This window comes from Tetrao urogallus, assembly GCF_951394365.1.
Source record: "Tetrao urogallus genome assembly, chromosome: 3".
Taxonomy (NCBI): domain Eukaryota; kingdom Metazoa; phylum Chordata; class Aves; order Galliformes; family Phasianidae; genus Tetrao; species Tetrao urogallus.
In genome coordinates, this window is record NC_136815.1 from 10,587,370 (window position 1) to 10,843,434 (window position 256,065).

General features: G+C 41.9%; 3 protein-coding genes across 3 annotated transcripts in view; 1 reads left to right on the plus strand and 2 right to left on the minus strand.

Annotated features, from left to right (window-relative positions):
* Positions 1 to 107,878: 107,878 nt before the first annotated feature.
* On the minus strand, positions 107,879 to 110,828 carry TRIB1 (tribbles pseudokinase 1; the record flags this gene model as incomplete). The annotated part of the gene is made up of 3 exons (XM_079533692.1): positions 107,879 to 108,347; positions 109,887 to 110,179; positions 110,472 to 110,828. 3 exons carry the CDS (start codon positions 110,826 to 110,828, stop codon positions 107,879 to 107,881), a joined length of 1,119 nt encoding a protein of 372 aa, XP_079389818.1.
* An 8,131-nt stretch (positions 110,829 to 118,959) lies between these two features.
* On the minus strand, positions 118,960 to 243,100 carry NSMCE2 (NSE2 (MMS21) homolog, SMC5-SMC6 complex SUMO ligase; the record flags this gene model as incomplete). Its single annotated transcript, XM_079533841.1, has 6 exons — positions 118,960 to 119,074; positions 122,975 to 123,081; positions 123,396 to 123,499; positions 186,477 to 186,630; positions 218,050 to 218,156; positions 242,968 to 243,100. The coding sequence occupies 6 exons, from the start codon at positions 243,098 to 243,100 to the stop codon at positions 118,960 to 118,962; spliced, it is 720 nt and encodes a 239-aa protein (XP_079389967.1).
* Positions 243,101 to 247,535: 4,435 nt separating this feature from the next.
* Positions 247,536 to 256,065, plus strand: part of WASHC5 (WASH complex subunit 5) — a gene marked incomplete at both ends in the record, with an annotated part of 23,029 nt that continues 14,499 nt past the window's right edge. The window contains 10 exons of the mRNA XM_079533487.1: positions 247,536 to 247,721; positions 249,682 to 249,827; positions 250,611 to 250,695; positions 250,947 to 251,047; positions 251,388 to 251,580; positions 251,874 to 252,026; positions 253,153 to 253,266; positions 253,801 to 253,972; positions 254,489 to 254,616; positions 255,287 to 255,416. Coding sequence (XP_079389613.1) covers positions 247,536 to 247,721; positions 249,682 to 249,827; positions 250,611 to 250,695; positions 250,947 to 251,047; positions 251,388 to 251,580; positions 251,874 to 252,026; positions 253,153 to 253,266; positions 253,801 to 253,972; positions 254,489 to 254,616; positions 255,287 to 255,416 — 1,408 coding nt within the window. The remainder of the gene's footprint in view (positions 247,722 to 249,681; positions 249,828 to 250,610; positions 250,696 to 250,946; positions 251,048 to 251,387; positions 251,581 to 251,873; positions 252,027 to 253,152; positions 253,267 to 253,800; positions 253,973 to 254,488; positions 254,617 to 255,286; positions 255,417 to 256,065) is intronic.

Genomic DNA, 256,065 nt, shown 5'->3' on the forward strand with positions numbered 1-256,065 from the left:
CCTAGTAGCTTAGAGTTCTGAATAATGGAATGAGACCTGTAAACAATAGGTTTTTTTATGCCCAGCTTATAAAAAAAAAAAACATTGAACCCAAAGGGATCTCTTATCACTAGCCTGTTAAGCATTCACAGACAAGTATTTCTTTTGATGAGCTTATTACACTTCAAGAGAAAATTATTCTCTAGACCAGAGAAGGAAAGTAAATGGCTGGGAAAAGATAATTCAAGACCATGCTGCAGGGGATACTTAATTCTTTACGAGAAACAAAATAGCCTGAGCAAGAGAGATTCATCATGAGATACTCAGTAGTTCTCCACCCACAGCAGCAAGAAGTAGGGTTTAGTTTCTGAGCACAGATTCAAACCAATAAAACCCATGAGTTCCATGTAGCCAAACAGTTTTCTGTCCAACCTCCAAAAATCCTCATTGTTTGTTCCTGGTAGTTTCAGATGTAAAGATTAATCCAGTAATAACTACTAGATCAGGATACAGTAGACCACAGAGAAGAGAAACAAAGGGGACTGATGACCAGAAGGACTGAAAGGGCATAAATGTGGTTCTGGATTCTCTCAGTGAAACTGTAGATATGTTGGGATATTAGAGACCAGTCTGTATCTGTAGGAGGTTTGAACTGAATGCCAGTGCATTCAATTTTGTTATTCAGAGTGGACTCTAAACTTCTTACCTCATCTGTGGTTCTAACCTGAAGAAATTTCTCCTGATATCCTATTTTTCTTTCACCTCCCAATCCTTTTCCCTTTATTTTCCAGCAAGAAGCAAACTGTCAGAATGAATGGAGCAGAGTTGGCATTATGAACCTTTTTCAAATGAAGGCCAAATTATGAATTCAGAATATGCTTATTCAGATGTCTGATGGGAAAATACCTAGTCCTCATTTAATTGTCAAATGCTAATGAAAATCATTACATAGCTCATTTAGAAACAGGCTTTTATAGCAGTTAAAGGTTGTTTCCAATTTCCAGACCAAACAGGTTAATCTTTCTTTCAGTAGTTAACCTATCCATCCAACAGAGGCAAGAAACAGCCTTAAGTCAGTCAGTGGCTACTCCCTGCCACAACAAATGGGGACATGGCTATGTGTGTCACAACATCCAAGTTGTGCTTCTCTCTCTTCAAGCAGAAGCTTATGCAGACATCGTTAAATCTGTGCGCAAAGAATCACAGAATCACAGAATCGTAGGGGTTGGAAGGGACCTCCAGAGATCATCGAGTTACCTACTCCAGGTTCCCTACAGCAGGTCGCACAGGTAGGCATCCAGGCAGGTCTTGAACATCTCCAGAGAAGGAGATTCCAAACGCCCCCTGGGCAGCCTGTTCCAGTGCTCCGTCACCTCACTGTAAAGAAGTTCTTGCGCACATTTATGCAGAACTTCCTATGCTGCAGTTTCCGGCCGTTTCCCATCGTCACTGAAGTGTTCAAGAAATGTGCAGATGTGGCACTGACTGACATGTTTTAGTGTGCATGGTGGAGATTTGTTTTTGTTTGGACTAGATGACCTTAGTGGTTTTTTTCCAACCTTAACAGTTCTGTGATTCTGCGGGTTATTTAAAATGCTCTGTGTCTGTTCCTCCCCTTTTTGGAAAGAAGTTATACCAGCTACATACCCTGATGTCTTCTTCCTACACTCCCATCTCTAAAAGAAAGGGCAACAGATGCCAATCTAATTATTTGACTGCCAGCATTTCTATTTCTCACTAAAGAAAATGTGAACAGCAAAACTACTTTAAATAAAACCTCAGAGCAGAAATCCTTCAGAGTAGAGATACTTAACCACAATTCAGCAAGGCTTGGTGGAAGGACTTAATCCAGAAACACATAGGCATGGGGTCCCTGAGGTCAATAGGACTCTAAGGACTCAAAAGTATGTTCACCCATTGGATTGGGATGTGTAATGACAGAATGCAGCTCCTAGTTACGCTAGTTGTCCATTTCCCCTTAACAGAATTTCTGCATGCTAAGCAAAAAGTTTAGATGTAGTAGGCAACAAAGAGACTACAATAATGTTTCAAAGAAGAGACCTGAGAGGGAATTGAAATTTTTGATTTAAAATAAACAACTGAAGCATTACTGCTCTGCTTGGAAGTGCAGAGAGCACAGTGCACCTAAGAGAACACTAGGTACAAGGTATATGTAACACATCTCAAATTCAAGCATCTTCATGCTTCAGAACCCCGAGTGCTAACAGTAGGTGCTTTGCATTTTCTTACAGATGTAGATATTTTTTCCTTGACCCTACTGTGGCAGTGATGCTACAAGCTGCCATTTAGGATCACTTGCCCAGCTAGTGAGACACCAGAGTTTTTCAGTTTCTCTACTTTCCCTAACAAAGCTTTTTCATTTTGCATGACAGATACACAAATCACTTGTTATGTGGCTCAGAAAGAACAAGAGGCAATATGTTCAAGCAGATAGAGTTGTTACCTTCTGGAGAGAACCTGGTCATAGTCATATGGATCACAGCTTAAACTGAAATTCTTTGGTTTCCACACAAATAAAAGAAAATGGAGGGAAGAGATCAGGCTTCAGTAATAACCGGTGGATTTTTATTTTTATTTGCATTTGCATTAATATAGTCCTTTCAAAAAATAACTCACTAACCACTCTTTTTGCAAGCCCCAGCCATTATCAAAACCATTATGGTTCCAAAGCTGGTGGAATATTCAATCCACTTTAAAAAAATAATCATCATCATCATTATTTATATTGTCCTGGTTCATTATGTCATCAGAAGGCAGTACCAAGTGCTGCATTCCATAGTCTGCCTTCAGGCTAAAAGGCCAAAATAGCAGCTGTCCTGATTTTAAACTATGATTTGCTGTTCTAATTCTTTCTCTCCTCCTCTGTATTAATTTATAGCAAACCATGGTGCACCTCTTCTGCTTTCTGCTTCTGTGCAGAAAAAGAGAGCGAGCTGAGGAGCCAATGCCTTTCCCTGCATTCCTTAAAACCAAAACAGTTTCCATTTCTTCCTAAAACAAAGTAGGAGACGCTGCTTCCCATTAGGTACTCGTACTGCTGTTATTGGTGCTTACTTTAAAGTAACTTTGCCCACTACTTTAGAGAAAACTTCCCCCTCCATTTCTGTTCTTCCTCTTTTTAAACTCCAGCTGCAAGGGCTAGCTGAGTTTAAGAACAACGGCTGGATTACTTTTTTCCCTGTAGCCCCTAGCAGTTCATGTGAAGTTGAGTTCCCACTGTTAAAAGAGCTTTAATTGCCAGACTACATTGTCAGGCTCATTGTGGTCTCACCACAGCAGGTACTGGACTAATTACTACAGACCTTCACACAGGATTTGAGTCAGTTTGTTTTTTTAAAAGGATCTTTGTGCTGCTGCAAATCTTCAAATTACAATTTAAAAAAATGAAAACCCACGTTCAATCTGAAACTTCTGATTTAGCTGCAGATTATTTCACCAAAGGACAAATTCCATGCTGGGGAGCCTGTTTCTCCTTCCACTTTGCTCTCATAAATCTCAGATTGTATGAATTCATTTCCAGTTGCTTTATGTCAGAGACTGTCATCTGTCAAATTACTTCCAAGTTTGCGCAAAACTGAGAGTCTGGCCTGTAAGAGTTCCTATGCAGCACTGCATGAGATCATGTGTAGTCTGTGTAGTCTGTGTAGACTGAACATAAACTGACACTGACAACCCTGTAAGGACATCTGGAAGATAATGTTTAAAAGGTTCAGTTCTCTTTTCAACCCAGCCACAATGCACCTTGAAAGACATCATGTGGATATCTGAGAACATCACCCAGTTTGTTGTTATTCTTAGAAATATATATATAAAATATCAAGTCAGGAAAGAGTTTTCTAGGCCCCCTTTATTATTTTCCAATTTTTCTAACTGTCCTTTATTATATTTAACACAGTTTACTTGTAGAATGTGTAAAGCACTAAGTTGCTTCATCTCGGGCATAAGAAATGAAAGAACACCCTGAAGAGGTTAAGCGCACTCTCAGAAATACCCTGGAGGGCTGCTTCTGGTAGGAGAAAATCTATGGTATGAGTATCACTTCTTTGTTGTCCACATGGATGCTAGAAGTCCAGTGGAGATAGAATCAACTTTTTCACAAACTCATATTTGCCAATTTAAAAAAAATAAAAAAAATAAAAAAAATAAAAAAAAAAAAAAGGATATTATGTGGGTATGAGTCAGGGTAGAAATAAAAAAACATCCTTAACTTTTAGTAAATGCTGTTTGTTAACAACTGAGATTAAGGCCCTAAGAGTTCCTGCCTCTTGTTTCCCACGGACCATTCATCACTCCAAAAACACATTTGCTTCAATGGTGCCATCCAGCCTGTAGAATTTGCTTCTGCTCATACCATAAAAATTATTGCATTAAGGCAAAGCACACGCCTACCCGGGACTAGCTCTAAAATTAGCCTTCAGCATACTTATTCAAGATTTCAACAACATTTCAGATTTATTCCACTTCTGCTAGTTCTGAGGTATTTCCACTAAAAAAGAAATTAGCCATATTCATTGCGTTTTGTTTATTTCTAATGAAACCACTACACTCACATCCTGAAAATTAACACCCCTCAAAAAAGGAAAATCTTTTCTTTTGCTTTATTAACAAAGTCTACTTTTGAAAAAGTGCTTTCATTTCACCTATCTGACCGTGGCTTACCTTAGTATAGAAATGGCACTGCTTGGGGCGTTTGCCCAGTTTCTAACAGTATGCTTTCTACATATTGAGTCCTGGTTTGAATTTCCTTTGAATGTGAGCTTAGAAATGCAATTACCTCTCTCAGCTCAAGCATTTTGGTAATCCCAGTAAAAACAAGATTGTCTGAAGTCTTTTGCCACGTTGAGACCTTTAGCAAGATAGATGCTCTGCAATTTTGGTAACCTCATATCTTCACAGCAATTTCCTCGACTCTTCATTTTCCTCTTCCTCAAGCTGAGGTACATTAGCTCCATATTTCTCTATTAAAAAAAATAATAATAAATTTTGTGTTGCATAGGAACAAATTAAGGGAGCTTAACAATTTTTTAACCATTATGATTAAAAGATTTGGCCAAAGGAAGAAGGATTTGGAGCAGGAAGATGTAAATGTCCCTCAAAGCAGCTGTGCCAAGACAGAGACACAAACGGAAAAGCCTCATGATGTTTGAGAGAATTCAAGGCTAGCTGGTGCCACAGGATGTCTGTGCTGTGTTCATTATGCTACTGCTTTATCAGAGCTACATTTAATGGGTGACATCTAAATCCTTGGAGGAATCTGAAGTACTTTAGTTTTCTGTGCTGAAGAATCAGAAAAAAAATGAAAAGATAAAAATTCAAATAAAAAACTAGTGCCTCGTTGTGCAAATGTCTCATATTTCACTTCTATTAAAAAAAAAAAAAAGGTGATGCAAAATGGATTCTCCTCAGCTGCTGTTGTCATTGGGCTAGTTATAGTGTTTTCTGAACCTCTGTAGTTAATAAAGTGATACCTTTTTCATTATAAACATAATTAGAGGACTTAGAGTGAAAAAAACACCACTTTGCTTTAGGTTAAAACTTATACATTTTTTAAAAGTACACGATTTTACATAGAAATCTTAGTTTGGGTTAGGGAGATTAAAAATATTGTAGATAATCATTTTGATTTTGTTATTTAAAAAAAAAAAGATAACAACTAGCTGAAAAGCTGCCTCCTACATTGGAGCTGTATGTAACATTTCTGCTGTTTATTTGGCAACATAACATAAACATGCACATTTAAAAAAACAAAAAAAAAAACAAAAAACAAAAAGGTAGGGAGGGCTGAATATGTTTTTAAAGGCTTGAATGTAATAGCTGCAGAAAAAAAATTAAACAACAAACAAAAATCACCAAACCACTCTATTCATTCTATTAGACATAGAGTGATCCTTTTACAAATAAGTATATATATTTACGCAATGATAAATCATCTGATGTTATATTTTAGAGTTCTCATTTAGACTATTTTAAACTATCTCCATAAGTGTTATTTCCAGAATATTTACAAGTATTTTTTGCAAGGCAATGTACTACAAATATGATAAATAGCTCAATCTGGCTGTGCCTTTCAATACTGGTATAATTCTACTGAAATCAAAAAGTATCAGTCCAAAATACCATTATCGAAATATATGCTGATGGCAGAGCCTTCTTAATAGCATGGCTAGGCTGAGGGCTCACCATGGAAATACAGAGAAATGTAAACGTACTTCTAAAAATAGATTTTTCTGCCCATTGCTCCCTGCTAGATTGAGTTCCCCTTTCCTGTAGCATGAGCAAGCAACAGGCTTCCCGTATTTAGGTTCATTTCTCAGTGATCTCCTGTATGCTCCACCTCAAGCTACAAATCAGTTATCGTGGTAATGACACTAAATCAATACCTGTAATCACGCTTTCAAAGCATCAAGCACTGTCATGTTTGTGACCAGCAATTCAAGAAAACAACATAGGGCAACTTTTCAGAATGACTGTGTTTTCGAGGGAATTATAAAGTGTCATTAGCCCACAACTTCTATCTGTTCTAAAATATAATCAGTATGCATTTTATTTTTCATGCTTTTGTTTGCACTTTGTTACACTAAACTACTGACTATCGGTGGAAAAAAACCCACAGTGATTCATGCAAAGAATTGTCATTTTTACCATCAGCACAGAATGTTGCCAAAATTCAAGCATCTATTAATCCCAGGAATGACATGGCCCCAGAACCATTTCCTCAGCAAGACTCCATCAGAAAAGCTGGTGTTCCTTGCAAGGACAGTAGTATTCTTTAAAAAAAAAAATCACTGAAGATAACATGTAAGATAAAATAACATTTTAAGTACTAGGGATTAATCTGAAAAAAAATACACATATTATAAAGTGTTATCTGTGCTTAACAGAAGTGCTTTTTGGAGGAAGACACAGTGAGTCTGGGGAAACTTCAGTGAGTTTATTTAATGGAGCTAAACAAATCGATTGCTGACAGTTCACGTGGTACAATGTGGTGCTTATTGCATTTAAACAAATGCACAAAGAGAAAACAGAACAAAAATAAGGGACTGGCTAACTGCTCATTTATCACATAATTACATATTCTGAAAATCAAAGTTTACTTTTAGTTGCAACACCAAGACATTTTATGATTATGAGTGGTATTGTGCATTAAATTACTTAATAATTATGCAAAAAGTCCTGAAATGATTCCAGTTCAAAGCTATTTTTCTTTAAACTTTGCCCATTATGTACAGTAGAAAAGTTCTGGTCTTTGCAGGTTTTTTGTAGTCCCTGAAGGCTTTTGGTTTTTTTCTTTGCTCGCTAGCACTGAAATATAAAATTATAAACATTTCCTGTACATGCTATGAGTACTTGCCTTTTCTTGGTACACCAGTTGGCACAACTGGGGACACATGAATGGATGTGGGAATTGTATCCTTGCCTGGTAGGTAATGGCAGGAGACAGAACAAAATACACCTTTCTGAGACAGTTCGTTGCTGTCATCCTTGCTTCTGGTGACAATAATATGCTACTGGCCTATCCATGAAGCAGAGCACTAAGGGTGTGTGAGATATGCTGGAGAGAAGAGTTAAAACTACAACCTAAAACATCAGGTTAAAGATTTCCGCACAGGGAAGTCTTGGAATATACAGTTTTCTATAATCCTGAGTTTTCTTTGGGGAAATACTGTTTTCAACCACAACAACAAAAGTGATTTTGACAAGGTAAAATAATCCAGTTAAACCTCAAACTGCAATAACCCCATTTGTCTCACAATGTTTTCAGATCTTCATATTATGAAATAAACTGACTAAAAATATTCAAGAATCAAGATGTATTTATTCTATTGAAACAGTCTCTCAAGTAACTCGCTGTCATACATTGCAAACTTCCACTCCACTAGAAATTTCAGAGTTGTTATTTTCATACCAGTTTGTAACAGGTTTCAAAACCGCACCATTTTCCATAATATAGGTATTTCCATTTTTGCTCTCATCTGCTATATTCCTCGATACGAATAATAGACTAATGAATGTGGTTAGTAGAGAAAAATGAATACATTCATTTTATAGGTGCCACCACTGGATTAAAACTCCAGGTGCCAGGTGTGTTAAAAACAAAGGGAGAAAAAACATCCCTTTCTTTGAGAGGCCATCCACCAATTTTAGAGAAGACACATGAGCAGAATAAAACAAGCAGGAGATGAAAATCCAAACAAATTAACAAGAGATATCAGATTAACAAGAGATAGCAGGGTCTGCAGTGACAGAACAAGGGGAAATGGCTTCAAGCTTAAAGAGGAGAGATTTAGATTGGGTAAAAGGAAAAAAATCTTTTACAGTGAGCGTGGTGAGGCTCTGGAACAGATTGCCTAGTGATCTGGTTGATACCTCAACCCTGGAGACTTTCAAGGAGAGACTGAATCAGGCCCTGGGCAGCCTAATCTAGCTGTGGTGTTCCTGTTCATTGCAGGGGAGCTGGACTAGATGACCTTTAAAAGTCTGTTCCAACTCTAAGGATTCTATGATTCTATGATTAAGAGCATCTGGAATGGAAATCTTCCAGCAAGACTCAGTTACCTTAAGTGAGCCAGGATCCAACTGATCCAACCTCTAAGTACCTTTATCAGCTTGCCATTTCTATCCATTTGATAATTATATAGCCAAAGATGAAGACATAGCTAAATATAATGGGGGTATTTCACTTGTGGGTTTTAAAGGAATACAATGCTTCTTCTTTCCTCTTCAGTGATGTTTACCTTCTGACCTAGTAAATACATTAATTAGCATTTTAACTTAGTACAGTTGGCCTAACAGATTAGGAACAAGATGGGTGGTGCCAATTCCAGCATATGTATATTTGCCGCCTGGATCCATTCCATTTCTGATTTAAGTAGACTTTTCAATAGCAAGAAACAGAGTTGCAACTTCTGTATCTTTGACTCTGTAACCACGGAAACCAGCACTAATTATATGTATCACTAAGTTTTAAATGCATTCAAATTTAACGCATTACTCTGAAAATATTGAGGTTCTTTTTCTCTCTCACCTTGGTATGTTGCAGTTTGTCTTCTGGCTTATTTGGTTTACAAGAGGTTTCACTCACGAAAAGATAAAAGTACGTAGGTGAAAATTACATTCATTTTCTTTTATGTAACCAAGAGGTAGAGTCATGTAAATGTTTGATCACACACTTCCTACTACTGCTGTAATCAAATGTGAGGGCTTACTTTTCATGTTAAGAAGGTGCTATTTCCAGAAGAGGGAAAGCAGAGAAATTGTGCCTCTTGATGTTATAGAAAATCAGTATCTCTGTGGAGTGCCATAATGATGGGTCACGGAAACAGGAATATGCAGGAAAGCAAACAAGGAAGGATGAACCCTTTTCCTTCATCATTCCTCCTATTGCTGTACCACAGCCTTTTTAGAACAGCTACATGCCAGAGCAAGACCTGAGCTAAACCTCCAAGTAAAATTGTTCCCAGGACTTTTAACTGACCTTTAGGTTTAGTGAGCAGCCAAATCCCTAACCATGTTTGCAAATGTTACTATCTTATCAAATTCCATTATTAATGCCTTTGAAAGGATCCTAAATGTCCTGAACACTCATCATTCTGTGATGAATTCATTGAAATGAGAGATACATTAGGCCACTACACACTTTTTTTCTTACAGGTGAAAAGGCATCTGTTGTAGAAAAAATATATACATGAAAGCACCAGAACAGTGAAAGGGGTGAAAGGGTGAGGCTGGTGGACCAAGAATATTTTAGTTATAATCCTCTGGTCTCCCATGCTCACAGCTAGTAATGGAAAGGTAATGCTAGTGCAAGAAATCTCAGGTGGATGGTAAACAGCAAGGCTTGGACCCAGAGCTGAGTGAGCTTAGAGTGCTCAGTTTGAGCATGGCTACTCTGTTTTAGACATCAGAGTGCATAATAGCATGAGCACAGGTCGTTACTGCCAAAGAACAGGAAGTCACACAGAAGTGACCTCTAAGGCAGAAGGCTTAAGGTGAAACTGACACTATCTCAATCACACAGAGCAACACGCTCAGTTCTATATGATTTCTGGCCACTGCCCTCCATATGCATTTCACAAAATTTTCTCACAGTGATAACTATCAAACCCGAACTGAAAGAACTTCCCAGAAGCTTGGAAAGGCTGCTTCATCCTCCAAGGCTGTATGTTCTCTGCCTCCAACTAATTTAGTGCTACTAACACATATTCACAACCAGCCTGCTCAGGGAACAAATTATTTATCCCTGTAGTGAACTGAGAGCCATCACACCTGGTGGGGTACTGAAAGTGGTCTTCCTAAGCTCCCAGTTTAGTCTATGCAGATCCTTCCAGAAAGTGATTTAAATCAGCTGCTGAAATTCCGCTGGACCAGAGGGCAATTCAGGGCCCTGACTATAGAAAAAGAGCCAAGTGAAAGAGAGCCTCCTAATATGGGTTAACTTTATGGTGCTTTGCATTGTACTTGGAGTTCCTCAGAGCATTTTAAGATGGAGCTAATCTTTGGTCATTTGCTAACATTAATCAAACACTTCGCATTTCATAACCAAGCTTCAGGTAGAAACTGCTCCTTTAGAATGTAATCTCTAACAGATAAGAAAGAGGAAAAAAAAAGATATCTGTAATATATAAAAGTCAAGCCATGGCAAATTGGCTTAAAAAAAAATCTGATCTCCATAGAGGGTTGCTTTGATGTATTTAAAAATGCCCATGAAATCTAAGAAGAAAGGATCACCTGAGACTGTCATCTGAAACAAAAACAACAGCAAAGTAATACTGAAATACTGCCTCATTTTATTTTTCTCTGTTTCAATAAAGCAACTTACTATATGACTGTGGTTTTCTTCCTGATCATGTTGTGCCATCATTGTAAATCAAAGGCTGCTCTTCTCTGACAACAAAGCACCAAACTGATTACTCCTAATTTCAGGAAAATAACAAACGTGAGTAGCAGAAGTAAATTTCTCTGCATCAAAGACACTAGCTAAAATTTAGGCCTTTGCCTCCCTGTGCTACTGATTTGCTGATTGGTGTAAAGAAGCATCATTTACCCTTGGTTAATGTAAGTTTAACACTGGTTTCCAAAACACTAAGAAGCAGACACTGTAGGCATTATAACACATCCCCTGACTGCCATGGAAGAAATTTAATATCCTCTGGGAAAAATATACTGGCAGAATTTAGCCCTTCTTATTTATATTGTAATAATCCCTACTACAGTGAAGGTTTGGGAAACAAGCCCAAGGAAACAAGCCTGTTTTCCAGGCTGGGCTGGGGGTGATTTGTCCTTTCTGAGAGTCAGGGCACTGCCCTGTGTGTGATCAGGTTAATTCCTGAAAATACAAGTTGTCTGTCTTCGAAGCTGCAAAGGCACAACATATTTTAAAAGTTCTACATGGGGTGGAAGAAGCTGACTCGACTTTCTTCCTCATTTCAAAGGGCCAAATGTAGAGAGTGGTTTGATGGCTCCCACTCAACATCCACAGAATCTGATTTATTCTCACAATGAAGCTCCATGTAGAAATCAATTAGATTCTTCAACTTATGAAGGAAACCACTGAGGATAAAGTAGAATACACATCTATACAATCACAGTTGGTGTGAAGAGGAGAAAAAATTAATGACTACCCACTGTTTTTCACAATACAAAATTTAGTATCACCTACCAATGTTACCAGGTGATCATTTCAGAATTAAAAAAAAAGTTTTCCACCCCAGAGAAACACACACAAAGCAATAATTAAATTATACAACTCATTGCCATGGGACATGGTATATTATAATAAAGTTCAAACAGGGATAAGCAATTCAGACATCAAGGATCATGCTAACCCATTTCTAAAATGCCATAGTCCCAGCTGAACAGGCATCCACTGGCAGCTGCCCTGAAAATGCTCCTACGTCATATTGCCAGGACAAAGATTCTTTATTGCACTTAAGAACAAAATATCCTCCTTATTAAAGTTTTCTTTCATACTCACTAGATCATTGAAATCCTAAGCTCATCTCCTTATCATTCTTCAAAAGAAAAAGAGAGGAATGGAGGCTGTATCTTTATTTTAAATCTTTAATATCAACTCTTTACATAGTCAATAGGGCCATCTCTTTCAAATTCAACCAGTAGCAAGATTACCTGTATATAAATTCAGTGCTGTGTTGCTGCTGGAAAATAATTCTAATCTTTCATGAACTTTTCTAAGGTCATGGATTTTCCAAATCCTTTCAGAATTTGGGCTTTCCTCTTAGAACTCTTCGCATTTTAAATTTTTATTCTAAGCACCAGGATTTTCCAAAGCACCAGGATTTTCCAAAGTACTGAGATTCTTAAGGCTACACTGGGGAAAAAAAAAAAAAAAAGAAAGAAAAAAAGAAAAAAAAAACTAAATACTTCGCATTCTGCTATATATTTGCAGTGAAATTATTCAAATAATAGATTTAGTCAGACTAAATGATAACAGTCTCTGAAGTAAAGACTACTGAGAAGGCTTTAATTCAGAAGGGCTCTGAATTTCAGTTTCACTACTGTATATTCACTGGATAAGCTGGCTGCTCAGATTCATGGATGTTAACCCGACTTCTGCACTCATCCCTAATTATCTCAAGAATATCTGACAGCCAACTGAATGCTAAACTCATTGGTATTTTTTCTTATTACAGGAGAAAGAAATTGGCCCATTTAATTGGCTTCTTTATCGAAACACAGCACTATTGCATCTGAGTAAATTCCTATTTCCATCACCACAAAACAAACATTGCTTTGCAGCAATAGGGCAGCAGCAGTATTTTGCAGTGCTGTTCGGTACTTCAAGCCGTCATCTGCAATACATCCTCCTGTAAAAGCAAGCTCAAGCCCACCCATGCCTGAAACCCAATTTAAATAATGAAATCCTTACAATCCGTTCCCAAATGTACCAGAATCCATTGCAATGCAAGACTGTTTCAGAGGGGATTTATAGGTAGCAGGTCTTTGGTAGATGGCTGTGTTACCCATCTGTGAATTCCTATTGCTGTGCATAATTAGGGAGTATTTACATATGCTACGGCAGTTCACTGTTCTGAGGCATTCGGAGGATGCCAGGCTACACTACCATAAATCGTATTGTTGAAGCAGATGGAGCTTCTTGCTCAGTTAAAACTTACAGTTAGGCATAATTAGTGAAGCCTGTGCAGAACATTCTTCATTCATTTAACAGCTTACCGAGTTCTTCATAATGCAAAGCAATTTAAATGAGAGGTCTTTTGAAATGTATTGCTAATAAGCATTTTTACACCATATCTGGCAGCTCAATCATTACACATTGAAGGATTACTTCCTATCCCTGTCAGGGCACACTTACACTGTAATTTTCCTCTTTGTTCCCCTCAGAAAAACCACATAAGTGACCATTTCTCTAGCATTTTCCATTTAAGAATAATCTCAGAGCATTGCCACTATGAGGTATCACAATACTCCTTGAGGATACTAACCTCATTAGCTTCTGAAGAAATTGAGTGCAATGAGATTAATGTGAAGATATTTTAAGAGTTGCTGAAGGTTTGGTTGCTTTTCTTTTTTAGTTTAGCTTGGCCTCATTTTCAGAAGTGCAGTTCAGCCACAAACCTGAGCAGTGGAAATGTGGATGCCTCGTATCTCAGTTTTATAGGGCCCAGGTTGGATATAATCTGGTACCTTGACTTAGCTGGTGTTGGAAATCAAACCTAAGGAACATTATTTTATTACTCAGTCATGAAGTGGGCTGGTATATTTTAGGTACTGGGAAATCTGATGGATTTTTTAAAAGAACTTAGGAAATCCAGTAAGGTCTCCATAAAGGATCAAAGTTTTGCCAGGTTTCCTCACCTCACTTGGCCCTGCTGGTTGCTACTCAATGGTTAGAGTCTCTCTACAACATAACCTAGCACTCAGCTGCGTAGGATCAGGTTAGGACCAATCCAACAGCTCACTCCCTTCCTTCACAAAACAGCACACGTCAACCAAGAGTCTTTCCAAGCCATACTCTGGTGAGCAGACACAGAGGCACAGATTTTGGAGGAAATCACCTCCACCTCACAAGTCCACTTTCACATCAGTCTGGAGAACCAGTCCCTGCAGGAGTACAGAACTGATAGAGGCAAATTTCCTCCTTTTTCTGGCCAAAACCACTAAAAAGGCTCTTGAAGATTAAATTTGGTCACTTTTATGAGCAGTAATATGGGTTACAGGATGCTTCTCATCCCAAGAAAGCATGCCAGAAGACTGTGCAAGGATCCACACATGATGTTGCACTTTCTTCACAGAACAAGTACTTCAAGGTTTCTGCTCTATTAAATCCTTGTGGATACAATGCATTCAAGACGATATGTCTTTCCTTCATTTCACGCTTCTGAATCTCCATATGTGGAGCTGAAGGAGATTCCTCCCTCCCCTGATGGAATATCCTACAGAGCAACTGGAGAAATTTCTGCCCAGCACACACCAAGGCCTCTTTCTCAGATGACCAACTCCAATGGGAAACAAATGCCTTACAATAAGTGGCCTACTTAATGATTTCTCATATTAAATATATCTTTTTATTTTTTTCTCTTCCTGAGCAGAAGCAAGTCAGTAGTTTGGAGTGTTTGCAATTTGAAGGGAGCACTCTCAGATCAGTGATCTTCACTGAATATCCTCATGAGTCACCTCAGTGGGTCTGTGCCATGACAAAGGATAACAGCAGCAAGGCCAGCATCCCCTGGGGGTATTAGACCAAGTTCAAAGGAAAGGACAGTAGGAGGGTAAAGCACAGTCAAGCAATCAAAATGGGCTTTGCACTCTGGTAATTCCCAATTTGCACTCTACCTGAACAAAATAGAAAGCTGTCTAAAATAATTTAAGAACTGCTGGAAAAAACAAGCAAGGAAAATGTGCAAGTGCACACAAGCTATCACCACATCCCATCATAATCATGCTCTCCCCATGTTCCTGCTGTGACCACCTGCGACTTGTTAGCAAGATTCTTGGCATGGGAGAAATGCCAGTTTGTAGCCTCCTGACTTTGCTTCTTCTGCTGTAGCTTTGTCAGGAAGTTTTCTCACATACTACATAAAGGCTACTACCATAGCCTTTAAATGCACATATTGTATCTGACTTTCTACTCCCGCCCCTTCCCCAGAAGGGTTATGGATTTTGATTTTGGGAACTGCTTAGTGGCAAAATCTGCTGCTGAGAGAAAATGATGCAGACAACAGCACTGAAGCCTAGGGGAACAAAACAGAGCTAAGAGACCAGGCAAAAGCAGCAGTGGAAGTAATAAAAAAATGGGATGATTTACACTGGAAGAAACAACAGCAACCCATCACACAGACACATGGGCTCATTAGCCTCTCCTTACTCACTATAAGGAGACTGTGAGGTCATGTGTCACTATTGATAACTACTTGAAATATTTTATAATTCACTCATGCCAAAGAGTGTATCCTGTGCTTCAAAATCCCTGGAGACTCAGACTCTGGGTATAGCACCACCAGCTATGAAATACAAATTATCTGCCCTTTCCAGTTCACATCTGCCTAAGCAATGGTTCCTCCATAGTCCACAGAGCATGTATAGCAACTTCTCTCTTCCAGCAAGATGTCAGCATGTTATCTTTTAAAGATTCCCATCGCTCTTCCTTCAGTGGAAACACCTGTAAAGATACCTATGCCGTGAGTTTCCAACACCCTGTTCTCTTTAATGTCTTTGGTTACTGTTTTCTTTTCATCTTTATAGTCTTTTCTTGCTATGGCACATTCAGAGGCCTTATCACAGACCGATTTCTCTCCCTGATCGCATAGCTTTTTCCTATTCCAGTTCTCACAAGCTAACTACAAAGATTTCTCACACGTCACCCTTCTTTTTCAGGTGAAATATCTTTCCCTCCCATAGTGCAGAAGATGTGTACTTTGGTCTCTCTGCCTGCCTCAGAACTTCTTGCTTCCCTTCACACCATGCAATTATCCTTCTCAAGATTCACCAAACACCACTGAAAAACTGCTTCCCCCTATATGAAGAGCTCACGATTACCAGATATGCTGCAATGTGCAGTGTTATCTGCACATCAGCCTCTGGTTTCCACTTAATTATCCCCACCTCTGGGACAAGAGAAACTGCTTACTTCTTGAACTAAAAAGTGTTTGCTGCAACGTCAAAGTAGAAGGAGAACTTTCATCCTGCTGAGCTCTCCCTAACCAAAAGCTCTGTCCCATCACACCTCCTTCCGTCTTTTCATAGAATCATAGAATCACAAGGTTGGAAATGACCTGCAAGATCATCTAGTCCAACCGTCCTCCCATTACCACTGCTACTACAAGCACTAAACCATATCTCGTAGCTCCTCGTCTAGACGCCTCTTGAACACTGCCAGGGACCACGACTCCACCACCTCCCTGGGCAGCCATTCCAGTGCCTGACCACTCTCTGAGAGAAAAAGTTCTTCCTCATGTCTAACCTAAACCTCCTCTGGTACAACTTGCGGCCATTTCCTCGGGTCCTGTTTGTTGCCTGGGAGAAGAGGCCAAACCACTCCTCATCACAGCCTCCCTTCAGGAATTTGTAGAGAGCAACAAGGTCTCCCCTGAGCCTCCTCTTCTCCAGACTGAACAATCCCAGCTCCCTCAGCCGCTCCTCATAAGACTTGTGCTCCAGACCCCTCACCAGTTTTGTTGCCCTTCTCTGGACACTTTCCAGGGTCTCAATGTCTATTTTGTACTGAGGGGCCCAAAACTGAACACAGTACTTGAGGTGCGGCTTCACCAGTGCTGAGTACAGAAGGATGATTACCTTTTGAAATAAACCCTCACCATGCACCCCACCAACATATCCAATCAATTCATTTTAATAAATAAAAGCTGTTCTTATTTTCCCTTATTCCTTCATTTTGGGAGCTCCTTGCTCCCAAAACTGCAGGCTCATTTGCACACTCCTTAGTCACTACACCTTCAAGGTTTTGCAAAGACAGTTTTCACTCTTCCTTTCTCTGTTACAGCACCAAGCACAACAGGTTCCAGCTTTGCACATCACTAAGTGTGGCAAAGTGTGAGTGCCAAGTAATGAACAGAGATGTCAATATTTAATTTACTGAACTCTTCCCTAGGGCCTTCAACGCACCTCTAAAAACTCTTACTTAGAGGCTCTTTCACTGTGAAGAAAACTCATCTATTTGATCAACTCATTTTTTAGACTTTTCTGTGGCATGACCTGCAAAACACCAAAATGATATTTCCAGATCAGATTCATCATCTCTGAACATGAACCCTCTCTCACTTCACTCTCTTTCAGATAAGAGCAGCTCACTGAAGTGTGAGACCTCCTGATCTAACGTCTTCTGCCTTTTCTCACCAGCCATTTCAAGTTCAATTAGTGAGAGAAGAGAGGGAATGGTACAGACATTCAGGACATACTTGAAAAAGATTTCCTCCTTTTTTTTTTCCAAGAGAAAATCTGTGTAGAGAAAAAAAAAAAAAAAAAAAAAAAAGAAAAGAAAGGGAAGAATGAGACCTTAAAGGAAAGGACGAAACAGAGATAAAGTATACACACAATGCTCAGGTCTTCTCATGTTTCATGGTACTTCTTCATCAGACTAAGAGAAAGCAGGGACAAAAAGGACTTTAAGAGGCCACATAGTCCATCAAGGTAAAGTAACATATACACAAGGTATACGCTACTAAAATGAAGTCAGTATTAAAATGAAGAATCATTTTCTTCAAATTTGGACATTTTTTAAAGGTTAAAATACTCTGGGCTGGATTTTTGCTTGATTCAGCCATAGCCAGGGCTTTTTTTTTGAACACAAAAATGCATTCACCTTTATAGGTCCATTATGGTAGCTTCAAAGTAAAATTACACAATCACTGAAAAACACAAGAACATATTTTGTCATGTCCAGACTTTTGTTTAACAATCAACACTCTGTATTCTGATCCTTTGTTGCCCAGGGGTTAATTTTGCCATGCCACATGTGTAATTCTTACAGTCAAAAAACAGTGGGGATGTTGTTTGTCTGGAACATGAAGAGAATTGAGTTAATCACTAAAGAAAATAAAAACTCAGCCCTATGCTTTGCCTTACTTGACTATGGGTTAGTCCTGAAAGTGGCACTTGATCCACACAACCAAAACCAAGGACTGACTTTGTTATTTCTGTGACTCAGCCGCCCCGTATTCACTACAGAATGGTGAACCGTAAAATTGTGGAACTTTCTACAACTAACCGAAAGGAGATTGTAGTGAGGTAGGCAGTGGCCTCTTTTCCCAGATAGCTAGTGATAGGATGAGAAGTAATGGCCTCCAGTTACACCAGAGGAGGTTCAGTTCAGATATTATGAAAAATTTCTTCTCTGAAAGAATGTTGAGGTATCGGAACAGGCTGCCGAGGGAGGCAGTGGAGTCACCATCCCTAGAGGTATGGCACTGATGGGCATGGTTTAGAGAACATAGTGGTGATGGGTTGACAGTTGGACTAGATGATCTTAGTGATCTTTTCCAAATTTCATGATTCTATGATTCTATGATTTGTATCCACAGGAATGTTCTACACCTCTGTACAGAGCAACGTGTGAAGTTTTAGAAGCGCAGTCCTATTCTGGAAGAAGTCTGAGTCGCCAGAAAACCATGTAAATATGGGATATATGTACTGGATTAGAAAAGACTTTTACCAGTAAGGCTCAGTGGATTCTCCTACCTGCTTGTGTGAAGGAGAAATCATCAAGAATTAGGGCACAAACAAGACAAGCAAAAAGGCAAATGTTTGTGGCATAGGAAACTGTAAAACTCATCCCATGACTCAACAGCTGCTCAGAGAAATAATCTGCCAGCCTTCCATCTCCAGTCACTTATCACCCAACCCAGGTTGTCAGGAATATCTAGGTCGGTCATGTCCATTTGTCTTATCTCCATGTACAGTAGCTTTTAAGACATCCTAGCATGTGTGGCAGTTTAATAGGAGAGGGATACAGAGTATGGATCATACAACAGTAAAGAGAAAGAGTATTTAGTGACTTCACATTTCTTCAGATAAAAAAGCTCTCTAGTCCCCACAGTCCCAGCTGAAACAGCCACATCCTTGAGACCCACCAGGAATTCTGACACTACAGAGCCATGCTGCTTGGTTTTCAAAGCTGTCCTACCCGTGGGGAGCTATTAAGCATAGTTGTTCTGAAGCTGATAGCTAATGCAGAGGGAAGCAACAGCATTACCTGGTACCAATTGCTATAGTTTTCAAACAGTAATTCTCCTCTTGATCTTTTAAGCATTTCTGAAGATTTGTACACTCCCTGAACAGAAACAGGCGTCTAAACATGAAGGGCAGAACCAGCTTCTATGAGGCAAACACTGCTCACAGATTCATTTTATACAAAAGGCCACAGTTCATATTTCTTGAAATTGCTTGGTTCTATCTCCTGCCTGCCATACACTTGCAGTACTGAATAGCACTGTGGGGTATGTTTACCCTTCAGTGTAAACCCAAAAGGACAATTCAATCATTAGGAAGTAAAAGGTTTTTACCACAGAGCAAACCTATCTGAGTGTCAGTGGCAGTTTTCCAAATGGCACAGTGGGCTTAGTTCAACTCTGCTGTAAATTTTAGGGACAGCTTCTTGGCTCCACTCCACACACTACTTATAACCATATCTTAAGTGTTGCATTGCCAAGGGAAAAAAAATCGAGTAAAAATTAATGCAATTAATAAAACATTTCAGTAAGTTTCTTGGGACCTTATTTTCCTCGTGTTTGCTCATTGAGGACATGATACAGACAGTCAGCTCATAGACAAAGCTGCAGAACAAATGATTGATTATTAGTTCTGCCAACATCAGGACTAATCACTGCATGGATATTTGTACCACTGCATTTGCCTTCTGCTTTCCACCTCTGCTTTAATACACTCCTTAAGAAGAGGATTTTCAAGAAGAGCTTATGCAGCTTGCCACTCTGCTCTGCCAGGGCTTTAGGGAAAGTTCAGTGCCAAAGTTCTTTAGGTACCTTCAGAAATGCCAGCCCTGGTGATTAACCCATTTCCCTTTTCCGTGTCCACACTTCAGAATTTTTAAGTGCCAGAAAAGAACATCAGTAGATTTCTAATTTCCTTTTTTAATTGGAGAACATCTTCTTCCTACCTGCTGCTATGAGAAGTGGGGAATGTTGGAAAAAAAGATAAATTACTTAATTCTACCATGTCCCAGGTGTTCAGAAAATTATCGGTATCGCTTCCTTCATGCTCTTTTTCTCTCTCACTACTTTATTTTTTTCCCCCTCATTTCACCTTTTCCTTCTTGCCCATTGCAATACCTCTCCCATAGCACAATGCTGTTTCCTGGCTTAACAAAGAAAAAACATTGCTGACTATTGGAGAAAAAATTCTAATGCTGCTTTCTGTTGCACAAGATTGAAAGAGCCTCCTGAGGGAAAAGTCAGAGGTCCAATTGACTGATACCTTTAAAACAAGACACCACGTTGTGGAGGAACAAGTAGGAAACACACCATAGAGTAGAGTCCTTGAAGAGAAAGAATTAACTGTAACACTGAGACACAACATTTGATGATAGGGCAACTGGATGACTTTCACAGGGATTTTCTGCTAGGGAAGGGAAGAACAGATGAGAAATACATGCTAAGGGAAATGTTTGCCTCCCTCCATTAGCACTTCCAAGCACAGGACACATAGTGAGGAGACATGACATGAAGAAAATGCAGCATGACATGTCCCAGCACCTACATACTCTGGATCCCTTTCTTCCCCACAAGCTCTTCTTCACAGTGCCTCTAGAACACATAGTCTATACTGATGCATCAGGAATCTTGCTTGTACTGCTTGGAATGCCATCAAATTTTGTAATTATACAGAAAAGAAAAATTTCTATCACAACTTGCTCCTAACAAATATTTTCTGCTTCTAGTAGGGCAGTGGGTGGTGTTGCAAAGGAGTTATGAGACAGAGGGGAAGATTCAAGGACTCAAAGCACATAACCATGCCAGTATGCCAGCAGAGATCTGTCAAAATCTCACTCTTGAGGCATTAGGATTCACAGAGCTGACTCCTACCAGACACTGGGCCTGTCCTCACCCATGAACAGGACAGAGCCATAACCTCTCTTCAGCTTTGTTACCCCTTGATACAAAACTCAGCTGCTGACCCAGATCCTTCAAGCAATTGCATCTGGCACAGTGCAGGAAGGAGGCAGCAGATGAGATAAGCAATTGAGTTGAGCAGCATGATATTCTTCCCTTCAGCACAACAACCTACGAGATATGGTTTAGTGCTTGTGGTACTAATAGGAATGGGAGGGTGGTTGGACTAGATGATCTTGCAGGTCGTTTCCAACCTTGCGATTCTGTGTGATTCTGTAACCCTGATTAGTCACGTGACGACTTACCTACCAGGGCAACAAAACAGAGAGAAAAAACTGCAGCAAGCAAGCAGGGTCTTCCAGAGAGACAACTGGATCCTGGATTTCACAGAATCATGGGTTGGAAGGGAACTCAAGAGATCATCAAGTTAAAGCAGGTACCTCTGTTAAAGCAGGTACCTTACAGTAGGTCACACAGATAGGTGTCCAGGTGGGTCCTGAATATCTCTATTTATGAAGACTCCACAACCTCTCTGGACAGCCTATTCCAGCTCCATCATTCCTAATGTATAGCAGTTCTTCCGCATGTCAGTATGGAACTTCCTATGCACAAGTTTTAGGCCATTATTCCTTGTCCTATTGCTACACACCCCTGAGAAGAGCCTCATCTATTTGCCTCCCACCTCCCTATATCTAAAGATATTCAAAAATATTTTTCAGATCCCCTCTCAGTCTTCTTTTCCCCAGACTCAGGTTACTCAGCCTTTCCTCATACAGGAGATGCTCCAGGCCCTTTATTATCTTTGTGGTTCTCTGCTGGATTCCTTCTAGGAGATCCCTGTCTTTTTTGAACTGGAGATCACAGAATTGGACACAGTAGTCTAAATATGGCCTCACCAGGGCAGAGTAGTGGGGGAGGATAACCTCCCTTGACCTGCTGGCCACTCTCTTTTAAATGCATCTATTGTTGTCTCTTAGCAGTGAATGTTGCCTCTAAAACCCATGCAGAATATAAGAGACTTCAGTCAAGCCCAGCATCAAAAACAAAACTGTAATTAGAGCAACTGGCTGTACCATAGCACTGACCTTACTAAAAGTCATCATAGAATTAAATCAAACTCCCCAGCAAAATGTTTATGCTGTACTATAATTGCAACAGCTGCAAGATCTGCAATGACGGAAACCCTTTGAAAAGGTTAGAATTATAATTCTATAATATGATCCTATTAAAGAACGTTTTATTATTCAAACAGTGAGTCAGGAAAAATACTTTTTCCTTTCTTTCTCCCCTTCTCTCCCAGCCTTCTGCTGCGAATGCAGATGCTGTGAGCAACCATCATGCATATCTTATTTTTTTTATTATTTGCAAACATTTCCTACTTAGAATATGGCAATCATGAAACCATTTGAAAGGAAAGCTTAAAGGCTTAAAAAAGAAGTAGCATCTTGCACTAAAGAGAAAGCTTTAGAAAAGTCTCAAAAGCAGTAGGGCTTTGTATTGAATAAAGCCTAGGAATAATAACACATTTTTTCTTTTCAAAACACTGCTTTGCAACTTCAGAATTTAGAATTCAAAATCTATTTTATTCTCCTCTAAACACTCCCAGCCCCAGCTGGGGCTGAAGATGTTTTTACAGGGGGTTTATATTAGTTCATTATTTACTTGAACCACAGCAATAGTCTTTTTTTTTTTTTTTTTTTTTTTTTGTGTGTGTGTGTGTGTGTGTGTGTGTCATTATTAATGCACAGAACTGTATTTTACAATAACATATACTGTAGGAATATGAATCACACTGACATTCAGTAGGATTTGTGCTCCTAGACAATAGTTGAAAGTTCTTCCCATAAATATTTATATTGAAAATATTGCCTGGAATACATCTCAATAACATCACTATCCCAATTGCACAGAGTAACAACAGAGCAACTTGAGTAGTAACAGCAAAAAACAGGCATTGAACAAATGGGCCACTATGGGATATGCTGCTGAACAGGAAGAAATAACAGGGTCTAGCACAGGATGCTAGGTGCTCACATTACCTCATTAACATCCGACAGACAAAAGCCAAGCAGAGATCCCCAGCAACAACTGGTATTTCAGTGGCATTTCAGCACAGCACTTAGCATACTAATCACCAGCAAAAAGCACAGCCCTCAATCATAAAGCTAAATTGAAGCTATTGCACTTCAAATAGGCCAAGCCTAACTGTTCACTTGATTTGGCACTAGAAGTGCACTTTGGGTGTGGGCAGTATTAGACCTGTACGAGGGCACAGGCAGTGTTCCCAGCACAGGGAGTGGGATGTGGGCTGCACAACCTCCTGGCAGAATGAATGAGGAGCAGCTGAGGCCCCTCGATTTGCTCATCCCAGAGCAGAGGAGCTGAGGGGAGGTCTCATGGTTGCTGCAGCTCCTCACAGGGAGCAGAGGGCTGAGCTCTTCTCTGGTGAAAACAATGGGATCCGAGGGAATGGTGTTGAGCTAGATATTAGAAAACGGTTCTTTACCAGAGGGTTGTGTGCATGGAATGGGCTCCTCAGGGCACTGGGCGCAGCCCAGAGCTGCCTGAGTTCATGGGGCATTTGGCCAGTACTCTCAGATATAGGGTTTGTGTTTGAGGTGGTCCTGTGTGGAGCCAGTAGTTGGACTCCATGATCCTTGTTGATCCCTTCCAACTCAGGGTATTCTAAGATTCTAGGATTCAGTAGGAGAATAGAAACTACTGTAGCTTTGTTGTCAGAAAAGAGTTTTGGAGGAAACACAGGGAAATTTATGTCAAATGAGTACAAAAGTGGAGTTAGAGAAGTATGAGCAAGGAAAGGCCACTGGAAACAGCAAGTCTTCGGGTAAATTAGGACTAAGGTATCAGGTAGGAATCCAGTAACATCCGTTTAAGATTTCTGTACAGAGAGATGAGAAAGTAAACACTGTCACATATTTTTCACAGGTAGTCAGAGTGAAAACACATAGGAAAAGCCTTGGAGAGATAAAAAGAGAGTAGCCCAGAGGCTTAAACTATGGATGGATTCAAAATCCCAACCAAAGACTTTTTATGAATACTGAAGCTGTCTCCAAAGCAGTGAAACTCCCTCCTTGACTTGACTTTCAGTTAGCAGCAGAAGTGAAGAGCTTAGCAAATGGACTTAGCAAGCAGTTTTTGCCTGTCCAGAAACAGCCACAGACTTCACATACTGCTCACATACACACATAGAAGCCCCTTTCAGAGGCCCATTATATCTCCTGCCTCTACATCACTGCCTTCTGTAGAGAGTGTGACTAAATTGACCACTCCAGCAGGAAACAGAGAGCAGAGAAGCTGAACCTTGTGATGCACAATGGGAAGGAAAATTTTCTTAAGTATTAAGGCACATATTTTCTCTGTAAGACAAATTTATCCTTGCCTCCAGAACAAAACCAATTACACAAAATAAACAGCACTGAACGCAAGCTCAGAGCTGCAGATGTGGTCAACTATAGGAAGATCCTTAGGTCTGGCTCAAGGGCCACCATAAAGGCAAAGGGTACCAACTGATTCCATTGGTGTTTGCTTCATCCCTAACTCTGTGTTAAGAAATTTCTGGAGCAATTCAGCTGCAGTATCAGTCTCAAATTAACTTCTGCACTCGCACTAAGAGGCACAGCAAGTTCACCTGAGCTGTGCTCTGCTGTGGCTAGTTTGCAGATGATACAAGAGGCAGCAAGTAAGAAGTCACTGTGCATTACTGCATGGTGCTAACATGACATTTTAGCACAATTTCCAAATAAAAACAGTGGATTCAGCAAGGCTAGTATACAAGTTCTCCAGCTCAAGATGTCAAGCAGTCTAGCCATTCTCAACAGAGAGCTTCTAACACAGCTGCCAGAAGCAAGACAAGACCACATATCTGGGCTGTTGCTAGAGTAACATGTACCAGCTAGGCTATGCATGGTTCTGCTGCATGCTCTAACCACATCTCCCCCTTACTGCAATAGAAAATAAACTTTCACAACTGCTATTTGACAGGGAAAAGAGTACAGTGGGTGGGTCAAAGTTAAGATTATAGTAAACAGGCTGTAACACCACCTGCAGCAGTAGCAGCCTTGCAATCAGTTACAAGACATTAGGAGCGGTATCTTCTCATTTCCTTGTTGTTTTTTTTTTTTTCTGAGTCTGCATTTAGCATGTGGCTGCATGAGCAAATCAACTTAATGGTGTTTCTCCATCTGTTGGGATGTAGTGTGATAAGCTTGTATAATTTGTAAGTTAATTATTTACATATGTTCGTGAAATCAGAGGAAAAGAGAAAACTGTGTGCAGGAACACAGTGGGATGCAACAGCTGAGTTTAACTCTGATCCCATGACATCTGAGGATAGCTTGGCGGCTCCTACTGATTTCCAGGGAAATGATATGAGGATGAAAGAAAAGAACATAAAATGCAGCTGTCATGCTTCCAGCTCAGAGGAATTAATGCAGAACTGTAACATAGAATCACAGAATGTCTTATATTGAAGGAAACTGTAAGGCTCATCCAGTCCCAACCCCCTGCCATGGATGGGTTGTCCAACCACCAGCCCAGGTTGCCCAGGGCCCCATTCAACCTGACCTTGAACACCTCCAGGGATGGGACACCCACGGCTTCTTTGGGCAACCTGTGTCAGTGCCTCACTGTCCTCTGAGTAAAGAATTTCTTACTAACATCTAATCTGATCTTCCTTCTTTTAGTTTAAAGCCATTCCCCCTTGTCCTATCACTATTAGACAGTGTAAAAGGAGCTGATCATCTGATACCAAGTCCAAAATTATTTTGCAGAAGCATAAGGCTGCCAGGCCAGGCAGGCAGGGATGGGGAAACCAGTCATATACCATCACTACCTGCTTCCCACCACAGCTCCACAGACAGCCCTGCCTCCCACCAGGCTTGGTCTGAACTGCTTTTAGTCCTGGGTTTTGCTTAATGACTGTCTCAGACACAAGTGCAGCCAGACAGACCCCTTCCCTCCTCCAAGGGAGCTATGGGGGTGACCCCCTTGGAGACATTCAAGATCAGGCTGGACAGGGCACTGAGAACCCTGATCTAGCTGTAGATGTCCCTGTCCATTGCAGGGGAGTTGGATCAAAGGGCCTTTAAAGGTCCCTTCGAACTCAAACAGTTCTATGATTCGAGGGTATCTCTGGGCTGTCTCACAAGTTCTGGCTGGAGAAAGAGTAGGAGGTGCCAGGGACATGAGCAGCTTTCAGATTTGACAGCCTCACACTTCTGTGAGAATAGACTTCAGGATGGATGGAAATAGCATGTCAGCAGTGCCACTTGCTCTCTTTTTCCATAGGACTGGCTCAAACTGAGAAAAACGTGGCAGTTGTGCAGTCGTACAAGCAGTTTAATGATAGCTGATGCTCCAATTCAGGATTCCAGGAGGAGCACAATTCCAGCTTGCTCTTTTCCTCACTCCACACATTGCATCTAGTGTGAAGGCAAATCTAAACAAGCTGTCAAAGCTGCTACAACTGCAGTTTTTACCAAAATTAAGTGATTTTTTTATTATTATTTTGTGAAAGAAGCTGCTTTTCACTAAAAAAAAAATTTATGTGTACTTTCCCTAAAAATCCCATACGTGTTATTAGCAAGTTTTACATCTCGCCATCCTACATTGTAGGGAACAGATCTCAATACTGTTTAGTGGTCAAGACCAAATGCGTTTAGACCAGGCTTGCACGGCATGGTGCTATCCCTTGCTACCAGAAGGACTGCAGTGAGCTGCAGAAAATACATCATTGCAAGGATCTTGTCCCACAGGAATCATATTGAATCAAAATATCCACTACAACAGTATTTCCCCATTTGAATTTTATTACAAATGCTGCACCCAGACCCATCTTTCACTGATTAGACCAGACACACATCAGTATTTTGGTGATCCCATCAGCACTTTTTATTTCTGGGAAAGGGGCTTCTAGCTGGTTTTGACAAACAGAAAATTCCAAGGGGACAGTGCCATAGGACAAGAGGTTTTCAGCAGTTCTTACTCAAGCAAGAAATTCTTAAAAAGACAAGTAGCACCATCCTCTGGACATCAGTGGGAATCAAGCACAGAGCAAACAAGCCTGGTTCCTAAGGCAGTACTGGATTCAGATTTCACCATCTGTGGAAGTTTCTGGCATCCGCCCCACTTGCTGGAGTTCATTACGAGGTCTCCATTTACATCATGCTTAACAGACTCACAGATTTAATTCGGTATTTTTAAAAAAGCCACTCAAGGAACAGATTGAAATTACAAGGAAGAAAAAATCAGCTGAAAAGATAAAGCAAAGAAAGAGCAGTGTGTATTAGGGTCTAAGAGGAGCTCTTTTGAAGGCTATTTTCCTATTATTTTACAACCTGTAAACGCTATCATAGTATCCAGATTACAGAGTCGGTGAGTAAAGCATGGCACAAAATTAATTTATTCTAAGATTTACATTAAGGAAAGCTTTGACTACATATCAAAACAAAAGCAAATCTTGGGGTTTAAATTCAATCTTCATTTCAGAAGTTTAGGACCTTGGTAAAGGCACTGGGAAAAAGTTTGGTTTGAAAGTAGTTCCTCTGTCAATTTATTTTAAAAGATCTTTATTTTTTTACTCAGGTATATTGGTGTTCCCAGTTTATTTCAAATCTGTTTCAAAGTTTGCTTGCAAATATGTAAGCATAAAATAAAAGCTAACATTTCTTATAAACTGCTGAGGAAGAAAACTCGATCTTAAGCGGAAATGGATAGAGTTTTAATATGATGGAGCAAAAGAAAAGATTCAAAACATTATCCTAATTAGAAAAATCAATAGGAAATTACAGAGATTAGTTTATCAAAAGGAGTAGGGTATTCCCTCTTGTCACAATGTTGTCTGTAGAGGCATTTTTTCCAAATGATATAATCTACTTAAAGAGATTTTGAGGCCAGATGCTGCTCACATGTAAGACAGGGAAGGAGAACTTGTGGAAGAGGTGATATTCACAGTTCTGCAAATGCAGTAATGCTATATAACACACAAGCTTTAAACTAGGGGGATTCCCACAAGCCTCAGCTTGTGAAATTCTGGAGCTTATTTTATAGCTGCTGCAAAGCAAAATACCCTTTGTATAGTGCAGGAATAGTGGCAGCCCTAGGTCAGATGGGATTGTAAGATCATTCTGGTAGGTTTTCAGTGTATGGGAAGGAGTATCATTTGGTGTTTTAGATGAAGATCTTGTTACTTGCAATATACAGCAGAAGGGAGATTTAGCATTTAATTTCCCTAATTACACTGCCAGTGCTAATGTCTGAGTGGAGATTAGGTGGTCTACCTGGCAGTTTGGTGTCTTCCTCTTTTTCACAAGATCACATCCAAGAAATAAGATCATCCTAATGGAGAAATGTAAGTGTTTCACATTGACAGCTGTATTCTAGTCTGGGATGTGTCATTGTAGATGCTGAACATCTCCAGCTTTGATGATATGTAAGAGAACAAAAGATGGGCTCACTTAAGGAGTGCGCGTTTGGCTTCTGTTCATAAGCAGCTCTCTCTATCAATGATGATTTGATCCATCTAGGTCCTGGTTTGGTTCTTGATACCTGGCTCTTTGTGTAATGGCAATTATTCATTACAGTAAGAGATAGGAATGTTAACAGAGTCTGCAGTATTTTTATCTAGAAATATTGGCTATAGAAAAAAAAAAAAAAGTGAAAAAAATTGCATTTACGGATATTGAATTAGCTCAAGACTTTGGAAATCAGGAGCAGAGCTGGGAGTGCCTCAGCCCTGGCCTCTCATGGGCTTCCTGGCCAGTGCTGATAGCAGTTGGTAGGCTGCTGCCAGTCATGACAGGCCATAGTCAAAAGGCCCATTACTCTCCTTCACTTCTGGAAAAAAGAAGAAAAAAAGCAGTCTTAGCAACTTAGTGACTCTGGCCTTACACTCTTGTTCCTGTGTGAAGACCTGGAAGGAGCTGAGGGAGGGAGCAGACAGCAGGAGCCTCAGGGGATGTGGAGCTGGTGATGGGACATTACTATTTCTGGACCAACAGAGCAGAAATGCATCACAGAAACATTTCCTCTTCCCCATGGCAGATGTTTTATGATTTCCATACTAGCAACAGAAGCCCCATCTTCACATCTACCTGAGGAACCAGAGCAGCTGAATTCCCACAAAGGAGCCTGGTAGTAATTTCTTCTGCTGATCTTCTCAGCTTTTAGGGGTGATTTTCTTTTTCCACTCCAAACAAGCTGTTTGATTTTCTTGAGTTTTATGACACCATCTCACTGTCCAGTGGATGATAAGTTCCAATATGATGACTATTCTCCTGCGTCTGTTGCATAGTTACACTGAAAGAACATTTATGATTACTAAGTCTTGTTTGCTCTTCATTGCAGCCTGCCCATAGAGTTGCTCAGGTCATTTTTTTGTTACCATTGCAGCAACCAACCTCTAAGTGATGCTAATAAATTTGCAGTGGTGTATTTAAAGGCAGAGATTTCCTTATCCTAGAAATCTCCTGTAGCTTCATATTGTGACCTTTTGCAAATCCTCTCCTCCACGCTGGTCTACGGAAATAGATATATTTCCTAGCACATGGCACTTGAAAACCAAGAACTCTACATATGCTGTAATCATGGTTATTTTATCAAGGTCTGTGCTAATCTCTGAAATGCTTGCAGCAGGCCTCAATCTGTCATGTATTTTCCCCCATGCATGCCGAGCACCAGTCTGATCCACACAATAAGAAGGGTAGCCTCATAGTGGGCCAAGGATCTGAGTCCTTGTAATTTTGCCAAGCTACTCCAGCAAGCCTTCTTTGCCCTCTCATAAACAAGAAGATGAAAAGGATTTATCTGTTTACCAACTACAGGTAAGAATTCCTTTGAAATGTCTGGATATACTCTAGGGAGAAATTAGAAGCTAATACTTTCCTTGCTTATCCTTTGCATAAGCCTTTGTGTTAATCTCCTCCTACTATTTTTCATTTGTCAGGTCCCTCGAGGCTGTTTCTGTATACATCTTGCACACTGCTAAGCACATTGCAGCTTAAACACAAGCGTTTCCCATTTACCAGTAATGTTGGTAATTCTTCTTATAAGTACCAGAAATGCTGTGTCCTTTGACATTTTAGTGATGCATAAACCCATTGTCTGGAATATGAATGTGAGTGGAGAACTGCTTTTGCAACAGAGTAGATTAAAATTTTCTTGGAGCAGTAGTTCGTTTCTGTTTTCAGCTTTTCCACTGGACAGAATTTCATATCATAACAAATTTCTGAGAAGACTACTTCAGCATGAACATTACCTTACAGAAAGCATTGCCACAGTGTCCAATAAAAGGCTTGATTAAGAGGAATATCTTCTGATGGTATAAGCACTAACAGTGGAAGGGCTTATAGAATTATAGAATCACAAGGTTGGAAAGGACTAACAAGATCATCTAGTCCAAACCTCCTCCCATTACCATTGCTAGCACAACTTCTCCCACTGAGCTGAACTGTATCACCCTGACTAAAAGTTAAAACAAAAGACTGTGAGAATAGATAAGTTCAATATATATGAAAATTGGGCGGTTAAAAAAAAATAAAATTCATTATGTATGTATTTTCAGGGTTTTTTCAGCCTATATCTGAGTCCACCAGAGGGCCACGAAGATGGTGAAGGGCCCGGAGCATTTCCCCTATGAAGAAAGGCTAAGTGAGCTGGGTCTGTTCAGCCTTGAGAAAAGAAGACTGAGAGGGGACCTGATCCAGGTCTATAAATATCTAAGGTGTGGGGGGCAGAATGGTGATGCCGGACTCTTTTCAGCAGTGTGTGGAGACAGGACAAGGGGAAACGGCCGGAAACTGCAGCATAGGAAGTTCCGCACAAATGTGCGCAAGAACTTCATTACAGTGAGGTGACGGAGCACTGGAACAGGCTGCCCAGGGAGGTGGTGGAGTCTCCTTCTCTGGAGATGTTGAAGACCTGCCTGGATGCCTACCTGTGCGACCTGCTGTAGGGAACCTGCTTTGGCAGGGGGGTTGGACTCGATGATCTCTGGAGGTCCCTTCCAACCCCTACAATTCTGTGATTCTGTGATTTACACAAAAGGCAAATGGGGTTTTTTAGAGTAACTTCAGGACACAACCCATGTATAAGCCCTAGCCTTCCCAAAGAAGAAACCTATTTCATATTTCCTGAACTACTCTCTGGAAGAGTTTGGTGCCGTCCGCTGAGTGCCAAGGCTGCTGTCCTAGAGACCTTTGAATCAAATACAGAAAGTTAGGTGGTATTGCCTCCCTTGCCTGCCCAAAATCCTCTCTTTTATAAAAAAAAAATCAAAGAATGTAGATGTGGTTATAGCACTGATGACTGCAGTCTGAACTGTTCTTATTAAAATCTTTAACTTATGCAAATAATGAACCAGGTGTACCAACACATCATAAGAAACCATGTTCTTCTGGATAAGTTAAACTCTACTTTGCTTGCATATTTCACCCCCCAAATAGCTTACTTTATTAAAAAAAGTGGTGAGTCAGATTTGTACTCTGACTTTAGCAATAAAGTATCTCTTAAATTAATAGGGAACCATTCTCTGCAGTCCCATATTTTCAAAGTGTTATTTCAATGATAGCAATATGACTTGAGGTGGGTAGTTAATAGACCTGAAGAAGTTAATCAAAAAGAAGTACATTACTTCTGCAGCAGCCAGCTCAGAAGCATCAGGTGTACTGTAATACTACTTTGTCTGATGCATGCAAGGCATGTAGCAGCAAAACAATTCTAAGGGAGGATCAGTTTTGCCCAAATCTCAGTTCACCACTACCTATAAGCATGTTTCAGAAGCTCTCTGAATCTAGGTCTCAATTATAAATTAAATAGCGTTATGGGAGGATAAAGGGGAGTTTGAAACTTTTCATTTAAATAGCCTTTGCAGGTAAGATAATTCAGGCTCCCTTTTCCACGGTGCAGCTGTATGTAATCTCAAGTCAATAAGCTGAGCAAACGGCATCTGCTCACAATAAAGCAACTGGCAACTACCACAGCAACTGATAAAGAAGCAGAAACATGTCCTAGCAAGGACTGCCCTTTTCCACAAATGCCTCTGGGGCCAGGCTTGTGTAGGGGAGACCACACACACACAAGGGAGGAACCATATTCCCTGTGGCTCCGGGGCTCCCGCTCCTCCCAGCATCACCAAGTTGGCAGTCAGCACCCGGGGAAACCAGCCCGGGGTGCAGGAGGTGGCAGCAAGCTCCACTCTTGGAGGAGTCAGGCACAGTGACAGTGCAGGGATGACACCCCCTTGGGACTACAGCTCTTTACTTCTGCTCCTCCTCAAGCCCTTGCCCACTGTGTGCAAGATGTTCTTCAGCACAACCCTCCGGGCTCTCTTTCTGTCCCTTATCAGTGAGCACTCCTCCTTTCCTCATTCTTTTATTCAGTTTCTCTTATTTATTTTACTTATTACAAGACTCAATGGACCTAAAGCTTCCCCACCATTACACAAGGAACAGAAAGCACTTGTCTCAGCCAATTCCCACTCCCTTTTGTGACCTCTCTTAGCTGCTGTCTCAGTGCTTTGGCACAGAAAGGACCCAGCCATTTGTCAGCGGTATTACAGAGATGAGAAAGATGCAATGCAAGAATGTTTCTCCATTATCTCCCAACTTCACTAGTCTTTTTTAAAAAGCTTGAGGTAGCACAAAGAGTATACAGACAAATGCATGGATATCAGGCCCAAGGGATAAAGCATCAGCATCTCCTACTGCCTTACACCACCAAGCAGCTACACACACAAAGACGCAGTGTGGATGGTGTCTTCCTCTTGTGCCAATTCAACATAAGGTGCTGACTCCTCCATTGCGCTTTCTCAGCCACTTGTGCTTGCGGTTATGAGTGTTAATCAGCAGTAAGGATCCAGTCCAGCGCTTGGTTCCCAAGCAAAAGTCACAGCAAAGCTGGAGGAGAGAGCATCAGCCCCCCGGGAGTTTCAAAAACAGCGCCCTTCATTAACTTCTCAGTGGCTGCGGTTTTTAGAGGAGAAAAACCATCTCTTTCAACATCACGGTCAAAAAAAAGTAGTGAAACACATAGACTTTGAAGTGGTGGGGAGGCACCATTACCCATGCACAGACGGCAGTCTGGCATTCATTATTTGTGATAGGGAGGTTGCGTGCGGCAATGCATGTAAGGACACAGTTCCTGCCGGCAGCAGGAAGGGCGCACGTACCATGATCCCATGCCGTGGCAGGCACTTCTCACTGCTGGCTGGCACCTGCTGACCCCGCTCTGGGACTGTAGGGCTCTTCCCTCTTTCATCTTTCATCTTTCTGGGACATGTCCCTGGCTGAAGGTTCATTGCATGCCCACATGGATGGTCATCCAGCTTTAGCTTTCTCTGTTCAGTCTCTTGACAGCAGACACTGGCTCCTACTAGCTCCTATCTCTTACCCTTCCTCTAGCCATGTTTTCTGTATCTGTATTTTTGTTACTAATTCTTGATTCCTCATCGACATTCCATATCTTTTCCCTGCTCCCACTACCATTTCTTTGCTCACCTGTAGGTTTATTATAAATTCTTTTACACAGGTAGGACTCCTGGAAATGCCAAGGTGATTTTCCTAAGTTAAAAGCCGGGCCAGCTCTAGCCAAAGAAAAGGGCCTATATTTAGATTATCTATGAAATGTCGGTTCCTGTTAATTGACAATAGAATATTTGTTTAGGAGATGGTGAACAGCACCGTTGAAAGCAAAGGTTTTATCTTTGTCTTTGCATTCCCGATCAGCCAGTTTAATTTCTCCCTCTGCAGTCTGCATCAGCACTGTTTGTCTCAGATCCTCAGAGCCTACACCAAGAAAGTCTGTTACCAAGAAAGGCATTGAATGGGATGCAGTAGGTTAAGAAATAACAGAAATATATGAAAAAGAAGACCACGAGTTTTGCTTGACACAGGGGACTACTCTGTTTTTTCTTTGCTCTGTAGATTAGTTGATTCCCTGCTATGTGAATGGCAGCAGACGCACCTTGCCCACAGAGCCTGAACAACCATAACTCTGTATAACTGGAGACTGCTCAGTTCATGTGAAAATTTCCAAATCAGAGGGCAGCTGCTTAGGATATGGGACAATATTCCACGTTACATCCAGTGACGTTAGGCAGAGCAAAATCCTTGTGTTCCCACAGGGTTCCCCACTAGAGCAGAACTGGGGAGGAAGATTAACACACTCCTATCTTTCCCAAAACTGCACCCATTCAAAACCCATTAATTTTCCCTGTCATCCTCTGCCAGACCCCACCAAGCCTCCCCACTTGCCTGTGCAGAGATCTGAGGGCTGTGGAATCTCAAGGGATGATGGGGAAGCAATTAAGAATGGATTTTGGATCCTGGATGAAAGAGCTTACAACAACTGCACAAGTCTTTCTGAGGGAAACACCGAGAAGTAAGATCATATCTAGCCATCTTTTCCTGACAGCGTGATCTTGCACAAGTCACTGCCATCCACGTGTGAAGATATCTCCTTCACCAAATGGATCCTGATAGTGCTCATCCTCCTACAGAAGTGTGGGGATGTGATGCGGATTAAAAAGCACTTGTGTGGCACTCTGAGAACACAGGAGCTCTACACTGCTAAATGCCTTCAACTCAAAGACACCTCTGGACAGCTGAGTTCAGGGATTTTTTGTTTCATCATTTCCAAGTATTACTTTCCACCCAAGCAGCAGTGATTTCAGCTCTTTCCAAGTTCTGACCTTGCTGGCTACTGAATTCAGCAGATAGATGTTAAAACTGCTTGGGACCTTCTTCCATTAAAGTATAAACATTAAATACACACATTTAACAGCTAACAAGAACCACGCAGGCAATGTTCCTATTACACAACTGTTCATGTTAATTACTGTATTATCTGTTTTACATGCTCTAATTGTCTTCCTATGGCACAGTGGGGGAAAAAAATGCAGTTTCGTAAGAAACACCCTACAAGTATGGTGTTTGTTTTTTTTTCCTTCTGGTTAAAATAGAATTTCAGCAAATTGTACTTTCGCTGTTATTTGGGATTCAAGCAGAATTTGAGCTCCCTCTGCTGTTGAAAAATAAAAATTAAAAAGTACAGCTGAGCAAAATGATTCCTTACTATCAAGTTTCTCTGGCCAAGGGCAGGCCCTGGGGATCCCACTACTCACTCTTTGGCTCAGGCTGCTGCATGAAAAGAAGTAAGCAGTTAAATTTTAATCAAAGCTTGTTCTTGCAGTCCCATCTTTGAATATGGAAAGTATTACTTTCAGAAAAAGGGAAGATAGCTGCTGAAATGCTTATATTTGATGTCTGAGTCAGAAGAAGAGAATGTTTATGCAAGCCCAGGAAGATGTTGACCTTAAACTATACTCTAGTCTGGAGCCAGACATGGATACAGACCTTTTCTCGTAGGCAATATTCCCAGTGACTACTCTAGAGCCAAAGCCAAGGCTGGAGCTGACAGGATGATACTAAAATCAATGCATCATTTCATGCGATGAGTAAGTTTGTACATGGAAAGCAAAAGCAGAGATTTTCAGTACTTTCTTTGCCTCTGCCTTCAACACCGATGATGTGCTCTGGGACCCTGAGTAGGATGACTAAGACAGCAGTAACTATAAGTTCTGGGCCAATGCTAATCTTGTGAGGGATGTGCTGCTCCAGTTGGATGCATGTAAGTCTGTGGGGCCTGATGGGTCTGATGGGAATCATCCCAGGGTGCTCAAAGAATTTGGATGATGTCATTGCAAGACTTCTCACGTAATTTCTAAGTCTTGGGAATCTGGAGACTGAAAGCTAGCAAAAATTTAGCCCCAAAAAGGGCAAGAAAGAAGACCCTGGTAATTACAGGCCCATCAGTCTCTCCTCAGTGCCCAGTAAAATTATGGAAAAAATCATTCTGGGAGTTGCTGAAAAACATCTGAAAGAATGTAGTCATCGGTCACAGTCAACATGACTTCAGAGAGTAGAATCCAGTTTAACAAACTTAATCTCCTTTTTTGACAAGGTTACCCACCTAGATGCCCAAAGAAATCCAGCTGACATAACCTTTGGATTTCAGAAAAGCTTTTGATACTATTTCTCACAATATCCTTCTGAACAAATTGTCCAGCATACAGCTAGACAAAAGCAAAATACAGTGGGTGAACAGTTGGCTGACGGGTCAAGTTCAAAGAGTAATAGTAAAAGAGGTTACAAGGGGCTGGTGGGCCATTCAGATGGGAATTTGCAGGGCTCTATTTTAGGGTCAGTTCTCTTTAATGAGAATCATCAATGATTTGGATACAGAAATTGGAGGTATACTAAGTTAGTGAATTACATTAAATTGGGGGGACCTGTTATTTCCTTCAAGGTTGGAGAGGCCTTGAGAGAGATCTTAACAAACTGGAGAGCTAGGCAATCACCAACCACACAAAGTTTAACAAAAATAAGTCTGGATTCTTCACAATCCTGGCTATATGTACGCACTGGGGGTCAAGAGGCTGGAGAGCTCATCCATAGAAAGAGATCTGAAAGTTCTGATTGATTGCAAGTTGAGCATATGTCCTGTCAGCCCAAAGGGCCAATCATACCCAGGAATCATCAGGCCAGCATGGCTACCAGGCAAGGGGAGCGATTGTTTCATTGTGCTCTGTGCTGTGCAGCCTCGACTCAAGCACTGGGTGCAGGTTTGGCTGTCACAATGTAAGAAACACATGAAACTATTAGGTCAGGTGAGTGTTAGGAAAAGGTTCTTTACCAAGGGTGGTGGTCACAGCCCCAAGCTGCCGGAGTTCAAGGAGTGTTTGGACACCATTTTCAGACATAGGTCTGAAATTTTGGGTGGTCATGGAGACAGGAGTTGGACTCAATGATCCTTGTGGGCCCTTTCCAACTTGGGTTATTCTATGACTATAAAGTATTCTGAGCTGGGATTGTTGAAGGAAAACCTGGTGCTCCTGCCAGAACAGCTCTGAGTCAGCTGGGTGCAGGTCTGTGCTAGGGATGTTAATGATTTGGGGTGCTTTACTGTTGGATGCTCACCTTGGCAGAAGTGAACAGAGTCCGGTTATCAGGAGCCAAGGGTTCCAAGTCCCATTATTAAAGTGCCTCTAGCACTCTGTGTGTGGTATAAATTCCCCTAAGATTAACCAGTCATTGCCCTCAGTCTTTTAATTCACTCATCAAAGAGGCAGACACCTCTGAATTCTCTCCAGAAGAGGCTAAATTAGATGCTCTGAGTCACTCTCTGGAAGAGCCCCTCATGCAGCCCAGACAGGGAGAGCGGGCAGATGCTGAGCCAGCTGGGACACTCCGCCATGGCCTTCATCTCCCCACCTCACTTGGTGCTTTTGAAAAATAATGCATTTCACTGATGTTAATCCCTGGGGGAGGGAGGTGGGGAAGAAAAAGAGAATTCTTCTTATAACGATTCCAAAATGCTAAAATATTTTCCTGTTTTTCTAGTTGTATGTCAGGTCTCATTGGGCCGTGTTAATCAACTTGTTCCAGGCAAGTTTTAGCGCAGTTGTTGTTTGTGGGTTTGCCTAACACATGTGAAAGGGCAGGCTGAGCCTGGCTTGTTTTCAAGCTACTTTAACAGTCAGAAGAGTTGGGTGGGAATGTGAAATGAGAAACAGGTTACGGTTTGGCTTTCAACACTTGCCGTGGAACTGCAAGAAAAAATATACTTAGAGCACTGTCCTGTACATCAGGTTGTTTTTCTGTCCCAATACAGGGATGTGTAACTCTTTTGAGGGGGATTCAGTATGGTTTTGTCTACGCTTGGGTTATATTTGAAGGAGCAGCAATCAGAAGCTACTCTGTGTAAATCCTGCTGCACTGTGGATGCAGAAAATACTTACACTAGCACAGCCATTCTGGCAGAGCCTTGTCATTCCTGGAAAGTTTTTGTAGATTAGATGCATCTTCGTGATATGCACAGAAAGGTCATGCAGCACTTGTTTTCTTTGGAAGATTTCCCCAACTTCCAAGTACAGGCAGTGAAGGGGATATCCACATTGCTGAGAACTGCCAAAGCAAGAGATTGGCATCGCTGGTGTGCTTGAGACTTTACCCCAACAATGCTGGCCACTCCATTCCCAGAATACAGGCACCAGCTTCTGAAGAAAAATGAAGTCAGTGACACTGAGAGGAAAAAAACTCCAACTCTTCAACTTTGTCTGCTAAACAGAGATATTCTGCAAGAGAAACTGAAGTCTGTAATAGCATCTGGATGATAACACAGGGGATGAGTCAGCCACATGTTGCTACTGCTTGCATTGTTTATGTTTCCCATACCCCTTTGAGTCTCTCCATGATTCATTTGTATTTATTTTACAGCATCAGGGTTGCAAGAAACTGCAAGCTGTTACAAAAAACAGTCACTGCCCTTTCGAGTGCAGAGTTTAGCAAAACTCTACGAATTTGAACTTTGTTCTGAATTCCCTTTGTTTAAATTAGCAGCAGGAGCCCACACCAACTGCCAGATTGCAATACTCACGGGCTCTACTGCAAGGCTGGCTAGATCATTATGACTAAGGAATCAGGGATCTTCATCCAACTACTGTGTGCAGCATCAGAAATCTAAATACTTTTGAGATGCAAACATTTCTGCTTCTGTTTTAGTACTCAAATATGCAACGTGCACTATGCCAGACACTCAGCTCACAGTGAAAAGCTAAATGCCAGCTGTGTTTAACATGCCAGTGCTGCTGTCACTGACAGCCAGCAGTCCCTCTGATCCTAGAAACCTGCCTCTGCAGGAGGCAGACTCCTGGTGGGACAGAAAGGAATTATCCCTACCACTGTGTTTCTATCTGGGCTTTAACTCTCCTTGTAATACTACTACTGTAGGACTCTCTGGCTTCAATAAGCATTTCTCAAATCGGTTTAGCAGTATCACTACTTTTGAGAATCCTTGGGTTTACCAACAGGCAGACAGCCAAATAACATCTGTGCACTCAGTTCTTTTCTCTAGCACAGTCACAAGAACTACTCAGCAGTTCTCTCTTACCACACCTTAACTCATAACTAATAATCTTGCTTCATCATTTTCTCTACCCACCAACATCTGCAGGTGCTACAGGTGCTTAACCAAGACCTCAAGCATCCTGGCCACAGCACACCATTATCATACACCTTCAACAGACCAAGAAATGCAGCTGCACCACGGTGCATCACCAGCACATGGAAGCACCAAGGAGAGCCTGTAGCATTCTTTAGCACCAAGCTGTTCAACCTGCCCCAGAGCAACACCTCTGCCCTTTCCTTATGCCCTTCAGGCAGTTGCATCCAGGTTTCCTAAAAACTGGCAGCGTGAACACAGCTGTGGAGTTGGGCTCTCCTGAAGCCTCATTATTGCAGTTCAATTGTTGCTGGCTTTTTTTCTTCTGAGTTTCCAAATTACTTCCAGCCTCTGTGTTGTTATAAACTAATTAGGCTTTAATAAGTCAGAGAAGGAGGTAGATTAAAATAATTAGGGCTTGTGATTGATTACTGGCACTACTGTGGAATGAACTAGGTGAAAACCAATGGAGGGGAGTGAGCATATTGAAAGGAACAACACAGTTCTGAAAACTGGCCCCTTGAATAGCCCTGGCAAACGTTCGTTTTGAGCTGAACTCAATCAACTTGTGGTAAAAAGCTTCCAGCATAGATGGATCCTTGACTGCATGCAAAGGAAAAGCCAAAGGCTTAAGTATCTGAAGCACAGGCTCTTGGAATTCCTTATTTTCTCTCTTCCTTTCTGAGATGGCAGGTGATGAGGAGCACTGACAGCAGCATCGTGTCCTCTGCATCAATCTACTTCATACGCAGGGCAGGACAGAGGAAAAGCCAGTGCCCTCCTCATCTATCCCTGCCTTGACATCTTCCAGCCAAGACTGGATTCAGCCAAAACACCTGCCCCCATGGTCCATCGCCCATGGCTCATGCCCCATCTCTGGAAGTGTTCAGGGCCAGGTTGGATGAGGCCCTGGGCCTGATTTAGTGGTTGGCAACCCTGCCCACGGTGGGGTTGTTGGAAACAGATGGTCTTTGAGGTCCCATCCAACCCTTCTATTATTCTACAATCACAACCAGCACTTGCAGCCAGCCAGGCAGGTCTGCAGGCAGCCAGCCCAGCACAGGCCTGGATCGCTGTGCAAGCCATGAGTTGCGCCCTCTCAATCTAAGCATGCAATTTTGTTTCCCACATGATAATAACAGGGGAGCAACAGCTCAGGCTCTAATAAGCAACTCCAGTTCTGCAATAGATCCAGATTTGAACCGGGTGAAAATAAAATTATCCAAGCAGTTACTAATGAGTCAGTTTATCATGTAGCTTTCAGTGAATTTTGATAAAACATGAAAATGACTGTACATGCATGAAGCAACACTGAGTAATATGGAAAGTTTTTGGCAGGCAGTTTTGAAAAGTGCCCAAAGTAGATTAAAAAATTTCTACCCTTTCTTCTTCCTATGTTTTCCCAAGAAAGTAGGTTTGTAGACAGTTATAATTATCTGTGTTATGATTATGGTGCACCAATGTTTGGGCTCATCAAACCCTTTTGCCTGGGTGGCAAAATTTTAAAGAGGCGGAAGTTATAGCTCTGCTGGGACAAAACAGCAGTTTTGTTCCAGGATTACATTTAGCAACGCCAGGACCAGAATTACTTATCTCTGCCTAGTTGCTACCCCTTGACAAGGGCATTAGAGAGAAATTTCTTTAAGATGGCAGCCCCATAAAGACACAGATGTGTAAGGTAGCACTGATAGGAAAGAACCCCTTATCCACAGCTTCCTCTGGAGAGCAGAGCAGCAGGGTGCAGCCACATGATAAAAAGCTCGGGACCCATGGTGCCATCACTTAACTTACATGTTGCAATAATCCACAGGACAAAGGTTTACAAAGACTTATGACTACTTCTAGAGAAGGATTCTGAAGTGAAGGTCTCTGGGTTCAGAGCACTCTGCTAAGAGACAGGGAAGTTGCTGTCTAAACCTCACTTTGCAATAGTCCCCCAGCATGATTTTCAGCATGCTGTGTTTATTCTAGGTCGAGCACCCCCATTAGAAATACCTGTAAGCTCAGTTCTAAGTTGTGAACATGAACATCTCTGCTCAGCAGCCACATGGGCATCTCAGGTCATGACCCAACACCTGACAAAATGCTGGGTTTTGGGGTAAGCTGAGCAATTTCAGGCAAATTCATGCCCAAAGCCAGAATCCAGGTGTTCAGTCACTGTTCATTCATGGGCAGGATCAGCCTTCAGGGGAAGCTGCAGCACCTGATTCTTTTTTTTCCAAAGCAGCAGTCTAATGATTAACACCCTCAGTCAATAAGTGGGAGGCTGAAAGCTGAATTATTTCTTCTCCTGGCTAAACTGAAAAGCCCTGTTTCTGCCCCCCAAAAATTATACACTGAAACACTTGCTTTGAAACACAGGTAATGGATGCTGAGGTAGCCCAATAGTTTGGGAGCTTGCCAACCTGGGCTTTAATCTTGGGTCACTTCTACATAAAATCATTGCTATTTGATTTCCTTCCTTTCCTTCCTTATCCAGCAAGTGTAGCTTCACTTTCTGCTGTGAAGGAAAATAAGGGTGCCATGCCCACATAACAGTGTGTTCTAGTGAGAATTAGGATGCTTTTCATGGAAGTATGACTTGCAGTTCATGGGAGAACACCTTCTCCATAGTAGATGTGCTGTCACAAGGCAGCTGGTATTACCCTCAAAGCCTGTCAGAGAACAGAAAAATGAGAATCCCACTCAAAAGTTAGAAAGGATACACATTTCCCATCCTCATTCTTGCCCCCACCACTCACCTCCCTCATTTCAGGACAAGGGTTTCCCAGTAGGCTCAGCACTATAGGGAGGTGTTTGAATTAAAGCTTCTGGAGCTGGGATTTGCCACCCACCGCTATTCTCAGCCATGCTGACTAATGAGCCATAGGCAGCTGCATGTCAGATGCACTGACTCTGAATATTCCCCTGCTTAATGCACCAGGTTTCTGGGGTCATCAGCTTTTCTTCAGCTTTTCTTTGTCTCAGCCCTCATCTAAAGGGACTGCATAGATGTGAGCAGACTGAAGGAGAGAAGTGTCACCAGGTAGGAGATGCTATGGAGTCCATTAGCAAACCCCTTTTCACAATATTTCTTGGAGGCAGCAAGGATTTGCTCATCTCCCTTCTCACTAGATTTTTAGGAGTTTAAGCCCTTTTCTCAGTCTTTTGTTTCAGTGTCCCCCACAGGAGGAGGAGCTGGGGAGCAATGGGACCAAGCTGTGGTGCTCCCATGCTGCTTCTGCAGTGCCTGTTCCAGGAGGGCCCACATTGCCCCGGGGTTCTGTGGGTGAGTGTGATGCAAGCAGCATGCTGCGGTCATTAATAGCACACGGATACAAAGAGGAAAAAGGTTGTTTCTAGTTGTGAAGAAGCAGGTTTGGCTGAGCTTCTCCTATGGCTGTTCCCACACTTGAGCTGAAAAGCAAATGCAAATGTGTCAGTGTTGCCCTGAGCAAATTTCCCCAAGTTCACACAGGGCCAGTGGGATGGCTGCTCACAGGAGCCCTCCTCCTCTGCTCCCTCCCAGCCCCAGCCACCTCTGCCGCTCCTTTTGCTCTGGTGCAGGATAGGGAGGCACCCTGCACCCGCCTTTCTCTTCAACATGCTGAAGATGCCCCCTCCATGTGAGATAGGAAAAGGCAAGCGAAAGTGTGGACAGAAGCCTGAGCTTTTTTCCCTTGTGTGCAGGGATGTTTGTAATTATTAATCTCACAACAGCAGAGGTAAATATGATAACTGCATGAGTCAGGCTGCACCTCAAAGGTCATTCTCGGTTCCTAGCCTAAGCCAAAGGGGAAGAAGGAAAAAAAGCCTGTTATATTCATGTTCTCATTTCTCTCTGAGATGAGTCACCCTACCAGTTAAACGCTATAAAATGACAAACATTGGTAAATAAGATAATATTAATGATACTGATGACTCAACTGAAATAAGCACACATCAGTCACTGCTCAGCAGCCTGAAAGAACCTTCTGAGAAGAAAAAACCTGCTCAAATCAAAGAGGAGATGATGATTGCAAATCTGCTATTAACAAATATTTTTCTATGACAAAGCATTCCACGCAGTATTTATACTTCATTATGCACAACACAAAACAAGCGACTGGAAACATTACTCATAACAATTGTGGAAAAAAACTGTGAGAACTCTTTTTCTTTTCTGTTAGGGCACTGTAATTCCCTCTTCTAAAAAGCAACAGACTTGCATTCATGTAGAACCCTTTCATTCTCTTCCTGGGACGATTAGGCTCCATTCCCAGATCTGCACCCTCTTTCTAACATTAGCTCTGATGATGGGTGAGCAGATTGTCCCCAGCCCCCAAATTCACCAAGAAACTGCACCACATCTCTGATTTGGAGATGTATTCCTGAACCACAGAGGCAAGCCTGCAGCAGCGATAGTTTGATAGAAAGGCTTTTCAGCTCCAGAGAGAGGATTCGAGGCTATCAGCCTTCAGTGCAGAGCTGCCACCATGGGCTTTTGATGGCACAGCTCTTATGGATATCCCCAGTGAAAGGGAATGAGGAACAAAAGCATGATACAATGGCAGTGCTATGGCTACCAGCATGTTTAGAGGCTCATACATGTGCTCTTGACCTTGTTTCTCCCAGTCATGGACGAACAGATGCTGTTATTCCCTCCTGTACTTTCCTTTTTCCCAGATTAACATCTCATTCATCTGACTGTATCCCTCACTAGTGTCTACATCTATCCAAGAGAGTCCCAATTAAAACCAGTGAGGCAAAATGAAGTCTAGATATTACAGGAATAGGTATGTGGGCTCTTGCACAGGAGGCAGACTTTTTTTAATGCTCACTACTTCTTGTGGTACAGTCTGTAGATGTAAATCTTGCATCCCAATATGCAGCTCGCACTGAAGTCACCAGCAGGTGTTTGCAGACAGGGGGTAGAATTTGCACATAGGGAAGGATCATTTGCAGATTGCTTTTCAGAGCAGCTAAGCCTGATGTGTTGGAGATATGTATGTGAGTCATCTCACACTCACTGCCTTTCCTCCCCTCATAAAGAGTGAACAAACTTCAGTCTAGTAACCACATAGCTGTTCTGCACCATCTTTATGCCTTCTTCCCTGAATAATTCACAGTCAACATAGAGTGGGAGAAAATTTGCACCAAAATACTGAACAGGAGCAATTTTAGGCTTGATCTTGTAGAAGTGATGGATTTCACTTCCTGATCTCATACCCCAGAGTGCTTTCATTTGCCAGGATATAAATATCAAGAATGCCTCATGTCGTTGGGTGTAAATCAGAAATAACTCAGATGAAGGCACTAGAGTATTTTTTATTACTTGTGGTTTGTGCCACACATAAGCCACAAATTTCATGGCCAAACTCCGTTCTCATTTAACATGGTATAAATCCAGCTCAGCCACATCTCCCCAGGACTACTTTTGTCTAGCTCTGTTTCTGATTTAGCACAGCACAAACACACCTGGCCATAAAGGCTCTGAGGACAATGAATGGGGCTGCAGGTAACCTTGAGGCTGGACACCTCCATTGGAGTCCTCACTTGTGTACAGGCTCATTTCTCTAACTCCCTTGGTCCCAAATCTGCTCTGCTGCTTGGAAACACAGAATATTGCTTTCCTCTCGGCTCCTTTCATTTATCACAGGGACAACCCCCAATAAGGTGTTCAAAAATATTTTTTGTTGTTTGAAAAATGTGCTGTTATTGTGCCTTTATACAATACATCCAAGTTAATCTTTGCATGGCATATCTATGGCATTAAAATATGTCTGTCTCCTTCCTTTGCTTGGCAGTAATTGGCCTGCTACATGGGGTGCTTAAGCAAGAGGACTTTCAGGAGGTAAGTATTATTGGCTATGTGACCTAGCAGTAAAACTTTCCTTTGGAATTTCTGAATGTTTCCTCAGACAATTGAAATAGTTTCAATAGCTCTGCCCCCCCTCAAGTTCATATGAAAACAATTAGGTTCTAAGAAAGCATCTACACAGCTGAGTTGACAGTCAGAAGCAATAAGGAAATATTTCCTCCAACTGCTGTGAATTTCACAAAAACTACCAGAGAACTCAGTCTCAAACACAGCATTCCCCTTTATAGAGAATTTCTTCAAGTTAAGCTTCAGGTTCTAGCATTTCATTGTCTTCTGCTTTGATAGAATGATTCTTAATAAAAAGACTGGGTTTACAAAAACTCTGGATTTCTTATCTAATCATTTATAGATACTAGCTGGAGTTACAGACAATAATCAAAGTACAGGCAGATGATTAAGATGCCTCTCCCAAATGAAGCACTATTTTAACGTTGGTTTTGTTTTTTCAGATCTGTTTTCCTTTGGAACCACATAAGAATTTGCGAAATGAAGAACTGATTACAGGTAAAATAAGGCAATTCAGGTGGGTTGTCATACTGAGTTCTTACAAATGTTACAAGAGACAAAGACAGACACCAGGCCAGCCAGATATGCTGTACCATCAAACAAGCATTTTCTGCCAAGAAGCCGCTGCCACCACTCACCTGTGGGACATGTCTCTAAGGAACCTTCTCCATCTCAGTAGCCTATAGTGGACAGGAATAAATAATCTCACTTGAAACAGCCCAAACCTAAAATAATCTCTTGTGATCTCCTTTGATAGATTTAAAATATTTTCTCCAAGATTGGAAGAAATTCTTCAAAAAGACGCAAGGGAGCAGATGGTATCATACCTATGGCTGATCTGAAGTAAGGCCATTTCCTTGCTGACAAGCTCAGCACTCCCTGGATTTATTTTGGGGAAGAGATATAGGGAACTACTAATCTCCTTGAGAAGGGATTTTGTGGCATTATCAAGAGAATGGGGCTGCCCCAGGACACAAATGAATTTTTCCTCATCTGTTCTTTTCCATGGAAAGAGTCTTATGGACATCTCAGGGCTGCTTCTGTGATTTGTTAGGCAAATTTGGCTGCATACTGGAGCTGGTCAGGACAGTTTTCCACAAAGTGAGATTTCAAAACTTAAATGTTCTTGTAAAGGCAGCAAGTTTTGAGAAAATTTTCTTGCAAGAGAGTCATGTAATTTATAGTCTGGAGATTAGGACATCGGCCAGGAGATGAAAGAGCCAGGTGAAACTCTTCTCCCTGCACAGTTGAGAAAGAGCTGCAATGAAATCTTTGGACCAGGAAGACAGCTGGGGCTTAGACAAGAGTCTCTTACACTCCATGCACACTGTGCCTTAAAGACAGGAAACTAAAAAAAAAGTCTGAAACACTGAAAATGGCTGTAAAACAGAGCATTCATCTTCTAAGTCAATTCTCCTGCATATGCAGCCACAATTTCATGCAGGCAACGGTAATTGAAAACAGTCATTGAAGTGGTAAACAAAACCAGAACACTAAATATTAATGTGCAGTAAGTATCCATGTAGGTTTTCCCTCAATATTAAGGTTTAAAACCCCACAGTGTATTTGCAATAACCCAGTCTTGTTTTTAAAACATTTTGTTCCAGATAGCTCAAACCCCGGTTCCTCCTGGCAATGAGAACAATAGTTCTTTAGTGGAAGTGAAGGATAACTTGTTCTAAAGGCAAACACTTATATAAAATTCAACCAAGTGGCTCACAGACAAACGGACTCTGTAGCAAGAAGAGTGGATCAGGACATCGGGTTTTGCTTCTCATCTGCAAAAGAGCACCTCCAACAACACAGAGCCCCATAGCAACATGCTCGGGCACTGACTCTGCACTGAGTCAGAAGGAAGAATGCCATTTAGTGACTCACCAGCACCACTTATGCTGCACTGTATGGTGCTAAATAATCTAATCTGTCTATCTATTCGAGAGCATTTAAAGAGCTTTAGCATGCAATGTAAAGAGTTTTCACTGGCATACATGAAAGCCATTAGGGACGGGATCCTACTCAAAGGAAAGCTGCCATCACTTCCACTCAGAGTTGGACCAAAGCTTGTACGCAATGCACAGTTGCTCTTGGGGACAGAAAAAGAAGGAAAAGAAAAAAAAAAAAAGAAAAAAGAAAAAAAAAAAGAAAGAAAGAAAGAAAGAAAAGAAAAGAAAAGAAAGAAAAAGGATTTTCTTAAAATCAAAATCATAGCTATAGTTATCAAAGACGGTGGTTTCTGGCCAAAGTTCTGTTCTCAGGTACGGTGCATTTATCTGTGCATGCAGATCTCCCTTTGAAGTCGATGAGAAAGCAATGCAGAGGGGGCTGCGGGACAGCCGCGGAGCTTCCTGCTACTTTCCTGTAGGTGGCAGTGCTAAATTTTTTAACGAAAGTGGATTTTGTGAACTTCAAGCACTCAGTTATTCAGTAACCTTATCTGAATGGAAAAGCTAAACCACGCAAGTCATTTCCCTGTCACAGCAGCGTGCCTTGCACAGACAAAAAGGAGTCCATGCCTATCCTGCATTCAGTGAAAGTCCAGGGGAAAAAGAAATTCAAGGTCATGACTTGTATTCATGTCATTAGCTGAGTGCTTTCCTACCAGGAATTCAGTCCAGACAGAGAACTCGGGTCTGCTTTCCTCTAAGCATTACAACTGTAGGATATCTCTACCACCTCAGTTATACTACAATGTGTGGATATGCTTTTCCTTACCCCAGTGTAAAACACATGCCTTCAGCTGAATTAGGTAGCTATGATGTTGCCCTCTGCTAGCAATGTCAGCTCCTGGCAAATGTTGCTGTTACACAGGCCCCAAGGTATTCCTCTTGTGACAGAAGAGCCATTGCTCCTCTTCCAGCCCTACTGATAAACCCTGGTATTTGCAGCAAACCAGGACAGGCAGTCATGTATGGAAACGCTAAAGCAGCAGATGAGAAGGATTGTCTGGAGAGCAGTGGATAGATCCCCCAGGGGGTGCTCAGCTCACCAGTCCCTGTACCTCACCCCAGGTCACACACAGCAGAAGCACAGCACATCTGCACGTAGCAGGCAGTTAACGCAGGTGCAAGGACCAGCCTGCAGAACAAAACTGTCAGAGCCAACCAAGCTGCTGGTGGGCTGGTTAGCTATGGGCTGCCCATGCAAATCCAAGTGTGGATTAAAATATCAGCAACATATGTTGGCTTTCCTACTGACCCTTTCCATCTAACATCTGATCCAGTGAAGATCAGTGCACTTCTGTTCCAATACTGCAGATAGATTCGTAAGCTATTGGAGTCCTGGAAATCTTTTTGTTTCAAGAACATCATGTGGCAGAAATTCCCACGTGTCAGACACTGTTACAAAAACATCCTCCTCTTGCACCACTTACGGATCTATCATCCTCAGTTTCACTGGTTCCTTTTGTCAACAGATATCAGGAACAGTAACCAGTAGGGACACAAAAGCTTTCAGTACATCCTGCTCAAAACACATTGCTCCTACCCAGGCTGTCAGTCCGCAGAAGCTTCAGGTTTCCCTCCCAGATTTGCTGGTTTCCCTACTATGGGGAAGGCAGGCAGGCAAGCAGGACTCTGAGCATGTCTTAACTAAAACTTCTCTGGTGGCCACATTCTAAGCAACATGAATATAAAGCAAATGTAAGTCAGAGAAGCTTGTATCATAGCTACCCACTTTCTACCTCTTTAATTAAAGGAGAATCTCTCAGGCCAGCCCTTCCCACCAGTGCTGAAGGGAAAGAGTAAAAAAAAAACAAACAACCTCTCATCCTTTATCACAACTGCACTCATCTGACAAGCATCCAACCCAAGGACGCTGCTTGCCTTCCAAGGTGAAAGCTCGCAAAAAATTGATGCTTATGTATCTTGTAAACTCTTCATTTTTACTATCATTGTGGGATTCAAGTATCTGGAGAAGAGATTTGACTTATGAGGGATGGCAGTGCTAGCAGCTCAAAAGTTCATTCATCCTCAAGAGCATATATATCAGCTGAAATGAGTTTCAAAGGGCTGTTCACTTGAACTGATTTACAGGTACACCAGCAGACACAGGAACACTTCTTTCAATGACATAATTTTACTAAGCCAGGAGCATTTTTGCTATTGTAGCCAAGATCAGGATATTTTTATTTTGTTTGTCAGAAGGGAAGCTTCACTTTGTATGCATCTAGTCTCGGGAAGGGTTTCCTGACAGTATTGCCAAGAGCACAACATTTTTTTAACAGAGGTGACGCAGGAAGAATGATGTGCTTCATCAGTCTTGACTGAAGTTCCTAAAAGCTTTTGTAGCCACCAACCAGAATCCAAGCTGGCGCAGGTATTGCACGCCTGCCAGCACTGGGGCAGACCAGCCCTCCTCCGCATCTGAGAAGATAAAGGTTCCCACGAGGCTGCATGCACCACTGTTGCAAGAGATATTTTGGAAGAGAAGGTGCAAAAATGTTTTAGAATTATACAGTCATAGAATATCCCAAGTTGGAAGAAACCCACAAGGGTCATTGAGTCAAACTCCTGGTTCCACAGAGGACCACCCAAAATTCAAATATCATATTTATGAGACAGTTGTCCAAACCCTTCTTGAACTCACTCCAGCCCTTTGGAGCCTGTTCCATGCCCACCACTGAAGAACCTTTTCCTAATACCCAATCTGGCCCTCCCCTGACTCAGTTCCTTGCCATCTGCACAGAAGAACGTTTATTTGGGCATGACATTTTTTCTCCACAGCCCTAGGGATTGTGAACCCCACTGAGTGTTGCCCAGGTGGACTGCTCCCCAACAAACTCCAGTAGTAAAGAAATGGTGTGAGCCCTGCCCACAAAGAGCAAGGCCTGAAAGTGACGTGATAGGAGAGAATTTGCTGAGGGAAAGAGTGAATTGCATAATATTCCCCACCCCCTCAGCTCAGCCAGGACTGAGTGGGGAAAAATGAGGTGGCATAGTTTTATTTTTCTTACATGATGTTTTTTTCCCCTCTGTTACAAAGGGGAACTTTGCAACCCTAGCATTTTCACCTCCAAACTGAGTCTGTGGAACAAACTATGGTCTGTTGACTCAAACACCCAGTGCTTTCAGTGGGAGTTCTGTCCAGGCTATGACTGTAGGATTTGGTCACTGCTACATATGAAGTAGGGAGTTGAAAAAGTAGTTTTAATTCCCAGGCTGCTTTCTCCATCGTTCGTGGCAGAGGTTGCCAGAGCCCACACTATTCTAATGCTTGCTTAAAACTCTTCCTTTAACTCTATCTAATTTTCTCTCTGTCCCAAGGGTAGTGTGGGAATAAAGAGAGAATTCTGAATGTTTTATTCCTCATTTAAATTTCCCAGATTGGAAGGGAAAAGGGTCTTCAGTCTTGAAAACACTAAGCATCACTAAGTTGGGACCATTTTTGTGGGCCTGTTCTTCAACATTAAGCTTTTTGCTGAAGTTTAATTAATAGTAATTATAGATCAAATCATCAGGCCTTTGAAAGGATCCCATTCCCCACTATCACGTTAAACTCGTATTAAGCAAAATGCTTTTGTGCCATGAATATTCTAACAGTAGTCAGACACGTAGACAAACTTGCTCCCAGATGCACTAAGCTCAGCGTGACCCAGCTGATCACAGAAATTCTTCACCCTGGAGCAGGGGGAGGATGAAAGAATGATTTTTGCTTTAGTTTGCCTTAGATGTTTCAGCTCTGGGGTTGTTGAACAGCAAGACACACTTGGGTACTTGGATGGCAGACAGCCACGGCCTCATCAGTTGCACTGAGGTGAAAATTATCGTGCTATAATTCAAGTCCTGTCATGCCTCATTGCTTAATTATACAGTTCTGATTACAACGGAATCATTTTTCTATAGTATGTCCCAAGCTGACATCACTTTGATTAACAACTCATTTATCTGATTACACAGTAACTCAATAACATTTTGAATTGGAAGGAAACCAGGAAGCCCTTTCATGCCCATTCAGCTTCCTAGCTAGCGTGCATTATAAGTACCCTGTAATTTCATCTTCTTTATTTATAGCAGGAACAATGCTTTAATGACCTGGAGAATGGAACAACCACTAAGATACAGAGATTTGAAGATAATAAAAAACCTAAGAGCCGTGAGAGAAAGAGATAGACCCCATAGGGATCTGTTGCAGTCCTGCAGCTGGTGCCATCTTTGAGCTTAAGTTCCTAATCATTTATTACAGAAGGGCTCAGAGGCCCCAGCTATGTCGTAGCTCTATTAAGTTCAGCTCAGAGCAGCCCTCTAATTGAGGAGAGTCTGTTTCAAAGAACTTGCAGTCTTAGGCTTTGATTCAGCAAAGAACTGAGGCATTAAGCCTCTGACTTTCGGCTTCATTATCATACCTCCTCTTGCAACACCAACTCTTTCTTTTATGACTCCCAATGTTTCCCATAATATACTGCAGTTCTCATCTTCAAAGTGCTATAAAATATAAGTAAATTAAGCTTTAAAACTAACCCAGTGAGATCAGGAGACAGTTGTTTCAGAGAGAGAAACTGAGTCATAGAAATATGAAGTGACTTACCCACGGCCCCATGGTAAATCATTGATAGCAAGTCAAACAGAGAACGGCTAGTTCCTAAATCTCTGCTAGCCCACCACATCTTGATGTTTATTATTGATTCACTCATTTGCCTTTAGGTAAGTTTCTATATGTTCAGTAAGAATAAGAAGAGAAGACTGCTGTTAATGACCACATGGCCTTACTTATAATGGGATCCAAGGCAGAGAACTATGAGGCATAGCAACTGCATTTCAGCAGAAAGATTGCTTATCACAAAGAGCTGGCCCCTTCCATCAAAATCTCCAGTGAGAGCCAAAGCAGACAGCATGCCCATTGCTTCCTTTGCTCCTGCTGCTCAACATGAGCAGCACTCCATGGAACAGGTATGTGCTTGGTGGGGGCTACCATCTACCTGCAACCCTGAAAGATTTCCATTGCCCCATCTCTTAAGCAAGCTCCCAGTGAAGCTAAGGCAACATCAGCAGGATGACTAGAAAACATACATTCCAAAACTGTTTGCTCTTCTTTTTAATGAAACCTATGACTTTTTATGTAGCAACACTTATTTTTTATTCTAGCCTGGTTAGAACAGTTTTGATAGCAAAATCATGTTTTTCCACAATTCCTTCAACAGTTTTAGCTGATTAAAATATCATTTTAGCTCGTAACATCCTCAGGAAAGGGGCATGTCTGCCGCACATGTAAGGTGGTGCTAACAGCTGCCTGTTCTATTGTTCATTGTCAGCTCATGATTACTATTTCTCTAACCCTTTAAATAACAGCTCTATTAAGTTTCCAAGGCTTTTTCAAAGCCAGCATGTGGTATACACATTTTTGTCTATTCTGCATATAAATAGGCTGAGGACATTTCATTAGTTTATCTTCAGGTTTCTCTGAGTTTCCAAGATATAGCTACATTCCCTAAAGCTCAATCCAAGACCTTCATTGCATCACGTGCTGCACAGATGCACATGAAATAAGCCATTTACTGCCAAAGTTCACAACCTGTGTGACCGATCTGATACAGCAGGTGTGGTTGTCATGTCAAGAACTATCCTGGGAGTTTTCCAGTTGTTTCCCAGCCCAGTGTCTGTTTATTGACCTCCCTGCAGTTAATCTGTGAATACTTCCATTTCTCTTCTTGACTGCATGGGCCTGGCATGCAGCTTTCTGTGAGGGAAAGATAATGTGCATCATGTGGACACTCTGCTTGTCTGGAAATGTTTCCTCAAATGCCAGTGGAAATGAAAGACCATGTCTACAAGCATGGCAGACTGCAGCTCAATTGAACATGAAATGCTGCATGAAGCCTATAACCGCCTTTGACAAATTTAGAGGGGCAGCAGGAGGAAAATCATCAGCATTTTACCACCAGCACTTTGAAAGTACATGCTGAAACGCAAAAAACCAGGACTTGATTAATTTTATTAACAAGTGGCAGGAAGAATTCACAAGAACAATTCCTAACCTGCTTCAAAGAGAAGAACGAATCCCCACCGCACGGTCCATTGCAGTAACAGTTACTTAGCCATCTCCACCACACAAAGCCATCTGGCTTCGGTTTTTATCCACAGGCCAGTACTCATTATTTGAGGGTCTGGCAAATGTCTCTCTCCAAGACAGATCCAGCTCCAAGCAACTCCAGGCAGATTGGGAGTGTGGAGTGAGAACCATCGTTATAGATTTTGAGGTCCAAAGGTCATGGGACAAATCCAAATCAGTCACACATAAAAAGCCCACCCAAATTCAAGCAAATCCGCAGTATCCTGAAGAGCTGAAGCCTCTGCATTTGCTCTAGATGTGCTTTGCTTCCTAATGGGAATAAAATAGAAATCACAGCAAAAAGATGATTGTGAAAACTGATTGCAGGACCCATCCTGCTTCACTTCTAGCCCAAGGCATCAATGCTAGAGGAAAACAGCTATAAACAAACTGCACATAATTATTCCATTATTACAGTACATGCCTGCTGCGTGGGTGGGAATTCTTCTATCTCTAGCATGTTTCCATGCATAGCTTCCTCCACCCCCTGTCATCTGTTCAATTAAATAAAGCAACCGAAGGACATTACCTCAACGTATTAACTGTGGATACCAAAGTAATAGCAGTCAATGTTTGAGGAACTTTAGTCAGGTGTGTATTCGTCTGATTAAAAATAATAATAACACTCCCACAACCCCCAGGTTCCTTACTGCTTTTCTTTGCTTTTCCAGCTTTACCAGGTGTAAGTTATTTGCATTTTATTATTATTTTTAAGAGTAATAATTAGGGAGGGTGTGAACACAGAAGTACACTGCATCTGGCTACAACCTTTGCCAAACTTTGAGTCTTCCTTGCATTCCAGGGCTAGGATCAGGGAATTAAGGACTCTTGTGGTACCACGGAATGTGGTACCACGGAAATACATATTTCTCAACCAGAGCCTGATTCTTTACTCATTCATATGGATGTAAATCAGGACTAACTGCATCAAATCAGCTGAATGCTGCAGTTAGCATTGCAAGAAGCAGAAACTTTCTTTTTTTAGGAAAAATAAAAAGGAAACAGAATGAGAGATTTTTGTGGACAGTTTGAATTTGCATATTCATTCCCACAAGCGTAGAGTTTTCTTTGTGTGGTTTAAGGAAAAGGTGTATCCATTGGACAAGAATATAGGCATGAAATGATGACCAGCAGTTTCCCTAGCATATCCTAGTGCTTCCTGCAGTAAAAGGGCTTGGGTAATCAAACACAATTTTGATAAGTTTTATTCTGTCAGATTAAAAATGGCTGGACTCTTTGCTGGAAAAACATTTCCAGCTTCTCCATGACCCCAGCCTCCGTGGGCCAAATTAGAGCAGACATCACCAGGTTGTCTCTCAGAAGTATCAGCTCTGAGTACTATAAATCTTAATCAGTGAAAAGTCCTAAACAATACCTAGCTCAGCAGCATTTCTGCATGTATAGTCTCAGAGGCTGTGCTCTTACTGCTTTTTGACTAACATCACACCTAGTGGGACAGGCTCTCCTTCCATAAAGGGACTGCCTCCACTATGTTTGCAAACCCCTTGTTGTATCTCAGCAGTTTGACATTTCTTTTCTATTTATTGAATCAGTAGAGACACTGGTTTCTAAGCTCTTGAATTCACACAGGACCATAAACTGATATTATTCTACAATAGCAGAGGCATGAGACAACACCTTGGCTAGAACATCACTCCACTTTGCAGAACTGTTCACCTGTAGGGTACATGGGTCATTAACCTCTTCAAAGACTGCATTCCTCTACTCGCTCCCTTTCTATTACACCCTACATTTTATTAGTAACTCCCTATGGAGAGTAATCACTTCTTCAACTTCATTTCACTCCACATGGGTTGTGGAGTCCAGTGCCCTGGACCAGGTTCTACTGTTTATAACATGGAACCACAGAGCTCAGGTATTGTGTAAATCCCTTCTGCTACAACTGCAAAGAACTGTGCAAAGCAGAGAGCAATGGAAAGACAACTGCCTGCCTGTGCCCCTGAAGGGCAACTGCACACATTATATTTCTATACACACATCAGCTTTCTTGCCCTAAAAGGAAGAAGACAGTGCTCATGCATTTTACTGATGCCTGTAGCCCATAGACATACATTACACTTCTGAAGCAAACAAAGTTAAGGGAACTTCTCAGTCCAGCCTATTTCTGTGATGTGAAAAGAAATAGATCTCAGTGCAGAGAACACAGCTGTCCTGCCATATGCACAACTACTTTTCTCTATTAGAAGAGCATTGTGATATAACTAGCAAATCAGGCTTTGAAATACGGTTTTAGCTTTCAGCTAACATCATAGAAAAAAAAAAAAAAAAGTTAGAGAAAAAAGCTAGCTTTTTAAACTTCATATTATGACAGTAACGTTCTGTCTCTCAGGGTGTGCTAGTACTGAAAGAGACCCTTACCACCATTTAGTAATGTCAAGGTGAACTAAAACAGTGGCAGTACTAGACAAGGAGAGTGTGACTCAAAAGAAGACCAACTTTCAGAAGAACTTAAGCATCTTAATATTGCTAAGACTGTCAAAATCCCTGCTCAGATGACATTTAAAGCTGAAGACATCAAAGTTCATGCCTGTACAACCTGATCTAGTAGATGACAACTCTGCCCACAGCAGAGTTGGAACTAAATGAAGTAGGTGATCTTTGAAGGTCCCTTCCAAACCAAGCCATTCTATGAATCTCTGATTCAGAAGCAATCTCTTGCTTCTGACACTTTCAAACATTTTGATACCATCTTAATTAACACCAAAATCCTGTATGGGCAGCATTGAACCTAGATATTCTCCCCTTTGTCTCCAAGGTCCCAAACCAATAAATATATTCTAAGTATACTCTACACATGCCCATCTGTATGTGGTTTCATGGCCAGGCCTCACACAGAAGAGCACTGGTGAGAACTGATTTATGCTTACCCTTATCCCATTTTAAGCTACGCTAAGACCATCGCCCCAGCAAGGGGAATATCTACATTCAGTCCTTTTTTCCAGCAACTCAGGAGGTGGAGGAATCTGAAAACAGATGTCTTGACTCCCAAATGATACACCTAACTAATCTACCAGTGAGATGACATGTTCCTCTCTACAGTGGGAAAGAACTGTGCTGACATGTCCTATCAATAGAAGTGATTACCATCACTTACAGTCTACATCAGAACTATCTGGAGAAAGATATCCATTTAAGGGATCTCACTGTCATGTTTCCCTACCAGACAAATGAGAGCACCCTGCTCAGCTTGTGGGTTTCTATAAATCCTGTGTTAGTTAGCACTCCTGAGCTTTCCCTGAGAAAGAAGTCTGGGTGCATAATGCAGGGCTGAGGATGACACGAGACATCAGGGTGCCTGAAAGTTGGGTAATATGATGTCCAAGATCACACAAGGAGTTAGCCCAAAGGACCTCAGAGGTATTTCACAGAGAAATGAAACAGCCTCGGACCATTGCAACACTTTTGCCATCAGAAACTGCGAAGTCTGCTGATTTTCAGAGCAAATAGCTGGTGAACAGAAGCATTGCCATCTTGTGCTGTTCTGCTGATTTACACATACTTTGAAACTGTAATATTCTCAACACCACGCTAAAAAAATTGTAAATGCTTTGTTTTTCCTTTTTTCCTTACAAATGAAGGAAGTACTTTACTACTTAGAGAAAAACTCTCAAGAATCACTGCTGGTGGCTTTAGTGAAAGAGATGAGTGCTCTTTTCTTTATTTCATGGACTTTTTTGAACTCTCCTTTCCATCCTGCTATTTGCCACAAAAAGCCGAGAGTGGTCTGGTCCAGCACACCAAGCAGCTTGATTCTGGTCCTGGCTCAGAAATTGATTTACTGCATGACCTTTATCTTCATGGGGCTCCATTTTCTTTCTCCAGCCCTGTCATCTCTTGCTCTTGTTAGATTTAATTCAAATGAAAGACTGCTTCTTATTAGCATGAACTCTTTTGCTTAGTACAGAAGAAGCCTGATATAAACTGGACAGTTTAAATGCTTCAATGATGCAACTGTTCACTTAGTGGAGTTTAAAGGAGCCAGCTACCTATGGTAGGCTAAAACATGATCCTCAGGCTGAAGCTTCTTTCTGCTTCAATATCAAGAGACCTGAAAATCATTCCTATCATTTTGTTTGCATGTCTTGATTCTCTGATTCTTTTATGAATGCAGCTGGCAGGAGCTGGATTTCAAGAAGCAGTCCTGCATACTGCCAAGACAGATCAATTTGTGAAGTCCCCATCATTCATTTACATGAGATGCCAAGAAGTCAAGAAATTACTGAGTCTTCTAACATTCACTGGGCTACAAGAGAGGCTTCCTGGGTGCATGGGAAGTCTGCACTGTCTCAACTTTGAGTGCATTTTCTGTTAGAAGTGGATTGCACAAGGTCACATTTCCTCAGAAAACAGCAGTTTGTTACTGTAGGCTGCAATAAGTTTCTACAGCTCCGAGAAACATTCCAGATAAGCAAATGCTCAGAATTCATTACAGCATCTTTGCTTTCAGCATATGTGACATTACTGGTCACCTTGCTACATTTCTGGGTCAAGTCTGCATGACGGGCAGCCAGCTCTCATGGGTGGGACTCCTTCACCTTCACTTCCACCTCACTACTCAAAAGTCAAATGCTGAGGACTTCTCTAATCACCTCAGGTTCATTCTGTGGAGAGTTAAAAACAATTTCACCCCAAGTCCTTCTTCTCATAGATCTAATACAAAAAATTCACTGTTGATTAGATGTCTACCCTATGTTACATTTATGCGTTTTCAATCACACAAGCAGCAATGGCTTAGTCACAAATCCCCAAGACTAAATCCTGCAATTGGAATCAAGGACATCTCATGCTTGTGCTTATATTCCTCAGCTTAAGTGTTTTCATGCAGGGTCATCAGCCTGCATACACTGAGGTGCCTCCCTTCGTACACAGCATGGATGATGCTCTCAAGAGCTAAGCTTCAATGAGAGATTCAGATTAATACTGAACAATGTTTGTAAATGATAACAGTAGTCCTGAAATATCCACACAGGCAAAGAGAAAACAAACAAACAACAAAACAAAGCAAAAAAAGTTCCCTTTGTGTGTCTGCTCCTGGAGTAGCTACACTGCAGTGCAATATGCACAACTGAAAAATAATAAACAAATTTAATGTAGAACCTAGAGTTTTGTGACCAGTAAGCAAAGCAGTGACAAGGCAGACCACCACTCTGTGAATCTAATCTCAGTAGCAATGAATGTGTCTTAGTTACAGGACCTGTATACTGCAAAATAGATTGCTGGTGATATCTCTTTTTTTTACTGGTAAGTCTTGATTTTTAAACATGCAGTAGAAGATGGGGCAACTTGCTGTGAATTTCAAGCATTCAAAAAATAGATCACCAAAAATGCTGAGACATACATCTGTTTGTGTGCATTGCTTGTACCAATAAAGTCTGAGCTGGCATCAAATTCAGGTACATATTGAAATCTCTGGTGTGCACACTAAAATATTTGTTATACTGAATTTCTGAGCCATGGATCATCAAAGACACACAGATTTTTCAATGGGGAGGAATAAATCTCACAATGTGGCATGATGCTTTTCTTTGGTCATCACTATGGACTGTACTTTCATTTTCATGGCAAAAGTTCTTCTGATTCAAGCAGCAGATCTGTTAGAAAATTAAGTGGAGCTTACATAGAAAACCGTAGTTCAGTTTGGAAAAGACCTCTAGAATCAACTCCAACCATCTACCCATCCTCACCATGCCCATTAACCATTGCCCTATGTGCCACATCCACACATTTCTTAACACCTCAATGTATAATGACTCCACAACCTCTCTAGGCAGCCTCTGCCAATGCCTCACCTCTATTTCTGAGTGCCAAATACAGAGGGACAATCATTCCCCAGTGATGCTGGCTACACTGCTTCTGATACAAGCCAGGATGCTGATGGCCTTCTTGGACACCTGGGCACACTGCTGGCTCGTGTTCAGCAGAGCATCCACAAACTCCCCCAGATCCTCTGCACAGTCTTCCAGCTTCTCCAGGAGAATACTGTGGGAGACAGCATCAATGCTTTACTAAAGTCTAGGTAGATTACATCCATTGCCTTTCCCTCATCCACCAGGCGAGTCATTCAATCACAGAAGCAGATCAGGTTGGTCAAGTAGGATCTGCCTTTTATAAACTCATGCTGGCTGGGCCTGATCCTCTGGTTGTCCCATGCATGTTGTGTGATCACACTCGAGATGATCTACTCCACATGTGAATAACATGCAAGTAATTTTGGAACTATAGTATGAGATACACAAGGGAAACACTTAGAAGCAATAGTAGTCAGATCAACAAATGAGATTGCTGCTCATTTGAACATGGGTAGAAAAAAAAGTCTATATTTAAATGTATTTATAAATGATTTGTGGTTTTGAAGGATGAATTAATTAGCACGATTTATCTATGAACAGTAGAAAATAGGCATATAATCCACCAAGTCTTTGTCCTGACCAAAAATAGTAACCTTCTCAGCAAACAATGACTGAAATCTTTGTGGTCATCTACTCCAAGTTACCTTTCCATTCCAATTTCACCTGTTTCCTGCAAATACTTCCTGGTATGCTTTCTTCTGGATTCAGTTAAGGCAAAGTCCAGTGATAACTGGAGTGTTTCATTTGCTTTCTGTGGGCTTTACAGTAAGGATGGGGCACAGAGACCTGGGCAGAGAAGCCATAGAAAGTAAAGAACAGTTGAAAGAGTTTATTTAAAGGACTTAGGTTAGAAAATGAAAAAGTATCTTCCTTGTTTTTTCTCTTACCAAGAGAGTCAGTCCTGTTGACAGTAGGCATTAAGGAACTGAAAAAACATTCACATACAGTTGAGCACGGCCATGTCGGATTACACAAAGGAGAATTCTTCAGCTGAATTAATTAGTAAGTTAAACAACATGGCCCATTTCAAGAAGCCAGATGAGATCTTCTGTGTGACCTTTCTTACCCTAAATAATACAAAACATGCCCTACCTTCCAGAAAAAAAAGAAAAAAAAAACCCCAAAACATTAGGATCAGCATCTCTGAAAGCCAAGGAACTTGTAACATTTCAAAATTTAGGCAACATCTCTTAAAATACATTCCTAAGCTTCTTAGGAATAATATCTGCTTCTTTGTAACCTCATTGTGAGTGTAGGGAGAGAATACACCACTGACATTCTTATCTGGCTCTTCATTCCCTACCAATGTCAGGATTTTTCAGACTATAGCATGGTTTCCTGCTTTATAATTCTGCAAATCTTGATACTGGCTACTAATATTCATTATAAGACATATTCTTATTTAGAACTGTTTGAATAAAGTTTTTCTTCCCTTAACATTTTTAATCTGTACATTTTTAAACTTGAGGGATTGGTAGAGGAAGCACCAGAAACCTCCTAGCTTTGACCCTGGGCTGTATGTGCTGGTGGTAATCCTGCAAGGCACTTAAACACATGCTCAACTCAGCATGCAGGTATGTATTCACTGACCTTGCTAGGACAGGTATGCTGGGTATGCAACATCTTACAGGACAAAGCCCTTCACACAGCAGTTCTTGAGCACTTCCCTGTTATAAAGCAGGGAAGTGACATTCTTCTGTTCTAAATATTAAACCAAACAGTTCAGTATCTACTGAGTCATGATGCTACTCGTAACTGACTTGGGGCATGATTTCTAAGCCTGGAAGAACAGTCCAAGAGTCCTGCAAGCACATGGCGAGTTTCTGTTGTGATTATATGTCAGTATGTGACCACTACACAAGCAAGGAAAACTTCCCCTCTCTCATTAAGAAGGCTTGTTTAGGCACTGGTCCAGCCCAGCCAAGTCCTTTATCTTCCCATGTAGTCAGTAATCAGTTCGTTTCTACCTCACCCATATTTACTCTGGTAGTTGAGCACCATCTCAATAAGGTGAGCAGCTCATTTTGTATTCCCCTTCCTAATTAGAGCCTTTAGGCATCAGATCACGTTTGTGAAAGACACCGTAAAACAGCTTAAAAAATTCAAGTTCTAGCTGATTCAGACAGTAGAGAGCCTTCATATCATCTGCTACATCTAAGATAAATTTGTTACTGCAAACCTGACGTGTTCCCCAGCATTTCAGATGATTTTTGCAGTACCATTTTAGCTGTACTAGCTGTACAACTGGGCCACAACCTCTAAGTACCTCATACAGTTCCAGTTCAGTCTGTGACTCTGTATGATCATAATATTAACAAAGATGTTGGGTGCTTTTCAATTTTTGTCATTCTTTGTCTCTTGTGTTATGTTAACTAGACCTTTGCAATAGAGTCTGTACAGCCCTTATCAGCTTTTTGTTGTGTTTGTACATCTTCTGGTCTGAAACTACAGTTTTCTCTGTAATGGAAATACTTATACCTGCTGTGAGTGAGTGAGCCAATAATCAGACATCTCATACTAGGAGGCTAATAGCAGGAAATTAACACAATGGAAAAAGTCATCTTAAGTAGCTATATAGTGATAGAAGAAGGCTGCTGAAATCAGCAAAGAATGATGCTCAAACATTATAAATTAGTCCACAAAGGAAATTTTGACCCTGCATTCATGAAACTTGCAGCTGGAAAAAGAAATCTTAATGATTTCAAACATGTTCCATCTCTTATTTTTTACCCTCATTTTCCATTTGAATAAGTACTGCTTTTAAAAAAAAAAGAAGAAAAAGAAAAAAACGAGGGATTCAATTGCATAAGTGCTTAGAAGCTGCACCCTCCTCAGCGCAGTCCTTGAGGCTCCCTCCACACTGGGTGGTGAGACAGATTGCTCAAATGCTACTCAATCCTAACCTAAGCAAAGTGGGTTTTGTCACCTGATACTTTTTGCTTCCCCTTTAATTGAATGTTGCCTTGTTCTTTTATAGCTCAAGAGGGTAAACAGGAACACCCCCCTGACTTTCTCTATCCCATTCATTAATTTGTATAGCTCTTAGTCATCTGCTCTCTAACAAAGTAATCCTATTCTTTTCAGTTTCTTCCTGAGGGAAGTCTGTCCTTGCTTAATTATTTGTGTTGCCTGTTCTCAGCCTCCCCTGTGTTTCTGCTGTCTCCTTTGTCAGGGCAAACTGCAGTTGGTAGTCCTGATTGTAGGGCTGACAATTCACACTGACAATTCACACTATGCTGACTAGTTACGCAAGACAGTCAAGTTGAGGGAAGAGAAACTCCACATATCTTGTGTAACTAACCAAAACCATGCAAATTACTACTGAATATGCAACTAGGACTGCTCTGCTTCCTGCAGCAAAAATAAATAAATAAATTGATGGCAGTTTCTGGTAGTGTTTTGCATGTGTCCTGCTTCCAAGCCAAGAAGTGCAAAGGAGCAGAGAAGAGTGCCTTCTCCTCTAAGTCTATGATCAGCATCCTGGTTGTCACCGCCCTCAGCAACAACCTGAGAAAAAGTCCACTGCCAGACACCCCTCTCTCCTTGCACATCCCACCTCAAAGCATCCCAATGGCTTGGGCTGGAGGGCTCAGAGATGGATGCTGCACATCCATGGGAGGATGCTGCCCAAAGTCACACATACCCTGGGGTGGGCAGTAACCAGGGCTGACAGGGCTGGTTGCCAGCACTGAACATGAGCCTGGCCTCCTCTTCTCAAGTTTCTGTTCTTGACCCGAAAGGCATAATTAGGACATCAGTCACACTTCTCAAAAAATCACCCTCAATGGCATGTGAAAATAGATGGAGAGGATGTCTGATGAAAAACAAGAGCTCCTTTTCTAAAAGTAGCCTTGAGTTATTGTCTGACGGAAGGCAATTGCTCCATCCTGCTGTTGAGGCCAAATGCACGTGGAAAGTACAAGTTGTTCACAAAAGATCATCAGCCTGTGAGTGACTTGTGGGGAAAAAATGCAAGAGATTTTCAGCAGTGAGGCAGTCTTGGGTGTTGGTTCTTGGCATCCACAGGAAGATGACCATGGGAGGAGAGGCTTTCCCGTGAACCAGCAACACTCTGGTGTGTCCCACGTAAGCTGTTTAAATAACACAGCATTGACTCTGCTGCTTGACTGGGCTCCTTAGGTAAGAGTGACTTGTGAAATCCCCAACCCAGTATTACCGTCCGACATTTGCTTTTGAAGAAGTTACCACAGAAACCTCAAAAGCAAGTTTCAACGATACATACATAGGGCTCTGGTTCTGCACCAGTGCATTTCATCCCTCTTAGGGCTCCAGCATTCTATGTGGTCCTTGTCCCCAAAGGCAGAAGTGCCTCGTCCCCCAAAAAATCCTGACGGGATGCAGAAAGACCACAGAATCCTTGTGGGACACAGTGGGAAGTCCGCCTGAGAAAAGAGTTGGCTGAATGCAGGCAGGCACTGCCATGCAGATTTACAAACCTCAGCTGTGGGTATCTGGCTGATGAATAGGAATGGTTGGGGATGGCCGTAGGGGTTCCCATCTTCACCTCGGAGCCCTGCCCCTGCTTCGAGACACCTCAGCTGCTTGTGTGGCAGGAATTGAATCATTGCAAATTACAGCTGGGTGTATGAAAGAGAGCCAAAGCCGGTGCCAGCTTTTCTATTAATATTGCTGGTGTGCAAACCGTGCTGTCTCAACAGCTGCCTCCCAAGCAGCTGAGCCACCTTTGTAGCACGAATGAAAACTTCCGAGAGAGAGGTGGGGCAGACAGCCGGCAGCAGGAATCACAGAGCCAGCTCCGGGTAAGTCATCCTTGCCCGTGAATCAGAGGCCTCACAAAGTGGATCTGAGGCGGGATGTAAAATATTACACATAACTCTAATAGCTCTGGTTGTTGGGTTTATTTGAGCTCATGATGTATGGCATTCCCCCATGGCACTGACTAAATCCATGACTGCATGCTTTCTAAGAAGCTTAGGAAGTGTTTGTATAAAATTAGTATTAACTAGTTTCACTAGTATTAAATGGAAAATTAAAGCTTTCAACACCAAGCTATTCAAGGTGGTTGCTACACGAATGGTCTGTAATGCCCTCATCAACAATAACCATCATTAAGGCTGTTCCTTAAAAGCTGGGGAAAAAATGCATAATCTCTTGCATTATAATCCACTTTCCTAGAGCAGCCATGAATTTAAAAATCTATTAAGAACAGTGTGTACAGGAAGCAATTTCCTGCAAGATCACTGAGCTGCTCGGCCATAAATAGAGAAAACCCTATCAGTTATGTTGCAAAAGATAATCAGACATATCCTGTGCTAGATTCAAAGCATCAATTTATCCATTTGGCTAACCATGCTTCACTTTCCTTGTTATAATTTGTGGTTCCAATGGACCAGGATGCTTAAGGAAACCAAAAACCATGAAGGATGTTGCCCTTGCACCACTTGTCATTCATTTTAAAAATAATGCATCCTGTTGTCCCTTTGTCCCTCATTTTTTGAGGCTCCTAACATTTGCAGGCTTCAGATATATTGTATTACCTTTAGCCAGGCAAATGAACACAAATTCCATCCCCCCCCCCCCCCCCCCCCCCAGGCCTGCTATGACAAACCAAAGGAAAAAGCTAACACCATTGCCAGCAGAGCAAAATGCTGCCACTGGAATTAGAAGCAGTAGCTGCTGCTGTGTCAGTCTCCAAGAGCTGTCCATGTGCCAGATGAGATAAAGGGGGAAACAGTACCCCAGGGTTGTACTGAGACAGCAAGCTGCCAGCTGGACCACAGTGCTTTATCTGAATAAAGCACACTGGAGAGGATCATCTTGCATCAGGCTCACAGGCTGGTAAATAATTAGTTTCCCTATTTTGCAAATGGCAAAGTGGGGGCCAAACTACTTCAGGCCATCCAGGACTGCTTTTCTCACAGCCACTGGGCAATATGCACAGCTTTCTAGAGATTCTATTATACTCATAACATTCAAAATAAGGCTCAAGAGCAAAGAATACAATGGGTCCATGATTGCTTCCTTTGCTAGTATCCCCCAGAAAGCAAGACTGGTAAAAACAGAGAAAGGGAGGTCTAAAATGCCCTCCAGGATCGGATACCATAACTATTTGCTTGGGAAAAAATTTAGGTGGACAACCCACTGTTCACTCACTGATCACAGAGGCAGAAAGATCTCAAAAGCAAGGCAGTCTGCCAGGGAACTAGGCAAGGTTTTACTGGGTGAGGTACTATGTTCAGCAGAAATTAATTGAATATGAGATGTTTTAAATGAGACATTTCAGTCTGATTCCATGTCGGAAGGACACACCTAACCAACTCCCAGGATTGCCAGTCAGGAGTTGTTCTTGAAGTGAAGCTCCCAAACCAGCCTTTTCTCACTGAAACAAGAAAGCAAAACAGAAAATTAATGTAAGAATATTTTATAATTAATATAAGAATATATATTATAATATAATATAATATAATATAATATATTTTATAATTAATGTAAGAATAATTAATAATGTAAGAAAAGAGAAGGGGAAGGGGAAGGGGAAGGGGAAGGGGAAGGGGAAGGGGAAGGGGAAGGGGAAGGGGAAGGGGAAGGGGAAGGGGAAGGGGAAGGGGAAGGGGAAGGGGAAGGGGAAGGGGAAGGGGAAGGGGAAGGGGAAGGGGAAGGGGAAGGGGAAGGGGAAGGGACCACTAAATCATGTAGTTATGATTCTTGGATTCACACTTCTGATTCAAGAGATTCTCATGTACCAGAACTGCACGACCTGTGTGTGCAATATTCACTTGTCACTTTCCAGACAACACCAACAAGTTTTCTCTAAATGCATTTTATAGAAGGTCTGGTCTTAGCTGTCTGGTAAGGATGTCCTTGAATCCATCTGTGCATCTAAATATACACAAATATGAGAATCATGTTGAGTACTGCTGCAAGCAGAGGCTGTGACACACCCCATACATCAGCCCTTGGGCACTTCTGCATAAATTTAGCTGCAGAAATTGAAGAATTCAGACTTTTCCACATCCACTGCATTTTCCTCTTCCCCTACTTAGTACAAAGTATTTCCCATGGCCTAGATTTTACCATCAAACATCTTAGTGTCAACTGGTGATGGAACATGGTCTGTTCTTTCATAAAAAGAGATCTACGTAAATCTCCTGTGTGAACACACTGAGCTCAGCAAGAAGAAAAATGAGATTTTCAAGAGCCCTCAGAGCCCTCACTGTTGTTTTCATGAAAACTAGCAGCAAATCTCCCATTAAACTTAGGGGGAACACTGCAACCAGTGCTAAACTACTTTAAAAACCCTGTTTCTATTGACTAGAATCTTACTCCAAACAAAAATCAGTTCCATGCAAGAGGCTCAAAAGTATTAGTCTGTGAAAAATCCATAAATTAGCTCATAGGCTAATCAGCTCTTCAAATTCATTCTTGTTTCCTTGGAAATGAAAAATGGCCAGAATAGTCATCAAGCTTATGAAAGTGTTCTCTCTATAGCTACATGAAAAAGATCTGAGGATTTAAGCAATGATGAGTGCTCAGTAATAACCTCTTCAAAGTATGCCCTCTATGCAAATGTCCCTGATTGTGATAGTCAAAGGAATAATAAAATTATACAGGCTAAAATTCACCCCTGGGTAGAAGGATTCAGGTGTGCCTGCATGAAGCTAATTCTCTGCCTGGAGTTCAAATTCAAACCACAGTAAAAGTGATAACTGGGTAGTGCTAAGGTTGGTAGCAACCCTTGCCAAAGTGTTTAAAATATACCGTTGCTGCTTCTCTTTTATGCTCACAGATTTCTTTTTCTCCTTTTCAAACTGTAAAATGGAGAGGATTAGGCAGTTAGGAAGACTGGAGCTCTAGTCTGCTAGATTTAAACCAGCATAAAGTCTCATTTTCCTGAGGACTTATGACCTGATCTCTGTACAGGAATCCCCAAGAAACTAGTTGGTGGGAGCATTTTGGGGAGGTTTCATAGAAGAGCATTGTTTCACACTGCAGGATTTGAAAGGGTTAGAGAGATATTCCGCCCTAGAGACATCATTGAGATTAATGTATTCTGGTTCAGAACTGTACTTCTCTTCACATTTCCACATCTTACAGAATTGATACCATGACATCCCATCTTAGGCACACTGGCACAAAAGCTTTCACTAAACTATTTTTGTCTGGGTTTTTTCTGTATGACAGGCATAAACTGAGTCTGTTTTAAAAAAGCAACCCACCTTCTGTTATCCTACTAATTGGCTACTTTCTTAGATTCCCTGATGATTAAAGAATCTGGTGCTTTTACAAGCACCAGAAGTACAAGCTCTTTTAACTCGATTGACAAAAAAGAAGGTTTTAAATGTACTTAATTTTTAATATTTTCTGCCATGTTTAGTGTAGGGAAAAAAAAAAAACAAAAAACAACAACAAAAAAACCCTCCATTCTTCCGTCCCACAGAGGATAAGCTGTTCCCTAAATAAATCTTCTATTCATAAATTTTTAAGTGGCTATCTCCTGACATCTGTAACCAAAACCTGAGCCAACAATTGAACCAACCTACCACTCTACCTGGTGTTATTTCAAGTCATTCTCAGGATGCTTCTTCAGCAAATGTTTTTGTTTATCTCTTTCATAGTCCTACATATGTCTTTCCAGAAGTTCTAGCAGAAGCTGTATGTCCCAACTTCCTTCTGGCAACTATGGATCCCAAGTGTCCTTAATGTGAAAAGGTCAAGCACCACAACAGAAAGCCCAATGTCATTTGCTCTCAAAAGGGTCATTTATTGCTCACATCACAGAAGAGCTTCCATAGTGCATTTACCAGAGAAACTTTAGCACTTTGGATGCCTTTGCTCAGTCCCTGTAGGTCCTGGGGCTCATTAAGCAAGACTGCATTATCAACTGCCACCCAAGAGTGGCTCCAGAAAAGTAAAATTTCTGTCCAGTCACCTCTGTCATCCATTGGTGGATAACAAGCTGGACGTGAGCCAGCAAGGCATCCTCACAGCCCAGAAAGCCAAACATCTTGCTGGGCTGCATAAAGAGAAGCATGACCAGCAAATCAAGGGAGGTGATCCTGCCCTTCTACACTGCACTGGTGAGGCCTCACCTGGAGTACTGAGTCCAGATGTGGAGTCCTCAGTACAAGAGAGATGTAGACCTGTTGGAGCACATCCAGAGGAGGGTCACAAAAGTGGTCTGAGGGATGGAACACCTCTCTTAGAAAGACAGCTGAGAGAGCTGGGGCTGTTCAGCCTGGAGAAGAGAAGGCTCTGGGCACACCTTTTCACAGCCTTTCAGTATCTATAGGGGGGGATATAAAAATAAGGGCACAGACTCTCTAGCAGGGTCTGTTGTGATAGGACAAGGGGAAATGGTTTCAAACCAAAAGAGGGAAGATTTAGACTGGAAGGAAGAAGATTCTTACCATAGGGTGATGTGGCAGTGGCACAGGTTGCCCAGAGAGGTGGTGGTGGATGCCCTGACCTTAGAGACATTCAAGGTCAGTCTGCACCAGGCTTTGAGCAGCTCCTCCAGCTGTAGGTGACCCTGTTCATGGCAGGGAGTTGGGCCAGACGCCCTACTTTTGAGTCCCTTCCAACTCAGATGATTCCATTCTATGGTCAGGCTGGCAGTTAGCTCATATAAACTGTTAGGAATACAGAGTCACCAGCACCTTTATGTTTGACAGGAGGGCAGTACACCTGATAGTCCTCTGTACGTTTAGGAAGGTAAACAAGCCTAATCTGTACATCAGGAATTCAGTTCATCCGCTTAATCCAGCCTTTCTTACTAAAGCCTCGATTTGAGGGAGCCTGGTCATGGCCAGGGCACTTGGGCTTTTCCTCTGGCTTCCCTGAGAGTCCAAACGGGAGCGCTGCTCTCCACCTGCCCTCCTGCAGCCTGAGGGCCAGCACGCCCTGCTGCTGTGCTGAGGCCCCCCGCGGCCTGCCCTGGGGCTCCGCGCCGCCGAGCCAGCTCCGCACTGCCACCATGTGTCAGGCACCGCTCTGCACTGACTTCGGGCCCGGGCAGTGCGTTTGCATCGGCTCCAAACAGGGCGGTTTCGTGCTGGAAGCTCAGCACCCTGTCAGGGAACGCTATGATCCCTGCCTGCAGGATGAGATTTGCTCCCTAGCCCTGTAGTCACCCACCCCCATGTTGCACGGACCAGATGCAGCAGCAAGGTGGAGAGCATCCCGCCTCGAGACACCCTGTAGTCTGCTGTTTGGGATAACCAGGGTGGAGATGCAGGTTCAGGCCTCTTCTGGTAGAGAAAGGACTAGAGCTCATATGTACCACGGTCTGGATGAGTGTTTTAACTACGGGAGAGGCTGAACTTTCAAGGGAAAGGCCTTTCGGCTCAAGCCCCAGGTGACAAGAATGGGCAGGAGGGACTGTGGATCATGTAGGGACGCAGGTATGCCTACCGTATGAACCTCATTAAGAAAGGAACAAATCACAGTCTGTTTTCTCCACAGAGATGCCCAGAAATGCGTGAGTAGAATTAATGAAGCAATTGAGACATTCCTAGCTGAAATGCCAATGCCCACACGCAACTGTCTATACCCTTCTTTCAAGCATATGTCCATCCTTCTCCTTCCCATGTGGGCCTTGAGTGAACTGCTTACATCAGCTCAGCACATTTCTGCACTCCTTGTGTTTGTGTAAGTAGAAGCAACATTGATCTTGCTGCCTTTCTTGCAAGCAGTGGAGTGGCTACAAATGCGGTCATTAGAGAAAGGTAAATAAAGTATTACATTCATTAAATGTGTTGATATAAATGCAAGTAGTCACTCAACGCAATTAGGTTAATGGCATCATTATATTCTATACATCACACACAAACTTGAGTGTTGGATTCTGCCTGGAAAAGGTAACAAAAATGAAATAGAGAGTGGTTATTGGATTGAGGGTACTATTCCTTAACATATTACACAATTATCTTATTTCCTGAGGCACTGTAATTAACACCACAGTCTTATTTACCCTCATAGGTAAATAACTTCAGGACAGAGCTGGGGGCCATCACCAGAGCAGCATGAAAATCACAACTAGTGCTATACTCCCTGGTGACCTTGAGGGTATCTTTTTTCTAAGTGTTAGGTATTGGCCTGTGCTCCTTGTCAACATCCTGTGAGTTTAGAGAAACAATACTGGGACCAGCAGTGCTTTCAGAAATGCCCAAGAAAATGTTCGGAGCCACTAGTGTGCTTCTGTCCTTGTTAAAGCAACACAGATGTTGGAGGGTGGAAGTCTTTGCCTTATGTCTTTCTACTTCTCCAGAGTTGCTATTCATCCATGGCAAATAAGCTTTAGAGACACAAATCTAATGGATGGGAAGACCAACAAGAGAATGTGTGACATCTGGATGAAGAACTTCTTGCACCATGGGATAGTAAAGAGCAGGCTATGTTTTGAAAGCAGACCTCTGACACAGGGTCTTGCGTTTTGCCTTGCTGTCACACTGTGTTACCACACCACATAACGCTGTGTGACATAACCGACAAACTCTGTTGTAACCTGTATGTGTCATGGGAAGGCAGCCTGCTGCCTGATTCTTGTAAGGATGCTTCAGGAAAAAGGCAATCCTACTACTTCCCCACACCCAGAAGAGTATCAGGAGAAAAGGTAAACATAAAGAGCTGCTTGCTGTCTTCCTACCTATCTAAAATCAGCTGCAGGCAGTCATCACTTGTCACGCTGAACATTTCTGAAATTCTAGAGTACATGGTGATATAAAGCCACTGAAATGGAGTAACGTCCCATGAAGAAAGAGGCTGTCTGTTGAAACCTATTTTTTCACATTCAAGTAGGAGGTGGTGTGATAGGACACACCACAGCAGAGTCCTGACAGTATACGTCAGTGAGGACAGATGAACTTTTCAGTGCTGGTCCAAGGTATTTCAGTTTTTTCTCTAGTCCTCTCTGTTCCCTGCTGTCTTCATGGTGGTGATACCATTGGAACTGATACCAAGGAACTACTCAGAATATGAGAACTTCAAGTTTTTCTTTTGCTATGTTCCTCAGGAATTACCACTCACATCAATTTATGGATGTTCCCCTCAGGTTATTTTAACTAAGAGCTCACCTGATTTATCTTTTCCCCAGAGGATTTCTAACTTATGTGGACTATGACTGGTGATAATGAAATATATTGTCATGCCACAAATTAAATACATTAAAATAAGTGATGGTCTCTCATGCTCTTTCGCATTTTGTGAACTTCTAGGCTTGTATCATCATCCCTAATACATTCAGTATCACAGACCCACCTTAAATTCAGAGATGTAAATTCTTTCATGAAAGTCAATAGGCAGCATTTTAGAAAGCCGTTTTTAATATTCATCAAGCAGGTCATTCAACCTTGGGTGCCAGCTTAGCAAAACAGTGAGACGCTCCCCTGCACCTTGATGTAGAGATGGATTTCATCCAGCATGAGAAATTTGCTTCTCCAGCAAATAGAATTTAACAATGAGCTGTGCAGGCAAAGAAACAAGATGCTTCTCTTCTCAGCATCCTAAGAACAGTTTGCGTTATCAACAAGAGAAATGAGAGAGAAAATATCCCCCCAAGCACTATTATGTAAAGGCCTCTGTGGTACTCCGCTGTCCCACTAAAGACTTTTACAGTAGACAGGCAGAGATATAACCTACAAGTCAAATACCCATTGCAATCACATTGCAATGCACTGGGCTCCACCTTGAGAGGTTGCATGTGTCCTCCAGCCTTTGTGCTCTTGCACTCCTGCTCTCTCACTGAATTTCTTCAGCAAACCATCCAGCACAACCACCACAGAGAGCCTGCAGTCTCCCTGAGGCTCTGCCCCAAGCAGCACATGGGGATCCACACAAAGCCAGTAAATGCCTGGGTACTCTTGTCAGATGGTGAGAGCCCATGGACACACCACAGGAGGCATTTTATGGTGTGCAGGAGCAGCCCACTGTGACATCAGTGTGAGTGGTAGGGGGAGGAGAACCATTTACCCACCGTGTACACAGCAGCCACCGTGGTGAATGGCTGCGGGCAGTATGATTAATGAAAGCAGGGATGTGCTACTATCTTGATAAGAGAAGCAGCCTTGATTGCCGCACAGGTTACCGGGCGAAAGGACAGCGGTAAATATTTTCAAGGACAGACTGATGTGGCCACAGTCCATCAGCATGGCAAGGCACCGTAGCCGTGGGGCAGGCAATAGAGAAGTGAGCCAAGTGCTGCAGCTGAGATGAAGCACTGTCAGGCATGGGACGGTGACACAGCTGCCAGCGTCAAGTGGCCATCTGCCCTCAGGAGAGGGCCTGCGACCAGCATCTGCAGAGTGAGATCTCCAGCTCCTGGCAGGCAGCCTGCCCACCTTGCACCATGATCTTGTCAAATCACCTCAGAGAAAATGGCTGAATGTCCCAGCTGGCTGCTGAGCGGGGCAACAAAGGACAAGCAGGGTGATTCACTGGAGCTGCCAGACAACCCTCCCTCCCCACCGGCGCCCACCCACTCCCCGCTCTCCCAGGCATGGGTCCACTCCCCAGTGACCCTCTGACACCATTTTTAAGGACATGAGTTTTAATCCCAGCTCCGGCTTAAATCCTTTCCGGCTGACTCAGTCCGGGTGGCTGATTCCCCAGCCTGTACCTTTCTTTGACAGGCTGTTTTGGAGGAGGAACAGGAGCAGATGGCTTTTAATTGCACTGCTAAGTCTTTGGTTTCCACTGATTTGTCCTTGCATAGTTCCTACCGCAAAATCCCTAGTCCCAACAAAGACCAGGCTGCTATAATTAGCATTGGAGAAGATTAAGATAAGGAGTAGCTAACTAGCTAATTTATCAGGGATCCAAGAAGGAATATACTGTGAATGTTGATGTATGTTGCAGTTAAGGTTTATTGTTCCTTACAGCTTCACTGTTGTTAATATTTTGGGGATTCATTAACACAGCAATTTCAAGAAACTTGCAGTGACCAGCAAAGGAACCAAACTCATGCAGGTTCCACAAGGGGGATTTTTTCAAACCCTCATCGATCTCCCTGCTGCAGCAATGCCTCACTGGGTTTTTGAGACACTCATTTCTGAAAGCACTGAAACAGCACTTGTATTTTTCCATTCTATTCCTCAGCATCACACATCCATTTGTGTGACATCTTTACCCAGCTTTCAGGGACAACAAGCCATGGAGGAAAGAGTGAAAGAGATCTGCAGCTTCTCTTTGAATGGAATTTAAAAACCTGAGCTTCTTTCAAAACTACCAAGATGTAAATGTTTCAAGCAGATGTATAGACTGTCAGAGGAGAGCAGGTTTGTGGCTGGAGAAATATTACTGAATGTATGTATCATATCAGATGCTGCCTCAATACATATCAATGAACAAGTAGTCCCAGAGCCCTAGCTCTCTAATCCAGAAGTTGATGTTTTATTCACTGTATGTCATATGCTTTGAGACCAGGACAGTTACACATTACAGTACATATATATGCACATCTATATTGCACTGTCGTTATCATATTTCTACTTCATACATAGATATAAAATATTTTCTGTCCCTTCTGGCTATGCAAGCACTTCTTAGAAGCAGAATATTTTACAACATTGTTGTACAGTATTTTCACAAGTAGATGTACATTAGTAATAAAACATCCTCCTTCAATTTATATTCAAGTGTCTCTTGCTTCTGGCTGGGGAAGCACGCTCACAGAGCCTGTATAGCCTCTTAAACTCCATAAACACAGCTATATATCTTCTGTAGAAAAAATAACAATGTCATGATTTATGGGTAACTCTCTCTGTTAATCCTAATAATAGGGTTAGGAGAAGCAATTTGCAACATGGTTTAACCTTCAAATTTAAGGATCTTCAGAGACTTTCCTTCTTCTGTTCTTCAACAGAAAAGCAATCAGGCAGCAGAAGAGCAGCACGCCTGGCCATGCAGAGACAGAGCTGCCAGATGAAAAACAGGAAACCAATCCAGTTTAAGAGCAACAGCAATCTGTAAATATGCATCTCAATGGAAACACGTTCTCCATCTGCAATGTTCTTAGCATACACCCTTTATGCTTCACAAATGCCTGGAGGAGGACAGCAACATTGTAAAACTGACCCGGAGCAATCTCATCTTCTGAGCTGCATTCTGGCAGCCGTATAAATGGCGCAAGAATGACATTCCTCCATCCCTCACCACTGAGTCACTGATTCCCACCTTTTGACTGGAGAATGGACACATGCTCTCTTCTCACCCTGTATTTTCTGAGTCCTGACCCCATTAATGCCTACACAACACTTAGGGTAATGTGGTAAGTAACCAAGTGTGGCCTTTGTATGAAAGTGAATCTCCATGCCTATCTGTCTTGGTCAACGTCATTTCTGTTTCCCAGTTCCCATCATTTACTAGCCCCACGTATGCTTCCTGCTGCATGAGCTAGACTCCCTGGCTGGAGTCTGTCTCCGTAATGCTCTGCAGTCATCAAATTGCCATGATGCATCCTGGCAGTGCAGACAGCGTGGAGACTAAGATGTGGTAAGTAAGGGTCATGTAATGTGGCCATAGGGCCAAGAGGCCCAAGAGGACCTGAGACTGGAAGCGCAGGAAGCCTTCTCCATGAGGCATTAGAGATACTCATGCAGCCACACTGCTTAATACTGCCTCTCCCAAAATGAAATGTGCCATCTCAAGGTCAGTGTGAATGAAAACTCACACCAGGATGAAACTCCCATCTTGTTCAGACTGAAAGAAGGAAAAGAGTGCAGAGCAGAGGGAAGCAAGCACACATAGCAGTAGAGATTACAGAGAAATTTAATAAGGGTTACTGCTTGCCACAATGCAGTAAGAGGATGACTTTTCCTCTCTCTTTTACTGTTTCCATTCTTTCTGAAGGAATAGCCAAGGTTGATAACTCTGCAGATGGGCAGTGAACAATGAGCTGATGTCAGCTCAGGAAGAAGTTCCCGTTACAGACGGCAGCCAGAAGAAAGTTGAATGCCTCCGCAGGAAAATCAGACAAGTAGTACATGGACTACAGCAATTGCCTCAAACAGGGGCCTCAGAGAGTTGTAGCTGGCCTTGAAGGCAAGAGGAAGACAAATAATGTACTGACAAAGGAAGGAAAGGACTAGTATAGCAGGTGAGGATTTGGATTTTTTTTGCCTCTAGAATTCTGGCAGTGACATTCTTTATGGTCTGTGGGGGTGAGGTATTTTGCAGGAAGTCCAAGTAATTGCCTGCAGGAGATTTGTTTCTCCAAGTGCTGTGGTTTCACTACACCTCCGTAGATCAGGCCCCATCATGTTTTTGAGTGACACCAGCTCACGGCGCTGTCTAAACTCAGCAGTTATTATTAGCACCCATGCACTGTGGATGCACAAGCTTTAACCACTCAGGCCCAGCCTTTGGGAAGAAACAGCCTGTGTTTTGCTGTGTACATTTGCAATGATTCATGAGATTGTCTGCAATCGCTGTAAAAATAGTACTTACGCAATTCAGGAGCTACTACTGAAATCCTGACATTATTGGGTCTTCCCCTCTTAGTCACACTCATTTCAATTAATTTCCATGCCACCAAGAGAACATCATACAGAAAAGGCATAAACCTGAAAGAGGAACTGGGGGAGTTAGGAAATGCAGCAAAAGAGGATGATCATTTCTTTGCAATTGTGATGAGGAAAGATTGCAGCTGTTATTCCTCCTGTAGAAGCGAAATGTGCAAACTCAACGAAAAAAGGGAGACAAATCTGTAAGAGCCGTGGTTTTTTTTCTTTTGTATTTTGCTGAGCTGTTTTCTTTACTTTTAAAGTGAACAGCCATGACATGCCTGGAAGGTATGAAGGAACATATAATTTTCCATCCATTTTCTACCAAGGTCGCCTCATTCTTTCTCCATTTTCATCTGGACTCAGTTCTGCAGTTTTTACTGCACCTGCATTCTAGTGTGTGTCATCTGTGCAGCACCCTGAGGAGGACCATCTGAGGGGTGTCTCACAGTGCACATGAGAACATGGGGTTTAACCCACCTAAGCAGCCTCGCAGAGCTGTGCTTCAGACATAGGGCTCTTTTTCCCCACACCTAGGGAGTTTTCCTGGCCCAGGCCCTAAGGATCCACCACACAACCTCGAATGCAGACAGAGGAGACCTGTGGGTGTCTATCCAGGGACAAGGGCATCTTTCAGTATTCCCAGCTACCCTAAAAAACCCTTTCAAGTAGAATCTGCAGAGCCAAGTGATGGGCCCCATTCCTATATTGGCAAAGAAGCCACCACTGCTGCTAGATCTGTTGAACCCATGGGGTTGTTTGGTCCATGCTGTTCCTTCTGTGTATGAGGAACACATGGTGTAACCCACAGACTTTCCCTGGGCCATCAGAACAGGGGCACCATCGTCAGAAGAACTGTGTGGGTTCCTGTTCCTTCTCTTGTTATGTTGTAGTTACGCTGTTACATTCTCTTGGAGTTGAGCCTCAGCACTGCAAAATGGACCAGATTTGTTCCTGGTTTCTTTCAAGTCACTTGAAATCCAGATGAAATTAGTAGGGCTTTGTGCATTTGGCACACTGTTATACAGAGCTTTTGAACTGCGTTCTCTGAAAGTGTCTATTCCCTGGGAAAGGAAAGAAGTATCAACATTTGAGTGTAAAAGAACACCAGAAAAAGGCCTTCAAAAAGCTCTCTCCACAAAGCTTCCATGCATTGCAAAAATGAAAATAAAAAATATTAATGAAAAAGACAAAATTATTTATAGAAATTAGGCCTGAAGGAATACTGCTCAAATTGGTATTCACAGCAAAGCAGATGTGGAAAATGGAACTAAAACCAATGTAGCTGGGCCAACTTGTACAATACTATGTGGTACATAAGCTGAATTTTGATCCTCCGTAGTACACCTCTATATATAAGTGACAATAATCTAACATCTGCTTGAATCTCACCGCACTCCTTCTGAGACTACAAATCTCTTCTTTGCTTTCAGACTGTGGGATCATAGAATCACTGAGGTTGGAAGAGACCTCTAAGATCATACAGTCCAACCATCCACCTATCTATCACTAGTAGTTCTCACTAAACCGTGTTTCTCAGTACAACATCTAAGCATTTATCGAACACCTCCAGGGTCGGTGACTCCACCACCTCCCTGGGCAGCCCTTTCCAGTGTCTGACCACTCTCTCAGAAAATTATTTTCGAATGCGAGGTTCTCAACACAGACAAAAGCAATGTTGGCTTCCCATTTGGTTAAACAGAACTTGTATCTCACTGGGCCAACAGTTTGCCTTTTTGAGGCTGCATGGTAGAAGACGCAAAGAGACTCAAAGGCTTTATAGAATACCTAGATCCAAGCATGTTTTCTTAGCACACTGGGAGTTTTTCACTGGTAACCCTGAGATACCTGTTATGCCTCCAGGTATTCTGAAAAGGAGCACTCAAACTGCAGAGAGCTGCAGTCAGTCAAAGCGTGGAGCTGAAATGCATGCAATGAAAAGAGACTATTAGGGCCATCACATCACCTTTTACATGAGCAGTGTTTCAAAACACTTTATAAGATTAGATGATAGTCTCTGTGTGAGATCAGGCAGTGTAAAAAGACTAGCCCATGGATCTCAGGAACCTGTCTAAAACAATGAGCAACATCAGAGAGAATTCAAGTGTGAAAGAGGTAGGCAGGATGTGGGAAAATCCTCTTTTCTACCGTTTCCCATCCTTTCCAGCAATGTGATGCAACGTAGTGGGCACTGGTGTAAAATAGCTCCAAAACACGTATTTGCTTATTCTCTGCAGAACAGGGACAAGAGATGTAGCGGGTCAGCGCTCTTCGTAGTCAGCTCTGTGTCTTCCGATACTGAAACAGAGAAACGTCCTTCAGAGGGATGTCCCCTATACCCATTTAATCTGGTCTCTAAGACAACAGAAGTAGTGATTTGCATATAGACAGCTTTCCACTGGAAAACTGCCATTTCTCTTAGAGCAGAGAGCAGCCTTCAGATGGTAATTAGTGATACACGTTTTCTGTGGCCAGCCAATGCTCAATGCAATGGAGCTGTGCAGGCACATCTTTTCAGTCACATCTTTCTGTCCTACAGCTGGAATTCTGCAAGCAACCTCTCCAGTCTGAGTAATTCTTTCAAAATAAAAAGCCTCAGGATTGAAGAAGATAGAAGAGGAAAAAGAACAGAAAGGATGACAGACAGAGATACAGATTAAGAAACAACTGGACAGTTTATAGTGAAAATGCTGTCACTTCTGAGACACAGTGAGAAAGCAAAATATAAATCTCACTTATGCCCCAGCTGATTCCCAACATAACAGCCTGGCCGGGCTCTCTCTTTTCCAGAGTGCAACCATGGCATTAAAAAGAGACCAAAAAGTATTCAGAAGTTAACAAAACTTGAAGTGGCTGAAGTAGAAGATACTGGGTTTTCTCTGCAAGCAGAGGAGCATAGGTAAGGAGTACATATTTCCTGAGGCATCCATTTCCCAAGATGTGGGGTCTCCTCTGAATGTCAAGTGCTTCATTTTCACTCTCTTCCCAGCAAGAGTTTCTGCTGATTTGACATTCAGAAACAAATCAGGAATTTCCCTGTGGTTTGAGTCCCTATTGCATGAACTTCTTGCTCCAAATCTCACTGTCAGAAAGCTTTCTCCTGAAATCCAACCTCATATTCCCTTTCTCTAATTGCCTGCTGTCCTCCAATGCTGTACACTTTCCTTTGGTGAGGAGAACCTACAACTGTGCTTGTCCTCTGTATTAGCTTTCCTTTCAGGCTGGAGTTATCACTCTCAGCAAGTAATGCAGACATGAAGAGCTCAGGATACTGGGAAAGCACTGAGGTGTTCATGGCACAGCAGTGAGCCATGCCACTGGGAATGACACAGTACTGGAGGGCCCTATAATGAAATGCATTGGCACCAGTATAAACCATTGTCTCTCTGATTACAAAATGGCTGTGTTGAAATGACTACCAGGCCCTGCTAAAACACCAAGCTCTTATATACCACTTGTCAGCCATCATTTTCAAAGCACTTTCAGAGGGTGGGAAATGATTTATGTAAGGTCACTGAATAGAAACAAAATTAAACCCCTCTGTGCCTGAACCATCTGCCAGCATCCTGACCACTGAGATACTCCAGGAAACCCTGGCTTCTTTGTCATGTTAGCCATCCACAGGGCAGAGTACAGCAGCAGAAGCAATGACTACTCAGCTGTAATTTCTTAGGCAGTGTTATCAGGATGATTTTAAGTGGGGCAGTTCTGAAGCACTATGTGAGAGAAATCTCTCTTTTCACATGCAGCGAAGTGATGCAAATTATGGCATTATTTTCCTCCTCTGGAATCTATGGGACAAAGAGGACCAGAAAGGCCACACTAACATTATGTTTATGCTTAAAGTCATCAAAGCAGGAAATTAATAATTTGTGGGGTAGAGGAAAAAACTGCAGACTCCACACTTCTGCATGTTTAAAGATCTTTCCATGACCTTACAGTTTCGTTGCTCATCTTTTATTTAAACTATCTATTTAGAGCCATAGAGATGGGTATGAAGCGTATGCCAGGATCCGTATTCTTACAGCATTTCAAAATTAAAGTGCAAGTTTTCATTAAGGAATTTGGAGGGAGCAAAGCTTGATATTTGTCTCTCAGCAGTTTTATGGAGCTGAGCAGGGAATCTGCACAGTAGGTTTTAAAGGACCACTAAGGATAAGACTTTGGTCTTTGTCTTGTCAAGTAGCATCAGGTCAGGCACTTCACTGCTCAGATTTTGGTACTTCACTAAACTGGAAAAATGGTTACCTCATCTTCCTGTACTGTCAATGAGAAGAGGTGAGAGTACTGAATTACTGCTTAAATGCAGGAGCTATGAAGAACATAGAGCAGTGTATCCATAGGCTGTAGGAACACTCTCTAGCTGAAGGTGGGTACCTGGCCTCATTCCCTCTGTGCCTAAGGTCACTCACCTCTAATCCCCCAAATTGTTTGACAGGAAGATAGAGAACCTTAAAATAACTCTCAGAAATATTCCCTTAGAGGAATACAGTGAAAGACTGATTTGGCCAGGATTTCAAAAGACAGCCACCTAAACTTTGAGTCAATGCACAGTTCTCATAAGTGGGGAGCACTGAAAAGATCTCATTAATCTGTGGACTATTTGCACAACATGTCGCTTAGAAAGAGCCAGAAACCCAGGCTGAAGACATCACTTTGAACATCTCCTTTAGAAAAGGCTTGGCCCAGCATCCAGCATGCTCACTCCCACTGCCCAGCCAGCACTGAAGTGCTGTGTGTCACTTTGTTTGCTGGGGCCATAAACTCTTCCCATTCAGTCTTCTGGGAACTATTTTTGCATTAAAAATGTAAATAATAGTAGCTAAAAAACTAACTCATAAAAAGCTTTGAAGTTTGCTTACAAACAAAATACCATCATAAAGTCTCTCGATCCTGTTTGTGCTAAAATATTGACTTTTCGGGGAGGTAAATATTTCTCCATTGCTCATGGCATAGAAACTTGTTCCTGCTGTTTATTCACATGCCAAGGCCAGTAAGTACTGTTGCAGTTTGTATAATCCCAGTTTAGAGGCTGCAGTGCAGTTCCCAGCCTGCTCCCCAGGAAATTAGCCAGTGGCAATACTTTCATTAACTTCAGGGCAAGCCAGGCTTTATTTGCCTGCCTCCAGAGATACTCCATACCCAAAAAATGTGCTTCAGAGGCTTCTGTGTTCTTCAGAGAGTTTCTTTCTGCAAGCAGACTGCTGATCTCTTCTTTGTTTTGTTACTGGTCTCCAGTGCCTTGCACATGCCCTCCTGCAAAGATTGTGTCATTTGTTTTTCCGGGGTAACAATCAATTGCAGGTGATATTTGCAGCTGATTCACTTCCAGCAAGGGCAAAAGGTAATGCTCCTTTGTTTAAGTGTAAGCCATATCCCTTCTTGGGGCTTTGCCATTTAACTACGGCAGGTGATAACTTTGCCTGTCCTCTTCTCCCTTACATTTCACATAGGTTTTATTTTGCATGTTTTGTTTGCAGAACAAGGGGGTTCTGTCACTTTTTTTTTTTTATTCCTGTGATTATAGCTCAGAACAACCTGACAAATGCTGGATGAGCTCATGTGAAGTGCCCCTATCTATGTGGAAGAATAATCTATCCTAAAAGAAAAGAAAATATTTCTCTGGAAACAGGAAAAATAAACCAATCTATTGTATTTCCCTATCAAAGTAACCTCCATATCTTCCAGCTCACCCCATTCATTTCCAGCTTCACAAACATCCTCCCTTTCACTGAGTCAGAAAAGAAGAGCCACCACAGCACTGAACTCATGGCCATTGCCAGGCATGGGGAAGATGGACCAAACCTGTTCCTCTGCAGTGGAAATCCACTGTTCAGTCTGATTATCTCTGGGTCCTAAGGCCACAACGTTATTACAAGAATGAGGAAAAGTTCCTGCACCACAGAAGCTTACATATCTCTTTGAGGCAGACAAGGAAGAGAGCTGCACAGCCACATAACAGCTGGTCTCACATGATAGGTGCAGGCTTGGCAGCATGGAAGCAGAGGTAGATCTTCCTTGGGTAAGCCCTTCCTCTTACCTATGCTGTCCTTAATATATCTGCAGCTGGAGGAGGAAAGAACAATCCAAAGAAAAGGCAGGAGTTAAGGTACATCTAAAGCTGTATATCAGATCAGTAGTAAAAGAATGATTTGAATCAGCCTTCTGGCTCCCATAGTGATGTTTTACGTACAGATTTTCTTGCCGTGCCTATTTTTTTTTATTTTCCATTCTTCTTTTTTTTTTCTTTCTCCCTCATACATCCCATCCCTACCATTTCTCCAGATATTTTACCATCGCTTGTAGCCCCAGAAGACATTTCTGATAATTCTTTTTGCGTACTCCATCAAGAGGATTTGGGGAAATGTGGTTCAGATTGGCTGTAGTGAGCTAGTTTAACACAGATACCTGCCCAGCCCTGCCTGCATTCCTGATAGCAAAGTGAATCCAGAAGTAAGTCCTGTCTAGATGCAGTAGAAGATGAGCAGAGCAGACTGATGGGATGAAAATAAGGAGATCTATACCCTAGCTCCATTATTCTTCAGACCAGAGTTGGGAAACAATTTTGTTTCCTGAACATCTCCACATGGCAGTTTCCCCCCACTGACACACCTTTATGTGGTGAAAGACCTCATGCTTACAAACAAGGAGACCGGTCCAGCATGTCAAGGGACAGGGAAGTCCTGGCTGCCATGACCATGACATGATGAAGCATAGGATCCTGAAAAGTGGGAGCAAGACAAAAAGCTGGATCACAATCTGGACTACAAACCTGGACTGGTTTCTGAAGGTACATCATCAGCAAAAGGAAGACTGTGGATGCATCCATAAAAAATGCACACACACCCATGTGTGGGCTAGCGTACCTAACAAAAAGGAAGTGCAAAAGGCCAAGAAACTTGATGTTTTCTTCACCTTGGTCCTCACTGGTTAGACCTACCTTCAGGAACCCTATGGCCAAAGGAAATTTAAACAACTTATGCGAGTCCATGGGACATGGTATGGTGCACCCATCAGTACTGTAGGAGCTGGCCAATATCTGTGTGAGGTCAGTCTAGATTATCTCTGAAAGATTGTGGCAACTGGGGAGGTTCCTGACAACTACAAGAAAGCAAATGCTGATACTATCTTCAGGAAGGGCAAGAAGGAGCTGAGAAACCACAAGCTAGTGAGATTCACCTCAGTCTCAGGGAAGTCACCTCTCTCCCTGAGAAACAAACAGAACAAACAGCCTTGGAAACCATTTCCAAATATCTGAATGGCAAGAAGATGACTGGGAGCAGACAGCATAGATCTGTGAAGGACAAGTTGTGCTTAATTAGTGCAGCAGTCTTCTACAATATGGTGAGTGACCTGGTGGGTGAACAGAGAGCAGAGGATGTTGTTTATCTTGACATTAGCAAGTTCTCAGTGTTGTCTCCCACAACATCCTTGTAGGCAAACTGATGAAATACAGACTAGATAACTGGATAGTGAGGTGGGCTGAAAGCTGACTGAATTACTAGGCTTGACTGGTTGCAGTTAGTAGCACAAACCTAGCTGCAGGACAGTCATTAGTGGTGTTCCTCAGCAGTTGGTAATGGGCACCAGTAAGATTTTCATTGATGATCTGTATGACGGAATGTCATCACAAGTTGATCCTTCCCCTCTGCTCAGCCCTAGTGAAACACATCTGGAATGCTGTGTCCAGTGCCAGGTACATTTACCATGCAGGAATGAATCCAGTGAAAGGTCACATGTGAAAAGGATGGTCAGTTTCCAATGTGAGGATGCTCAAACACTGGAATAGATTTCTCAGAGCAAAGTAAAACTGGTTGTGGCCCAGAGTAACCTTCTCTGGATGTATCCATTTTGAATAGCAGAGTGGGCTGCACCATTTCAAGAGGCCCCTTCCAACCTCAGCTGCAGCTGTGTGATAATACTGAGTTACCTAAAACATGCTGTCCCGTACTCTGGGAAAAAAAAATGGATCTCTAAAGATGATCTTTCTTGTTTAAAAACAAGAGTCTTTAAAAAAATAAAATAAAATAAAATAAAATAAAATAAAATAAAATAAAATAAAATAAAATAAAATAAAATAAAATAAAATAAAAACGTTGTATCTATGTAATTCCTGGCGCACTTGCACTACTTTTCCTTCAAGCTTTACCATATCAATTGATTCCAGTGCTTCATTGTCTTTCATCATTAGATTTTTTTTTCCCAGTGAATAATCTGGATTTTCCTGATAAAATGTAAGCCACTACTTTTTTTTTCCATGGCACATTCTAAATTTAAAAAATAATAAGTAGCCCTTCTGTGTTTAGAGAATGCTCTTGTGTTCTCCCTTAGTCTTGTCTAAGCTGACTGCAATTTCTCCAGTATCAGCATGACAAAGTAGTGCTTTTCACATCACTGATCTTTCCCACTGCCCCCTTCTGGTTTCTCCCCAGTTGGCTCATATCTTTACTGAACAGCCCCAGACTCAATATAATGCACCAACCGTGGCCTCACCAATGATAAGTGGAGAAGGATGACTTCATCTGTCTTGCAAGATGCATTCCTCTTACCAGAACCCAATACAATGTTTGTCTCTTTCACAATTCCATGACACAGCTGATTCATGTTCAGCATGTGATCTACTATAAACCTAGAGTCTTCTCGAAAGAGAACTGCTGGCTAAACAACTGTTCCCTGTCCCAGATCTGTCTAGTTACTCTATTTCTGCACACACGTAGCATTTTGCACCTGCATCACTGTGCCCTTCCTTTTTCAGCCCATTTCTATAATTCTCAACCATTTTGAATTCTGACCATGACTAATAGCATATGTGCAGCTTTGTCACTACTCAAGTCATTCTAGAAGAGTGTGACCCAGGACAAATCCTGGCAGAACTCCACTAGCTACAGTTTTCCATACTGGGAGTGATTAACTCACAGTTAAACTAATACTTTCCAAGTACAAGTTCTTTTGCTAACTACTATATCAGTAACTAATCTGGACAATATTTGGCTGTCAGAGGGACTTTATCAAGATAAAAGCTGAGATGGAACTTCATCCCCTAAATCTTTTACCATACTGTAAAATGAAAGTTTGATTCCACATTAGTTGCTTTGAAGTATTACATGTTGTCTGCTGCCCATCCTTTCGGCTTTCAAATATTTATTTGATATTTGTTCCAGATATATTCCAAGATTTAGAAAGTGGTCATGATTCTCTCTCTTCCTTCTTCTCACTTTAAACTTAAAAATAAACTTTAAAATTCCTCATTGTAAACGTTTAGTTGATCTTAATGCTGCCCAAAGGAAGGTTACTTTGTCAAGGAGTCTAGAGGGAAATGATGCAGGAGAATATGTCAAAGCTTCCTGGCCTTGAATGATTCAAGGGAGGGGGCATCTACAACCTCACTGGGCAATCTGTTCCAGTGTCTCGCTACCCTCGCAGTAAAGAACTTCTTCCTAATATCTAGTCTAAATCTACCCTCTTCCAGTTTAAAAACATTTCTCCTTGTTCTGTCGCTAACATGTCCTTCTAAAAAATTCCCTCCCCACCTTTCTATAGTTCAGTTCTAGTACCCTGTTCAGGTACCAGAAGGCTGCTATAGGGCTGAACAGCCCCAGCTCTCTCAGCCTGTCCTCACAGAGGAGGTACTCTAGCCCTCTGATCATCTTTGTGGCCTCCTCAGGACCTGCTCCAAAAGCTCCACGTCCTTCTTGTGGTGGGGGCCCCAGAACAGGATGCAGTGCTCCAGATGGGGTCTCACAGGAGCAGAGCAGAGGGGCAACAGTACCAGCACCGATCCCTGAGGAATGCCACTCATCACTGGTCTTGGGGTATAATGTCTGACTAACAGAAACTGATAGCTCCTGTGCCAAAACCTGGAAAGACAGAGAACTGAAACATGCAGGTTTTTTAGATTTCCAGTACTGAAGAGTAATCGTTTTCAGAATAATAATAGTATATGAACCTCCTCCTGATTATTGTTCACCTTTATGCAGTTTTTTTTTCTGAGATAAAATGGTACGTTTCATTGTGGGTCTCGTTTATCAGATGTAGCTTTAAAAGCAAATGGTGTGTGCTCTTGCAGAGCACATGTACTTCCAGGGCACATTGCCTCAAGCAGTCAAATCAAATCAAATTGCTCCAGGCTGTGTGCTGTGAAGCATCTCAGAAGAGGACAAAATCTCCCACTAAACCTTTCCCCTCTCTCACTTTTCCCCTGACTGGCAGGTTTCCCCTCCAGCGTTACACTTGCTGGCTCCCTGACAGGCTTTATTTTCCAGCAGCCCGACTGTCACCAGCTCCTGTTTTCCCAGAGATAACATTTCTGTACGTCAATGCTCACTATCAGTGTCACATTTAGCTTTAATCCTTTCTTAGACTTTTGTGTGAGGTTTTTGCAGTCAGTACCTGTTGCAATGGGGGTCTTGTAAAATTTGCTTGCAAACTTAGTTAGGCAACCTGATTGTGTTTGATGGAAGTATCTTGAGTAAACAGCTTGTTATGTACATGGCCACTTGCTCAAGAGTTGAACGTTGCATTACTCATTTACACATGGGATGTTTTGAAAATAAAACCCAAGACACTGCCTTCTTATCAGATATTGTTTAACTCATTCATGTTTGTGAAGGATGATTTTGAAATTCCCTTTCTATAGTTTTCCTTTCCTCTTATGACTGTTTATAAAAGGTGACCAAGCTTATGACTACCTCAGAGTAATTAATCGAAACACAATTTAGGTATTTACATCCTGCCTATCTGAAATCTCCCTCTAGTTTCAATTGAACAAGGCTTTCCTTTCCACTTCCTAGCCTAAATTGTCTCTCTGGAATGTTAAATATTTGCCACAGATCACTCCAGCACTGGCTGCAGTTCAGGAGGAGATAAAGTGACCTCTGGGAACTATTCGTTACATTTTCAAGAGGTTTGGAGATCCTACAAGGAGGGGGAATGTCTCTATCTGTATACTGTACATATATTCTTTTTTTGCATGACTAATTAGCACGCAGTTTTAGGGTGCATTCATTTTGCAAACAGATAACCTGAATCAGAAAGCTCTCGACTTTTTCCGCCCACTTACGATAGAACCAACTGCAACTGAAGAACAGTGTCAAAAATTTGACACAAACACCACAACTCCCAATAAAAGGGGCCAAAAGCCCAGCTAGAGTGGCTGCAGCTGTAAGCAGGGTCATGAGTCTGACAGAATCTCACTGTAATCCAGGATTTATCCCAGTCCGGGGGCTGTGCTGAATGATCAGCACGGCAGGAAAGAGTTTGAGGAATGTGGTCTCAGTAATCAGGCTGATGAAGGGAAAACATTAAATCACATCAAGTTGTATTTGAAATTTCCCTTGCTATTAATCTAATGTGGGTTAAAAGAACATGAGGTAATTTAATAAGCTAAAGAAATATGAAAAAGCCTTATTTTTTCTCATAGAAATAAATCCTATTATGATCCTTAATGGAAAAAAAAAAAAAAAAAGAAAAAAAAAAAAGCTTTTTCATTTTTTTTCATTTTTATAGAGCTAATTAACACTATTTAAATAATTACTTTAAAAACACCTTCTTCCATGGTTGTAATTTGGTGGACCAAGCCTCCAGAAGCCAGAGCTGATGATGTTCCAATAGCCGCAGGACTTCGTTTTTGACCATTCCTGTTCTTTTTCTCTCCTGGACTTACATGGACTTCACATTCCAGCTCGGCAGTTTTCTCTGTGAAAATGTTGAGTAGACAGTCTTCTTTACTCTTACATCCATCTGGCCATCCACAATAAGCCACAAATTTCAAAACCTGTCATAAAGATAAAACAAACAAAAACTCAACCCAAACCACCATGGAAATAGCCAAGTCAACTACTCCTCTTGAATTCTGCCAGCCTTCTATATAGACCCCTGGGGCCAGGTTTTCAAGTGCTTATTACACACAATTACTGCTGCTTTCTTAAAAGATGTTGCATATTGGGTGCTGAGCACCCACTGTCTTGTAAAGATCTGGCATACAAAATTATTTCAAGCAACAATTGTGCAATCCTAATTACCTGTTTACACACACTTAAATGAGTGGTCACAACCAAAGGCTTTGTCTATACTGGCAAGAAATAAATTTGCTCGGGACCATTTCTGGCCCTGAGGTGAGCTGGTGCGGAACACCATGTCCATACAGTTAATTCCCTTATCCATCATAACAAAGCTGTACCCAACCTGCCCACTGTGAGCTGAACAGCCTTTGTAGACTGCAAGACAGCCCTGCCTGGGAACTGCAGGCTGCTGGGAGCCTGCTAGTTAGTGCCAGCCAGAACTGCACAATGGAACATTTGCACTATTAAATAGCATGGATGACTGTGTACCAGGGCCCAGGAATGTGTGTTGCTTCATATACTAATACAACCGTATGATGTTATTTTTTTTTAATTATTCTGAACAAAAATAAATGTCCCACTGTAAAATCAATGAAAGCTGTCCATGGACTTCATCCACTTTTGGCTCAACTGATAGAAAACATATATATTTATAGTGCAAATTGTTAGTATTTATTTTGCAGTATCTCCAAGGAACTCCAGTCAGGGACAGAGACCCTTGCACGAGCTGCAAATACAAAACAAGATGTGTCAAAGAGTTTGGGAGATAAGTGTTCTAGCAAATCCAACTGCTTTGGCTGCTGCAGATAGATGGGAGCTCTCTCTGCCCATGCTAATCCCAAGATTGGACATGTGGGAAGCACAGTGTTGAGAGATTCGTTTGTGCTGGCCAGGAGCCAGCTTGAGTTCAGATGTAGTCTAGACAAATCAGGCTGTAGCTGCCAAGAACTGGGGCTTGGGAGCTCGTAGGCAGCATCACGTAAATACAGTCTGACTTCTGCAGCCTGGAGCCAGCCAGCCCCATTCTGCATCCCTTTCCATGCCGTAGATATGTGCCCTTGCTCCACGTTGGTGTTCTCCAGGCATGCAGCTTCCATGGCTGGGACAGTGTGACCCATAGGCTGCGTCCAGGTGCCAGAGCTCCGCACTGGATGCACAACTCACCCCAGCTCCTCAACTCACTCCTGCAGCTATTTCCATGCAATGGGCAGCCCATGACACTGACTGAGCCATGAAGATGTGTTGGTGCCTGGAGGAACTTGTGGTTAATGCAGGCCAAAGCAGAGAGCACCAAACGTTCAGCAGCACTGAACTGTATAAGCACTGGCTGTATAAGAATGGTATTTTTCTATAAGCATTAGATATATATTCAGATTGCAAAATATATTTCATACCAAAAAAAAAAAAAAAAAAAGGTGTTTATTTCTTTTTGTCATGCTCTTTGAAAATTATTGAAATTTTTCTTTGTGACCCAAAAAAAAAAAAAAAGAAAAAAGAAAAAGCAGCACCAAGCAATTTGGAAAAACTACACAGCCTGTTTGTAGCACCTCCTGCACTGATGTGCTCACAGCTCAGCACTGCTGTCACCACTGTCAGCCTGTACATGGTCTCACAAGAGCATCACAACATCCTCCACATTGATGCATGATTCTTCTCCTGCAAAATTCCTGATCCCAGCTGCAGAGCTCACATCCCTGTGAGCCTTCTGCTGCAGCTGTGGTGCTGTCGGCCCTAATCTCATCTTTTGTCTCCCCACAAGGCTCTGAATCCTGCTGCTTCTTCACCAGGAGAAGTTTCCTCTCATCTGAGTTCTGCTCTGGTGCTCTTGAAACTTTGCTTCAGCTCTTCCTAGAATCTAAATGTGAGTCAGGACCTGCTTCAATGATCTCCATCAGCAACCACCACTGAGAGAGACACTTTGATTCTGTTGAACTTTCAGTTCCAGGTGCAGCGCGATGCCAATGACTGCAGTGGGGTGCTTCTAGGAAATGGTGAAATAGGCACCTGAGGGTAGGGAGGAAGATTTGCAATCAGTCTGTATAGTGGAGGCATATCCACTGGAACTCCAAAGAGGTGAAGCAGCGCTCATCTCAACAAGGAGCTGCAATCTTCTCCCATTAAATATCTTCTGGGAAAATGGGTAAATTCTTCTCTCTTAGGGGATGTCCAGTGGCAGGTGAATTCCAAAGCTATGCAGATCCACCAGAAAGGCAAGTGGTGTTTCCTGGGTGCTCCGGAGCAGTAAAAAGCATGGCAGCACTGTCACCTTCTCACTGAGCATCAAGGTGACGTGTGCAGCTTTGTCCCAGCACAAGAAGGTAGGGCAGAGGGATCTCCTTCCCTATCCTTCTGAATTGAGTCCAGGGTAATTTTTTTCCTTTGTGCATAATGCTTTTGTCTGCCCCTCATATCATGCTGGTTGGCATTGATCTCAAGATAACCGGGAACAGTACAGTTTTCTTCACCCACGGGTGTGGCAAATAAACAAATGAGGTATTGGTACACCTCAGCAAGCGTCTTGGTCCTTGGCATGGGGCCAGTAAGGCCTTCTCACCCTGTCCACCCCACCTGGGGTTTCCTGGTGACTGGGGGAAGCCTCACGCTGCTCCAGGATGGTACAGCTACATGCAGGGCCCGACCTGCAGAATCTTCTGCAGGCAATCCCAGCCCAACACCATCTCCTCTCACCCTGGTTGTGCATATGATGGTGGGACCTAGGTTTTCAAGAAACATGTGGGTGTGACACTGAGCAACCTGGTTTAGTGGCCATTGTGGTGATGGGTTGGACTAGATGATCTTAGAGGTCTTTTCCAGTCTTACTGATTCTATGACTCTATAATTCAATGATTCTATGATTGCATGGCTGCATGCTGAGGTCTCCAAAAAGGAGCTAGCCATAGGAGATGGTTGGGGGCTTAGTGCTTGCAGTGCGGTGTGCTTGCAGGATTGGCAGCAGCGGTGTGTACTGGCTGTGTGCCTGTTTTCATTGTACTCACACAGCTAAAAGGATTAGAGTTTCTGCTGATTTTCTGGGGTGACTGAGTGTAATTATAGCTCAGAAAGGGTTGTTCCAGATGAAAACAGCCCCGGAACAAATTATTACAGCTCTGCAGCCAGACTGGGCTCTTGCCTACCCTGCCTGCCCCATACAACTGTAGGTTTAGCTCCCTGCCCAGGGACCCCTGCACAGAGAGGGGATCAGTTTCCTTCCACACTCCTGTTCCTTCTCTGTCTCCAGTGCACCACTACAGCAGTGGGGAACAATCTCAATTCCCCACATGGGTGGGGAATGGCCAAAGGGACAGGCATAGGAGCCCAGCCTTTTCCTGGAGCACCCCCAAAGCCTTGCTTTCTGCCCTCTGCTTTGCTCATTAATCACAGTGTAATTTGTTTCCTGAAAGGAAGGCCCAAATGAGTCCAGCTGTCGGTTATCCCTGGTCTCTGTGTTGTTGATCCTAGGGGAGATGTCATAGTTGGCAGCAATCCCACATCAAGCAGAGGCACTGCAGAGGAAATGAAATGAATCTTATTGGTTTCCAGAGGATATAAAATGTTTTCCAACCAGTTAGTTTACCTTGTTTCACTCTTCCCTTTCCTGTAAAGATCATTTTGCCCTCTTCTCGGGTCAAGGCTCTACCAGCAGCCCCAGCACTGAAGGAGCTTCAAGACACCAGCTCTTTCCTGTGCCAAGTGTAGGAACAAATAAGAATGCACATAAAGAAGTTTTCCTTACCTGTCTTCTTCCTACTGTGCAGTACCTACAATTTGACCTACCTGTGAATCATAGATTATCCCAAGTTGGATGGAACCCATAAGCACTGAGTCCAATTCCTGAAGAGTGAAGTTGTCAGAAGGGGCCATGAAGTGATAAAGTAGGAGCAAATGTATCATACATGCATACAATCGTTTCTATATGCAAAAATGAGCGTACAAGAACTTACGTCTTCCATCTTCTATCAGAGTTCTGTTCAGCAGTGTCTGTTTGCTTGCTTTATGAGGTGCTGCTCCAGCGCTATGACGGTGGAAGTCAGAGCTTTGGCTGGGAAGAAAGAGCCCATGCTGGCCAGCGGGAGGAGTTCTGGGCTCTGCTGATGTCAGTGCCTGCTCCTTGCATGGAAAAGATGCAACATGTGTAAGATAAGTGAGTCAGCCTGGGTCAGGCCCAGAGCCAGTGACTGCTGAGCTCTCTTCCCAGCTCTGCTACTGATTTGCTTGCTGGCCTCAGTGGGTTTGTCAGGCCAGAAGTATGGCATTGCGTGTGGAGGCTGCCCCTGAGGACAGCAGCTGATTTCTCATCGTCCATCATTTCTCACAGCTTCCTGAAATATCAGCCCATCTTCGTCGCCTCCCTGCTTTTCCACCTGATTAGTGGAAGTAACTGTGCAGATACATCCCAGTACTTTGCAAACAGATGAGACAGACCTTGCCAAGGCACACGTGCAATGCTGGGCTCTCAAACCCTCTACTGTAGAACAGAGAAGGGTGAGCTACTGAGACTGCAGCTACAGAAGCACTGAGCTCTGTGTGGCTGGCTTTACCCTGTTGAACATTTTTGGCCTGTTGCTGTTTCCCCATCAATAGCTACAATTTTTACATCTGTCACTCAGCCAAGCCTTAATCCAGGTGGTGTGTGCCCTATTCATCCTGCATAATGTGAGATCATTAATCAAGCTGTCATGTGGTGGAGAAAGCCAAGAGTACTGTGTCAACCAGATCTCTAATCTTGCCTGAAAAAATAGACAACAGGTTTATCTAATGAGACTTACCTTCCACGAAACCCAGCTGATTAGTGCTGCTTTTATTTTTAGCCTCTAATTCCTTATTGTTGGAGGCCTGACTTAACGTCTGGTCTGTCAAGGGATGCTGCCCTGCTAAGCAGCTGATTGCTCCCTGGAGTGTCCCACTGAGGCTTTTGAAGTCCCAGATCAGCCCTGGCACTCTCCCATGTCTTTGGAATTTCCCCAGATTTGTAAATATAAAACTTCACCAAGTGCTTTAGCTGGTTCCTTTAAGACACAAAGATAGCCAGGCCAGATGATGTGAAAAACATTTAATTTTAGCAGATGCTGCCTCACATCCTCCTTTGTTCCAGATGGTAAACGCTTTACTCCATCCACAACATCATATGGGATGAATATCCTGCTCACTTCCAAATGCAGAGTAGAAATAGCTATTGAACATTTCTGCCTTTTTGCACCACTGTTTATGATTTTACCATCTGCATTTAGCAATTGGCCTATGCTGCCATGGGGATGTGTTTGGGACAGCAGGCAGCATTGTTCCTAACAGGATTTTTGGAATGCTTTCTACATTTCTTTAACTCAACTGGCAGTTGATAGTCTATTAATCCTTTGGCTTCCTTTTATCAATCCCTTGCATTGTTTTAGCTTGTAGTTTATAATCATTGCCATTCCGTTTCCTCTTGTCTTCCCTGCTTTATACATTGCTTCTTTGAGTTATATTCTTCTTTCTACATCTTTTTTCTAAACAGGCTGTTTCTTACCCTACAGATCTATTTTCCATCTCCATCTACATCCAGCAGAGTATTCTCGGCTAAGCTCCAGTTTTCATTTACACTTCTTATTTTACATTTATGTTTCCAGCCAACTGTGCCAGCTTTAAATTTGTGCATGTAGACACACACATACACATATATACACAAAACTGAGACGCAAGGAGATCACAAAAAAAAAAAAACCAACCAAACAGTTGTGGTACCATTAATTTGTATGAAGTGGGAACACCAAAGAACAGCATTGGCAATGCGTTGTAATGACCCTGACATGGGAGAGTGCATTTAGCACACCCTCGGTATGGTGAGCACGCCTTCAGTCATGTCATAACTAAAAAAAGTCGGTGATCTGTGTCCCCAGGACGGTGCTCTCTGCTGCTCTGCGGAGGTCTCAGTTCCATCAGTCACAGTGAAGTAATGTGATGCACCAGCCTCTGTCTCCAAGAAGTGACGAAGTTTGTCAGCCTGTGCTTGGGATTCTGACAATGATACATGTTTCTCAGGTCTGCTGACTTCAGCAAGGGCATCGGCATCACTTGGATTCTCTCTTGCAGAAGCTGTGGCTAGAAATTTGACCACAAGGTCACAAGGATTTAGCTTGCCCCTCGGCTACTAAAGTTTCACTGGCAGGAACCCAATCTCCAGCGCAATCTCTTCCACTCCTACCAGGCCATGCACTTGTCTATGGCTTAACTGTTGTTCCTCCACCACAAGCTCTGCCCAATCCTCCACCTCCAAGATACCATCTTTATGGACAAACCCAGATGTCTGAAGCAGTCAGAGATGGTGATGAAGCAGTGTTTGTCCAGCACTGCAACCGTGGAGACCCTCCTCTCCACACCAGGTAGCAACATCCTCTCCATTTGGAATTTGGGTTCAACCTTGTGTGCACTCCTGAATACAGAGATGTGTGTTTATGTTCACAGATGTGTGTGCGCACTGCATGCATAGGCTGACAATTAGTGTTCTAATCTACATGATGAGATAAATCTAATTTGATTATGATCTGTGGTACAACAGCAACTCCTAATTTTCAGAGATTAGTCCTTCCAATTCAGCAAAAAGGAGGCTCTCTTTTGGGTTACCCAGAGCTGTGCACAGTCTAAGGAACAAGCCTCTATTTTGTTTTTTCAGCTCCAGGGAGTTGCTGTTGGCTGGGTGAAGTGACCAAACTAACAGTGCACTGATTAAAAATCCTGGTGGGGTTTCCTCCTCTGAGCCATGAAGAGGTGACTGGAGGACTGAATGCACTGTTCTCTTGTGCAGCGAGGTGGTCTTTTCACAGCTGCCCATCAGTATCTCATTTCCAGTTTTATTAATTAGAACTTCACTCCATAAATCACATCTCGTGGCTTACAGTACCAGAAGGAGGACATTTCCTGCTGGTATGGGGCACTAATGCAGTACAGGCTTGCAGAGCTTGGCAGACATACAGTTCCCAGTCCTGGTGCAGAAGCACAGAGATCCCAGGGGCTGACCCTGCACCTCTACAACCAGCATTAACAGGCGGCCCAAACTGATGGTCATGCTGTTAGAGGTGTTCAAATCAAGAAGACAAGATAAGTTAAGAGCAGCAGGAGACGAGGAATTCAGGCAGTCTCTCTGGTGAGCCTGTTACACTCTTGTCTCATTGCCCAGGACAGCTAGGTAGAGTTGAGGTTGAGTTTCTGTATGCTTTTTGGGTTGAACATTTACCTGTGCTTAACATCCGTGTGACACTAGCTGCTGTGTTCCCCAGTGCACTGTCCCACACAGCCTTCTCAGTAGTACAGTAAACAGTTGCTTTGTCTTTTGTCTTTATTAGTCCCCTAGGAGATAATATTGCCTTTGCTTATGACCCTGTGCTCTTGCTGGTACAGCTGTCTTCCTGCCAGAGCACGTATTAGTTCCTGAGCTCAGGGTATGCACAATGTGTTTTGTTATGTGTTGACACAGACACACACACTGCTTCACCCTCGTGACGTGGCTCTCTGAGAGCTGAGGGCTGGGTGCCAGGTGGCTGTGGAGGTTTCACGGGATCCAGAATATTTCAGAAGGTCTCCCTGCAAGTCAGAGCTGAGTTTGGAGGGACAGTAGGGTCAGAACAAAAAAAAAAAAATAAAAAGAAAAGAAAAGTAATTTACAAAGTTAAACGTAGTGATCTGAGTGATTGTGAGCTTTCCCAGGGCAGAGGACAGACCTTGCCCAACCACAGGGCCTATTCTGAGAGCAGGGAGTACCTGAGCTGCTCTGAGTCCTGGGCAGCAGGTACAGAGAGCAGAGACGAGCGCTCTCAGGGGATCAACGCTGACTTTGTCCGGGGAGCTTGGCTGCCTGCAAAGTAGCTTAAAAGGTTATCCTAGGTAAAAAGAAGCAAACAAAGCAAACTTGTGGGCTTGTTTCCGTGGATACTTGCCTGGAAGTGGAGGCATCCTTTAGAAGTCTTCGTAGCCTCAGTGCCACAGATTGTTATGAATCACTTGGGACAAATATATCCTCAAAGCAACAATGACTTTTTAGTCCATTGTAAGTAGCTCATGTGTTGATGTTTTAGAGAATAACATTGCTTAATGTGTTTATACTTTCTGCAGGATGACGCAATGAGCTCTCTGTATAAGGTAAGCAGCTCTTGTGGAAAGGCCCAGATGGCAGGTATGGCACAGCCTCCTGAGCATCCTGTTCTCTGCAGGGCTCTCCTCGCAGCTCTCTAGATGTGTACTTTTCCCTCTTTATTCCAGCACATACACACAAAGCGCCCGTTTGTACGTTTGTAGCCCGTTCCAATTTTGCCTGCCTCAGGGGCAACACTCGAACCTCCCAAAAATTTAGTAAACTCCCTTCTGTGTGTTTATGTAGCCTTTCATCAAAGACTATAGAAAGAGGCCATGTGGTCTTGTGGCTAGATCAAAGCTAGAAAGCTCCTGAGATCTAATCTAGGCTGCACCAGTGACTCACTGGGTGGTTTTGGCAAGTCACATGATCTCCATTTGCTTAAGTCTATCCAGCTGAAAAAAGCAGGCAAGAAATGCATGCTGGCCCCAACCTGAAGCCAGCATAGATGCATTGAACGAAAGAATCTAACCTGATCTATCGCACATTTGGGCTAGAGGTAATTCTCTGTAACAAAGATGCCAATAGCACACGTTGCCATTGGACCTGTGGCTTGTCGTGTGCCTCAGCAAACGCTGGATTATGTCAACAAAAGGCTGCACAGATGCATCAATCCTGAGGATGCCGCACTGCTTTTCATTCCATTCTATAACTCGTCCTCCAGCTGTGAGTGCCCTATTTTGCCTGCTTCTCCTGCAAAGGACAGGGGCAGCTCTTTTTCCATTCCTTTGTTATTTGCCATTTAACCAGGATCTCCCAGGACGCAGCATGTGAGTGCATGGGCAATTACCACAGCGCACGCATGCAACGGCGTTATTGCTTTGCATGGGCCTGCATCCCATAACACAGCTCCCAAGCTGCCTCCAGTGGGAAAAGCCCAGCTCGGCAGCTGCTGATCCCAATCTCCAGCTAGTATTTATCCAACAATTCCTCCCGGAGAGGTTCTCCAGTGGCAAATAATTTCCCTCACGTGTTTTCGCCTTACACCTGTTTTGAGGCTGAGAACATTTAGGAAGGCAATCCTGATCCTAATCTACATTGTAATCCATTCAGCTGCACATGGGGAGCAGTGAGCAATCTGTTTGCCCAACAGTTGTAATATTTGGAGAGAGGTGGTGCGCCAAGAGTTACGTTGCTGCGCTGTGACTAAGTCACAGGCAGAGCAGGAGTGGGGAAGTAAAAGGCTAAAAGTAAAGGATTTCCAGCATCTGGAAAATGCTGAGATTTTTTGCTGTTGCTGAAATCACCATTTGCTCTCATTTTTGCAGTTCTTTGTGAAGGAAGGCATGGCTGGAGAGCCTGGAAGGGTGTTACATAGCTGGAAGGTCTGAAAGTCTGGAGCCAAACCTTGAGGATGATGTTTGTGGGGAAAGAAATTGAGACCCTATGTCTAAATCTCAAAAACTGCTTTTTTTTATATTCATCTTCCATGACGGAATAAAGTTCGTAATCACAACTGAGCAAAAGCACTTTTAAGTATTTATTAAAACCCACTCCAGGTTAACAACCTGCGAGTGGCCATTCTGCCAATTCTATTCTAAACCCAAAAGAAATGATGCGCTTATTTGCCCTAGAGGTAATAAAACCAGTTTTTCCCCTCCCTAGAAATACACTTGGATTAGCCCAACAGGCACAGCAGGATCAGCAGTGACTTCTGATGCTTATCCTCCCATTGTAGCAGCGGCCACCAGAGCCAGACCTTGGTTTGTGGCAGTGCTGCTGGGCTGGGTCCAAAGCCATGGGGCTGCTCAGTGCAGGATTACTAGTGAGCATCGGGGTGAAATGAGACGTCAGGCTTGGAAGGTGCTGGCATCCCCTGTGCTCTATTAAATGTATTAACAAGTAATGGAATAGTGAACTCCTAAATAAAGTGGAGTAATTAAAACAATAAAATTTTTAAGGTTGAGATGATGCCTTTTGTTGTGGGTGGAAGGCAAGGGGAATAAAAGCTTTTCATCTGCATCAGCCCTGTGAAGGAGCCAATTGGAAGGAGCTGGAGAAGCAGGACCTTCTCACTGCATGGAAACCAGAAGGGGCAGAGAGAGGTAAGTCCTTGGGCCAAGCTCAACCCTATGCAAGATTGTAATGACCACCTACATCTTCTTGTCTTCCATTTCCCCCCAGAGCCTTACTGTTAAAGCTTTGCCACCAGGATCCATGGATGTGAGCTTGCATTTTGCACGTGGCTGAATTTTGCTGCAGTGAATAAAAAACCCAAATCCTGATGGCTGAATTTGATAACAGGAACTACCACGCCTGGGTGCTGAATATGGGAAGAGTCAGACTTCTGCCCTGGGCTCACACAGCTCTGCCCTCGATGGAGAGCCCAGAGCGGCACTTTACTTACACAAAGTGCTGATGCCAACAAATACCATAATAGTGGAAGTAACTTTAACAAAGCATTGCTGGCTAGCACAGCACTTCTGAACTCAAGCCTTTTTTTTTTTCTTTAAAGCTGTTTTGAAAGTTAATTGTTGAGCTTCAAAAAAAAAAAAAAAAAAAAAAATTGAGTTGGGTGACTATTTATGCCAAGGTTAAATTGGGTCAAATCCTGAAATCCTGACTTCGGGCCAGACTCTGCAGTTCCCATTGATTTACACAGGAATGTTGCATGCACTGGGAAAGTTCTCCCTGAGTTGATGCTCTGTGTCCACAGAGAGAAAAGAGTTTGGATCTCTAGGTTTGACCCAGCAGGCAGCAAGCAGGATGGCAGTGCGGCTGGTTGGCAGGAGGAGACTGGGTTTGCTCCAGGTGACAATGGTTGTATTATAATTTATGTCAGAGAAGAACCCCTGAATGTATTCTTAGTACGGTTGCACTATAGTTCATGCCAGAGTAATTTCCTCATATACCCCAAAGATCTGTCATGGCATCTGCAGGACCAGATGCCCTATGAATGGGTCCTGGCTTGTATATACAGAGGACATGGACAGGCTGCCAGGGCTTCATGGCAGCTCCCTGCTATTCAGCAACATCTGGTTTGAGTGAAGCCTTTCTAACTTGCACCAGTGGGGTAGGACCCACAGGAGCGCTTTTTGACACTCTCCTAGCAAAGGAGGGGCAACTGGGATAAAAAGAGAGGTGATGCATTGGCATAGGCTGCCCAGGGAGGTGGTGGAGTCATCGTCCCTGAAGGTGTTCAAGAAAAGTGGAGATGTGGCACTGAGGGACATGGTTTAGTGGGCATGGTGGGAGTGGGTTGATGGTTGGACTAAATGACCTTCGAGGTCATTTCCAGTCCTAATGATTCTATGATTCTATGATATGAGATTGCTTCAGAGGGCTTGTGCTGCATGTCTGTGTTGCAAGGAGCATCCTCATCTGGCCTATAAAGGGAAAATCCAGCTCCTTGGAGAAGGGTGCTCTTGTGTCTTTCTAGAACATTCACTCAGAATGATATTTATTTAGCCTTACTTTGAACTGCTGCAGCAGCCTGGATCATTAGCTGCATACTTTATTTTGTTTTGTTTGATTGCTTCCCGAACTCAACCCCTCCCTATGAGGGCTTTAACTGAAGGATTTCTCCCTTTGTTTTTGAGGGCTACACATTTGGAGCCTGCAGACATACCTAAGGAAGGAGCACTGCTGCAGTGTCTTGCTGGCTGTATGATGTGGTGGGCACTGGAAAAATCTCACTGCCCTACTGTACTTTGGCATGTGAGGAGACTAAGTTCTCCTGCCTGTTATGAAGCCACACGTGCTAGTTATTTCCAAATGAATCAATTGCCCTTTTAAAGCCACAGCTGCGAGGCTGCAGTCTGTCTACCACTGGCTGCAGTCCTACCCAGCATTACTCCCTGTGTGTCATCCCATTGACTCTGAGAAGCGCAGTGGACATTTGGGGCTTTCTGATTACTTGCCAAGCCACAGACACGCTTCCACTCACATGGCACTGGAGCCCCTTGCAGCTGGAGCGCTTTCCAAAACTATTCAGCTTGACCTTTGCTTGAGACATATGACAGCTTCCTAGCAAAGATGAATCTCGTTTCTGGAGAAATTGCACTAAGGCCACCGTGGTATATTTCCAGAAATAATCAAACACAAACATTCACAGGGGTCAAAATATCTGTACACCTGTTTCCTGGGAAGGCAGCGGGCGGCTGTCGGGGCCATCTCAGCTGTTCCAGTGCCCCAGCAAGATTAGCACCTGGGTAAAGAGCAGCTGATGGTTGCAGAAAATAGCAAGACGGAGGCCAAGCCAAAGGGAAGAAGTGAAGACTGCATCACTTTTCCAGAGGTTTCTACCTGTTATGGGTGGGGACCAGCACACACTAGCGCTGCAGGAGGAAGCCTGGGATGTTTATGAGTGGTCACAAATGGTGTTCCCCACTCCTGGGATCACCACTGGGGCCCATCCTGTTTAATATCTTTATTGATGACCTGGATGAGCAAATTGAGTGCTCCCTCAGTACATTTGCAGGTAACACCAAGGTGGGAGGAAATGTTGCTCTGCCTCGGGTCAGGAAGGCCCGACAGATGGATCTGGATATGTTGGACTGCTGGGCTGAGGCCAGTGGGATGAAATTCAACAAGATCAAGTTCTGGGTCCTGCACTTTAGGCACAACAACTTTAGTCTGGAGTAGAGGAGTCTCAGGGGGGAACTTATCACTCTCTGCAACTCCCTGAAAGGAGGTTGTGGTGAGGTGGGGGTTGGCCTCTTCTCCCACGTAACAGCAATAGAAGGAGAGGTAATGGTCTTCAGTTATGCCGGGTAGATTCAGGTTAGATATTAGGAGAAATTTCTTCTCAGAAAGTGTAGTGAGGCTTTGGAACAGGCTGCCCAGGGAGGTGCTGAAGTCACTGTCCCTGGAGGTGTTCAAGAACCATGGAGATGTGGTACTTAGGGTAATGTTAGCGGGCAATATTGGTGGTAGGTGGACAGTTTAACCAGATGATCTCAGTGGTCTTTTAAACCTTTATGGTTCTACGAATGACTCTGAGAGCCCTGAGCAGCACCTCCAACTCCAAGGCATGCATCCCTAAAACATCTCTACAGACCTATCCCGTAGCATATGTGTTAAAACCCTGACTCCGAACCCCTTCCCCATGCTGCAGGTGCAGTGCTGCCAGCAGTGACAGGTGGCCACCTCTGTCAGCACCTCACCCAGTGCCCGGCACCGCTCTGCGCTGGGCGAGGCCTCTTCCTCTCAGGCTCTGACTCATGCCCACATGCGTGAGCAGGATGTGCATCACGGGCCGGCCCGGTCCCTGCTCGCCCACTGAGCCCCATGAGGACAGCCCTGCCCAAGGGCAGCAGCTGAAGGACTCCAAACCACACGCAGCACTGAACTGAAGTGAGATGTACCTGCAGCACGGCCCCCTCTAGCATAGAAATCTTGGCTCCAAGACGACCCAGTGTGGACCATACTATCAACACGCCTGCAAGCACATCCACGCAACCATCCCACAGCACAGGGAGGGGTTCCCTCACGGTCAGGGGGCCCATCCTTGATGTGCTGAGACCCTCTCCCCGTGGTGCAGTGGCACAGTCCTTGCTCCACGATGGGGAGAGGCCTTCCAGGGCCATGGCTGCGGTCAGCACACGGTCACAAGCCGGCTGGGCCACATCGTGGTGTGGCGAGGTCCTCCCCTCCGGCCGAGACACACGTCCTGCTTTTCCTCACACACCCGAAGAAAAAGAAGAAGAGAAGATTGAGAAAAATGTTACTAAGTCAGGAAATCATTCTGGAGGAGGGGGAGCAGTTCCTCTAACCTCGTGTATGTGGAAAGAAAGCTATTTGCTGACTTGGCCTTATTTTTTAATTTATTGTTTTGCCAGCTGCTCAGATAAAAGGACAAAGCTCTGCCTGCTGTAATGAGGCAGCCGCTCAAGCATGCCTGTACAGCGCAGAGCATCTGGCCGGGACACTGGTGACATGTGGAGAACAGTCCAAAGGGTGCACAGGACACATCCTTTTAAATCCCTCAACGAGGACTGAGCACTGGCTCTTTCTTCCTCCCATGAGAACTGGAAATCTCCTGGAGATCATTAACTTTGGCAGACAGGGCTCTCACATATTAAGGATCACAAGACCTGTGATACAAAATCCCACGAGCTTGCTGATTAAGCCTTTCTGCCAGGCGTCCACCACCCCAGGCTCCACAGCCATCTCCCAGGGAGACCTCCCATGGACACAGGCCAGCTGGTTCTCTGCAGGAGTTCCTGTCATTTTCTTGTGTTTTTGAGAATATTCTCTTTCCAAGAAAAGGCCTGTAGTGGCATTCTGCTCTGGAGCTCATCGCTGCAGGATCTTGAGACCTGAAAGAACAGACAGTCAAAGACCCTTTATCAAAGGAAGGTCCTTGGAAGATGGCTAACCGCCATGTTGGACATAAGTGAGCCATGCTGTCCCAGTGCCACAGCAAGGACATCACAGGGGGAGCTTAAAAGGCATCTGCCAGTGCTTCCAGGGGACAAGTGGGCCTTCTGGCCTTACAGACACAGGCGGTTTGTGCACACATATTGGTGTGGAGAGGAAAGGATTCATCACCATGCTGCTCAGGTAACAGTCCACACACGGACCAGGGTGGGTTTCACCCTTTCACCTGGAGCTTGGGTGCTATTGTGCCTCTGCTTTGTCACTAAGGATCAGGGGTGAACATGGCGAGTTTTACCCTGCTGTATTTACTCACCAGGGGAAGCACTTACTCACACCAGGCCTCTCACAGCAAAGTCATTGTGACTGGGCTAGAGAGCAGTGTGCAGGCTTCTGTCCCAAATTATGCCAGCGCTTCTGCCCCACTTTATTCTATGATTCCATGATTATGTCAGTACTTTGCCCCCAGTTGATGGCATGGCAAAGAAACCTTGCAGTATATAAAGCTCTGTAAGAATACAACTCTGACAAGTTGAGACTGGATGGGGATATCATCACAAGGCCCAACAATGGCTTTACACTCAATTACATTTATGGTTTCTGTGATTCATCTAAATGTTTGTGGCTTTGTCACTACCTGGAAGTTAAGAAAAGAAAAAGAAAAAGAAAGCCCCAGAATGAACGGTTTTCTGCTGCAAGACACTGGGTGACACAACAGAAACTGAGCAACTACCTTTGGTGGTAGGGAAGAGTCATTTTCTGTGCTGACCAGAGCTATATTTGATTTCTTAGGCAATGTCAGCTTTTGCATGCTACATTCTCTGGCTAATAGCCAGGGCGATGTGTAATACTTTAGCCACACTGTTGTTACTTAATGCTTTCCTAATCTGCAATTTGCGCAAGAGGAGTAAAATCTAAGCAAAGCCACTGAGAACATCTCCTCTAATAATTTATCAAACGCGACTTTTGTTGTTGGCTGGAGGCAGCAGTGGCTGGAGGTGAATGTTTTCCCACCGCAGCGCCGTGAGATAAACAAGGGGCAGCTGATTCACGCCGCACTTATTTTCTGCCATCCACCCTTTGTGTCACCCTGATATTTCTCCAAACGATAAGCCTGCGTGAGCGCTCATGGTGCGCCACCGAGGTCCGAGTTTCATCTCTTTCTGCAAATTGCATGTTAATTAACCATTAATAACAGCGGGAGTTGCATGCAGAAATCCACACCCACAGTGACGAGGCTGTGCCCTGGCTGAGCTGCTGATAGCTGCATTATGGGGCCAGGTTGGACCCAGCAGCCACACAGGCTCTGCTCCCCGTCCCCGGAGAGGAAAACAAACCAACGCTGGCCAGCTCTAATCTCGCCATAAAGAAAAGCGTTACCTCTTGCTCTATGAATTTTATTTATTTTGGTCCTCTGGGCAGTGCTTGCTGTTGTTAGAAACATGATTGCTTCATACAGTTATGTTAATGTTTGCATTTGAACAGAATGTAATTGATACTTCTGCTGCGACGGCTTCAAAGCCAAATTAGGAAATGAAGTGCTGCACATTAGCTTGTTTAGCTGGTTAAATGCATACAGTGCAATGAAAACTAATGAGTTCTCTTTAAGGCATTTTCTAAATAGCCAGGTTCATAATAGAAAAAAAAAAAAAAAGTTCCAGCTGGGAACTCATATCCTAAAGGATTTGTAGTCTTGTTGTAACAAAAATGGATCCTGGCTGCAATATGGATCCCGGGTTTCACTCAGAGAGTGGGATTTTGCAAGTTACAGAGCAATATAGCGTAAGAACTGTTGCAAATTTGACGGTACTTTCACCAACAATAGTTCTGAGAGATATTGCATTTAACAAAGACATTTTTGCAAGGGATTAATTCAGAACATGGTTGTATGTCAGGCTATTCTTCTCAGTGCTCTGTAGGGAAACACTGTGTTCGTAAGAAGCATTTACACGGGATATTTCTTCATGCTGCCAAACCTGTGCAGTGCCAGAACCCTAGAATCACAGAATGATTTGGGTTAGAAGGGATCTTAGAGCCATGCAGCCCCAGCCCCAGCTGTGGGCAGGGCTGCCACCCACCAACTCAGACTGCCCAGGGCCCATCCAGCTTGGCCTTGAGCTCCTCCAGGGATGGGGGACCCACAGTTCTTTGTGCAGCTGTGCCAGTGCCTCACCACCTTCTGAGTAAAGAATTTATTCACAACATCTAACCTACATCTCCCCTCTTTTAGTTTAAAGAGAACTAAAGCTAAATGGCTTTTTTCATCCGGACAGAATGCAGTAGCACGAAAAAAAAATGAACAAAAAATCTGCTTTTGTATAAAGAGATAATCTGAAGAGATTTGCTTGACAGAGTGCACTCAGCGCTGATTGAATAATTCGTGTGTTTAAAGCTATCTCTGGGGCCTGCCCTCAATCCATTAACACAGAGCTGAGAGTAGCACTGCTCAGCCTTTGTGATTCAGCCAACTGCAATGAATCTCTCTACGTATCTTTGTAAGAGTGTTTGGCTTTTTTTTTTTTTTTTCCTTTTCTTCATAAATAACTGATGGAGAAGTGTCTTAGACCAATTTCAAGGTGTCCTAAAATGAGGGTCGTTGTTTGCATTGGTGGAACTGGAACTCAACCAGTGCTTCATAACGAACTGCCCATACGCTCGGCAGCGTCACCCATTTGGCAAGGAGATGCTGACCTTCAGTCTGAGCACGCTGAGCTGGCTGCTTCACCTGGCGCTCCAGGAGGAAGCTGGCTTACACTCTGCTCTATTGCTTGAAAAATTATCGAACGGAGGGATAAAAAGCAGCTGAAGTATCAATTCAGTGTTGATAAAAATATGTATCTGGGAGATAAGGGAGGCAGCTGGAGGAGCCCAGGATGTCGTGGAAAAACCACAACTTTCAGTTGTTTCCAGCAGCAGATGGATGACTACTCATCCCAGCACCTTCCGGAGAGGGCAGCAACTTCTTTCAACTTCAGTACAAAATGGTGAGCAGTGCTGAGAAATAAACAAGAGATTCCTGCAGCCCTTGTCAAAAGGGACCATTTAAAAATAGACAAATTATGACTCGGGAAGAAATGTATGCATTGCATAAATCAAAGTTCTCACACCCACCACCAGAGTTTAATCACTTAATATGCTAGTCTTTCAACATGCTCAGAAACTTTGTATACAATGATACAAACGACGAGGTTACGAAGCAATAGCAATTTATTCTGCTATACAAACGGATGTTGCATTATAATCCCTAAAGCAACACAGAGGTTGTTTGCAGATGTTACTACCATTTGCCATTTATTTTAATTGCTCTACAGTGTCACTCCTGTGAAATAAAGTCATGGGGTGACCTATTCATTCACCTACTGAGGGTGACTTCACTGCAGGCAAAAAAAAGTATATATATATTTATACGTATGTTTTAGACATTGTCAAGGCTTCACTGAAGCATGAACCTATGAACCTCCTGCTGTTGTTCTAAGCAGATGCATCAGGGCTCAGATCCAAGGCTGAAGGTATGGCAGGGCAGTGGTAATTCAATCAGCTGGGCGATGCTGTGCATGTATTTTTACAACTTTTGCAAGAATAACATCAGTCAAGTAACTTGAGATATTTTGGTGTCTGACATTCACTCAGAGAGCTCCAAGAAAATATGCTTACTGCACAGATTGCTGGTTTGTCAGAGTGGGAGGCAAGGCACCTAATTACAGCCATCGCACCGCTCTTCGTCACTGACCAGCTCCCATCCCCTCACCTTGCTCTCAGCTCACTTTCTAAGAGCAGAGCCTTTCTCAAAGCCACCCTGGCTCCAAGACCTGCCAGGAAGCAGTTGCTCTGGTGAACAGATTTCGAGAAAAAGGACAAAGTTAAGCATGAGGCAAAGTATAAATAAAAACCGAGCTTCTCTTCCTCCTCCTCTGTACTTGCAAGCGATGATCTCACTGCTCGGGGTGGATTACAAGAGTGGCTCGAGCTCTTTCAGGAAAGCACATTCTCTAACCTTGATACTGCTGCTATTTATATGCCTCGCTCCCAGCCACAAAGCACAGCAGCTCTGTCAGCTTTCAGCTCATTTTTAACAAGAGCACAGGGCAGCTTCTGTGCTTCCGCCAGCAGCAGCAGAGCCCACCTCCAGCCTTCCAGCAGCTCTCAGAGCTGCTCCCTTGGAGACACCTGAGACCCAATTTTCCACTGGTTTGCACATCCCATAGCCAGGCAGGCAAGTGCAGGAGGACAACCTTTTGCTGCCATCTGCACCCAGTTATAAAAGAATGCATAGGCTGAAAGGCAGCAGGGTGACTTAAGTTGGGCGGCAGAAATCCAACAGCTAAATCAGGCTGACTCTTCCGAAGCAGTCACTTATCTTCCCCATCCTTACCAAACAGGACGCCCTGTCCCATATAGCTCTTGGGAGAGCCATGCCCTTTCCACCTCCCCAGTCCCCTCACACCGCCAACCAGGGGGTGATGGGCCACCTGCAGGCAATGGCCACGAGCTGATGTGCTCTGAGGCCAAACCCCACCATTTGAGGCAAAGCCCAACATTCACCCTGAGACACCACCAGGAATGGGAGCAAATATTATGAAACCAAGTTTATTAAAACTTTCTACAAGTCAGACTTTATCATCCAGGTTTCCACAGATATCTACATATTTACAAGTTGGACATAGTGTTTCCAGCTTTTCTAGCAGATTTTTCTACCAATATATACAAATTCACCGTTCTTTTTCATAGAAGGGTTAAACTGTATCACAGATACAAATGTCAAGCAATCATGAGAGGTTTAGTGCAATGGAGAGCTGTAGTGCCCTGCTCTTAATGCTCATGATTCTGTCAAGTTAGTATTGCCAACAATAATTCACATTAAATTGCTCTTTGACACCTCCTATTAGGACAAAGAACAATGGAACGAAACATAAAAAAGCCCAACGACAACAAAACAACCCCCCACATGTAAGGTATGCACAAAGCACACAGTCCATGAGGTATACATGGTATTCCTGCAGTGCACTGGCGGCTCAATGCCAGACCACCCCAGGGATGACCCCATCACCCACCTCACATCCACTGGGCACTGAGCTCTCCCTAACGCAAACGGCCACTTCTGTGTGAGCCACTGGGCACAAAGGTGTGGAACAGAGGAATCTGAGGCAGGGCTAAGCTTTGCTTACCCCCAACCTGGGAAGCTAATGATTTCGGTCTATTTGTTATCCACACACATTGGAAAGACTATGAATAATCATGCAAAACAAAAGAACAAAATTCAAGGGGGGGGGTGGGAAAAAAAAAACAATAAACACATAGCCACAGGCCAACAACATACCTGAATAATCAACTTAAGGGCATACGGAGACTTTATTCTTAAGACTGACTTTCTAGGAGCAAGGGGGGGGAAGAAGAATTGAGCCTGTAGGAAGACATGAACATGTTTACATATACTGTACAAGATGCCCCTTATCGCTGTCCAAGGCAAGGTGCCCTCCTGATAGTGTTACGTTTGGGAAAACAGATACATTTTGGCACTGGGAGCTGAGACTTGCTGCCTGACCAGCCTGCTGAGGGCATGAAGTCGCACAGGACACGCTGCAGTAACTCGAGGCTGAAGGCTATTTAAAACGATTTTGCATTCAGCGAATGGCATCAGTGGGGATCCAGCTGGAGATCAGCTACTCCCCCTTCCCCCCGTGTCAGAAAGGTCCTGACAGCAATTGCAGCAGGGATCTCTCTTATGGGAGGATCTTACAGCTTCATCCCTATGGAAATACAACTGACTGGAGCAACGAGCAGGCAGCTGATGTGCTGATGAAGACCTCCTTCCCTCTCTAAAGTGCACTTACAGTCAGAAAACTGCTTTGCAAGACACCAAGTCAACTCCCCCAACTTTAAAAACGAACAAAGAAAATAAAAAAAACCCTAATTTGTCAGATTTGCTCAGTTAGAGATATGTCCTGTGCCCCTCACCCGCTGCAAATCACTGTCCATACAACCTGGGGCAAATGGGGAAGCCGAGGGCTGGCTCTGCCTCTCTCCACATTGCCAGCAATAAGGCTCTGCAGCCAAAATGCAGTGGGAAAGGGCAGAGGGCACAGGAGGCAGGAGCAGAGCCATGTGGTTCCTCCGGGCAGCAGGACCGAGCTGCTGGCAGGGAGATCACGCAGAGATCTGTGGGTCGACGTTTATCTGAAACAAGGTCACTTTTCTGACCATACTGGCACTTTAAGATGCTTTGAGTCTATAACATGGAAAAATAAAAATAAAATAATGAAACCCTACGGAGATGCCAGAGGTGAGAATGACGAGGTTCGTGAGATTTCAGGGTTAGCAGAAGAAGGAACTGATATCGTCATTGTCTCCATGGTATTCTGGAACGATTTGATCGGAAGTCCCTGTCTCCTGGTCTGTATATCCTGGCTCCAGGACCGCCTCGAACCAGGGATGGAGCAGGATCTCTGGGGCTGTGAGTCTTTCAGAGGGCTCCCGCCGCAGGAGGCTGCGGATGAGGCATCGGGCTTTGGGGGAGACGTGGTCAGGAATACAGAACTGTCCGCGGCGGATTTTGGAAAACAGAGTGCTAGGGTCCGAGTCGTGGAAGGGATAGCGTCCCACCAGCAGGGTGTAGAGCATCACTCCCAAGCTCCACACATCGGCTGACTTCCCTGAGTATGTCCCTGTTGTGTTGAGGATCTCAGGGCTGACGTAGGCGGGACAGCCGTGTTTATCCGACAGCGCGTCGTCCTCGCCCTTGATGATGTGCGTGTCCTCCAGGCTCTCCAGCCTCAGCTGCGTCCTGCGGGGGGCAACGGGTGGAAGCCTTGGGTTAGAGACGCAGGGCAGCAAGACCAACAGCTCCGTGCAGCAATCACCACTCCATTCCACGCATTAGCAAAGGAGAGGCAACAACTTCCTAATTTGCACTGGGGATGCTTACCCCAGACCCAAGTGTAGCTACATGTATATTGTTGTTGTTTGCTGGGACGTCAGCAAGTGCCGGGCTCTCGAGGAATGGCAGCGAGGTTCCTGCTGCCATCCCAGCATTCATTTTCACAACACAAAGAAAGCCTGGTTGTTCTGCACTCTCCATGCTCTCCGGCTTCCTCAATCCCTATTTTCTCCCTTTTGCCTTTCCAGGTGGTGCCCCGGTCCCTGTGGTGGCGAACCGGGAGCTTCCCACCAGCAGCCACCGCTCACGTGCCGCAGGGATGTGCTAACTGCAGCCTGTCCTCGGCGTGACCTCCCGCTGCAATGCAAAATACCCATCGGTTCTGTAAACGGAAAATGTGACTCAACGCGAACCGTGGGCCCGGGATTGGCCGCGGGAGCACTGAAACTGCACCTGTGCTGGTGAGCCCCAGCGCCCGCCTGCCATTGCTTAACCCTCTTCTTGCCAAACGCAATGCACATGACACTCGCCTGTGCAACACCAATTTCCAAACGAGCCAGGCTATGTGCAATGTAACATTTCAACAAATGTTTCATCTCACTAGGGGCGGGAAAAGCTGCAATAGTTTCCTTCAAAGGAATTACTTTCTTTGCATGTCAACATACGGCTGTTTCTGTTTAAGAGGTGCAGTACTGGTTCGTTGTCTTATCACCTTCATAACCGATATCCCATAGAAGCAGTTAAAAAAGAAAGCCAGACAGCGGTTTCTTCTGTTTCATCACATTAAGCACGACCCCGCTGCAGCCTGTACCCATTTTTTGAGCTTCCTACAGCACAGCGGCCACTCAGGGTCAGTTCCTGGGGCTGACACCACACTCCAAGCTCTGCCACGTGCAGCACGGGGCACAGAGCAGCCAGCTCTCCAGGGAGACACTGAATGCTTTCCCTGGTCTAAATTTAGAAGCTCATCCCAACAGTGTGCCAGCAGATGGGGGAAGCTGGAAGCACCTTGCTATAACTCAGGCTTTAGGTCAAGTTCTACCACTTTTCCCCCCCGCGGGACATTTAACCATGTGCCGCCCTCCATGCCATGCATGCCCACATCCACAGAGCAGCAGAAGCACCACCACTAGCACGGAGATGCCGAGCAGCACTGTGCTGTCCTTGTTCCCTCCACATCCCATCCCTTCATCCGTTTGGCCCTATAACTCATCCATCACCACCAAGACCCAACGGCTGCCCCGTGACTACCAGTGGATCTCACTGAACTTGTGCTGGAGGAGTGGAGGCTGATGGAGAGCTCCCTCCGTTCCCTTAGCCAACACCCAACCACAGCCCGTGGGTGCCCCACTGCACACATGGGGCACGGACCCACCCCACCCTTAGGATGCTCTTTGCCCTTCTGAATGAGGCTTCCCCACTCCCCGCCCGGTGACAGCTGCTCACCTCTCTTCATTGGAGAAGACAAATTTCCTGAGCTTGAGGTCTCCAAGCACGATGGCCGACTGGTGGCAGTGAGCGACGGCCGCCACGATCTGCCGGAAAAGCCGGGCGGCCTCCTCCTCCCTCAGCCTCTTACAGCTCCGCACGTAGGAGTGCATGTCCCCAAAGTCCTTCTCGAAGAAGACGTAGGCCTTGGTGTCTCCGAGGATCACCTCCACCACACCGGTGATGTTGCGGTGCGAGGGCAGCTGGACGTAGGGCCGGATCTTGTCCTGGTAGTGTTTGAGAGGGAACACCTGTGCAGAGGAAATGAGCACAGCGTTCGTTCTCGAGGCCGTCGGGAGCGGAATCGCGTCCAGCGACTCTTTCCAAACAATGCCGGGGATGGAGGAGCGCCAGGGCTCCGTGCTCCACTCGGAGCGGCACCGAGACCCTCCCCGCGGCTCCGCCGCTCGTTCCGCACGGACGACGGGGAGCAAAAGCCAAACCAACGGAACCCACAAACCGCCCCAAAGCCTTTCGTCCCATTTCGGAGCCCCTCCGAGCCCCCGCCGCCCTCCGACCCGCCCCGGGACGCCCAGCGCTCACCTTGCAGCGGAGCTCCCTGCCGGAGCTGACGCTCAGCGCTCGGGACACCTGCTCGCGCTCGGCCAGCGGCAGCAGCAGATAGGAGGCGATCAGGCTGGGCCCCGCCGTGCCCACATTCCCCGCCGCCCCTCCGCCGGCCGCGGGCGAGGCGGGCGCGCAGGGCGATCCGGGGGCGCTCAAGCAGTCCGGGGTTCCGCCGGGGCACTCGGCCAGGCGCGGGCACTTGGCGGCCGGAGCCTCTTCGGCGGGGCCGTCGTGCAGCGGCGGGAGCCGCTTGGCCGGGGCGCTGCGGCAGCGGGCTGCCGGCAGGAGGAGCGCGGCGGCGCGGCGGGGCGGCGGCGGCGCGGGGCGGCTCATGGGGGGCGCAGAGCGGAGCGGCGCGGAGAGAGGAAGAAGAGGAGGAGCAGGAGGAGAAGAAGAACAAGAAGAAGAAGAAGCGGGGCCGGGGGCTAAGGGCGGGCTAAGGGCAGGCGGAGCGCGGCTGGCGCATCCCCTCGCTGTCCCCGCCGCAGCCCCGGGCCGTATCCACCATCTGCTGCCGACTCCGCGCTAAAGTAGTTGGAGGCTTTAAAAAAAAAAAAAAAAAAAAAAAAAAAAAAAAAAAAAAAAAAGATGGTTTCTCCTCCTCCCGGCCCCTGACGCACGGGGAAGTGGGAGGAGGGAGCTCAGCCCGGCCCCGCTCCGCCCCGCCCCGCTCTCCGCCCGCCCCGCCGTGCCCCCGAGCCTCTCGGTGCGATGCTCCCGCAGCGCCCGCCGCACCCGGTTAACCCCGACCCCGCGCGGTTCTCCGACGCATAAAAGCGAAACGCGGAGCCCTGTTCCGTCGCCACGAGGCTCCTTGGCTCGCTCAGCCCCGCGTGAAACTCGGCAGCCAGGGAGGGGCCGCTCCCGGAGCGGCTGTGGGGGGGAGCCGCCGAGTGGGAGGAAAGCGATAGAGAAACGGGCAGCAAACAGAAAAACGCGCGGGGAGCTGCAGCGTTAGCGCTTCAGGAGGAAGCACGGCCGGCTTTTGTGTTCACATCGGCGCCCGTTTCCAGGAGCTCGGCGCTGAGGCTTCCCCGTGCCGCGGGTTGCCCGCCCGTCCCCCTCAGCCCCGGCTCCGCCGTCAGCGTTCGCCGTGTATTTTAAGAAACGCATGAAACCGTGCTGCTGGTTGAGTCACGGCATAGCAGAGCCATTAATGCGTTTAAACATAAAATGCATATGCCATAAAGGGATATCCCAGGGGCTGCATTTTCCGTTCTTCGCCTTCTTTTTTTTTTTTTTTCCCCCCTTTAACAAACAATTCGGAGAACGTCTGCAGATTTTTTCTGAGCGATTCACCGCAGCTCGGAACGCGCCGTTGTATTTTGTTCCCCTTATAGGCAAAGCACGCACGGACCCGTCAGCCTTTCTGCTTCGTGTTGCTCCTCCTGGAAGGCTGCGTCCCGTCGGTACTTCTGTACAGGTGTCCCGAGATGGGCGCCCAGCTGTGCCCCGCTGTCCCTTTCTTTTGGTCATGCAGTGGCACAGCCTGCCGGGGGGCGGGGACTCCCGTCCCTGCAGGTGTTGAAGAAGCGTGTGGATGTGGCAGAGGAACATGGTTAGTGGGCATGGTGGGGGTGGGCCGATGGTTGGACTGGAACCCTTTGGCTTGCCTGGGCCACATTGAGTGAGGAGGAATTGCCTTTGGCTGCATATACGTAAGTTGCTATAGAATTCATGCCTCCTATTTATTTCCACGGAAACTACAACACCTACGAAGAGCACAATAACACTGTTTGATAGAGCAAATTCTCAGCTACAGAGCACATTTTTTCAGCACAATCACCACCACTAGCTGTGCATCCTCACCAGCAGTAAACAAGAGCCTCCATGCCCAATCTGCACCAGCAAAGTGACCTGTTGTCATCACTGCTGAACCACCACCCACTGCCCCACTGTGCTCACACCCAGTGTTTGCTCTCCAGAAACACTCAACAAGTGTCAGCGTACATCAGTAGGTGCCATTTTTTCTGCATGGAGTTGTTCAGTGATGCATTTGGTTCATATGCACTTCCATGTCAGGTGCCATTCTGCCCCTCTGCTGCAATCTGCCGCACAGCAACAATATGGAACCGAGTATTGGTGGGAAGGATCCACCTCTACTGCTGTACCACCAACATCCTCCTCTCATGTTATGGCCCAACACTGTAAAACAGAAGGCATTACTTTCAGAACATCCCTTGTAAAATATACAATATAATTAATATATAACTAAAAAACATTTTAGTTTTTACTATTTGTCTTAAAGCATTTTGAAAGAAAGAGAGGAACAAAAGCATAAAACTAGGGGGATATGTGACCCTGCTTTTGTGAAGCTAACGCACCAGGCTGGTTTGATGGCAGTGGCTGCAGTTCTCAGTGAGCTCTCAAGGTGTTCATCAGAGATTCTGGATGAAATTTTGCTCTTTGTGTACTTCACAAAGTACATCTTCACAAAGTGCTACCCATCCTTGATAACCATTCACAAATGTGCCAAACAGCGGTTACACAAATAAGGTGTGATTGAGAAGGGACAGATATTTCTCTCTGGTAGCAGGGATTCTGAAACTGAGCAGATCTTTTAGCTCAATCTTTGATTGCAACTCTATGCATTCCATTTGAACCCTTGCAGGCCATGTGTTTTTATCAGCTGAAAATGGTGTCACAAACATAAATCGATTCTCTTGGCAATCTTGAAACCTATTCTCAAAGCCCTTTATGGAGCCAGAAAGCACAGTTGCGTATTCTTTGCTGTCCAGAGCCCTGTGTTGAGCCAACATACCGACAAGCACACAGGGATGTGCCTTCACTTGAGCCAGCACTGTGCTCCCCATGCCCTGGCTCCAGCCCGCACAGCACTGATGGCGCACTGACGGTCGGCTGTTGCTGTGATGGGCCGTGCCCGGTTCTGCTCCGCGGGGTGCAGCCGCCATCTTTGTGGCACGGGGCAAGGGGCTTGTGGGCTTTTCTGACCTTGGTGGTTCCATGATTCTCATTTGACGCCATTCCCCCTTGTCCTATCACTACCTGACCTTGTAAGAGGTCAGCCTCCCTCCTGCTTTTAAGCTCCCCTCAAGTACCAGAAGGCCGCAAGATCTTCCCAGATCTTTCTCTTCTCAAGGCTGAACCAGCCCAGCTCCCTCCTCCTTCAAAATGCTTTTGGGTGCTCATGGCATTAATGTCATGAATAAACATATAGTAGCAAAGTTAGTTGTGACCAAATAATGTTCTGTATCCTATTGTCATTCTTATTGTTTAGGTATGGATCACAATGAAAGGTCCACATATGGACTCACCATCACCAAATTCCTTCCAACATGCTGCAGAGTGCAACAAGAATCAGAATCATAGAATAGTTGGGTAGGAAATGACCTTTGAGATCATTTCATTGCAACTCCCTGCTACAGGCATTGACACCTCCCTCTAGACCAGGTTGCTCACAGCCCAATCCAGCCTGGCCTTGAATGCTTCCAGGGAGAGGGCATTCACAACTTCTCTGGGCAACCTGTTCCAGTGTCTCACCGCTACCACAGTAAAGAATTTCTTCCCGATATCTAGTCTAAAGAGAGAACTGATTCCCTGCTTGGGGCTTCTGTCTTTTCTAATTTTAGCTGATCCCCAGAATGAAAAATAACAAAGCAGGGGATAGCGGGGCCGGCTGGTTGCTGAGTGCACATTGGTACTTCTCAGAGGGCTGAAACTCATCTCCCCTTGGCCACTTCTGCCAGTGCTGGTGCACGAGCCGAATTTTGTTGTGAACCCATGCAGAAAACAGGAAAGGTTTGTGAAGAGCACCTCCCAAATCCTACAGCAATTTGAAGTGCTCCCTAAGGGAACTTTGGGCATTGCCATTTCATTCCTGTGTTATTTAAGGAAATCTTCTCCCATGGCATTCCAACATCTGTCTCAGCTCGGCAGTGCTTCCACTGCGAGCTCAGCTGCTCGCCCTGTGATGCTCACAGAGTTATCTGTCTCCACTGCTCCACTTCTCTGACCCTTTATCTCTGTAACTGGAGCAGCCAGCGGCAATGGGAATTGTGTAACCATCTCCCCACTTCCCCAGTGCCTGGGACAGGTCCGGTTACTCTGACAGTGTGTCTCGTGGGATACGCAGAGTGACTCTGTTGGATTGGGCCAGTTATAAATAAACTGGCTGCTTGCTATGGGACGAAATTAATAAGTCATTGTTTTAGATATTGGAAGATGCATAGCACACCAGTATTTGAGAAAATATTAAACTATCAGGCAAATATTAAACTATCAGAAAAATAAATACCATTACATTACAAGCTATTTCAAGACCTCTAATGACATTTACACAACTGCTGGATTTAACGCCAGCAGTGCAAACCCAGCAGCCAACACATGGTCTGCTGCAGAGTTGCTGTATAGAATCCCCCAGCACGGAAAAGGCTCCAAAACCTGTGCTCAGGTGATAGAGAACTAAAGCTCCCATTCTGTGGCAGGAATCACACCCATAGTAATGCTACAATCAGCCTTATGCTCTGTGACATTCAGTGCTGGATTCAGTGCTGAGATATCAAACACATGACACGAGCGCAGTGACATCAAAGGGACTGCAGTGTGCTGGTGTTCAGATGTTTCCCCTCGAGCCCTCCCAGAAGCCTGTCTGAGGGCTGCTGTTGCTGGGATAGCTACGTAATTCCCTTTTGACAAGCCCGTTGTTATCAAACCCAAGGAGTCTCATGAGCAGCACCTCCTGACTTTGTCCCTTTTCAGACCAAAGAGTATGAAAGCTGCTTCTGTTGCTTGGAGATGTGTGGAGGTTCAGGTCTTAAACCTCAAACCCTGTTCTTACTTCAGAAGCCGATTGCACAAGCGGGCAGTGAATGAGCTGCTCTCCGCTTCCCCTGCGGTCAGAGAGGATCCTATTCATGCCGAGTTTACAAGCAAACACTTCCTTTGGTAAGCTTCCCATGCAATTCAATTCATGTGCATGCTTTCAAGCTCTGTCCTCGGGTCTGGACTAAATGCAGAAGAACCAAGCGAGGCACAGCCTCCTCCACCCCACTGCTACCTTGTGTGCAGTGTTTAGAAACAATAAAACGCATGCCTTTGTACATAAGTTGGTGCGGTCCTGTTATACTGCTGAGCTTACTCGAGCAGGAGAAGGCTGAGCACATCCATGGGTATCACTGCCCGACTTGCATGCATCCCAGCACTTCACCTGCTCAGCAATCAATGGGATATTCTTCCTTCTCTCAGTTGCTGGCCAGCAGCCTACAACCCACTGGCATACACACACAGAATTTCCCTCTGGACACTGCTGTGAGCGTGCCACGTGCTTAAATGACATGTATGAGCAGTGAGACCTCTGGGAACAGAAAATAGAATGTTATTTATGGAAGATTTGGAATCACTATTTGCAGTCAGAACTTTCTGTGTCAAAAAAACTCCTGGATGACCGACGTTTTGCTGTAGCTGTGATGAGGTGCCCTTGATTTAATGCTTTGGCTGCAGCAAGGAAAAGGAGGAATTTCCCACTCCAGGAAACATGTTTCCCAGGTGCATCTTTACTATGTAACAGAGCCCTGTCAGTAGGGCCACGCTGCACCTCCGATCCATACAGGGAGATTTCTAGGGAAGCTGGAGATTAACGCTCACTTGAAGCCACAGTGAAAGTTAATCTTGTTCCACAGTGAATTCTGCACTGGTTTCAGCCACAGTGCTGGAGCTATTCTTGAGAAAAACGTCATGAGGTGCTTGTGACCACAGGTAGGTAAGACCTTTGTCAGCAGCCACTCATGAGGAAACATGAGTATATCCAAGGGGACATTGTCTAAAATAAGGCAGTGTGCTGGCCTTGGTGTTGAGTCATCGATCTCACTTCCTCCAGCCCCTGCTCTTGCTCCGGGTGTTTCTCAAGGGAGCACTGACTTAGCCCAGTTTTTGTGATTCTTCTAGAATGAATAAGATCACAGCTCAGGAGCAGTAATGATGAATGTACCCTTGATTCAGAGCAGTGCATGCTCCTTTTAGCACAAGTGTGCTAAATCTTCCATGAGATGCCTGCCTGATTAGTTCTTCTTTTACACTTTGTGGCTCCACTGATTGGAAGACAGAGGGAGTGTCTGCTTTTAAGATCTGTTCCAGTGAGAGCTGTGCTAATGTCTCATGCCCCAGGGCACCGCTGAGCACTGTTGTATATAGATCCCTACTGCCTTTTATTTGTTCGATTAGATGTTTCTTTAATCAAAATACTATATGGAACTTCTCTTCTCTGGCAGAGACAGATTCTCACCAGGTTTCAGTGTCACATCTTCACCAACTCCACCTAGGTTTGCTGCATCTGTAAAAGACTCCTCATGGAACAGAAAAAAGCCTCACCTATGAGTTTCTTTCCTTAAATATTGCAAAATTTCTGACGTCAAGCAGTGAGACACAAATTACTCTGTGAACTGTTAACATATGCCTGTTTACATACGATATCTTATAGCCAAAACAGATTAAGATTCGAGCTTCAACTGCTGTTGTTTCCACTTCTGTGATTCACACTGATCAGCCTATTCATCACAGACACTTATTTTTATTCTTTAACCCTTGCAAGCTACTTCTATCCAGAGCAGAGTTTAGGCAGGACATAGGGCATGTGGGAACAGCGAGGTCGCAGCTGTGACACAAAACCCAATGAAGCAGCAATGAGCTGTCAGTAAGAACAGCCACCCCAACGAGGCAGCAGCAAAGGAGGAAAGGAAGATCAGGTATTTTGCCATCATCATGGCACCAGCTTAATGGTATGAATTGCTCTGGCATAATTTAGCATTTATAATGTTATATATTATCTGAAACATCCAGACACCCACGTGAACCACATTTGAGGTGAGAAACTGCAGCCATTGAATGTGTAGCTACATCTCTGCATCTGAAGACTTGGTAGCCTGATTACTGGTAAGGGCTGATTTAGATCCACGAGGACAACACTACTGCACCCCTGCAGAGATTGTTGAACCAACATGAGTTTCACACAGGTTTCTGTTTCTGAGTGTTCTGCCTATAAATGATGACAGAGAAAACTTAACCACAGACTTAGAGATGAAAGACAAAGCTACAACACAGGGATCCCTCCACCACCACCATTACCGCTTTTGAGACAAACAATAGTTAACCTCCTCTCTTGTGGTATTTAACTCTATCACTTCTCTGAAAATCAATAACCTCTCTCCTGAACAGTCTTTGATCTGAGATGTCTTAAAAGAGAATTGATTTTCACACCTAAGTGGACAAAAAAGTGCGTAGTGCTCAACTGCTCTCAAATCTCTTTCCAGTATTTCAATTGGGCTTACAGGCAGAAGCACTCCTGATCACTACGGAGTTTTGAGAAGATAGACCTTTGGGGTTAGATCACATTATGAAAATTACCCAGCTAATTCTCATGAAGTGTTTTGAATACAAAAGCTCAGTGCAAGTAATAATGCCCCAGTTCCCTTTTTTAGCTACGAAATCAGCTTGCAGATTAATATTCTTCAATTACAAAATAATAATTTCAGCTTGAAGTGGTTTGCACACAAGTGCAATTGGGGTTAATAATAGTCTAATAAAGGAAAGCTGTTAGCAAACAGCAACCCAGAATGAAAAGCTTAGCATTTGGGTATCCTGGCTACATTTTGTACTGAACATCAGCTTGTACGTTAAGAAAAATGACTTAGGAGAAACCTAACTCACTAAGGCTCCCAAAGCTCAAAGAATCCTGTATTTTGAATTTCAGATATAAGAAAATTGCCACCTGACCACCAGGGCAGCTCTTTTTACCAGCAGTTATTTGTGATGCATAGAGCCAGTGTATTACCTGCTAGACACCCGCAGATGGATCCAGGGAGTAACTACTGAGTGTTACAAAGCTTACATCCTTTCTTGGATTTGTACCCAAATGTACAGGAAAATGAAGTTTATATAACATGAGAAAAGCCTAAGTTAGTGCAGAGCATTGGATAACTTTAAGAACAAGGAGAAGATCCTTTAAGGCGCGTGGTGACGTGGTGTGTCCATATACAAGGTACAGATGCGTAGCAATTATTGTTCCTATGAAGATTCCTGTGGTTTGCACTGAAGCAGGGAAGCACTGCTAAGCAAGGTGCATCCTGGTGGGAGTGCCCAGCAGTTAGAGACAGTAACAACTGTCTGCAGTACTGAGCAAAGCACTCACAATTTAGTGCTGGCGGAATCCGCACCTCTAATAGGCTGAAAAAATTAACAGGCTGACTAGGGAAGCTAAAGGCTGAAAGCCACGTTTTATTTAACAAACGCAACATTTAGAATTTCAAGAAAGAGAAAAAAACCACCAAGAATTCCTCATATTTGGCGGATGAAAAAGTGTTTTCAGTTACAGCAGAGACCTTCAACTTCGCTTACAAATGGAACACTTTAAATAACAATCCGTTACACAACCTGCTTACAATCAGCAGCTTATCTCATGAGACCTCTAATAACAAATTTTCTTTGTGGCAACGGCACTTCCAGCCGATTCCTACAGCGCTGACCAGCTTTGTTTATTCTGACTGTCAATCGCTCTTTTAAGTGCTTCATCTGGCACGAGATCTGATCCTTTTACATCATCATGGCTACAGCCAATTTTAGGGCAGCTGTTAAAAAAAAGAGAGAGACTCCAGTAAGTGAGAAGAGTTGTATTAGTCAGACACAGGTTTTTACGTAACATCTGCTGCTTTATTCCATTTATCTGGGATTCACACTCAGTCAGCTCCCCGTTACCTCTTTTCCTCTTCACCAGCTCTCTGTGGTGAAAAATAAATCCATTTATCTAAATGGGTGGGAATCAACAGCTGAAGGAAGGAACGCAGAGACAGAGCCTCTCACCTGTAGATTGCTCCCTTGTTCCCTGCACACAGCATTAGCAATGATTGTAATGCTGCACAGAAGTCTTGCTATGTTGCTTTCTCTCTTTGAAGTCCTCTGTAAACTGCAGGTAATTACCTCTTACCCCATTACTCTGCAGTGGAGTGGTATAATCTTCACTGATAGATAAATAGGGAAATTAACTTACAGGGAAATAAATAGATCATATGAGGCTTGCAGAGGCTGACTAGTGAATGACTGGAACATCCAGTTGGTGTGAAAATTTACCTGTCCTGTTATGAACTAAGGAAGCAGAGAAAGAAGAGATGGGGTCAAATGAACAGCCTCTAAATGAAGATCCGATACAAAATGGCTTACAACTACTTGAAACAATCAGAGAAAGACAACAGGGTGAAAAATATTCAGGGTCCAGAGGTCATTCCCATTAGGCAGTGGCCCAAACATTCACAGATGGCACCTGTCATCAGAAATGACATTTTTTCTGATTTTTTTTTTTCCTCTTTAGGAATAACTTTTGTCTCAGGTGCTGAACCTATTTGTATTCAGTACTCATAGCTTTTATTCCAGACTTGCCAGCTGCCTGCTGCGTGTGTCATGGGTAAGTCACTTAATTGCTCTGTGCCTCAGTTTTCCCATTTATCACAATTTATTACAAGAGCAATAACTTAACAGATTAATGAATAACTAGTGCTTAGAAAGCTTCCAACATTATCTGTAAGCATGAAGTGTTAGTGTGTCTTTCCAGGCAATGGAAAATAGTGAGCAAACTGAGATATATCAGAATTGCCACAAGTCTTCTGTGGCTGAGTCCAGCAGCACAAAGCTAGTGGCTGTGTGTGTGTGTCAGCTGAAGGACTGGCAAATGCACCAAGGACATCCAGTGGTTTCAAACACTGCATACAGTATGTGTGAGAAGACAGCTGCTTCTGTAGCTCTGCAATGAGCAATGGCCTTGATTGATGAGTAAAGACAGAAAGGACTCCCCTAGCCAGCACTGTGCTTTTTCAGGATACCTACTCCTACTTGAATAAAGCTGGGTAATGTTGAGTAACACAAACAGGATGGTTCCAGAATGAGGAACTTGGTGCTTGACGTCTGTCTTCCCACGATGCAGACTACGGTTTTTCAAAGATTGACAGCATTTTCTTGAGAAAGGTTAAAATTACAGCAGATCGGTGAGACTGGGCAGAGAAAACCAGGCAACCTTTCTCAATCTAGTTACAGTGAAACCTGGTTAGTGTTGTGTTCTTACTTTTCTGGCATGTTGCAATAACTGCTGTCCAAGTGGTAAGGGTGCAAGCTCAAAACTCAGGATTAAGATCCACCAGGATTCAGACTGCACAAATAACTTCAGTTTGAGCATAAAGTTGCTGTTAAAGCTGGGCATTTTACAGCTTTGATAATATTTTTTACTCTCTACTTCCTTTAAGGCATTAATTTCTTAAAACGGAAAATAAAAATTCAGCTCTACAACCCCATCAGTTTTATGAGCAATGATGAAACTTTTCGGATCCACCAGAGCTGTCTCTACTACAACATTTTTCCATTTGTTGCAGATGGAAATCTCTCTTTGCTTGGAAGAGAGAAGCAGCAATGTGGCTTATTGGGATAAAGCAGTGATTTGACAAAGCTTATGTGACGTAGCAAAGATTCAACGACGGTGGGGTTCTCTGGGCTATTTACTGCACAGAGGACAGTGTAAGTCAGAGGAATCAGAGGAGCCTCCTGTTGAGTCAGGAGGTATTTTGTGTAGTGGTTTAGGCTGCTGAGCACTTTCCTACCCTGTTCTTATCCTCCCGAACTCTTACTCTCTTCTCTTCAACTTGTGAGCTATTTCCCAACTCTTCTTCATTCTTCTAGCCACATTCCTGTCCCTTCTGTTGCTGGCTTGTTGTCATCCACAGCATATTGCATGCCCTCTATCTTTTTTCTATATCCCTCCTTAGGTGCTCAGACAAGGTGCTTCTTCCTTGTTCTTCAAGGTAGTGTCCAGAGTACAGAAAGCCACTGAGAGCCATCACAGTGGATGACTGATTTTGTAGTGGTGCTTTCCTGGAGTCAGGAAGTAGAAGTTCTGCCCCACTTTGTATCCATGTGGCAGTGTGTACAGTCTGACAAAAATGCAAGAGCTACAGATAGAGGAAGTAAGCTAACTGTGGCTTTATCTGTGGAGAAATCAGGTTGCTAGTCTCTACAGATCTTCCTGAGCAACTGCACATTTATTTAAAAGTCCACAACTTGTAAGTTTCCATGAGGTCATCAACACAAAAGCATGAAACTCTGGCTATCTGGCATGAAAACACATCAGTAATGATGGGTAAGGATGACAAAATATGTCCTCTAAATTTTCTCTGAAGAGCTTTTGAGCTCCTCTTCCTCTTGTTTGGTTTTTCAAAAAATCAAAACAGTTCAAAATTTGAAACACATCAGAAAGAATTTCAGGTTTAATAATTCAACTTTTACATGTTTTCATTCAACAAAATGCAAATAGTGTCCTGGGCTCCATCAGAAGAGGGGTGGCCAGCAGGGACAGGGAGGTGATTGTCCCCCTCTACTCTGCTCTTGTGAGGCCCAATATGGAGTACTGAGTCCAGGTCTGGAGCCCCCAGTACAAGAAGGACAGGGAGCTGTTGGAGAGGAGCCAGAGGAGAGCCACAAAGATGATCAGGGGGCTGGAGCACCTCCCCTACGAAGACAGGCTGAGGGAGCTGGGCTCATTCAGCCTGGAGAAAAGAAGGCTGTGGGGTGACCTCACTGCAGCCTTTCGGTACCTAAAGGGAGCCTACAAATAGGAGGGGAGTCAACTCTTTGAAAGGGTAGATAACAGCAGGACAAGGGGAAATGGTTTTAAGTTGAGGGAAGATTTAGGTTGGATGTCAGGGTGAAATTCTTTCCAGAGAGAGTGGTGAGGTGCTGGAACAGGCTGCCCAGAGAGTTGTGGATGCCCCGTCCCTGGAGGTGTTCAAGGCCAGGTTGGATGGGGCCCTGGGCAGCCTGGTCTAGTATTAAATGGGGAGGTTGGTGGTCCTGCCTGTGGCAGAGCGGTTGGAACTTGATGATCCTTGAGATCCCTTCCAACCCTGGCCATTCTGTGATTCTGTGAAGATGTATCCTACATGGAAAGCAGCAAGCTGCTTTGGTGTTGTAGAGTAAAAATCAATTCACTGCATTGTAGTAGAAAGTATACAGTTCTTTCTGGTCATTCTTAAATTCTGTGCTACCTAGAAGGTTGAATTTTAATACTTCTCGTTGTTAATTGTATTGGAACCTAACTGCAGAAGAGGATGCACAGCAGAGACATTTGATTTTTCATTAACCTTAAGGCTTCCTAAATAAGCAATGGGAATGCAATGAGCAACCAAACCTTATGAAGCTGAAGTTTCTCTTTACTGTTCACAGCTATACAAAATCTCTTTTATTCTGTTGTGCAGGTTCCATGAGTAACTGTAACTTCCCCACAAATTTCCGGAATATTTCCTTGCACATTGTTTTCATTAAAGAAAAAAATCCTTCATGCACTGTACTAACGAGGAGACTGACTTGGGCAGACGCTGAGGTATTACTTCCTGTAGCCTTGCCAATCCAAACACATTTCCTAGAACAAGTGGAGTAAAATTCCACTTACACAGCAAAGCAAATAGCTTTTCCACACATTCCTGATAGCTTACCAGACTTTCTTCTTCTGCTGCTTTCGAGTCTGGATGAATTTCAGAATGGCATCTTCTTCATAGGAATGTCCACAGACTTTGTTTCGAACTGGCTTCTTCATTTCCGCCTGTAATCAATCAGGTTTGATGTAAAGGAACTGAGAACGTCCACTGAAAGTGCTTCTTACAAAACCCATGTAAAACAGCAGGAAGTCTTCTTGCCACTCATGCATGACATTGCACTGAAGTTATGGAGTCAGATCCTGCATAGGAAACTGCCTTGCTACTTATGTGATTGTTTTTTTCCCTAAGCAATGCCGTTCCTCTCTGATAATGCTTGCCTGCTTTTTAACAAGTACTAGGGATTTGCAATAAACAACCCAATGAAGGATGAAGGACATGAAATAGCTCTTTCCCAATCTCTGATAGCGTGATAGCATACCTGTGTAATGGGACAAATGAAGTTCATCTGACTCTGAGTCACAGCTATATCTTCATCGATTTGTTCGATGTCGTCATTATCGTTGCTATCTGATTGAAGACGAACTATAATGGGAAACAAGACAATTTCCATTCAGTATTTAGATAGCCAATACCTAAAATAAGCAAATAAGATCTAGTATTTGCCCAGCGTTATCTCACAGTGATATCTAAGATGCCACAACCTGTTTCTGTATCCACCCCCTGAACAAGATAAAGCAAAAATACTCTACTACAGCATCTGTTACAAAATGTGTAGCTTTTTACCTTTTTTAAATGGCAACCACCTATTTTTTTTTAGTAGCTATTTATAGCCATTGCTAGAAAGGAGAGCTGGAAAGGAAAGCAAGCTGGCCTGAATATACTCGAAGTCTTTTGTTCTCCCTGTTCAAGTTCACAGAAAACCAACAGCCTGCAGACATGCACCCAAAATCTAACACAGGGTGAGGGGGAGCTTTTCTAGACCTGGCAGTCCAGCACTCAAGATCAGTTTGTGCTTGAATGTCATAACTGGGCAATTACATGCAATTCGTGCTATTTATCATAAAACATAATTTGTAAAGTGGTGCCACTGTATTTTAACAAGACTACAATTGAAAAACAAAAGCCAGGGATTTGTTATTTAAGATAGGCAGCAGAAAAGTTACTGAAATAAACTGGTGGATCAGTGCCTGCGAGTGAAGGGCAGGCAGATGAGGAAATACCCCAGAGCCAGAGGAGCTGCAGGTTCCCCTGTGTCAGAGCACCGAGGTGAGCTGTGACCACATACTCAGGACACAGCAGCCAAGTGTCGTGCGGAAACCCATCAGTCAGAACCAAGAGTGAGACACAGAGCAGGTGAGGAGGATTCCTTACTGCTAAATGTAGCCTTAATAAACGTCTAGCACTGTTTTATCTTTTCCTAACTTTGTTCAGTTATTATGAACTTAGTTATTATGAACTTAGGATTTTAGTCCAATATACTTGGCTATCTTCAACCTGCTAATAAAAGCAAACTGAACACCTGCCATAATTTTCCAATTTTTTGGGGTGAGCCTGAAGTATTTTGCAGCAGTTCCCTGGAGCATCCTCCCAAGGTGGCCAGCTTGAACAGAACGTTTTTCTCTTGACTGCATTAGCTAGTTTGCAATTACAGAATCATTTGAATTGGAATGGACCCTTAAAGGCCATCTAGTCCAAATCTCCTGCAATGAACAGGGACATCTACAGCTAGAGCAGGTTGCTCAGAGCCCTGGATAGCCTGATGTTGGGTGTCTCCATGGACAGGATGTCCATCACCTCTCTGGGCAACCCATTCCAGTGCTACATTACTCTTATCATAAAAAATGTGGGAGCAATGCAGGAGCACAGTGTTTGCAGGGGATGACTTCATTCAGGGCTCTGTGTTGGCTTTGCCTGCCAGCGGGGCACTGAGAAACACAACAGCACAGAGAGGGTCTTAGTTATGATTTGCCTTCTACAAAGCTTCAGCTCTGGTTCCCTTTGCTGCAGCTGCTACCACATGCTATCAGCTGATCTTTGCATCCCTGGTATTCAGCCCTCCACATCTGTTAAGGACTGGTGTTTCCTAACTTATGGTCAGCCCTGCATGCCTGTGTAGTACCATCACCTTCCGCATGATAACAGAAGACATCACCCTGGAAGCAAATGCAGTCTCTCACACCCAGTCTAAACAGAGCAGGCTGCCAGGCAAGCAGGCCCAGCTTTGCTCTGAATGCTTTGACATCAACGCTGCAACCATCATTCCCCACAGCCTGCACATTTCTCCTTCCTTCCTCCTTAGCAGAACTCGCCCCACTCTGCATTTCATGACAGGAGTTTGTCAAGCATTCAGGTAAGAGGGGAGATTTAGATCAGATGTTAGGAGGAAATTCTTTACTCAGAGGGAGGTGAGGCACTGGCACAGCTGCCCAAAGGGGCTTGGTTGTCCCATCCCTGGAAGTACTCAAGGCCAAGTTGGATGGGACCTTGGCAGCCTGAGCTGGTGGGGGCAACCAGCCCAGGGCAGAGGGTTGGGACTGTGTGGGCTTTGAGGTCCCTTCCAACCCAGCCCATTCTGTGATCCTATGATTTTATGAAATCTCGGTTAGTAAGGCTAAAGAATATGCCAGATTATCAGTAGGTGTGAGCTTCTGCAGGGGCTGGTTTCTGTAAATACCACACTGATTATTTTCCCGTGACTCACACTAACAAAGAATAGGAGCTTCAGAATTTCCTTAAATTCATGCATTTGCAAATTTTGACATCCTGCAGCTCCAATCTTTCCTGCTAGAAACATCTGGAAGCATGCATTTCAGTATGTTGTACTTTGCTTCAACTCAGGAACTTAGCACACAGCAGACCAGCACAGTGCCAGCCAATGAAACTAGAATGCAGCAGTGCAGCAAGATCTAGGGCAGGTGATTGATTACAAGGGATGACTGATTTTTTAAATCAATAATATTTAGATACCAAGCTTCACTCTACACGGAATGTCTCAAGTCTTCCAATTGTATGGGATAAATCACAGTGTGAGTTTACTTCTCTCTCTTACTGGCTTCGGAGGTGATTTAGAAGCCTCATAGTTAATGGCTGAGATTGGGTCAGCCAAGACCCATTTCTGGTAGGTGGGATATATGAACAACCGTCATGGATTCTGTCCTCTTGCTTCGAGCTGGTCCTGAACACTTCTTGTTTGGACTTTATTTGCAATGACTGTGAACTGTCTACCAGAGCAGGGTCCTGCCTTCAAGAGGTTATCACAGCACAAAGGAATTATTAAGGCATTTCCTTTTCATAAACCGCTAATATTTTTAATAATAAATATGTAAGACTGGGATTATGTAAGCCATACCTCAAACATGTCAATTGCAAATTAGGATAAGTCAGATAAAACACCCACAGATTAGTTGTTATTGCTTGGTGTTTGAGATTACAGAAGGAGAGAGGAAAATAACTTTTTCAGTTCCAGTAAAATCTGCAGAGATTACACAAAAAGAACGGACATACATACATCCCAACCAGATGGCAGGATGTTATCAACCACAGACCTATGCCCATAAACTCATTCTGGAAGATGTTTTTTCTGAAGGTCAAAGGGAATTTTACCAAATGAAATTACAAAAGTTTCAAAGTAGGGCTTCTCTATGGAAAGAAGAAATAGTAACAGAACACCAGGTCATACATATTTCAGCTAAGTCAGGTTATATTTTTCTAAAACCGGGTATTCCTTGCAAATTAACACCAGATGCAGAAAACACTAAGTTATTGTTCCTGAAATTCAAATGTTGCCTTAAGCAACAGAACTCCAATGGATCTGTTTTGATACTCTAACACATCGCATTTTAAGACTTAAGAGTTTCCAGTCTTCTTTTCCAGCCAATTGACATCTATTGCAAGTGTTAGTAACACGTTTTCTATCTGGCTATCTCAGCAATTATGTTTACTGCTAATTAGTGCCCACTGTTGTAACAAAACTGCATTCTCATGAAGACATCTATTTTTGGTAACACATCATAATGAATTTTGCAACTGCCAACTGTTTTTGACTTATTCCGTTTTAATTAAAAGCGGGTAGTACTTTATATCTCTATCACTTTCATCTCTTGATAAAAACGTGACTAATATGCCCTAGCTCACTTCTTACCGAGTCTGCTGAGAGACTGGGAATGTTTAAGACAACTTTTAAGAATGAGAAAGCTACAGGGCAGAGATCTTAGCTGCTGTACTGAGGGTTATATTTAGCATGGGGAGTATACATACTAAAACCAAAGAGAGGAAAACGTCTCTCTGCTGTCATTTCCACTTCTGTGACAGACACACCACTGCCTGCTCAGTGCTTCCCGGGCCAACAATGTCTTCTACCCAATTCCCGTTTCTCTAAGGCGAGGAAGATTGCCATAACCTGGACACGAGAAAGCACATGTTGCAATGTCATCTTAATTGACTTCTTTCCTTTCGTGCTGCAGTGTTCTGCCTTCTCACCTGCCATCAGTCAGACACCAATCCTGGGAATCAAAGAGCAATGTTAAGCATGCAGGACTGAGGCTTTGTGAGGCTGAGCCAGTAGCCAGACATGGTCCTGGCTCCCAAGAGGGTCTATTGTACTGCTGACTCTATAGAAATAACAGCAGCTCATCCAGGCTGGGAAAAGTCCTATCTCTGAGTGCTCCAAGAAAAACATGAATGTTGTGCGGGTAAATCAAGAGCCAAGTGTTCCTGCCAGCAGGACAAAGAAAATACTGAGAGGGAGAAAGGTGAAGGACGTCACACCCAAGGGTGAAAAGGGACAGTGATTGGACCTGGGCCACTGCTAGCACAATGTTAAAGGGGCCAGGGACAAGTCGAAAGGAGGGAAAAGAGCACACTGCTGAGATCACTCGGGGCCGTGCTGAAGAGTGGGACGGTGCCTGCCAGTGCTGAGAGCCTGAGCTGCCTTCAGAGCCAGAACCAGAGCAGCTGCCCAGTGTTCGAAGTCCCGGATAGATCCACAGTAAATGCTTCAGGAAGAATGAAAGAAGAGGGGAAACACAGAGTAATGCATTCCTGATAAAATTTCCCAGCCTCTAGCTATTTGTGCCCAAGGACTTCCTGAGTCAGAGGTAATAACTTTGCACTTAATAGCCCCTGGAGTTTTCCTCCAATGAATTTGTCTGAACTTGGAGCGGGGAATTTGGGACTGGACTTTTCAGCTTGATTAGAGACAGTTATCTTTGCTAGAAAGGTTAGCAACAATTTAATTTTCCTTGAAACTTACCACAGAGGCTGCAGGTTATAGTTTAATTTGATTTTTAAAAGGGAAAATAAGGTGTGCAAGCTACAGCTGCAGTCAAAAAGTTCAAAGGCTGCCTGCTTTAGCTAGAGGCGAGCGATAGTTTAATTTGCCAACCAAGGCAAACTAGGCTTTGCATTAAAGTACATTACAATTTGATTACTTGCTGGTGTTGCAATACATGTGTTGATCTAAGGAAGGTGGCCTCTAACATATTGCTCCAGCTTGCAACTGCAAATCTACTTGTTCCTGCCCAGGCCAAGCAATTTGCTGTAAATTTACTCACAGTTCCTTTATGTATATGCCCTGTTTTAACATCCTTGTGCAAGAATTATATAGACACAGACTCGGTAAATCCGATATAAAGTGACAATCCTGTGAATATAAGCCATTCCAATTTTCCTGGGGTGTGAGGAGCAAATTAGATGAATGAAGTAGCAAATTGTTAGTTCCTCTACATAATAAGAGTGGGGAAGGAAAGGACAATATCCTGTGCAAAGCACCTATCCTCCAAAACCTCCTTTTAAACACCATCAAATTCACAGCACATGCATATTTTACAATATTTTGTCCCCCTAAGCTACACTCCTTTTAAAATACACTATTCCTTATGGAAATACTGTTCCCATTTCATCCTTTCACTGCAGGGTAGAGCTGGTTGATGTCAGTTTTCCAGAACAGCCTTATAATGAGGACAGACTGATTTGATGGAAGTATTTTGGGACACTCGGTTACAGAAATTAAGTGAAGGAGATGTAACAACACTTCAAGTCAGATAAAAATTACTGTGTAACCCATTAATGAATAGAATGTGACTACAAAACCCACCTAGGAAAAATACAACAGCAACACCAGAGAGCTGTCTTGTGAAACCTTCAACTCATATATTACTCAGGGTGAGAAGTAAGACATCAAGTTTGCCTTCATATTTTGGGAAATTCAGACTGCACACAGCGGGAGCTGCATACCTAGAAATGTGAACAGAAAGTGCATCTTTGTAAATTGTGCAACTGGAACAGTTTGGTAGGCAAACAGAGAGAGGAAGCTTTCTTGCTTACTTTGTTATTGCATACTAACATGAGAAATCCACACTTCAAAGTCCGTGGCTGACATTTCAAACAGCAGTTTCCTCATCCCTATAGTCTGGACCAGATCTGAAGGAGCTCCTGGGAGAGATGAAGCTTACCTAAAAGATGTCATGAGGGCTCATCAGTAAGCTCAGAGGAGCCACTATTTCTGGAAAATCTAAGAAGGCCATATTCTTCCATCTTAACTATCATCACCCACAATGACGTGCAAACTTAATAAGCAAGTTAAACACCAAAGGCTTGCTGGAAATAAACCCAACCGATAAACAAATTCCTCAAATGACCAGGAAACTCTAAGTCTGAATGAAATTATGCCAGGCATATGACTACAGAGCACAAGTTTAGAGATGCCATAGTAAGAGCATAGCAAGAGAAACACTGGGATATCTTATAGGAGAAAATAAACAGACACAAACTACTAAATTACAAATAAATGAAATGGACATATTTATTATTTTGGGTTTTCACCTACTCTTTGGAATATAAAAGGCTTAACAATCACTGCTTCATCCAGAATCTGTAAAAAGGTAATTTCTATGCTTAGAGAGCATCATTTGGCATATCAGAGATTAGAAGGAGAATATCATGCTCATTTTAAAAATGAAGAAATTCACCCCAGACACATGAAAGAAAAAGTTGCAAAAGCTGCAACCAGAAAAAAAAAAAAAAAGACCATTTCATTAGGAGATGAACCACTTTCCATTACTAACATTGTGGTCAGAATCTGGAATGTCACTGATGCAATGCTAACCATCAAATGAAATGAACATGTAGGGCTTGCCTACACAGGGAAGCTGTTGCAAAATAAGCTAGGGTGTGAATTTAGAATGCATTAGCTACTTGGCAGTAATTCCCTGCTCCTATCCTGCACAAGGAGTGCCTTTTGGCTGTTTACCCTAATCCACTTCCACAGTGGACTCAAGAAAGGCACTGTTAAGGCTGGACAAGAGAGCTGAGAGGATACTATCAGCTATTAACAGCAGCTTAGAGCTACATCTATTTACATACAAGTCCTTAGACAATCTGTTCTATCAATTTAATTCAGTTGAATTCAAATTCTCTCAAAAAACTCCATGACAAATATACCCCATGTATAAGCTCACAAGCAGAAACTGATCTTTGAGGCGCTCCTGCACCTGTCCATTGCACCTTCATCCATCACTATTCTTAGGATCACAGAATGGCTTGGGTTGGAAGGGACCTCAAAGCCCACCCAGTCCCCCACCCAGTGCCCCCTGCCATGGACTGGCTGCCCCTAGCCAGATCAGGATGCTCAGGAGCCCATCCACACTGGCCTTGAGTACCTCTAGGGATGGGGCATCCACAACAGCTGTGCCAGTGCTCCACCTCCCCCTGAGTGAAAAATTCCCTCCTAATACTGAACTTCAATCTCCTAATTTTTAGTTTACGACTGTTTCCCCTTATCCCATCACTATCTGCCCATGTAAGTTGATCCTCCTCCTACTTACAAGCTTCCTTCCTCCAACGAGGTCTCCCTGGAGCTTTCTCTTCTCCAGGCTGAAGTAGCCCAGCCTTCCCCTTCATAGGAGAGGTGCTCCAGCCCTCTTATCATCTCCACGGCCTCCTCTGGACCCGCTCCAACAGCTCCATGTCTTTCCCTCACAAGGGCACATAGCAGAGGGGGACAATCTTGCAACCTATATGATTGGAGATCACTTTGCTCCTGCTATTGCATCATTTGTGCATTCTTGCAGTCATTCACATCTGAAAAGCTGCACTGGTGAGAGCTTTCCTGACAGAACATGCTACTGCTAGAAAATGTTCCTGTGAACAGAAACATTGGATCATACCAGAGGGGCTGAAACAAAGTGAGGAGCCACTGGGCAGAGAAACCCAAACGATGAGCAGAAATTCCCCTATAAAATTATCTTTCTGATTATCAGTCTGTCTCTTCAAGTCCTCCTCCTGATGATTTTGGGGTGGGTTACAATGGCACCGACCCTAGAGCTGCCTGAGACTGCAGGGAGGGCAGGGGGAGGAGCAGCCCCTCACTGACAGGCAATGGGGAGGCTGCAGGTCAGGCAACCCACTCTGTGGCCCCTTTCACCCTATGGAAGCTGGAGAGCCAGAGCTGCCTCTTTCAAGGACAGACAGTTGGCTCATGAAGAAAGATGTGAGTGCACAAGGAAGAAAAAGTGAATATTCGTTTTCCTATCCCCTAAAGCCCGATGTCAAGATATTCAAAAGAAACTGTTAGGCAAGATATGTTATTTCAGAATGAGTATTAATGAATGCTTAGAGCAACATTTGCAATTCTGTTATTAGTGATGCATCTCAGTCCTTTAGAGTGTTTTCTAAAACTCTTAGCCACTTCAAAATGTATTTAATTCATTTGCAAATATATAACTTCAAGAGATTACAATTCAATGTGCAGTGAAGCACTGTATATATCTCACATAACTTACTGGAGTTACATTATGAAGAAATGAATTTCTTCTCTATTTTATGTATCACCATGAGCAAGCACTAGTTATTCTGCAGCCTTGTGCTGCCTGGAATGCCCCTGCTGAAATGACCTCTGGGATGGGCAAGAAGGTGCAGTTGCCTGCTCAATTTCTGTTTTTTTTTTTGTTTGTTTGTTTGTTTTTTGTATTTTATTTCTTTCTTTCTTTTTTTTTTTTAATATGACGCAACTGAGATACATGAGAAAAGGGGAAAAAAGTCATCAATTAACATCATATTGAAACAAGTGAAGAAATAAAGTCCACTTCTTAAGAGGAACTTAAAGATCTGCCATTGCTCAACCATAATATGGTGAGGTTTTCATTGAGGTTAAGGCAAAGACATTGCATGTGTTGTACTAAGACATCCTGCATAAACCATGCTGTGCACACTGAGCAGGTCTTTACAACAATACTCAGTAAGCTGTTTCCTAGAAGAAAATAAAAAATGTTGCTAATCCCAATTTATACAGAATCTTTCAAAACAATGTCAGAGGGGCTAAACATAACACTATCATCAGTTAGGAACAGCTGATCAGCTACTTTTCACAACCTGTCCTGTGATGTAAGATTAGGCTTCTTTGAATGGCAGTCAGTAGAAGAAATCCAATGCGAAAGTGCAGAGCTATAAATATTTATGGATTATAACTGCGGCAGCCTCGTGCTTTCTGATGGCAATTAGTAGTTAACTTTAAATCTGATCAATAGTTATTTCAAATTTCTTTCTGCAGATTCTTATTTGCCAGGAGAGTAGCTGGAAGAGTGCACCTTCATTAATGCTACATGATCAGAAAAGCATTACCATGCTATAGGAGTCATTTATATAGCAACACACACATTTCAGACTTCACCTCAACATTTTTGCATGGTGCAGAAAATAAAGAATCTGGAAATAGCTGTGCTTTATGGCAGGTGTGCTGGGAACACTGTGATGGGCTCAGCTAAGAACAAGCAAGAGGCCAAGTCTCTTAAGGCTTCAAGGTCTCTTCATGTCAACACTTCCCATTCAGATCAGGTTTAATAGGGTCATGAAATGGAAGAGAGAAAGGACTTGAGCACAGATGTACAGCAGCAGCAGCAAGAACAGCTAAGCAGGGCAGATGGAGTAGGGGAAGCAGGTGTTGAGCTGATAGGACAGCAGCTATGGGTGTCACTTGCACTCCATAGCAACAATGAAAAGATGAGCACATAACTATATCACATGGTACTCTGTGCAGTTCTCATCTTTCTAGCAAAGCAGTTTACATTACGCTCACCTTTTCAATCTTATATTTATTACCAGGATGGAGTGACATCGTAGTTGCTCTTCTAATGAACTAATAACTTCCCTTGCTACTCTTTGGTTGGCACATCAGTGCTGGCAGGAGCACGCACAGCCTCTGCACGTATGCCGAGAAAGATCAAGATTTTGTATCTCAAAATGCTAAGGAACGAAAATGAAAAGGAATGAAAGAGTCACTTTAAGGGGTCACCATTTCAAAGCTGTGAAGATAAGGCGTGGTCTGTTTTTTTCAATGCTTCTTTTACATCAGAAATTAAGCACAGCCCTGCAACCCAGGATTTAGGTTAGATCAGTGTTAGAGACTCTTGTTTGTATAAGTAATTCAAATTCCTCTTTTCCTACAAGCTTGGCTACAGCTAGTGAAAATGTGTGGAAATAGGGCAGGAAGGAGCGGAAAGCCAGTAAGGACAGAAGCACTGTTTCCCCAGTTCTGAACTCTGCTCTGCTGGCTGCTCTTCAGGATTGAGTACTGCCTTGATATGCCTTGCATGCCAACAGTATAACACGTAACACGATTTAGGAAACCCTTCATTAGATTAAGAAGATGAAAAGGATTTTTAGTACAGACCATAATAGAACAACATACTTCAAAAAAATGCAACGGAAGATACTAGTCAGAGATGAAAAACACAAGGAAGCTCTCCCATGACCAAACACAACCTTAAACTGAAGAACTGCCACAACCATCGATTTTCTAGGGGTGTCCTGCCAGGTTTCTCACTGCAAGGCTGATGATGCTCCAACATCCTGTTTCATGTAAAGGAAAACATACAAGTGCCAGAAGGGCACTCTAGAAGGTACAGAGTTGGATCAACAAGTAACTAACAAGAGGGTACAGGGCAGTCTGGAAAACAGCAGTGAGTCGCATGCCCATTTTGTCAGCACAGGAAATGATCGCTTCAAAACTTTCAGCTGCTTGAGGTGCTGTCCTCCCTTATATGACAAACACAGCAGGAAAGAGTCACTGTGTTAGTGACACCCACAGGCATGCGGACAGGGCAGTCATTCAGCAGCAAGCAGAGTTCCTTGGGAAGTGACAGTCTTTGCAATCATGCATTCCTGGGTTACTACATTCGGCCTCTGGCTTGCACAGCACACGGCTTGCAACCAGGAGCTCGATTATCACTGACAATGCTGATCTGGAATTTCAGGAATGGGTTGTAGTGGGTCCCGGGAAGCAAACAGTATTTATGAAGTGAAGAAGCACTCTATACCTTTGCCAACAGAGAATGTTATATTGCTCAGAGATGTTGCAAGAGCACGCATGCGGTGTGGGAAATGTGCAGAGTTGGTGCAGCAGTAACAACGAGGGGGGTGACGGTGTTTGGCCTGGGGGTAGGAAGGCACAAGGAATTCCACCTGAAAATATTCTTCAGTGAATTATGAAACGATTCAATTGTAAGCAACAAAAGAATAACAAGGTAGCCGTCAATACGTTTCTTTGCAGATCAAATCATGCCAAACTAATCTAACCTGCCTCTCTGATAAGTTGTCTGTCCTTCATGGACAAGAGAAATCAGCTAACATATACATGCTAATGTTAAATACAGCTCTCCAGACAATGTTCTGCCAAGCAAACTAAATAAATTAGTACATCTTTTCACTGAGAAACAAGAAAATAATTATGCTTTTTTCTGATTGCAATTTCTTCTTTTCTGAAGCAGAGCACAGGTGTAACAATCATTACAGTAATGCCTAAAAACCATAACAGAGATCAAACAAGATTGTACAACACACCATACACATTCATGAAAAGACAATTTCTTGAATTGAGGAGCTACAGCCCAAACAATCAGGACAGACAAGGAAAATATTTTGCCAGCACTGTCAGAGATGGGAAACTAAGGCAGAAAAAGATTAAGGGCTCAATTTACAAATGAGCTCAGCATATTTGTTGCTGAGCTCGCTCGAAATTCTGGCCGTAATCAACATCATGGAAATCACTAGATATTGAGCTTCTTTGAAAATCAAACTTCAATATGAAAATTTGGCCCAGAGGTCTTTTGAAAATCTACATCAAGAGGCTTACCCAAGGTCACCCAGGAAGTCGGTAGCAGGGCTGGGAACTGAGCTTACATCTTCTGACTCCCACTCTAGTGCATAACTAATGCCGCTTTGCTTTCTGTTTTAATTAGCTACAGGCAGATCTCGAGCCAGAGTGCTTTAAACTGAAATAAATGAAAGCCCTCACGAGTGCATGCAGCTTCCTCTCAGAAGTAGCAGTGCGATAGACCTCCAGTACCTCACAAGCGTCAGGGCTTTCAAACTTCTTTTTACAAGCTTCTGTTTCCCTTCAAGAAGATAAACTGCTTGTTGTTTACTTCTTGTAAAGGGATTCATTGGAGCACTGTTCATTTTTTCTTTAATAATGTTTTCCGTCTACATGCACTATGCCTCTGACCCATACAAATTCTTTTCCAGTGACAAACGAGGGTAGAAAAAGGAAGCCTGCAGTGTGCAAAGGCTCCTAAGGATTAGTAGACACCCTCTGGGGCAAGGAGTGGAGACTTACACTATTGCTTATTATTACTACATTTTCCCTAGGTAGAGAGAGTTGTTTGAAGTGGTTTACTTGCTAATGCAGTGGCAGAGCAAACTATTTACTTTGCATGTATATGTGGTTGCTTCAGTACCTCTCTTGCTGGTCCTGTGGAACACCTAAGATGCACTGTTTTCAGCAGTCCACAAGTTCCTTCTGGAACATCCAATTCTCCACATTTTCCTTGGATTCAGCAGCATCCATAGGTTTGCAGAGTCTCTAACCATCTTCCCTGACACATCTTCCTGACACATCTACCTGATCCAGGTCTATAAAGGTCTATAAATATCTAAGGTGTGGGGGGCAGAATGGCGAGGCCGGACTCTTTTCAGTGGTGAGTGGAGACAGGACAAGGGGAAATGGCCGGAAACTGGAGCATAGGAAGTTCCGCACAAACATGCGCAAGAACTTCTTTACAGTGAGGGTGACGGAGCACTGGAACAGGCTGCCCAGGGAGGTGGTGGAGTCTCCTTCTCTGGAGATGTTCAAGACCTGCCTGGATGCCTACCTGTGCTACCTGGTGTAGGGAACCTGCTTTGGCAGGGGGGTTGGACTCGATGATCTCAGGAGGTCCCTTCCAACCCCTACAGTTCTGTGATTCTGTGATCTTTCCTCAAAGAACCACTCAGACATCTCAAGAACGTTAGAATATAGGAAATTAGAAGAACCATGGAAAACAAATCATTCAGTCATAGAATGGCTTGGGTTGGAAGGAATCTTAAAGACCATCCAGTTCCAACCTCCTACCATGGGCAGGGCTGCCACCCACCAGCTCACGCTGCCCCGGGCCCATCCATCCTGGCTGTGAGTGCCTCCCGGGATGGGCCTCCCACAGCTCTTTGGGCAGCCTGGGCCAGTGACTCACCAACCTCTGGGTCAAGAAAAGCTAAAGCAGGTGTCTGCAGCAGCTTCTGTCAGAGTAACACACTTTGCTAAAACCTGGCATTATTTTTTTCAAAGGCAGAATAGTAGGTTGGTATTCCTATTCGTATTTTTTGCCATCAAAGACCATAGCCTACTTTCCTGTAATAGACTGCACAAGGTTGATGTTGGAAGAGCTCTTCAAAAGGAGGAGAGGGTCATTTCCTCAGCTCTCTCTGACTCCGCGATGCTGTCTGCAATCACAGAAGACTTCTAAATTCCCTTTGTTGTACACTGGGAATCTTACTGATAAGACACAGGAAAATTCTGCCCAGTGCTCCTCAGACTGAAAGCAAATAGAAATGGAAACTCTGGCTAGTGCTGATGGCTGGAGCTTCATAAAAGAGGAGCTGCTGGGTTCATTATTCCTCAGATTTCGGTCGGAAGTAGAAAAGTAGCTTGCTTTTTTCCTTCCAACTTTCAGTTTTCCCGTACCTCTTTAGTGTTATTTTCAATTCTGTGACCAGTTTGGGGTACGCTTCTTTTGGGCTGAGAACACATCTCACTTCTCTGTCAAATGCACCATCCACTCTTCTTCTTCACAGGTTTTATTGCCACAACGTTACGTGCCCAGCTGCCAAGCTGCTTAAGTTTAAAAACAGCTTTGTCTAGAAAAGCCAAGAAACACTTCACTAAAGACAAAACATAATGGATGTGTGAAGCTAACAGATGGCGGAGCGATAGAGATGGGGTACATGCAGCATGTTTGTTTCTAAAGATTAGCTGTGCACACAGCTTGTACTTACAGAGCATTTCAGTAGTTTCTTTTAATCAGTAAAAGTACATTATTAGCTTTAGTTTAGCACTGGGTCAGGGATTACTGGTGTTTCCACAACAGAAGTCGTTACAGGGGGTGCCGAGGGAAAGCCAGTTTGTTTTACAGGGCTCCCTTCCCTTTAAGGGATGGCACATACAGACACACAGAGCAAAGGGACACTTTGTGGGAAGTGAGGATGCCCAGTGAGTTAGCCAGCACTGCCCAAGCAGAAGGGAAGTGGGTGATTTTTATCCATAAAATCACACAATGTATCAGCGGGTGTGGCAGCTCTCTGAAGGTCCCCAAGGGTAAAGCACACTCACAACCTCCTGCTGCAGGAGTCTATCTGTCAGGTTCTTTTTTTGTATCTTATCTGCTTCATGTTTCACACCACACCCTCCTTTTCCTTTATGGCTTTCTCACTGTTTGCCTCACTTCTCTTCGACTGCAAGCATTCTGGGGCAGAGAACACGTCTTCATAGAGCGAAGAGGTAGTGATTTTATGGCACTACACACACAGTTAATAATAATCTGTTCAGTATAAAAAGTGAAGCTTCTCAGAGCAGCACTAGCAATAAGCTGTCTGGAGAAGGGGATCTCTGCACTAAATGGAAAGCACTACTGAAAATCTCAGCATTAACCTTCAAGTGTATGCCTACAGCAAACCACGACCACTATTAAACACCCAGGTTGCACATGTTCTGGAATGCTGATCGAGCATGACTTATGTGGCATCATCCAACACCTTTGCATGCTGATGAATCTGAATAATTAAGTTTTCCCTCATTACAGCTCTCCAGCACACGCCAATCAGGTCTCCACAAGAGCTGAGTTCATTCTGGAGACAAGAAAATACCTTTGACTAATTGCAGATTTCTATCACCTGGAATTGGTAAACTCAGGCTGCATTTGGGAATCTGTACAGACCATATACAACAAATCATGCTGCCACATAATTCTGCACTCTGTTGTCTGCATAATGACAGCAACTGACCCTACAATATCTATCTCTCTTTTCAATTTTGTAAGTCTGAATTTCTAAGCACAACTTTTTTTCTCCTCTTGTTTTTATTAAATAGGGAATCTTACTGCACATTATGATCCTGATGATGAAATAAGGTCCACGAGGGCTATCTTGTAGACTGTGCTCAAAAGACATCTTGTTATCCCAAAGCTGCTGCTGCCATGGCTCATGTCCTGAGAAGACTTTTGTCTAGTCTGTTGGGCACATGAAGTTTAGAATTTAAGTAACCCTTAGACAAAGCACATCCAAGCATGAAAAATCAAATAAGGCAATTACAAATATAAAATAACACCAAAAATGCTGATGAAGATGCAAGGGAACTTTATTTGGAGGATACGATTTGAATCCTGCAGGTAAGCGTGTCCACACTGACCTAAAACCTTGAAAAAGGTACAGAAATTGAGCAGCTGACACACTGAAACTGGTATAAACCAGCAGCACAAGCACCACCCCACTGCACTTCTGCTTTCATCCTGCAAACCTGTCTGGCACAGGCAGCCACAGGCATCTTTTCTAACGTGCAGCATCACAGAGATTTAGTTACTGGATACTTGAACATTCAGAGTGGGTTGAGCGTTATAATGTAAAAATGAGTCTCTAACTGCAATCTTAGGAAGCAGTACAACATCACACATTTCTTTCCAAAAGAAAATGAACTGTCTGGAGACAGTGCACAGGTCTAATGTCATCTGTCAAATTGTTTGAGATAGAGCACTTAAAAATATTAGCAATTTATGCTCAAATATGACTCAAAATGATGAAAACTTCCTTATCAGGGGCCAACATCAGATTTAATACCTTGAGCAATACTTGTGATTATTACACAAATAGATGGGTGGAAAGGCAGAAAGTTATTAACATTTCAGAAATTAGGAAACCTTATAATCAAAATATTATTTTACAAATTGAATTAAATACCGAAGAGGAATATGTTCAGGCAGGTCTTGCATTTCAGACATCTTATTTCCCTTTGAAACTTTAAAAAAAGAAGAAGTAAAAGAAGAAAACAGACATGTCAATGGCTAAATGGGTGGGTGGGTCTTCTGTGAGATGAATCATACTTTTCATTCAGTTTTATGAAAGTCTTGCTTCAAGCATGCCTATAATTACTATTTGTTGCAATCAGATGTGCGGCACACCGGTTTGCCATGCAGTACCATTTATAAGGCTTTGCTAAATTACTGAGTGAGAGTCACTTCTGGGGGCACAAATTGCAGCGTGGGTCTCTACCTCACCATGTACACATGGACTGGGAGAGGGAATGCCACTGAAGGATTCTGGTGCCGGAGCTTCCTAGCAAAGCAGCTCCTACCAACCTTGACTTGCTGAGGTTATCACACAGCATGTGCTATTGACAGCATTTCAAATCCCTCATATTTGGGATCTTGGAGCCTTATTCGGGAAAAGTTTCCTGTCACCAAAGACCAGGACTTCGGAGGCTCCTCTGGAGTTCAAAGCTCCTTCCTTCAAAACGACAGCAGAAAATATTCTTTCAAAATGTGGCAGGAAGAGAAGAAAGCAATAGTGCTGCTATTTCTTTCAATAACAAAGACAAATAAATTAATCTTGGGTAGCTTGCAGCCCTAGTAATGGAAATAAAAGGGGACACTGATGTCTTTGACTGACACTGCACCACAGTGCAGCTGGAGTTGCAAATGACAGCCAAAAGTCCAGAGCACAATCTTCAGCTCCAAGAGCGGGGCATTTAACTGGGAAATGGGTCATTCCTAGTGTACATGCACACTGTCTCATGTAAAAAGCTGTCCTCGATATCCTGAGAGCAGTATCAGTGGCAACACTCAGCTTGCACGCCTTTTGCTTGGTCTCCTCCTGTCACCCCTGTTCTTTTGAAGAGGAAGGCAGGGACCCACACCCAAACTAACAGATGAAGGTCTCCAGGAACAACACTCCCACTGCACCCCAAACAAGGTACCCCCATCTGAGGCAGTTAAACCTCCATTTAGTGCTCCAGGTGACAGAGGTGTTTCAATAATCCCACTTCTTGAGCTTGCTATGTGCTGTAAATCCTGTCCTTAAAGGTGCTTTCATTTGTTGCACAAAATGGGTAAGTGCCTTACTCAGCATAAGGCATTCTACAACATGATGCAGTCTTCTGATGTTTCTAAGGAACGTATTTCAAAATCTACAAATGTCTCCCAAAACTCTGCTTTCAGTCTGACCCACTCAAGCCCTAAATCCTGAATGGACTTCACAGAGTCCATGGAACAGCTCTCTTTATCTTAAATCTCAAATAAAGTGCAGATTTTGTGTTCTCATTGCAATGAAGAAAAGAATGAAGAAGAACAAAAAAAAGCTCACTGTCTTAAACTATACTTGCTTAGAACCTGACTGTGGAAAACACTCAGCAGCCGAGCTTTTCAACATTTTTACCATGTTGATAAATTTATTCAGTTATTTCCTTTCTGTAACTCCCTTTTCTGCATTCCACATATTCAATATGTATTAGCTATTTAAGCTATTTATTCCAAAGCTTAAATCATTTTTTCCTTTTAGGCTGCTTCATTTGATAGACCTTTTAGACCTGTTTTCTTTTAAAACCACAGATTATATTTACAAAACACTGCTAGTACAATATTTCTGTGTCAGAGACAATTCATGTCTTTGTCACTACACCTTTTTCAGTGAGTGATCTCAACTATTCACATGACTTCAACTGCTATTTGCAGTTCCCACATCTCCCATTTCTAGCTTCCCTCTTTTCATTTGCTTCTGCACCTCAACCCGTCTCTGCCACCTCATTTCACATACCACAATGCTAAGATAAGCACAAGAAGGGCTCAGCCCCGAATCTACCGTTCTGATTTGGACAACTACCTACAGAACGAGAAATAACAAAGGAAAAACATAAAGAAAAGTGTATAAATAGGGAGCCTATAAAGAAATGAAAAGCATATGTATAAATAGGAAACCTATAGAAGAAAGACATCTCAAAATCAGCTTAGCATTTAATTGGCAAACAGAAATACCCTAATTCTCAAGGTGGTCATTACAAATAATTCCTTTGGTTTGGGCCTCATTGTTTCTAGGAAATCAGGACACCTCCTCACACATCTAACCACTGGCTGAGTTTGTGCCAGTGCTAAGTTCTTAGACGTCTAAGAAGCAGCATTGCCTGTTACCTCATGCAGTAAATGAAACTGAATGTTAAACTGGCCATCAGACGAGGACATCAGTAATCTATATGCTCTGAGGTAACCCTCTGTTATTTTTCCTGTCTTCAAACAAACCCTTCTAACAAAACTCTTTATCCACATACAAATACAATTATTTACACAGAAGGAACACAGTGTCTGCTACCAAAATGCCTTCTTTACTTTTCAGAAGTCCACATTTTCTAATGTACAAAACAAATCCTTTGTGCTTATTTTTAGGCAAGAAATAAACAAAAAGGATATAAAATTGTTGGAGAGGTTGGAGTGGATGATTCTGTGGGTCTTTTCCAACCTTGGTGATCCTATGATTCTATAAAAATAACAGTATTCTTTGAGGATGTAATGAAGTCTTACACGCCATTTAAGTTTAGTCAATCTGTTCAAAATCCTCTAAGGCAAATGCATTCAAGGTTTACACAGTCAGCTTTGCTCTTCTACTGATTAGATCTTGATTTCTTCTGAGAAACATAGACTTGACCTTCACATTCTGCATGTAACTACAAATTTCAAATGAAGCATACGTAAGTAGCTTTTGACATCAAGAAATCTTTTCAGTAAAGCAGTTGGATAGAATGAAATAGACTTGCTTTTGTGTTTTTCCAATAACAATTTTAAGCACCTTTTAAAGCACCTTTCCTCAGTACATCTACCTTTCTCCCAGAAGACAGAAGCTGCTGACCTAATAAATCTGGCTTCTTAGTATTTTGGGGCTAGAAATATACTAAACTATATTGTACACTTCACTCCTCACACTCACCCAAATTTGTCTAGACTTTAAGGAGCAGACTGCAGCAGCAGGCAAGTAAAAAATCAGATTGATTTCCATAGTTCAATTTTCAAAATAAGCGGAGAAAAAAAAAAGGCTAGATATGACAGCTCTAAACCTAGTGGAGATGTCCAAAAACACATTCACATAACATACACAGTTTTGATTTCACCCAATCACTGAAGCCACATTTCATGCTTCCAAAAGGAGCTTTTGGTTGAATAGTGGACTCTGTGATTCAGGCTACTATGGCTTCCATTCCTAACCATACTGCAGAATGTTTTTGTCTTATTCAATAATCAGTCTCTCTGAGACATTATTTCCCCAAAGTAAAACAGGAATCATAAAAAGTTCCAATCTTGTGATAGTGCTGAAAAAAGGTTTGGGGCATTAATACAGAGTTTGGCTCAAAAGCAGAAAGGTAGGCTGTTCTCAATTACAAAGAGAAGTAAAGAGTAAGGCTTAACAGCTAGATCTTCTGGAATAGGTTACAAATTCTAGTGTTACTGACAATGAAACAGAATTTTGAAAGGAAACAGTTACAGTTAACAAAGTATTTTTGCAATGCAAGAGAAGATTAAAAGAAACTACTGATCTCAGAGGGCTTAAGATCATTCCTAAAGTTCAAGGGAAAACTGCAAAGAAGTAAAGTATTCTTGCCATATTTCTAAAAGCACGGTTCAAAATGTTTGAAGCACTTCCTAGCTTTCAAATATTTTGGTTCCCAACACGTCTTAGCATTGTTTGCTCTTAATGGTTTTCTCTCCAAGGATCTGCTCTCTGCATCCTGCCAGTTGTTTCTGGCGAAGCTCAGCAAGGCCACGGAGTGATCTCGCTTTGCCGTTCATGGAGAGCTGCCAGCAGAGGCCAAACAGGAGTTAAGACTTGATTTAAACAAGGCTCAGTCTCCGTGCAGCTCCCCAGTGAGCTCTCTTGGCTGCATACCGTCATAAATCACCTTGGAGAATGACGTGCTGGGGTGGGCGAAGCGGTGGAGAGGGAGAGGGAAGCTTGGCTGTGCATTTTACCTTGTAGGTACATGAGGAGGGGGTTTAAATGCAGTATTAGAAGTGTATTCTATTTGTATTGACAGAACCGTGGAAGGCCACTTTTCTGAAATTCAAACACAAAGGTCTGCCATTCTAAAACTCTGAATTCAAGCAATAGATGGCTTTGCAGGTATTTCTGGGCCTCCCTTAGACCAGCACCATTTTTGAGAATGATGCCTTATCTAAATTAACCAAACCTCACTCTATCTCTGTAACTTGATTCACAAATTACGTTCTCAAAACTGTGTACCTTTCCTCCTTTGTATCACTTCCCTGCAGAAGGCAGCCTCTCCCGCAGAACAAACTTAAACAGAAATTGTGGGCAGAATGACTGCAAATTTCAGATGCTGTAATGCTGTTAAATTTTAGGGGTTCAAACAGAAATTGCCTGAACCAGATGCCTGACTTTGGCTTTGTTTGTGTTGATAACAAATCCAGCAAATGTGGTACAACTGTGTTCTGAGATGAAATTAGGCCAAGCCACACAGTGAGAATTTTGAAGATTAGCAGAACTGTGTTGCAACTGATGAATTCAAGAATCCCCAGTATCAGATACTTGGCAATGCAAGGGACACATTAACATCATGGATTTGACACCTGACATCCCTACACAAAACGAAGCACATTAAAAGCTTTGGAAAAAAATAATTTTGCTCATATTTTAATGAAGTGAGGCATCCACAACTTCTCTGGGCAGCCTGTGCCAGCACCTCACCACCCTCTGCATAAAGAATGTCTTCCTTACAACTGCTCTAAATCTACTCTCTTCTAGTTTAAAATCATCCACCCTTGTCATTAGATCACTATCAGACCATGTGAATAGTTGTTTCCCATGCTCTCTTTAACTTCTGGAAGGCCACCATGAGGTCTCTCTGATGCCTTTTCTTCTGCAGGCTGAATCAGCCCAGCTCCCTCAGCTTCCGAATGGCCAAGTGCTGCCTTGGTGATGAGGAACTCTATCACAACTTCAGAGAAGTGGTCAAAGAGGGAACAGGAAAGCTTAAGTGCAGGTAAGTGTAATATGATTAATCCAGGCAAAAATAGAATCAACCGCAACCGCATGGTACTGACCTCAGAACTCACAGCTCCAAACCAGAAGAGAGACCTTGGACTTGCCACTAGCAATCATGAAACAGCATCAGTGAAACAGGCAACAAGCTGCTGGTCACAAAAGGAATGGTGCCTTTCTGCCTCTGTGTAAAACACAGTGCACCCACACAGAGTACTGCGAGCAGTTCTGGTTTTTGCACCTTGACAACAAAGTCAAGTTAGAAAAGGGCAACTCAAATGAAGAAGAGGTACTAAACTTTACATGAGGCACTAAAAGGGGTACTTTATATGAGGTACTAAAAGTCTGAAAGTTCTCCTGTGAAGGAGAAGGGAGGAAGCTTTGGGTAACAGATCGGATAAGTGGTAGGAATGCACAAGGAGGATGAGTTGGGCAAGAATTAGGATGGGAAGATAAAAAAAATATGGCAACAGTCAGGTTGAAGGAGAAGGGGTGGGAGTGACAGGCAGAGAGGCAGGGATGAAGAATGACAGGAAAGTCTGGAAAGAGAAGCAAAGAAAAATATCTGAGGCTGCAAAAGGAGAGTTTCTACAAATTCCTTTCTTCCTTCTGTCTGAGATTAAACTTGAAATTCCAGAACCTCAGCACTGGGAAAGCCTCTCAGTAGTGGCTAGCCAAAAGAGAGAACAATAAACTGCTGCTTTTACTGATATTTCTCCCCCTTTGTTGTAGGGACACCATATACTTACACGTTCCAAAGCAGCTAATAACCATATGGGCTAAGTACAATTTTAGCTTTTCAATCCTTTTGTTTCGTTCTACTTGAATTCAATGGCCAGTAGTAACACACTGAAAGGAAATCCTTTTCTTCTATTCCTCACAGCAGGTCTGGGGGTGTCTTCTCAAGAGGTGTGGACAAACTAGCTGCTTCACTGTGCTTTACTGCTTACAGTGGAACAAAATTGTTCAAATCTATATCTGATTTGAGATCAAAAACAATACATAAAAGAAAGATCCCAAAAATGACAAAACCAGTGACAGCTCTAGCACTGCCCAACAATAAGTGCTAGAATTTTCATCTTGCAAGTCTGGTGAGGCTTTTGGTGCTTTCTGATATGACAATATCTACGAAGTGAGGTAGTGGGCTGGCAGAAGGTTGGTAGGTGGACAAGAAGGGAGGAGTAAGGCATAGCAATGAGACATATTTCTGCAGTTTTATAAGGCTATTTCTGTGACATTTCAATGAATCATTTTCCAACATCAATAAAACTTACAAAATACTTACAGCCTGTTTATAAACTGTTGCAATAGTGGATAATAAACTAACAAGGGATCCCTCACATCCCTAGGAGGGAGTTGTCTAAATCCACATATGCTACTCAGCTTACTGCCTTCATGGAAATTCAATGGCTTTTGTCCCGTTAAAAAAATAATAATAATAATTAAAAAAATTAAGACATAAAAAACCAAAACCTCTTTTTCAAAGTATCTCCTTTTTCCAGTTAAAATACCAGCGTGGTAAATACTTCTTAACACCTATAGAGAACTGGGAACCTCTGAATAATTCTGATAAGATCAGTTTTACAAAAGAGTATGTCTACACAGTGCTTACATGAAAGATTTCAGTTTACAGGAAAGAAAGGGAAATCCCCTCCGAAAGGATTGCACAAGATCCACCAATTACAAGGTATAACGTTATGACATAAGGATGTGTTTTTATTTTTGTTTCTGATGACCATATAACCACAACGACAAGACTTCAACCAGTTGCACGCTGCTCGTGTATCTGATGGCAGGAGGCAGTAAACGCACTACAGCCACCTTGAATAGACAGATGCTTTTAGCATGGTAGGAAAAGAAAACGGTATTGTAAAAGAGAAGCATTGCAAACATGAAACTCAAAGCACCAGGCACAACGTTACAGAGCCCAACACTTTCTTTCTCATCAGAAGAACAGAAAACAAACTCTGAAGAAAACTGTGACAAATCTAATTCTATTTGCTGTTTACTCTTTAATAGAGAATATTCTTAAATAATAACATTTTTAATGTAACCTTAAAATTTTACTGAAGGTGAAATCAAAAAGCTGGGAAATTTTAAAATGTTGAGCTTTATAAATGTATCTGTGGTTTCTGCAGGCATTTAGAATTTACTCTTTTGACCTCACGGATTAAGCAAATAAGCATCTTTATTCAAGATATTATCAAACTAAAAAAACAATCTTTTATTAGCCACATCCAAATATAATTCCACTCATATTCATTCAAATGCACAGTTTTGACTTGAATAACAGAATATTTCATAACAGCAAGTGTGATTAAATACTTCCACCTTGAAGGGCAGGAATTGTGCAATATTCTTCCAAAACATCTTGCTAAAAAACTCCTTGACACCACTTGTACCTTGTCCTTCTTTTGAAAAACATGCAATTTAAAAAGTATTCATATAAATCTTCTTCCAAACAGTCTTAAGTGCTTTCGTATGTTCACTTAGAAAGACACCCACCCCAAGGAACCAACATGAAGTCCTTTCCATGTTTCTTCCCAAACGATGATTCATTATACTATCTAGCATTTATTACATTTTCATAAATCTTGGAATTCAAAGGAGTGGGAAATATCATATCAAGAATATTCATTAACAAGATATTAACTGTTTAAAGTATTTCATTTTTCTCTTAGCATATTTCTACATGTCACAGAACTCTAAGGCACCAAGAGAAATCTATTCTGTTGCTGCAAAGAGAACTACAAATATGGTCAAGTTCTCCCTTCTTCCTGTGCCTTTAAAACTCATCTAAAACTCAGTGATGTATAACATCAAATAAATCTTACTAACAGTTGCGCTGTATTCTCTACATAAGAGTCCTCCAGTGCTCAGTTCCCGTTACTGTCCAAGTATTTCACAATCGTATTGAATAGATGAATGTGAAGAGCTACCTAACTTCGAGAAGGCTATCATTTCTTAAGAGGATAGCTTAGGATCCATTTAATGGTTTTGATGTTCTAAATGCCTTGGACATAACTTCATCACGAGCTGTTTCACAACTATGCTCTCAGGTTTTGTTTGGAGCTTTTCATATTAAAAGCTTCTGTGTAAGCTTACATGCTTTTATTAAGCCAATAATTTAACTTCTAGCCCTATTTTCTGCCCTGCTTTAGTTTATTCAGCTTCTTTTAGCTTTGTTCTACACTTCTTTTTTTTTCCCCCCAGGAAAAATATTTGCGTTTTCTTTCTGTAATGTATTTTTGTCTCACTTTTCTGCAATAAAAATACAAAAACCTGAAGCACTGTAATATTAGATCACTTTAAATGATGAAAAATGATTTTACTATTTTACTTGCAGAATGTGAATTTGTCAAGATTAGTTCTTGTATACTGGACTAGAAACAAAATTAATTTTTAGGTTTTGTTTTACAAATTTTGAAATGCTTTACTTCCATCTTGTGAAGAATCATAGTGCAGTTACAAGTCTACCTTTCTTACATATTGAAACAAATATCACTCCTTCCTGAAGCTAAGTTCATGTATGCCTAACAAAATAGTTTTAGAGATACATATTTTTATTCCTACAAAAAAAAAAAAAAAAAAAAAAAAAAAAGAAAGAAAGAAAGAAAGAAAGAAAAAAGAGGAGGGAGGGGATACCATTGGCAGCACAAGATTGTCAAGAGTCCGGTAACAGATCACTGTTTATGATTCTGTCATCATGACTCAAGAGTGTGGCTCAGTGTCTCATTCACTAGAGTCATCAAAACCAGAAATATGGAAAGATCCATTTCCTTACAGGCCTTCCATGATACTCGGCTGTATTCCTGAGGCTGCAGGAACTGCTGGGGTGACCTCTGACAAACAAGGCTCTCTTCCAGTGTCTGACTTTGAGATGGTTTTCTTGGTAGCACACTTCAAAATCTACTGATTCAAAGCAAGGTATATATGCAGTGATAATAAAATAAAAACTAGTCACTGTGTATTTATGGTGCAGAGAACTGTAAAGTCATCAGCAAGTCACCATCCAAACACAGCAGTACCCGTGATAATGACCATTGTTCTTTTTTAAGAGTAGCAGATGAACTATTTTCTGCATAGATAGTAAAAAATACTAGACAAAGGTGAGGAAATTCAACAACATGTAAACACGGATGCTACGAGCAATAGACTTCTTTAAGAACCTTCATCATCTGCTATAAGCTCTGAATGAATCTGCTGAGGAATTAAATTTACTTTATTGTTTTCCTGTTTCCATCTCCAGAGAAACTGTTTTCTCTGCCCAGAGAAGCTGCGGATGCCCATCCATGGAGGTGCCCAAGGGCAGGTTGGATGGACCCTAGGCAGCCTGAGCTGGTGGTAGGAGTTGGGACTGGCTGGGCTGTGAGGTCCCTTCCAACCCAAGGTAGAAAGGTAGAAAAGCAGAGACTTGTCTAGAAGAGCAGTAACTTGCTCAGCTTCACCCATGTAAAATTTTACAGATACCCTCCATTATGCTTCCATAGAAGATCATCTTTCTGCTTCAAAACATAATTCCTAATTCAAAGAGTTTTTGTACACTAAAATGACAAAAGTGCTGCTAGAAAAAAAAAGGGTCTACTAGATAATAATAATATAAAAAGGAGCCCACATTACAAAAGTCTCAGAAAGGATGTGAAACCTCACTTCCAAGTAATTATGAAATAAAGTCTGCTTAATGAAACTTCTGCTAAAAATGAGTAAATAGCACATGATCACACTTTCCTTCTCTATTTTAATAAAAACTCTTCAATGTAATGAGTTGACTTTAATTGAAAAATTACTTCTGTGATCCTCAGTGCTCACTACTCATCTCTTTCAGGATGTTTTCACTTGGTTAATTCAGAGTTGGGCCTTCCGTTCACCACCTACCTTGTTTTAAAAATATTATTTTAATGTAGGACTCAGAGTGTGTAATACCAATTACTTACAAAAACAAACAGGAGCCCTTCTCACCACCCTCTCCACCTCCAAGCATCACACAGTTACAGTAATAATAATAATAGTAATTAAAACCACAATGAGCAGAGGCCATCAATATTTCTCTCAAGAAGCACACCAAGCATGCATCAGTCTTGTGGTATAGGACTAGTTCAGTACTCAGAAGATCAGGCTATTATCACAGTTTTTGTGTAATCTTTGGGATTTTCCTATTCAGAAATGAGGAATAGTGCTGAACTTCTCATTGTATCTTCTGCACCTAGACAGTATGTTATTCTGAGCAGGTGCTATTTCTCATTACATGCATATGCAGTACTCATTTTGATGGCATACCCCTTTTAATTGAATCCTACAAAGAGCATAAATGCATACATAAAGCTGAACAGTACAGCTATGGGAACAGATTGGTAGGTGGAGAAAAACTTGAAAATAAACACAATAGGAACAACAAAGCAATCACTCAAGAAAAATGTCCAGACAATACAAGATGTGCTTAATAAGAAAGCAGACTGCAAAATACAGGTAGGAGGCCTGCGTTTCAACAAAGGGAAATATGAATATAAACAGTTCTGGTTCTCTTTTTCAACAGCACATTGCTTGTGTACACTATGGACCTTGTTTGCAGAATTTCTACACCACAGATGTATGCAGCATTTGCAGGTTTCATAGCAGAAATCCAAACACCGAATTAATTCCCCTTATTTATAACTTGTAAGTCACATCCTAGTTTAAAAAAGCACAGTTATTTTTCTCTTTTTAATCCTCCAACAGTGCTCTTAATCCAGCAAACACCTACAGCGTCAGTTAAAGGTTCATTTATTTCCTTGCTGATTTCCTGTAAAACTTGTGACTCAGCGTGTCACCTGAGCCTGTTGCTCTGTGGACTGAAAGGACATCGAACGCTTTTGTAACCGTGTCCAGCTGCACACTTGTCAGCAGTGTAGAAATCATCGCTGAATTGGAGGTGATCATTACCCTGTTACCGAGCTCACCCCATGTATGACTGCATGCATACACACCTTGCTGAGCAAGATCTATTTCTGTCATCTTTATTCGCTGTCAATGGCTACAGTTTTTTCTCTATTCACTACAGAAGAATTTTTTTCCCAACAGTACTGTCGTTAACAATAGTCATGAATAATTTCCTTGCAGTATGGTCTTCCAATAATTCTTTTTGAATATTATCTGCTTTCAATAAAGTGGATGCTTTCTTAAACGCAATCCAGACTCATGCATGTGTTGATTTCTGAATCAACAAAACTTGCTAGAATTACATGCAGAACTCTTCTTTTCACTTATAAATGTTGAAGTTTTTCAGTCTGAGTATTTGGCTGCTTAGCACGGTAGACTTATGACTGAAGTCCTTCTGTGTTTAAAAAAAAAAAAACGTCCTTTTTATAAGACTCCTTTTTATTTGATCTTTGCTGTTTTGCTTCTGGGTTTTCAGAATACCTTTTGCTTTTATTTGAGGTGATATTCAAACATGATTTTTTTATATGCAATTGCTTTAAGCTGCTGCATTGTTGGACTCAATTGATCCTTATGGGTCCCTCCAAACTTGGGATATTATATGATTTAAAATGAGGAAGAGTTTTCTACTCTGCAGGTTTAAAAACACTTTATAAAAAGTATTTATTTCAATACTGTGGAGTCTAATGTAGAGTCGATGTAGAGACTATCTCTACCTGAAATAAGGGGTAAGAATAAATAGTAATCTCTAATCATTTTTCTTGGCACAATTCATTATTTTACAGGCCTCTCCTCAATCACTTCAGTCTAGATTTCATCATACAAAAAAGTTTTCTGTGCCTTTAATAATTTTTCTGCCTCCCTCTGAACTTCAACTACTTTCCCTTTGAAGATAAGATCCCCGAGGATGAATACAACAATCATGGACAGGATACCTAATTCGTCTATCATCTCTTCACCTTCTCTGCTCATTTGTAAAATGATCCTTTTCCTACTGCTGTTACTATGTTACACCCATTTTTCTGAATGGATCACTAAATCACCTCAAATTCATTCTCCTTTATGATGGAATTTGTCACTCCTGTTCTTTATTTTATCTTCTCCTCATTTGTGTTCAGTTGTTTTTTGAAATAAAAGACTTCTCGTACAGCACAGAAAAAGACTCAGTTTTTCAAAATCTGATGAAGTCTTTACCACCCACAACAATTTCAGATTTTGTGCCATGGGTCAGGAGACCACGCTAATTCTGTGGATGAATAGTACATCTGTTGAACTCATTCTCATACTTAGGAAATTCAACAATGTCAGCTTGTTCACTACCTGAGCAGAAATACTTTAAAGGCTTTCTGAAAGCCTTCTGGGGTCTGGCACTCTAATTCTGAAAATTACATCCCTGATCATTAGGGCTAAGTTTCATCTGCACGGCTTTACTCCTTTAGCCATGGTGCACCAGGGCTGCTTGCAGAAGGGTTTACTGAAACAAGTACAAGTTCTGATGTAAGGTGTGTACAGAGACAGACTGATCAGGGAAAATAGGGAAAGATGTTGTTTAGAAGAATTAGCCTCTGATAGAAGAGAACTAAGTTCATTTCTGACACAGTTTCTGAAAGATCCTGTGCAAATCACTTAAATCTAGACTCACAAAGACAACGACATGAGCAACTTCCACTGACACCTATGAGAGTTGAGCCCCCAGAAATACTTCTGTGGAATTAAGTCTTGGTTTTCTGTGTCTCCCCATCTGTGGAATAGGTATTCAAGCAGAAGAGTGTTTCATCAGAGGCAGTTCATGCATTCCCCATTAGTATCCACAGTACAGAAGGATTTAAATGTGTTGGCTGTGTGGAATATTACACAAATAGAAGAAAAAAGAGACATAGAAAACACATTTCAGCCCAAAGCTGTATTGTCTTTAAAACAAGCAGCCTCAGCATGTCAGCCATCCGAGTGCCACTGATCTCTGCCACGTGGCTCTGCTAGGAAGATGCCAGCACAACACAGCTCTGAGAAGCATCACTTCACAGGCAAAAGAAAGACAACCAGCATGGGTGTAGCAAGCTTCTCTTTCTTTCAAGGCTTAATAGAGAAAAGAAACGTTTCTACATTTGAAAGAGAATCAAAGGTTTTCTGCCAAAACTTTGTTGTCACTAAGTTTCACGCATTTGATTTATTACCACTTCCTGCTGTTCTCATTTAAAGCCTCCTTTCCAGCAGGCACATAATCAAAATCACATTAAGTGTTCCAGCAGCTTGATTCTAGTGGCTATTTATAGTAAATAATTACTGATAGATACTTTAAGAGAAAAATAAAATCCTACACATGACAATAGTTTGGAAGATGCCTGTCAGTTTCAGTTGGACACTTTAGTATAGGATCTGAGGCTAAAGACAGAACGGAGTCACAGTTACTATTTTTAGATCCTGCTACAAATTGCCTCACTTAGAATCCATAGTGCAGCTGCCTCCTAGCATGTCATAGAGATGTGAAGCCAAGTGAGACATTTTTGCTGCATCCAGTTATCACGCTGCATGAGTTATCTCATTAGATATGAAAAGAGTTTTCTCCATATGAACGCTTGGGGAGAGCGCTTGCTGTACGCTCAACTCATCAGCGTTCTTATCTAACAAGGAGTTTAAAATGGGCCTTAGGTTTGATGAAAGCAGTTTTTGAAAAGTCATACTTTGGAGTTCAGAGAGTTTGGAAATTCCACATTCCGCTAGAAAATAAAATGTGTGTTATGCAAAAGTTCAGTAACATACAATGGAAAGTACCCTGTGTGGGGTCAAACAGTTTGCAAGAACAGTTGGAATTTTAAGGCTGCAAGATTGTAAATTAAAGAGAAACCAATCCAGTTTTCAAAGAAACACATTAATACAGCATGCTTAGGGCAGTGCCAAAGTCTTTTATTTTAGGGCTTTTTAGGACTTGAGCCTCTCATTTCATGATTAAATTGTCAACTGAATGCATTTGATGCTAACTGTCTCAAGGCACTGAAACTGTGAACAAGCTGATGATTTAAGAAGACATCACAAAAGGCTGCCTAAGTGGCAGGCAGCATGAGCACATATGCCTCTAAGGACAAAGCTAAAGAAGGTTTTGTGTGTTAGCTATACTAATGTGAGAGTAATAGATAGCAGTATGAAGAGCAGAAAAGGAGATCTCAAGCTAGAATCAGCTTCACTGTAAACTTTCAAAAAGTAATGATGCAACTAAGGTTAAGCTGTTACTCTAGTAGAAGACAGCATAAAGAATCCAAAAAGAAACCAGACATTTAAAGGTGTGTGCAAACTGGTGAGCAGCTGCGTTGTTGAATCAAAACAAATTACAGGCAACAGAAAAGCCCATCTGTGAGCACTGATATGTAAAGTACATGCTGCTGTTCCAACATAAATACAGGCAAAATAAACCATCAGCAGCACAAACTGGGTAGTGAGAAAACTGTCCTAACAATCCAACATGGGGATTTCTGTGAAAAGGGCACGGTCCTGGGAGATTCTGAGATCTTTAGCTCTGCTTTGTTACTGGTGAGCACACTGCCTGGATAAACAGGGAGACAAAGGCAGAATGAACCTCCTTATATCAATGACCTTTAATGAGAAGTAGCACTTGAGTTTTCCCAAGGCTGAAAAGAAGGTAGCTCGAACCCAGCCAGCTGGCAGCATCATCCAAGCATTACTTCACAGGAGATGCTGAACTTTCAGGTTCTTCTGAGGAAAGAGAGACACATCTGAATTTCACCAGCATACTGATGAGTCTCCTTTCTAAATTCTGAAGCAGTGGCTCTACAAGGCATCCTATTAAACTACCTGGGAAGCAGAATACGGCCTTAAGGGATGCTGCATTTCAAAACAGTTGATGATGACATACAGTTGTCTGCCAGTACCTGTTGCACTCTCTCTCAGAAGCGTGGTGAGGTGCACAAAGAATAGCCTCCGACGTATCAGCAATGTCCTTCATTCACCAAAGCAATAAACCGCAATCAAATGTTCTTTTAGACGTTCGGCATAAATGTGATGACTGGGCAACCTACATCTAGGGGTGAAGAAATGAAGGCACAACCAACACACCTCGCACAGAACACCGAGGGAAGCCAAACTTGGCCTGGAACTTCTCCAAATGCCATCGACAAGCAAACTTGGGGAAAAAAAACAAACTTCTATTATTTTTTTCTTGAAATGGATGAAATCTTGGTCTTACTGAAATGCAAAGCAAAATTCTCCATTTAACAGTGCTTGCATTTACTCTGCAGGAAATTAACTGTCAAGCTTTCAGCATTTTGTCTTTTGGGTAACACTTAAAACATTCATCAGAAGTGCAGTAGGACACCAGCATCTCTGTTTAGTTTTCCTCTTTGTAGATAAAGATTGACAAATCTTCCACGTTACTGCATTATCTACATTTTAAGTAATGGAATAATAATCTTTTTGCTTTCCTTTTATTTTTCAGAAAAGAAATTTCCTACTGGGACGTCCTTTTTCCAGGCTGGGCATTTCATATTTCCTCATCTGCAGCTATTAGTAAGTGAGGAGTGGCTTCAGATTGTTCAAGTACTCCATCACTTTCTGTTTAAGAACCAGGATTCTAGAAACAGACAAGTCAGCTGTCAAAAGATTGTTTCACAGATGTACTTGGCAACACGCAAAGCCATTTTCAGCTGGCAATAGCTTGAACAAACATGTAATTCTACCAGAGAAAAAAGCAGGATTAGGATAAAGCTGTGATGAAATCAGGACTAAGCAGCATGCATTATTTAACTGGTTTTTGATGTTCAGCACTCTCTTCCAGAACTCAGAGCTCAACTCACTTCTGTTTGCTCTACAAGCTTGCACTCCTGTAACGAGGCATCCAGTACGGAGACAAGAAAAGACTGAAGAAATCAGGGCAGAGTACAAAGTAAGGGACCTACAGTCTGAGCAAGTGGCACAGGGAGGAATGCTGGTTTAGTGCCTTGCTTCACTTATCATACTCTACAGTTTATAGCGCAACAAAAACATTTCCCCGATTGTGCAACAGATGGACATTCAGTTTTGCTGTTCGTGTCAGGAATACGCTTATACTCCTATTTTGGGAGCATTAACAAGGAAGAGACTAATAAGACTAGCAAGTGTGGAGTACACAGTGTGTGATGTTGAACAGCCAATTACCTAGCCAGCCACAGTCTATGCTACGGGTTGAGTTTGATTACAAGCAGGTAACGCTTCTCACAAGGACATTCAATGAGATGAAATCTTCTCTGATCATTCTGTGCAGCTGGAAAGGAATAAGCAAGTTTACTATCTGTTACTCTCTGGATTTATTTGGAGCACACAAAATATGCAAGGTGTTCTATGTGGAATTTTTTGCTCATGCAGCCCCAGATGAGCTCCTGATCAAAGGAAACAAAAGAGAAGAAAAATTCAGCTTATAGAAAATTCAATTAAGCAGCTTTCCTTCAAATAAGAGGCTTATTCACAGTGCTGTAAGAAGAAGCTGAAAATGCACACTACAGTGTGGATACAGAACCCATAGCTAATCCTATATAAATGCACCAAAGCGAATACTCCAGAATTAACAAACAATGTGCATTTTCTCTTGCACATCACATTCCACCAAGTATTTGTACTGTAAGCTGCTTGGAGCGGGGACCTGTCACTGTTAATTAGACCCTAAGAGTTATATACATTTAGGTACTGCATTTACAGATTTTTCTTCTTCTCAAGGTCCAAAGAGCAGATTTGAGTTTCCAGTTCTTCTATTAAATAAGGGTTACAGAATAGAAAATGAAATCACATTTTAATATCTGATACCTTTGGTTTGATTATTATCTCATTTTCTTTTTTAATTTATTTGTTATTTACATGAATGTAAATGACAGGCAGTGTATTTCAGTGTTTCACATGGCAAGATCTCCAACCTGCTACAGCTGGACTACCTGCATAATACCTAACAGAGTTTTCAGGATCACATGTTCTGGACATATTCTCAGCTATAACCTACACTCACAGCCATCAAGGGGTGAAAATATCTCTTTGATCAAAATATTTTGCAGAATCACAAACTGTGTTGTGGACTGACACTGCCAAACTGAAGGAAGAATCCCTTGAGAGCAGCCCTGTGGAGAAGGACTTGGGGGTCCTGGTGGATGAGAAGCTGGACATGAGGCAGCAGTGTGAGCTTGTAGCCAAGAAGGCCAACTGTGTTCTGGGCTGCACTAAAAAAGGGGTGGCCAGCAGGGAGAGGGAGGTGATCGTCCCCCTCTACTCGGCTCTTGTGAGGCCCCATCTGCAGTACTGCGACCAGACCCGGGGCCCCAGTACAGGAAGGATGTGGAGCTCTTGGAGCGGGTCCAGAGGAGGGCACTGAGATGATCTGAGGGCTGGAGCACCTCTCCTATGGGGAAAGGTTGAGGGAGCTGGGCTTGTTTAGCTTGGAGAAGAGAAGGCTGCGGGGAGACTTCATTGTGGCCTTCCAGTACCCGAAGGGAGTGTATAAACAGGAGGGGGAATGACAAAGGGCACTGGTTTTAAACTGAGACAGGGGAGGTTTAGGTTAGATATTAGGAGGAAGTTTTTCACACAGAGGGTGGTGAGGCACTGGAACAGGTTGCCCAAGGAGGCTGTGGATGCCCCATCCCTGGAGGCATTCAAGGCCAGGCTGGATGTGGCTCTGGGCAGCCTGGTCTGCTGGTTGGCGACCCTGCACACAGTAGGGGGTTGAAACTAGATGATCACTGGTCCATTTCAACTAAAGCCATTCTATGATTCTATGACTACAGAATCAAAAATTAACAGAAGGCAACATTTTGGGTGAACTTTGGGTTACATTTATTTTTTTCTTAGAAAGACATGGCAACATAAATACAAACTTCCTTAAAACTCAAGAAGAGAAAGTTAAAATCCTCCAGATGTCCAAATTCACAGCTAACTTGAAAACCAATTTTTTGAGGACAAAGAAAATGACTAAAACATGAACAAAATCATTTGTGCTCTTATTGTTCCCCCCATGCTGTTCACCACATTGAATCTTTCAATATCCAACTCTGAAGGAGTCAATCCAAAAGGAAAATATTTTTGAAATGCAATTTAAAATAAGAAAAGAGGAACTAAAGTGCAATCAAATCTCAGAAAAATGTAACCGGGAATGTAAGTTTTTCAATGAAAATTTTTTATTAGGCACTTCCACACATTACCTCCATATCCAGAGCAAAAAAACCATCTGATGTGATCAGACTTTCCCTAGATATTTTCCTTTGAGGTTCCTAAGAGGATAAAACAGCAAGTACCAAACACAAGGCTCTTCGATGTACGAGTAAATCCATGATTGTTTATCTCGTGAAATCAACTTCTCATATAAATATGAGTCTTCACGGGGACGCAGCAAAGTGAGACTCTGTTCTAATTTACGTAAACAAAGGGTTTCCACTCCTGCAGCTCTTATCACCCTCCCATTCCACCTCCAAATCCATCACTTCTCAAGCAACTGCAGCTCTCAGTTCTCACCACAGTTGCAGTATTCAAGTCAAGATTCAAACACAAACACTCCCCAGGGGAACTGAATACTCTATAGCATATAAATATATAACCTTCATTTTGGGCTAATACAGTCACGAGCAAAATCTTTATGAGAATGATCTCAACTGTGAATGCTCTTTCAGAAGTAAACACTTTGACCAATAGTGGTCTGCCCAGCAAGGAAGTCAGCAGCCAAGCCTTAAGTTATTAGCAGATACAGGACATAACTTTCCATTAAAAATCTCACAGTAATAATTGGACAACTAGACTCAATGTTGGTCTTTTTTATATATTATAATTATGTTGTAAAAAACATCTATGACTTTTTCAATTCTGAAAGTTCCCTCTATAGCTTAATACTATTTATAATACAACTCAAATGCTGTTTATTTTTGCAGTGCCTTGTACACCTCTGCCATTCAAGAAATGTTTTTATGTTGCCATTTCTGGCTTCTAGAATTTGAAAGCTTAGTTCCCATTCATTAAAGAGCCCAGAGTCAAAGGTTTTCAGGCTCTGGTCTGGGAGACCAAGCTCTAATAGCAGCAAGCTAACCTTCATGAGCTTTAGGCTTGTTTTCTAAGGACCTCACCTTCACTGCTTGAAGCCTGCAACCCAAATTGGTAACTACTGCATTAGCAACAGAGAAATCACACAGACACAGTTAGGGCTGGATTCACAGAGCAACTCCCCTGCAAGCAGGAAGCTCTGTATGAGGTTCCAAGTGTTCTGAGTTCCCCCTAATGCACTTCTCATTACTGAGTCCATACCACCTACTGGATCTACTGGCTCACCAAGCTCTCCTTGGAGACAGGTTGAGACTTCTGTTTGTCACAAAAATTTCACTACTTCCTCTTTTCTGCTTCCAAAAATAGAAAAAGATCTCTGTACTTGAAGATACCGGTCGCTTCCCTGGACTCCCCTTATACCTACACGTACGTCTCTTTTCAGCTTGGTTTCAGTTATAAAAATGAAAGACTACTTTTCTATTAAACCCTGCTCATTTCATCCTTTTTCTCATCCAGCAAAAACAAAACCCAAGACAGCAATTCAGCCTCTGAGTTCATAAGCCAAGAACTGCTGACAAGTAAGATTTCAGTTTTCATTACTATGAAACATATGTGCCATTCATTACAGATGGAGCTTGCTTTCTACTTCTGGCCAGACCAATGCCCAAGGACACCAGCTCTGTCACTTAGGAAGTTCCATACAAACACAAGGAAGAACTTCTTTACTGTGAGGGTGACAGAGCACTGGAACAAGCTGCCCAGAGGGGTTGTGGAGTCTCTACAGACATACTCAAAACCCACCTGCATGCTTTCCTGTGTAACTACTGTCAGGAACCTGCTTCAGCAGGGGATTGGACTCAATCTCCACAGGTCCCTTCCAACAGCTAGGATTTTGTGATTCTGTGATCACTGCAGAAAAAGAGATCTATAATTTTCCTTCAAGCCCTAATTTAAAGCTGCCTGACAAAGCTAGTAGCAAATAAGGTAAATTATTGATATTTTGTGCTCCTTGTTCTTTGTGTGACACGCAAACAGGCGAAATTCAGATGTTAGAAATTGTAGTGTTAGTAATATAGTAATAGTAGGCTTATAATTTTGCTAAATGCTACTCACGTGGACTAAAACAGGTGGATTGACTAAATTTCAGTCAAAAAAAGTGCATCCAGTGCATGAACATAAAGAAGCTAAGGAAAATCATGCAGTTTTATTTCCGTCACTCTAATAGTTTGTTCTTTGGACAGCTCCAACGTCTCTTTGTGCTGAAATGGGGACCTGAAGTGAAGCTCAAATCATCTCTGTGTCGGGTAAGCATTCTTTCTTTCTTGTAAGAATCTGTCCACTTGACAGATCAATAACTATTTGAAAACCTAAAATCTGCTTATCTCTCCAAAAAATCTGTCCTTAGTAATACTGAGGTTTCATCTGGACTAGATGTGAGTCCAGAAAGAAGAAAGAAAGATGATCATTCTTTTGCCTAAACTAAGGCAACTACGTGGAGGAAGTGCCCTTCTGATCCAAATGGAGGAAGAAACAAGCCTTGGGAATGAAAGAGGAAGATTGGTAAAAGCAGCCTGACAGCGATGGCATACACAGAAGACTGGAAGGGAAAGGGAAAGGGAAGTTAGAAAGGGAGTTTCCTTATTCCAAATTTAGAAAAGGAGAGAATTGAGATGACCTATGAAACCTGACGTAAGACTGCACCCTGCTAGCATAAATGCTGAAGGCAGTGGGAACTGCACGCCATTTAACAGCTCTGATAAACCAAGCCCTGGACTTCTCTAAAGATACCAAAAACATTTACTTTTATCTCTCTGGATTTCAGTTTTCCATCTGTTAAGTGGGAATAATAATAATCCTCTCATATGGGTAATGTAAAAACAATTTCATTAATGCTTGCAGATACTGCAGTAATGATTGCCACTAAATAAAGCACAATAGAACAGAGCAGCAACTCTGCATTAAGAAGAAGGTCGATTGGTCTTTGATAAACAACAAGCTGGCTTTCTGTTCTTTGTTTCTGTCTTGAGTTTAACACAAGGAAATCATTATATTTAATAACTTATAGACAGAAAGCAATGCCCACAGCAGCAGTAAGGAAAAGGCACTAAACTATTCCCAACAAGGTAAAGAATACAAAATTCTGATTAAGAATCAAGGCATAAAATTAAACCATGACTATGTAATGTAAAGGCAATCTGAATGCTTAGGATGGGAGGTTGGGGGGAGATAAAATAATCAACTTCTAATTCAGACACTTTTTAGTTTGTCAGCTTGCCTGTGCAGCCTTCACGATAGTCTCTGAATTCTGTGTTATGTGCACGTCTGTGTTCATGCTATTACTCAAAGCTTCTATACTAACACTGTGTGTACAGCTATACCCATACAGTAAATGATTTTCACTTAAACCAACAAAATATCTCCAGAACAAATCTACCCAATGTTACTGCATAAAAGCATCAAAAATTCTCGTACAGCATAAATTAGTCATGCACAACAGCAGCTTGAAAATGTATTTTTCAATTCTTTTGAACTTAAACTAATCTTAAGACAACAGATGATGAAAGTACAAACAAAAGCTAATTTGTTTAATGAACTAACCGAGGAGGTATTGTGAAAGTATTGTGCAACCAAATGCTAAGCTAATTATTGTGAGATCAAATAACTGTTACCATAGTTACTGGACAGTGTTTTCCATAACCACTTTTATCTCTTCAATAAATCTTTGTGACGCAACAAATATAACAAGTTGACTGTAAAATGACTATTATGTTTCAAACAGCATTTAGTTATGACTGACCTGTCACTGTGATTGTGTTCCCTTATTTCTCAGAGGACAATAAAACACAAGTATCTGTTCAAGTTAATACTGAAACAGCGACAGCTCCAGCTTGGCTTTGGGACTGTGATTCATGTTGTTGATTCTAGCACGAGTCCTTCTGTGTATCAAACACATTTGTGTTGATTTGTTTGTCTTTCGACTATGAAGAACCAAAAAAGCCAGTCTGCTGTCTCATTTTCTCCCATTAATGTAACAGTTATTCCTTTATGTTGGTTTGCCTTAGATGATGCAGTGAACTCTACAGAAACTGAAAGCTGAAAACAAAATCTGGGTCATCAACAACTGCGCATGAAAGTCAACATCAAAAGCACACATTACTGCATAATAAAATGGAACGCTGCTGCTCTGATTTAATGCCCCTATCAAAGACCAAGTAGTTGGCTTTTGTAAAAATTGTCCAGAATGAGTAAATATTTTATAATATCTACATTTTTACACATACATTTACACCAGGGGTAAAACGTAATGTCTGGGTTAAACGTAATGATTGCAATTAATCTAAATTTGAAGGATCTTAAGAAAAAACTGCTTTCAACCGGTGAATTACAGAAACCAAAGACAAAGGTGGAGCAGCTTAACTCTCTGTGGTACTTTCTAAATTCAGTTTTGAGTACAGACTTTGAAATAAAATCACCAACAGCAGAAAAATATGTCTTCTAGCCCTTTCCATTAAACAGCAGTTAGCTGCCTCTCTGGTATTCTGCATTTTCATGTAGATCTTGCCAGCTCACGCAGGATGCTCACACAAAAGTTCTGCAAAGCAGATGCGGCTCTGAACATGCTTGTATTAAATTCATTAGAAAGTGACTATCAACTAAAGCTAAAAGTAAGGTAAGAGAGTTTTGGTGAAAAAAGTAGAAGTCTCCAATTTCACAATTTGAGAAAACTGTCTGGGATCTGTACATCTTTCTCCATTATTTTGTGATGAGTTGCTGTGGGAAAGGAACTTCTGTGAGCACAAAATAGTCTCATTGCAGTAGATTCCCCAGATTTCAGAAGGAGTGGTGAAGGTGAGGCTCCATCACCACCAGTTTCTCTTACTACACCAACAAGGGACTGCAGGTGTTCAGGACTTGTAATACTGCAGGTTAGGGAGGCAGGAGATAGGCCTCACAGGAAGGGAATGCCTTATAGCTGACTCAGTGTTCTTGAAGCTGGAAGTGCCATTCCATCAGCTTCATATGGTTAGGCAAACAGGAACACACTGCAAGTCAATTGTTGGATGTCATTTCAGTTGTCAGTGTTCTCTCAATTATTTTCAAAATTTTCCATACATAGAAATTTTTTTTTAATATGTTCAACAAACAAAAACCCTACTTTTGGCTATTTTTGGTATTTCTGCCAAGCACACTGACAAAAGATGACATTTAAGGCACAAAGAAATTCCAGTTATCAAATGAATCATAAAATAAAGAAACGCTACACACTATAAAGCTTGGATCTGTGCAGACTCCACAGTTTTCCAAAAATTGCAATAAATCTCAAAACAAAGCCATTCCTCACAAAGGCACAAGCATCCAGCTCTTGTGCTGGCAGCATGGCTCATGGAGGAGTTGAGCAACCAGGGCCACTTTTGCATTCCACTTGTTTTGCTGCTCATTGGACCCTCAGACAACCACAAGGCAGCTGGACAGTCGTGCTTCTCATCTGAATCAGAATTCATGTACTCTGTTGAATAATAAAATAGATGTATACAGAAACATCTGATCAGGTGGTTAACACAGAATGAGGTAACCAAGAAGCAGAGCATAGAAGTTAATAGCTTCTAAATTGAGATTTGAAAACAGCAGGGAACAGAGGAAATAACTTCTATAGAACCAAAGAAGATAATGACTTTCATTGGGTTGTAAGGGACACTGACGCTGAGCTTTGGATCACAAGTGAAATATTCATGCATTGCTGGGGTTTTTTTTCTCCTTTTTTCTGTTCCTGGGCCAACCAGGATCTTCCATGATTAATTTACCTAATTTGAAAGTTCAGCATAACCACAAGCATGTTTTTCAATGCTTCTGTAACAAAGCTGCCATCTGGATATTAAATGCCTGCAATATAAACCGTCATTTACCAAAACTCTTTTTCAGGTATAAAATAAAGCACGTGTTCCAAGAATGACTTTTTTAAGGAAGAGTCAAATTATTTAGTTACATTCATATCACCTCAAAACTGAGAAATTTTAGAAAGCTAAAAAAATGAAATAAATAATAACACACCCCACCAGTAGCCTAAGCCTCCCCAGTCCTTGCTCAGGGCAAATGTATGAGCACATGCACTAGAGAAAAGACAAAGTAGCAGAAATTGCATTTAAATGAACTACACAATATCTGATAATTTTACAGAAACTCTATAATGGCTGAGAAAGCTCTTTTTTTTTTTTTTTTCATGTGGATATTTTGGAGATAGAGACACTGCAGCCAATATAAAATGCTTTGTTTGCTTGTTTTAACAAAATTCTTCAGTAGTGCAGATTGAGCACCATGCTGGATTTTAGCTTTGCTGATGTTAAGCTGAAAAGCATTCAGAGTATTACACAGGTGAAAAAACGTACTCTGCAATTTCTGTTAATGGGAACAAACACATTTTGTGTTGTCCATGCTGCAGTTCTGAAGATATTTTTGTGGTTTTTGCTTCTTGTTACAATGAAATGTAAAATTTTACACAGTTACACAGTGCACTGAGAGACAGCACCTCTTTCTCTGTGCATCAAAACAGTCAGCCTTTCAGCTATCATATGTTTGTATGTTTTTGGAATTTAGTTTTCCAATAGTCCGAGAGCACAAAACCCTTAGAAACCCAGACATGGAGACTGCATAACCTCAGCAATACAAGCCATTCTGTGATGCCAGGCAGCCCTAGAAAGCAGATGGCCTTTTTCAGAGGGCAAAGGAGGTGAAGTGGGGAAGTTGAATGAATAGTAGTTGAAAGAGTTCAGACTTCAGCCGGTCCTAATACGGGCATTCCTAAGCTTTTCCTACCATAATCCCACTTCTAGGATTACAACCCCATTTTCACTGCAACTTCTGATATAATTTCAGAATCATAGCTCTTGATAGTGATCCTGAGGTTTTTATAAAATTATATAAAGTTCATTAGTAACTCCAAAACACCACACAAATATGAAATGAAAAACGTATCTCCTCACCCAGCTCCCACTTGCACCAATTGTTTAGTGAAGTTTCCCTTGAATTCTACCAGTGTAAACAAAGTGGGTGACAAGGCTTTGCATCTCTTACATAAATAGAGAATATTCTTTGTACCGTTACATAAAATTCATTTTGCAAAGGACTTTTTCTAAACCTTTGATACTACTTTACTTATTTCCTTGCCTAATTAGCTTTTAATCAAATGTAGATGTTTTCCCTGACCTGTTTTCAAAGCTAACTAATCCCTAAATCCCCCAGTTATGCAATCTTGAAGGATTAAACATTTGTCATGAAGGAGTCTGGATTTGTTTAGACTGAATAAATTTCAGTGGTCTAAATACAGTTCATTGATTAAATTGCATTCATAGAAAGCTGGCTCTTGTCACAGGGAGTCTGCCAAAATAGCTCTATTTAGATGTATGTGATATAAGCTTCTGCTCATCGTTAAGCCTACAAATCGTTTAAATGTGGTGCATCTTGGAAGAGAATTAGCTTCTTTTTATATAAACTTTCTTCATCCCTGCAAAAGTTTAACAATTATATAATGCATACATTGCAGAACCTGAATGCCAACCTGGTCCAAGCAGCATGGTATTAGGCAAAATGACGATCTCTTCTCCAAAGCACACAGTCTAAAAGGCAAGACAAACCAGGTGGAGGAGACAAACAAGTGGGTTGGTCTGGGGGTGGTAGCAAAGACGGGGTAACAAATAATAGGATGCACAGGTTTTGCAGCCAATGGGGAAGAACAATCCCAACACACCATCTGCCCACCCGTAATTAGATTAGAGTTCTCTCCATGCAGTACAGCAGAGCAGTTTTGAAGAGACACGTGGAGGAGGACAGGACTTTGTCCTGAAGCTTCTCCTAGCCTTAATAAGGTGTCACGAGGGCAAGGATGAAGATGCTTAAGAAGTGGAAGATTGAGACCAGCAAAAAGGCAGCTGTTAAGCATGTGATGAGATAACGTTTAGGCCACAGAAAGGACTAAATGGTCATAAAAGTGTATTCAGTTTGACTAACATAGTCACAATCTTAAAAAGTGGTCTTCAGAGCGGTTTAAGCTAACCAGTTTTCTTTCTCATTTACAACAGACTGAGAACTGCTATTTCCATTTTCAGTGTCTTAGCTGACAGGGCATAACCTCAACCTGTTGGCATGGAAGAGTCGCTTCGTACTTCTTAGAATGCACTGAGATCATCTGCAGTGAAATGAAGACATCCTTATTGGAAGTGTGAACACTAAGCGAGTGATGTAAAAAGAACTGAAAATGCATAATTGAAGTGCCTAAATATATCGCTCACATTCTTTGTGAGGCAACCAGAAGGACTTCAGGGTTATACATGAACCTCTAAATGAGGAAGTTGAGATTTTTTTTTTCTTCCCGAGGCACAATGATCCTTGCTTGGGGTTCTGTCCTTCCAAAATAGCACTTCTGTCTGTGAGGACAGGAAACCGGAATACATAAACTGCTGCTTTCACCTGCTCCAGAGACTTCTGGTTTAAACAGCTGAAGTGAGATAGACATTTACGATTTACTTTCAACCTTTCTATGCCTGCAGATCTAGAACTCACTCTATGGATTTAGATTCATGCCCTTAAATTCTGAAATGAAAATCTTGAAATTTCACTTTCAATTGATTCTGGTAAGTCACACTATTGTACAAGCAGGGTTAAAGAGTCATGAAATTCAGGTTTAGCAAAAAGAGTTATAGCACTGCAAAGTATCTACTGAATATAAAGATGCAAAAATTCTGACTTCTATTATGACATTTTCTGTAAATACAAGATTCTACAAGATTACATGGTCCTTTCTGGAAATGTAACTAATTTTCAGTTTCTGCTAAGACAGGAAAAACAGCTCGCTGAAATTCAGACTTCAGGATTGCAAAATCATGTAAGGATAAGCCAGATTTTACGAAGAAATTCAGGCTGTACTTGCTCATGGTCTGGGTGGATATCTCTAGTGGCTGCACTGAATGGCTGCAACCATTATCCTGTAGTACGTAACAGATAACACTACTTCAGAACAGGTATAGATAGCAGGAGATTTGCTGTATTTAAGACCGAATCTGTGGGAGACAGCTGTGTGCTTACATCTGCAGCACCACAAAGCCAAATACTGATCAAGGATTAAAAATATCCTAAGGAAAAGGAATGTAGAAAAATAAGAATACTCTTGAAAATAATGAAAACTAAGAAAAAGAAAATAAGGGGTGCCTTAGGTAAAGAGAAGCACTTCTGAGGCCATCTGAAGCCTTAGAAACAAAAGGAACTCTGTTAGCACACGGGCCTTGTGCTGGGCAGCCTCCCCATGCCACCTCTAAACAGCTGCTGATCAGAACACAGCTTAATCAAAATGAATTACAAAGAAAAGCATACAAACATAACTGATGCTGAACAGGAAGTTAAACACAAAACCTAATTCAAGGAAAATTAGTTCATAGAAGTAAATCAACAACATGAGTTTAATAAAAGTAGCAGCAAAGGTTTTGTGTTTCATTCTCTTAACTTTTGTGAATCCATTGTTTTCTTTCCTAAACAAGTGTAATCACTATACACTACCAAAGCAGTTTGATTTATTTACTGTGCAGATTAGACAGCATTTACTGTAGGCTTTCTATAGCAGTTAAAAGACTTGCTGGATTAACAGCTGAATTAGCAGAAACCACCCACAACACACCTTGTAGAATCACAGAATAAGAAACACCTCCTGTTGTTTCTACTTCAACAGCAGACAAGGTTTAAAAGCCAGGCTTTAGGACTTGTCTTTGGTTACCTCCCCATGTACTCCCCACAGATGTGTGACCCTGCATGTATCTGGTGATACAGCATAGGGACAGTGGGCATCCAGACCCTCAGAGCGTCAAACCAGAGTGCACATCTGGAGGGGGCTCTGGTACCAAGCTGTTCTTCAAACAGAGAATCTTCTTTGCATGGGATCTGGTTAGATGGCACTGCCACACTACAGCAGAACTGCAGAACGCCATCCATGAGCCACTGACCAGAAAAGGAAAGACTGCAAGGCTGTCAATGAGGAAGTGAGCTATAGGCACTGTAAGGAGTGAGACAGGGCTCAAACCAGAAAATCCTATGGCGGGAATGCAGCTTGACACAAGTAGGTTGTGCAGAGTTACAGAAATGAATGCACACAGACCATGTAACAGGGTCTAATAAACAGGGTACCCCAAAAACGTTTCTAAAAGAGAAAAATTCCTGCTTACATTCACCACACTGATAAATAAAAAAGACACACCTTGTAAGAATAACAGTGCTGAGCCAAATCCAGCAGTGGCACTGAGTTGAAGCCTATATCATATATTTGGCATGCACAAATGTTTATATACAAACTTTGATTAGTTGACAATATGTTCAAATTCAATAACAGCACTTCAAGTGCTCTCTGGTAGTTCCTATGAAGAGAACTTAAAATACTTATTTCTGAAAATAAACTTTCATGTACCTCATCTGGAAGTAGCAAGCCATTTGTATATTTACTGCTGCATCAGCATTCTGTACTTCTGGTACCTTTCGGAGAGCTCAGCTCTTGAAGAAAAGCTAAGAAGTTCAAAGACTGTCAATGTCAATGGCTACAACAGGATCTGGGGAAAAAGAAACTCCCTTCACTCAAAATGTAGTCAGTTAAAAGATGCAACTTCTCCACGTGTTTAAAAAAAAAGCGTTCTAGCATTTTTGCCACGTTTACAGTCATTTGTTTCCACGTAAATATTCATTTTCACCTGAAATAATGTTGAAATGAAAAACTAAATCAAACATTTACAGAACTTCTGGGAAAGTTTAATGTACATCAGGAATGGCATTTGCCTCAATACTGAGGACCTGCATAAAATCTTGGCATATTTTATGTTGGTGTGAAGGGCTTGCTGTGGCACATATTTCCCGTAATGTCTCATACAACCAAGTCCAAGCAGTATGCAAGGTTTTCCAGATTAAATTGTAGTGCTACATGTATGAAACATCCATTATTAAATAATTATTGTTTATGAATTAATTTCCATAAGGCAATTGCATTACAGTGTTACAACACTACCATCAATTTGAATAGAACTGTCTAGAAAATAAGCGGAACAGAATGCATCATTTCAAGCTAGATTGTTTTTCAAGTCTTTGGTTGTTTATTTTATAAGAGAATAACTTTAAACCACTTTCCTCCTGAAGACTGCTTTTTCTATTTTAAGCCTTAAATAATCAGTTTCATGAACCACCTGAAAAAACGCATTGAGAAATAGTGCAAAAACATCCTTTTATTATAATTCCTGGAAAATATGTGACAGTCATTACCCATGACGAAACTTCTGTATTTACAAAGATCTAACTTAAATACTGTGTTGATCTCTGCTTCTGCCTCCAATGCTGAACGATCGGAATTCACTATGTTGCCTATTATAGATCAAATGCCATTATTTCAAGTTATAATGAAGATGGCATATAAAACAAATTAGAATCAAAAACATCACCTGTTAAAACTGAGATGTTATTTTTCACGAAGAACTTTTATACCTTTTATATCTGGATGAGATCTGCATTACCAAACACTGACTACATACTGCACCACAGTGTTGATGATCCACTCTCAGAGGTTCACTGACCCAAAGAGACACTATCAGGGGTTATATTACTCAGCCACATGTCTTAATGAGAAACTTTCTCATTCCTGTACCCACAACCTCTGATGGTTCGGCTTACAGGCACACCTTTCTATGCATCATCCAGGCTGGTCAATGGATCGTGCAGATGGTCCAAGCACACCACTGCAGAGAAGGCGGGGAATGCTGTAGTGCCTTACATTTCAACATGGAGATGTTGTGTGCTTTTATGCAACTTCTTCTAAGGAGGGTAAGGAGCTGTAATTAGCATACATCATCTCTCTGTCAGTGGAGCTAATCAGGCTGAAAAATCCCAAGTGTTTCTACTCCTCAGCAGCCTTGCTTCTTGCTTAGGAATTTTGAAGCTCTTTCTTGCTAATTGCTTACTCTGCTCTCAGACTTACTGGCACCATGGGAAGCTTCCTTCTTGGGTGGAAATGGGGGAGATGTTCTGTCTGGATGAGACTTTTCCTCCCAGCTAGGAATTTCATTTCAGCTACGGACTCTTGAGAAGACATCTGTTGATACTAACAATACAGACCACTGACAAGCTTGTGCTATATATTCAATTTAATTCTCACTGGATCTGGGGGAAAATTCCTGACCTTCATCTGTAATGAAAGATGAAAAGCAGTTTGGAAGCAAAGTATTCTAGGTGTCACAGCTGCCAGCACAGCCACAGCTCAGGATTATGGCATCCAAATTATGATTACAAACAGCAGAGGTTATGTGATCTGCTGGGGAGCTGCGGTCGTTCTGTGTTCAGATCTACTCACATCTGATCGGCTCAGACCACACGACTCGCAGCCTGGATCAGCACTGGCAGCCTCAAGCTTTCTTCATTGAGAGCATCTCCCAGTCAGCCCCAAGTCTCTGAGCACACACTCAACACAAACAATGCAGACAATGGGTAAGGCTGCAACTGAGGATGGACCTACTATTCAGTTATTTTGAAAAAGCTTTAAGCAAACTTCAGAATCTATACTCCATTTGCTTTTACCTGCTCAGATCTAAACGTAATGTTCACAGTCCACTGAGCCACAGACAATCAAGAGTCAACTTTTTAAAGAAACCATCTACCTGGTCCTTTATAGACTTGATACAGCAAGTTTCTTTCAGGCTTCTCTCTAAGTGGCCTTCCTAGGACCAACAGTAAAACATTCTTAATTGCAGCCCTAGCCTTTCCAGCTTGCTCCCTTTGATTATTGGATACTGTCTTCATCAATTTATCACTGAAGTTATTTTGAAGAATATATAACTGTTTCACATTAAGAAGAGGTTATTTCTAGCAGACTGCTTCATGTTATTAAAATTCAACCCCCAAAGTAAGTCTGTGTGTAGTGAATGAGAACAAAATCAATTGTAAAAGCCAAGAATTAAGTAATAATTACATTACTTTTCATATTTGTTCCCATATTAATACGATCTAATTTTTGCCTTGTAGTTATTTGTTCCAACAAATTATTTTAGAAATCAGGGATTCATGAGCTTATCTCATGTAGATTTAAAAACAGTAGCAACAAAATGAAACAATAAATTATTTTGTTGTATTGATGTCAGAAGTATGATATGTAATTAGATACCAGAAAATACATACTTTCAAGGTCTGCCTCTTTATACCAAAACATACTGATTTTTTTAATAGTTGACTGTATTGCCACTGTAAATGCAAACCCTAAGCAGATTTAGACATCATAAGATTAAATAAAATACAGAAAACCTAAAAAGCTTCTGAACTAGAAAACAGTTTAAAATGTCCAGGACAAGATTTGCTATGTAGAAGTAGGGCACTGCACTATATCCCATTCAGTTTTTAAGTGAAAAACAAGAAAACAAACCAGCAATCTCTCTTCTTTATTGAAAGGTCATTGTAATGCAATAGGACACAGTAAGCAGTTGTGAAATTAAGCCCTCCAGAACCTGGTTGCAACTTTGGAATGTGACCATTGTTGTGCAATGGAGTTTGTCACCATCATATGAAAAAGCCATTGGGAAATAAATCTTTTGTTTACCTGCTCATCACAGATAACCATCAACTGATTCACATTCTGCAGTGTTTTACTAAGGTCTAAGACAATACCTGAACTGAAAACATCATGACCTTTTTCTTTAAACAACATTGTTCAAACAATTTTGGTTTAATTTTCATGCATCCTACATACAGAATGTTCTTCTCTTTTTTTCTTTTGTTCCTCTTTGAAGAGAAGGTATGTCAAGAGGTTCACTTCTCAGATCCTGCTACCTATTTTTATCAGCTTAAAAATACAGTAATGATGCTATGTTAGATACCCAGTATCACATAAATCATGCTGACGTCTCAAGCAGGGGCTTGACCTCTGCTTAGGAGAAACAAGCAGTAAAAGCAAATGAACCCACATGTAGAGACATCTTTAAAATGTATTAGCACATTGTTCTAATTATGCTTGTCATTCTCCAGAATTTTGAAGAATCTGAGGGCATATGTACATAGGTAGGTGTAAACAGAGCTCCTTCGCCCATTCCCTTGGGTGAACAGATGGAGACTGCTGCTGATTCAGAATTTGTACAGCCACATTTGCATGGCACTGTGCTGGCTAGATGTAAAGACAAGGCAGGCAGAGGAACTCAATGTGTCTGTACACGCTTGCAGACACTCACACTGAGCTGCATGCAGACTTTCCCTGATATACCGAGGGCAACTTAATAAAGATGATAACCAAGCTTCCCAGTCAAGGAACCAGAGTAAAATGGGGTTGGCCTCTTTTCCCAGGTAACTAGAGATAGGATGAGAGGTAATGGCCTCGAGTTGTGTCAGGGGAGGTTCAGGTTGGATTTTAGGAAAAATTTCTTCTTCAAAAGAGTGAGGCATTGGCACAGGCTGCCACCAGGGAGGTGGTGGAGTCACTGTGCCTGGAGGTGTTCAAGAAACACTGAGATGTAGCACTGAGGGACATGGATTAGTGAGCATGGTGGGGATTGGTTGACAGTTGCACTAGATGATGCCTTAGTGGTCTTTTCCAACTTCAACACTTCTATGATTCTGTGATACTCCAAGTTTATATAGAAACCAAAGACATGGCTCCTAAATGATTCCTTAGATTCCTAAACGGGGATTTCTGGACTTCAATGCTGATGCAAGAACCCAATTTTCAGAATCTTGAATTTTTCAACTGACACAGTTAGCTAACTAGATCTGAATCTGAAATATAAAAGCTAGGTACATCTTAAAATAGGAGCTTCTAATGTGCATAATGAATTGCGTTTCTCCTTGCTCCCATTTCCTTCGGTGGCTTAATTTCTCTAAGGGTAAGGAATTTCATGACTGGAAGATCTTTTCAATTGCAAGTATCTGTGAACAGTCACTCATCTTCAGTTAATTTCAGGGAAATCTGTCCACTCATAACTGCCACCATTAATACAAAAGTCTTGCCATAAATTTTAAGAAATGTGGAAGAACAAAAAACAGAAGCGGTGACATCTGCTTTTAGACTAATGGCTTTTGAAAAAGAATTGGGCAGCTGTTTAGAAATGTGCAGCCGAACATACAGCCTGTTCTTCTCAAATGTGACAGTGATTAACAGTCAGTCCAATGATGCTGCTGGATCCTGTATGACTATGCATGTGAGTCAGCTTCAGACACAGCACAGTAAAAAGTGCTACATTTTAGATTAAAGGTTCTTAGGACAACCTCAGTCACTAAGGTTGGTTCTACAGAGGTACAGTTACAAAAAACAATGGAACAAAGAACTTTTTTTCTTGTCATCTATATCTCATGCAAATACTAGGTTTTACGTCAAATTTTCCTAAAAATAATTAATAATATTCACAAAGCAATAAGGAATTATATTCTAGGCATCCATGTCTTATATGTGAGTAAGAGTTCTTCAGGTTAGATATACCTGAAAAAATCAGTTGGAAGGGTAGGGAAAAAAGCCTTCATTCTGCCATTGAAGGAAATGCTGGAACTTAATATTTCCATCAAACGCAATTTGTTAGTGCTTTGTTACTCACTTTTCCATTGACATCTTACAGTCATATTGGTTCCTGTACTGTACTTCAAACACCCCTGAATACCCAGGATAATGGAGTAAGGCGGGCATACTCACAGCCTGTAGAGGCTGAGTGGGTATGATTTTTTTCAGCACTGTATATATGACTTGTAGTTTAAATAACATGTTTTATTTGTTCTATCACTTGAAAATGTGAAAGAAAATCACCTTGAATTCATCACTTCTACAAAAAGTTACTGGAGAACCAAAAGTATTCACCTGTCACTTTAAGATCCACATGTAACAGGACACTGGTTTCATTTCAGTACTCTCCTTCTTACGTATTTATGGAAAACAGTTAACGCTCTATAATAAAGTTCACATTCAGTGACAGACTATCCTGCTCCTGTGAGCCTAATCTTGAGCTCTACACATCATCTTCTGTTACGTCAGAAAAGACAAAGACTCCACGTCACTGCCTGCCCATACTCTGTGTTGACAATTGTGAACGCATGCACAGAAACACACACACATTAGGGGAACAAATTGCTCAGCTTAATAGAGACATCACTTACACAGTGTGTGCAGAGATGCCCAAGAGATATCATGCCTTAGGCAGCTTCAATCTTTCTGATGATCCTCAGAGCAGAAAAGCCTCCTACACAGAGCTGTCTTTTAAAAGGCACAGTCTTACTGCTAACATAAAGTCTCGTGTCTATATTCTGCATAGCATGTCTGGAGGTGTGGCTGAGGCACTACCCATTCGGTTGCTTTGAAGAGATTGCTAAAGAGCATATATCATGAGTAACTACTGAAACCATTTTAATAACAGTCATTTGGGGGTCACTGTCAAAAAGGTAACAGAAGCAAAACCCAAAACCATGTCCCTCTTTACACTGTTTGATATATAACACAATCTTTTTTTGTACTCTAGGAAAACAGCACGGTATGACTGTTAGTCAAGAAAAATTACAGAAAAACATCTTTAACCTTATTCTACTTAAATTTACTGAACAATTTAAACTCTTAAAGAATTCTCTTCAGTGCAGTTTACTCACAAATCCGCATTAAAATAATGCAGAACAGTGCTCATCAGAACAAAGCTACTGCTAAGCTTAATTAGTCATTATTACTTCTCTTTTGAGTCATTGTAATGAGAATTTTTTATAGGGAAATCACTGCAAGATATTTTTGAAGTTGTTCTAACAGATTAGATAGAGAAAAGGCTTAAAGATCCTGTAGCAGCATGCATTATTAAATGTACAAACGTACTGAACAGTCTCCATTTTCATCTGTGGCTCAAGGAAGAGGCAGATAGCAAGCTTTTAAACCATACCCACATGTTTTCAGCTTACTTTATTGATATTTTAATTTGCTTTCTGGTAACTCCTCCGAACACGAGCAGAGTGTTACATGCTGAAAGCATTACATTTCTCTACAATGAATTTCTTCCTCTTCAAAAGCCATGCAAATAATTTTGAAATGTAAAAAAGAAATATGGAAAATATTAAAGGATGCTTAGTTTTTTTAATCTGTTGTCCTAAGAAGTGACTTGCAGTTAGAAATGACATTCAGCTGGAGACAAAATGTTAGCATACTGAGGAGTGATACTCAGCCCTGCCAGTGTATTTCAGGATATCATCACATGGTTGCCTCAGCAAATTGCTTTTGGTTTCAGCCCTCTCTCATTACCCCTTCCCATCTGACTGAAATCAGGTGATCTTTCCAAGGCATTCCCACAGGCAGCCAGCAAGCTACTCGCTGGCAGACACCAAGCACCATATTTAGGGTGTGCCTTTTAAATACAGAGGCCAATAGGAGCACAGTTGCCTCGTTTTGTCTGCCCTGTATTGCCGACTGACTTCCCATCGTAAAGCCTCTGCCAACCAAAGGGAACACGTTCTCAAGCGCATTCTATTCCGATCTCACATATGTCTCTGCTGAAAATGTAAATAAATATATAATGTAAATAAATTTTACAAAATATTAACATGTTTAAAATCCACGTTACATAATTGGATAAAGTGTAATTAACTTTTAGCATCCATGCAATCACTTCGTTATTGCAGCTAAAAAATAATTCTCAGAACCCAGCTCTTCCAGAATCTCCAAGAAAAATACTCTCTGTTTCACCATTTTCTGATTCATTCGACTTTGGAAGCAAAATAAACACACTGCTGTGTTTAATATCGTTGCACAAGAGAATTCACAAGAATGAAATGTGTTCAAAGTTCCTAGAAAAAAATGTAGCAACACAGGCTGCCAACTTGTTCAATGTCAAGCTCTAGGCAGTATAGCAGGACTAGCAGTAAATGACTCATAGTGAGTCACACTTTAGCTATTTTTGCTTTTAAAGTAATGCCAGGCGCTGTGTTAATATTCAACCCAGAGTAAATTTAGCAATGCAAGAAAACAAGTGTTTCCATGGCTGCTCCTTCACAATGTTTATGGTATATACACAGCCATTAGGCACAGGAATTAATCCAAATGAAGAGTATGGAAATGTTCCTCTTTCATTTATGACTAAATTTTGCTACACTGGGCTTCATGACTCACCCAACTTTAAGGAAAATGTAAAGCAACAGCAAGCAAACTATCAGTGGTACGAACAGCGGTCAGCAGCCACTGCTTTCCCCTGAATGACCGCCTGTACCATGCACACAGCTGACCTGAAGCATGCTGGCCTATCAGCAGCCCTGTAATCAAACACTAATGCAAATGAACCACTTTGAAGACAATTACGCTGCAGATGGTTTTTTAGGGCAAAACAAGACTGGTCTCACTAGTGAAACTGAATCCATCAGTCGTGGGTAATGAGTGACATGGCTCTGAGGAGGAGCGAGCACACAGGAAGCTACAGGGGAGATGGAGCCTTTGTGGCATCGTGTGGAAAGGGAAAGCACTGCTGAAAAACCAGGAAGGATGCAGATTCAGGCTGGGGAGCAGATGGGTAAAATGAGGGAAGTGGTAACGATAGTACAACAGAGCTGGAATGTAACTGCCCGCGACTCAGCCGCGATGTGACAAGAGCCACAAGGCACACATGCTGCAGCTATCTGCACAGCGGTGTTGTTTAGATGGGCAGGTATTTGTGGAATTGTGGAGTGTGAGCCCAGCTATGCAGACAGCTGACGTGCCGTAACAAAACTGAGCTGGAGAGAACTTATCTGTGTTGCAGGTGAGCGAATAATGGTGCTGCAGCAAAGGTTAGGTGAATACCGCTGCCCACACTAACAGAGCTGCCAAATGATTACGTATGATTGCTTGTTAAACTTTTTTGTTCCCATTTTAATACAGTGATTTATTCATTAGTCTTAAATTGCAGTAATTACTATTTTTACTGTAGAGGCTGATAAAGCAATCAGGAAGCTTTTACAGTTTTCGTCTCAAAGAAAACTCTCTTCAGCTTTTCTGTATAAAGCCTTTCATGCTACTATACACAAGATTTTATTTTTCCTGTTTTCCTATCTGACTGTAAACTAGTTACTTAGTTTGGGCTAGAAGTTTATAGATAGATCCTGACAAATTGTCTTCCTGGAAAGATTTCTTTCGATTCCATGAAGTCTTGAGTTGACCCATAAACATTCAATTAGAGAGGCGGGAGAATACTTAAGGCTGGACCAAATCCAAAGAAGTGAAGCAAACTACAGACACCGAAGCTCAAAATGATGAAAAATCCTGTTCAGTGGCCCCCTAGGTCCAAAGCATCTAAATCTGCTACATCTCTTTCAGATTATCCAGGGATCTAATGTTCAAACTATTGCTCTTGCCCAGAGCTACCCCAGTAATGAGGAATACAGCTTTGCTCTGTAAATCCCTTAGCTCTTGAAAGCAGGCACAGCTCCACCCAGGTGGATAAAGAGAAGGTGATAATGGAGATGTAGTAAGCCCAACCTCCTGCTCCTTGCTGAGTGAGCCAAACATGGGAGAGTCATATGCTTTCCTTGTCTTGGTTTTCCTTGCCCCCTTACTCTCCCAGCTACACACTGTGCAAGCCAAAGGGTTGAAGAGTGCCCTCTGCAGACTAGCCTAAATCCAAGGGGTTGCTTAAAAGCATTTGAGCAACTCTATGATGTCAGATGTAAGGCCCATCCCATCCAGCAGTCGTACTCTGATGATGAATAATAGCAAATACCTATAGAAGGCACGAGGCTGGGAAAGCTTACAGCAATGTTTTCCTGGTATCCTTGCCAAGCCGCCTGTAATTTCATCAGGGGATCCTGGAGGATCCAGAGGAGCCAAAAGTGACATCTTCGCATTTAACAGCCCATGAGTGAATTTTCTAATTATTTGCTTTACTTCCTGGCAACAGCTGCAGACAAAATGCTATTAGATAAAACAAGCACTCCCACCACCGCTCCACTGACTACTTTGTCGTTGGGTGACTCTTCTCTCCCTCATGAGGTATTTTTTGTGACTGCTAGAACACCTGTTAAGCAACTTGCCTTTAATCCTGCAATCATTCACAGCAAGTCCAGTAACACAACAAATCTGCATCCATATTTGAGATGCTAAGACATGATAAACCTATCCACACGTGTAAAGTCAGATGGTGTGTTTCAAATGAGCACTCATAACAGCTGAAAGGTGACAAGCCTCTCCTCAGTTGTGAGTGAATGTCTGAACACTCTAAGCCTGTTACAGAGTAAGTATAAATGCCACCAAAGACGTTTGTCTTCTCTGACTTTGTGTTAATGGTGACTGAAAGCAGTGTATCATAGGTTACCCTACACAACTACCACCTGAGCTCCCAGACAACGTCAGTAAGTGTTTGAGCACCTGCAATTCCCCAAACCGCAGATTAGAGTCACGGTTCACTTCCCCTCCATCTACACTGTATATCCACTCAGTCTTACAGTTAAAGCTCTTAATTCACTCCCTTTGTTTTACTTGATACTTGGCACACTTTTAGCTATCATGTGCAATACTATGATTGACATAGAGATGTAAAGTGCATTATGCTGACAGAATAGATTCCTCACTGAACAAAGTTTTCACATAGATGTACTCTCCTCGTGGGAGTCAAGGCACTTCACTCAGGGCTCTGGCAGTCAGCCTGAGGTCCTCAAGCCTAGAAGATGGGTTTTGCAATCCTTTTGTGCTTCCCCAGTTCTCTTCAGCTAAATTTGTTTAACACATTTAGGGTAGCGTAAAGAAGATTTCCAATAAACTTAATGGAATAAAATTCAAGATGGAAAGAAATCATGCTTTTCATGATTTCACTGATGTCTAAGCCTAAGGAAATGAAACAATAAGGTTACAAAAAATTACAGTAGGCAGCCAATGCACGCGAACTTCTGATAAAGAATTAAAGGATGTTTATTCATCTTCCTGCACGTTACGAGTTCGCATGTTACTGTATGTTTCAAGTATAAATCAGGGAAATTCCATTGACTTCAGAAGCTACACAGATGCTTAAGAAACAAAGATCTAGTTCAACCTGCAGCTCTTCTGAAGAAGACTCCAAAGAGCTACTTGGCAAATAGTTTCACAAACCATAACAACACCAAGTGTTTTGTTTTCTCTGAACTGGAGTACTCTGAAGTTACTATGCATGTGATATGAAATGATGAATTATTATTTAGTCAGCATTATCTCAGATCTACTTCCCTGTTCTTCCTCAAATGCTTTTTCTGCTGGCACTCAATCCAAATGCTTTATTTGAGAGAATTCTTGTAGAATTTCTTTTGATCTCTGTGCATGCTGATTAAAATGAACACATAGGAAAGGCAAAGGAAACTACTATCTCTTTGTGAGTAAGACAAATAATAAGTATCATAAATGAGTGATTAATACAATGTTCCGTAAGTTTAAATCTCTACTGGCCATGATTTTCCACCTCAATATCCTCCTCAATATCCTAATGACCAAAAGAGAACCTTTCAACTCAAAAATCTTTAAGATGCTTTTTTCCCTTTCTGTTTGCCTCCATCTCCTTGGGTTGTTATTCACTTTCTTTTCCATGATCACCCTTGAAGTTTAAGCTGTAAGCTCATGGCACAAGCATGGAAGTCCTCCATTCTCTGTCCTTGAAATTTGTCTGAATGACATACAAAAGACAAAACAGCGAGAAAAATTGTGGTGAGATGACAGAGGCAGTTTTGTATTTTCATTGCCCAGATTTTTACAATAAAAATAATATGTGCTATTAGACCATGAAAGAAGTGAAATTGATTATGTTTTATTACGGGAAATCAGATTTTCCATACAGTATAATTCATTTATTGAAGTTTTATTGAAGTTTTCAGAATTCTGTGGGCAAATTTTGAGATCAATTTCTATGCTTCTTACTCATCTGTAATTTATAAAATATTTCTGATGAACTCATTTATGGTCACAAGACATAAGCTTTTAAAAGTTTCCATGCTGCAGGAATGGATTATGATGCGGTCAAGACATACAGGAACTGACTGAATTAAGCTGGACACCAGCAAGGGAGAAGATCTATATAAGCTAGCTATGGTGCAGTGCTGGCAGAAGAACAAATAAGCATAAGTTTTACCAGAGATTTCCTTCCCTAAATATTTCTCACCACCTGAGTGAAGTTCAAAGGTTCTCTATTGCTTTTCCACTAGAATTTAGAAAAATTTAGATGATGTGATCGACTGCATTTTGTTAGATGATGTGATTGACTGCAACATCAAGGGAACTGAATCAACATCCAGAAGCTCCCTCCCTTCCTGACCTGTGTTCTTACAAATGGTAAAAATGCCATGCTGGTAGCCATCAACGTGCTCACTTAAAAGAGAATTATCTGATGACAGTAACAATAAATTACCCAAACATGGTATTATCCCTAAGAGTATAATAATAATAAAAATCATTTCTATGCAACACTCCATTTCCTTTCTAGATTTTATATACTTTGGCGCTGATCTGAAAGCAAGAGTTACATCTTGCAGAACTTTTGCAATGCAGTGAAATATAGATCTTTTAAAAATATGTTTACAGATCAGATGAGAGACACAGAGATAAAAAGAGTTTACCCTTAAGCGTTCACTGATTGGAAAGGCAGATATTTATAATAAGAAAAGCCTACATCTGATCCTCCTCCTGATTTAGATAGCCCTCTCTGCTGCATGCTTTTACCATAGGGCTAAAGGGGCGATGTTTTGACACTATTTCCTTCTGCGGTAGTTTCCATCTTTACATATATTTAAATGCACACTGAACACAGAGAGGAGGAGTCTGATGCCAGAGACAATTGGTCAATCACATACTTTGGTCAATCACTCTAGAAACGGTCCCTTTTTGCATGCTGTCAAGGATACCAACATTTGATGGTAATTCTGAAGTCTGGATATTCATCTTAGGTACTCCATAACTGCTAATGCTGTAGTATCTTGTTTTTCCAGCTTGTTTCTCTCTCCAATAGCTCAGTGAAACAGAAGGTTTGTATGTCAGATGTAATCATCATCACTCTAACTCATTCCATTTCATTCCCGGGCGCTGTACTCCCAGTCCTTCCTGAATGAGACACCTAGTTCCTTCCAGAAAAATATCCTGACAGGAGAGTCACTGCTAGTTTCTCTCTCTTCACTCAGGGTGCTCCTCTAACCCTATCCAAAAGTCAGGTCTCATTCACACAAATGCCTCTAAACATCTTCATATCACTCCTCAAGGGCTGCAATTTGCTCCCTCAGCATCACGCCACGAAAAATTTACTCTGGCAGGCTAAAACACAGTTATGTTATTACTTCCAGCTCTTTGAACTGAAAAATCAGAAAAAATAATAATGATAATTTAGTGCTACAGGAGAGCCACATTACAAAAGATGGCAACTGAACATTTTGCAGAGTGGCTACTTTGCTCCATGGGGCACCAGCCCTGAGCACCATAGATCCGAGCCAATCCACACTCATGACTCTCTCCTTAAACAATCCACAAACACAATATATACGTAGCTGAATTTAGACACAGATGTAATGTTCAGACTCACAAAGATTCTAGACACAAAACTCCCAGTGAAATCTATGCTGCTTTGAACTTATATGACTTGAACTCATACAAAGACTGTAACAAAGCAAAGAACTAAACTGAGGTCTCCTAAACTGCAAGCTACCTTCTGAAGTCCTACATCAGGTCTCATTTCTTTACTAGTTAAAAGGCTGTCTACAAGGAACTTTACATAAATGACAAGTGCATATCCCACACACAGCACTGAACTGTCATAACACCAATCCCACCTTCAGTCAGCATTTTCAACTTGGGTGCTGCAGTTGCTCAACTATAATTAGTAAAGGGATCTTAAATGATTATTTTCTATTAACAATACAAATAAAAAATAAATTAACCTTATTATTTAGCTGATCTTCTGCCAATACATGTAAGAATAAAAATGAAAAGCAAAGTATAGAGATGAAAAAATAACTCTGTACAAGTAACTTTTACTCAAGTTTCTATTTACTTATTCATTTACACAACTGACTATTTACTCAGGTTTCACCTCTGTTACATGGTAAGGAAAAAAATTAACCTGCCTACCTCACTGTGATGTTGTGAGGATTATTTGAATGAAATTATCATGCATTATACCACACAGTGTCATGCTGCAGCTTTTCTTCTTATCCTACTAAAAGCATATAGAGGACTTTTAGTTTTACCTAAAGTCTCTAAGAAGACTGCTTTAGGAATTTAAAGAGAATATCTTTCACAATGTTGTCTTTCTGTAACCCAAACTGAATCAAAAGCAACATTTTTCACATAATTTTCACTCAGCAAATTCATGGTTTTAAAATACATGCATCAATGGCGTATAACGGTGTCTACTTGAACATTAAATATTGAAATCTTCTCCTCTGGAAATATCTGCTGAACCCATCTTATGAACCCATCCTAGAAGAATGTTAAATCATGACACACACATTTTCTTTGCAAAATCTGCCTCAAGAATCTGTTTCCTTAGTAGAAAGGGCACAGAAGAGCACTACAACCACACTGTTGCTACCTTCTAAACTATATTACTGGTTTCCTATGACAAAATAGCTGCCAAAACCAATATTGTGTCTCAGAGTGATTTGTTCCCTTAAAAAAAGTATCCTTGCACTTGACAAATTCTCTCCTTAAATTGCTTGGCATAGCCAGCAATACTGTCATTCACCCAAATCTTAGCACTTTCTACAAAATGACTGCTAACAAAGTATGCATCTGTTGGGCATTTGTACAGGAGGTGGTTATCAGGGGTTCCAAAGTGCATGTTGCCAGCTACTCTAACAGGGCTATGAAACCTGTCCCACTTTGTGCACTGAATGTGAAACTAAATAACCTTCAGTAAATACTACAGTGGCAGCTGGGGTCACAGGAGTAAAGATTATAGCTTCTGATTAGTTCTTTTCACAGGGTATCAGAAACTTAAACTGATACATACAGATTAAAGACAGCACTTACTTTCATTTTGTGAAGGCAAAATTCTCATACTCTGTGCCAGAAGATGCCTTTGATATGTATACTGGCATGAAATAAAAAGACTTGCTAATGCAACATTAAACACAAGGGGGGATTTTGAATTTACAAAAGATACTAATGCAAAGTTACAATTCCTACAGTAATCATGACTTAGTTCCTATAAGTTCAGTCCTGTAAAGTTCTGCTCTGTGGTTACATGCTCCAAGAAGGAAGTGAAACACGCCAGCAATTTCACCCTTTCACCCATTTCAAAGGATATACTTATGCAATTTAGCTTAAGGAATTTGCTTAAATGTTTCACTTAATGAAAAGTAGATCACTAAGCACATTGCAGACCTGGGACCCTTACATTAAGGAGCGCATCAGTCATGTAAGGTTAAGGTCAGAAAAAAAAGTTTGTAGAACCCATGCATGCCATCATTTTGAATTTTTCTCCTATTACCAGATTGAGCAAATATGCTGACAAATGCTATATTATTTGGAAAAGACAACGTAATCACAAGAAATGGTTAAAAAATAAATAAATAAAAAACAAAACCTCAACAAATACAAAACTTGTATTTTATTGCTTACAGTCTAATCAGCTTTGAGCAGAAGAATGAAACTGTTTTCCCTTAAAAATAATAAGTGGGCATTTAGGCATGTAACACAACTCTGGAAAGAGACTTCAGAGAAATCACTTGTTCACATAAACATGTCTGACAGTATTTTGACACACACCATCAGAGGTGGCCGTTTTGCATCATTTTGCACAAATTCCAGCTAAAGCAGCTGTACAATAAAGGCTCACAGATTGCCTGCAAACTGTCTGAAAGTTGAAGAGAACAGAAACTGCTCTAAGGCATGGTATCATCTGCTGCTGCCAGAGTTTAAAGTGGAGGTCTCCTTCCTGCAGAACTGCCTAGAGATGAGGACAGTCTGAAGGCGATGCAGTGCCTTTTCCCTTCCTGGGACTTAGAGCTGCCTCCAAAGCAAAGGTCACTGCTCAGGTGGCAGGTAACAACCAGGCAGCTCCCTTCGCCTTTCATTTACTGTGGCAGCAAATCTCAAGAACAAGATGGAAAATGCATTAGCTCTCTTTTCTGTTAAAGCAAGGTTATATTTAACTGCTTCACACTCCACATTGTACCTAAAATCCTTATGCCAAGTTAATTTCTAAGTAACAAGACGATGTGAGAACACATGTCCCTGTTCAGCTATTCCAGAATACAAATGTTAAACCCTGCATAAAAGACATGCAGGGATTAAAGGTAACTCACCACGGGAGGTAAATTATTTTTGTACCTACCCCTCTGCCCCTTTGAGGTGGAAAAGGCTGGGACAAAGGAAAACTCCACAAAAGTTCATCTGAGAAAACTTGGTTGCTGTTCTGATATATCATCTGAGCTGGCAATAAAACCAAATCCCAGGAAAGAGTAAAAACTGGACTGTACTGCATTTGTGCCCATAGTGCTTTAAATGGGTCAGGGATTATGCATGAAATTGAGCCCAGATCTGAAAAACTTCAAGTTGAAATGAAAATATTAAACAGGTAGCTGTTGGTGAAGATACTGACATACATAACTCACAAAAAGTAGTTTTAAAGTGTGTCCCAGAGTTTGCAGACACATTATAATAAACTTCATGATGAGATCTGTATTGATGAACCCTTATGAAGACATGGATCATGTTAAAAATTCAGCAGGGTGACCTTCATGTTCTCTTTAGAAAAAAACAAAACAAAAAGCACCACGTAACAGAGGTGCTATAAGGTAAAATCAGCAGTTTATTAAAACTAGCCAACATTACAGATTTCAAGGCCCTTCAGCTCAATTAGTATTGCAATGCAGACATTTCTGCCTCTGAGCTCACTCTGTGCAGTAACACTGCCTTCTATTTGGCATAGGTGGTATCTTAGATAACACTGACAGTGTTCTATTGCACATATCAGTATACTGATTTACTATGTAAAGGCCAACAGTGAGGCTTTTTACTCGAAATGGAAATCGCAAGCCAGTTTAGCCTCTCACAGAGGTGTTAAGATCAGTGGCCATAATCCTGTAAGATGTAAATATCTGTAATTTTAACGTTTGTGAATAGTCAATTCTGTGTTTAGAATTTGAGGCCTTTTTAAAGGCTAGCCATGAGTGGGGAAAACTCACAGAAGGAAGGAGAAAGGAGGAGGGTAATCATAAGAAGATCGCATTACTACATGAAATAGAGAAACCAAGCAGTCCTCCTGCTTCCAGGACACTACCTCATATGGAAGCAAATTTATATGTGTAAACATAAGCAGACTCCATTGATCTTCAGTTACCCATTATTACTCAAGAATGTCTGTTAGCTTTCCTGGAGCATTTTTGAAGAAAGTAACTTTACAGAGGATGAAGAGATTATTCAGGCAAAGGAGACAGCACTGAATGCATGTTTAAGGCAGTACAATTGGGCTTACTATGAGAAATTTAACTCATCTCTGTTTGCAGACAGAGGTAGTATTTAGTTTACCATTTCAAGAGAAGGTGGGCTGAACCAGATTATTTACTTGAATCCAAGATTATTATTTTGAATACAAGAATACTGTACCACATTCAAGACTTTGTGAAAATCAATGAACTCTTTCCCATTCAACCTTCTGAATCCCGTTAAAGACTGCAACAGAAGAAAATCTGATGGTTTTACCTTATCAGAACCAATACAAATCCTACTAACCCTAAGCTGACCAAGCTGATGAGCAGTCTGTGTACCTAACACAGTTCACGAAATACAGAACATCAGTCCATGCAATATCTTCAGGCATATCCTGATGGCCACTGTTTGATCTCTATGCACAATCAAAACAGAAGTCCAAGTTGCTAATAAGACAGATTTGGATTTCAGGCAGTAGTAGTTTGATGATATCCTTGTTTCTTTTATTTTTTAAAAAAGAATAATTCTTACTGTGCTTATTTAATTTGAGTATTTTTCATTGGGTCTGCCAGTTACAGCTCAGTCACACTGCCTGAACTCACACACCCTCTCCTCAGGCAATCACAGACTGGAAAGTAAATCCAAAGTCAGTTATCAAGATTTTATCTTCCCAGTTACAAACACCTGGAAATTAGGAATTACAACATGATGGCAGGGCAGTAATAATCGCATGGTTATGTAGGGAGTGAAAATTACACTTTTTTTGTGGTCTGCGAATTGCTATGTTCATTCTTAAAGTAGTGCCCAGAGTTCTATTAAACTCAGACATCAGTGCTAATACTCAAATTCAAAATTTGAAAAAACATAAAGGTGGGAAACAAATGTATTAAGCCCTCAAGCTCTAGTTCTAGTGAGTGTTGAGATATCAGATCTAAAATTCACCTTGTCAAGCATGTCCTCAGACTTCATAAATCTCTATAGGGAAGTAATCGAAAGTCCAGTGAAGTCAGCAGGAAAATTGCTTCCGCTAGTTTCAGTGGGTTTTCAGTGGCCTCCAAAAAAAAATGCAAGGAGAGCTACAGGAGAGAACCCAGAATATCGGTTTCCAATGCTATAAATCATTAATCTATGGCTCCTGAAGTTCCTGAGATACCAGTTTATGTTGAAATCAAAATGTGGTGTGGGAGGGAATAGGTACAGGGGTCAAGGGACAGTAAGCAGAATAATATGATTTCAAAACATAACCACGATTGGTGAAGAACAGCACAAGTAGTGTTAGAGCTCGTGAACTTTCCCAGTAACAGTAATCTGAGTGATTTTTTAATAGCTGCTATTTGTGCAGGGCAATAAAAGTATACTACTTGGTTGTATTGCATAAATACGAGAGCTGTTAAGTCTCCAACACTTCCTGTAACTCAAGCACAAATAACTTAGAATTTTTACACTTGATGAAGCTATGGAAATTAAGAAAAACATATTTTAATACACTGCAGTATTACACAGTGCGTGCATAGAAGTTGTAAACCTGAGAAAACACACAGTAAGCATTTTCCAACAATATAGTTCTTCTGATTAAAGCAAAGGTCTTCTTAGAGTTGCAACACATCCGAGTTGTGAAACAGGAGCAATTTGTTTAAGTGACAAAAGAAAACAGCTTACCTAATCCTTTTAGAAGATCCCATCAATTAAAGAAAAACCCTGTCTTCAGATTAAAAAGCCCACCTTACAAAAGGGGATGTGAAACGAGATTCCCATGGTACTTGTACCCAAGCAAGGCAGGAGTTGAAACTCTAACTAAAACTACCTAGGTAGCTACATCAGCTTTCTGCTACACAGATACCAGTTTAAGTAAGTTTTCAATTCAGAACAGTCACCTCAGCTTCAGCCACAACTGGCAGATCTATACGTTAAGACATTTAGTACATATGTCACCATTTAACAATAATCTTTAAAAAAAATAAGACTTACATTGTTTTTTCATGTCTTTAAGTTGATCCTTAAAATACATATATTTTTCATTTTTTTCCAAATCCGAGTCACTGTTCATGCTCTCCAATGCAGTAAATTTTTCTTTTACTAGTGATTTCAGATCTGGTATCTTTTCTGGTTTGTCTTGTTTTATCTGTAAGGAACAAGAGACAGAATGCTGTTATTCGCTGTGACACGCACGGCAATATACAAATGTTTGCCAACAAATTCGTGAGCATAATCTCCTTTTGATGCCAGTTAGGGTTCTGCTATGAAACCATGAACTGCTGGTAATTATTTATCCAAGAAAAACTAACTGTGAAATGTATAGACTGTCTTCCAGCATCATTTAACTCAGATGCTGTATGCAGAGCGTATCTTACTTTAACAATAAGGACAATTGAACCTCTGTGGTCAAAGTTACCTCTGTGGGTGGCAAAGGTCAACAACAACCAGCACAGCATTGCATGTGGATGTAACAAAGAATCTAACTCTGTCCTAGAGGGTAAAAAGATGGCTGAAAAATAGAAACTAAAAAGAAAGGAAGAAAGGAGGAAAGAAGGAAAGAAGAAGGAAGGAAAGAAGGAAAGAGAGAGAGAGAGAGAGGAAGGAAGAGAGGAAGGGAGGAGGGATGGAGGGAGAGAAGAAGGAAGGGAAGGGAGGAAGGAAGGAAGAGAGGAAGGGAGGAAGGGATGAAGGAAGGAAGGAAGGGAGGAAGGGAGGAAGAAGGGAGGAAGGGAGGAAGGGATACAGGAAGGAAGGAAGGAAGGAAGGAAGCAAGCAAGCAAGCAAGCAAGCAAGCAAGCACATTCTCTAGTTTTGCTTTCTTTGATTCCCTTCTCATCATTTTTTTCAATCAACTCTTCAGAGGCTTATAACCTATATGGTGACTGATGTAAAAACAGCAGAATATGCAGTAGAGATAGCTAATACAAAATGAAACCACCTCAATTTATTTGTGCCATGTGAACAACAAGCATTAAGCCATAGAGTTAGGCAAAAAGATCGCTACTTTAAAAGCACTTCCTTACAGTAATTGCCTCTGGAATAAATGAAAAATTTGACGCAAATAACAATGGAAGTCATGACAGAGGCAACGAAAAGCTACTCTAAGAATGTAAAAGTATTCTGGGAATTCCTTAAAAAACAGTACGAGTTTTCCCTTCTGCTTCTCAAGCCAATGTTAAATTTGAGGGCACTGTACCTTTGCTAGGTCTTCATATGAATTATAGTGGTGGGCTGGGGACAATGTTATGCACTGACGGCCAGCAGAAGTACAGCCTCTGAAAGAAGGCAGCATCTATCAAATCTGTAATCATAAACATTTTCTGAACCAAAGATTCTTTCTACTCCAGCCTATACAAAGCATAGGGCAAAATACATCCGTCTGAAACAAAGAGGCAATACCATCTATGCTCTTCTCCAGCTGCACACCTTAAATCCTGCCCCTCACCAGACAGACAGCATAGAGCCCACTGAGGAGCGTTTAATTAAGTTGATTATGTGTTCCACCATTCACAGAGAGGCAGGGAACCCTATGGGATACATTTTATAATAGAGTTCCACGAACTATTAGTATTCTTTCAAGAGCAAAGATAGTTTGGCGCATTTATATCAGGTAGGTGCAAGTTATGGCAAGGATAAGAATAAGAAAAAAACACAGCCAGGTGACAGTTTGCAGTTTTCAAAGGTGCTTGGAGACAAAAGATCACCAACCACAACACCCAGCTGCAAATGGGACAGACACTGTACAATAAGCACTAAGAAAGACCAGCAGCAGCATCACAGGTGCTCAGACCGCTGCATAAAACCAGGCAGCCTCATCCTCTGACACTTGGCAAAGACAGCAAAGAAAAAAAGCCAACCTATGCCTCGGGCAATGGGGCAATCATATGCACTCAAATGATTTGTCTGTCTCAGCATTGCTGCAAAAGAGAACCCACCGTAATCAAAACTAACATTGTTCTGCACTCAGCTGCAGAAGAAACTTGGCTGTCAGCTGTATTCAAACACAGAAAGCATTTACTACATCAAAATACATTTTAAATCCAACACATGATAAAATAATGATTTGATTTGGACAGCACACAGTGCAGACACACTCCTTCCTGCCACAGCTCCTTCAGGCTGTTGGTACAGATGCTCTCTCCCTACCACCATGTCTGAACAAATAATACCCAGTCACTACTCTCATCAAGAATGAGAGCACTATCACCAGATAACATGTACAAGATCCAGTTGTGTATACTGAAAAAAAAACAAGTTTCCAAGTTGCCAATACTCACACAAAGAAAAAAAGAAACGATCTGGATGTTCATTACAGATGTCTATTTGTCACAATGCCAATTAACTATTCTTCTCCATAGGGATTAACTTTTCACATCAAGACGGTTAGATCCGGCTCTTTTTATCTAGTTCTTGACTCGTGAAAGATTTCAGTATAGAAGCTCATCAAGCAGTGTCTCCAGTAATACCCTTGAGTCCAATTTCCAGAATTAAAGGACTCAACACACATGAGCAGAACAGGAAGCAGGAACCGTAACTTACACCATTATGTTAGCAAAAAGGACAGATGTTTGAGAAGCCGCACTGTATGTATGCAAAGAAACTTTGGCCCTGCCACTGTGGGACTAAAAAAAGGTTCGTGCAGGCATCTACACTAACCTCAAGGGACCCACTGCCTGCAAATTAGAGTCACACAACTCGCTGCCAGATCCTACAAGGTAAATGCATGCCATGTTCTTAAAGGCAACATGAACAGATCCCCAGTTGCCAAGGAAAAACTGTCATTCATACCAGTTACTTTCCCATCAGCAGTATGTGAAGCAGTAAAGACAGTCCAGCAATGCAGCATGCATGACACAGGCTCAGACAACCACGTAATGTAGAAATCTGTAGTCAGATGAGAGAGATGGTTGAAGAACACTCCTTCATGTAGTTTAACTTATTTCATGTGTTTACAAGATTGAATTCAGTTTCTGTTCACCTCCAGATGATTGCTTTCATTAACATGATTAACAGGGACACCATCCCTGACCGCACTCAATACTGCATTGTCACATGCTATTACTGAAATGCCAGGCAGACCTTCTGGAAGGTCTGCATGTCATAGGTGAATAATAAAGCATGTCCACCCACTGTAATAACAAGTAAATACGTTTGCTGTGCATGAGCAATTTCTCTTTGGTGCCACATGTCCTACTCCATGAATAGGTTTAAGAACAGTCTCATGCAACAACACATGACAACAAAAGGAAAAAAAAAAACATGACATCAAACCTAGCTCCTCAGAGTGGGGCAGAATTGCAACATATTACACTGCATCAGCACACCACACTTACAGGTACATTCCAGTTTTCTTTACTTCTCACCACCCACTGCCTACTGTACAGATTCATGACAGAGGTAGTGATGAGATCAGCAAAACAAAATGAAGGAGGCCAATACAAACACAGGATATGGGCAAAGGGATGGAGCAGAACTGTCAGTACTCAAGGTAACAAGCTGGGGTCATATTTTTTTTATTTCAGGAGCCTATCAGAGAGATGCTCACTAGCAAACCTGAAGCCATCAGTATGTTCAATTTGTCAGTAAAAATTACTTCACATGGGAACCATGAAAAGACATGCTAAGCAAACGGCTGTTCATTTAGCAGCACTGTCAGCCAAAACCAGCATGCTAAGCAACACCTTGCAGTCATTAGTCAATCCATTGAGAGTTACATTGATTTTGAAATGGGGTGGAGGCATACACACCCTATAAAGCATCCTGGAAATGACATATAACTATGAACTGGGAGTGTTAAGGACATATGGTGAAAAGAAGTATCAGTCACAACAGCTTGTTTACAGCAAAAGAAAAAGCAGAAGGATCTGTTATGACAGTCCCAAAGCAGCAATGAACCACATGAATACTTACATGGAAGCTCAGCAATAAGAAGAACAGACATGTTATATAAGATCATTAATGGTACACCATACATGATCTGACAGCATTTCTGACAGGAAAACATATTGAGAAATACAGCCCCAAAAATACACTGTTCAAGGAAACACAGCCATGATTTACTTATCAAAAGAAACATTTGCTCATGGAAATAGCTTATTGTGTTTTAACGGGCAATGCTTATGAAATGAGCCAGCCCACAGCAGCTCTCTGACTTCTGTCAACATACATCCACAGGAATGAGCCTTGTTTTTGTAGATTCTTTCACTGGCACAACGTGTGTGTTAAATACATAAACAGTTAGACTGCCTCCAAAAATCCATTAGCCAATCTTGCACAATCTTAGGCTTGCACAAGCCTAAGAAATTTGTAAACTCCAGGTATTCTAAGAGCCAGTCTGGAGAATTTTTATTTCATCAATTAGCACTGTCAAAAAGGAAAGGAATTCTTCTGTTCGAGATCAGTCCCAGAGCCAGTTAGGTCACAGAATCACAGAATGGCCAGGGTTGGAAGGGACCTCAAGGATCATAAAGCTCCAACCCCCCTGCCACATGCAGGGCCACCAACCTCCCCATTCAATACTAGACCAGGCTGCCCAGGGCCCCATCCAACCTGGCCTTGAACACCTCCAGGGACGGGGCATCCACAGCCTCTCTGGGCAGCCTGTTCCAGCACCTCACCACTCTCATAGTAAAGAACTTAAATGTCAAACATACCACTGACTAAAACTGGACCAGTTTTCAGCATTAATCTACAAACAATAAGGGATTGGTGCCTAAAAAGGCACTAATTAGCATAACTGCATGCATGCAGCATTACAGTGTTAAGTAATTTGTTCTTCCCAGTGCTAGATCTCAAAGCATTTTGCAACTATTAAAGAATTTAGCCTCAAACATCCATTGTGACATACATACTATCAATTGTATTTTACAAATAGTAAGACTGTGGCACAAAGAGATGAATAGCTTGGCCTAAGGATGCACAAGGAGACTGTGGCAGAACTAAGAATAAATAATTCCCAGCCCTCTACTTTGAGCACAAAGCCATCCTTCTACTTTCCCTTTTAATTGAGGGAAAGTTTGAAATAATATACGCATATAAATAACGTTACAACAGCTTGTGGCTGCTTGGCAAACTTTGTGACAAAAGGGTGGCATTCCGTGTGCCACAAAAATGCCCCATTGGATTTGCACTACAGTGTCTCAGCATGTGATGCTCCATGGTTATTCCCTAGCATTTTCGTCTCTCTTGAACCCTTCTCTCTAAGTTCTTTAGCTGCATGTCTTATATCTCATCGCTGCTCTTATGTACTCTTTCTCAGGGTCATTTTTAGGTCCCTTAGTACTGAGGAATTTGCCATTTCATTGAAATTTCTTGCCACGCCTGAACCACGGTGGCATTTCCTGTACAGTGATGCTATCTTTTCAAAGAATTCCAATTTTTCTCCTTAATCATTCAAGCCACATATTAGTTGTTCCCTGTAATTTAATCCCGTTAAGCTATGGACTTTTAAAGTTTAATTTACGGATATTATTGGCACTAGGTATTTCTGAGGCTAAGAAACAATCCTGTTTGCCAATGACCTTTCTAATGATCAAGTCAGCTGACATGGCAGAATTTCTTCATTTTCCAGATTCTTTGTTGTTTCACTTATGAAAGGGAGGGTGATTACTCACACAGTGCTAAGAGCTCTGAGGTTACCTAGATGCTTATATCCTCTTGAGACAACCCAAAAAAGTATAGGCTGACAGCCTCCAACTAACTCTAAACCCAAAACTCATAGTACTTCAGACTGCATTTACACTTCATCCATGTGTTTGTGCATATGCTTATGGAACACTGATAGCAGTTGTGACTTCTGAATAAAAAACAAGTGTCTCATTGCTTCTGCTGGGAGAGAATGTCTTACCTCTGCAGATTTGATATTGTACTGGAACACCATCAGCATTTTTCATACAGGTGATGTCAGGTAGCTCAGGACTTTGTGCGACCAGCCAATGAAACCTTTCTAAGATCCAGTTTGGATAGCTTGGGTAACTCGCACTTTCTGAATTGGTATAGCTTCAAAAATGTCTGGATTCAGACATACATTATTTACTTCAGAGAACTAACGCCAAGAATTCGTTGGCTATGTAAGTACGGACATGGACAGAAAAGCCTTGGTGGACACTGTCATTAGATAAGAATAACCATTCTTCCTTTACTTAGACCTGCTATGCAAGAGAATCAAACAAAAACGCACTGTATATTTCTTGTTTAACGATCCATGTGCCTATTATTTCATCCCTACCTCAGTAAATAATTTCTTATTACAAATATGCAGGCTTTCAACACACACACTTATTTTACCTCGGGGCAAGTCAAAGTTTGCTGTGATTATTTATTACAACCAATTTTTTTTCACTGAGAGGGAAAATAACATGGGAGCTAAGTAAATTTGTGGGTTGAGTCACCCCTACTCTTTGTGAATCATGTGAGAACCAACTCGAAGTGAGTCACCACTGTAACTGAATCGGGCTGCAAAATTTCAGCTTAACCTAAACAGTCATTTATTATTCTTCAATGGCTGGATTCAAATCCTTAGCAAACATCAGATCATTTGTTGATGCACAAATAAAACGCAGCTCTTGGAAACATCTGCAAAGGCAGTCAAAAAGGACATCATCATTCAGCAGCAGGATCAGCACTTGTTTGAACACGGCTGCTGCAGTCAGGATCGCCTCAGGGCCCACATCTGATCCAGGAGATTCAACACCTCTGCACACCATGGCTGCAGGGCCGGGACTCTGGTTGAGCAACACCTTCGCAGACAGTTGTGAAATGCCAAGAGAGGCATATTTATGAGGGTTGACCCATACTTATGACACATAGTGCCTATTAAACAGGGCCAGCACAACAGAAAATGGCTGTCAGCACGTTTCAAATAGCCCCAAACTGCCAAAATAACAGTCTAAAGGGGAAGTAGAGTTGCCGGGGTTCAAAAGCAGCACGCCAATACCGTGGCTGCAGCTAAGGTACATTCTCAACACAGTTCCTTTTCCCTACTACAAACACAGCTGGAGATGTTTAACCTTTATAAAGAAAGCAAGCACAAATTCTGTAGGCTTATGCTGTGCATAGAGGGGTATATCGAACCCTAACTTCTTAGAAGTCATCACATGTGGGAGCCATTTTGGTAAGCCTAGAAATGGCCTTCAGCCCACTCTGTTTGCTTTCTTTCTCCTGTTTGGAAAGGAACTGAATATACAGAATGGAATTAAAGTGAGCACCCAATAAAGGTACAAAATTACCCTGTTACTTACTATGGCAGAGACAGGACTATGAACATCTTTCCGTTTCTCTCCAAGACCCCCAGTGTCTTGCTTTGCAAAGTACAAAGGGGTAAAAGGAAGCAAGGAAAGGGGATTGCATTTAAATACCAGTACTGGAACCATTTGTTACCAATACTGTAAAACTGGCTTGTAAAGACAGCAATAATTGTGTTACAAATGAGATTTTCCCAAGATACTATAGTGAAGAAAGTTAGTAGATATTTATCACGAAGAATAGAATTCTGTCTTCACCTTGTTTCTCTCTGCTTTTTCAATACGTGATGTATAAATACACAAAATATTCCAGAGTATTTAGGAAATATTTATGAACACATCTAAGAATTACGGCTTAAGGCAGTTGAACACTAGCGTAATTGTACTGACTTCCTCCCTACCTAATGCTCTGCCACAAAAAGAGTTTACATGCAAGGTGTAATAGAGATACAAAACATCTTGTTCTAAGCAATTTTGCCTGAGCAAAGATTAGGGCCTTTAATAACAAAAATAACTCTATTTATAAAAATGCTGCCTTTCCAGCAGCATGGTAGAGACTGTGAGGCAGATGGTGCATCTCTCTTAGCAAGGTTGATTCAGCAAGTGCATTGGGCTGTTGAACCAGTTTACCAAGTTGCTGATTAATTCATATATTTAGAAAATACATTAACATGGATATTACCTTTTTTTGTGTGTGTGCGTTTAATGTCCTACTCAAACTGATGAGAATTTAGACATTGATTTCAGTGGGAGAAGAAAAAGGCCCTAAGGTGATTTCAGATTAACAACTTGTTTACTCTTGCATGGTGCTGCCTGGTTGAGATCATTAAAATCCATGTTTTCCATAGTGTGAAAAGGACTAAATCCTAAAACAAGCACAATTCAGTGTTATCTTCATCAGCTCCTACAAAATCCTGTTGATTTATATCACCTGTGAAGCTGATCCTTGATTAAATACAAAGTGTGACGTATCCTTTGGAGAACTGCATACACTATGTTTATTAAAATCAGTTGATTTTCTAGAGGTGTTTCCCACATTCCCCAAGTATGCCTTCAGTGAAAGTCAAGCTGAATTTTTTCAGTTTTTATTCCTTTTGACTCTTTTTTGTTCCAAGGATTAAATTCTTGTCCCTCAGAAGTTTTTTACTGACGGCATTTCTTCTTCACACTCGACAAAACAGCAACGTTAATCTTGCTGTCATTTTTCATTAAGACTGAACATAACCTTTAAACCTGTGGGAACCAGCAGCAAGATTTCTAAGTACAGATTCATGCTTTACTTGAATTCACATAAGTTGAAAAACATATACCCTGTTTGACACTTACAGCCTAGACTCACTGAATTAATATACCCATATAAATATCAGGATCAAGATTGGCAGTAAGTCCAACAGAGCTCTACCTTTAACACTGATTTCAGCAATGGTGCAGAGCCACACTAACCAGAAAGAAAAAGATCACTGAGTGTGAACTAGAGTCTGTACCTAGATTTACTTATGAGCAGATAGCACATACCCTGTACCTGCAATGGGTGCAAAAGTGGGTGTACCTCACTTACATGACAGTCCTAGTTTGTGCCCTCAAGCCAAATTGCCTTTATTTGCCTTTTATTGTGAATGCCTTAGAGATGAATCTCTCCCTTGAGCCTTTCCACATATCACATTCTTCAATCATTAATAATGTTTTCCTATCTGGTTTCCTATTGGGACAGCCCTCCGTACAGTAATTAGCCACTAAATCCCAGGTCTTATTTCCATTATTATCCTTCTTGATTTACCAGTTCCAGCTGACAGCTTGCTTCTCTTTCCTTGTCTTAGCAAACACCATGGGCTTTCCTAGTACACACAGGAGTGACAGGTTGCACAGGACACTCTGGAATGCTAAGATACTCTTCACTATACAGGTCTCCCCAGTTCTTACAGGCTTCCTGAAGGCCATATAACATCAGACAAATAATGATGTTTTTAACTGCAATTCTTCTACTTCTCTCTGCTTACAGATCACAGAATCACAGAATGGTAGGGGTTGGAAGGGACCTCAAGAGATCATTGAGTCCAACCCCCCCCTGCTAAAGCAGGTTCCCTACAATAGGTCACAAAGGAAGGCGTCCAGCATAGTTGTGATTATCTCCACAGAGAAGCGTTATGAAACCTGAACAGCTATTTTATTACAAATTATTACACGGAGTTCCTTATCTTAGCTCAATACCAGCTTGCTGAAATACCTTACTACTCTCTGCAGTAAAGGGAACTTCAAATTTTGCGAATAAAGTAATAAGTTCTAATTAAATAAATACTACTGACAGCAATACCTAAGTGTAAGATGGATAGGAGATGCAATCTGATAGCTGAGCATAGAACAGAGAGCACAGAAGAGTTTTTACAAATTCACAAATTTCCTTTCTGTTATCTTCAAACTCAATAGATGTGTTTTTTAATCTTTCACAGCTTCTGCAATGCTATCAAATTTGTCTCCCCAGAGGCCAAAGACCTCTCCTGATCACGCCTCTCCTGTCATTCCAAATTCTTCCTCGAATTTACAGTCCAAACTCTTGTATATAATAATGGGTTTTGAACTCATCCTTCTTGCCTTATTACAACACTTTTCCTTTTTTTTTTTTTTTACCATGCCTTTTGAAGATCTCATCACTACTCACCACAATTTATCAGTATTGCACTTTCCCATTTATATCTATCAAACTCACTTTTCCTTCGTTTCTCTGATTCATTCACTGTATATCACACACTAAACTGATTCCTCTCTTATTACTAATTATGGGATGCCTCCATCCTTCCTTTCTACATTAGATTCTCACCAAATTCCTGAGTCACTGGCAAAGCAGCTGGGAAGCAGAGGGAGTGAGTTTGTGCCTTCTGCCATGCAGGGCTCACCCGTGTCACCAATAAGTTTATGCTGAACCTGGAACGTATCACATTATGTGCTCTCCAAGTGCAGCCTCCAAGTGTGCAGTTATCTGAGAGTGTTCTGTCTTGGGAGTGCTACTGCTGCACACTTCCACCAGTGGAAGTCACAGAATCACAGAATGGCCAGGGTTGGAAGGGACCTCAAGGATCATGAATCTCCAACCCCCCTGCCACATGCAGGGCCTCCAACCTCCCCATTTAATACTAGACCAGGCTGCCCAGGGCCCCATCCAACCTGGCCTTGAACACCTCCAGGGACGGGGCATCCACAACTCTCTGGGCAGCCTGTTCCAGCACCATCATCTCAAGTCGTCTCACTACACATAGAAAGTGAAACAGTATGACTTATCTTAAAGAACTAACCTTACATAATTGCATCTCACTTTTCAATGGGGGCTTGAAAACACTTAGAATTCAACTTAAAAATAATTATTCGCAATTAATCAGATTTCATCCACAACTCAGCCAACCACTTGCAATTTTGGACAGAGTAACTTGACATTTATCAATTTGCATCATGATTGTGCCTCTTTGTTTCTGCCTTCTGCCATGCAATAAACAGTCTTATGATAATACTACCTCCTCCTTCATGAGTTTCTCATCTCCACTAACCTTTCCGGTATATTGTCTTGTCCAAGGAATCTTAGTTTTGACAGCAGACACCATCTCTACGAAATAAAGGGCAGCTGATACCTACCATTGTTTTTAAGATCTTGACAGACTCCAGTGATGAGGAATGAGGAATGTTATGTAAGATACTATTTGCAAAAGAGCCCAAGAACAGGACATACAACTCCCTGAGGAAGTTATGGATTACAATCAGTAAACAGATAGATCATTAGCTGGTCAGTCATTTCATTGTTCACATGGAAGAGAGAATGAGACGTCTACTGAGACATAACAAACGTAACAAAACTGAGAAGAATATTCAACTCACCAGCAGAAGAAAAAAAAAAGTCTTCTGCAGTCACTAACTCAGAATGGAATAATCAAAAATCCCACTTCAGAAGCTACTGCTTTGAAGTGGAAGTGCAGATCTCTATTTGCATATTAGGAACGCTTGTGTAGATTTCCATGCTCAATCTGGGTATGAGATTGCAGATGGGGATGACAAGACTCTGAATTAGGACAAATCAAATGGATGCAGACTCATGAAATCCTGCAGAGATAATTATAAGTCTTTCAAGATGATGTAATTAGTACATTAGCATGGTTTCCTCCTTTAGCTGTAAATAGATTTTTAACAATGTGTAAAGCCTTTATGTCTAATATATCAGTTCTGTTAAAAGCCTTCTTTGCCCTTCTGTTTGGTCTGTCAGCATTATAATAAACTCCTACTTTATGGCAAATCATTAGATTCACAAAAAGACTAAGTTGTAGCAGAAATGTGAATTTGCCGCACTTAAACTTCAGACAAAATGATATCTAATGCAATCCCCTCCCTAAATTAAACACTTGGACTTTTTATAAAATAGATGAAGAAAAATAAGTGTCAAAAAGCAGCAACTGAAAAAGTCATCTGTCTAAGCAAAAAGATGTCTGAGCAACTCAGTAGGACAGGGAGTCCTGTTCCTTTAATGGGGATGGGTGCCTCCACCGCAAACCCTCTCCTTGAGTCAGATGCCTAAGCCAGCCAAATCCTTCCTCACAAACAACGATGAGAAAGACCCACATGCTATCAGATTTAATATCTAAGTGGTTAAAACAGTCATCAGTAAGGTAAGTGACCCGTTTTCAAATCTTTGCTCATCCCATGTGAGTTGTCCCAGCCCATAGGCTATTAGGTATTCAGGGATAAGACATCTCGGTCTCTCCTGTTTGAAGTCGTTCCACTTTGTATAACTAATTAAAAGGTAATTGGAGCAAGTACTTGAACCTGACTCTCCCACATCCCAGGTTATTGCCTAACTATTCAGCTGAAGAATCACTCTCTCATTTTTGCCTCTTAAAGATTCTTAAATCACGTAAGCACTTCTGAAAACCCTATTCTCAATATTTCACATACAAGGATTCACAGAACACAATCACATTCATTTCAGAGTTCCTACAGCACAGACCTCCAATTCTTCTAACACACAGTACCAGCTCACTTGTTCAATGGCAAAAGCTAGGCAGTTTTTGTTTGGTTGTTGTTGGGGGACAGATGGATGCTACTTCAAATATTTTATCATAATGTAACCCATTTTTGCAAGTACAAAACCAACTCTTCCTGTGGGTCTTGATTTCTTGCTTGGAGAAGGCAATGAGAAGCCTCCAACAGTATTCATAGATAGCAGAATAAAGGAGCCTTGGTCTTTCACAATGATTGATAATCACTCTTTGGATTCTAAAAATACAGTATGGGCTTCAGACAGAGCTGATGTGATGAACAGATCTCTGCTCTAAAGTGCTCATAAAGTAAATGACGGACCTGGCAGACAAGCAACAATGCAATATAAACCACACATCAGGAAAAGCACAGATTACAAATCCAGGATAACCAAACACAAGTGAAAGCTTGTAAGGTATTTCAAAATAATGCCAGCCTGGCGTAACAGGTGTTTGTTCAAGGACTGAAAGGGCATAAAGAGCTGATATAAGAAAGATTGCTGACTAGGGAAGAAATATTTCAAGAAGTGCACATGACAAAGGAATTCAAGGAAGGCTGTTCAACTGAGCGACACATGCAATAAATGCAAGCAGTTATCCAGCACAAATCTTTTTTTTTTCATTGTTACTCTGGGTTACATGTCCTATATGAGAGTTCAACAAAATAAAACACAGAAAAAAAAAAAAAAAAAAAAAAAAAACCAGAAAAAAACATAACACTCAACTCACAGCAAGAAAGCAGGGAACACTGATTAACTATTCTGCTTACAATGTTGGTAAAACCTTCCCCATGAACAAAATTCCAGTTTCAAAATGTGAATTGATGGCAGCCTGAGAGGAGAGAAGGAAAAATTTTAGAAGTGTTGGGTGAGCAGTGACCTAGGAAAACTTAAAGAGTCCAACAGAGAATTGTGAAATGTTACATGTGACAACATCACACAGCAAGAGGGGAAGATCTGATTCAAGAAAACAAAATTTTGGCTGTGTAAAAACATACTGGTTCATTTATGGCTTACAGAAATGTTTTTGTCATACACCACTCCCAGAGCCTTCAGCTTACAGGAGCTCTTTGCCATAGCAGAGGCTAGTGGTGACATCATGCCAGCACAAACCAATCCTCAGAACAAAAGGTTAAAGGCTTTTACAATACTTAATTTCTGAAGAGATTTTAACATTTAAATGCACCATTACAAAACAAAATGACTCAGTATAGATGTAATACAGATGTACCAAAACTCATTAGTCATTCAATAAAACAGGCACCGAGGATTTACTAAAAATACTTCATAGAAGAAAAATAACATGTATTTACTTTACTGCATGGTTGTTGTGGAAAGCACAGAAAATAAATCCTACATAAATCAACAATCATAAATAATTTGTCTGCCCCTAAACTAGAACTGCTAATTCCATTCATAAAGCAGCAGAATTAACTCATCCCCAGATCCCAGCTCTGGCTTTGAACAGCAGCGCAATAAGCAGCAATGCATGACAGTACCAGCAATCACAAGGCCCTACACAGCAGGAACAAAAGAACAAACTGGCAGTGCGAGCAGCTTGCTGCCAGGTGACAGTCTCAGGAGGGGCAAAGCTCTCCTGCATCAGTTTCCTGCCCACCAGGGTAGCCCCAGCAGCAAGGAGCCTGCCATCGGGACGTGAATACAGAAGCAAAGCAGTAAACTTGGCAGACAGACTGCGGGGAGAATAAGAAATCACGAGATACCACTGCCACATCAGGGCTGACGCAAGGGAGAACAGCGGATTTGAAGAAGTTTCTCCAAGGCACCAGGTTGAGGCCAGTAGGATAAGAAGGAAAGTATGACTGAAGGAAGAGAACAGGAACAAGCAGAGTGTAGAAGCTGGATGCCAGTGACTTTGGGTAACAGGAATAAAGCTGTTTCCTTCTCCAGCTGCGCCTCATAGTTTGGAAAAGCAGTGGGTGTTTTGGGAGCAAATATTGAGTGGGTATCTCAAGTCTTTGGATTATTCTGAGCACTGAAATGCAGCCGTGTTAGTGACTGTTGATTATCCCCCACATGAGACAGATGAATTCAGCCCTGCTATCCAGGCAGGTGTGCTCCTCATCCAGAGCCAAGGTCACTGACAGTGCAGAGAGACTGTCATCATTTATCCAGTCTCCCAGATTTTGCCACTTGCTGCTAATCCTTGTAGAACAGAAGTAACACAGCCAAGGGAAATCCCAAGCAGCTCAAATGAAGCACAGAGATCTGAGCAAACATGGGATGGCGGAAATCCCAGTCCTGCTTTCTTCAACTCTTCTAGTCAAGGGAGAAGTTTGGCTAGCAGATGTAGCCAGGAGACTGATGCCTTGAAGGACTGCTATGTAGATAGGGAAGCCACCTGACAAAAAATCCTCTGTGAAGAAATCTGCTCACTTAGTGGGGATGGTTTTAAATTAAATTCGCTGAGGGATGGGTACTTATGCCCAGAGGTAAGGAGACAGTGCATATGGAGCAGAAAGAATGTGTGAGAAAAGCCTAGAAGGGAAAATTACACATTCCTACTCGGAAGGGAGGGCTTGCAGAGCCTTACCTCCAGAATCTGAATACAAATGCACAGAGCTTGGGCAAGGTTTGGAAACTAATGCATCAAGCTTGGGCAATGAACAAGAAGAACTGGAAGTCCGTGCAGAGTCAGAATTGCGATTGTGATCAGGATCACAAAGATCAAATGGGAAACCATGCATGACTGGAAAAGTGTCATAAAGACTGGTCAAGAAGAACAAGTTGTGAGAAGGGCAGCTGCACTTTCTTACAGAGTATCTCATTGTCCACGCGGAGTTCCAGTGTAAAACAGATCCACCAGGAATCTTACCATCAAAAGCAAAGGCAAGAGCAGTACTGGTCACATGGCATTGTGGACCTTTTACAGACCACATGAACAATGGGAAGAAGTGGATAATCTAAAATAACCCACTTACTGGAGTTGGTACTCCTTGGAGATTTCAACCATGTGAGCACCATGGCATTGTGCCAGCATTCCAGAATGTTTCCAGACTGCACTGATGATAACTTTTCAATACAGATGCTAAAGAGACCAAACAAGGTCAATACTCAACCAGTAAGCATAAACAGGGAAGAACAAGTGGCAAATGCAGCCACCAATATTAGCTTAGGAGCAGTGACCACACACTGATTGCACTGAGGATCCAGAAAAAGACTGAGAAAGCAAGCAGAAGGTGTAGGAGTCAGGACTTTAAGCGACTGAACCTACCAACTGTTAGGAATCGTTTAGCTGAAACTCCTGGGAAACTGACACAAAAGATGCCAACAGTAGGTGCTGAATTCTAACAGAAAACTTACTGATAAATCAGGAATAAATCATCCTGTTGTAAAAGAGGACTAGGCATTTCAGTAGAAGGCTCACAGGCAAGGAGCTCCTTAATGAACTGAAATGCAAAAGAACAGGCAACAAAAGGAAATACAAAAGCAGTGCTTTGATGCTTGAAGACAAAGCCAGGAAACCCCAAAGTATTTTTTACAGTTAAAATGAGTGATGGCAGCAAGAAGAAATCCTGTAAGATCAGAAGAAATGTGGGGAAATTAAAGAATGAGGTACACAGATTAGTGATCGCTGTGTTGGAAAAGGCTGAAGTACTCATCATATTTTTGCCTAAATCGTCAGAGGCAATGATTCCTCCTAGATTTCCAGTTCTACCAGGACTGGTTGGGAAGGAGCAGTCTATGGAAGAAAAGTTAGGAATGAGTTGAAGAACACCACTAAATGTATTCGAATCCATACTGCTAGACAAGAATCATCAGAAAGTGACAAAAGAATCTTAGAATAACCGAAGTTGGAAAAAACTTCCAAGAACATCTAAGTCCAACCATTCACCTATCACCTATGTTCCTTAGCACAACTTCTAAACAATTTGTGAACACCTCCAGGGATAATGACTCAACCATCTCCCTAGAAAGTCCATTCAAGTGCCTAATCACATTTTCAGAAAAGAAATTTTTCCTAACATCTCACCTGAATGTCCCCTGGTGCAACTTGAGGCCATTCCTGCTAGTCCTATTGCAAGAGAAGAAGCCAACATCTACCTCACCACAACCTCCTTTCAGGGAGTTGCAGACAGCAATAAGGCCCCTCAACAGCTTTGCTGTCAGTACTCGAAGCATGGCCTCACCAGTGCTGAATACGGAGGAATAATCACCTCCCTACTCCTGCTGACAACACTTTCTGATACGAGCCAGGATGTCATTGGCCTTCTTGGCCACCTGGGCACACTGCTGGCTCATATTTAGCCAACAGCTGATGAACATCTCCAGGTCCATTTCTCCACACAAACTTCAAGCCAATCTGACCAAAGCCTGTAGTGTTGCCTGGGGTTGTTGTGGCCAAAGTGCAGGACCAGGCACTTTGTCTTGTTGAACTTCATTCCACTGGCCTCAGCCCAGTGATCCAGCTGGTCCAGGTCCCTCTGTAGGGCCATCCTACCCTCACACAGATCAACACAGTTTGGTGACATGTGCAAACTTACTGAGGGTGCACTCAATCCCCTCATCCAAGTTACCATTAAAGATATTAAACAAGTCAGACCCCAGTACCAACCCCTGGCGAACACCACTTGTGCTCAGTCGACAGCTGGATTTAACTCCATTTACCACCACTTTCTGGGCCCAGCCCTCCAGCCAGCTCTTCACCCAGCAAAGAGTGTAGCTGTCCAAGCCATGGGTTGCCACCTTCTCTAGAATACTGTGGGAGAACTGGCTGATGTGACTCCAAGATGCCTTGTCAGTTACCTACAAAAAACATAACTATCAGGACAGTTCCATGACATAAGGAAAAACTTTTTTTCTCAGAGAGTGGTCAGGCACTGGAATGGCTGCTCAGGGAGGTGGTGGAGTAGCCATCGCTGGCAGTGTTCAAGAGGAGTCTGGATGAGGAGCTACAAGACATGGTTTAGTGCTTGTGGTAGCAATGGTAATGGGAGGATGGTTAGACTAGATGATCTTGTGGGTCCTTTCCAACCTTGTGATTCTACGATTCTATGACAACAGGAGAAAAGCAAGTGCTATCTCTGCCTTTAAAAAAGGCATAAGAAAGGACTGGGGCAACTATAAACTGATTAGCCTCACCTCAGTCCCTGAAATGATTATGTACCACATCCTTTTGGAATGCACTTCCAAACATGCAGAGAACAAAAAGTCAGTCAGCATTAACCAAGATGGATTTACAATTGGTAGATAGTGCTTGATCAACCTGATTGCTCTACGTGATGAAATGACCTGCTAGGCAGACATAGGGAAAGTGGTGAATATAATCAAATGGTCTAGTCAGTAAATCGAAAATCAGTGGGATTGCTCTGTTGAGAGGGTAACACCTACGGTAAATCTTAGTTTGACATCTAACTGGCAGACAGTACCTAGCAAAACACTTTACTGCAGAATCAAAGAATAGAATCACAGAATCACCAAGGTTGGAAAAAACCTCCAAAATCATCCAGTCCAACCACCCACCTACTACCAATATTCCCCACTAAACCCTGTTCCTCAGTACAACATCTAAATGTTTCATGAATACTTTCAGTTACGGTGACTCAACGACCTCCCTGGGCAGCCTGTTCCAGCGCGTGACCACTCTTTCAGAGAAGAAACTTTTCTTAACATCCAACCTGAACTTCCCCTGGCACAACTTAAAGCCATTCTCACTAGTCCTATTGCTAGTTATGTGAGAGAAGAAGCTGATTCTCACCTTGCCTTTGCTGGAGTCTAGGTAGACCATATCAACAGACTTTCCCTCATCCACCCGGATGGTCACTCAATCATAGAAGGAGATGAGGTTGGTCAAACAGGATCTGCTTTTTGTTACCTATACTGGCTGAGCTTGATTCCCTGGTCGTCCTGCACATGCTGTGTGATGTCACTCAAGATGATCTGTTCCAGAACCTTCCCTGGCACTGAGGTCAGGCTGACATGGAGAAACTGGAGTTTGCAGGGAGGCAAAAGCTACTTGCAAAATAGTCACAAAGTGGTGGACCCAAGCTTTTCTCAGCAAATGAAAAGGTATAAAAACACATTTTTTTCTGAAAGTCAACTTAATACTTTCTTTTAAAAAACAAACAAACAAACAAACAAACAAATAACATGCTTTGTGGGCTCCCAGTTTTCTTCTGTAAAATGCCACCATGCCAGAACTTTGTTGATCACATATATAATCCTGGTTGGACCACCTTTCTAGTGTATAACACTGCTAATAAGTATATAAAAGGCATTTTTATGTTCACTGATCCAAGAATATCAAAGAGTGTTCTTAAAACTGTCAGATTGTCATCTATTAAAATAAGTAGAAAACCTACACTGTATGGATCCTAACTGCTCAGGAAAACATTTCATCCCATGTGGTGTGCCTGAGATCAGAGCAGGTACTGAAGTTGGAATTCCATCACGTCTAAGCGGCCCCGTAAGACAACTCACCCAGGGCTGTAGTTCATCTTCTCTCATCAGTGCTACATACCTGATTCAATACTTTGAACAAGTTATTAAGTTTTTCTTGGGCATTACGGGAGAAAACTGGCTACATGACAAGGATCTAGCTGAAGGCTTCTCTTTCCTTTGGTCCAAGTGGGTGTAGCTGTGCTAACTTCAAGGAGGATTTTATCTGCTGTTACCTAATTATTAAATGGTTTGTGTAGTTTTATATGACACGGATTTGCAGTGAGCTTTCAGATTAAGAAATTTTCAATTATGTAACAATGCCCTGAGCAGGAGATGTTCATTTACTCATTTTTTAAATCATCAAATGTAAGAGCAAGAACACAAAGATAAATTACTAGATACCCTGAAAATGTTTATTACATTTTACTATTTATTACATTTACTATTTATTACAATTTTGGAGGCGAAAGGTAGTTTTTAGATAGAACTATGTTCCCAAATAGGTTTGAAACAGTGCGAATGTTATTCCTCTAAAACCAAGCAGCCAGCCAGCCAACATCAATTTCAGGATGTGGTAGTGCATGTATGTTCTGTATTTTTTACATAGTTTGATTTTTATTGCTGAAAGATGTGAGTAGTGCATCAGACCAAAGATCTACCTAGCACATTCTCATCATTAACACAGGCAGCTGCAAAAACCTGGAGAAGGAGTATAACAAGAGTGACGAATAAAAAGATATCCAGCTGTTCCCCAACATATATTTCCCCTACTCCTTGCAACCTGCACATTAGGGGTTTCCCAGGTCTGTGACTGTATTTGTATCTAATGGCTGTGAGTGGTTCTTTCTTCCGTGAATTTGCCCAGTGGATTTTTGAACCCTTTGATGCTTCTGGTCTCCATAACATCCTGTGGTAATTAATTCCACAATTTAATTATTCACTGTGTAAAATGTTACTTCCTCTTCTGGTTTAAAAGCTGCTGCTAGATAATTTCATTAAAGGGCCCTTTGTTTTTATGTGACACATAATGAATAAGCATTTCTGTTCCATCTGTGGCTGTACATAATACTATTATAGTCATCTCTTATCTGAAATAATTGACAGTTTCTCTTCGAACAGAAGTAAAGCCACACCTGTGATCCTCTGGGTGCTTTTTACTTTATCTGGATTTTCTACTTACCATAAGAAATTGTTCTTCTATTAACAAATTAACGGACTTAAAAGCACTGAAAAGAACGCTTTAAAGTACTTACGAGTACTGTGGCTCATTTGGGGCACTAATACACTTTAAAACTATAGTTTTCTATGCTGTGTGTAGAAAGCTGGTTGATGGCATCTGTCTGTATATATCTTTTTAAGACTGACTGATGAAGGAGGCTAGGCATATGCAAACTTAACTGGTAGATTAAAGAGGATGACTAGTTACCTTCAGGACTAATTAACTCACACAGCATTAGAAGAGGTATACATCACTATAACTGACTAGGACAGTACTGTACAAATCTGACTAGTAGGTCAGATTCTTGTAAGACGTTGCTCAACAGGATCTCTACTGTTCTGTTGGATTTTGTCTGCCAGGCGGTATCACGCATTGCTGTGGGTGGGGAAGAGCCAATGCTTCTGGAAGCCTTCTCCAAGTGCATGCCATCAGATTAGTAACAGCCAGCTCCAGTTTTGGCTGAAAGAAGAGGACAAGAAAAGGATTCTAAATCCTCAGGCTGTAAGGGGGGAAGCAGGGAGAGAGGAAGTGCAGTTGCCCAACAGAACAAATATAATCAATATGCCACGTCCAATCACGTAACATTCAACAGGTCTTCATATTGGGTACTACACTTGGGACATAACAGCACACACGTGGGGCAGAGTGGCTGGAAAGTTGCCCAGCAGAAAAAGACCTGGGGTACAGCTCGACAGCTGGCTGAACATGAGCCAGCAGCGTGCACAGGTGGCCAAGAAGGTCGGTAGCATCTTGGCCTGCATCAGAAATAGCATGGAAGCAGGACATGGGAAGGGTTTGTTCATCTGTACTCACGGAGACCACACCTCCAATACTGCGTTCAGTTTTGGGTTCATCATCATAAGAATGATGATGAGTTGCTTGAGTGCAGACTCAAGCTGCTTGTGCAGACAGCAGTAGTAAAGCTGGTGAAGGGATCAGGAAGCAAAAATTATGAGAAGCAGCTGAGGAAACTGAGGTTTTTTAGTACAGAGGAGGCTGAGGGGAGAGGTCAGCAATCTACAACTACCTGAAAGGATGTTGCTGCAAGAAGGGCGTTGGACTCTTTTCTCAGGTGTCAAGGGACAGGACGTAATGCTGTAATGCTCTCAAGTTGCACCAGAGCAGGTTTAGCTTGGACACTGGTAAGGATTTCTTCACCAAGGTGTTCAAGCATTGGAATGGGATACCTGGGGAAGTGGTGGAGTATGTGTCCCTGGAGGTACTTAGAGATATATGGGAGATGGCACTAAGGGTCATGGTTTACACATGGTTTAGTGATGGGATGATGGCTGCACTTGGTGATACTGAAGGTCTGTTCTAACCTAGGCGATTCTATGACTCCTGGGTAAAGAGGCGGTGAGGAGGAGGGCTGTGACTCCTTTAGTAGAGTTTAACAGTGATGGCAAAGGTGGGGGTTTTTTAGGGAGCGTAAAGGTGGTGCAGCAGGGATTTTAATAGCTGAGTCCAGAAACCCTCTGTTTCAATACCGATTTACTGAACTGGACCAAACTGCCCCTAGCACAGGCTGGCCTTTACCTGTATCCCTTAATCACCTTCAAGTAAGCATAAAAATATCTATGGAGAAATATTTCATTCACAGCCCACACATCACCATTACAACAATTACCACACACCACAAAACCACACCCTGTGAGATTGCCCTGCAAGAGCTGCCATCTTTCCAGAAACCCTTGTATACTCACCTTGCTCTACACAGAACACACACAACAGACTGCTGGGGAAAAAACAGCGTAGTAACAGCTTTGAACAAAGGATGAGCATCTAGTTGAACGAACGCTGTGAAATATTCACACTGAAGCAGTGGCAATGCAGTAAGGCACAAACATTTGGGGAAAATAAAGTCAGAATTAACAGTAACATCACATTCATTTCTGTGTGTTTCTGGAATTTATCAGATGCAATGTGTGTTAGCATTAATGTGAACATTACACTTTACATGGAAGTTTTGAGCACAGTGCCTTTTAAAACATCCTTAAGCATTAATGCACAAATCTAAGGATAAAATAAATGCTTAAGCTCAGGTTATGTACTTAGCTAAATAAGATGAGAGCCCAGAAATTAGTTCAGCTTGCCAACCTTTATTATCAAGCATAGTGTTTGTAACCCACAGTAGGTTATCAACAGCAGGGCCACACTTGGGAGATACTGTTGCCATCTGGTATTGATTTCTGGCAGGATTTGGGTCTTCCCTAAAACCTATCTATCTCAAGCTGGAAAGATAATTACATGTATATACACTTTTAAGCAGTATATATTTCTAATTTTAATAGGCATTAAAGTAGGCAGAGTTGCATGCTGCAGCAAACCACAAAGAAGTCGTGCTCTTTCTTTTTTTCCTTTCCAAGCACTAACTCTCATCGACAGGAGTAAAGAGAAAGGTGAGAAAGAAAGACAGTTCAACATTTGCAGAACAGGCTGAGCGCAAGCGCTGAAAATCCTGAGAAAGTCATCATTTAGTGAAATAAAAGCAACCACACAAAGCTGCTTTTAACCTCCCAACACTAAAGAGAACAACAAAATGCTCCACAAACCTTCCGTTCTTCCCATGGTAGCAAAGGCGTTAAATATGCAGTTCTCTAAGGGATAAACATTCAATACAATGCATATTACGAAGTCACAGGAATACAGTACATTCTGAACCATTTCTCTGAAAGAGTGGTCAGGCACTGCAATGGGCTGCCCAGGGAGGTGGCAGAGTCACCAACCCTGGAGGTGTTCAAGGAACGTTTGGATGTTGTGATGAGGGACATGGCTCAGTGAGAGCTACGCGTGCCAGGCGGATGGTTGGACTGAATGATCTTGTAGGTGTTTTCCAACCTTGGTGATTCTGTGAACTACATGTAGTATCTTACATGCACACTCCTGCTGAAATGCGGCATTGGATAACTCACCAAACTCCCTAATAACATAAGCTATGAGGAAGCTACAAACGAGAGTAACAAATTCTAACAGATCTAAGTGACATTCTTTAACAAAAACAAAACCATTCACAGTAGTATCAGCACCAAAAAAAAGTGTGATTTATTAATGCTGTAAACAACACTTCATCTGTGATTTATCATAAAGCTGCTAAGAATTTAGCAGAGGGAAGATCTGTGAAACTTAATACTTTTATTGATAAGGTCAGGAAAACATACGAGGAGAGAGCACATGTTTTTAAATGAGTCGTCTAACATTTAAACTTCGGAGGAGGAATATTAAAATACGCACAAACTATCTGGAAACAATTACACTAATTAAAACAATACTGAACATTTGGAGAGAGACATTTTATGGAAAACATTCCAAACTTGTCTCCCCAAAGACACTGATCAAATTGGGTGTGTTCAATTAACAGGAGAAATTAATTTCAAGTCAAAACCCCCCACTGCTGGGAATCATTCAGCCCTTAGCATTCCCCTCAACAGTGGCCCCAGCATTTAAATCCTTGTGCTGTCAGCAGGAGCTTTCTAGATGAGGTGGTTAATTTGAAAGACTGTTTTCACTGCTGATCAACCGAAGCTACGGCTCCACTGTTTCCAGCAATAGGTTTCATCAACAACAAAAAATAATAATCCCTGATAGGAGATGAAGATGGCCTTTTAATTTGCACTGGCTGTCTACCTCAACACCTACCCAATAGAACATTTCATAATTTTATCTCCCTCCACTAGAGTAAGCTCAGCCAGACAGCATTAACTCATGTTACCTCTGAAACAAAGACATTGCCTAGAAAAGCAGGGATTCAAACCACAGGGACTTTCAGTTGTTCTCTGTTCTGACCCTCTGGAATCCCAGAAACAGTTCAGACTGCCAATTATAATCCCTAGCGTTAAAATAAAATCATAACAAAGCAAAACACAAATTGCTTTGAAATCTTCAGATAGAAAAAAAAAAAAAGCCCTCTTTACAGACTGAGATACCGTTCACATTTCACAGATGTGGAAACAGAGATCGTGGTTGGGCTAGATAGTAAATCCAGTTTCAGTATGTGTAGAACAAGATCAAAAACACCACAGCTGCTTGATGCACTGATGAAGCACAACTCACTCTGCCAATTCTAATTTTGCACTGAATTATGCCCACCAGGTAGCGTCCGTCCTTCTGCAAGGAGCACGCAGCCAGCAGAGCGTGGTATCTTGTGATCTGCCTTACTTGATGAAAACTCACTACCAGGTAGTTTGGTACTGCACAAAAGTGGCATTAATGAACACAGGACTGTAGCCCATGGCACAGAGCAAAGCAATTTGTCATGGTCAACCACATAAGCTCTCAGCAGACCTGAAAACAGTATCCAGCCTTCCTTCATCCCAGGCTAGTTTGCTACCTACAGGACAAAACCACTGCCCATCATGGCAAATATAGATTTCAAATTAAGATGGAATCCTGAGGATTTCTTTTGCAGATTTGTTCTAACCACTCTCGCTGCTGCTACCCCATCTACGGAGGTCCCAGCTCCGCATGAGGAGCACTTCTTTTCACCCAAATCCTCACTCTGCAACCAGCTTTGGCCCTGCTGCTTCAACCCTACCCACACAGCCAAGACACATTTCAACAATACAGAGTTGACACTGCAAATATTTAAGAACATGTTTAGCTTGACAAATGTCACCACAGAGAAGTCAAACATACAGATGTTCATGCACAAGGGCTTCCAGGGTTAAGACTCCAAAAAGCAGGGCATGTTTTTATGCTTGTTACGAGACACTACTGAAGATGTGCTGTATAACCCACATAAATCAAAGAACACTACTCCTACTGCTTTATATACTGCTTACTAGACAAGTATTTCTACTGCGGCTTATTAAATGTGGACTCTCAGCGTAATATTGTAATGAACTATACACATGAATTACCAACTCTTGGGAAATAAAAAATCGGCTTCTATCAAATGCTTAGCCCAACACATAGAGAGAGACACAAAAGGTAAAGCAAATATTAAAAAGTAAACACTAGGAATGTGTTGAAATGCATGTTTGTCCCAGTTTCTGCAGGAATTAAGTACACAGCTACAATAGGGCAATACTGTCTGAACCGCTGTTCGGAGACTACAAGCACTGCGCTACTGATTATAAAACTACATCAAAGGAATTGCAAAGAATAAACTTTAAAATGATAAAGAATTCCAAAGCCATGAAGTGCCAGGATTAAGTGTGTCTGCAAAAGATTTATTAAGCCTTATGGCATTATACCTATGCAGAGTATGTGACAACTACAGTCACATACTGTTTCCTTCTTGTTGGCCTGTCCGAGTCATGAGAAGGATTTGGCACAATGCTCTTAGTTTCTTCTATAAACGTCTATAAGCTTCCATAAGATAGACTGAAATGGCTTCCTTAGTAGATAGCAAGTCAACAAGCAGCAGCAAAGAACAATTTTAATTAGCGTCCAGTGTACCAAAATAATGGCCATCCAGTGTTATAAAAGATTTCGTAAGAAATTTGAAAGAAATTCCCCAGCATCTATTTGCTTGATGGGAGAAAAGCATTTTTCACCAGAGGATTGACCTGTTGCTGCCGATGGTGCAGTTCAGTATACTACAAGTGAACTTCAAGACAGATTCATTGGCTTCTACAATGACAGTCAGAATAAACATAGAGAAGGACTGCACGAGCTCTTTTTACTTTTCCTACCAGCCCAAAGAAGATTTCTCCATTTCAGTAAAGCTTTTTCAATGGGATCAGACTTCAGAGACATCTTTCTCAGCAGCATTTGTGCAGCAGAGGACTTTTTGGACGAAATCAGCAACTCAAAATTGTCAGGACAAGCATATAATATTTGTGAATTAAGAAACATTGATGCACTGCATGTTTCAAACAGCACAAATGCTCTGAAGCCAGCTGGAATAGTAAAGGTCACAGTTACAGATACAGACATCACCTGTGGCATTTGCCCTAAAATGTGCTGTCATCATGACAGTGCAGCAAGAAGAAAAAGAAAAGCAAGGTGCTCATTAAGAAAGCATCGGTGTCAAACCAGGCTGCTTCTTGAGCCTCTGTCAAATCCAGAGAGGCCCTAGGAAGTTTAGTGTCAAAAACAGTCTCAGTGGCAGCACTTCAGTGGCTATCACATGGCTGAGCACTGTGCAGTGCATTAGAGTCCTGAATTAACTTATATATATCTGTATCTATATATATGAGGGTTTCATAGTCATCCTCTTACTTAGCCCTACAGAAGACAAAGCAACAATGTGATGCCCAGCCTGTTAATAGGCAGCTGGTGTCACTGATGATACTTTCAAATCTCTATCATTTCGCTCAGACTAGAGAGGACTGCCCTAGTCATTAGAAAATTATGTCCTAAGAGTCCTAATCAGAATTCTTCTGAACAGTTTCTGTGTCAAACAAAGCCCATGGACTTTCCCATATAGTACAGTTTTACGTAAGATTCTTTCCTTTTCTACACATGTACTTAAATCAATTAGAAGCTGCTTCTCAGAACGAAGACGGCCTGCATCACTGAAGGCAATTAAAGCTCTGCAGGATTAAAACCCATACGCTCTGGGCCATATAGACCACAGATCCCTATACAAAGTGATCTGCTCTACAATACAGACAAAGTGAGCAAGCATCTCCTCCATTCCCTGCAATGAAGTTACTGCTCTAAAAGGGAACTATTACCAAAAATACAAAATAAATGTTAAGAGTTGAGAGTACTTCCTGCCTATTTTGTAGAGACAAAACACTGCTTGTCTTTGTCAAGGGAAGACTGAACACTTGAAAAAACATAACATCACATAGGGCTGAATGGAGATCCAGACTTCAACTCTTGTGCAAGATTCACACCTATGCAAGCTGTATGCTCCCTTACAGACAAAAGCCAGGAAAACAAAAACACAAAAAACAACATGTTTAATTCAGTTCCTATGTTCAAACCATAGCCATCCTTGATTAACAAACTGAGCTCAAGTGCTCACATTGGTTTCCATGAAGGGCAATCAAAGCAAAGATGACATACATCAGCAGCCGCTGACAGGCTGATATATATGACACTGACCTAAAACAGCATGGGAAAGCTGTGAAAGAAGGGATAAAACCAAAGCATCAACAAAGCTTCTAATATCCTCCTCCTTTTCTTCCCGTAACTTAATACCACAGCTTTCTGAGTGTTCTTTCAGTCAGCCACTTAGTGATCTCTCTACACGAATTCGAGACTTCCCAAGCCCACACCCTCTACCCTCCTATCTTTCTCTTCCTGTTCTCAGCCATTCCTTAAGTATGACCCTTAAAATTTTTCTTAAACACATCTCTTATGTTTTCCTTCCACATCACTCAGGTTTAGATTTCAAATGTGCACTGAGATTTAGCAAAAGGAAAATACAATACAAGCAAGACAAATGCTTGTTTGGCAAAGCAGAAACTTATTATAAGAAGAACTAAGTCAACCTTGCTAGCAATGCCACCACCAAACTCAATGCTCCTCTCCTTTGCAGAAGGCAAAAAAATGCCAGATTCTCTTTTCCTGCCAAATTTAACGATGATGATGATGAGAAATGGGAGTGTAGAAGAAAAGAGAGGCAGGAATAATGCTACATTAGGAGAACTAGTTAAGTCTTCCCTGTTTTCTAGACAGATCTAGAATATCTTGTGATTCACTTAGAGAAATCGGGGAAGTTCAGAAAATTTACCCCAGCTCTTGCAGCCCCTCAAAGAGTCAAATGCTTGAAAAGAAGAGTGAGCAGTGGGAGCCCGCAGCCAACACCCTTTCTAACCCAGAAAGCAACGAGGGAGCAGGCACAATATGCTGGCACTGAGCACCTGGGAGCTCTCCCAGGGTAGGGAACGCTTGAGATGGCTAAGTCAGCCTGGGTCCCAATCACTCTGGTGCACTCCCACACATAAAGCAGTCAGCAAGACATACTCCAGCCCCATCCGTCTTTCTCTTGCTGCTGTTGCTACATGAAAAATATGAGTACTGTCCTGACTATGCTTGGAAAGGACCCAAACGTTAGGTAACTTTTTAAAAATATATTTGTTAAAACTCAAAAAGGCAGCAGCAGTAGGAGTCCAATCATTCCACAGGTACAAGAAAATCCAGTGGCACAGGGAGTTTCCACAGACCAAGGGTTTCCCACAGCCTATTGTTGGAAACACTGCGATTCAATTGCTCATTTCTTACTCAGCGGGCTGCTGATTCAACCAGAAGATGCTGATATGTTTCACCTTCTGCATTCTACCGACTGCAGTACAAACCAACAAAAACTCAGCTTTCAAGAACATGCAGCCATATCCCCATTTGTCATTTACATGACATACTTCTTTTGTGCAGTATCTGCTTGACAGTCAATTAAACATATGCATAATGAAATAATAAATCTGGGATTTTAACTGATGCTGTCTCCTTACCTTTCTAACTTGCAGTTGGACATGGACTACAAGCAGGCGATTAGAAGGTAAAACAATATAACCCACTTCCAGATTCACAGCTGCCTGAAGAAAGTACAGATCTGATAAAATGACAGCAGCCAAACTCACAGAGTGATTAGATAAAGCACGTTTTCCAGTTTGAGACAAATAATGTTAAGGCAGTATACAAAAAGCAGTCAGGTTATGAAACCCAATGACCCGCTGCAGCTTCCCGCAGAATGCCCTCAGGCAAGGAGTTCAGATGGCACCAGGGAGCAAGCCAGCAGAGGCTATTTTAAACCGAACCCTTTCTACACTACCTCCAGGTGCTGCCCTAAATTCAGCAACAGTATCTTTGTTTCCCAAAAGTAAATTTGAAATTGGTTTCTGACAGCTAACTGGAAATAACTGTACAGTTCTGAAGGCATTGCATACAGCTGTCCTCCAGCACAAAGCACAGGCTTTTACTATTTAGAGAACAATTCCTACATTTGTTCTACTTCATATATATTGTTTTACATTATACACATTTGTTTCTCTTTACACTCAAAAGGTTTGCTCAGTGTACTGCCAGTGGAAAGCACAGAAAATTCCCAGTGAAGTAGCGCCCACAGATAGGAGAAGTGTGGCTAGAGGCTGAGATCAACCCTCACTGGCTTTATAATCCACACAGACCCTTACATGTGCTAAATGTCTTGGAGCTGCACATTTGAAGTCTTAGGAATGAACAAACAGGACAGGAGCTTGTTTTAGCAAGCAAGGATCTCTGACACAATATAAATGAACCAAATGAGGGAGGAATAAAAGAAAAAAGAAAAAAAAGAAAATCAGCCTTCCAGGATTTTTATTTATTTATTTTTACAAGAGTGCAATTTGATGCATGACATAAAAGTCATGCGTGTATCATTGACCTACATGGCCCACATTACTGCTGCTTCAGCAAGCATTTCAGCCCATGCATAACTTGAAGACTGTGAGCAAATGCGTGTCAAGTAAGCAGGGTTTGAGCACTTTGCTAGTTAAGGGACAGGTCTTTATACTCCTCATCTTTATAATCCTAACATGAGATTACTGAAAATTCTTACTATAGTGTTTCAACAACAACACATCAATTAGCTAACAGTTTACAATTAAAATATAAACCTACCATGTTTCAGTTATACACCATTAATCTCTCATGATGTGAGGACTATGCTATGTTTTATTAGGAAAGCTTTAAGAATCATTAATACTTCCAATAAAAGGGAACAGTTCTTAACTGTCCCATTCCTAAGAATTATAGGCTAGGAGGACTGCAGCTATGGTGACGCACGTTGAAATACATATTTAAAGGCTACATGAGTAAAGGCATACAGTGAGTATGCTGTTCAACATTTGCTGATGTAGACACAATTTCCAGCTCCTTTTGAACATGTAATATTTGATTATTTGAATGGTTATTTTTCAGCCAAGCATCTGACTCAGGATGCTTAAAACTTAAAAGAAAACCTTCCTACAAAAGAAAATATTCAGCCATTTCTCAGAACAGAACTAGTGCAAGGCTGCATAGCTTTTCTCTCCTCCTTTCGTTTTAAAAAGAGCAAGAAAACTAACAAACAAACAACATGACATGCTCCAATGCCTTAATGCTTTGAAGCACAAATTTCTTGAAGGGAAATTAGGGACATGCTTCTGCTTCCTCCAGAGAAGTCCCTGTAGAATTGATACCCGAGCGTCTATTAGCAGAATCAAAATGGGTTACTTTGAAAGATGAGTTCTCCAAGCATTGAGATAGGATAGGGTATGGTAGGGGTAGATTAGAACAGTTCAGTTGGAAGGGTCATTCAGAGCTCCTCCAACACAACAATGTGACCACTTCAGAGCTAACCAAAACTCAAAGCATACTACTGTGGGCAGTATCCCAATGCCTCCTGAACACTGACAGCCACGGAGGATCAACCACCGTGCTAGGAAGCCCATTCTGGTACCTGACTGTACACACAGCACAAAAACTTTTCCTAATGTCCAGTTTAAACTTCCCCTCATGAATCACAGAATCATTAAGGTTGGAAAAGACCACTAACATCACCTAGTATAACTATCAGCCCATCATTACCATGCCACTAAACCACGTCCCTCAGTGCTACATCTACACGGTTGTTGAACACCCCCAGAGACTTCCCTGGGCAGTACATTTCAATGCTTCACCACTCATTCTGAGAAGAAACATTCAACATGAACATCCTCTGGTGCAACTTGAGGCCTTTCCTGCTTGTCCCACCACTGTCACCTGGGAGAAGAGGCTGAGACTCACCTCGCCAGGGGAACCAAAGCTGAACACTCAAGGTGCACCTCACCAGCACAGAGGTTCCCTCCCTGCTCCTGCTGGCCACACTATTGCTGATACAAGCCAGGATGCTGTTGGCCCCCCAGGCACACTGCTGGCCCACGTGCAGCCAGCTGTCAACCAGCGCTCTCAAATCCTTTCCAGCCACTCTGCCACAGGACCGTGGCATTGCCTGGGGTTGTAGTGACCGAAGCGCAGGACCTGGCACTAGAGCTTGCTGAGCTTCATCCAGTTGGCCTGGTCCCATCGATCCAGCCTATGCAGGTCCCTCTGCGGGGCCTTCCTGCCCTCAGGCATCAGGCAGAAGTGAAACGCACTCTCTCTGCATACGTGGATCTGCCTCTGTACCTGCGCTGCCGTGGCCATGGCGCCCCCTTGCGGCTGCGGCGAGCGGAGGCGGCGGGCTCGGGCCTCCTCTGGGCCGCGGCATCCGCTGATGAGCGCAGCTCGCTGGAGAGGAGCTTGCGCAAGCACCGCTGGGTTCATAGCACCTCTTGTGCAACTGCCGTGCACTGAGCTGGAAACCACTGAAAATACTGACATGCTTCGGCTCTTGCAAAAATGAGGGTTCAGGCGGCAAACTGGGAGAACAATTAACAAGCTCGCCCTTACTAAGCATCTGCAAACCCACGTGGGCCAAAAGACTGTGGAAACCAGGCATCGTCAGTCCCTCTGCTGCCACAGCCGCTTAGTAGTCCCTGAAATGGGCCACCTCCCTCACTGTGCCACCTCCATCTTCCTCACAGCATGGAGCTGCCACCACTAGAGCCATGGCAGCACCCACAGCCACGCTGAGTGCCGCAGCGCTGCTCCCCCTGTGCTGTCCTTGCTGCAGTAGTGTGGAAAGCAGCAGCACACAGATGTGTCATTAGGGGTGAACAGCTAGACTGCTGACCTCAGTATTTTATACTGTTCAAGGGCCTATTTTTCCCGCTATAGCACTTTGATGTAGCATTTGTATCAGGACAATACTTAAATAAGGATATAGTTTAGTAACCTTTACAGAAGTTGATAGTTTACCTGATCTACCGTTTCTTCAAACGCTCTCATGTAATGATTAAGCTGTCTGTCCAATGCAGCATACTCTAACATGACATTTTCCATACTTCTAACATCCTCTTCATCATCTGCAAAACAAAGCATGTTGCACATGGATGATCAGCTGTACACATTTCAGGAGGCATTTTTTCTTTACAGATGGTGCTGTTAATGCCACAAGGCACAGCAGGTGTTTCTAAGCTCCTCCAACACATACTTCTTTCCTATTTTGCAACCGTAAACCTTGACATTTCTTGGGTAACTTGAACAAACAGCTTACTCAGAAGGACACTTCCCTGGTTTCATGTGAACCAGAGAGAGTGTGTGTAATTTCAGCTACCAACACCTAGTCATTAGGCAATCAGGATATTTTCTGCAAAAGTTGTATTTCATGACTCATCACATTGCTTCAGAAAAATTCACAAGAAACTTAGATGCCCTTTCAGTGTGGTATAGTCCACAGCTATAGCTAGACCCTATTGTCCCCAATAAACACAGCTAACATGAAATCAAAATTGAGACAGCATTTTATAAGCCAAGCCATAAGGGAAAACTGAGTAACACCGGTGAATCAGACAGTAACATTTTAATTGCGAGGGAAAAATCAATGAACACAGAGAACATGTGCTTAGCAATTCTCATCCACTTCTATTCTCTTCTTTATTGTTCCTATTGTCACTCCTTTCATCTCGAACTACACCACTGCTTTCCCATTCTGACGCTGCTATGCATCTCCTCAGCTGGACAAAGACTCACTGCAGGTGCCACGGGCACAGCACTGCCTTCTGACACAGGTGATGCCAGCAGCAGAGGACAAACAGCCACAAGCCCCTAACCTGTTCAGGAAATTAACTACATTTCTGCCTTCAGGAATTAGGATATATAAATTTCTAATTCTCCTGCCCCCATTTATTCCTATCTGCACTTTCCAGGTATAAAGCAAACCATGAGAAGCAGCTGGAAGCTGCGATAGAGCCCACAGTCCTCATGCAGCATTAGGAAAAGCCATTTAGTGGAGAATTCTCCTTTACGAGCAGATTAAGAGCCAATCAGCACTGTTATTTTTAGGAAGAAAATCACAGTATAGCTCTTTAAATTTTGTGCATGTGTGTGCAAATAAAGGAAGATCATTTCCTATTGAAAAGGAAATGAGAAAGGCAAGCTAGTGCCTTTCTCAAGTTGCTAACTGCATTTGCATGTTGGAGCACAAAAATCTCTCAGAGCACAAAGCTAAGACAAAGCACTGTCCTCGGCCATCCCAGCTTAGCTGCAACACTCAGGGCTAGGAACTGCATGCACACTGTATGAAACAGTGATGGATCCCAGAGATGGCAGGAAGAGTGTTAAGATACACTTACCCAAAAAAGTTATATAATAAGCCGTACTATTTTGTGAACATGGCAATTACAGTTACGATGTTTCCCTTAATTATATATAAACTTGGTACATATCCATTTTCCATTAAGTAGGTAAATGGATAACACAGACAGAATTTTGGCATCCGTGCAACATTTCCCTCTCCCCTCTCCCTTCCCTCCCACTCAACTTCCATATCCTATCTGGTAACTGTATTCAGGCTCTTTTTCCTTCCTGCTAGGATGCATATGAAGTGTCTCCTTCAAGGCTGACATAAATGGCACTCCATGAATCACAGGAAAGGTCTGTGCAGCAAGTAACTGTCATTCTCCTCCCATGGCCAAAATGAATCATATCCATGACATAAAGAAACTACAGTGGCCTAAATCATTTTCTTAGGGGAAGAAAAGTGCATTGTTAAACACCAAGAGTATAATAAAGCCGTCTCTCCTAAGCTCAAATAGTTTTAGACAAAGAATAATAACACTTCAATTGATCTTACTGCATTTGAGAAATGCATTAAAATAAAGCACAAAGAGATGGAACACAGCTCAGGCAAGAGGGACGTTATCTGCAAAGACATTCTACTCTACGTTCTTTATGTCCTGACGGTTCTGCTCATCTGCCAGCCTGCTTTAAGTCTCAGTGATGTTCACAGTCATCTCCATGCTCTTGATCTTTCATGCATATGAAGGTACATATGTTATATGTACTGTGAAAACTCTGAATGCTTCTGTCAGTAACACATGCTAACAGCTTGCCCTTGAAGGTACTACATATGGACAGGTGAGTCTGATGAACTGTATATACGTCAGTGATGTCCATCCCCTACTTCTGATCTTTGACAGATACTGGAGAACGTTTTCTACCTGCAGATCAAGCAATAGCTCTGGTTATTGAGAGCTAGGAGGAAGTCTCCCACCTTGCTGCCAGCTACTCATGTGGCCAGCTCCCGAAGGAGATTTAAAAGAAAACTTACATTACAGGTTGTTCTGTTTGACTTTAGAAAACAGCTGCAACCCTATACTAGACACTGCAGTTACCCTATGCACACAGCTTCTCTGCTCCTAGCTCACTCCCCTGGTGAGCTAACATCTCTTTGGCACCCTGGTAAGAAGCTAACGCAGAACAGACCTTACATATATCTGATGAGAAGCTGTGGGTTTCTTTATGAGGATGCAAGGTTTTACAGTTCACCATGGCAGGAATCCCAGCACGTTCAATGTTTCTTTATGACAGATACTGCCATAGATCAGTCAGAACACCCCAGCTGACTTGGCCTTAACAGGAAATAAGAAATTAGGAAAGATTTCACTATCTATCCTGATTACCACCCCCACAACTCACTGTCCTGAATTCCACCAATCCTTTAACACAACTAATGCACTATAAGCACTATAAGAAGAAGAAGAATCAAACTTTAGTGTTGATATTAGGTTCTGAAAGATTCAGATGGCATTGCACACTGCTCACTCTGCAAGCCCCCCTGCTACTTTTGTTTCAGTTGTCAGGAGGGCAGTGGAGATTCCTGGCAAAGAGACTCAAGGCACGTTCCTTCTTCCATCAGACAGGGACAGCGTTATCTGCTGAGCACCCTCCAGCCAGACTCCAGCTGCAAAGCCAGCTAGCTCTCCAAAGCACTCAGACCTCTCACTCCACAAGCCAGCCCAGTTCAACATCAAACTCAAATGCTCTGCAAGTGCTGGAACAGGGCCACTGTGTTATCTAATCAAACTTTATTCTAATCTTGTTTCTAATTTATATCTAAGGAATGCATTCTAAACTCTCTGCATATACTTATAGCTACTGCCACAACATACCATCAAAGTTGCAGACTGTAGTTAAATCTCCTTGCTATCTAGGCTAAACACGTTGAGTTCAGTACGCATTTCTCTACAAGTGCTTACCCTCACCGCCCAGAGATTACACATTTTGCAATATTACATCTTTTACTCACAGAAAGCCCAGTTCAAAGCTGTAACTTTTATTTTTCAAAGGCCCATATGCATCACATTAAAATTAGCTGGCTGAATATCCACATCTCACAATTATGAATTTAAGTGCATGTGACTTCATGAACTCTTCTTATAATGGAAAGAGGGCTATTAAGCTGAAAAGTCTCCCTGAAAATTGGGTAACAAAACGTAAAGACCAGCAAGAGTTCCATTTCTCTTTCCTAGTAAGAGATCAAACTGGTTATGCTCAGGTGCCTCACTGCTGATTCAAACTGTAATCAATCAGGGCAGTTACACACTATGAACTCAAGGTGCTGAAACAGAAGTTACAATAACAGGGTAGTCAAGTCAGGACTATTTTTACACTTCCTATATTAACGCTTGCCTAAAATGACAATATTTCACCCCAAACTTACACCCGAATTCATATTTATTGTTCATTTTATTTCCAGGTATGCATCCACAACTTAGCAAAATTGCTAAAGATTTTTCACAGCTATCAATTTTTTGTGCAAATGCTACTAACAACATAATTATTTTCTGGTTTATGGTACAAGAGCTGTCCTACAGCCAATGCATACCAATTCAAATAATCATTCTTTTCCAAGCAGACTATACAAAATGCAAAACAGAATACCATGAAATTATAGGACGGCTCCAAGCCTCAAAATATAGCAGTACTTAAAATGAATAGCTAGGGACATATAGAATGAATTAATGGCAGAATCAACATTCATCTCTTTATGCTATTGGCTAACAAAAACCAAAGCTGTCACTTTTAAACAAAACAGATGGAACAGAATTGCCAAGTCACAGCCTGGGCCAATGGTTGAGCACCAGGTGAGAAGGTGTAGCTAAGCCAGGCAGCAGGTGCAAACAAAGCACCTGAGTAACCAGAAGGGTTGGTGCCTGGATCCAAATCTCCTCACCTTCATTTAAGGGTTAGCAACTGAGGAAGCAGCAACTCTCTGGGTAGAGATCATGCTCCTCTTGAGCTATCACTGGTAGGGGTTTTCCTTCTTTGTGACTTGCTATTGCTCCATAGTGCCTGTATTCCATTAGAAGGAACCATCATTGCCTTTTTTTTGCCATATAGCAAGACACTGTGAATTCTATCTCTTGCACTTCATATTAGGCTCTTTTTAATTTTAAGGCTATGCAGTGTTTTTACCATCAGGCTCTGCCACTGTACAAGGCAAAGGAAGAATGGTAAACCATTGCCTGTAGATTTCAGACTTTTAAAACATACATAACACAGACATCTGTCACTTGAGCCAACAATGATAGCAATAGTCTTCATGTGCACCAGCAGCAAGAAGAAGCACACGCTTTGCCAGTAGGCTTCAAGTAACTGCTGACAGCAGAGGAATACAGGCTCTAGAGCTTCGTGATTTAGTTCCATCTTCTGGAGGAGAATGTGCATGCTCAATTCAGGATACAGCTAAGCATTTTTGTTGTTGTTTTAGCAACTATTTCATTTTCAAAACAGAAAAGTGCAAAGACACTCCCTGCCCCTGCTCCCCTCACTCTTGTATCTAGTTGATAACTCATTTTGGATAATACATCTGGAAAAAAAGAAATCAACCAACCTACACTTTGTGAACCTTTCTAAACAGATGCACAAAATGCTTGGAGAAGACAGTAGACAGACGTGCCCCTACTTTCTAGATCCTATGCAGGAGACCACAGTCATAATTCTCTCCTCTGTCTGTACGTTCTCGAATCCTGCCTTGGTATTCCAGACCACATAGACCAACAGGAACTTAAACAAGAGGCTGTTTCTACAGCACTGTGGGTGATTCTTCAATTTTTCCCCTCCAGGTACATAGACCTCAGAAAACTCTCACTGAAGATTTCTACTCTAAGCCTCACCCCTCTAACCTGTAACATATTTTATTTATTAATACAGAAAAATGGTACTGAAAATGGAAACAACAACAACAACAACAACAAAACCAACACAGAATTTAGAAGCAAGACACAAGAACAGCAAAAGGCCAGAGAAAACTAATTTAATCTCCTGAATGTAGGTGTCCTCATGTGAAAACCAAATAAACAGTTGAAACTGGAAAGTCCAGGCAGTGTCAGTGAAGACCTTTGGATAGGGAACTAACCACTGCTTTTAGTAAGAGAAGAAAAAAATACTGCTGATCACAACGCCAACAACCAGAGAAGGAATGACAACTGGTGAAGTAAAGGGAACTCAAGCCAGTAATTGCAAAATTTCCTGTCATTGAACAGTCAGAAGCTACTTACAGCTGAAATCAGTCCTACAGACAGCTCCAGATTCTCAGGAAATGCCTTAACTGGCTGCAGTGTATTTCTAGCTGCATTTCCCTCACTGCTCTCCGATAAAGCCATTCCACTTGCACAGAAAGCTTTCACACACAGCTACAAACTGATGGTGTAAGAGTGATCTTACAGACTTATACCTTCACCTGTCAGCACTCCAGTGAAAAGCTGGTACGTCTTCCAAAATGAAATATCCATGATGGAAAGAGAAATTAGCTCTTGGTGGCCCTGCTTGAGCAAGCGGTTGGAGATGATCTGCAGAAGTCCCTTCCTGCCTCAACTGTTCTGTGATACTCCTTGATATCCAGCAACCTTTATCTCTAAACCATTCTTCTGGAAGATAAATGAAAGTGAGTTCAAAGCTACAAATACCAGTTCAAGTCTTCTCAAGCAAAGAAGGAATGTGAATCCAAGTTCCCTACATTCTATCAAAGAAAAAAATCTGAATAGCGAGAAGAAAAGTGAGAGGTGCATGGGAGAAAAGACTACTAGTAACTGCAAAGGAGAGACCAGCAAAAGAAAACCGTCAGTTAACAGTGCCCATGGTTCCAACTGAGCTATCAGCTGTGAATGGTTCCTAAAACTTCACATTATTTTCTATTTGGCTTTTGTTGTAGACTTCAAATCAAATTACAGTACTTGGCTTCAGATCATCAAGCAATCAAGCATTTTGCTTTTACCTAAATCAAGTCTTCAGAGGTTTTATTTTGCAGAGGAAAGGGCACTGGTTTCCAGTCTGGATTGAAACATTTATTTTATTTACCAAATGACTGGAGGGAAAAAGAAAAAACAACCTCTTCAATTAGCCAGTATTCCAGTATTCTCTGATTAATTTTCTTTTCTTTATGATCTGTAAGATGAGCCAATAGGATCTGTTAAATTACAAACTGCTCCTGACAGGAAAACTCATCCTGTGTTACAAGTCATTTCCCTGTAGGCTGTGACTGTCTGAAATGGGAAGTGACAAGATTCAGTGACCCAGGAGTTTCCTGCCAGTCCCATGGAAATGACACCCAAACACATTACACTGCAGAGTCAGAATTTTCACAGAAATGGACCCCGCATGATGTCTCCTTTCTGAATGCCCAGTTTGAAGCACCTCAAGAGGCCAGCATTTTCAGGGAGTGGGTGTTGCACACGTTCTGAAAACAGAGTCATTTCGGAATGGGCACAGAGAAGCTGAGGCACCCAGTATCACTAAGCACTTTTAAGAAGAACTTGCTATACTATTCTGCAATAAAGTAATCATGAAACTTGTGTTCAACATGAAACTCCTTAAACCCCATTGCCAGTAGAACTAGGCCAGCAGTCCTTCTGAAAGTTACTTCCTTACAATGCTTACTTTTCTTAAAGATTATGAGGGGAAGGCCAAAAAGTCATAATGATGCAGTTCAGACTTGAGAGCAGTAATGAAGATTTATCTTACTGAATATTTCTGCCACAGTATCCACACAGATAAGAAAGGACAACACCTCCTAACTCCTATTGACACTGTGGTAATACCTAATGAAACAAACAGGATTCTCACAGAGAGTTTGATTTAGCAAACACTCCAACATGAGCTGACATACTTTACTGTATAAAATCCAATTTAAACTAACTATATAGTTAAACTATAAAATAGAGTTTAACTTAGACTGAGAGACACAAATAATAAAAAGACATCTTCCACAAGGTAAACATAGTTTGCTGTGGGAGAGAAACAGAAGTCCTTGTATCATATGTACATATTTTGTACTATTGTAACCTCTACACTGGATGCCACACATATGGTACCAAGACACAAAGGCAGTACAAGAACACTTACTCAAATGAAAATGGATGCTTGCTTGACAATATACTAAAGCCCATGAAGTCAGCAGGCTATTTTGGTCCTGACCAGCACCTCTTTAGGACCCAAAGGAACAGGCAAAAAGGTTGGGCATTAGGAAAAGGTCACCCACCAGAGGGTGGTCAGGCACTGCAACAGCTCCCCAGGGCAGCAGTGACAGCACCAAGCCTATGGAGCTCAAGAAGCATTTGGACCATGCGCTCAGACATAGGACTTAAATGCTGAGTGGTCCTATGTGTAGGCAGGAGTTGGACTCAAATGATCCTTGTGGGTCCCTTCCAACTCAGGATCTTCTTTGAATTCTATGATACACTCCTTACTAAATTCCACAGATATGGTGACATTAATCTTTATTTTACCAACTAGCATCTATGTGGTTTGGCAGAAAACCAATTTAAAGTTAACAAAGACAGTCTAGCTAATAGATAGGAGCACTGAAAGGAGGATAAAGCATTTATGAGACACAAGAGTTTGGAGATGCATCTCAAGCTCTTTCATAGTCTTGTATCAGTTTTCTGGTATCAGAATGGCTGAGGTTGGCAGGGATCTTTGAAGGAGATCCAGGTTTCTCTCGGCTGGGGCAACATAACTTTTCACACAGTCATACAATAAATTCAGTCAACAAAGCAATTCAAGACAAAAATAGTATTATGTCCTCCCCAGAACAAAAGATCAACAACAAAAGCAAGCCCCCCCCCAAAACAACAGTATTCCTGTAACTGAATTTAAATTGCAGATATGCAAACAGTTCTACCAGCACACTTGAGAAGTGGCAAACTGTGGCACAGTGGAGCTTGGAGAGGGGATAAACTCCTAAGCCACTTGTTTGCCAAGAAATACATAAAGGAACCATACCTGTTTTTTTCTAAGCAAATACAATGTGTACTTATTTGTTATCTTCACACAGAAATCTCAGCCCAAACCATCACAAAATAAAGTTTTCTAAAATCTTCTATTTTCCTAACTATATATATACACCCTTCTGTTCTCAGTGGATTTCAACATACGTCAAAATTGAGGCTGAAAACAACATTCACTAATAATTAGAGTGGGAAAGGATTTTCCTATGACTAACCAGCTGCTTGCCTGTGGAGGCGTGGGCACGTCTGCATCAGACCACAGAGCTCAAAGCCCAGAGCTGCTTACTGCTGACCCAGCCTTCCTGAGAACCAGAGATGGGACACCTGAGAAGACTGAAAACCAGAGTCCACTGCTGTCCTTCTACCCAATTTCTCCATTCTAAATTTGATATTGGCAAGATAAAAAAAAACTGGGACAAAAATTTCTCTTCTGGAAATAGGAGTCGGACTCCATGATCCTTATGGGTCCCTTCCAACTCTTGTTATTCTACGATCCCCCTTAATTGCTCTTTTTTGATCCCTCAGAACACTTTCTGAAACTGCTACTTAAAAATAGACAATTTTATTTCAAGACTTGTAAGAGTATTTTCAATTTCCAGAAAAAGTTCACAAGCTGCTGCATCCAACACTTCCCCTGTAAAGGAATATCGCAAGATCATTCTCTTCATTTCCAACATATTGGATTTTTCTTTTAAGAAGCACAATTTCCTCTATATTAACACAGGATTTCTGCTTGCACACTGCCAGTCCCACCGATAGAATCCCCCCTTTTTTCTTTACCTGTCAACAGTTAATGCTTTCTGTTGTGAATAACTGATTCTTCTCTTAAATTGCACAAGTGAAAGTACTTTAGGGTGAAGTGCAAATCTGTCTCTAATAAAAAGTATATTTCTTATTATCCAACTGTAAACAATACCATAAGGATCTTCAAAAAATAAACTTGGCTTCTGTTAATTAATATTACAGCTCTCAACTCAGAGAAGCTCATTCAAGCTGCATCTTTCATTAAACTAAATGTAATAGTTACTTAGACTTCCATCCTAAACTGACTTTTGTGGAAATGGGAGGAACTGAGAAACAACAAGCAGCAAAGATAGGAAAACAAACCTTTTTCACCCACGACTTTCAAAATTCTCAGATACACTGCATTCTGTCCAGAACTGGAGGCACCTTAGCTCTGAGCATAAACTAGCAAGCCCTCATCAGAGCTTATTAAATCAAATATGTTTCAGTAAATGCCACTATCTTAGTTCTGGGCTCAACAACTGTAACATCCGAGTCTGGTGCAGATACATCAGTTTCAAAATCTAATTGCACAGATGCGACACGCTCCTTGTGGCACCACAAGAAATTGTAGTCATTGATGCAACGTCAATGGCTCGGCCAGAAAATAGGGCTGGGACACAGAAAGAAGTATGAGAGAGTCAACAAACTGGTTCTGCTAAATCTCAGAGTTGTGCTTTCTAATACAGGCAAAGCTCAAATAGCAGTGGGCAGGAATAAAAGTTACAGAAGATATCATACAGGAAAGTAAAACAAAGAAAATCCTTCATTTCAGGGGAACTCTTCACTTCAAGACAGACAATCCAGCACTGCCTTACTTCAGCTCGGTTTGTGCCCATAGTTACCATACAAAAAGAACTCAAAATTCAAGCTAAGTGTCCACAACCAACTGCAACAGCATCATGCAGACACAAATGAATGCTCTTCCAGCACTAAAATTTTAACATTATTGACCTAAAGTGAAACAGCTGGGGGAGGAGAAATGCCAAAATGTCTGCCTTTTAAATGTCAAATATTTTGATTAGAGACTTTCAAACATGACTATTCTTTTCCCCTGAGCCCACACAGTCTCCCTTTCTAAGTTCTTCTGCTTCAACAACCTCTGGCACTACTGAGTTGAGAAGCCAGATAAGTTTATCAGTGGTCCCAGATACTGCAAGAGTGAACACTGCAGTTACCCAGCAGGGACCAGCCTTACCCTAGCAGCAAGTGGTGCAAGGTGGAAAAACAACGAAGTTGTATGCTCAAAATATTTAAAAAATCTGGCTGGCGTTATGGACAGTGTGGTAATGCATCTTACCACAGAGCTGATGCTGGTCTGCACACACACTGGAATAAACAAGAGATGAATCAGTTTCATAATCAGTTGTAAGTAGAAGGGTTTGTTTTTAATATCAGAAACACCGATCTGTTAGAATTTCAGAAACTACTATTTCTTGGGAAGGTTGATAGAAATCGAAACCAGTACCCTCTCCAAAGCTAGCTGTTACATCGATAGATTCACATGCTTTGGGTATTTTCTTGTTTCTGTTGATAGTAGGACACCAAGGAGGTTGAACTACAGAAGCCTAGAACACCAGTCTCACATAAGCAAAGGTCAAGAGATGTTCCCAACACCATCCAATTCAGCATGCGTCACACATGATACGGTACCCTTGAAGCACCATGCGGCAACATCAAAGCTAGGACTTTGAGAGTCTCAACATGACTTGAACGAGAAAGAAAAAGAAACCACCTAAAAAACAACCCACAACCTAATCTTCTTACATAGAAAAGGCAAAGGCAAAGTATGGTCACAAATGCTATGCATAACGAAAACCAGCGATTCATTTTGCCTCTTAGCAGGCTTCCTTTGCTTTAAACCTCTTCTGTGAATCTCTTCTGGCAGATCTCCCTTTTCCGGCATGAATCACAGGTATGTGGCATTCATTCTGTTACTTGCATACTGGTAAGTGACAAAGCAAAATCCTTCCACTGCTAGAAATTCATTTTTCACCAACTTCATACAAGAATTTCTCCTGCTATGAGACCTGCTGCTTTGTTAACAGAAGGAAAGCACACATCTCTGTGCAAAAAAGAGCAACGCAATTCTGTATCGGCCAGGTCTCTAACACAGGCACAACGATCTTGAAACAGGAATTTGTTTTGTGGCTTGAAGTACACTGCAGATCATGATCTCTCAGTATTTTCTTTAAGTAACCCTGTTAGTTGATAGAGAAATGACTTTGTAGAGCCTAGTGGCATTTAAAGGGGTGTGGTTTGGGTGTTTGTTTGTTTGTTTGTTTTCTTTTGTTTTGTTTTTAATAAGAATATAAATTGAGACTGACTGTGGAAATGTTCAGTAATCAGATACAGGAAGGCTCCCTCTGTTCGGTACTTAAACAGAACTGGAAAACTGTCACATAGCTATGAGAGATTGTGCTTACAAAATAATTAAATCCAGAACAGTATCACTATCCTTGAGATTTGTGTGGCTGAAATGTATTAGTTCTGAGAAGTTCCACTTGGCCTTATATTAATAAACTTTTGAATTTTAATTCTAATTTGGTCTTCTATGACAGTGACTGGCCCAAACCTGTGCACTGAAGTAGGTGTATGTTCAGTGAAAGAGAAGTTTTCATTTTTAAATAACAGATTACCTTGAGACACACGGGGCAGACCGTACAGCTCCCATAAATAACAGATAAAAGATGAATCTAAAACTACTGAAGAAATACAGAATTTCAATGAGTGATGGCATACCTAACTCACTCAAAAAGCAGCTGTGAATTAGATTCACACCCACAAGTAATAAACTTTAAAGAAAAAGTCTTGTGGAAATGTCACATTAATCTACCCATATAGAAAAAATCTACTCACCCACTGCTTACTAAGATGATTAGTAAGGAAATCACAAGTTAAACTTTATTCATCTGCTTAAAAAAATAGGAAAGAGTTTACAAGGTTGATTTAACTCACAAGATATTATTGTCACTTGACATTTACATGCAATGTATAATTCCATTCCCACTTACAGTCTGGGGAAAGCCTGTTAAAATACTTCCTTAATGTGTGAACACTTCTTTGAGTTGTGTTCTTTTTATCTGCCACCTTCTCCTTAAGCCAGCTGGCTCCTTTTGTTAAGCCTTTTTTAATAAGAAAGTTCATTATATGTAATTTATGGAGCGGTTTGAGATTGTCATTTCCTATTGAATGCTATAGCACATGCTATTGCAGAACACTATAGCATTTGTTGATAGTGTCAGAAAATCAACGTGATTTACACATGTATATATCCTCAGTGAGTCCAATTTGGACTCATAAAAAGACAAATGCGTCTTCTCATTCAAGAGCTGAATGGACATGGTCCTGGGCACCCTGCTCTGGGTGTCTCTGCTTGAGCAGGGGTTGACCCAGAGGACCTCCAGAAGCCCTTTCCAACTCAGCCATTCTGTGATTCATTTGTAGCTATATGAACCTGTTCTCCTACAATTTATATGCCAGACTACTCTTCCTATTTTGCAAAAACGTAAGAGCTTTGTGGAAACTACAGAAGTTGCTTACATGAGAAACTTCACGAGGAAAGCATTTCAAAATCTTTTGTCATTTCAAGTGCAATCAGTGTACTGTCCTGCTTAAACCTTCTGCTGTGGCTTTCTTATTTCTTACCTCTCTTCTCCTTCATGATACATTTATTTACTGCTTGCTCCTCTGCAACCCGTTTCCCCATTTCTGCTCTTTTTTACTAGCCTGCTTTAGATTCCTTCACTAGCTAGAGATATCTTTCTGGTCATCGCAATCCTTGGGGTCACCTCCTACTTTCTCACGTCCTCCTGTATAATGGTTTATGGCCTCTTTCTTACTGGCATTATTGGAATAAAGGTCCGTTAATACACACAAAAACCTGAACCAACAACAAAAGTAAGACATAAGCTCACTTGTCATGAATACTAACTGCTGTGTACTGCACAATTTAGGAACTAACATAAACACTGGCTAAAATAACATCTGGTCAACAGCGTGAATGACAGCAGACTGTCTGGCTACTGCTGTGTGTCCTGCACAGAAAGTTGTGCTTCACAATGCCCATGATGAATGACATCAGGAGAGGTACAGGGATTGTTCCCTGTACAAATTTGCTGACAACTTCGCAAATGTGTTCTTATCTTTATATGGCACATGCTGTATAATTTAGGGTCTTCCTAGATCAACAAGACTAAATCCTGCTAATTGCATTTTTCTTCAATAAGCTCTTTTGGTATTTAAAAGAAAGAGCAACACAGATTACTCAGAGGCTGGAAAGCATAACTTACATCAAGACTGACAAAAACAGCTTAACGTGGCTAGTTTCAGTAAGTGATGCTAAAGGTGTCTTGCTCGTGACCTCCCACAGCCATCCTGAAGATTTCTTAACATAATGGGCTCTGGTAAGCAAACAAAACCATAGTTCAGTGGCTGAAAACTGAAACAAAGATAACGTACAATTAGAAGTTTCTCTATCAACTAGAGTACAACAACATACGCAGAGATAAGACAGATTGTCTTTCACTTCAACTGACTTTTTCCTAGACCATGGGCTTCAGTGGTTGTTTTTTAGTTGCTGTTGTTTTGTTTTTTTTTTTTTCCCTTAGCAGCAGCATATTTTTGAATCAGTAAATTATTTTGTCTCTTCACATTGTATTATTTATTGACCCACTAATAAAAAGTCAGGCTATCCACCCACAGACATGTCTGAAGGATCCACTCAAAAAACTAATCTAAGTGCAAATGTTCACTTCATCTCATATGCATGCTTCAGAGATGCAAAAGTGTGGGGTTTTTTTGGTTTTGTTTTTTTGGTTTTTTTTTTTTTGGTTTTTTTTTTTTGTGAGAACTATTGGTGATACGTGGATGGTCGGACTGGATGATCTTGCAGGTTTTTTCCAACATTGGTGTTTCTTTGTTGAAAATATGGTACTTCTTATTTGCTAGGCTGTTGGCTTCTGCTTCCTTTTTCTCCTTGCAAACATAATTTTTTGGTGGCTACTTAGCTCTCACCTTTCCCAACCACCTACTCCCATCACACACAACTGAAATTCTAGATTCTGGCAACATCTTCACAAGCATACAAGACATAAGAAACAACAGAAGGGAATATCTACACGGGAGTATGCTATATTCAAACATTAATACATCTCAAAACACTCTTGACATCTCTCTTTAAAAAGATAAACTGATGCCTGGTGAACTTGAATGACATGCCCAAGGCCACACAGTGGCAACACCAGTCTGAGAGCTGTTCCTAGCTTTAAGGCCTCAGCAAAATCACACCTGGAGCATCACAGTTGTTTTGCCTCTTTCATATAATGCTACTACGAGCTCCTTGTTCTTCTTGAGAGAAATGAAAGCACAAGAAGGGAAACAAAAATCTATCACATTTACAATAAAAAATATTCTAAACCTACAGTTCAGGCAAACAATTTCTGCCCGTCCTACAAAGGCTGACATTTTTCAGATGGGCATTCACTGACAACAATCATAAGAAAAATGTAAGTCTTGTGTGTGATTCTGACTGGATGAAGCACACATTCCTATTTAAATTCTTCAAATTAGTGCATATTGTAATCATTCTTCACTAGAATGTCAGTATGCTGTATAACACTGGTGTAATTGGAAATATGTCATAGAACCTGGATTTGAGTCAGAGTTAAATTTTAAGTTTTCTTTTATAAATTATTTTTAGATGAAAGTATTAGAAAACCTCCTAATTAATTCTACCTGCACTGATAGAAAAATTATTTCTGAACATCAGAAGAGTAAGGCTGTAAAGTACAGCCACGAGTCCTTGAATTCTTGAAGAGATGAGCAAAAAGAAAAGAAAAGAAAGGAAAACAAAAAAAAGAAAAACAGAGGTTAGTGCCCACGGACTCTTGGTAGGGGATCAGGATGATGGTTTCAGAATGCTCATGTCTATGGCAGGGCTTCCTTAGCGCTCTGACCAAACCCTAAGAACACATCAGCACCTCTTAAGTAAAAGTAAGCACATCAGCTTACTTTTAACTTAGATAAACCTTTCCCTAATAAAAGAATTAAGAACAAAAATATATAATTTATTTATTTACTTAATCCTGAATGTTGAATGTTGAGAACCACACATATATATTTAAATTTTCATGGGTTCTTCCTCCCTGCCTAGTTAATTAGGCAGACAATTAGATCACTGAAAATAAAATTCTGATCTATTCAAACTGATAAAAATTAAAGCTTTCAGAGTGGGTTTTTCAAAGCCCACACTTTTTTCTGTATATGCGTATGCCTCTACGTTTAAACAGAATGTAGCTGTATTTTCTTATTGCCATTTTTCTGTGGCAGAAATATGACGATAAGAAAATGACAGATTAATATACTACAGAGAATATTTTCATACAGTAAATTATTCAGATAAAATATTCCTCTCTGGCTTTTGTTCAAAGAGGTTGATTTATCTTTGTGCTAAGGAGCCCACACAAGACCTCTGCAGTATTTCATAGTATCTTGAAGCTGAAAAAGACCATTAGGATCATCTATTCTGATCTCATGCATAGTAGAGGCCAAAGAACCTCACCCAGCAATTTCAAGCATATAACTTACAGCCGTAAGCTTGCTCATTCTCTCAAGGTTAACATCACTGGGGGGCAGCGGGTCTGCAAAAAGGTCTATACAGCACTTAAATCCTACTTATGATCTATCTTGCAAACTCCTGAAAATTTACGGGGTCTAAGACACAGAAATTTATAGTGACGACGGGTACATGAGGTAACCAAGCAGGTAACTCCAAACTCATTGTGACCTTTGGGGGAGAAAACTACTCACTTTGTTAGGAAATTCGTATGAAAAAGATACAAACACACACATATATATATAAATGTATGTACCTGAAAACGGACCCCATGGGAAAAGCACCTGCTGGAACCTGAGAATTAAAAATTGTGGTTTTCTGACAAAAACAAGACTGTCCCAAGCAAGACCTTCTGCTCAAGTGCAAGCTGCCAGTGTAACACAGCTCCACGGGAATGCATTGAGGACAGATGCTTTAAATTGAGATTGGATTTCACTCTGAACAATGCTCACCAGTTCAGCCACAGCGTACCAGCTTTGGGCAAGAATAACTGGATGAAGAATAGATGAAGATCTATGCTGTGTAGGAAATCAGACTGGTAATACATGTTGGTCTCAAACAGCTTTAAAAAGTCTATGATCTGATAGTAGTAATTCTCTCTCCCCACTGTTAACCTTCATCCTCCGTTTATATTTTAGTATTACCAAACGCAAGAGCATGATGATACAGCACCAACACCTCTAAACTCATTGAAGGAATGAGGTTCTGCAGAGCTGCTGCTGACTACAGCAGGTGAACGAGTAACGGGAAGGACTTGGGAAAGCCTTTGCTGCCACCTAATGGTTTTTTTTTTCCTTCCAGAAAAAGTTGAGAGACAAAGATAGGTGGATGCAGTCAGCTTCTAGAGTACAGAATAGGCAAAAAGAGGTAGTGAGACAGGAGCACACTGCTTAACACAGCCACCTTCCCCTCACTACACTGCATTCTTTTTACAGTCAAAATTTCAGCCAGGAAATAACAAGAAGCCTGTATATTTCTTCCCACCCTGTGAGATGGTCAGGGTGGTTTTAGGGTAAATACAAAATAGCTCAAATCTCCCATTACAAGTCATGTTTTTCCAGATTTTGGAACAAGGTGTATTTCCAAATTCACAATTTTCACACAGCTTCTCTGAAGGTCAGCCTTCAGAACAAAACTGTATTCTAGCAATGGGCTCATCAGCCTGCTCAGCACCTTCTGCTAGAAGTCATTTTTCCATTGCAATTACTGAGGCACAAAAGTAAGCTAAAAAAAAAAAAAAAAAAAAAAAAAAAAAAAAAAAAAAAGAAAACCATATTCTCAGAGCATTGATTGAAGAGCACAATGCATAAAAATGTATTTTTTTTTTATCTTACTGTACAAAAACCCAGCCATCCCTTCAGTTTCCAAATAATAAAATTGCTTGAAGAAGAAATACTTCTATATGTGATGCCATTTAACTTCAAGAAAACACATGCATCTTCCTTACTGCTAGTTGAAAGGTTATATACAGATAAAACAATCCACAAAGCACAATGTAACATAGGACACATATTTCCTAAAGGATGAATTTCAAGAGGAGGATTTGAAGGAAAGAAAAACTGCACAGTATTCTTGAGAAAGGGAATCTGAAGCATTTTATCTCAAATACCCCAAAAATACAATTATACCTTAAACAACAGGGGAAAAAAACCTTCCCAAGAGGAAAAAATTCAGCACCCACACTATTCCTGCTCCCAATTAGTACCACAGACACAGGTGTAACAATCAAGCAGACTCATTAACAAACAGCTTCTGGAAGATAAATGTGCAGGGTCAGAAACTTCCCCAAGGAACAGCTTTCTACACTGGGGGAACTCTTAGAGCTTCCAACAAAGCCTCTGGTAGTGGCTCGCACTGAAGGTTGCTCAAGTTAATGGATCATGAGTCTCCCCTCCCTACCACACTTATTCACAGAGCTAGGAAAGTATTTTTCTAAGCAACTGCCAGTGAAAAGCCATTAATCTCCAGCATGGACTTTGACAGACTGCATCTGCGATCTCCACGAAGAAAAAAACATCCCACAGCCCTTCCTCGGAATTTACTCTAGCCTAAAGACAAAGTAAATTCTGACAGACTGAGGCGCACTCTTGGGGATTTCAAATCCAGGTAAGATTGCTGCTCCGCATCCATAAAGATGTAATGGACTGTTCCTGCAGAGTATATAAAACTGTTTGCTATTTCCTTCCCAGGAGTATCTCAACAGATGTATGTGCATGTATGGCAGTTTGCAAGAGAAAAACAAGACCCGATTCCTCATGCGCAGTCCCTAGAACTCAGACCAAAGTTTTGCCCGTTTTAAGGCCACAGGAAGACAGCGGTCTGACAAAAGCACAATTCATATGCAGTGGTAGCACGTAGGAGAAAACACCATATCACAGCTTATCTTCCCAGGCCAAGGACAGGTAGGGTAACAAGTCAAAGTTTAGTCTTGCTCATTTCCTCACTCAGCAGACCTTCATGTCACCTTCTAATCAAGCAGATTGCAAAGTGCCATTCTAGTCAATAAACTGTAGCCTTTTCTAAGGACACGTACTTTGGTTTGCTTATTTTTATGAATTATCTCTATCACTGTGGAAACTAACAGAGCATGAGAATTTTAGGAGCACAAATTTCAGTGGGATCACTTCTGGATCCCAGCACAATCACATCATGGTCACTTCGTACACAAGAACTTCTCCTGTGTTAAGACTCATGTTATGACACTGCAGGAGTCACTGCATGTGAATTTTCAATGGAAAACAAGCTAGAAAATAAAAAGGACAAAGGAAACAGCTGAACCAAACTGTTATCTAATTAAACACAGGCAGGCATTCCATCTTTATTATGGAATTTGCACTATTCCAAGCAGAAGTTTCAGGTCTAAGACAGAAATCTCCACAGAAATGATCCCTGCTCTCAGTGATGAACGAACTGATCTTCAGGTCATTCTGTTATAGGTTGCTGCAACATCTTTAGCAAGACACTGCATGTAAAAATAGTGAATGTTCTATAGAACTTTGTGAATCAACTACCTATTAAAAGGCTGCCAATAATTTTACAATGCTAGGCTGACCTGTACATCCGTATTCTCTATACTTCTTCCTGCTCCAACAAGGGTCTGCAACGTTTGGAGTGAATCCCGTTTAACTCCACTTGAAAACAGCAACAAGAGAAACTGAAGTGCTGTAGGAAATCTCACAGATCTAAACCCACATTTAAAAGATCCTACTTTACCAACTACTTTTAGACTAGTATTTAACGGGAATCAAGACACAAGCAGATCCCAAGCCATTTGGTGAATAGAAAGCAGTCAGTAAAAGCAGGCCATCACCCACAGGGTGTACAGAGACAGCAAAGGGAAACAGAGAAATGGGATGAGCAGCCAGGACTGAGGGAAGCTGTTCTGGCAGAAGGAGCAGGTTATGCAATAGGAAACAGAGCAGACAAGCAGGAAGGAAGAGCCAGAGCTGCAAAGGGCTAACTTAATCCAGGGCACATGCCACAGCGTACTATCAGTAACACTCTGGAAGTCCCACGGGGCTGCCCTGTACAGAGCAGCAAGCAGAAAAATCCTTCAGAGTGTGGAGAAAGAGAGCAGAGAGGATGGGGGTAAGCAGCTCTCACGTAGATGCTGACGTTGCGACAGGAAGATCACTGCTGTGTTAGACAGATGGCAGGCAGCCATATGAGCAGCTGGCCATGACATTTTAAAGCAGGTTTTTGAGTGAAAAAAAAGAAGTAGCTCATTTTTTTCCTGTTAAGTAAATTAGAGTTGAGGTGGAATAACTGCTTTGCACCCACTTATTCTACAGTCCAGGGCCTCAGCATTTTCCAGTGGGAATGCAATGTGTAGTTGGAAGAAAGTTCTAGACATTAAGGAACTACCTTGCTGTCTATGTGAAAACCCATTCACATAATTAGGCAAAGCCCTATGTGCTAATGCTTTAAAATGCTTTTTAGACACTTTATGCTTATCTATATTTATCATCTTGTCCATAGTTAGCATACTCTCCTGTCCCTCCAATTATTTCCCAATTTGTTTTGGCCATTCCTTTCAGCTCCACATGGCTTTGGCTCCAGACCAGAGACAAAAGCAATTACCCCTCAATTATCCGTTTAAATAGCCAAGTGCTGGGCAGGAAGCCAGGAGATGATGATGAATTAGTCGTACTTCTTCTGATACCTACAACTCTGTGTACTTCACAGTCCCATATTATTGAGAAAGTTCTCCTGCTTTCAAAGAGACAAATAAAACACCATCCTCAGCAAACTGGCAGGATTCACATCCAAATTCTCCGAGCAGAACTGGGAATGGATGTCTGTCTTTGTCATGCACTTATCATTCATTTGTCATGCACAGCATTCATATCATGATCAGCACATCACACAATACGTATGGCATGTTATACCAATTAAAAAAAAAACAAAAAACAGAGAAAAAGACTTCTCCTTATATCCTTATATTTGCTTATATCCAGTGTTTCACATGGGTGCCCCTTCTACCTCTAGAGAAGATTTTGAGTTTAGGTAAAGACAGTTCAGCCATTTACAGAAGTGCATCAAACAGTGCAAATAGCTGTTGTGTGCAGAGGTGTTAATAGGGGGCTTTTTTCAATCACAATCACATACAGACAGCTCAAACAACAGATTGAGGTTAAATTTTAAAATATGTAAATTACAGAGCTGAGATGATTTTGTTAGAAATCAGTTGCAAATGCAAATAATGCTACCTTCAAATTCCCAAAGGACATGAGAATGTGCTTAAGCTTTACAATGCGCAGATCCCTCTGAAACTTGAAGGAAATTTCTTTCCTTTGGTCTTGTGCTGGACTGGACCACAGAACAACCAAAAGTATTTTGAGTACAGAAAGGACACACTTAAACCAAGCCTGTGCAGCTTGTTTCGCTGCTTACATGGCCTTTTATGTAGTAACATTTTAAAACACTTGCATATCACAAGGCTATTTTTGAAAAAAGGAGAAAACTATGATTTTTAGACAATATAAATGATTAAATGGACAGAAATCACCTTAAACTTACGACTGTGGACTGCAAGCAAATGTCAAGACAATCACACAAATGAGATGACTGAAACTGCTTAGAAATTTGGGGTATTAAATCCTTCCAATATTCCTGTGGAATGGGTAAACATTGTTTTTATTAGGATTGCTATTTTGCAGAAAGAAGGAAAATTAACACATCCCAGTATGCAGAGGATTAGATTAACTGGTACATGCTGTCTCACAGTTCAAAATGTAGAAACATGATGAAATGCTACAAATCTTTATATCTTCAAAGTCATTTCAGCTAAGCTAAATCAGTTAAACTGATTCCCTCTTTTTCTAGATTTCTCACACTGATATTTATTGCAGCTTTTATTACATCTTTGAGACTAAGTTCAACTACAGCAACATAGCATCAGTATGTACACTGGCTTGCAGCCATGCCACCTTCATCCAGTAACAGATAAAATCCATTTCGGAAGGACTGAAGTGAGTCAGTAGGAAGGAAGATGGCAGCTTCCTTAAGGGAAATATGATGCTAAGAAAAAAGATAAGTTCATTTCAATAGGTGGAATTCTCCAAAGGAAATTTCTATTCAAATATAAACCCAGTGCCTGATTTTGTTCTGAAACTTTCAAAGCACATGTCAACATAAAGGCATGAAAATCCTATTGTATTTATCCACGAGTAAGCAATTTTAATCTCATGTCCCTGACATCCAACTCAAAACTCCTCTCTATATTTTCCAGTTGTTTTTTCCTGCTCTTTTAAATTAGCTAGAGGAAAACTTTCTCCCTTCTGGATTATTAAGCAGTTTCAATGTTTCTACACAGCAGTCTTTATTCACCCAAAAGATTTTCATTTCAACAGTGCCAGACTAATCCCTGGGACTACAGTTTACCTCCCGAATAGCTGAGAGGCTTTGCCTGTGCTTGCAAAACATCTGAGGTCCTCTGAAGAAAGGTTACTGTAGGTTACAAGGCTGCTATAAATCTTGGAATATCCTGAGTCAATTCTTGCCCCCAAGTTGGCACCTCTTCCTATCAGCAACCCTGTGGGCTTCATGAGCTAAGAAGCAGATTTACTCCTTTGTTCCACCTAACACTACCACCATCTGTTTAAATAGCTTAAGTTCACAATTGTTCTGAGAGGGTTTATAGCGTCCATAGCCACTGTAAGAAGGGTTCTTTGTTCTCTGGATGGTTTAACTGGAGAGGGCTTGAGGCTGCTCAAGGATCATGGCCAAATCAACAGAGAGGTAAAGAACAGAATTTCTTTTCAGTGCTTTTTGAAATGTTAATGGCAGTGCTGCTTACTTCCTATCTTCGCCTGCCCCCTAGTGAGCTTTCATTTTCACTCCACCTGAGCAGTCACGTGGCTTGGCTGCTTTATAACTCACGCGCACACAGATGTTCTGAAACACCAAGTTTTTCTTTCTACATTCTTCAGAAGAATTCTCGTTATGCTTTCTCAATAAGCATGTCAGGAAGTAAATAGCATTCTCCAGCCCGACAGGGTTAAAATGCAGAAAGCTACTTTTACTTAACAGGGAAACACTCTTCAAATTGGCATAAGATGTAAACACTTAAAATATGTCCAAGAAAATTTATGCTTGTTAATTTATATTTCTTCTTTATATTGTTTTTTCTTCTAGAGCTCTGAAGGCTCATGAATCATCCTTCAATTTTTATTTTTTTTTTTGGGGGGGGGGGAAGATTTGTTGTGTTTGCTGCCTACAGATCATCTCAAATACAACACCAGAGCAAATCCACTACTATAATCTAGGAGAGAAAAGAGATCCAGTTAGACCTGAAAAAACAAAACAAATCAGAACAACCTAATTTACTAGGTGATGCACTTATGGGAGGCCCCTTCATTAAACACAGGCCAGTCCAGCAAACATTACTGTGTTTTATTTAGTAAGTATGCTTACTGTAAATGATTTCAGAATCAGGCTCTTGGATAGTAGCAGTTAAGAGAAGAAACAGACAGCACTTACTGCACAAACTTTGCATGCCTTCACATGTAAATCCAACTTCTCTCATGTCCTTCCTAAGACAATTTTAGCTCAGCGTTACTCCCAAAAAGTAGCCGTGTAAGGTGAAGTTCCAAAGGAACAAGATACCTTTGCAGCAGCAATGCTTCCAAAATAAAACAATAATCACAACAGAATTCTTTGCTACTATGGAGCCTAGCAATGAACCTGCCAGAAGCTGGAAATTGAACTGCAAACAGGAGAGGAACAAGAATGCAAAAATATATTATCAAAAGCTGTTTCAAAATTAAATGAATACTTTGCCTCAAAATAAGAAGGCTAAGCAGGGTAGGAGGGTTACAGTTTTATGGAGATAGAGCTTGTCACATGTTAATCAGCTGAACACAAGAGCTTAACAGCAAGTTTAGCAGACCAGATGATGCTAACTTAAAACCACCAAAAAAAAAAAAAAACCCACAACCAAAAAATATCCGAAATACCACAGTGTGTATTTACTAAAAGTATGTCATACCACAGCAACTTTGTGTATTTCCTGATGGCACTGTATAAACAAAAGGAAATGAAGCCCAAGAGGAGAAGATGACTTCCCAAAGTCAGGGGAGTGAAAATCAAACCTTGTAAAAGAGAAGTGAGGGAGCTTTGCTTATTTGCTTGTTCCATGTTCACATGCACATAAATCAGCTAAGAAAAGGAGTGAAGACCACAATCACTGTAAGTGAAAAATTCACATCATAACACCAGGCCATATTCAAACTATACAGTCTTTAAACTTCAAATACAAGTCTGTAGTAGCTTTACTGTAGAGAATGGGATGGACTATGTTCAACAACATCAAAACGTTAGGAGGACTTATTTTATAACCCTAGAACCTTGCAATCCTAGATTCTACAGGATGCTTCCCCTGCTAAAATAAAATTAATGTTACGGTCTAGAAGCTGTTTTCCAGTCGCACGATCTAATTCAACAGTAACAATGACCATACTAATTGCATCAAGAATAATTTTACCTCTAGACAACGTATTAAGTAAAGCCCTTCTGGTTCCTGAATGAAGTGGGCAACATAACTTCAAGGCTGTAACTGAGGACTCACACGTGGGAAGTGCATGACAGAGAAAGACAATTGAAATTTACTAGGAGTGTAATGCACAGACCATCAGAGCAAACCTGCACTGTGAAGCTTAAGTTGCCCTTCACCCCTCCAAATGTGAATGCAATGGATACTGAAGCTTAAGGCAAAATAGGAGAGAAGGTGGCTGCACAAGCAGAGAGAGACAGAACTGGCTATACCCGTTTTACTGCAAAGGGAATCCCCAGCTGACTGTTAAGCCAAGTTCCCATTTGGAAACAGCACATCAATTGCCTCTGATAGCAATATGGATAAAAAGGTAAGAGGAGAGAGAACTGTCACACTAGACAAAGAAGCATTCATTCTGACTGTACGTAAACCTTGGCTCAGTTGAACGAAAGATTTTAATGAATAACTATTATTTTCTTTGAGGACTCTCACACTACACTCATGATTAAAGGTTTTTGAGATGGGGAGCTTTAAGGTTTTACCTTTTTTTTCCTCTTTCTCCCCAGTGAAGACATTATCATAAATGTAACGAGAGAAACAGGAGGTATTCAAAGACAATATTGGTCTTTAAAAAGTAGCTTTGCACTGCATCTGCTACTGTGAAATAGCAATGACAAGACTGTTAGAAGAGATGAGAGATTTAAGGTACTCCTCTTGGTACATGTCCAAACTGAAGCACCCTTGAAGAGCCTGTTTCTCAGCAGGGAAACAAACAGCATTTTTAAAAATTGCATCCCTTAACAAGTGTCTCAAGCTCTGTACTCAGAATTATTAGCATTTTTAAAGTCTTGCCCTGAACATTAAATAAAACACACACAAAGAGGTTGTATTAGAAAGAAAGTTCATTTTATTCACCCTAAGAGGTCTTCTACATCTTGTTCAGCAATATTGAAGTTTTTACAAAGTAGTAGGATAAGGAGCATTGGAATGTAATTAGTCTTGGGTGTTACAAAAGCTGAAACATTTGCTTGGTATTTCTATTTTCATTGAATTTGTTATTGAAGACAATTAGGTGACTGGAATGAAAACACTGTAAAACCAGAAGAGCAACAGATCCCACAGTGAAGACAGATGATTATAAATAAATCAAAGTATGTGGCCCAGGATTAATTCAGGATGCAATACAAAAGAATATACTCAGGGAAATTACTTACTGAAATTTTCCACCAGGTCAAGGGCAACGTGGGTAGCAATATCCATTCCAGTATTTATGTAAGACTGACAGTTTCTCAGAGATGAGAGAGAGGAATTCACAGAGCTGAATGAGATTCTTGTACCCCTCTGCATCTTGGACTTGTTACTCTAGAAATAAGAGACAAAACATTTTGAATACAGTTTACACCCAAAGAATTTGTGGGAGAAAACCAAATTGCAGATAGCTAACCATTAAGCACTGTTCAAAGGACCACTGAAACACCAGAGAGCAGGGATGAATCACAGAATGGCCTGGCTTGAAAAGGACCACCATGGCCATCTAGTTTTCAACCCCCTTGCTGTGTGCAGGGTCGCCAAGGCTGCCCAGAGCCACATCCAGCCTGGCCTTGAATGCCTCCAGCCTCCTTGGGCAACCTGTTCCAGTGCCTCACCACCCTGTGTGAAAAACTTCCTCCTAATATCTAACCTAAACCTCCCCTGTCTCATTTTAAAACCATTCCCCTTGTCCTAAGTGTAAGTGGTACTTCAATTCACCAGAAGTTTTTTATTTCCTTCTTATTCAATGTTAAGCTCAGCTACACCACAAAAAGCAACTTGCAGTTGTCAGCTGCTTATTTCTATACCTCAAAACCTCATAGATGACGTTAGCTTGAAAGTTACTGCTCAATTTCAGATCCAAAAAAAGTCCATGTGCCCAAAAGTTTGCCTGTATTCTAGACACATTATCAGCTAGGCTAACAAGAACTGTGACTTCTCACATCAAATTCAGCCTCTCCAACTACAAGCTGGTTACAACAGCTATTGCTTGGAAAAAATAAAAAAACGGGCACCTGCTCTAACAATGTGTTTAACAGTAAATCATCTTGCCTAATTCTGAAATAAAGCCCACCTAACTAGTGGTGCCTCTTTCCCCAAAGTTGTCACAAACTTTGTTGTTAGAAGCAATGTTCCACTGGCACAGCGCTGGGTCACAGAAGAATCATTTTTGTCTTTCTTACCACTGTCCTCTCTGGTACAGAATCATAACCTGAGATTAACTGCTTCTCCTCTGCTGTGAGCAAAACTTTCAAGTGGGTTTGCTTACACTATCCTTGTCTGCAATGTTCACATCAGCTGGCAGTTTCATCCCAAACATTTCAGCTTCTGCTCTTTCTTCTCTGTGCTTTACCATAACTTGCTTGGATAATATGTAGGTTTTCTAAGAAACAAGGATTTTGTGTATAGAGTTTTATACTTTATGTTCCAGGAGATAAGAAATTCTGCTAAGCTTCAAACACTGAATTATTTATAAAAGAAAGTCTTGTACAGACAGAAATACTCCATTAGTTTATATAAATAATAACTAGGATTTTCAACAATTACTCTGAGATCATATTGGGGAGTAGGGAGAGAAAAGAATCCATAACCAAAATTGATTTATAGTAGAAATTTTATCAAAATGGTACACAAAATGACAAGAGGATGAGCTGCTGTATCAACAATAGCCTTTGAAAAGCCAAAATCCAACAGAAATATGCAAAATGTCAAAATAGAAAGGACAAAGCTTTGCCCAAGCTTTTTATACTTGCATTTCCCTCTACTACTTACTCTGAGATTCCATAACTAACTCTTGCACTCATCCTAACGTGAACAACATTGCCATCTTCCTCATGATCATGCAAATTATAAGACCTGAACACCCGCTGTCACTTTGTCTTCTCTTCCAATGTTTTCTTCCGCATCTTTTTCTTTTTTTCTGCTTCAAAAATGTGCTTGGCTACTCAAGACTATCATTTATGACCCTGTTTTTAGGTCGTGGGTATACAATAACTTTTAATTAATACTGATAGATCACATTCAGCACACCTTGAACTTTACATTCCATATGACTGATTTCCCCTCTCTCCTTTCTAAACAAGCATCTTGCCAGACAGGAGGCAGAAGGCTTCAACACTTGCTCCAGCTGGCCCAGCTCATGCTCTCCCTGTCAAAAGACAGCAATTGTTGTCTTCAGAGATCTTTAGAGACTGTCAAATTGACAGCAGGAGACATGCAAAAAGTCCCTTACAGACCTCTTTGAAAGTTAAATCAGAAATGCTCTTAATATTTAATAATGAATGCTTTAAGCTGTTACGGTTAACTTTTTTTTTTTTTAAGTAGTTGTTTGCCATCATATTGAAACTGTAAGAACCCCTATGATCCAAACTTTATACACAGTTAAATAGCCCCACAAAATCATGTTAGCAGCTTTATCCTTCTGGGCACATTTAGTGCATCAGAGCTAATGGCAAGAATCAAATTCACTTCCCAAACATGGTAAATCTCACTAATTGAGCAAACTTGCTGTTCTCTTGGGAAATATCACAGGTAAGCCCTGAAATACAAGAATCTGGAAAAAAAAGAAGAAAAAAAAAAAAAAAAAAAAAAACAACAAAGAAGTGAGAAATTAAACAGGCCTCTTCATTCTCTTCATATTTATGGAAGCACTGACCAAACTATATGGGAGCTGCAGCTGTCATTCACATTGCTAGATCATACCACTGCGTAGACATCTCAAATCGACTTTTGGAAGGCAATTTAAGTACACTCAGACAACTCTGTTGTTGCTGTTTACACCTCACTTCTGGAAAATATAATGAGGCAAACTTATCTGAAAAAGAGACCAAGTGAGAGTAGAAAGGCAGTTGTTTTTTTTTTTTAACAGAAAAAAAACATCCAATAGTCATAGAATCACAGAATCATAGAATGGCTTGGGAAGGAAGAGACCCTAAGGATCATCAAGTTCCAACTCCCTGCCACAGGCAGGGCAACCAATCTCCATCTTCCATATCTGGCACTAGATCAGGCTGCTGAGGGCCCGACCCAACCTGGTCTTGAAGACCTCCAGGGCTGGAGCATCCACAGCCTCTTTGAGCAGCCTGTGCCAACACCTCACCACTCCTACTGCAAACACCTTCTCTGACATCCAATCTAAACCTTCCTTCCTTGAGCTTAAAACCGTTCCCCCTCGTCCTATCTCTGTCTACCGGAGTAAGAAGTTGATTCCCCTCCTGTTTAATCACCTTTTAAATACAGGAAGGCTGTAACGAGGTCTCCTTGCAGCCTTCTGTTCTCCAGGCTGAACAAGCCCAGCTCCCTCAGCCTGTCTTCACAGGGTAGGTATAGTCCAGATTGGATTGCTAAGCAGAAACCTGAAGTTACACCTCATATTCTGTGACTTGACACGTGAGCAAATGACCCAATTTCCCTGTGTTTCAACCTCCAAAACCAGCAGCAGAGACAAAGGCGAATATCCCAGGTGCTTTTCAACAGTGCCCACTGACAGGGCACGGGGCAACAGGCACAAACTGGAACACTGCGAGTTTCATAGAACACACATGCACAAAAACTCTGCTACTGTGAGGGTGTGTGTGAGGGTTACTGTGAGCACTCGCGCGGGCTGCCCAGGGGGGTTGTAGAATCTCTTTTTGTGGACACACTGAAAACCCATCAGGAGGTTTCGTTGTGCAAGCTACTGTATGAGCCTGCTTTAGCAGGGGGCTGAACCGGATGGTCTCCAGATCTCCCTTCCAACCGTACGACCCCGTGAGCGCCGACCTCCGGCAGCAGCGCTGCCCCGGACACACGGCTGACCGCGTACCACAGGGTGCCTCACACAGCGCCCGAGAGAAGCGGCAGCCAGCCCCGCTTCCCACCCCTTCCCTTCACCCCCCCGTCCCCAAACCGGGCGGCCGGGCCCCCCGCGCCGCCCCGGCAGCTCACCTCGTCCCCGCCGCCGAGGCCCGACAGAGGCAGCGGGGCGGGGCGACCGGCGGAACCGCCTCATCATCCCGCGCCTTTGCTGACGGCGCCGTCACGTGATGGGGCCGAGCCGTACCGCAGAGCCGTACCGCCGCCCGCCCGCCCGCGCTCACCTGCTGCCGCCGCCGCTCCCCTCGGGCGGCCCTCCGAGCTCTCCTCATTGCCTCGCGGCGGGGCGCGGTGAGCAGGCGCGGCGCTGGGGCTCGCGGTTGGGTTGAGGCGGCGAGAGAGAGCCGGGCCTCGGGCGGCGGCGGAGCCCAGGGCCTGGCGGCACGGCTGGGCGTGTGGGGCTGCGGCTCGGAGCGCCCCGCGCTGCGTTCGCAGCGGCGGCCGGCGCGGGGGAGCGCGTCGAGCACCGTGTGCGTGCTGGGGAGCAACGCGGTGCTTTTTGGTTTTACCAAGCGCTTTAAATGCTGCATTTGCAGTTTATTGGCCTGCTTTACAGGGACCGGACTCGATGTTCTCTGGAAGTCCTTTCCAGAACCTACAGTGCTGTGGCTCTGTGAAAGATGTAGGTGTGCGCTTAAAAATCTGCGTAGTGTCAGAAGTATTGTAGAGTCATTCAGGTTGGAAAAGACTGCTGAGAACATTTAATCCCATCGCTGACCCTTCACACGCCCCCTAGGCAGTGTCCCTCGGGAGCTGAATGTGCCTGGTTCTGTTTCTGCAGGTGCTGTTGATGGAGCAGCCCGTTTTCTCATTAGGATTTCTTCGTCAAATGACCTAAAAGTGGGTGGTCAAAAACAGGCAGCAGGACTTTTGCTGCGTGTTCACATCCAGCTCCACGATGGTGGATTTTCTTGCTGAAAATAACCTCTGTGGTCAGGCAATTCTTCGGATTGTCTCCTGTGGAAATGCTATCATTGCAGAGCTCTTAAGACTTTCCGAATTTATCCCTGGGGTTTTCAGGCTGAAGGACAAGGCTGATCAACAGAAGTATGGAGATATCATCTTTGATTTCAGTTACTTTAAGGTAAACCCCTTTCTTCTGTTGTTAGACTTCTCTGTAAAGCATTGTTGTCCTGAACATAAGGCTTACCAAACCAATTCCTGACTATTGTGTTTATTACTAACGTGCTTCAGAATTGACTGCAGTGACTTGTTATTGCTACAGTTCCTCTTTACTCAGCACTGGTGTGGCCTCACCTCGAGTACTGTGCTCAGTCCCTACAGGAAGGACATTGAGGTCCTGGACTGCGTCCAGAGAAGGGCAGTGAAGCTATGAAGGGTCTGGAGCACAAATCTAGTAGAGAGCAGTGGGGGGAACTGAGTTTCTTCAATCATAGAAGAGGAGGATCAGGAGAGACCTTATTGTTCTCTAAAGGTGCCTGAAAGGAAATTGTGGTGAGGTGGGAGTCATCCTCCCAGGTAACAGTGATAGACTGAGTGGTTTTTGATAGGCTGATGTTGCACCAATGAAGGTTTGAGTTGAATGCTAGGAAAGAATTTATCCCAGAAAGAATGATCAGGTACAGGGCAGTAGCGGGATTGCTGTCCCTCGAGGTTTTGAAGAACAGGGTAGATGTGGAACCTAGAGATGTGGTTTAGTGGGCGCAGTGGTGATGGGTTGATGGTTGAAGTAGATAACCTTTGTGGTCTTATCTAACCTTACTGCTTCTGTGACTTGCTGTTTGCTTTATGCTTACCAAAAATTTACCAAACTGAGATAGTAACTGGGATATGCTTGCATACAAACACAAAAACAGTTTTGGACCGTCCTGCATTTTGTATAGTTTTGATCATACTTAGCCTCATCTTACTCAATTTCAGTGAGCAGAAAGAGTCTGGTGCGTGCTCTGTTCACAGGCACCTGGGCAAAATAGAAGTAATAACCAGTACCCATGCTGCATAGAGTTTTAGTACTAGAAGGGAATTTTATGTTTGTATGTAGAAGAACAGTCTTTCAGAATGTATGATGAGTCATCTGGCCTGTGAGTTTTGGCAAACACTGGTCATATAAGACTTGAGTTGTGGGTTTTCTTCTCGGGTGTTATTCCTGCAGTAACTTCAAATGTTGCTTTCACTACCAGGTTCTGAGCCTGTGCAGTGGGTTGGGTTTCTGGAACAGTACTGTGGGCAGTATGCCCATGTTCCTTTGGTTATCTGTAGCTTGTTCTCTGCAGCTGTGAAAGCTGCTTCGTGCTTTCCTGTTGGACAGTACTGTGATTGTTCGCTCACTGAAACTGTCATGTGTGCTGAATCAACAAATGAAGAGTAGTGAGCATGCAAAGTCCTTGTTTTCCTTACATCTTGCAAAAAACTTAATCCCTCTATCATTCTCCGGTATGATTTAGAAGGAGCTGCAGATGCAGTGTAGTTTGACTTCAGCTGGTTTGTACACTTGAAATTCATATTAGTAGTACAGCAGTATTGGGGAGGAGGAGAACTCATAGGAGCTGTAAACTTTCGGCACTGGCTGGGAGCCTCAGATGCTGGAAACTTGAAGCACAAATGATTTCACAGATTTTTAGATGTGTTTGTTAGATTTTTTTTCTTAATTATTTTTATTTACACAAATTACTTGGAAACTGGAAAGCAGATAGGTATGATTGGTAAGAAATACAACTGTTGTGGAAACCAGAAGATTTTTGAATGTTAAAGAAGCAAAGCAGCACTGCTGCTTTTCAAAGTGATTGCACTATGGCTTCAGATACATCAGTTTTACCCAAAGTGTTAATCGTCTTTTTCCACTGCCTGCATAGAAGAAATCATATCTAACTTGATTTAAAAAAATAAAAAAAAAAGTGTAAAATTCCTCATGGAATACATTTTCAATCATGAAGTAGTTTGGAAAACTGCAAATTCTTGTTTTAATAGGAAAGGTTAGTTTTCTTGTAACTGTCATTCAGGTAGTCGTGCATTTTGTGTCCTAGTGAAGAGCGTTATGGACACAGTCAAACGTTGTCTCTAAATGTAATTGTCTTTTTTTGTAGGGGCCTGAAGCATGTGAAGGCAAACTGGAAGCAAAACCAGAGCTACTGGATTTAGATGAAGAATTTCGTGAAAACAACATTGAAATTTTGACAAGATTTTATCTAGCTTTTCAGAGTGTACATAAATACATCGTAGATTTAAACAGGTACAGTATCATGAATGCATGCAGAGTTTCTTAAAGACTAGATTCTTGTGGTCTTGCAAAGCAATATGCCAGATCCTGGTGGGTTTGTTGTTTTTTTTTGTTTGTTTGTTTTTGTTTTTTTAGATTTCATTGTCATTATTTTCCTAAACTCAGTTCTTCAGTGGGGTTGCCTTAAATTTGCTATGCCTGCCTGCAAATGCAATAGGAAAAGTTCATGTAACAAGAAAAAAATCCAGAGAACCTTAAATCTAAGATTTGCTGTTGTTATTGGTTTTGTATGGGAGCATTGTCTTATGGTAACATGTAATTTTACTGGAAAGCCCTTTACTAAGCAGAAATACTCTGTCTCTGTTTCTAGCTCCACCTTTTAAATTGCAGTTGACATAAATTTAACATGTTTCTAGGGGGTATTTTTGTGATTACTTGAAAATATATTTCTGCTATATTTTGCACTTGGGGAGGAGCTTTTCCTTCTCAGTACATGGTTCTCAAGCTGTTACCCAGCTTGAGAATCCCATATGATTATTAAGAGGGTGTGAGCTGTAAGTTATGGAGTCCAGTTCACTTAGAGCATCTAGAAATGAGGGGAGTGTTTTGCCAACTGGTTGGCTCTAACTAAGAGTTCCATCCCGACTCTCATTTTGTCCTTTGCTGCTGCTTGTGCTGCTGCAAGGTGTTCTGTTGTCTCTGTTGACTTTCAGAGGAATTTGGTCAATTGAGTTCTGAGGAGATGTATTTTGAGACTAAAGTAGTCTATTACCAACTCTTTGTCATGGTTCCTAGATATTTAGATGACCTCAATGAAGGAATTTACATCCAGCAAACATTAGAAACTGTGCTCCTTAATGAAGATGGAAAACAACTTTTAGTAAGTATTCAAAAATGTTGTAAAAGTAGAAAATGAACTGATAAATGCAAAACTAGAGAAAGATTAAAATTCTCCAAGAATACTGTAATGCTGTGGCTTGCTTTGAGGAGGTCAACAACCAAAAGTCCACAGTCTGCTGTTTCTCACGTTGTATTGACTGAATAGTTGACATTCTGTTAGTTTGTCAGCACTTGTTTGTCTTTTAATGATCCTTCAAATCGTATGTTCTTCATTCTGCTTTTCCCAATCAGTGTGAAGCTCTCTATCTGTATGGAGTCATGCTGCTGGTCATTGACCAGAAAATTGAAGGAGAAGTCAGAGAAAGAATGTTGGTTTCCTATTACAGATACAGGTAACTTAGTTTGGTGTTCAGAAGTACTCACAGCAGAAAGAATGTAATATGGTTTATTCAGTTCACTGAGTTATTGCATTAAGATAAATGGAAGCGTTTGCACTTGTTTGATCATTCAGCTAGACTGATAATTCTGCAGAGCTCACTGGTTATCAGCAGAGCTCATAGCATGAGCTATTGTTATTGGGTCTCACTGCAAAACTAGAGCAAGAGATTTGAAGTCCACTGGCAGACTTTCAGATTAAGTTGTAAGATTAAGATTGGCAGCTACAAGGGAAGTGAAAGGGGGAAACTATGGGGTCACACAGCTCAGTTTTCGTTTGTTCCTTTTGTAAAACAGTGCTGCCCGATCCTCTGCTGACTCCAATTTAGATGATATCTGTAAGTTGCTTCGGAGCACTGGATACTCAAGCCAACCTGGAGCTAAAAGACCTCCAAACTACCCTGAGAGTTACTTCAGCAGGGTACCCATAAGTGAAACGTTCATCAGCATGGTTGTTGGCCGCTTGCGGTCAGACGACATCTATAATCAGGTAAGTTTCTGTGAGATAAGAGGGATCTAAAACTGAATGCCAAATATTGGCTTATTATTGTAACCTGTAAAAGTTAGCAGACATCTCCACAGTCAAATTCTATATTCTGTAAAATATGTCTGGTAAATACACTGCATGTATAAGCACATCCAGCTTACCTGCATATCCCCCTTATCTTGTAGTATGCAATATGTTGTATGTGTATTGATAGATAGGCAGTACTTTTTAAACCGCTGCAAGTGGTTTTTGTTGCATTATATTATGTGCTGTTTTCTTTTGGTCTCCATTCCCAGGTTTCTGCATATCCATTACCAGAACACCGCAGCACTGCTCTGGCTACTCAGGCTGCTATGCTCTACGTGATACTGTATTTTGATGCTTCTATTCTTCACACACAACAAGCAAAAATGAGAGAGATAGTGGATAAATACTTCCCTGATAATTGGGTAAAATTTAATTTTGTTTTAAATTTTTTTCTCTGGGTTTAATGTTATAGAAGCAGTGTACTTAATTTGTACAGTATGCTTTCTGAAAAAAGAAAGAACAAAACACCAAACGAGTGTTCTCTGTGCATCTGTTCCAATTCTTTTCTGAAGCAATCTTACTTTGAATGAGGCACTCTGAGTCAGTCCTTCTGGATAAGCAAGGATAAGCTGCTCTTTAAATATAACATTAATTGTTGTAAATGCTTAAACCAGCTGTATCTGATGCCATTGTGGTAGAGTGCTTCGTAGAAAAATGTAGACTGGAAAGTGCATGAGGGCATCTTCTAGTCCAGCCTTCTTCTCAGAGCAGGGCTAACTTCAGGTTTAAATCAGGTTATTCCTGGACTTGTTCAGTAGCATTTTGAATGTATCTAAATAGAAGGTTCTGCAGCGTCTGCAAGCACCTGTGGCTGTGCCTAATCACTCTCCTTGTGAGGAATTTCTTCATTTTGTTCAACTGGAATTTCTCTTTTAGCTTGTGATGGTTGCCTCTTTTTCCTTTGTATCTCTGATCAGAATCTGGCTCTGTCTTACACATAACTTCCATTTAAGCAGTGGAAGCTTGCAGTCAGAGGAAAGAAGGTTTAAGAGGTGCAACTCAAATAAACCCAGCTCCCTCAGCCTCTCCTTCCATAGTGAGTCCCATCCTAGTGGCCTTCCACTGAATTCATTCTAGTTTGTCCATGCCTATCATGTACTGAGGGGCTCAAATACAGACACATTACTCTAAATGGAACCTCATGGGGCTGACAAGAGAGGAATGGTCACTTCCCTCAATCCACTGGCCACAATCTGAATGGCGTAGTCTAGTGTACAATTAGTCTTTATTTTCATAAGGCTGCATGTCTGATTCATGTTCAGTATGTCCGCCAGTTTGCTTAGGTCCTTTTCTGAAGAATTCTTACAGGGATTATACATAATGATAGAAGGAACCATCATATTGCTTTCTGAACTGACTAAGCCTCCAATAAACTCTGCTTCATGTCGTTTCTTCTTACTTTGCAGCAAAGAACATGGCTATCAAAAGGCCTGCTGCTGTTCGTGCCTATAACACATCACTTTCTAACACTTCTTGTTTTATGCTTAGGTTATTAGCATTTATATGGGAATCACTGTAAATCTAGCAGAAGCATGGGAGCCATACAAAGCTGCTAAAACTGCCCTCAACTACACACTGGATATTGCAAATGTAAAAGAGCAGGTACATAAACCAGGTTTCAGTATTTTTAGCAAGATTTCAGTCTGTGTAATCATTTCAAATATCTGTGGGTTTTTTTTCTCATGTGTAGAGTTGTTTGAATTTTATTCCAATAGAATACTTTGAGTAACTTTTTATATATAACAAAGTAAAGAATGCTTCAGAGTCTCAAGCTCTGGTCCTCCTAGCATTGCTTGTTTCACCTCCTTTTGTGATTGTTTCCCCTGAGAGTTTCAAGGTTGTGACTTAACAGAATAGTTGCTGGTGCTCATCAAGGTGTTGTTCAGTATTAGCATATCTTAAGCTAACAATAGTGTTTGGTTTTTCTTTAGTAACTGTTTTAGAATCTGTGTTTCTGTTGGTAATGTGCCACATTACCAAGATAGTTTTAGATGATGCTTCCTAAGCTTGTATTAGGAATGAGAACACTTTTCTGGTCTCATCCCCATTAAGTTATTAGAAGCCCCAGCCTTGATGTACATAGTGCATTCCCTTAGAGACCAGGATTACATTGATGGAAACACTTTATGTTCTAAGGCAAACAGGTATGCTGCAGTCACTGAGCGAGTGCACACTCAGGTGCAGCAGTTTCTCAAAGAGGGCTGTCTGAGGGAAGAGCTGGTGCTGGACAATATCCCCAAACTGCTGAATTGCCTGCGAGACTGCAATGTAGCAATCCGTTGGTTGATGCTTCACACTGCAGACACAGGTAAGACCTCGTGCCAGACTGTTATTTCAGAGTTGTCTGCCCTGCTATTCCGGTGCTTCATCTTACATCCTGAGAGAAGTTTGCTGTGTGCAGTCAGCAAAATGTCACCTGCTGTTTTTAGTGCTGTGTTGAGCTGTTATTTTGCTGTTGTGCTCCCAAAATCATTAACTGAAGTAAATGTGCATATATTATGATGTGAGAGGTGTTGTATCTCCGTGCATTTTCTATAACAGTCTTAAGAAATGCTGATCTATGGGCTTCTGAATAAGGAGTGCTAAATTCACACTTGGTTTGCAGAAGCCTGCAGAAGAGTTAATGAAGCTGAAGCACCCCAGAAACCATTACTGTTCAAATCAGGGCTGTACAAAGCTGATGAAAACCATGTAAATGCAGGATGAGTGGGGACAAGCCTATGAGACCAAAATGGTTTTGCTTTCAAACAATTAAATACAAATTTATTTACAAAAACTGAAAAGTTTGGCCAAATTCTTTACTCTGCTGTCCTTCCTTTTTTAGCTTGTGATCCAAATAACAAACGTCTCCGCCAGATAAAGGATCAGATTCTAACAGACTCAAGGTACAATCCCAAGGTCCTATTCCAGCTTCTTCTGGATACAGCTCAGTTTGAATTCATTCTGAAAGAGGTAATGTGCTACTGCCTTCTTCACTGCTTTCCTTTTAACAGCTCAACAGAAGTGAAGAGTCGAGCAGAGTTGTACATTTATTACACAGAAGAATTAGAAGGAATGGATTCTTTTCATTTAATTGTGGGCTTTCTGTAGAGAGCTGCAAATGGCTGATGACTTCTTCAGTCTCCTCAGTAATTGGCAGTTTTCGTTCTTTCCCAGCATCTTTGTATTTACCGAGAACTTTGCACGAACATCTGGACAGTAAGCAGTGCTAATTCTTTGAACAGGTTAAATACCAAAGCGTGTGCTGAGCTTTAATTACGTGCTGTTTTGAACAGAGTGCCTCTCTGTAGGCTGTCGACTATGTGAGGTATAAGTCTACGTTAGGTCAGAGTCTTGTAATATCTGTAAATGTTAAAAAAAAAAAGGTGCAGGGTGTTCTATAACTGGCTGAATGCCAACAATATCTGTGTGTGTGCATATGCAATTTATTTCTATCACACTACGTTCATCTCACTGGCTGTACTTCTCAGTGCTTTTAATTTTGTATTTAATATTCTGGTAAGGTCCTGAAGTTATGCAGCACTCCCTGTAAGTCAGTTCCATCTGACCTCACTATCTTATTTTGTTTTCTTTAGTGTGTCATCTTGCCAGTTTCATAAAGCAAATGCTTTGTTTTCAATAGATGTTCAAGCAAATGTTGTCAGAAAAACAGACAAAATGGGAGAATTACAAAAAAGAGGGATCTGAAAGGATGACTGAGCTTGCTGATGTCTTTTCAGGAGTCAAGCCTCTCACAAGAGTAGAGAAAAATGGTAATGACTGGAAACTGAACTGATGGGAGAGGGGGAAAAAAAAATGCTTTTTATTTCTAAGTTGATACTGAAAGAAAATAGATGAGGTTGATATTGATAATACAGAAATATTTGACATCCCTTAGATTCCACTGAGGTCTCTTACATGCTGTGTTGCTTTTTAGGTTTACTGTGTATACGCCATACGTAAGCCTCGCTTAGGTTCCTAATATTTACATGGCTGTATTTTTCAGTCCAGTTTGTATCAGTTTGTTTAGAGGTGGCAGGTAAGGTTATGAAGTACCATTTCACTTTTCCACGTGTAATAGAGTTCATGTTATTGTATTCTACGTAAAAAGGAGTGGAAAAATCATATCCATTAAACATGGGGATGCTTCAAGGTTTCCTCACATTCTTTTCCTAGCTGTAACCTGGATTTCTATTGTATCAATATTCTTTTTTTCAAACCTACTTTTACTTCTCTACCAAATTTCTGAGCTTCTCCAACTCTTCAAAAGCATGGATCTGTTTTTCTGAATTTCTTGCTCTGTGTTTTTTAAATATCTCTTTTTTTGATTCTGGTGATGTAAAAATGTTAGATTGCTGTCTAGTCTGATCACAAAAACTGCATAAAGCATCAGTGTAAGGGCTGCTTGTAGCCAGAACATAC